Source organism: Chaetodon trifascialis, chromosome 2 (genome assembly GCF_039877785.1).
Source record: "Chaetodon trifascialis isolate fChaTrf1 chromosome 2, fChaTrf1.hap1, whole genome shotgun sequence".
In the NCBI taxonomy this organism is placed as follows: domain Eukaryota; kingdom Metazoa; phylum Chordata; class Actinopteri; order Chaetodontiformes; family Chaetodontidae; genus Chaetodon; species Chaetodon trifascialis.
This window is the reverse complement of record NC_092057.1, coordinates 27,363,189-27,651,546: the sequence shown is the minus strand read 5'-3', so window position 1 is coordinate 27,651,546 and position 288,358 is coordinate 27,363,189. Positions and strand designations below refer to the sequence as shown.

Here is a 288,358-nt window from a genome sequence, read left to right as displayed (position 1 = left end):
GTCTAATGAATATGCATTACTAAAAAAGGCTGAAAGTGGATCTTATTTGGTTCAACTACTTTGTTTAGCACTCCTCTAATCTGCAGTAATAGCCCAGGGACACAAGGCTTTTTGTCACATAATGTCTGGATGCTCTCGGATACATGCTCATCTTCATATTGTTTGTGATTTTGGAAATGCAGTAATTTAAAGCTACGATAATAGATTTTTGGTTCCACTCCACAGTGGAACAAGCACAGCAGAACACAACATCTGACAAATTACCGTCTTATAAAGCTGTTATACTTAATTTGTTTGCATACAATTGCCTAAACATCCGACAGATTTGGAGCACAATTAGTATTCATTTAGAGTAGTGTTTGCCAAATTTAAGTCTAATATCCACTCTTCTGTTATTTCAGCATGATCTTCAACACCTTTTCAGAACAATATATATGCCACCATTGTTAGGCTTGGCCCAAATATAAGTTACTGGACTCAGTGTACAGACCAGGAGACAAGAGTAGAAAAAACAAACCAAATTTATTACAATAAGGCGAACACAAAACACACTCATAAGGAGTGGAGGAAACTAACTAAAGGTGCACTCAAAAGGAGCGGAGATGACAAAAAACAAAAAGCGCACTCATCAAACGGAGGGAGAAATAAAAGGCGCAAGCGACAAGCGGAACAAACAATTTCCCACATGGCAGGCTGAGGCTGGGCAAAGGCTGAACATGGCTGGTAGGCACTGCGAACAGACAAAGCACAGGTGAGGCAAGAGAAAAACCACCAGCAACAATTGAGATCGCAACTAGGCATAGACAGTCCGTACTTACTGGGCTCGGTTCTGGATAACTCATGGGAGAGATCAGGATAATCTGGGAACCACTCTAGCTCAGCCTCTTCCATAAGTACCTGAACTCTAATCAGGCTCATGCGCTCTAGGTGCGCTGGCTGAGAGGCAGAGTCAGCTGGGTGCAGGGAAACACCCAGCTGAGACAGACGGGAACAGACAGACAGACAGACAGACAGACAGACAGACAGACAGACAGACAGACAGACAGACAGACAGATAACACTAGGAAAAGGGAAACAGAGAACACTAGGAGCAGACAAATCTACCAGATCCTCACAACCATGTTTCCAAGCTACCTTCTAGTGATGGCTTTTTGCCATTTGGTGCTGGACAGGTAGCATAACCAAATTAGAGACTGTATGGAAAATGTTTAGAGGGTGGGAGATTAAGAGTTATGTTTTGAGAGAGCAGGCAATTGTCTTTTATTTCTTCTTCCCTTATTTATTTCAGCTTTCAAGTGCCGACTAATTGTTTCATCAGTCTACAATGGAATTGTTGACCTTACACTTATAGCTTTGCCATATGCACAGTAACAGTCCTGTCTGTATCAGAGCTTTAGGTTTCCTTTAAAATCACCTACTTAAAATAATATGAACAAGGGTTAGATGGAAAAACACAGAATACCCTCTTTATGTATGAAAGTGATGAAAAATTATTTCTACCAAGGAGGGGAAAAATTAAATGTTAAATTACAAGTTTGACCACAATATAACCAGTCAGCATCAGACGTTGCAAACTTGTTCTACTAATAGATGAAATTAAACATGTTGATTGTTGCCATTTATAGTAATTATTTCTACTGATATGAGTTTATTAAAGCACATGTGTTCCTCGGTCGATAATAATTAGACTACCCACACTGCCACAGTTTGCTTAAATGTAACTAAGACACTTAGAGCTTCTGTAAATATATCACTGCATAAAAATCAACTCAGCTGTGCATGAAGAACTTACCAGAACCAAAGCATGAGAGCACATGCTGGATGCAGCCTTCTCCCTCTCTGTCAACCAATAGTCTTTAATTCACCATCAGTAATTGACATGTGTTTGGATATTCAACGGTGCACTCTTTGGCTCAGCTGTTTAGAGGAAAAGTCTCCAACCAACTCTGCATCGTGTAATTGATTTTATCATGATGGACATCTGATCTCATATCGGGCTACAGCATCATCTAATCTTATTTATTTTCCTCATTTGGAATGCACAGGCCGGTGAAAATAATGTGGTGCTCAAGTACATCAGCAGCAACTTTACTCAGACATCTTGAGCAAAGATGTCTCACTGATATTGGAAGCAATAACTTAAATATTTGCACCAGTTTCAGCTCAACCTTCACTTTATTGACAATTAATATGACTCTGATTCTGTCTGTGCAGCAGACATAAAAAAAACAAAGAACATGATGTCAAAGATGATAAAAAAAGGTAATCAGAGGCTCACATACAAGTAAAAGAAACAGCACAGGAATCCTGTGAAAACAGATGATATATGTGGCTACTCCTGTCCTGCTACCACAATACTAAAGTGGAAATGGAGTGAACGTCAGACTCCATGTCCAGTCCTAACGATAATTTCAGTCCCATGATCCTCATGGGGTACTGTTAGTTAGCCGTATTACTGTCAGCTTACCTCTGACAGGAACCAAGAGAATGACATACAGGGAATAAGCTTTAGAGTAAAGGCAGGTCATTTGGGAAGCGAAATGGAACTCCCATTACTACCTGCAGTGCTAAACTGGCAGACATTTCCAGAGCGATCATTGCCGGGGTGCATAGCCTGCAGAATATGGCACGAGGTGCTTCAATGTCAGAGATTTCGCAGAAGGGCTTTGATGATGCCCAGGGCTGCAGCGCTGTCAAGAACCCCAGGGGAGCCAGACAGAGGTGGGAAGCTTTTCGAAAGGTTGAAAATTGCAGGGGAACTACTTTCAAGGTCCCTAAAAATCATCTGGTAGAGAGTGAGGCAGGGTGGAGCACATGGCATTCATTATGTGGTGCAACAAGTGTGACAGGAATACATCAATGCAATGCTGGCTTTTGTGCATTTTCATAGCAAAAGTGATTGTGCTAGATTTGGGGATTGAATTTGCGATGGAGGAACCATCCCAAACTAAAATCCCAATTAGTTAATTGTGAGACAAGGAGTCTTATATTAAATGAATTAAATACACGATTTAAAAGGTATTCTGCTCCATATACCTCGAGATCCTAGACTCTCTCCTATCTCTGTTAACTCCTTTGCTGACACACACCATAGCTCACATGGTGAGCTAATCATTTCCAAGGCCATGATTTATAGGCCCCTTTTGCTAATAAAGACTGAGTAACAAGCTGTCAATTAGAGCTCAAGGTTATTTATGTCCCACGTTTCCTCTTAACCGGTACAATAAGACCCTCTGGCCAGTGATATTTGAATCCCTGAAGCAAGGACTGCTTGCACTAGGTGTAGCATGACAGACATTTGCTTGCTGAGATAAGGATGATTAATTCTCATCTTAAATTCACCATAAAGAATATTTTCCAAATCAGAATGGTGCGCATGTTTGAAAAGTGGTCGGAAAGGGACAATTATTACTGATTATTATTACTTAGCTATTATCAAAATGCGTGCTAATTACCTTGAAAAAAAAGTGTACATGGAAAATTGAATCTGCGCTTGTCTGCTCTGCTAGCTATACCAACTTAGCCTAGCAGCTAGCGATGGCTTCTCTCTGTCCCTCTCCAGCTCTCTCCTGCTTGGTGTGTCACATGTTTAGCTACTCCTCTGCCTCCTTTAGTGATACTGGTACGTGTAATAAATGTAGTTTATTTGGTGAGTTGGAGGCGAGGCTTAGTGAATTGGAAGCTCGGCTCCGCACCATGGAAACAAAACCATTAGCTATAGTTAGCCAGGCCCCCGTAGTCGGTGCGGACCGACCAAGTGCAGCTCTGGCTAGCCGTCCCTCGACAGCTCCCGAGCAGCCGGGAAACCAGGGAGGCTGGGTGACTATTCGAAGGAAGCATAGTCCCAAGCTGAAGCCCACAGGTCACTACCAACCGCTTCATGTTTCTAACAGGTTCTCCCCACTCGGCGACACACCCGCTGAGAAACCAACTCTGATTATTGGCAGCTCCATTTTGAGAAATGTGAAGTTAGCGACACCAGCGACCATAGTCAAATGCCTGCCGGGGGCCAGAGCGGGCGACGTCGAATCAAATTTGAAACTGCTGGCTAAGGATAAGCGTAAATACCGTAAGATTGTTATTCACGTCGGCGGTAATGACACCCGGTTACGCCAATCGGAGGTCACTAAAATTAATGTGGAATCGGTGTGTACATATGCTAAAACGATGTCGGACTCCGTAGTTTTCTCTGGACCCCTGCCAAATCTGACCAGTGATGATATGTTTAGCCGCATGTCATCGTTCAATCGCTGGCTGTCGAGGTGGTGTCCAGCAAACGGTGTGGGCTTCATTGATAATTGGCAGACTTTCTGGGGAAGACCTGGTCTGATTAGGAGAGATGGCATCCATCCCACTTTGGAGGGAGCAGCTCTCATCTCTAGAAATCTGACCGATTTTATTTATGAACCTAACCCCTGACAACTCAGAGTTGAGACCAGGAGGCAGAGCTGCAGTCCTACACGCTTCTCTGCGCCTCCATTAGAGCAGTTACCCACCCAACACTCCATAGAGACTGTGTCTGCCCCCCGACCACGTAAACTAAGTAAACTAAAAGTACAGAGAAGAGGAGTTAAACATAAGAATCTAATTAAAATTAGAACAACCTCTGCAATAGTACAACAAGATAGGAGAATTAAATGTGGACTCCTTAACATCAGATCTTTGTCCTCTAAAGCTGTTCTAGTAAATGAGTTAATATCAGACCATAATGTTGATTTATTTTGTCTGACTGAAACCTGGCTGTGTCCTGAAGAGTATGTGAGCCTAAATGAAGCTACTCCTCCGAGCCATATTAATACTCACATTCCTCGAGGCAGCGGCAGAGGAGGTGGAGTTGCAGCCATTTTTGACTCAAGCCTTTTGATCAACCCTAAACCTAAACTCGACTACAACTCATTTGAAAGCCTTGTTCTCACTCTTTCTCATGAGAAATGGAAAACAGTGCAGCCACTTTTATTTGTTGTAGTATACCGCTCTCCTGGTCCTTACTCCGAATTTATAGCTGAGTTCTCGGAGTTTCTATCAAGCTTAGTTCTTGAAGCAGATAAAGTAATTATTGTAGGTGACTTTAATGTACATGTCGACGTTGATAATGACAGCCTTAGCACTGCGTTTATCTCAGTATTAGACTCAGTTGGCTTCCGCCAGAATGTACATGAACCGACTCACTGTTTTAACCACACCCTCGACCTTGTTCTGACATATGGCATTGAAATCGAAGACTTAATAGTCTCCTCACAGAATCCTCTTTTATCAGACCATCATTTAATAACTTTCGAATTCATATTACCAGACTACCAGCCAGTAGGCAAAAATTCTTATACCAGACTCCTGTCTGATAGTGCTGTAGCTAAATTTAAGGATATGATCCCATCAGTATTTAATTCAATGCCATGTCTCAATACAACAGAGGAGTCTTATGCTAACGTTAGTCCCTCCCAGATTGACTTCCTGGTTGATAGTGCTACAGGATCGTTGCGTATGACACTTGACTCTGTTGCTCCCCTAAAAAAGAAGAAAATTAAACATAGGAGGTTAGCTCCATGGTATACTCCTCAAACCCGCAAATTAAAGCAAACTTCACGGAAAATAGAAAGGAAATGGCGTTCTACCAAATTGGAAGAATTTCGGTCCGCCTGGCAAGACAGTCTTAAAATATACAGGAAAGCCCTCCGCAGTGCCAGGGCAGCCTATTACTCTGCACTAATAGAGGAAAATAAGAACAATCCCAGGTTTCTCTTCAGCACTGTAGCCAGGCTGACAGAGAGCCATAATTCTTGTGAACCATGTATTCCTTTAGCTCTGAACAGTAATGACTTCATGAGCTTCTTTAATGATAAAATTCTAACTATTAGAGACAGAATTCATCGACTCCTGCCGTTAACAGGTACTGTTTTGTCTTCAAACGCAGAAATCGTAGAAACTGTTACTCAGTCTGTCGCAGTTTTAGACTGTTTTACTCCTGTTGACCTTCACCAACTAATTTCAATAATTTCATCATCAAAATCATCTACCTGTATTTTAGATCCTATCCCGACTAAGCTGTTTAAAGAAGTATTACCTCTAATTGACTCTTCAGTTTTAGACATGATCAATCTCTCTTTATCAACAGGCTACGTACCACAGTCCTTTAAAGTAGCTGTGATAAAACCGCTACTGAAAAAGCCTACTCTTGATCCAGGGGTTTTAGCCAACTATAGACCGATATCCAACCTTCCCTTTCTCTCAAAAACTCTTGAGAAAGCAGTTGCCAATCAGCTGTGCGACTTTCTAAACAATAATAGTTTATTCGAGGATTTCCAGTCAGGATTTAGAGTGCATCATAGCACAGAGACAGCACTGGTTAAAGTTACAAATGACCTTCTAATTGCATCTGATAAAGGATTTGTCTCTGTACTAGTCTTACTGGATCTTAGTGCTGCATTTGACACCATTGACCATGGCATCCTATTGCAGACACTGGAACATTTCATTGGCATTAAGGGAACTGCGCTAAGCTGGTTTAAATCCTACTTGTCAGATCGCTCTCAGTTTGTACGCGTTAATGACGACTCCTCTGTGCTCACTAAAGTCAGCTATGGAGTTCCGCAGGGTTCTGTGCTTGGACCAATTCTATTCACCTTATATATGCTTCCTTTAGGTAAGATTATCAGGAAGCACTCAATAAATTTTCATTGCTATGCAGATGATACCCAGCTATATTTATCAATGAAACCGGAAGAAACCAGTCAGTTAACTAGACTACAAGCATGTCTTCATGACATAAAGACCTGGATGACCTGCAATTTTCTGATGCTAAACTCGGACAAAACTGAAGTTATAGTAGTAGGCCCTAAACATCTTAGAAGGTCACTTTCTGATGACATAGCAGTTATGGATGGCATTGCGCTGGCCTCCAGCACCACTGTAAAGAATCTGGGAGTTATCTTTGACCAAGACATGTCCTTTCACTCCCATGTAAAACAAATTTCAAGGACTGCCTTTTTTCACCTACGTAATATCGCAAAAATCAGGCATATTTTGTCTCAAAATGATGCAGAAAAACTAGTCCATGCATTCGTAACTTCCAGGCTGGATTATTGCAATTCTTTACTATCAGGCTGCCCAAATTCGCTGCTGAATATTCTCCAGTTGCTCCAGAACGCTGCAGCACGTGTTCTGACAAAAACCAGGAAGCGAGATCATATTTCTCCAATACTCGCCACTTTGCACTGGCTCCCTGTAAAGTTTAGAATAGAGTTTAAAATTCTCCTCCTTACTTACAAAGCCATAAGTGGCCAGGCACCTTCTTATCTTAAAGAGCTCATAGTACCTTATTGCCCTACTCGAACACTGCGTTCCCAGAATGCAGGTCTACTTATGGTTCCTAAAGTCTCAAAAAGCAGAACAGGAGTCAGAGCATTTAGCTGTCAAGCTCCTCTCCTGTGGAACCATCTTCCAGTCTTTGTCCGGGAGGCAGACACTGTCTCTACATTTAAGAGTAGGCTTAAAACTTTCCTTTTTGATAAAGCTTATAGTTAGGGCTGGCTCAGGCTTGTCCTGGACCAGCCCCTAGTTATGCTGCTATAGGATTAGACTGTTGGGGGACATCCAAAGATACACCGAGCTCCTCCGTCCTTCTGTCCCTCTCCATCCGCACGCTCTCATGTCCTACCACGGCGTGTTACTAACTTAGCTCCTTCCCCGGAGTCTCTGTGCTTTGTCGTCTTGCAGGTTCCCATGGACAGTGGCTGAATCTGGATTCTGGATTTCAGCTGCGTCTCCTGCCTTGGCCCTGCCTGACATCCACTGCAACTGCTACTGCTGTTATTACATCCACTGTCACTGTTACTGTGACTGCATGTCTGTCTCTCTGTCTCTGTCTCTCTCTCTCTCTCTCTCTCTCTCTCTCTCTGACTGCTTTTCTTTCTTTCTGTCTGTCTGTCTGTCTGTCTGTCTGTCTGTCTGTCTGTCTGTCTGTCTGTCTGTCTGTCTGTCTCACTCTCTCTCTCTTGCTCTTCCTCTCTCACCCAACCGGTCGAGGCAGATGGCCGCCCACCCAGAGTCTGGTTCTGCTCGAGGTTTCTGCCTGTTAAAAGGAAGTTTTTCCTCGCCACTGTCGCCAAGTGCTTGCTCATGGGGGAATTGTTGGTTTCTTTGTAGATAAAAGAGCTTGGTCTGTACCAGCTCTATATGGAAAGTGTCCTGAGACAACTTCTGTTGTGATTTGGCGCTATACAAATAAAATTGAATTGAAATTGAATTGAATCTGTTGCTTGTGTGGACATTCTAACATTATTTTGTTGCTCTCTGTGGTCAGCGGTAGACTCCTGTTTCCTATCACAGCAGCACTCTCACCTTTAATGTAGGAACAAAGCACCCGTTACAGGAATCAATGCACTTGTCATTCACAACTCTGGTCAGATCAGCAGAAAGGTCATGAAGCCCCAAAACGTCGATTCCCCATATAAAGTATGCAAAACCCCCAGAGCAAGCCTGCGAATATCACACCAACCCCTCCAAAGTTTCCTTTTATGAATCCGGAATAGGTCATGTCATCTGTGTCGTGGTTGATAATAAAAAAGGGTTGCTGTGGAAACGCAACCAACAGTTTCATGCCATTTAACAGCGTACAAGATTTATTAGTATAATGAAACCTAAATGGCATGAATTCAATATTAGGATTCATCTTTCATTAAGTTATGGCCATGGTAAATGAGCTAGCTAGGGGCAGTTGAGAATTCTAAACCAGACCTGCATTGTATTATTGTAATTAAAATTTCCATACAGAACAGGCTCGTTTCTTCATGATTGCAAGAAATTAATCATGGGTTATATTCATGGCCATGCAGCAGGGGTCAAAGCATCTGTGCAAGTTTTCAAAGAAATATGTCTCAGTTTAGAGAACACCAGAAAAAGGTTCCACTCTTGTGAAGGCTGTTGCAGTTTTCCCTGTTTATGTAGTGGTGTGTATCTCCCTCCACACCACATGAAAAGTCATGCAAATGTAGCAAGCCCAGGCCAAAGCATCATGGATTACTCTCTAATTCCTTAATACTGATGCTGTCAAGAATGCACTGCACTGAAATCTACATCTCTTTCCCCCTACAGATTATAATTGTTGAAGACATTCCTGTTGGCCATTATTCACCCATAAGATAAACATTAGACTGGTGCAATCAAAGATAACAGTAAAAAGATTTAGATCTGACTCAGTCGGTGGGCAGATAAAGGAGAACACTTGCGCAGCACAAACTTCCTGCTCTGAATTCAATTATATTTGTGTGTGTGTGTGTGTGTGTGTGTGTGTGTGTGTGTGTGTGTGTGTGTGTGTGTGTGTGTGTGTGTGTGTGTGTGTGCGTGGGCGCGTGCATATTTTATAGTGGTGCAAGGGAGAACTTGGGACAAACAGAAAAAACATGATGGAGAGGGAGAGAGTGGAGGAAACATGACTGGAGGCCTTAGGACAGGAAACAGCAGCACGTAAAGTTGCTACATCAGCTAATTTGAACCAACTCCACCCATATAGAGAGAGTTATCCTGTGTGGAATCATCCCTCACAATGAACATATTGACCACAGTAGTAATTGTAAGGATTGCAGACTATTCCCAGTGTTCTGTATTTGATCAAATCAAAAACAAACAGAGAAAAGACAGCATGTCTCCTGATGTGCCAAAAAATCATGTAATCTCTTCAAAGTATACATTTTGAGCTCAATACCAGGTGATTGTTATGTAGTTCTGGTGGAGCTTTTTTACAGTGAGACTGCCATTTTTTAAAGTAGAAATATATTAATATTATATATATATAAAAAAAAAAATTGAATGTACTCAAGAGTTTTGCCGCCACAGCTTCACTTGGTCTGGTATGATGGGGACCCTGTGGAGGTTAATGTTAATGCTAATACAGCAAACAGTTGAATGTCAACAAATTGTTTTGTTACTGAAAAGCTTTGCTGACTTCATGAGGCTACCATTTAGTGTGCCACAAATGAGGAAGAAAATAATACATAGTTGTAATGTGTGTTATTCAAATACAATGTGTACTCTGGTATATACGTCTGGTATATATATTAATGTTTGTGGCTGAGGCATTTATAACCATTTAATATACTTCAGTTCAGTATCTATATCAATGCAACATTAACGATGATGTCTTTTAATTAGAGTAAATGTTTTATTTAGTGGAGAATAAGTACAAGAGACACAAATTTGTACTCAAGTACTGTATTTGAGTAAATGCATTGTTGCGTTCCACCTCTGCAGCTAAACAGCAGAGATTATTAAGATAATGCTGCAAACTGTGAATTATATTGTTACAATGTCTTTCGTTTCATTCAGAGACAATCTGGGCCAATATGCAGTGCTGTGACAGCAAATACAACAGGTGTGTGTGAGGACATTGTCAATCAAGGTGTCAGATATGACAGTGGCATTAGAAGAGGCCCTCTTGGCCATGTCATTACAAATATCCACATGTACTCCATAAGGAAATGAATATGTTCTATTAATATGAAAGGGTCGATGAATTATGATTAGACTCGTGTAATCAGGATTTGATTAGAAACACTAACCACAGCTGGACTCCTTATTAACAAGACATTAAATAAACATGACCGTTAATGACACATCATTAATACTATTATTTTGCTGCAATTTAGTAAGAAAAAAAAAATTCTGCCATTCTTTTCTGCAGCTCTTTATTTAACTCACAGTATAAGTGTTAAGTCTTGTTTTGAGAGGGTGAATTGCATAATATTCCTTCAGTAGGATGTTACACATTGTGCCATTGTCCAGGATACTAGCGGACCATGAAATTAATACACTGTGATAAATTATTCATTATTCCAGCCCCTTTTTATCCATTACATCTCAAAGGAATCCTTGAGTGCATTCATGTTGACAGTGCAGAACCGGACGCTGCGTGGCGGCGCTCGTTTGTTGTCCTTTGAACACCAGCGTTAACAAGCTGAACGTGACATGTTAGATTAATTATGCTGTACTGCAAATGACCCCCAGGGCCGCATGTGTCACATCATACCTTTTGCTATGTCCCAAGGCCTTGAGATCCAGACTCCCTCTTCACCTGAGAGAGCCATAGCTGGATTACTACCCTCAGGCTGTCTTTGCTTTATCTCTCCACTTTGCAGAAACAAAGCCCTTAAGAGTGTGGGAGGTCACATAACTGATGTCTGTTGTATGGAATCCAGTGGTGCAAAGAGTTGTGCTTCAATGCAGAACAATGTCAGTTCAAGTTTGGTGGGGAATATACTACTTTCCTTATTTACGCAGAGGCTGACAAACTCCTGAATTCATTTAGATGTATTTTAGCAGTGTAGATCTAGGGGGTCACCAACCTTTTTGAAACTGAGACCTACCTCAAGGGTGCTGAGTGTGATTTTATGCTGGTGTCCACGGAGTCGTCGCACTGGTTGATAAACCACGGTCCCACAAATGAGACATATACACTTTTCTTTCACTGAAAGAACTCTTCCTCCTAATTATTGTGAAAATAATAAGTTTTCTTTTTTTCTATTTTTGGGGTGTAAAACCTGCATCTATCTCCCCATCATAGCTATGTTCGGTTGCTTGTCTCAGCAAAGAGTGAGATGGAGGTTTGTCTTGCTCATGATATTGAACTTTGACCCCAGACAAGGTCATATATACACTACTCACAAAAAGTTAGGAATATTCGGCTTTCGGGTGAATTTTCAGGACGAACGTAAAAAGGTGAACTTAATTTGACCTTCTCGAAACTTTTGAATGCACATGTCCAACTGTTCAATGTTTCAGCACTTTTTGCACAACTTGCTCTTCTCTAACAAGGAGCTGAACAGCAAAATTCACAACAAGTGTTTGATCCATGAATCGACCAATACATTTCCTGGTTCAAGTACAATTGGTATTTAAACAGTTCTCTTCATCATGCTGTTCACATTTTGACATCATGAGACCAAGACAACACCTAAAAATTGATCAGCAGTACTGTGCCATTTTAAGGCTTCAAACAGATGTTCTCAGAGGGAAGTGGCCACTGAGCTTAGAGTGTCACAGAGTGTCATCAGTAGGTTGCAACAGAGATGCAGAGAAACTGGAAGAGTCACAGAAGGGCATAGAAGTGGACGTCCTTTGGCCACATCCCACACTGATGACCACTTCATTGTGAACACCGCCCTGTGGAACAGGATGATGAATGCCACTCAACTCCAGGCACATTTAAGGGAGGTGAGAGGCACCCAAGTGTCACATCAGACCTTTTGAAACCGTTTACATCGGCATGGTCTGCATGCTAGACAACCTGCAAGGGTACCTGACCACACCACCAGGCATAGGCGTCATCGTCTTGGATGGGCCGGGGAGCATTTACGCTGGACGAGGGACCAGTGGGCCTCAGTGCTGTGCTCTGATGAAAGTCAATTCACGTTGAGCAGAAATCCTGGCCGCCAATGATGTTGGAGACGCTATGCATCAGCCACTGTTGTCACCAGACGAGCCTTTGGTGGTGGTGGTGTTACAGTGTAGGCAGGTCAATACAGAACTGCCCTACACTTTGTGAATGGTACAGTGACAAGCCTATTCTACCTGAATAACATCATTAATTCAGTCATTGTGCCCCTGCATGAACAACACAGGCCTAATTTCATCTTCATGGACAACAATGCTCCAGCTTATCGAGGTTGCATCATTAGAGAATGGCTGCTGGAGACTGGGGTACCTCAAATGGAGTGGTCTGCACTTTCTCCAGACCTGAATCCCATAGAAAACCTGTAAGATTAGCTGAGTCGCTGTGTAGAGGCTCATAACTCTGTACCCCAGAACTTCAACGACCAGAGGGCCGCCTTTGTGTGAGTAGTGTACATAAAACATTGTTTTCAAAATTTTATATTCAATACTGTCATTTTCAAAACTGCATTAATGTTATTCAAAAAGAACAGCAACACAATTAAGTACAATTTTTAGATGGAGCTCCATGGTGACTAGTGCTATTTTTAGAACATGCCCTTTGGGCAACTGGTCCCTGTGGGCGACCAGGTGCCCGTGGGCACTGTATTGGTTATCCCTGATTTAGCGATAGCAGTGTTGAATGAGTTGGTCTGGCTGCCCAAGTCTTTGAAGTAGAATATACCAACAACTACTGCATGGTGTACCATGAGTTTGGTACAGATTTTAAATGCCCCCAGAGGCTTAATCTCAATAACTCTGGCTAGACACTCATTTTTAAATTGGCCTCAGCTGTACTTTGAGGTGTACTCTGAAATTGAAGTGAATCTTGCCAAATGCTCTTGCTCCCAGTGTTGGGAAAGTTCACTTTCTACATGAACTAGTTCCAAGTTCAGTTCACAAATTTTAAAATGAACTAGTTTAGTTCATAGTTCATAACTCGAAATTTTGAACTAAGTTCACTGTTCCAAAAATGAACTAGTTCATAGTTCTTTTTTTTCCATATGTCACTGCGAGCTATTATTTTTCTAAGTTATTGCCACAGTCCATACAGAACCACAGACAGCAATTATTTTATCAGTTTTAACACTGTAACTATGTGTCAGATTTCATCTTCAAATCCAATTTTGAATCCTTATCCAACCAGGGTTTACATTAGCATTGAGGGGACAGCATTTCCCCATTGTTGCTTTAACTTTTGTTGCTGTCAATTCAGTCCACACTAGTAGCAGCTGCAGCTTTCACCATATGTGACTGAAGTGCGGATTTTCTTTTTGAAAGCCATGCTGCTTTTTGTTTTGATGACACATGCGGCAATGCGACACTGGTGGCTGGTGTCGCCAGATTTGGTGTTTTTTCCGCAACATATTAAGGCCTGGTGTGTTTTAGCCGGGTTTTCACCTGGAAGGCTGTATAGAAACCTGGCACCTGATTGAACGAAGTTAAACTGAGAGAGCGCGCTGTTCACAGACACCAGAATGAACGAGTTCACAGTAATGTTCATCAGGCAGTAATACAGTATGTTCACTTCACGTTCGCCCAAAATATGAAGGAGTTCATGAACTATCGTTCAATGAACACGTTCAGGCACAACACTGCTTGCTCCTGTTCATCCATGCTAAACAAATTATCAGCATGCATGTTAAAGACTAGTGAAATGAAAAATATATGTCTACTCCTGTGTCTCTGTGCTTTAGCCACATATCTCAAAAAATAGAAATTTATATATCAAAATGATTCTCTTTTCCTGTAAAATGTCAACATGACTTTCCTTTAACTCATTACATAAATGTCCAGTCAAATGTGATTTGGCATTATAAGCCTACTCTGACCATCATATGAAACATGACTGTTATGAATATCTTAGTAGGAGGTGTGTTTGGATTTCAGTTGGCAAACTAACAGCAACTCTAACCCTGGGGCCCATTGCACAAAACTAGGATTAAGATATCTAGGATAAGTGACTGAGCTGAGTTCAACCAATCCAAAACATGAGCATCCAGGCTTAATTGGTTGCACAAAGACCAAGCCAGGATGAGCAGACACGGATTGAACAAGCCAGGTGAAACCTATCCTGGATAAGTATGTGCACGCAGCTTCCTCAAATAGACCCCGCCATCGATCACAGATTCACTGATTCACCATTGCAACGAGAGTTGCGTACTTTTCCCCCAGAAATCCTCATGGAGGCTTACAAGGAGGTGATGGACCAAATTAAATGATAGGCAACACCGCCACAGTTATAAAACAACGAGAGAAAGCGTGGCAAAGTATTGCAAACTGCCTGAATGCATAAGTAGCGCGCAAATACCCACTCACTGCTCCGCTGAAACCATCACAATTACAATCCAAATAGTTGATTAACATCTCCGAAAACGTAGTTGTACTGATTATGAATCAGTAATTCAGAAATTATAAGTGAAATTGTGTAAATTTAACTCCATCAGACTGTATAACTCCTTGTTATACCATGGTCTGGGTGAATACTCGATTCTGATTGGCTGCAGGGTGTCCGTTAAAAAGTGTTGTAGGACACCTATATAAAAGTTCCGGTCTTGCCCTCTGAAATGATACTTTGTATCACGTAACATAACGTTAAGCAATCATCTCACTTCCCTCCACTGATTAGGCCTAATATAACAGCTGTGGCCGGTTACCTTGGCAACGTGTCACAACGAGAGATATTAAAAAGTCCACTCACTTCTTGTGGACAAACTTACGATTTTAACGGTGCTTTCTATCTTGTACAGTGACTATGTGACTTCAGTTTGGAAAGGAACTGATGCTTTGATTTATCCTGATTCAATAAAGGAACATCATGTTACTCTTTGATGTGTATTTCTATTTATATTGGATGTGTATTTTATATATAGTCTGTGGGAAACTGTCTGTCACAATCATCATTTATCTACAATGATTGAATTTAATGAAATTAATTAAAATTGAAATCAATGATGCTTATGTTTTGTGTTAATGTTAAATAATGACCGTGGATCTAGTTGAATGTAATAACAATGTGTAGTGGTCAGTGGAATAACTATTGGTTTCTGTTTGTGATGACTGCTGACTGAGATAAGGGATGAGATTAAATAGATCCTGGAATTTAGCCTGGTCTGGAGCAGAGGCCTGTACCATAAAGCTGGATTATGGCTTAGCGAGATAACTTCAGGCTTAACCCTGGCTTTTCGGTACCATAATGGTGGTTTACTTTCTATCGGACTACGTTGCCGTGGTAACCTATGCTGAACACCTAACCTGCTCCGGAGCAGGATAAGTTCAGGATAAGAGCTCAGCAGGTATAAAAGCCCCACCTACTGACCAATCAGTTCTCTTGGAAAATGGCCTGTCCGTTTTATGAGAACCCGGTGGATCTTGGTGCACAGCTTGTGCGAAGAGCACTCAGGCGCGAGAGAATATTTAGAGATCGCTGTAATCCGTTCGAATTGTCTGAACAATCACTGTGCGAAAGGTACAGGTTTTCGGGAGAGGGGTTACAATACATCTGTCAGCTGCTGGAGCCTTACATCAGTAATGTAACGCACCGCAACCACGCGCTGACAGTCCCGCAGACAGTGTGCATTGCACTGAGGTTTTTTGCCACAGGTAATATATTTCTTAGTGATGTTTGTAATTATTATGATGTCTTTAAATCCCTCGTTGGATGGGTTACAAGCAAGCCACAGATAAAATGCCATTAATCAATTATTTGTTTAAGTAAATCATGGATTGATTCATTCATTCATAGGTACTTTTATGTATTCTGTTGGCGATGCCGAAAACCTCGGGAAAAACACAGTATGTAGAGCTATTCATAAAGTCGCGGGGGCCCTGACTGAGCTTGTCGATGCATTCGTGGTGTTTCCCGGCCACCTGCCCACGCAATGCATCAAAGAGGGCTTTTATGACATCGCAGGTAAGCAAGGTTGATGTGTAATTTGCATAATGTAGACTAAGCCCTGGGATGTTTGCCGTTGTATATTGTATTGTATATAGCCTCCAACATGTAGGCCTACATATACATATGCTACATGTATAAGATATAGTAAGCGTACTGACCACTTTGAAGTATATTTTTATACTTATGTTTGATTTGCTCCCATGTTCTCTTTGCTCCACTCGGGTTGCATCTGAAATAATAAGGCTACAATCACATGCCATAACGAAAAATTTCATACACACATACATTTATGGAACACACAAATGTTACTGTAGTCAGATATACAAGTGCAGTCATAGTGGGGAAGTAATATTATAATGGCACTAACTTACGCATTGACACAGTCGGCGATTTTTTGCCAGCAATCCTTGCGCCATTTGGCAGCTGCAACTGTGTTGCTTTTTGCCTGGATTATTGATTTGTATTCCTCGTATTTATTAATTATTATTGTTTGCTCCTCCGTAGTGAAATATGCGGCTCGGGCTGATCTTTCCATGTTTGCGATTGGTGGCATGCAGCAAACTCCGCCCTTTTTATGTGAGCGCGCACAGATCCAGATTGGACAAGCCTGAATTGAATTAGTGAGTTGATAGCCGGCTTTATGGTACCGAAAATCTGGAGGACGGATGTCTCGTCAAGTGAAGCCCGATAAGTAAGAGGAAGCCCGGCTAGGTTAATCAAGCTTTATGGTACAGGCCTCAGGTTAGCTCCACAGAATAAATCTCCATGGTAACTTATCCCATAACATATCCCACTTTCCGCTATCCTGCTTTTGTGCAACTGGATCATGGATAACTTGAGCCAGGATAACCAACATATCCGGGCTTGATCCCTTATCCGGGCCCCGGGTCTAAAGAATGTGGTTTAGCTTGGATTTATTCATTTGAGTTTGTCATGCTGTGTCTCTCTTTCCTACTTTAACACAGTCAAAAGAAAAGAAAGAACATATAATATGGCACATGCCCCTCGGGGTCATTTGCACTACAGCATAATGCTCCTGATTCATGAGGCAGTGCTACATTAAATATCTTACGAATGTGTTTTTGTGCATAAAAACCTGTGTGCTTGTGGGTGGGATAGATATTTTAACAGTGACAGACATTGATTTAAAAAAAGAAATAAATAAATCCTCTCGCAATTTGTAGTGTTTAATCGTGATTAATCACTTTTTTTTTCCCTTCTTTATATTGCTTGTAATAATGGATATTAAAATTTAAAATCAGAGAATTAATGTAGGAGCAACACCATTGAAGTATAATTCAAATCAAATATTATTGTTTAATAAGGCAGCTGTCAGCTTTCAACGTATATTTCTTATATGACCTAACAGAAATAATGTTGTATGTCGATGTAATAATGTAAATGTCAAAGTACCATCTGATTTCAAAACCACCAAGGCCATTAGAGTTAGATATCAGCTTCAGACAATTGTTTCTTATATGCACTCATATAAATAATAATTAACAACAATAAATTTGTCCCATAATCAAATGCCAGTTGAATTTTGACAAGGTCCACATTAGTCAATGCAAATATGAAAACTAGATTCCCCCTCTCTCAATTAGGTATAACTTTGGAGTGTTTTATCAGCCCTGAGCGAGTAAGACAAGCTTGGTACCAATGGATGCCTTTGGTCATCTAGTTTCATATAATGCTAGAATATTCACTCCATCTTTGAGCCCACTACTGCCTCTGATAAACAGTAATGTATTAATGTTAAGTTTGACAGTACTAATAGATCAGTAAACCTGGCTTACCCTTTATGACAGTGACATGGTTATCATGCAGGTCCCCAGTTGATAATTTAACACTACACTATCATCAAATAGTTAACCATGTTCACCTTTACTGACCTGATGCCTCTGTGCTCCATTCACCTCTTAATCATATGCTTGGACACTCCAAAAAACTTTACTAGATCATGGATTTTCAGGCCACACAGCAGGTAATGTTCAATTGTGTCAGCAGATAAATCAAAAGAAGGACGTGTTGCTGGTCCATTACCCTGCAGCCTCAGCTGCTGTAGTATCTCCATGAAGATTGTGAATACAGCTAAATTTCTGTGTCAGTCAAGGCCAATATCATTCCAACACCTCGATCTGATCTACAAAAGCATAGGAACTGGCATTTGCTTCCATCTGTTCAGCTCCAGCCAACATATACCATTGTGGCACGTTCGTTAACATCTGCATGGGGTGCCTAATTCAAGGCAGGAGATTCAAGTTCAACCACCAATCACAGAGCAGAGTCCACCCCCTGACTTTTGATGGATGAAGAAGACACGTTTATTTTCACTGCAGAAACTTACCCTATGGATAAGTCAAAGTACATATAAATACTATTATAAAGAGAAAAATAAATTTGTGAATAAATAAGCAGATATATGAATGAAATGTGTGAATATATAAACACATTTATATCTAAACAAATGAATAATGAATAAATACATTAGATATCAATATATTTGATGCCTAATATTATGCATTGCATAATCATTCAATGTTTTAATGTAATTATGCATTTATTAATTGTTTAAGCATTTATTCATAGAATTATTTATGTATTTATAGCATTAGTTTCAGCCCTTACAACCCTTCATAGTTCTCAAGAATAGAATCATATAGAGAATACAGTACAGAGAGAATGAGAGAGCTGGGAGAAAATAAATTAGCTTCTGTGTTGAGTATCCATCCCCTGCACATCATCAGGATTTTATATGGTGTTGAATCACGTGTTATAAATTAGCAGTGATCAAACAGAATGGACTTCAGACATTATAAGTACAAAAACATCTCTCTCTCTCTCTCTTTACATTCTGTATCAAACTCACTTTACCCTGATACATGTGATGTGTGAGAGTGTCTCATATTTTTCGAGAATTTGAAAATGGCACAGAGGATATTTAACTCTATAATAGAGTCATTTAGACCTCATGTGGACAGGAATTTGTATTGCTTCTATCGTCATTTTTATAATAAAGGGAAATGTGATGATAGGTTTTCCTTTTATTTGTACTTAAAATCAATAAGCAGCTCCTCATCCCTGCTCCTGGTAAAACTCAAATTTAGCTTTATGACAAACACCTTAAAGCAAGCTCTGTTTCTTTGCTGCAATTATTGCTCTGCCAAGTGAGACACCAAAACATACTCATCTTTGTCATTACAGCCCAAGTAGATAATTACAGGTTGTTCTCTAAATTAAATTCTTGAGCGACAGCGAGCTAGTCTCTCACTCGAGGATCAGAAAAGGCTGACATGGCAGATCCCTGTGCGATTCCTGTAGCCTCTCTGATAAGATTCACACTGCAGTATGCAAAGGACAAACCTCTGTGTCATTTCTATTGTAAACAGCCAAGGAAGCAATGGCTTCTCTTTGGTCTCTTCACCTAGACAACAAAACGCCCTGAGCGTGGTTTTAGCTTTAACAGGTCAGCTCAGTTCTCCATTAGAAAGCAATTAATGTAGCTATTAATGTATTGTGTCCCTGTGGGACTGATTCAGAGAGAGTCTGACCTTGGCTGGAAATATGACCCTATGAAGAAACATGAAAGTTCTTAACTGTGATGAGATTCAATGTGGCTTTCCACTTAATACACTCTGGGGTGCTGCTAATCTGTTGGCTGGAAAACATTTTTTGTAAATAATTATTGAAAGGTGTTAGGTTGACTGTCTCTGCAGTCATTTGCCATTTCCCACCCTCAAAAAAGCATCTGAGGATTAGGGGAGCTTTTTATTCACAAATCTTAGATTTTTCTTCTTGCTTATAAACTCTAAAAGGCCCACTACTGGGAATTTGATTGAACTAACAGCTGCTTTTATGCTGCAAATAAAGATGTCAGTGCATAACGACAAAGACAGCGGACAACCCACTGGACCAGACACTCGATTGTCATTCAAGGATATCTTGCAGAACTGCATTTTCAGTCTAGACAAAGTCATCATAAACTCCAAACCAAGGTTGTCCTAAAGTCAGCTGCAAGTCACTTTTGCTCAACAATCACTGCCAGCCTTAGCAAACAAAATGTCTTATCCTGGCCTCATCTGAATGACATGGAGATAATTATCGAGGTGGGCCTCATCGGAATTCATTAGAAGCCCCTTTCTCTATGAGACAATGTGACTATTATGTCAAAATCGCTGTCAGCTATTTTTATCATATCTGTCACAGATCTAGTTGTGAGTGAATTCATAGGGAGGTAATTACCTCACACTCAGGAAAAATAGGGTGGAGACTGACACATAGGGGGAGGGGAGGCTTGGCACAAACCAACACCTTGGGGTTGTCTGACGACAGCAGCAGTAGGCAGGAACAAAGTTAAGAAATATCAGATAAAATCAGGGAGACAAGGAAATATATGATTACTGTCACCCTGAAGAAAGCTGTTGTGGAAAGCCAAATGTCAGCAGCAGCTGAGGGTTTGATTAACCACATTCCCCAGAACAAAGCTGACTGTAAACTGTGTGCCACTGCAATCCAGAAATTGTCAAACTAATGCCAGCTTTTTTATCATGGAAGTTGCCATTAGGTGTGAATTTTATTGTCTTTCTGTGTCCTGCCCATGGATGTATTTTGAGAGCTGGTTGTCAGGCATTGACATTTATAATGAAAACTTCACACCTTACATAAAAGAGTGAAAGTTTCCTCCCTCCTGCTTTTTCTGAGAGCAAGTGTCTCTGGCCAAGCCCAACTGTCCTAGACATTAAAATGAGATGGCATCACACAAAAGCTTTTCTAAGCTCTGAAAAGTTTAAAAATATGGAACCTTTAAGCTACAAGAAGTCATAATTGACCTTGTTTGCAAAGTGTTCTGTCTACAGTTTTACAGATGTCTCTATTATAACGGTGCTCTACAAGGGAAATACTTTTTGTGCAGCACATGATTTGTAAATTGCTGAGAGGGACGCAGAGATCTAAGTAGCGAAGTGGAGAGAAGTGGCTGTTGGTATGTCACAACTTGTTCTATTGGCATATGTCCATTCTAAATGGCATGTCAGTTTTTTAGTATGTTGTTACTGTTCTACTGTATTACTAAATGGTATGTCACTCATGTTTGTGCCACTTTTCACTGGAATATAACCATTTTAATTTACACATGCTATTGCTAATTGTCATATGCAGATTGTTCATATGACTTATTAACAGCTTGTTACTCACCTACTGGCAGGTACCACTGTTGACTGGCATACTGTTAGTGTGCCATTCTTGTCACATATTGATTCTTAGAGGTATGTCACTTTGACTAGTGGTATGTCAACCCATTCTCCCAACACATCAAATGACAAGAAAGAGGAAGCAAAGTCTACCAATGTGGTCGTTGTTAGTCAAGCACAGGACTTTCATCCAGGGGACTGGGGTTTGTGCCCTGTGTGAAACCAAAAGTGAATGTTTTTTTGTGAGTGAAGCACCTCCCAATTCTGATACCTGAGGATATTGAGATTAATGAGCTGAAAGCAAAACATAAGTCAACAATTATCAACAATATTGTCTAATTTTTCTGCAGTTTGCACCATCAGAATTGTTTAGAATAATCATTATTATTATTTTTCCTATTATAATTATTGTGTTCTTTTTTTCCTGTCTTGTGACACTGCACAGTGAAGGACAGAACAAAAATAATGGCTTTTACATCAGCAGGGGAGAAACCAGCGTTCAAATCTGCTCATTTTCATAACAGGCAAGAGAAAGAATTTGTTATTCAAGCCTATTTCATCACATCCTCTCCATCACCAGTCAGATGCGACAGCCTTTTAATTAACCTGAGTGACATCAAATGATCACATTTATCATGTAGACATCCACTGTTGCCCAAGTGTTGTTTGAGACGGAGTGGTAGGAAGGAGACAATCACACATCTCCTGCTGAATGTCTGAAAGCAGCAAAAGCTAATGCTAATGTTTATGATCGCACATTACTAATACATGGAGCAAGCTTGCATACAGGATGTCATGCATGAATTAGTAGATTGCTATGGTACATTGATATCATAAAGATACATATAATCATGATCACATGGTCCTTATGGAATGTTGGCATATTTACAGGTTCCATTTACAGGCAACCCAGATGTGGAAGTCAGAATCTCATTCACAGAATGTTTAAGCAATGCACGAGCAAATGGCTAATCGATAGGATTACAGTATGAACATTTTCCTGATGCATTTTCACATGAATGTTGTGCATAGAATTTGCTGTGTGTCCCACTCCACCCGGTGTAATCCCTCCACTCCCAAGCGAGATATGTCTGCATGCACTTAATCAACTGGTTGTAGAATAATCTCATCATAAACAGTCTCAGATGATCGTCCCCGGAGTGAACGATGTGCTCCCATCGCTCATGCTCAATCAAAGCATCTTACTCTGGCTCAGTGCCAGGTAAGATAGTAAGCCCAGCCTGCCAGACAGCCACCACCCTGGCCAGCAATAGCCGACCCAGTGTTCATTCAGTGCAGAAACCAGCCTGGCAGGCACACTGTTGGGGAGATTGATGATGTTGCTGTGTTTAATTACTTTTATTTGTGTTTTTGGCACAGGGATGAATTTGAACTTTTTTTTTCTCGCCTTGTCAGAGAAAACCAATCACTGTGACAAGGATTTACAGACCCGAGTTTCATCTTGTCTCCCTCTCTTAACTACTTACAATTTGTGTATTAAGAAACTTTACACTGAAATGAAAGCTTCCTCAGAGAATACTGTACAGCCAGAAAAACAGCATGAGTGAAGTGGAGATTAGAGATACAGTTTTTGAACATTTTGGAGAGTTGCATGAGAAAACGTAGCAATTAATAAGCTCGCACACACACTGTAAGACACATTTAGGTCTTTTGGAAAAATGCTTGGAGAGCTATAAAGAAGGCACTTTCTTTAAGCATCCCGTTGTTTCAGCAGTAATACTTTATTTAGCCATCTTAGCATTTCCAAGCAATGAACATTCATAAACATGAGTGTTTCTAACACACTATAAAACACTACAATCTGTTTGTAAGCAAATATAATGATATTAAGTGTTTGTTAATGTGCTTCTCCACAATTGTAGCTTCTCACAAGAAGCATCAATAAATGGTGTATGAGCAGTTAATAAATGCTTGATGACATAGCTACTATGTAAAAATATATGATTACACACGAAAAAAAAAAATCCTTTCAGTGTGTTATGAAGCATTTATTAACATGCATGTACAAAACTTCTGATATGACACCTTTGAAATAAAAAAAAATAATCCATTGTATAGTATTCACATGTTTTTTATTGTTCCAATATTCGTGGTTTATGTCAAGTGACCAATACATTCTCAGGTGTTGTTGGGGTTCACGTATCTAGTTTACCAAGCATTGTACTTGTAGTGTAAGTGAAGATATAAAAAGTAATTTTTCTTGCTTGACTACAACTAAGAAAATTCTTAGTGTTAAACAGTGGGTGTCTTCCCCTTAAAATCTTATTTTTAGAAATGCCAAATATATCTTTAAATGCTCTTAATGATCAGGAAACAACTTTTATTAATGTCACAGTCTGGGTTTTTTTTTTCCTTGTTTCCCTGTGTGACAGTACAACCTGGCCAGAGATGGACCCAACAGACTTTTGTTTGAGTAGCTGTATGGACTTGTAGGATAGGTTTAGGCCACTGGCTTCCTAACCTCCAGCCATGTCCAGTTGCTGAGTTGGCTAGCTTCCTGTCCCGAGTCCATCTCTCTCTTCAGCTTTAGCTTGGTAGAAAAGAAATGCAGCATGATCAAACATAAAGAAGAAAACTGCTTTCCTGTGTTATAGGTAGAGTTAAACAGATTTGTTACATGCATCTCAATTAACAGCAGATCTTTGACATGATATGATTTTTACCTCTTCCCTGATGAGTGACACATAGCAGCATTATCAGCAATCAGTCACAATGTCAAGCCTCACACTCACACAGGCACCACCCGAGAAGTTAGATGGATTGCCACAGCTATCATCTCCAATCCTCTTAATCTGACATTTTTTCCATCCTGTGAATTTAAGTGAAGCTGTATGAGAGTCCTTCACATATCAGTCCCCCTGTTTGAATCTGATGCAGTTAGACACTGGGCTCAGTCAGGGTGAGTAATGCAATATATCAAGCAATCAATGCTTTGTTCTACGGGTTATGATGCTCTTGTCAGTTATGAAGACAACAAGCAGAAACAGAGGGATTATACACTCACACATAGAGATAAATAAGATATTGTCCCTTTATTTGGTGTTTATTTTTAGAGCGGAGGAGTTGACAGATTGCTTACTTCACACGAGAGAGTCAGTACCCGTGGGTAGTTCGCTTCTTCTCTCGCAGAGCTGCCATTTTAAAGCAAAAGCACTCACTGTCAGATTCCACTGCAGTGTGCCATTGCTCATCCAGCTGGACTGGCACTGGATGATGGAGATCCAAAACACCAGGCTTGAATTAGAGATTTCATTCTCTTTTAGTATTCATTGGGGGAAAACTGCTGGTGGTCATGAGGATGATTAAAAAATTGTTGGACTTGAAGAATGAAACAATTCTTAATTTCTTCAATAGGAATGAGTCATCTTCCCTCATCGTTTCTTTGTTTTTTTATTAAATCCGAGCGTGTGCTCTGATGCGAGTCATCTCAGGCTTGTGAGGCTCTGTGTGTTTTCCCATGACAGGATGCTTCACCACCACACCCTCTCAGGAAACAACTCTTCAACCTGATGAATCCATGTGGTAAAAAAAGGTTTCCATGTGCTTCCTTTCTCAGTAAACCAGATGGATGCCTACATCTTACAATGAGACAGTGACAGACACTGAGACAGTTGCTCAAACACTCGCAACAAACAACCACCCACACAGACCGTCATGCCCGCAAGCATTCTTCTTGCACACGCCCAAAACACATGCACTCACAAACCCCCAAATTTACCAAGTATAAAAGTAAAAAGGTGACTGATAATCCTCCTATGGAATGTCTTTGAGGGAAAGCATGACTGATATTTTCATTGAACTGCACTCATCCTTGTTCACTAATTATCTGGCAGGACAAACCATATCTCTCAGCAGTAACTGTTTGGAGTGCGTCTCAAGTGATCACAATGTCATACCGTGACCTATTTCTCCATCTTCTTTGTGAACATCATGTGACATTCTCCCACCAGTAATAAAATGTAGCAGAAAAGACAGTTTGCAACAGATTTATACCTTGAGGGCATAGCCACTGCCACCCAATTTCAATTCTTTATTGTTTTGTGCCCAGAATCAAGCCACTTTTTTCTTTACTACCTAGCTCGATGCTGTTGAAGAGCTGAAGAGCTTGGAGCTTGATTGTAAAGAAGTGCAGGTCTGTTCTGGGAGTGTGTTGTGTCCCCTCTGTTGGTGATTGCCTGGCACAACCTAAAAGAAGGGAGAAATACAAGTTGAAGTGTAATTCCAGTTGATGACTTCTGGTACTTCACACTGTGTTCTTTTTCAAAAGACCTGTGCTGTCTCCCTGTCTACCCTTTATCTCCCCCCAATGGGAGAAGTCATCATTATCTCAACTTGTTTGTCTGCTAAAATACAAGAGCTGCTTGTTGTTCAAATGGGACTGTGGTCCAGCTAACATATACTGTGACAATTCCTCGCATCTCCTTGACAGGAAACTGAACATGTCTCCCGCTGCTGAATGCAAAATGGAAAACTCCCTCCCTGCAACCCTGGCAAATAAAAAGAGAGGGCATTTGATTTACAGGGAAGGTGGGCACAAAAGCATCATAGCAGATACTCACATAATAGACAGTATCAGCATGTGCAGAATCACTGTGTGCTCACAGCTACAAAATGCACAAATAAACAACACTGTGAACAGCAGCATTGTGTCCAGGCATCAAATATGAACAAATAAACGATCAGCATGGATGACAGCATTGCACAGGCCCGACACGTGTTCCACCATGCTGACCATCAACCTAGAATGTGGACAAGGAATTCTGGGGCACAACATGAAGCGCTGCACTGAGCTGTAGATAGACATAGAAATATTCCACATAGACACAGACCTGCCAGCACCTGCAGCACAACTTCAGGGATGAGCTGACTTCATTTTTTACCAAGTCCCGATGTCAGCTTTGACTTAAGAACGTATATCACAGGAGTACTTAATCGTAGGGGGGGAAAAGGGTAATACTTGCAACCTGTTTGATGTGGCTAGAAAGTGGCAGTACTACTCAAAACAATTTAGTCTTACTCTACCCACCAACCTCATTTCAATTCAGAGAGATCAACTGGAAGTGTGTAAAAGTATTTTCTGGGTAGAAAGACTTTGAGTTTGATAAGAAGATCAATTACCAACATGACAAATTACAATATGTGGTCTTACAGGCAGCATTACATGTAGGACTATTTCTTGGCTATGAGCAGTAATTTTCTGAAGTCTTGCCTGGCAACCTCATATTGATGACAAGACTTCAGGAAGTTACTGTTACAAGCAAGAAATAATCTAACAACATTGTGTTCACCAAATTATTTAAGAGATGAGGTCTGGGTGTGTGGTGACAACCATGCATATCAACCCAATGGCGTGTCAAGCATAGGACATCAAATGATTGAGCAGGTTTTACAAAAACAGGAAAACAGATGCGAGTGGTTGAATTATTACCAAACTGTCAGGAACTTGGGTGAGTGCAATGTTATTATTAACGATAGAATCAATGGGCAGATGGTGGAAGCAGGTGGAAGATGGGAACAGAATTCTAAGCTGAATTTTTCTGAACATCCTGAAGCGGTGATGGGGAGGTTGTCGGAGGTTGATAGATTGTTAGATTAGATTATAATAACAGTAATATTTATAGATGTTAACTGATTGTAGTTATATTTAAAGAGCAGCATCCCGACTCTATATTGTATAAATTACATTGTATGAATTTTAATTTTAATTGGAGAGACCATGTCAGTCATCTGACTGAAACACATGTATAAAACCACAGATAAGAAACTCAATCGTAACTTTATTCAAATTTGTAAAAAGGAGGCTTTCTGAAGAATTATAAACCAAATACAATGCATGCTGGAAAGTATGCCAATAATTTAATGTGTTTCTAAACAACATCATTTGAGGTGTTAAGTGGAAGACCAGCTGGACATTTTGCCAACTCAAGCATTGAATAAGATCTGAAATGCTTCCACAAATAAGGTACAAGTGTTAAAAGAACTTTTTCCTCTTCGTCATGAATTACAGCTAAAAAATGTAGATTATGAGGACTAGTTCACTCTTAAGAGACCAGCTTGGTGTGTTCCTTTAACTGGAAATTTAAGAAGATAAGAAAGAGGCAATCACAGAAATTTAAGTTAAGAGGAAGAAAGGCAAAATGTGAGAGAAAAGATCTACCTTATCAAACTTTCACCAAAAGTTCATTTCAAGCCAGATGAAAATTGGTGCAAATGTGCAGCATGCTGCAGTGCCTTTATTAATAGGTTGCACCACAAAAAAATTATTTATTTACACAATGAATGATAAACAAAACTGCAGTCTCAAAGATCAGGTAATAACAAAAAAACACACTCTCTAGCAGCGGGAGAAAAAAAAAATAACAAAAGAACCCAACTGGACGGGTTGAGGCAAAGCAAACACTGGACGTGGCTGGTCGTCATGGAAAGAAAAAGAGCACACGTGAGTGGTAATCCAGGGGCCCATTGCACAAAACTGGGATTAAGGCATCCAGGATAAGTGACTGAGCTGAGTTCAACCAATCCATAACATGAGCGTCCAGGCTTAATCCGTTGCACAAAGACCAAGCCAGGATGAGCAGACACGGATTGAACAAGCCAGGTGAAACCTATCCTGGATAAGTATGTGCACGCGGCTTCCTCAAATAGACTGTTCCGCTGAAACCATCACAATTACAATCCAAATAGTTGATTAACATCTCCAAAAACATAGTTGTACTCTGATTATGAATCCGTTGAAATTGTAAGTGAAATTGTGTAAATGTAACTCCATCAGACTGTATAACTCCTTGTAATACCATGGTCTGGGTGAATACTCGATTCTGATTGGATACAGGGTGTCCGTTAAAAAGTGTTGTAGGACACCTATAAAAAATTCTGGTCAAATAGCCTGATTGTTCTAAATTACTGCGCTGGCTCAAACACTAGTTGGTAACCGTGGCAACAGAAACTGTCTTGCTTACTTACTTGATACAGAGTGAATGGTGGATAATATTTATAAAAACGATTTAGGAGAGACTTACTTGCTCGATAAACATTTAATGATCAGAGTGAATGGTGGATAATATTTCTTGCAATAAAAACGATTTAGGAAACTATCTGTGGACTTTGATTCTTTGAAACAAAATGTCGCATCATCCTCTGGACACACACAAGCGGTAAGAGCTGCACTTGCCCTCTGAAATGATACTTTGCATCACGTAACATAACGTTAAACAATCATCTCACTTCCCTCCACTGATTAGGCCTAATATAACAGCTGTGGCCGAGCTGCAGGTTCTGTGGCCAGAGCCGGTTACCTTGGCAACGCGTCACAATGAGGGATATTAAATAGTCCACTCAACTGCTTCTTGTGGAAAACTTACGATTTTAACGGTAAAAAACAACATTAACGTATTAATAATTGATTTAATATTTTTTTCCTAAACGGAGCTCCATGTTGGACGGTTCACACCTCCGCGTCATCCATTGAGAATGGACACCTGGTCGGGCATTATCCCTTACATAATTTTCCTTTGGGATAAATAAAGTCGATCTTATCTTATCAAGTTAGATTGATTTGGCCTCTTGTGTTTGTGCTGTATACAAGCTTGCAGGCTCCTGCATCCATTCATTCATTTGTCTGTTCATTTGTTGTGTACGGATTTGTCCTGCATTTATTTCAGTGTGCAGACATGTGGGGTGTATTATATACAGACCGTTGGATGTGTATTTATTATTTGTTGTATAATATGCTTTGACTCTGTTCTTTCTATCTTGTAGAGTCACTGTGTGACTTCAGTTTGGAAAGGAACTGATGCTTTGATTTATCCTGATTCAATAAAGGAACATCATGTTACTCTTTGTTGTGTATTTCTATTCATATTGGACGTGTATTTTATATATAGTCTGTGGGAAACTGTCTATCTGATGATTGCAACATCATCTAAAATCATCATTTATCTACAATGATTGAAATTAATTAAAATTGAAATCAATGATGCTTAAGTTTTGTGTTAATGTTAAATAATGACAGTGGATCTAGTTGAATGTGATAACAATGTGTAGTGGTCAGTGGAATAACTGTTGGTTTCTGTTTGCGATGACTGCTGACTGAGATAAGGGATGAGATTAAATAGATCCTGGAACTTAGCCTGGTCTGGAGCAGGTTAGCTCCACAGAATAAATCTCCATGGTAACTTATCCCATAACATATCCCACTTTCTGCTATCCTGCTTTTGTGCAACTGGATCACGGATAAGTTGAGCCAGGATAACCAACATATCCCGGTTTAATCTCTTATCCTAGTTTTGTGCAACGGGCCCCTGAACATAAAATCCAACATCAAAGTTCTCAGCAGACATGAGGAAGCAACTGGAAAAACAGTCTTGGTGCTACTCACAAGAGGAAACACTCATTAGTCACAACAGAGAACTGAGAACCGAGACCTTAAATACTCCAGAACTAATCAGCCTGATGCACCACAGGTGTTCATCTGATCAGGTGGAGCCATATGAGTGTAGAGACACACCCAGTCTCAGACAGACAGACAGACAGACAGACAGACAGACAGACAGACAGACAGACAGACAGACAGAAATACTTGATTTTGACTTAGTACCATTACTTAGTACTACTATGAGTATTTCTTTTAAAAATCATGCTTAAGGCATGTCTTGGCAAAACTGGGCATCCATACCTAGCTGAGTAACATACATGTTATCTATTGTAAAACTCAAAATACAGTAAATGGTGAAGTCATGGTTAGAGTGAACATAGACCATGGCTCAGTCAATCAGTTTTACAGTGGAAGTAAATGCTGGTTTGCTGATTTTTATTATCAGTCAAAAGATAAACTAAGCCCAGCAGAACACAGTGAAGGGAGAGGTGTAATTGCATGGACGTGTGTGAATGTGAGGCTGTGCACATCCAGAAAACAGCAGCAGACCTTCTCTCAAGAGGAAAAGGTTAAAGTGGAAAAAGTAAGACTTTTACTGCCTCACAACACATGACTGTGTTACATCTGTCGGAGGTTGATAGCATTTTCTGATCAATACTAGTGACTCCACAATTACTTTGCCAGGTACTGAGACTTTAGGCCTTCAAAGCTTACCTTTATACTCCTGAGCTGTTTTAACACACATTCACACTGGCATTTCAATTACTCATCAAAGCAGTGTGCTGCTATCAGTGTCAAGCAGGACATTACACATACATCAGTTAATAAGTCTCATTCTCAAACCACAAATGACAGATTGTCACCTAATATGGGAATGATACTTTCCATGTCAACATGTTGCCTCTTTAGTCGACATTTTTGCAGCAGATTTGCTCTCATATTAGCCTGTTTAAGTTTATAGTCTATAACTACAGACCACTGAGAGAGGGATTTTGGATGTTGTCTTGTTTCAATTAGTCCCAAGGAAGAGATTTACTTAAATTATTTAGTGACAATTTGAACTTAAGAAGGAAATAATAGGTCCCCATATAATGTAAGTCAAATACCACTCTAATACTTGTAAATACAGAAGAAAAAAATGCTTTTCTTTATTTCTTTCTTTCCAAAATGGAAGTGTGCACTGCTCCTCCATGTGGATACCTGTAACAAAGTCACACAATGCACTTTTCTGCGTAACTGTTATGTGGATTTGAGTGGCTGTTGGTGACTAATGGGAAGGTTTGTTTTAACCTTCAACCCGTGAAAATTTTGTTTTAGCCTTTACCAGTTTGACAGACATTTTCATCTGTTAGCCACAAGTTAGCCCGCTAAACAACTTTTCTCGTCTGCATTACGGACACGGTCCTACAAAGCGGGCTGTACACCGCGCCTTCAGCAAAACAGAGAGAAGGGCGATGGTCTGGCTGTCTTACTATAGTCTGCAGTATCTGGTACGTGCTGTTAAGCTAATGTGAGTGAATACGTTGTATTTTGAGATGACTATTTATTGAAATGGGCTCTGTTAAGGCTAATTCGGCGAACAACTAGCAACGTGGCTAATTTAATACATGGGACAAATAACATTATTGTCTTCCTGTCGATCTGTTTCTTTCTCTGTAAGAGTGCAACTGACATGGACTTGAGGTTGAGCTGGCCATCCATCCTCACGCCTTCTGTGTCCTTTTTGGACTGATCTACAACTATCCCATCAACATCAAAAACAGTTTCTACTTTGTCCAGCAGGTGATGCTCAACCTCGGTAAAAGTCAGTTGGTACCCAAAAATTCAAACTGTAACTTTCGTTACACTACTGCTCCAAATATCAGGTGCTTAGTTTTCAGTGTTGCAGAAAAAACATGTTTGTATTGGTTGCACTTTATGTCTTATGGTCCTGGGACTGATGTTGTGGTTTAATTCGATTCTCTTTTACAAGAGACCCCTTGTTCATTTGTTCAAAACCTGTTATTTTGCTACATTTCTAAGTACCACATACTGATGGATCAGTAGAACACATTGTCAGGACTTGAGCAGTGTTCAAAAGTTAATATCTAGTAATATTGAGCAAAAAGCTTGAGAGGTTATTAAAAAAAGTTAGCATTTTTAGCATATTCTTAGGATTGTAAGAAAACATTTTTGATTGCTCAAGTACAGATCTTGATTAATAAAATCATTATATATTTAACCAGTCCTAGCATCAGGAAAGTAACCCCATACTGGCAGCATTGTGAACTTAGGATATGGTTAAGAATTTTTCTTCTACACAAGCTGATGGTTTGAACTTCTTTGCAAACTATCCAAAGAGTATTCAATGATATATTTTTGATGTAATCTGTTGTGATCCTTGCAACTGGTTTTCTCCAAATTTTAAAGTAAATTCATCTTATCCGGTCTTAGAGTGAAGAGGGCAGGAAACATTCTCATATATGGAGAACAACGTTTCCAACAAATAATGAGTGAAAATTTATTTTGGTTTAAAAGGAGCTCTTCATTCAATGACATTCCTATTTTTCCCTGAAAAGAGTACCAAATTATGTTCTTTGCAGAATGAGACTACAGAGAGTATTAAATAAAGCAATACTTGTTAAATTCCTCATGGAGATATTAAACACTCCATTGTTAAACAAACTTGATTGTAGATGGAACTTTTCAGAATATCACCTGCCAGTTAGCCATTCCAAGGAAATGTCAGTTTGTTGAGAATATATTTACCTAGTTGGGTTGCCTGTTCCAAGCTGATTAATTAAAGCATGCTTCTAAATCCCAGAGACTATGCTGTGATCGGTCAACAGGACTGTTTAAGAGAGTTTGAGGGAAGAGGTCTTAAATTGTCATCTTGTCCTTGTCCCAGCCAATAGAGGGATTAAGCAGGGGGATCAGGAAGTGTGTCTATGCATGAATCAAAGCCTTGTTCAAATACAGACACACTGTTCTGATTTCAAATTAGACAAGAAAGCAGCAACTACTTTGATAGCATAATACACATCCCACTTTTGTAGTTTTCCAAGGACTTTGTGGAAAGCAAGCCATCACCAAGCAACAGCTGGAGCAAATGGAATATCTTGTCTTGTTTGAAAGTATAACTTCACAGATGATGAAGACATAAAAGATTCTGCTTCACCTATATAAAAGATCTCTTTGAGTCTGGCGACAGAAAGGTACAACACACCACTGGTCTGCATTACCTGCATACCTAATTTCCCACAGGACAGTCAATAAAGTTTCACCTTACACATTATTCTGTGCCTGTGTTTTAACAATCTCACACGTGTCAGGCATGCTCTTCCACACGGTGAATACTGCACCTGCATTTAAAGAGAGCACAATTACACAGAGGGCCAACTATACAAGTATAGAGAAACATTTTTGTCATCAAGGTAGAGTAGGTCAGTTTGGCTATGCTATGTCTCCACAGAGGAACATTACCTATTATCTATTTAAACCCCTTGTGGTAATTATCTTACTACAACACACTTGATGTCTCTATTGTGTACTCCTACTCACCTACAACTCAGCCTGAGAGTAGCTGTTGCATGAACATTGGATTGAATAATGAAAATATGCCTGTAGGCTGCTGATTAGTGTTGCAATCATGAAACTATATAATTTCAATGGTGTTTTGCTTCGAAATCCATTGAGCCCTGGAACATGAGATATTGTTCAGGAAATTATCCCTCAGTCGAAAGCGACAGTGCGTTCAGTGACCAATCAACTTCAAATGTTTTCTTATGATTCTTTTTGACAATTTGTTTGTGACAACTCACCATGTTATCTATTTTAGTGCCATCCTGCCTGATTGGTTATTGACATCTGGTGATTAAAATGTCTGGTCTAAGTTTCATCTTCCTTTCTTAGGCTGTCACACCAGTTGACACCTGACTAGTGGTTCAACCTCCATACTAAATGGACTACAGCTTTTCGATCAATTATACAACACTTTTAAGGGCATCACATGTAATTGCAAATAAATTGGGTTCAATCCTATTTGATAGACGCCACATTCACCTTACCATGTGCATCTATATGAATTTAAATTTAAATTTAAATTCTATAGCCCTATTTGACACTTCTATTTCCTCAGTGAATTAATCAATGACCAGATGAATGACTTTCCACATGCAGTATGGACTTTTCACAATTGGATGTCAACATGAATATTTTATTTACCTTTATGGTTTTATTAATAAATCACCACATAGAGCAGAATCACCATTAAACCAAAGTGTTAATACTGTACTGTATTGATTGTGGGAAATGTACCCTCATTGAATGGCTTAGTTAGGCATCTTAGAAAGTGTGAATCAGCAGAAAAACAAAGGTGTTGTGGGGCAAATTAATTGTACATAGATGGCAGTCTGCTTGCTGCTCCTCCGTGATTCTCACCCCTTTATGAATCCTCAAAGGTGTAAAGGTTAAGAACTGTCATCAGATTAGCCATTGATTTCAGTTAGTGCTACCTTCTGCTAAACAACCTTTGTCTGTCTGCGATCACTGGCTTATATTGATCCTCAGGCTTGTTCCATTGCATTTGATTGCCACCGGCCCACTGTCAGTTCTGCAACCCGATTACAGTCCTCCTCCAGTGCTCTGCATGCAGAGCTGGGCTGCATGAGCTTGTGCTTGCACACCAGCCGATCAAGTCACAATTTACATCCATGTTTGTCCAGATTCATATATTACATGTAGTGAAGACTTTGAAGGAATCTAATAAAATATATTCTTTTCTCAATCATAGCCCTTGTTTCCATTTATGGCTAGCATGCCAAGCTGGCTTATTGGGAGGGGACCCTTACTTGCCTGCTGACATGAAGGAAGGAACTAATAAGGATGCCAGTCTCTATGCTGATACCAGCTGGGGCTCACAGCTGGACCTAGCCACACCAGCTCCGCTTATGGAAGATGCACTGGCCTTGGATTATGAGGTCAACCCCTTCAAGCTTCCAAAATCTGAGGAAGATGAGGATGAGGGCAAGATTTTTGTCACAGCTTTCAATGCAGGAGAAGTTTGAGGTGAGAAAAAAAGAGAATTTCTTAAACTCTGCCTTCCTAGGAAAACGAAGCTTCCATCTCCTCCACTGGCCCTGGAACAGTTTAAAATCCCTAAATGGCCAAAGTCCTAGACCACCCTGGTCAATCCACTTAGGCAGAAAGTGATGACGAGCTGGCCCAGGAAAGCCCTGATGCCAAGAGCAGCTCAAGCAGCCTTAATCCCTGCCCAGATTTGTTTGTCATAATTGGACTGACTTCCCCTGTATGTTGATGTGGCAGGACGGCACAGCCCGTCTCCACTCATGTTGTCAGGTATATAGCTGTGTAGGCTCGCCTCTTTGCTCCCCGCCCATCGAGTGACACTGGGCTGGGAGCAATTATCCAATTTCGCTAGCGTACTGGGCAAGGCCAGCCAAAGCTATATATGGGGGAGGGCTGCACCTCTCAGATGTGCGTCCTCCCACCTCATCCGGAAACCTGAGCATGTGTGTCAGCAGTGTGGTTTGGCCTGGCGGATCCACGTGGCTGTCTTGGGACGTAGGTCGGCGTGTCTCCTCTGCTCACTTTGCCAGGTAGGCTCGGACACTATTACTGCGTCTCTGGCTCGTATTGGTGCCATGTCTGATGCGCTTTCTGCTCTCCGGCAGAGTTGGCCTGTATTCTGGCCGGGGGTTGGGAGTGTGTGGTCTCGGAGCCGTGTGCAATAATTCACGCACCGCATTGGGAACCCTCAGGTAGGCTGACTCGTTTGTGTCTGGCGTGTCTCATGTGCTCTGTCGGGCTGCACGTTATGTGACTCTGCTCTGTTTGCTGTTAGCAGTTATAAAGGTGGTTGGCTGGTGGCTATCTCTTCTGTTGCCTGTGACGCTGCGCCCTCACTCACGGGTATGTATGCGTGATTGTTTTCCTCCATCTAATTGCAATTCACGTATTAATTTTAGTGTGTATCACAGCAGGTGGCTCCTCCTCTGACGTGGGCCACTGCGCTGCTGCTGCTGTTCTGTCCACCTGTTCCATCTCGGGTTCACCTCAGCAAGCTTTTTGTTTTTCTTGTTTTGTTTTATTTTATTGTTCTCGTACATTTGTGTTTATTGTTTTTCGTTGTTTTGTTTTTTTTGACATCGTCATTGTGTGCGTGCGCGGGCGCTTGGAGTTTCACACACTGGGAGTAAGTCAATCTGGATGAAACTCAAGTGTTGGCTGCACTGTATGCAGTGCTGCTCATGTGGAGGAAATGAATGCAGCAAAGGACTTAAAGCTGCTCCATGAGGACTGATCCACGTCAGCAATTTATTAAGTCTTGGTTGATTATTGTTTCTTTGTATTGTAATTAGATAATTATTTTGATTATTGGTGGATTTTGTGACCGTTGTTGTTTTCTATAGATTTTTTTGTGTTTAGTCATTTAGTTATTTTTGCATAGGTTTTGGTTTCCTATTTTGTTTGTTTATTATTTGTTTGTTATATCAACAGAGGTACAATCAACCTTGGTGGGGACCTCCTGGGCCCAGCCTAGTGTGGTGTTGGGGCAGTTTCTGGCTTGGTTTTGTTTTCTTTTCTTGCCCCTTGCCTTGACTAATATCTGCCTCTTTTGTTGGACAGGAGCTGTTGGGCTGGTGTGGCGGGTGACTGACTGATCCCTGTGGTGGCGGTCCCCTCACTCCCTGTACAGTAGTGCACATGGGTGCCGGTTGATGGTGTGTGGTTTCTTTTTTTCTTCACGTGTGGTGTGCCTCATCAGGACCCTTCCCATCCCTCTCAGTCATCTCCGCCTGGTGAGCCCTCAGCCTGTTACACAGCACAGGCACTTTTCCTTGGCAAACTTAACCAACCTGCCAAGAGGCCCCAGAGGATTGTGCAATAATTTGCCTCTTATTATTATTATTATAGTAATCCTGCTTGCATCAGCACTGAGATTGGTTCAGCCTTTTAACCTTTGAAATATCATTAATAAACTTTCCCTTTTATATTTTATTTTGGAATCCGTCAGTCTCTGTGTCTCTCGTACCTGTGTGACCTTCTTTACAGTATTAGAGAGGCGTTTCCCCTCTGACATATTTCCTGGGGGTGAAATTCCCCTAGGTGGCGTTGTCGACACTTATTAGCAGAAATAAATAAATCCAACCCTCGTAGCATTGCCACATCTACCTGATTCTTCAATGAAGACTTTACCTTTTTTAATTTTTCACTGCTCCGAGGACGGATGACGGTAGAAGATAGATATAAAAGAGCAGCTTTTAAGGAAGTCTTTTACTGGTTGACACACGCCTTTGTTAGATATCAGTTGTTGATTGGACAATGCAGCTGATTGAAATGAACTGACACTTAACTATATCACTGGAGTTTCATACCAAAGTGAAGACAGATAACAGATGGAATTCAAGTAAATCACTCCCAGGTTTTATATTTTGTTTCCTGATTCACCATCTAGCTATTAATCTGTGTTACTCTAGATCTGAACAACAAAAGTTCAACTTTTTTCAGTTATAAGAAAGATTTTCTTTTCACATGTGTTATTTATTCCATTAACTTTTATTATGGATCCAATTAAAGTCAGAGAGAGTGGTAAAGTCTGTCAACAAAGACTTTTCATGTAAGCTATGATATAAGTTACATAATATAAATTTTCCCTCAAACAATTAGCCTAATAAATTATTTTGTGTTCAAAATACACCATAATCATATTTTATGTTATTTAATAATGAATTCACAATTAGAAAATCAAATACAAATACAAATACAAATACCAAATAATAACATAAATCACTGATTCTTCTGAATTTGGATAAAACAGTTCTTTCTTTCTTTCTTTTTTTTTTTTTTTTTTTTTTGAATTTTGAAAATCAAAAGTTACTTAAATTACTAATTCTGAAGGTATATCATTATAGACCAAGGTCTTGGCTGTTCAGCAATATACCCGTGCAACCTCCTCATTTTGTATCTTTTTCACAATACTTTGTTTCTGTCAACACCGTCAGACACAATAAAAAGCAAATTATTTTTTATTTATTTGGTCTAATATGTATTTAGAGTTTTCAAATCATTATCTTCTTAGTACACATATATGCTGTTAAATGATACATTCACAATATTCACTTTTGTTAATTTTTTTATACTGCTTCACATGTATTCCTTTAAAAGATCTAATATCATAGAACATTTACTTTAAGCCTAAATAGAAAAAGTTTTTTATTTTATATGTGTGTGTGTGTGTGTGTGTGTGTGTGTGTGTGTGTGTGTGTGTGTGTGTGTGTGTGTGTGTGTGTGTGTCAAAAGAGTGCAACTGCTGCACTGAAGAAAGATGTTAGCACTGAAGACAGATGTTAGCATATTCATTTAAAACAAATAAAACTCCCTCTGACGGTAGTGACTTTAGAACTGACGGTGGTGACAGTGGCCTCATTACACAATTCCAAAATTTATACCACTCAAGTCAATGGCTTCTTGCTTAACAACTTCAGTTAACTATTTGGTCCAAAAAGTAACAATCCTGAGCACTGTGATAACATTTTTCAAGGAATATAGGCCTAAGGTACAATTAAGCAATCATTTTTAAAAGTACCCCATCCCCATATCATCAAATGACTATGAAATTGGGGGGAATGTTGTGAATGTCGGATTTGGTTAAATGTTGTCATGCCATTTTCATTTGGATTTAGTCATTGGCGATGTATAGCCTACAAGGGATATTGTATACTATGTGCTATATAGGCAGGGTCAGGGCTTGTGGACAGGCAAGCCAGGCAGTTGCTTGGAGCCCCCAGCCACTAGGGGGGCCCTGGCCACTTATTTACAACAACGATTATTGATAGGCCTGGACTTTCAGGGACCTCTGTTGGTCTCTGGACCTCACTTTGAGAACCAGTAATCTATTTTTTCAGTATTCATCTCAAATGTCCCAGAAATTGTGCATTTATGTGCACAAAAAACAAATTTTTGCAGCGTGCACGGTTGAGGGATTTCTTGCTTAGAGCCCCAGGAGACCCTAGCAATGCCACTATATATAGGTAAGTAGTAGGTGCACTATGTGCATCCCAAATGATGTAAGCCAAATGAACATAGCTTAATAGTGAATTGAGAGACAGGGAAGGTACACCACATCCCCTAGGGTTGGACGATATGGAAGAAATATAGGGGGAATTTAAATTAAAATATAAAAGAGGTTAATGAAACATCACAGGTCATATTGGTATTTATTGTGATTAACAATTATATTCTAGCTTCCGCTTGAGGAAGCTAGAATATAATTCTAGGAGGTTTTTGTCACCACCATCAGACTGTGCGTCACCACCATAAAACAGAAAACCTGACGGTGGTGACGTCTGACGGTGGTGACAAAAACCTTCTCTTTCACATGATATTCATGAGTTGTACATATTAGCCACCTTGTTTCCCCTCTGTTACTAGCTAGTTCAGACCTCCTCTTAAAAAGTATACATTTATGTCATAATCTAATCTAAATTTTTTTTTTTTACAAAAGTGACGGTGTTGACATGTTACGGTTGTGAGTAACAGTGTCCAAAAATGTGAACAAGTTTAAGAGAAAATAGCAAACTTATAGGAGCTTGAGGGATCTGGAAACGTGCAGTAGAAAATAGGAAAATAGGGTCCTCAAGAATATAGTTGACCTCGTTGTCTGATTTTATTGCTTTTTATAAATATCTGACGGTGGTGACGAATATGTGGGACACATTTTGAGCAACCACAAAATAATAGTAAATATTGTTCAAAACTCACTGTTTGTAGTTTTTAATACATATTACAATGCACTCTTTCATGTGGTAAAGATATTATTCAATTCAATTATTACTTATCTCCTATCCGAGGACAACTGATTTTGTAATCAATGGGCCAGCATATAATCCATCCATTATCTATACCGCCTATCCCTTTTGGGGTTGCGGGGGGCTGGAGCCTATCCCAGCTACAATGGGCGAGAGGCGGGGTACACCCTGAACCGGTCGCCAGCCGATTGCAGGGCCACATGCAAAGACAGACAAACATTCACACTCACACTCACACCTACGGACAATTTAGAGTCATCAATTAACCTAATGAGCATGTTTTTGGTCTGTGGGAGGAAGCCGGAGTACCCGGAGAGAACCCACGCATGCACGGGAAGAACATGCAAACTTCACACAGAAAGGCCCCGTCTGACCCGGGGATTGAACCGGCAACCTTCTTGCTGTGAGGCATGCGCACTACCTGCTGCGCCACCGTGCAGCCCCAGCATATAATCAATAAATTAATAAAAATTAAAAATAAGCCTATAAAAGAACCTTACATATGTGCAAAGGACCCCCTGATTATAACCTTACTTCTTTTTATTCATGAAAATGTTGTTAATTTCCAACAGAATTAGCACTTTTCTTAGTGGGACATGTTTTTGTCAAAGATTCAAGAATTGGTGAAATGTGTTCTGGGAAATGGTTCCCATCTCTGAGCAAGACTCACTACCAGGGACGGACTGACCATCTGGCATAACGGGCATTTGCCCGGTGGGCCAACGTGCTATTTGGGCCGACAGTCTGTAACTTTTTTTTTTTTTTTAAATATTGGTCTGACTGGCCCATACAAACAGTTGATCAGCGGCCAGATTGACACTCAGCTGGCCCAATCACATCGTTAAACACCCTTTCGCTTTGGCCCTGTGGCGCAATGCATTCGGCCAAAAAAAAAAAAAAAAAGTCAGCGCAAGAGCTTGTTTGTAAACACCGACCGCCCCTCGACACACTCAGTTCTGCGGCCTATAGGTTATTTTCTTCACTGACACGTGACGGGGCTCATCTCGTCTAATCATAACATGAAACACTTCCCCTCTTTTACGTCGGTAATGTAATGTGTTAGGATCTGCGAGAATGGAGAGAAAATGAAAAGGAGGTGCAGAGAAACTGCGAGACAAGAAGTTGGCTCTTCAAGCCAACGCTGCAAAAAAATTCTGCTATGATTGCAACAGCAGGGCCTTCATCAGCTCCCGTGGCTGATGACAGTGGTGGTGGTGGCGACATTGAACAGGGACATGCAGTAAAACCTGCGGTAAGCTGGACTGCTTTCAGAACACTTGTAATGAGGAAAACAACCCAACCCCTTGGTAATCTGACAATGATAAAACGTCAATAACATATTTTTGGCTAATGTTCTATGGCCAGGTTAGTTTGTATTCTAGTTAGTTTGTAATACCTGTATACGCAGGTATTTTTTTAAGACATAGTGTCTGTATCCCTCTCCCTCATTCGTGTGTCATCATAAAGATCCATTACTGTGATGGAGTGGTGGAGTGTACTTTTTTGTAGTGTTAATAAATTAGACTTTTTGGAAATATTTAATGTGTCCACTCTCACTGATCTCGTTAACTCATTGCATGGCTTAAGGTACGTGGCTTTAAATAGTTGCACAGTTGGTATACACATTCAAGAGACCGAAAAGACTGAAAAGGTGTGCGTTATCAAATGTGGTGGGCCAGTCTGGTCCAAAATGCCAGGACCGATTTCTTGTCCCAGTCCACCCCTGCTCACTACATAGTATAAATATAGAATACAGGTTGCCATTAATGTGCAGGTGTTTGTTAAACGGGTAACAGGCTACAGAGAGAAATCACTGCTGCTCTAGCTCTGATAACTGTGTGCCTTGCCTGTATTAGCACAATGCACGTGTGCAGACACAAATTCATCAAACTCTCTATAGCTGTTAATGCTGACTGACAGCTGATCCAGCTGTGATCAGCCAGATCAACAGTGTTGGAGAATAGTTTGTTGGGTTTGAGATATCTCTCCTGTAAAATTTTGGTATATATTTTATTGAAATTATGCAATAAAAGCCTTTTTTTTTAATACTTTCACCAAGATTGAGTACATATTTTTCACAGATAAGACACTCAGTGGGATCATTATGTAATAAATTATACAGATACTATATTACTAAGCAGCAGCAGCAGCCTCTAAATTGGACTGCATGATTACAAGTTGAATCACAGCCCTTTGTCAAAATCTTAGCTCCCAAAACATCACCATCCATTCTGGGTTCAATGAAACACAAAGAAGTAATTAATAACTCCAAAATGCCCATTACCTTTGACTCTGAGAACTCAAAAGAAAAATCTCAAATTAGTTTATTGTTTCCTTCAGAGTGATATTAAGTATTTTTTCTTGAGAGGGCTTTGTAATCTACATTGTTACTCCTTTTGGAACTTTTCCTACTCTCCTAGTGTGGGGTTGTCGGGCTACTTGAATGCTGTCACATTATCAATCATGTAAGGTGGTCATGAATCATTCAATCCATCTTGATTGAATTTAAGAAATGTCTAGTAGGGTTATATTGAGTGCCACTCAGGCATATTTCCAGGGTTTTAATTTCGCTGGAACTGACCCTCTCTAGGAGGGGATTTTGGAAGGAAAGAGATGATAATGTTAAGAGTTCCAGGAGTGGCTCATCTCCTGTGAAGAGATTCCTAAACAACATAGAAACATGCTTGCAGTGCATTCAAACCCTTTCAGACCCTTTTGTGTTTTCCACATTTTGTTATGTTTCAGACTCATCTTAAAATGGATTTTTTTTCCTCGAGATTTCGATTTTTATCAATTTACACAAAATATCCCATTTACATATCAGGAGGAAATTAAGTTTGCACTGGTGAGCTGGTCAAAAGGGAAGGATAAAGATGCTGTCAGTATAGTCCCCGTAAATTGGATCGTAGACTTCGATCCTGAAACTCTAACAAGGAGTATCTTATCAAGTGCCACAGTGGCAACCCTTCAAATGGGTGGTTGGTTGAAGCAGCACATTTGCAGTTGGCAGGCAAGTACAGTTATCATTATTATTATTATTTTCACTTTGTTAGTCATGAAACATTAATCATGATAAGAATTATCCTGTTGAGGTGTTGAGGTGTTTGCATCATTGGCCAAGTAAGGTTTGCTGTAGGCTATTAGCTTCGGGACAGAGACTGGAACAATCCGGCAACAGGTAAGGAAGCACTCTCTCCTTTTAACCTGTGCCTGATTAGCCTGATCAGGAACTGGTGAGCACAGGAAGGCGGAGCCGGCCAGGTGTAAGACACACCCAGCTGCACAGGTAGGTAAAGACAGACAGACAAAACACACTGGGAAAAAGGGAATAAGAAACAAAAGGGAGAGACACACTGCCAGGTCCTAATGATAGATAGATAGATAGATAGATAGATAGATAGATAGATAGATAGATAGATAGATAGATAGATAGATAGATAGATAGATAGATAGATAGATACTTTATTTATCCCCATGAGGGGAAATGTCCAGTAGCACATATGAACAGATAAAACAGATAAAAAAAAATACACATTACTGTTAAAATAGCAAATAAGATAATAAATTAATGAATTAATGATGTGCACAGTTCAACATTTAACAGGAGCTGTTATACAGTCTTATGGCAGCAGGAATGAATGATCTGCTGAACCTCTCAGTTCGACAGCGCAGGGAGAAGAGCATGTTGCTGTGGCTGCTTCTCTGAGCCTCCAGAGTCTCATGAAGAGGATGACTCTTTTTATTGAGGATGGCGTGCACCATCCTCCTCATCCTCTTTTCTACCATGGACCGCACTGATTCCACCCTCCCACCCATCACAGAGGCACACCTAATGATCAGCTTATCCAGCCTGTTACTGTTACTGTTACTGTTACAATGAAGCAGTACTCAGCTGAAGCAGTATGTTAGCTAGTTAACAGCGGTTAGTTAAAAAAGCAGGGGGAAACAATACAACAAAGTAAAAACAGCACAAAATTGGACAGTAAAATAATGTATTTGATGTAATAGTCACATAGTTTTGTTTCTAGGCACTATAGGTGTTTGTGTGTCTGTAGCCTATCTGTTGTACAGGGTACTGGGTTGTACAAGTAAGTTCACGGCAACTTAAAAAAAAAAGGAACTATAGTATTACAGCTATGAATTAAATTTTTTTCAAGCCAATTTTTTCTAGAATTTATTCTAGCCATGGAACATATTAAACATAATGATTAATTGAATCAATATTTGATTTAATTTTCCCAACTCTTTTGTGTATTTCATACATAATTGATTTCATAAATTTTACTCAACAAAAAAACTACAAACTCATAGCTGCAAGACCGTCTGAATTGGAGGTTCTTTCCCAAGAAGAACCTAACCTCAGCCCGGTGGACACAGAGGCACTTGAGGAGGAGATCAGGGCCCTTAGGGATGAGAATTAAAAACTACAGGACCAGCTGAGTGGAGGATCTCCTGCAGGCAGTAAAGATCTTGAGGCCCAAGTCAAGGCTTTAAAAATGGAGAACACCAGGCTGCACAACATGGCAGTTAAAGGTAACAATCTCTTCTAGATTAAAATGGGGATTCTTTTAGATTGTATAATCTGTGTCTACATTTTAGGGTAAATATACAGATGTAGTATATACAGATGTAGTATAGGGTTTCCTGTAGGAAAAAATAACCTAGGGCTAAACATTCGAGCATGGTTTGATCAACTCCCCAGTGAGGCTGATTTGGTCTGGCAAAAAACCTGCAATGCCTTCAGAACCCCTCACAACACATTTTGCTACACAGATACAGATATCTTTATTTATCCCCGAAGGGCAATTCAGTTTCTACAGTCCACCGACCACATATATTCATTCATACTGCACAGTCATCTCTACAGTCATCATCATTGACAGAGGTAATGATAAATGGCACATGGGGAAGACTTAAAAAAAAAATACAAGAAAAAAAAATTGATTAAAACAGAATAAATACAAGAATAGAAAACACAGGAATAAAAACAGGAAACGGTACGAGAATAAATAAGTGAATAAATAAAGTTCCGAGAGAATTTCACATAAAAAGTTACATTCCATGAATGTACAGTACCTGCAGTAACTACCAATGAGGACAACCAGTTTGAGACAACAAAAAATGAGCAGATGTATTTTCTTCTTCTTCTTTTTTTTTTGTAACATAATTTACAACTTGTTTGGAGTCCTGTTGTACTAATTTCGGTGGGCCATATTTTCCTGAAAATCCATCACACTGTGAAGACCCTCATATCCGATAAGATCACAAGCTCAAGCTTGTCGAGCTATGAAGGTGAAGGTGAATATGAAGCCAGTGCTGCTCTACCATCACCTCATCAACCCACAACTCCCAAATCAACATCTGTAAGTACATTTTTGTAATGATCAATTAAAAACATAGAACATTCTGTCACCGGTGAATTTCTTAGTTTTTATTCCTGTTTGTCTTTCCTTTTTACAATTAATTAGGTGCAACTAGGGGATGATGACACCAGAGTCTCTGCCCATTGTTGGGAGACTGCCAAAGCCCAACAGACAGCAGAGGGAATGGTCCGCACCCTCCTGCTGGGCCCGTTCAGCGTTGACGTCCTACTGAAGTCCAACCCAACGGGAGGGGTCAACAACGTCGATCCAACAGACAGACTTCCGCCTCTGGACCCCAAGAAGCTCAAAGCTTTACTCGGTAAGACTTTTAAGAATTGATTTTTAATGGATTAATGTATTTTGCAAAGTTATTGTAAATGGTAACAAACACGCAAATACTGAAATGTACACAACTACAAGCAAAACAGATGGACAAATAAGCTTTAACAGTTTAGATATTTTTTCAGATTTTATCAACATTAAAATGGATCCCCTGTAGTAGCTTTACAGCACAAATTCACCTCCCATAGGCAGACACTTGGCTACGGCGAAGTAAAGTTGCTCTCACTGACTACAATACTTCCTGGACAACAAAGTGGATACAGTAGTATAACCTCCTCACTCTGAAAGCCCCTTGGACAATCTTTCTAGCTCCTTCCTTGGTTCCTTGAGAAGCCAATTCTGATTTCAGACTTAACTACACTGTAACCCACTGAGGAGCGAGGACCAGGCATACAAGAGTGGGATCCACCTCATCTTTCCTATTGCAACAATCTGAGGCTATCATTGTGGATGTCTCATTTTATTATCTTTTACAGATGCAGTTGTTCAGCAACACCCAGGGGCGAAGCTTTCGGACATGAGAACAGCGATTAACAAAAGGACGGCACCAGCAGAAGGAGAAGTCCATGGACAGCTGAAGGACTGGGCCTTGATAAGTTGTCATGTGAGAACTTCTTGATCTGTGTTTTTTTTTTTTTGTTTGTTTGTTTTTTTCCCCCACTAAGGGATTGTTATGTTTTTATTACAATGAAGGGCAGTTGTCCTTTTGGAAATGTTTTATTTTAAATTTTTTTTCATTTTTTTTTCCCAATTTTTTTTTCCCATCTATTGGATTACATACAAATGTTGAAAACATGTTAAAAAAAAAAAATAAAAATCGTGTAGCCTGCTAATGTGACACCTACAAATGGATGGTCACAATTGTAAGGATATTTTATGTGTTTATATGTGAAAAGGGCCAAATTAAATTTATTTTGCAATGCGTTTTTGTAACGCCATAAAAGGTGCAGTTCCTAAATTCTGCCACAAGGGGGAGTATCTACCTAGGTGAGCGCTAGTTGTAATAGGGCTGCGAGGCTTCCCTTCCCCAGACAGAGAACAGCCTGCTGAACTACTTCAACTATCGTCTCACGTCTCTGCTTTTCCTGTATAAAACAGGTTAGTAATGTGTGTTATCTCATCACAGGACATTTCAAAGGACTTTTAAAACCTTTCTGATGTTGTTTTTGGCGAAGTTGGATGTGGAAAGTATTAGTTTTGGACATGTTAGAAACTTTTAGAAAGTTTCCTGACGATCATAATGGCGGCTCCCGTGTAAACAGTGAAACAAGATGGCGGCCCTCCGTTAAGATTTTGTTTTTCTTTGTCTTGCGGCTCCTCGGCATATATACATTGCTTCCCATGTTTAAATAAGATTTGAGTGAAATTATATAAGGTAAAACACGGTCAAATGAGCGGAAGTCATGAGTTTTATGTAGTTATTGAAATATTTCCTGTCGCTCATTCAGATGATGCAATGTTAAAGCTGTAAATATGTTGAGATAAAACTTTGGTAATTTTGCATGGCCAAACTGTTTTCTGTTATTACTGTGCTGTGTTTATATTTCATATGTGTTTCTAAAAGCATGAAACTGTGAAGTAGGTTAATTACAGTGTTAAAGCTACTGGTTAAATATATTCTGCAGCTGATGCGCAGCAGTAATTGAGTGTGAGTAACAGTGCACATTGAGAACTTACAACAGTAACTGGTAACTAAAGTATTTTCTGTGTAAATGCAGATTTTTCATAATTAGTTATGTTCATCCCAGCACTTTACTTTATTGACCTGTGTGGTTATGTAGATGCTGTGTGATTGTGATTTTTGTTTTTTTGATGATGGTGATTTTTTTGTTTGTTAAATTGTGTATTTGACTGAATAGTTTATTGGAATGAGATGAGAAAGTGAGAGATTTATGAACTGTTTATTAAAGACAGAGAACAGCCTGCTGAACTACTTCAACTATCGTCTCACGTCTCTGCTTTTCCTGTATAAAACAGGACACCACACCTGCTACTGGTCACACAAGACGTGAGGCCTGTAACACTAACACGTAAAAGTACTAGAGACCAAAACTTGAATAAAGTTTGTAATGCGACTGCATTACACTGGAGAACATCCCAAATCTACAGCTGACCTTGGCTGAAGATGAAGACGATGAAGAATATGACAAAGAGTGGTAATAGTGATGGCGGCGCACACGGACGCAGCGGCTCTTCTCTGTCCCGATAATGTGGTGTACATGTTTATGCTCGTCGCTGTGTTCAAGTGATTTTTTTGTTTTCGTCACGCTTGTTTGTCCCAATGCGCACATACAGCCGTGGGAATCTTTTTGACATCGGCAACGCAGCAATCTGCAAATTAAACCCGGCACATGCTAAATTAAGCTGAGTGACTCGACCTCAACATACTCTGGCAGCCCGTTTCAACACTGACCCCCACTACTGCAGCGTACCCACAGAGGAAGCACCGCAGGCAGTGTGAAAGGAGGCGGAGGCGGGGAAAGCGCGGGGGTATCGACATTGACAATAAAGTTGACTCGACTTGACTCATTCAGCTCCAGAATGATCCATCCCACTGCATCACAGTGACAGAATTTATTTTATTTAATATTAGAAATAAGGGGCTGCACGGTGGCGCAGCAGGAAGTGCGCGTGCCTCCCAGCAAGAAGGTTGCCGGTTCGATCCCCGGGTCAGGCAGGGCCTCTCTGTGTGAAGTTTGCATGTTCTTCCCGTGCATGCGTGGGTTCTCTCCGGGTACTCCGGCTTCCTCCCACAGACCAAAAACATGCTCATTAGGTTAATTGATGACTCTAAATTGTCCGTAGGTGTGAGTGTGAGTGTGAATGTTTGTTTGTCCTTGCATGTGGCCCTGCAATCGGCTGGCGACCGGCTCAGGGTGTACCCCGCCTCTCACCCATTGTAGCTGGGATAGGCTCCAGCCCCCCGCAACCCCGAAAGGGATAGGCGGTATAGATAATGGATGGATGGATTAGAAATAAGTATCTACATTTGCTCCTTCAACTCTTATAGTATATATTGTTTTTTGTTTTTATTCCGGGGCTTTTTGTAACAAAAGAATTTCTATTTCCATTTGATAACCGTTGTTCAAACTACTAAAAAAGTTTGAACAATGGTTAGGGGGTTGGACTTCTGTAAATGAGATGCAATGAGCAGCACTGTGTTACCTGGCTCCCCTTGGTGAGAATCTTTCAGGCTGGATTTCTCAAAAAACTAGTTTGAGGAGTGCCTACATTCAAATGGCCACATCTTCCTCAAATATTTTCAGATTTCCATGTGTTAGACATCATTGAAAAGTTTAGAAACTACACTTTCAGAATCTGTACATAACTCAAAATGCCCCCCCGGAGACTTGGTTTTCTCATGGCTGGTCACATATATATTTGTATATATATATTTGAGACCTATATGTTCCCATAAATATCTGATTATATTTTCTTGTACATTGAGGCTTATTACCTCATATAATTTTACATATATTTTACATATATTCTCAAGTAAACTTCCGTTCACCTCCATTGAGTCGGTGAGGTGGCTGGTTGGATGGCGTTAAAATGTTTACATTTGAATTGATCCATTGCTCATTTAAATTTTCATGTTCATTGGGCATAGGTACAGAATACATAAAAACACTAATTCCATACGATATTAATTATGAATTGTGTTACATTTTTGTGTATTTTTTTGTACTGTTCACAAAGTGCTCCAGCTGTTCACCACCTCTCACACCCCTTGACATTCAGCCCATGAATGTACACATGTAGAACCAGTGTGTTTTACTTTTTACTTCAGTGGTGCATAGTGTCTAGAGACCATCTCTCCACTCCGTTACATATTCCTTATGTACGGGATATAACCCCGATGTCTGCTAAGGACCTTGGATTGGCTTTGAGACACACCGGTCGCCCAGTCACGCCCACACCCAAACTTGTAAAACACCTGTGTAGGCGTGCAATCAATGATAGTTTGATCGGAACTTGTCTCCGAGCGGCTTCCGGATTGGAGAGATGGTCTCTTCACTCAGAGAACCAGGGTTACCACGTAACCGGAACGTTCTCTATTGTCTTAGACAACGAAGCCATGACTGGAATTCCCTTATCAGGGAGGCATCCAATGCCCAGTCCTGCATGAGACCAGAGAGGTGGTGGGTGTAAAAACTCAGGATGGCTGCAGTGTTAGCCAGACGGTCTTGCATTGCCAGGGACCTGTGCAGCTTACCCAACAGACTTTCCATAGCCTTACTGTCTTTGCTTAGACATGTGGGGCTACCGAACAAGGAGCCCGGGGAGTGGAAGAGTGGCGCCACATCTTGATCCATAGCTGGAAGGGACTCTAGTCTGCATTCACCATCTATGGTACGAAGACGGTGAAGAAAACTGGCAACATACCAGGTCTTTGAAGTCTGGTAGAAGAGGAATCTCTGCTAACTCAAGATGTTCTGCTGCCTTAGGCTCGAGCGTAGAGGCAGCAGCTGTCGGCTTTTCGGGGGGAGCAATGTTAAGGGCCTCGGTTGCCCTGCCTATAACTTCTCCAAGCAGGCAAGCCAGCTCACCCCCAGACAGGCTAGCTGAGGGAGTCTGCCCACAAGGTAAATCTTCACCTTCCGAGGAGAATATTGTCTCCACATCCACGTTGCCCTCGTCAGAGCCCTCATACTCCCTCTCAGAGATCATTCTGGGAGAAGGAGAGGGGCCCAAGTGAATGGAGGCTGGGACTCTAGGCTCGCGGGGCCCCCAAGAACTCCCCTGGCCCCCTGGCTACTCTCCCCATCTTCCTTGCTGGTCCCTCTAAAATAGGTGAACCTGCCCTTTTGGATGTGAAAAACCAGCAGCGGGCTTCCCTTGTATGGATTGGCATTTCTAGCCAATATTGCATGCTGGTGGCATAGGCATAGGACACATTTATAGTGACCTTCCTCGACAGGCATGTCGCATCCCACACAGCAATGGCCTGGAGTGCCCTCCATATTGCTGGGACGAGTTAACTCTGTCACACAATTCTGTCCTTACTAGGATGTAGATAGAGGGGGAGAGAAGACTTTGGCTTACTGTGACTGCATGGTATTCTGGCAAGTGCAGCAACTGAGCCTCTGATGTGATGGTGTGGACTCCCTTTCACAATCTATGCCATATTCTACGACGTTTCAGCAGAAAGATTCTTGGCTAAATTGTGACAGTACTTGCTTGCCATTAGCTCTGTTTACTTTTTTTTTTTGAAGAAAGGGGCGCCCCTGACATCATCTACTAATATTCACCACGAGGAATTGCCGCACCCAGTTCCGAGCGTGCTGGGCGAACTGGGATTGGTAACAAGCTGGAACACCGTTTACCTGCCTTCAGCTTGCCGAGGCACAGCCTACTGTTGGCAGAGCATCAGTTACGCGGTTACAACCTCATACGATACCATTCACAGTGGAGAACAAACAATCATTGATTGCACGCCTACACAGGTGTTTTATAAGTTTGGGTGTGGGCCTGACCGGGCGACTGGTGTGTCTTAAAGCCTATCCACAGTCCTTAGCAGACATGGGGGTTATATCCCGTACATATGGTATATGTAACAGAGTGGAGAGATGGTCTCGAAACGATAGAGAACCACTGAATCCGGCAGCAGGAGAGTGGGGCATGTCTCTATTTGTCTCTATTACAGTTTTAAGCTTGATATGATGATTTCTCATTTATCTGTTCATATGATCATTTATCATATTACGATGTGTTAAAAACACATTTTCCACGAGTATAACGGGCTGTGTGTACTTACAAGCATGTATGGAACAGTTCAGGTGTGATGCCATTAACCCTCACATTCACTTTTGGCCCATTTCCACAGGTAACACACAAGTAAACTCATAATCAGAAATAATTATATGCCATTTTATTAGTGCTGTCAGTCAGTCAAAATATTTAATTGCGATTAATCTCATGAATGTCGTAGTTAACTCGCAATTAATCGCAAATTAATCGCACATTTTTGTCTATTCTAAATGTTCCTTGAATTATCATTTTAATTCTCTAATCAACATGGAAAAGTGGATAGGCTTGCTTTGTGCAAATGTTTTTCAATTAACAACAACAACGTATAATGGTATTTCACACTAACATTCTCACTTTGAGCAGTCATCCATCCATTATCTATACCGCCTATCCCTTTCGGGGTTGCGGGGGGCTGGAGCCTATCCCAGCTACAATGGGCAAGAGGCGGGGTACACCCTGAACCGGTCGCCAGCCGATTGCAGGGCCACATGCAAGGACAAACAACCATTCACACTCACACTCACACCTACGGACAATTTAGAGTCACCAATTAACCTAATGAGCATGTTTTTGGTCTGTGGGAGGTACCCGGAGAGAACCCACGCATGCACGGGAAGAACATGCAGACTTCACACAGAAAGGCCCCGCCTGACCCGGGGATCGAACCGGTAACCTTCTTGCTGTGAGGCACGTGCACTACCTGCTGCGCCACCGTGCAGCCCGAGCAGTCATCCACATTTGAATAAATCAAATCTCACGCAATTTAACACTGTCAATAAACAGATGACAAAATACTTGGTTACAAAAAAAAGCCCCTTCAACGGCCCTCTCTAAGAGATCAAAACAGGGTGATCCAAAATAAAGTTACAAAGTGCACATTATCGCTACTAGCACCCATATGCCTCTTTCCATTGTCATCTGGTTTTGACAAGGAGGTGGCGGAGAATTCGCATTTGCCGTGTGTTTGGACATCAAGTGGTATTTCAGACTGAATGTGCTACGGTGATAACTCAGTTCACACCAACAATACACACAGATAACTTTGGTCTTGTCAGTCGAACCATCTGGCAACTTTTCCAAACTAAACTTTCATTCAGAATCTTGTTCACATCCATTTCGGTGTTTCGCGCTTGACATCCACTCAAGCCTATTCTTCTGGTGAGCAGGCAAAACCAAACACATGGGTGCCTATTGTTTTGTTTCCGGTTTACAACCGGATCCTGTTGTTTCTCTTACATTACTAGCAGTGGCCACAGCTTGTAATGTAGCTTAGAAAAAAACTACAAGTTCATGAGGTCACAAAGAGCATTAATCTTGCGATAAAAAAAATGACACCATTAAAATTTATTTGTATTAACGCCTTAATGCGATATTTTTGACAGCACTACATTTTATACATTAAGATATAAAAAATTACATTTGTCTGCATAAAACCGTGGTTCCTTCTGTATTTTTACAAGGCTGAAAAAAACCTAGCAGTGTCTAGCAGTGCTCCAGCTGCAGTATAAAAAATGGGACCTCTGCGTGTTTTGCATATTTACAGTGGATGGATCTCAAAAACAAAGCCTCTGAGCTGTTTGGTTCTGGCATTGGCAAGGTAATTTCAAGGCAGAGAAATGGTTTCTCAAACTTTACTCTGCAAAACAGAAGTATAACAGTCTTTAACTAATGTCCAAGCCTTTGTTCATCTCTGAGCAGAGGGAGATCGATGGAGAGTCACCAATTGGACTGTATTTTTGATGTCTTCCTCTGACATTTAGCTGCATCACATCCTCTATGGTTCGTTTATCAATGCTGCAATTATAGATGGATCTGTGTCACTTATTTTGTAGTGGACAAATGAAAAAAAGAAATATAATAAAATATATGAAAGCTACATATAAAAATAGCCACTCTACCTCAGTTCTTTGCTCAGTGCTCATTTGAAGTAATTATTCATTAAAAGAAGGCTGGGTGAGTCAGTGTAGAAATCAATTACAATATTTTTTAGCCTCAGCTTTTGTTCGAGAACAAAAATTCTACTAATGAGCTGCATGGATTCCATTTGACTCCAGTTTAGGCCAGGGCTTAGCTTGCACTCCCTCTCTTTCTTTTTTCTTGCTGCTTCTCTCCTGCACTTGCATTCTCATACACATGTACACACAAGACAGTTCAAAGCTGCCAGAATGAAGAAAGTCTTTTAGCAGCGAGTTCCAGTGCAGAAAAACCTCAGTAATTAAAAGTAGAGGGCTAATCAGGGTTTTTGACTCAGGGCATGAATACAGACACAGTGTAAGTCATACCATCCCACCTCCCTCAACTTTTTACGAATTATAAAATGGTGAAGGGGTCCCACTTATCTACATTCTCATTAATAAAAATCGGTCATCAATACAAGGCTTTAATTAACCCTGCTTTGTCATGAAACAGGCTCAGTATTCTGAGGAATCCTTCATCAACGCTGCAGCCAACACTGTCAGAAAATGTCTGCAGCTTTAGAGGACATCCTTAATATGACTGTCCATTCAGTTCCGCCGAATCAATATCCTCGATATCCTCATGCAACACAAAAAAAGATGAATGTTTTCATCCATATTCAAGCCTTCTGAAAAGATCCCTTTGGGGGGAAATCGTTCACCTCTTCAACTCTGCTGGGGGAAAGTGGTTAGTATTCTCTGTGATAGATTATAGGCTCTATCATCTTGCCTTTGGAAGCCAGGCATACAGCGTGGTAGGGATGCCACAGTATTAGATAAAGGCTTATTGCTGTCTGGCATGGTAGCTTTAATTCTACACTTAAAAAGTGAGAATAAGGGTAGTCTGTGAGTTGGCTAATGAGCAGATTGGTAATGCAATTATTGCTGCTTACTGAATATGGAACATCTAGGCCTATTACTAAGCATCAGGATCAGGGCAGGCGTGTTATTCTATTAGTTGTTCATTATAAACCCCCTATGACATCACTGTCCTATTTAAATTGTTATTTGACATAACATATGCTGAACACCATTACCCACACAACCTCACAGGACCATGGATAACATCACGTGTCTTACAATGAAAAACTGGGTCCAATACTGGTTCAAAACATTTCATAATACTACCTGTGCATACTACGTCAATGACAACAGGCAGAAACAGTTTTGATACAATTGTTTGGTATTGATAAGATAAGCTCTATCACTCTAGGAACGGCAGTGTAACCACCTTGATTTCCAGTCCTACTGTAAACATCTCAGAAGAGAAGAGGACTGTCCACCAAAGTATTTTTCCTGAGGCCAGAATCTGTTTTTAATTGCTTGCAATAGGGACGCCACATTTAGACGATATGCTGTAAACATCAGCAGCATGAGCTCACTGTTTATTCTATGCTGAGAGCTTAGCATGTGGCATTATTTCGTGGTCAAAGAGAATTGAAAAATCTTAAGCTTCAGGTAAAATGCTACACTCATCACTGTCATACGCAAGTAGCTACTTCTTGGGACAGGGATCCATCCAACTTCAGCTCTTGAACCAAATGATGCTACTCACCAACATGTTACCTCCCAGCACCTCATGAACCCACAGAGACCAGCCAGTCCGTCCTCTCTCCCAATGTGCTTTAGCCTTCCCTTCATCTGGAGCAATGGCCAGAGGAAGTATTCTACCTTGATCTGACATTTGTATATTCAGGATTTGTTAACAACAGACACTGTCTCCGAAATTAGGGACTTGCAAAACATGAATTATTAATGTTACTTCAGAAAATATTATGTGTCAACCAAAAGCATATCAGCTGTAAAAACACCTCTAAAGCACCCTCAAGTGCTCCTGACTGGGTGTTTTTTGTTTTTTGTTTTGACTAATAGCAACAAAATATTGTTCAGTTCTGTCAAGTAGCCCAATAAGCCACAGTTAGCTAGCACACACAATACACACAATGCCAGTACCCTGGAACTACTATAGCTCACCTGAATGGAATTCAGTCATGTCTGCTGTGAAAAAGGTCCATAAGCTTAGATTTCCACCTTTGCCAACCATCTACAAGCTGACATGTCTCACTTCTTTAACACATCCTGACACACAAGTGACTTTTTATAGGTCACAGTAAAAAGCTGTTAAGATAACACCCAAAAACACCTATGTTAATCTCTGAAGCGAATCACTATATACTATAGAATACACTATATTTTATCTTGCTAATGCTACTTGGTAACATATGCAACTACTAAAAACACTCTTTGGGTCAAAGAGTAGAGGTTATACTCTACTCAGTCACCAAAACAGTCCCATTACAGGCGTTTTACCAGTGGAAAATATTTCACAACAACAGTTTGGCCTTGACTAAACATGCAGCTCTGCTGTCACTCTACAATGTGAACAGCTGCAACTCTGGAGAGCGATATGCGGGGACACCAGCAAGCTAAGAATGCTCTCTGCTTACCTATAATTACGTTAATATTGCTAATTTTCTTTTGATAAATTTTCTAAATGCATTTAGCATACTTTTATGACAAATCACACAAAATACAATACAGTTAAACTGTTTATTTTCTAAACATTTAACCCCAGTGTAAACCTGGAAACAAACTGACAGATATAAAGCACTGTATTATGAGAACCGAGGCTGAAAACTTAAACTGCAAAACAATGCAGTATTGATCAAATAGGAACACAGGTTCTGTTAATGCATGACATATTTCTTGTATCAATTTTTTTCAGAAACATATCTGTTTAACTATAATATGAGTTTGTTACAATTTGGTCACGATATTGCACCCTAACCCCCTAACCCTAACCCAAGCACACTGTATGCCAGCAGCATAATACCTCTTTAAAATACACTGAACGCATCGCTTTTGTTTTTGCTCAAATTTTCCATGAGCTGAACTCAAAGATCTGGGGTCTCATTTATATAACATTACGTGGAATCCATACTAAAAGTGTGCGTGCGCCCAAAAGCTGGAAATGGCGTACGCCAAAAAAATATTCGGATTTATAAAACCGTGCGTACTCACACCTGCACGCAATTTTCCCTTTATAAATCACACTCCACCTGGAAGATTGCGCAGGTGGATTCACCTCACATCCCGCCCCCGACAGACCCACATTTTACCATGAATGGTCAATGCAAAGTACATCATGAATGTCTTTGCATATAAATATGCCTGCTGATCAATGGCACTTTATGTTCGATCATGACAGAAAAAAGAAAAAGAAATTTTACGGAGGGTGAAATCGAGGTGCTTGTGGGTGAGGTTGAGGCCAGAAAAGATATTTTGTTTGGTGGTCACAGTAGTGGCGTCACGAATAAAATAAAAAGAAATGAGTGGCAGCACGTCATCACCGCAGTGAACAGTTACAGTGCCACAGAGCGTTCTGTGGCAGAAATTAAAAAGAAGTGGTCGGATTTGAAGGTGGAGGCCAAGAAGAAAGTGGCATGGCACCGTCGAAGCGCATCTGCTACTGGTGGGGGCAAGGGCGGACCTGAGCCCACACCGCTGGACACCAAGATAGCCTCGATCCTTGGTACAGCCAGCGTGTATGGCATAGTGTCAGAGAAGGAAGGAGACACCGATTTGGCAGAGACCACAGAGGAGACTGGTAAAGTACAGTTTTATCTGTTTATTAAAGTAAATCTTTTAAGACTTGCGAAAAGGTAGTTGACTTCTTTGTGTCCCTAGTCATTGTGGAGTTGGAAGCGGTGGGTGACGAGGAGGTTCCGGGCACGGCGTGTCCTGGCACCGTGGCTGAAGGCCTGGCTGTACCCAGCACCAGTGCGTCCCGACCGCATGGCGCGCCTAGAAGTGGTCGGATCCTGACAGACGCTGTCCTTCAAACACAAAGGGACACCATCAGTGCCATTAATGAAGTCAGTGACGAGCTCCAGCAAATACGCACAGTGATAGGCAACATGTGTGAAGTCATGTCTGACATTGCCAGCTCCATTAAAGATCTTGTTAAAAAATGAAACATACTTGCCATCTTGTTTAAAACGCCGCATGACACCTTCACGGAGCCTTGCTCCCTGCTGAAATTCCTCATGTCGGGGAGGTGGTTGTGGATCCGGGTCCTTGTGGTGTGGGGGAGGGGGGCCATGCGGGAAGGGAACAGCATTCCCCAGTGCCACATTGTGCAGAACTCCACAAACCATTATTATTTTACACACCTTTGTAGGGTGATAAAGCAGTCTGCCCCCCGAGGCATCCAAACACCTCCAACGAGCTTTGAGGAGACCGATGGCTCTCTCCACGACGGAGCGCGTGCGAGAGTGTGCCACATTGAAGTGCACCTCCTCTGCACTCTGCGGGTTGGTGAAGGGGGTGAGGAGCCAGCGCTTTAGGGGGTAGCCACTGTCACCTGCAAGGTATAACAGAAGAGTAATTATACATCAGGCTTTAATGGGTAGAATCTATACAGTGGTGTTTATGAACTTACCCAGGAGCCAGCCATCACGCGCAGCGCCTGCCTGCAGCCTGCTCCCTACACTACTGTGCGTCAGGATGAATGAGTCATGTGTTGACCCAGGCCACCGTGCCACTACATTCGTCAAGATCATGTCCGAGGTACAAATAATTTGTACATTGAGTGAATGCACATTTTTTCGGTTCACATAAGCAAATTCATTTTCACTCGGAGCCCTTATAGCAATGTGAGTACAGTCAATTGCACCGATTACATTTGGGAAACCGGACATTGCTGCAAATTGCCTTTTAGTGTCGGCCTGTTCACCCACAGTGTAAGGAAACCTGATGTATCGACTGGTCATTTTTATAATGCCATCCAAAACGGCTGGCATTATGGCGCTGAGGGATGGCTGCGATATCCCAGACCTAAGGACATAATTTAACTGAATTATATCATACCCAAAAGGGGCTTTAGACAGACAATGTAACATTATATAATATTAATCATATCAAACACTTACCTGTCGGCTAATTCCCGCTGAAAGGAACCAGTCGCCAGGAACCCCAGAGTGGTTAGCACCTGGATGAGTGTCACAGGGTGTGTGAGTGTGTGTGCGTGCCTGTGCTTGGGTTGTGGGTCTCCCCCCCCCCCCCCTTTTTGTTACCAAGTGCACCGACTGATTTGCAGTGATTAGCTGCACCTGTCCACAAAACGGCAGCGACTGTGATTGGTGCACGGGGGGTTAGTTCTTTCCCTTAAGTGACACAGGTGTGCTGCATCGGGGTGGAGGAAGCGTGAGGCGACAGGACGATAAGCGACGACGGAGTCGGGAGGAGGTGATCACAGGTGAGGGAGACAGAGCTGAACGGTGGCATTAAGAGGACACGGCGGCGACGCATTGCAGGCAGAGGAGCCAGTGTATGACCGCTCGGTGGGCCGGAGAGATTTGTGTGGTAGGAGCCGAAGAAGGAACCAGCGTGAGAGACCGAGAGAGAGAGAGAGAGAACGCGCCGTGAGGATGGTGGAGGAGTGAGGCGCGCTTCACTCCTCCTCTCAGCTAAGTAACCTCTCCTTACCTTCATGACGTCAGAGACGTGCTGATTCCCACAATCTATCCTAGGGGGATATTCATAGCTGTGCCCCCCCCCCCCCGTCCCCTTATTATAGTTTATTTAATTAATTCACTTCCTTTATTAGTTTGGTTTGGTGTGGACATTTGTTTAAGAGTGTTTTTTTTGTTTGAAGTTTCTTTTGATATTTTGGAGGGGGAGGAAACACTATGACCGTACCCTGGAATTTGTTTATTGGATGAACATCCTACTAGAGGACATCTACAGTGGTACAGCCGTCAGACTCTGAAGTAATTTAGTCTTTTTACATGTAGGCTTCCTGCCGCCCTACTCCTGGATGCAGACGGGTCCAGCTGCAAGAAGAAGCTCCTCCCTGGACCTCGAACTCAGTAGCTGGCGAACTGTGTTTTTTTAGAGACTTTAGAACTGGACTGTTTTAGCAAATATTGTGTGTGTTTTAACAAAATTAAATTCTCTTATAAAGACTTTCCCTGCGTGCTGTGTCAGGCCCGAACTCAAAACAGGACTCAGGAGCAGAGAATGACAGTGAGCAGACTTTTATTGAGTCAAGACAACCTCAATGCAGAGCAAACAAAGGGGCTATGAAACCTGATCTATGAGAATTCTTGACTACTCTAGTGAAAACAAAAAACACTCCAAAGGAGGAAAATATCTCAAACACGGATCTATTAAAATTATCAAAATCAAAATCACTCACAGAGAGGAAAATCAAAAGGCTACAAAACTTTAAACTAAAGTCTCTCCGAATGGAGAATGAACTAACAAAGAAATAGAAAGAACAGGACAGAAACAAAAAACTCTCCTAAAAGATGGAGGCTAGACTCACTACAACTATGAACTATATGAACTAAGAATCACTCCTAAGGGAGGCAAACCAAGAAAGCAAATTACTCAGAAGACTATAAATGCTAAACTAAACTACAGAAGTTACAACAAAAAATCACTCCGACGAGGAAACAAGACTTACAAGTACAGACTGTGGCTGTGAGGTATGATGCAGGCTTTGGTGATCGGACATAAGACGAAACACTTCGGCACAGGACAAAGGGAGACGCAGACTATTTAAACACATGAGGGTAATGGGGAACAGGTGGACACAATCAGGAATCAGGGATGACGAACAGGTGACACAAGAGGAAGGGCAAGTGATCTGAAACGAGAGGAGAGTTAGACTTTCAAAATAAAACAGGAAATGACAAGACAATAACCCAAGACAGGACGACCTCACCGCAGTGTGACAGTACCCCCCCCCTAAGGGCCGACTCCTGACGGCCCAGGAAGTTCAGGATGGTCCCTGACAAAGTCGTCTATGAGGGACCGGTCCAGTATGAAGCGGGACGGGACCCACTGACGCTCCTCTGGGCCATAACCCTCCCAGTCAACCAGGTACTGCTTGCCCCGACCCCGGGTGCGCACTGCCAGCAACCTCTTGACCTTGTAGACAGGACCCCCGTCTATAACTTCCGGAGGAGGAGGGGGCGGGGGGGCCGGGACCATGGAACTGTCCTTGACTGGTTTGACCTGGCTTACGTGGAACGTGGGGTGGACACGGAGAGACCGGGGCAGACGCAGGCGAACTGCTGCAGGACCAATAACCTTAGTGATGGGGAATGGCCCCACGAAGCGTGGTGCCAATTTCCTCGAGGTGGTTCGGAGGTGAAGGTTCTTGGCTGAGAGCCACACTCTCTGGCCTGGCTGGTATGCAGGAGCGGGCCGTCTTCTCCGGTCCGCGGCCTTTTTGACCCGGTCTCCCTGGCGGATAAGGAGCTGCCGGGCGGCCGCCCAGATTCGTCGGCAACGGCGGATCATGGCATGGGCGGAGGGCACCGACACTTCAGGTTCCTGGTCCGCGAAGACAGGAGGCTCGTAACCATACGCACATTTGAAGGGTGAAAAACCTGTGGCTGAGGTGGGCAGGGAGTTGTGGGCATACTCGACCCAGACCAGGTGTTTGCTCCATGTTGAGGGGTTCTGGGACACCAAACATCGGAGGCCGGTTTCCAACTGCTGGTTGATGCGTTCGGTCTGGCCGTTGGCCTCCGGGTGATAGCCTGAGGTGAGACTAGTCGTGGCCCCGATGAGACGACAAAACTCCTTCCAGAAACGTGACACAAACTGGGGCCCCCGGTCAGAAACAATGTCCCTAGGAAATCCGTGGACTCTGAAGACATGGTTAATCATAATCTCAGCCGTTTCTTTGGCTGTGGGCAATTTGGGCAAGGCTATGAATCTAGTCATTTTGGAAAATCTGTCTACCACCGTAAGAACCGTGGTGTTACCTTGGGAGACCGGGAGCCCCGTGACGAAGTCCATGGAGATTTCGGCCCATGGTCTGGAGGGGATGGGCAGCGGCTGAAGAAGTCCCATACGTGGCCTGGAGGACGTCTTATTCCTGGCACAGACCGAACAAGCCTCGACGTACTCCCGGACCTCCCGTTCCATGGATGACCACCAGAACCTCCGGGAGATGGCATACATGGTGCGCCGTACCCCCGGATGACAGGAAAGCAGCGAGGTGTGAGCCCAGTGGATCACCTGTGGGCGCAGCTCAGCCGGGACAAACAATCGATTCTCGGGACACCCACTAGGTGGCAGGCTCTCACCGTTTGCATGCTTAACCTCATTTTCTATCTGCCAAGTCACCGCTCCAACCACACAGGTCCGTGGAAGGATTGGCTCTGGTTCTTTGGCAACAGGCTCGGGGTCGTAGATTCGTGACAGGGCATCGGGCTTGACATTCTGGGACCCCGGCCTGTAAGAAAGAGAGAAGGAGAAGCGGTTAAAAAAGAGTCCCCACCTGGCCTGGCGAGAATTCAGTCTCTTGGCTTTACGTATGTATTCCAAGTTCTTATGGTCGGTCCAGACAATAAACGGATGTTCCGCCCCCTCAAGCCAGTGTCTCCACTCTTCCAAGGCCAGCTTGACCGCCAGCAGCTCCCGGTCGCCGACGTCATAGTTCCGCTCCGCCCTGGACAGGCGCCGCGAAAAGAAGGCGCAGGGATGCACCTTCCCGTCCTGTTCCGACCGCTGGGACAGGACTGCCCCAACCCCTTCATTGGAGGCGTCCACCTCGACCACAAACTGCCGCAGAGGATCAGGCATCGTGAGAATGGGAGCCGTGGTGAAGCGGGTCTTGAGGTGCTGAAAGGCTGCCTCTGCCTCCGGAGTCCAGAGGAATGGCTGCTTCGTGGAGGTGAGTGCATGGAGCGGAGCCGCTATAGCACTGAAGTGTCTGATAAACCGCCTGTAAAAGTTAGCAAAGCCGAGGAACTGCTGGACTTTTTTGCGGCTATCAGGCGTGGGCCACTTGGCCACAGCGCTCACTTTAGCCGGATCCATCTGCACCCTTCCAGGGGCTACAATGAAGCCCAGGAAGGAGACGGTGTCGGCATGAAACTCACTTTTTTCTGCTTTCACATAGAGCTTATTCTCCAACAACCGTTGGAGGACCTGGGATACATGGTTTCTGTGAGATTCTAGATCTGGTGAGTAAATGAGAATGTCATCCAAATACACATACACAAACCGGTCTAAAAAATCCCGGAGCACCTCATTTATCATAGTCTGGAATACAGCTGGGGCATTAGTGAGACCGAAAGGCATGACTAAGTACTCGTAGTGGCCGCTAGGAGTATTAAATCCTGTTTTCCATTCATCCCCCTCTCTGATCCTGATTAAATGATAGGCATTGCGTAAATCTAGCTTGGTAAATACCTTAGCCTGCTGCAGCTGGTCGAAAACAGACGTCATCAGGGGCAGGGGATAGCGATTTTTGACGGTGATGGCGTTTAGGGGGCTGTAGTCGATGCAGGGCCTGAGAGATCCGTCCTTTTTCCCCACAAAAAAGAATCCGGCCCCAGCTGCTGACGAGGAAGGACGAATAAGCCCCGCCCTCAATGATGACTCTATGTAATCTTTCATGGCTGCTTTCTCTGGCCCGGAGATGGAGTACAACCGGCCCTTGGGTATTGGGGAGCCAGGAATCAAGTCTATGGCGCAGTCGTAGGGCCGGTGTGGGGGAAGTGACAAGGCCTTGCTTTTGTTAAAAACCTCTCGGAGGTGGTGGTAGCAGGAAGGCACGGAGCTCAGGTCGGAGGTTTCAGAGTCTGTGGCAGAGGTGACAGAGAAGTGATTAATAGCAGTCATGTTATTCCCCTGGACCGGAACCGGTTTGCGGTGGTCCACACAATCCTCCCCCCATCCCATAATAGCCCCTGTTATCCAGTTCACGTGGGGGTTGTGTTGACATAACCAAGGGTAGCCTAAAACCAGAGACTGAGAGGGTGAAGTAACCAAGTAAAAGGTCAGGAGTTCCCAATGCCCCTGGATCTGCAGATCCATTGGTTCCGTGGCGTGAGTGATCAAAAACAGTTTTTTTCCGTTGAGAGCCCTGGCTTTGATGGGGCTGGCCAGGGGGTTTAATTTTAACCCCAATGTCTCCGCCAGCCCCCAGTCAATTAAGCTCTCATCGGCCCCAGAGTCTATGAGTGCCTCAATGTCCATAGTGATGGCATGGTGCGTTACCTTAACAGGCGTCAGGCTGCGCGGAGCGCGGTCCGTGGCTGGGGGTTGACTCACCTCCTGGATCTTTTTGGCCGGACAGGTAGCGACGAGGTGATTAGATTTGCCGCAGTAAAAGCAGCTGCCTTCCTGCTGGCGTCGTCGTCGCTCCTCCGGTGTCAGCCGTGTCCTGCCAAGCTGCATGGGCTCCTCTTCCCTCGAACCGCTGCTCCGTGGTTGCCGGAGCTCACGAACCCGGTTGTCAGTCCGGATGGCAAGCGAGATGAGTGAATCCAGGTCCGCAGGCAAATCCAGGGGCAACAGCAGCTCCTGGATATGAGTCGCCAGCCCCTTCAGGAAGACATCGTACAGGGCGGTGTTATTCCACCCACTCTCCGCCGCCAGGGTGCGAAAGCGAATAGCATAGTCGCACACCGAGTCCCGGCCCTGTGTCACTCTGCTCAACTCCCTGGCCTTTTCCCTGTCAGTCGACACAGGATCGAAAGTCATCATGAGAGCAGTTTTGAAGTCTGTAAAAGAGGAGCAAAGCGGAGAGTCTCAAGCCCACTCAGCGGCGGCCCAAGCTTTGGCTCTCCCTGTCAGGTAGGAAATCATGAATGCAATTTTAGACTTGTCTGTGATGAATGCGTGCGGGAGCTGTTCAAAATGTATGGAACAATCAATAAGGAAAGCCCTGCATTGTCCTGGTTCCCCCGAGTATCGCTCCGGGGAAGCCAACTTGATTCCCATCCCGGCCACGCCCTGGGACGCGGCCGCAGCAGGAGCTGGGGGTTCCGGCGCCGCTGATGGTGGGGCTGTCTGCCGCAGGTGGTCCGTCAGCTCCCTCACCTGGGCCGAAAGCTGGCCAAGCTGACCCACCATCGCCGTCTGGAACTCCTCCTGACGAGAGATGCGGGCTTCCTGAGCCTGTAACGTGGCCGCCCACCGGCCAGCCTCTGCTGAGTCCATACTGGCCGAAGTGTACTGTCAGGCCCGAACTCAAAACAGGACTCAGGAGCAGAGAATGACAGTGAGCAGACTTTTATTGAGTCAAGACAACCTCAATGCAGAGCAAACAAAGGGGCTATGAAACCTGATCTATGAGAATTCTTGACTACTCTAGTGAAAACAAAAAACACTCCAAAGGAGGAAAATATCTCAAACACGGATCTATTAAAATTATCAAAATCAAAATCACTCACAGAGAGGAAAATCAAAAGGCTACAAAACTTTAAACTAAAGTCTCTCCGAATGGAGAATGAACTAACAAAGAAATAGAAAGAACAGGACAGAAACAAAAAACTCTCCTAAAAGATGGAGGCTAGACTCACTACAACTATGAACTATATGAACTAAGAATCACTCCTAAGGGAGGCAAACCAAGAAAGCAAATTACTCAGAAGACTATAAATGCTAAACTAAACTACAGAAGTTACAACAAAAAATCACTCCGACGAGGAAACAAGACTTACAAGTACAGACTGTGGCTGTGAGGTATGATGCAGGCTTTGGTGATCGGACATAAGACGAAACACTTCGGCACAGGACAAAGGGAGACGCAGACTATTTAAACACATGAGGGTAATGGGGAACAGGTGGACACAATCAGGAATCAGGGATGACGAACAGGTGACACAAGAGGAAGGGCAAGTGATCTGAAACGAGAGGAGAGTTAGACTTTCAAAATAAAACAGGAAATGACAAGACAATAACCCAAGACAGGACGACCTCACCGCAGTGTGACATGCTGATTGACAGACTGCTCCCCAGTGGAACTACTAAGTAAACTGCTCGGGGTTCCAACCCCTGTTACATATGCACCGGGATGGCGCGGTTCCGGCGGGTGGGTCTATCTAACACTGGGCCCAGTTCAGCACCGGGAATTGATTGATTTAGGGAATCTAAATCGGCTTATTAGCCAGTCATCATCACGGGCCAGAAAATCTCTGTGGTCCCTAAAACTTCTCTCCATCCTGATCCTACCATTTGCGTGATCTTCCAGCAGTGCCAGCGCATCCATTGTGCAGCATTACGCACGAGTGTCACCGCACTATTTATATGCTTACTCAGCAAATTGAATGATTGTTACACACCTTGTCACAATTACTACTAATCAATCAGTGCCATCCACCGTTCTGTATCATTTGAAGATGGAAGTATGACATATGAACATTGTGCATAGAGTAGTAGGCCTAACGGCTCACTAAAGGAACACATGTATAACACTGCAGACTTAGGTGTTTATGATTACACGGGTCTATAAGTCTGATATGTGATGACATTAAATGTATGAGATCAGTCTGGCTTCAATTCACCACCTCACCATCTGCACCGCCAGTTCCCCCTGTCTCCAAAATGTTCGTAAGCAAGCATCAAAGTTGGCGTACCGGTGCGCACATTCTCACGCTGTTTATTTTTATAAATCACAACCTTTGCGTAGGAAGTTGTGTACGCAACTTTTATGCCCCGTTTTTAAGCAAGTTTTATAAATGAGACCCCTGGCCTTTTATTGTGGCCAGCCTAAGGCACACCTGTGCAATAATCATGCTGTCTAATCAGTATCTTGATATGCCACACCTGTGAGGAGGGATGGATTATCTTGGCAAGGGAGAATTGCTCACTAACACAGATTTAGACAGATTTGTGAACAATATTTGAGAGAAATGGATCTTTTGTGTAATTGTAAAATGTTTTAGATCTTTGAGTTCAGCTCATGAAAAATGGGAGCAAAAACATAAGTGTTTCATTTATATTTTTGTTAAGTGTATGTCAAATAAAAAAAGATCACTGCTAATTTCTACATTTCTGGAACTCAAAGGCAAAGCGTTAATTCTCCACTAGGGTGCAAACAGGACAACATCATAATCCCCCATCACTGTTTTTGTTTTGCTTTTGTCTGTTTTGTCTCACAATACTGGAGCCAAGAGTTACTAATGGAAGGATCACTGATACTCACACTGAGACACTCTAGATTATCAGTTCACAACAGTTATGTTTGCATCTATGCATTAAAACCATCTTAAAAACAGCAAAATAGTTTTCAAACTCGACATGCATTGGCCATATTTGATCACATCCATGTCCTTTGGAGATTCAAAACTGAAAAAGAAGATCAAAACTCTACATTTCTTGGCAGTGGGGGTCCATATAAAGCCCAGCTATTGAGTGCAGGGTCCAGTGGAGCTGACAGTGTCTTCACAAGTTGTTGTTGCAGTAAATGTAGCGTGAAAGCTTTAGCGGTACTGCTGCATGCTGGCAGTATCTTCTTGCCTTCAAGGAGGATAGATACATCCACTGGATCCTCTCCATCAGCACCATGGATGACCAGTATCTTAAGGATGTACTGGGTTCACTGCGGCTGTCCTCCTGCATACAGTTTACAAAGAAAAATTCAAGAAACCTCTATTGATAAACAAATAGAAATAGAACTAGTTCAGTGATTCTGAAGTGACTTAACTATCATAGCAGAATGAACACATGCGAAAAATGACCACATTTTTTACTTGGTTGAATGTGAAAAGACTTGTGAATAAATTACTTCCTGCAATGTATAAATGATTTGTCCGAATAGTCAGCACACACACTGCCCTTAGCAGCATTTTTTTATTATTATTATTTAGGTGTATTTTGATAAGTTACCCGTTAAAGTAAGAGCTTTATCGTGAACTTAATAATCAATACTTTCATTACGCCAAAGTTAACTTGACAGGGTGACTCTTTCCATATTTACCACTTATGCTCTCTGCTACTTTCAACTACCTTTCCCCTCTTTGGCATAGGATAGTTATATAGAAGTCAAAGAAGTAACAGAGCTTTTCAGAACAGTTAGGCGAGTAAGCTATTATTTTTTCTCCCCTTTTCACATTAAGATTTATTTTTTCTGAGTTTTACTATTTCTGAGTTTAAGTACAGTGATAATAAAATGTTTAAATATTATGCGTAAATCTATAATACAACTTACCATTCTCACACAGTTCATTTTTTACATGAATAAAAGAATAAATATTTAATTTCTTACTGAAGAAATTCTAGTTCTCACTGAATCTTGATATTACAATGTAGATATTATGACAACAAATTGAATATATTTTACTATACCAAAAAGTCCTTTTTTCAGTGTACCTATTGCATTTTCATGGATAAAATGCTTATTTATGGTTGTGACTGCATTGCTGTGCTTTGGTAGCGAGGTCATATTAAAAGGTATGCATGGTCCGCGATCTTAACATCTAGAATGGATGTAACTATAATATTCAGACCTTTTGAGATAACCAGGTCAACCGTGTGGCCTTTATTGTGAGTAAGCCCTGTAACAAATGAGAATTTAAATGAACAATTCAGTAAATTGTTTTGTATCTGGATTATTGGGGTTAAAAATGTTGAATGCCCCTGAGATTACTATGCAGTTAAATTCAACCTAAATTTTGGATAGTAGCTTATTAAAATTCCTCCAAGAAGCTGTGTTTGAGTTAAAAAGGGTCATGCAGTGCAACTAACAATGCAGGAGATACAGATTTACAAACATCAGTAACATATTCAAAAGATGAGAAAATTCCAAAGACATATTATTAAAGCTTGAATGATTAGCAACTCTGTAGGTGAAGTTTGTATCAACTTTTTGTTACCAGCCCAGCCAGATCTGAGTGAGCATAATACGATCAGGTGTGTTGTTACATATAATGTCTTTAACAATGAAAACAAAGTTTTGTTGAGATAAGATAAGATATTTAGCAGTGACAGCTTTCAAATTCTAGCAGCAGCAGCAGCAGCAGCAGCAGCAGCAGCAGCAAGATATGACATACTGTAGCAGGTGTAACATATTTCCGAGTTCCATAATGGTTGACTGATCTGATATTTTACTACAGCTATGTCTATTGTTGATTACTGGAATAGTGCATGCAGCCCATTTTTTTTTTTATGATGGGACAAACTGTGAGCAGAGTACTCACTGACTATACAGGCAATGTTGGGTGCTGACGCAGCAGGTGCGGGCCATAGGTGTTAATGTCCTGAATCCTTAACAAGGGCACCCAGGTGGCAGGAGGTGCAGCACCTCTTGATATGAAGGTGACTGACTGCAGGGGAAAAGCTGGCACACCGACAAGGAGGAGCAAGGAGGAGGTCCACAGTGTTGCTTGACTGCCAGATGAGGGCGAGCTGCTATGCTGGCATGTTTCTTTGGGTAACACACTGCCCAGGCATGGTCAGAGAGGATCGCATGGATGATTGGGGTCATTCCCACAGAAGGGGGAACTCCAGCTGAAGACGAGGACATCAGTTGCGGCCTCCAGGGTTTGAAACTCGTTCTCCAGATTGAAAGCCTCTGACATAGAGCAGTGGGGGAAAAGCCTCCCTTGCAGGTTTCCACCCTTCACCAAAGTCCAAGGCTGTGGGGTGGAACAAGCTTGGGACTTGGTTTTGCTCCAAGGCCATGCTCCACTGTTGTATGAAAAGACCACCAACATGTTCTCTGAGCTTGAACTGACACAGCCAAAGGAGTCTAACAAACATAACAGGCTGCCTTTTATGTTGCCACGCTAAGATAAACTTCACCTTTTAGAGGTCATAAAGGTCTGAGACTCCCTCTGTCAAGAATTTAAGCATTTCAGCTGTTTCTGTTTAGTGACAAAATTAGTCTAGTATTAATGTCACAAGTTGTAGTGGGTTTGTGATTTTACATACTGAACAAGAGTGAAAGTTTGATTCACACTCCCCCAAGGCTATCAAGAGATGTTTACACTTGGTTGCTTTTAATACATCAGCAATGTGGAACTACAGTGGGAGGATTTTTTGCAGGTTTAGGGGAGGTGTAGATTTATGGCTTATGCCCACCACATTCAGTCCTCTCTCTAGGCCTGAGATTAACCAAGTCCTAATGTAACAGCTCAGACATGACTGCATCTGTATGGAATCAATATCTCATACTTTTGTGAAATTGAGTTTTGGGAGCACAGAGGCATGATGTGTAAGGTTTGGGCACTGGGGAACTTAACACCAGTATAATTTCAACACATAATTAAGAGCTCTGTTTCTTTTTCAGATTCTTTTGGCATACAATATGCTCAGCATGCTGCAATATGCCAAGCCTGACCTCCACAAACATATATAGTTCCTTTCAGCTCCACTTGCTAATAAGGATGACTTTGCAAAGGCTTTACATGTTGTAACTAATGGCTTTATTAATGGGTAAACATGAATGTATTCATTCTGTTTAATTATTTCAATCCAACATGCTTTTCAGCATCAGTTTCTCTTCTGTAAACCTAATAATGCATAATCAAGGGCACATAGAAAATTCTAATCAATTGCTTATTGTTTTAAAAACAAGTTGTTATGAACAAGTGTTTCCTGAGTTGAGGTGAGTCTCTAACAAAGAAAGCTTGTGCATGTACATGAACTGAGAAAAGGAGAATTTGTTAAACCTAATTAAAACTACTTGTGTACACAATGGCTTTAGGACAGAAAAAACGCCTCTCACTCTTGCAATAGCTGTGTGGTATGGTAACACTCCAGCTCACGACAAGAAATAGCTGGATACAGTGGTGCGATCTGCATCAAAAATCATAGGCCAGGACTTACCACCCTTTGAAGAAATGTTCACTATAGGAAACAGAAAAAGGAAAACAGGACTTTTCTCACCATTTTTTAAAATTTCACTCTTCTTTCAAATGACTAAATATATATTAGAACCAGGACAGGCATCCAGAGGCGGCTCACCTCATCCAGGAACACCAGAGGTCTTCTTTAAGTATAAGATAATGTAAGATACTGGTATGTAGACAATATTACGCATGTAGTTGTTTTATAGTGGTAATAGTATACCTATGGGAAGATAGATTTTTATGCCTTGAGATGTATTGTTTCATTATGGCTATTTCAGCACTTGTTTTTATGTATTAGTGTAGTGATGGCATATTCTGAATCTGAATGTGGGTTCGCCATATCCCTTGAAATAGATGTTGCATATAGTAAGTCCATGTCATTTATCAGTGATCAGGGCCTTATATCCTCTATGACATTTCTGAAATACATTTGAAACATTAGGAACCCCTGCAGGGGTGCCCCACAACAAGGCATTTTGTCCACATATCTTCTGAAAAAGGGCATGGTTGACAAATTATTAACATAATTAGTATGGATTATTATAGTGGAACATGTCTTTATTAATGACAGAGAAACATTTATAACAGTCCTGCTCTTAAAGCTGCACCAGTCAATATTTCCAATGGGTGAAAACACTATGTGCAGTGTAAATGGGGTGTATAATGATCAATCCACAGAGAATTATCACCAGACTCTTCAGTTCCCCTCAGTTTTTGGGAATATCTTTCACTCTCACACTTGCCTCAAAAGCTCTAGTAAACCATGAATTTACCTGTTATTCAGCCTTTTCTTTACTTTACAGAATTGTATCTTGACAACAGCCAAAAGACAGTAAATTTCATTTGTATTTACACATAGAACTGTGCTGACTCCAAATACACATAAAGAGTGTAACGAATGAATAATTTTGCAGTCTGTATAGGCCCCGCAGATAGCTGACCTGTTCTGATAAGCATTTCTTCCTGTATTTTCAAAAAGGGCTTACGGCAGAGTATATCCTAGCTGTCTTCTAATCTTTCTTGGTAACACTGTCTACACCCTGAAAACATGTTGGTGTTTGGATCAGCTCAGAGGAGTATGCGGCAAGACTAGGACAGATCAATGTGGCACACACACACACAATGATCAGTTCTCTTTTGTGTGCATGTGTTTTGGTTTTGACAGCCTTGCAAGTTCATGATGCATTCTGATGTAAAGGTTTGGACCTTTAAAGCCAGTGCTTTGGCCTCCACTGTTGGGTCAACTGAACCTGTTTTCTAACTAAATCCTTGAATGGACAACATCAACACCCTTTATGTTGCTTGGTCAGAAAAGAAAGAAATAAAAATGTGATTGTCAAAAGTTCTTATATTGTTTTGTAGCTGTTGGTCACATAGATGACGTCTTCTTCCATTTTTATGCTGAAAGTTAAAGATGGAAAGTGTAGGGGGCAATCCCTGATCCTGATGCTTTACTGACAGTAAAAGTTTCCGTAGTTTAATAAGTTCCATTTGAAAATCTCAAAACTTAACCAGACTTTCCAAATATTTGGCAGCAGTCAGGTCAGTTATTAGCCTACACTCACTGTTCTATTGGCTACTTTAGTCAAGTGGCAGGTGGAGTGAATAATTGAATAATTAATTACAAATTAGATTTTTTTAGCCATGGTTACAGGTCCCCACTTTGGTCCAGACTGATGTATCTCAACAACCACTGATTGGATTGATGTTAAATTTGTATATTCATACTGTAACCCTCAGAGGATGAATGTAATCACGTTTGTGATCCCCTGGCTTTTCATTGAGTGCTCTCATCAGGACAAAGGTTGTAATTTGTCCAGTACTTTGGTTTATGACCAAATGCCTTAGTACTGATAAGTATTTAGCTCAAAGTACCACTGTGCCTTAGTATGGCCTAACAGACAACCCAGACCCACTCGCATGGCTGTCATCTTAAACTTTGTTCATGCTTTAGTCCAGATGCAGACATCTGTGGTGTTTCTATATGTAGTACAGTGAGGGGTCTAAGTACACTGACACGTTGAAAACACAATGGCCACCTCTGTGCAGTGTGCAAACTTTCCTCTTAAGACACTCCTTGAATTCATTTATGTGATTGTATTTGTTACTGATCAAATGTATCAGTATGGGCATTAAGGTTATCAGGACTGTGACATCACTGTTTTCTCATAAAATTCTGTTTAATTGATCTGTTAATTTGAAAAAATAAAATAAAATACTGTAAATAACAACAATAAATACAAGCACTTTTAAAAAGTGCTAGAGACTTTTATCATTAATGTAATATACATTGCAGCTATATAAACACTACTTAATTTAAAGTGCATATTGATTCAACTTAAATAGCAGCACACAAAAGACTCTACAGCTTACATTTGTTTTTCAAAATGACACATAATTCGAATTAGTGTATTATATTAAATTAGCACACGAGAAGCATTTAATAAAGAAGTATTTCTGTAAGGTCCATTTTCCACACAGCTCTACCAAGTGAATCAGGTAGCACTATGCATCACAAGGTGCTGAGTATTTGTTCTGGTAAACACAGGTATGATTCATTCATTCCCACTAGTACTTCTGGGACTATATTGAAGGTCATTCATGAATACTGGCAGTGAAAAAAATTATTTGAAATTCCACTTGAAATTTAAAACACAACAGAGAAGAAACCATAATGTGCATTTTAACATTGCAAGAATTCTAAGGACATATGACATAAAATAAAGAGATTGACGTGCCCCTCCATGGAGCAGTCCCTTCATAAGCTTTACATGATTTTTATTCAGTTTTCCTTCACAATTACATACAAGCTTAAGTGTTGTTGATCCTCAGCACACATAGCCTATGAAGCAAATTCAAACATCCATCCATAGATTATCACTAAATCTTTTCCTCTGTGATAGATGATGACCCCAACCTCCTTCCCCCTCTTCCTATTCCTATGAGAGTCTATAACCTCTTCTCCTCTGGCAACATCCCAGACTGATGATGAATAAATGACACATTTCACTGTAACCTTCCAAATAAAGCAGCTTATTGTATGCCTACAAGACCTGTCTCTTCCTCCCCTCCTCTGTTAAACTTCAACGCAAGTGCAGGACAGGGTAGACATTCCGTACACATCGACAGCTCAAGCGTCCAATTTAAAGGGGAGGTCTGGGAGTTGAGTCTGCAGCAAAGGACCCATAATTGGCATCCTTCTTGTCTTATTAAAGGGGAAAGCACTGGGATGGATCCCCTAAGCCAGATCTTGGCCTTTATTAGAATTGTGTGTAAACAGAACCACACACAGAGACAGCTAACAGCATTACTCATCACAGTACTTTTGTTCTCATGCAGCAAATTAAAGTAATTAACCATTGTAAGTGAAACTTACAGTGGCTGCAACATTACACAAGTGAAAATTATTTAGTTGAAATTGATAGTATGATGAGTGCTTATGTTCAACTGTGAGCAGTAGGTAGAACATGGGAGTAAAAGTAACCAATTTTTTGAAATGTATGGTAAATGGTATATGCAGCAAATGATAAAACATGCACAAAGTTTCATCTTGAGCATAACTGTTCTATATTCAACAAGCAATTATAGGTATATCCCAACATATTTGAGGTTTTTGTTTCACACAAACAATAGAAAATTACAGCCTTTTTTTTCTCGCTCAAATTTGCAAGAAGCTCTGCTTTTCATAAAACTGTCCTTTTCATTCGTGTTCTGCCTTGAACACTCTCAATGCAGTAATGTTTTGTGATGCTCCTGGACAAAGAAGGGGTTGATAGATTCACAGCTCCTCTCTGCAGCCTCTTCTGGTTCAGTAAAGCGCGTTGGTTTAACAAGTCTGTGCCATTCGATGCTCAAGGACTTAATCCCCCAGGGGAGGAAACAAAGATAGGCCTAGGTTCCAAAAAAAAAAAAACAGAAAAGGAAAAAAAAAAAAAAGAAGAAAAAAGTGTTCTCACTTCTTCTGACTGTTCAGTGATTCTTTTGACTTCCCTGCATTGTTCAGAGCCATGCTGGCAATGAAGAGGACTATTCAAGATCTGCCGCCCCCACTAAGCTCGCAGCTAGCGGCAGTCCCACAGCCAGTGCAGCCCCACCTCTGCTACCGCTCTCGGCTGTGCTAGCAGCTTTTTCCCCTTCATGAGCCCTATTTAGAATACGCTGACATGTGAACAAATTTGACAATTAGCAATTTGCTGTTTTAGTAAGTGTGCTGCAGTATCAGTGAGCTAATATTTCCTTCACCAGCTGAGTAAGAGGGTGGAGACCCTGAAAAGGCTCAAGAGAGGGTTTGATGGAGATGGCACATGCACAATTATCATGTTACCCCTGTGGTTTTCCTTAATGACTTGTTTTTCAAATAGTGGCGAAATTAGCTCTATGAGCAAATTATTAGGCTCTAAACACTTATGCACAATATACATCGCCCACTCCGCACTGCAGATAAGCTTTCTGCATCGCCAGGAGTTTCATTATAATGTGTAAAAGTTAGTATAGTTAGTATGGCTCAATTCCTCCTCCCTTACCACTGAGGATATTGTCAGAATTGTCGTCTTGTGATGTTCTTATGTCACTGTGCTGTCTGAAAACCAGTGTTTGCATAATTTTGGCAGTCTGGCCTGCAAAGACATTCTGTATGTGTTCATTGAGAGAATGTTCTTTAGGGGAGAAATCCATCATATGTAGGCATCACATAGCTGAGTATGTTTCCTGCGTGTTCTTGTCAGAGAAGCAATTGCAGTCAGGTTAAAGAAGAATAATTTTCTGTTTGAAACTTAACTCCTGGTTGTGTAGTCCAAGGCTGCTTTTTAATTGAGCACAAGTGCTTTTATATGTAAGTACTGCCCAAATTAATTTAATCTCTTTTATCATACTCAGCCAGGTTTCTACAGTACATGCTACTAAAGTGGCAGAGCATCCAGAGGGGAGCTTCAAAATAGCCAAAACAAAACTTGACCAAATTTCTGATTTACCAAAGAAAATGAAAAGAAAGAAAATGAAAGAAAATAAGAAAATGACACACTAAACTATCATGAAAAAAATTCAGATTATGGTATAACGTTGTCACTTCATGTGCAGTCGTTCAGGTTTGAACAGACTTTATTGACAGTGTCGACAAGAGGGGTAGCAAAATGCAGTCCTGAGCAATGAGACTGAATATCACACTACGTTTACATGTAGCCAGCTACGGACATTTCACCCTCTCTGTTTTCAAGAATAATGTCGCGCACACGTGTCCACTTTCAGAAAACTTTTCATTTACTCTAACCCGTGTATGTATGCCGTCAGCGCCGGCGGTGACGCAGACTGGCTCTTCGTGTTGGAAGGGGGAAGAGTTGTTACAAAATTGCTGACCTTCCAGCACTCATTCGTCTCTGCTCCTCGATATAATAGAACAACTGTATTTGCAAATGCAAACATACGAAAAGGGTTTGCACCAACATAAATGTGACTGCTACTCTGAATGCATCCATGATCACCATAGCCAAATGAAAATGTAAACATAGGCCGCACTTTTGGAACAGGTGCAAGTTCTGGCGTTTAATGTGATGTCGGCTACCTAAAACTCTGTTTGTGTGTAAACGAAGGGCACAAACAAAGGGAAATGTCTCCGTTTTTCAAAATAACTGTGAACATGTAAACGTGGCCCCAGTCATGTCAAGTACAAGTCTTATTTTCCGGATTCAAAACGCGTTTGCGTACTCAGATCAACCAAATAAACACTTTTTCCTTCAGTTTCTTTTCTTCACTTCACAGCACAGGGAAACAGAATAACACAATTTATGTCTCAGTATGTTGGAACTGCAATGTTTTAAACCGATCACCAACAGTCCAGCAGGTACACGATAAGTTGATGAGTTGTTGAATTACCACTTCATAACTATGTCTACTTAAGGGTCCAGTGCATAGGATTTAGTTGTATCTTGCAGTGAGGTTGTAACTGAATACCCCTCTCCTCACCTCGCCTCTGGTGGAAAGGTCCGGGCACTCTCTAGAGCAAATGTCTGATTTGTCTGTTCTGGGCTACTGTAGAAACAGTGAACTCTGTGGAAGAGGACTCGCTCCTTCTGTAGATGGGGCTCAATCTAAGGCAAAAAAACCACAATGATTCTTATTTTCAGGTGATCAGACACTAACGAAAACATAATTATGAATACAGTCCCACACAGTATCCTTTAACTTGAAGTATTTCTAAAAATTAAGTTAGAAATGAGTCAAATCAATATTAATCCTGTAGAAACATTTATATACATTCACACATACTTTAAACAGTATGTATGTACAAATGCATATATGCTGTACACATACAGTATATAATTTTAAGCAAGGACTAATGATTGTAATGGATGACACGAAGGCTAATGTCTGGTTAATAAAGGTTAATGCACACCTTTCAACCAGACAAAATCAAGAATTATTAGTGGCCATGGCATAATTTGTGTTATGATACAATGACTTCAGATGGTCTTTTTGTGTGCTTTTTTTAAGCAGCTGTAGCAGAGAAGAAGCTGCTGGTGTGTCAGAGCAGTGCTCCAGAGAGCTCTCCTCTGTAATCAGCTGACACTCTGGAAAACATACATCCTAAATGTGTATGTTCACTGGCTGTGGCAGTGGGTGTGGTCACACCAGGGCCAGGGCGAGCAGAGAAAGAACAGGCAAAATTGCACAGCCATAAAATTGAGGACGTCATCATGGGTTATGTTTATGGTAGGCATAATTGTATGTCAGCATAGTTAAAAAAGATTACATTTACCTCAATCACTAGTTTAACGCCCAACCTGGCGAGGTGGTACCAACAGGTGCGTTCAGTGTATGGCTCAATGCTAAAACTGTTCACTGAGGAATTTTTACCTTTGGTGAGGTGTGTGAGGACTTTCTGCTGTTCTGACTGTTAATTCCCCTCAAAGCTGTTACTGCAGAGGTTTATTCAGCTCAAAATGTTTGAAAACTTAGAAGAGCTCAGAGACTGAGTGGAGTGGTTGTATTATGCACAGAAAATGAATGAACAGAGAAGCTGCACTGAGAGCATGTTGTGGAATGCCATTCAGACATGAGAACAAACTCACTTTTCAGCATCAGCAACCACTGCATTGCCAAGCAATTCTGTGTGTGCACTACGTGGTGAGTAAAAACTGCAGCTCTCTGCTTTAATATGTGCATTTGCGGCTGCAGTCGCTGTGGAGTTTACATTGTTTATACCCTAAGCTCTGTGTTGTCTGCACTGGTGATCGACTGTTGATTCTTTAAGAAGTGTCCATCTGTTGTGCGGCTTAATAATGCTTGTCTTCAAATCGCATTACAGGTACTGATTTAAAATACTATTCAGTACATACAATAAAATCCAACAATTTGTAAGTCAGCTACTTTCAAGTCTGTCAGCCAAAATGACTTAATACAAAATATGTCTGTGAAGCAATGAAAAAGGCATGAAAGATGTTCAGGGGCTGAATCATATTGTGAATTTCTGACAAAAACTGAAAGCAGCCTAATGTTCAGTGAAGTGGATTACCAATCTCCAGCAACTTTCATTTTAAAGCACTTGATATTCATGAAACAAGTGGCCAGGGAATCAGTCTTAACCTTAAGGTATGCTATGGAAAATGTCAGCAGTAATAGGATGTGTACCTATGTATTTAACCAAACTGCATTTAGGTTCACACTGTTTTCATTAACCCTAGCAAGCTGCAGGTTGGGGGATGGAAGCTGTAATGCACAAATAAGATTATGTTATAATGTAGTTCTAAGCCAAAATAAGCATTTATTACTGTCATTGCCAACTATAACTCATCCTGTGGGCACCCATATCTGGTATCAGGTTGTTACGGCTGCCACTGTTCTTGTGCCTGGCATGTGTATGTGGTTGCAGGTGAAGGGGTGTGGAAACAGGACTCCTCCTCCGAGCCAGCCGGTGCCCAGTCGCCTGCAAGCTGTTATTTCCTGCCGGCTACAAGAGTCGTCCCAGCCTGGCAGTCTGCGGCTGGCATCTTTGGTGGCCAGTCCTCGGCACAGGAGAGATCCAATTGATTTGTGACAGATTTGTCAGCGTTCTGCTCCTTTTCATTTTGGCAACCAGACTTCGAACTGAGCTAGGTTAGACGGGACTGATTATACACACACACTTAGTTATATTGTTTGTTAGCCTCAATAGGCTTAGGGGTGCTATTTCCCTTTTGTATTTTGATTCTCGTTCTTCATCTGAACGGTAGGCCTCATTTAGGAGGGTTTTATTTCCATTTTGTTTTGTGTATGATTTAGGTAAGCTCTTCCTTTTGAAGAGTTCTCTTTTGGTTATCATTAGATAAGCTCTCATTTTCGGAGAGTTCTCTTTTGGTTATTTCATTTGTTTGAAAAGCACCCACTCGCTCTTTTCGTTATCTTGGCTTTTTGCCTTTTGTACAAAAACAATTTAAAACACTTTGATTTAAATAAATAACTAATTTCAACCATTTCCATCGGTTGTTTTTTTGTTACTTCCTTTATCCTAGCGAGCTGGGTTGCAACACAGGTGTATAACCAGATAATGAATGACAATATAGTAAAACAGTTACAATAATATCAAATATACCTTCCATATGAGAAGTAATAAATCTTTATAAATATTGCATATTGTAAAGCACTTTGAGTCACAATTCTTGTATAAAAGGTGCTGTACAACTTAAGTCTATTATTATTCTTGCTACTATTAATGAACATGTGAAAATGGCCTCATATCTGCTTACAACTACATTATAGGATGTTATGAACCATTATCACATGTTTACTGCTCAATGCTCAATAGCATTGCCATTTGTTTGTACCACTGGTTTGCATGGTTGTCACTCCAAAAAAGCAGCCTCAGAGAACATACCTGTAATTAATCAGTATGGTATTGAAATCTGAGATCTGTATACTTTCACTTCATCAAATATTGTGTAGCTGCTTTAAGAGACTGAACATTTTGACAGCAGCATTTACAACTATATCCTTAGCAAAGAAATGCTTGTGAATCAAGAAACCACCTACAGCAACAAATAAGAAAAAAAAACAATACAAATGGCAACAAACAAACAAACAATACAATTAAAAACCTCTAAATCAAGACATTTTGTCATTCATTTCAGCGAATGAGTGTAATTTAAGTAATCCTCGCCGTCAATCATGGAAGTGGTTTGTCCAACCACCATGTGCCAAATGTTGTAGTACACATTAGGGATTTGAAGTTTGCCCAGCAGCTGTTTCCATGGTGGCGAGCCACATCAGTGCAGCACATTATGTTTGGACATTAAAATTGTTACTATCCAAGACACTTAATCTCTAAGCATCTTTAGAAACTACTGGAGAGAAAAGAGGGAGAGAGAAGCTCTAAAGAAGAAATAGAGAAGACAGACAAGAAGGGAGACAAACAGAGAAGGCTGTTGGAGGAAGTGGAGACACAACGCCTTGGCCCCAGATTTTGATCTAGAGGAATTGTGTCAGAAGTAGTGACATAAATGATGTATCTCTGCAGACCCATCAATAACACCCAAAGAGGGCCTAATGGAGGTATAAAACTGGACAGATAAGAAGTTTCGCTTGGAGCTTTCATAAATCAGCCACTCAGAATGACCTATATAAAAGAGAACAGCAGTGACAGGCTGCATAAATTACAAGAAGACACTGTAGGAAGTATTACTGTTATTGTAATTATCATGAAGCTCTTGGACACCTTAAGTACATGTATTAAATATCCTGGTAAGAAGCATGGGGTTTTACTGCACAGGAATGTAATTCACAAATGATTTATAGTCTAACTGATGCATCTGTATAATACAGTAACATAGACCTGACAGGCAATCAGTTCTTTGTATGAAGAGCTCCATCTCCTGTTATCAGCAATTGTTTTCACTGAAATTCAATTCTGCAGGGCTGATCAAACAGTAAATCATATTAAGTGTTAAATCATATCCATTACACAGACTGTATGCTGCGTTTTTTTTCCACCTAAACCAACATGGTATATGTGTGTGTCTGAGAGTGTGTGTGGGTGTTTGTGCTCTTGTTTCAGTCTGACCTTGACCTGTTAATGACTTTGTGCCTGAGCTAAATATCAGCTCAGTCCAATCCGTTTCGGAACCTGCTGCCATTAAACATGGAGAGCAATATTAGCCACAACCTCAGCAGTCTAACTGGAAAATGACCTTTCAAAGCCCCTCACGTTTCCAACAGAAACAAGAGGGTGATGATGAATTGCATAATTGTGGACCCTGCCTTTATATCTATCTATAAAGTCACCACTTATACAGCACTCACAACTGATGGGGAAGAGCGAACAGGAAACCACCTGTTGTTCTGACTTTTTAATGCAATATTCCAAGGTGGAATAGTCCACAGCCAGTATATGCTTATTATGGATGTGATGCCAACATCTTTAAAACAAGTTGAGACAGGAGCAACTAAAGACTGGGAAAGATGTGGAACGGTCCAAAAACACCTGTTTGGAACATTCCACAGGTAAACAGGCTCATTGGTAACAGGTGATAGTATCATGATTGGGTATGAAAGGAGCATCCTGGAAAGGCTCAGTCGTTCACAAGTGAGGATGGAGCAAGGTTCATCACTTTGTGAACACATGATTGCATACAGGGTATTACTGCATGTACTCAGGAACACTTTGTAAACCTGTTGTCAGTGAACACACTCCATTTGCGGATGACTGCATTCTGTTTTTATTCATGTCCTACACAGCATCCCAACTTTTATGCAATCAGGGTTGTAAGTGCATAAAAAATGCATTGGACATATTTACTTTTCAGCACTGTGAAGACAGTCTGCAGCGACTCAGATGGAAGAGGTCACGGTAGCCACCTGAGGCTACAGGTAATAACTCATCCTCTCCTATTAACCCTTTCATCTGTGGACTCAACTACAGTGAGAATGTAATTTAATTTATTAAACATAATAACTGCTTTGTGTGTCTCAGAGCTGTACAGTGTGACTTATATCTTGCATGTGCTACAAAGAAAAGGACTGTGTAATGAATGCTATCACAGCAGTAGCACTCATGCCATGAAGCTTTGTAATGCATGTGTGTGAGACAAAGCCACTTGCTTTAGTGTAATGTTCAAGTTCGTAGGTGTAATCAATAATCTGCTCAAAAGCCATGTTCCAAGCTGTGCACATTCCATGTTCCAGGGATGCTGTGTCCCATGCATCTAAGTCTATTGAGGCAAGAGGTCTATCCACAATCAAAGTCATCTCAACTGACTGAATTTTCAACTATTTGCAAGACGTTGGTTTCTTCCAAATGCAAGACATTTATTTATGAAATTCTATTCAAGATGAAGGTTTTCATATAAAAATGGTCATGATGATAGTAACAGTAATTTCATATTTCTCTGATTTAAAATAAAAGCTTAACTTACTGGGCATAATGAGTTTCTAAGTTTTTTTGTTTTTGTTTTTGTTTTTGTTTTCTTATTGCATGTAACCTGGCTGTCATACAGTACAATTACAATTTTAAACTACAAAAAGATTTTAAGTAAATTTATGACAGGATTCACAAAAGCTTTTAATTACATGTCTGGTGAAATATTAATGTTTGGTTAATTTACTTTCTAAGCCACATGTAATTTATCAGCAGGGTTGTGCAGTCACAGTGTAACAATTGTGATAAAATAATCTTACATGTTTGCACAAAAAAAAAAGACTTGGGGCTGCACGATTATACAAGAGAGGTCAATAAATTTAGCTCTAATCTCATAGAAATGTATAGAGAAGTTGAATAATAAAGTTAATCTTTTCTTTTTTTTTTTTCACCTGATAGAAGTTACCTCAATCTAGCATCAGGACAGTCACTTAACTTCATGTTCAAGTTTAAAATAGCATAACATAACACTGTGATATGTCGAATAGTAACATTTAAACACATCAGAACCTGCTGTAGTATGATGGCGGCAGAGACACACCTCACAAGCCGGATGCATCATCAACTGCAGTGTTTCTCAATTCCAACCCTGAGGTCCCACTGCCCTGCCTGTTTTAGATGTTTCTGTCCTCCACACCTGATTCAAATGATCAGCTCATCATCAAGCTCTGCAGTGGCCTGATAACGAGCCGCTCATTTGAGTCAGGTGTGTTGGAGCAGGAAACCTCCAAAAACATGCAGGTCAGTGGGGCCCGAGGACGGGAATTGAGAAACACTCACTAAGTTTACATGCAGTCAATATTCAGGTAATGGTCAATTTTCCGGTTTCTGATGCATTCTGAATAATCTGTTTACATGCGTGAGCAAACAGGGGTAATCAATTGGGAAATCCTGATCAAAACAGCGTTGCACGGACAACGTGTCGACGCACGGAGAACGTCATGATGCAATGTGCGTTATTTCAAAAACAACAAAAACAACAACAGCAGCACACCGGACAATGAACAGCCCGGGGCCGGTAGCAGTCGCCTTCGTTTGTGCTTTGGTGCTGGTACTGACCCACCACCAGTACTGGACACTATTCTGTCTCACTGTCTTCATTAATGGAAAGCGAGAACGTGAAGAAATAGGAAATGGAGCCGGAGCTGAGCCATCCATGTCCATGCTACCTGCACTCAAAAGACCAAGATTCCTTGCAAATAGAACATGCGTAGAACACAAATTAATGTTCTGTTTGATGTTCTGTTTGATGGGGATATTCCAATAGGCATATACATGACCAAATATTCGGGTTAGAAAAGGAGTAACCCAGGGGTCATATTCCGGTTTTTAATTCTGGTTATGAAAGGGTTACTTGACTGCATGTAAACGTAGTGACTGATCTACTCTATGTATCTGAGTGAGTTGAGCGAGATGACATGAGAAAATGAATTGGTATTTTTTTTAAGTTATCAACCAAAAACTAAACCCAAAATGAGCCTGCAAGGAAGAAATGAAAGAAATACCACTAAATGGAAAGGGTGACACTAAAGGGACATTGTATCGATAGAGTGGAAAAAGGTTTTCCTGAGGTGAACTCTGGATGAGGAACAGCAGCTCTTGTTCTGTTGCTGGTGCAGAGAGGCAAAGGAGAAGGATTTGAAGAGGAGTGATGACATCCATTAACAAGACCTCAAGTTTGTGCTAATGTCATCATTTCAATCTATGAAATCATTGGCCACAGAATTCAGTGTTAAAGAGCCCTGAACCCCAAAACGCTGTGATCACATCACAGTCATGAAGTAATACTGCTACCCTGCTGCCTACATTGTTATTAGAGTGAAATTCTTATTGAATTAGGCTGAACATTTCTAATCCACTTTGTGATATATTCAAATGGTAAATAGACAGCATTTAGATAGTACTTTTCTAGTCTTACTGAAGCACTTTACAACACAAGTCAGCATTCACACACCTTCATACATTGGTGGTGGACCTTACCATGCAAGGTGCCACCTGCTCATCAGGAGCCATTCATGCACATTCACACACTGATGGCTCAGCATCAGGAGCAAGTCAGCAGCATCAGTATGATGACCGCTCTGCCTCCTGACCCACAGCTGCCTCATATGTAGACAATATTCAGCTTTATTATGTGTTATGTGAAAATCTTCTTCTCTTCCCAAAGACCCTTAATGTCAGTCAGTAAGTGAGTCAGTTTGATGAGAAAAGAGGAGATGCAAAGACAGAGGATGATGGTGATGATGCTGAGAATCGGATAGGTTAAATCAGCATTTGAGAAAAGATGGACGCTACCCTGGACAGCAGGAAATTGTACCAGTTTTTCTCCACAACCCTCACAACTACCAGTGGACCATGGTTAAAAATTTCCCCTTGCTACGACCCCGGACTTAGCATCCAAGTTTGTGACCACCTATTACGATCTACTGCCTGATAGCTAGTATCTCCCATTGTGGCTAGTGCATCTTACAGTAGCATTCATTTTTAGCAGCACGGCTCATTTACCAGACTGGCTGGGGAAAAATGTTACAGATGTGCCAGAAACCTATGACCCTCTACAATACATAAAGCTGTCGACCTTGCTTCTTCTCCTTGTCCCCAACAATCAAGTGAAGCTGACTGGGAGAATAGTTTTACTCCAAACTTAAGAGGAGAGAGTGAAAGAGTTATATGCTCACGATGACCAGCCTAAAAAGCAGTTTATCCAGCTCTGTAACAAGATCTGTCCATGCCTTAGCAACTGGAGAGGCAGCTGTTCACAGCCAGTCAGAATGCAGACCACGGCTTTTTACACCAAGAAATTAGGAGTGATGGAGAGGAGAGGGGAGAGAGAGAATGGGGAAAGAGATGTAATTAGGAAGCAAGACAGAGAAATGAGGTGAGGGAAGAAGGGAAAGATGGAAGGAAAAAGTCACTAAGGGAGAGAGATAGAAACACAAAAAGGGGGAAATAGAGGAAGTGAGAGGCCAGCAGAGCCAGGGAGACAGTTCGAGCTGAAAATCATTTAGCACTAAGCTAAATGCCAACTAAGAATAGACTTTGAATCAATCAAGCCCAGCTATCTGGCTGGAGAATTAATATGTCACCTAGAAGGCATTGCCTTTCTCCCAAAGGCTGAAGGAAGGCATATGTTTTCTGAAACCTCTCCACAATTTCAACACTGTCAAAAACCAGAAGAGACTATGCTTACAAAGACGAACCAGCATCTATTCTCCAAAGATCGGTGTGTTTAAAACAATATCCAATCGAAAATGCTTTAATACTACATCGACTAAAAGAGCATTTTAATAGATTTTTTTTTTTTTTTAAAGGGATTTATCAGCAGGAAAGTACATTAAAACCAACTTGTATCCTCATAAGTGGAGCACTTGCTTTGATACGCTTTCTCTGCTACAGGTACTGTGCTTTCTCTGGAGGTTTGACAGCTTGGTTTGGTCCCTCTACATCTCTTCAGAGTTAGTGTGATCTCTTCTAAGAGAACACGGTGACTATGTGACAAACACAGCCCCTATAGGCATCCATCCTCAGTAACAAAGACTCCATTTGAACAATAGAAGGGAGTACAGGGTCTGTCTGTTTCCCTTCATACGTAGCTGCATTTAGAGTTAGCCCTCATTTCTTAGCACTTATTATGAGCAAAGAAATGCCAGCAGAGCTAAAAAAAAAAAAAAAAACAGTCTCACGGATGCTGTCAACTGTCCTATGCATTTTGCATTTAAGTTCTGTGAGAACTAGTTCACTTACTGATTGTCAGAGTCTAGGTAAAAACATTTGCACTTAGAGTTTTCATGCTTTTAAGAATGTGACAAATTGTTTCCTAATTAGCTTCGAGAATTTTCTCACTCAATGAAACATTCATCATACTATTCCTATTATTGTCAGCGCAGGTTTTCACAGATAATTGCTTCAAAGACAATGTTCTGTCTGCCTGCTTCAAAGACACATGCAGAAATGTGGCAAGAGTTTACAACAATTACTTAAGTTGTTGCCATCGTGTGCTTTGAAAAGCCCATTTTGCCACTGATGGTATAATGGATGTCGCATGAAACTTGGTCGTGCAAAAAATCCTGTGTCCCCATTTATCACTCTTAATCATTTCCTGCAGATTTCTCAAGACCGCATTTATTGAGTGCATCTATCATTCTCTTGTTCAGGCTGTGGACAAAGATGGATAGCCTCACCTGCAAGATTTAAGGATTTCCTGAGCCCAACACAGCACGGCTGACAGTCCTTAATTCTTCTAAAATTTAACCACTGCTTTCTCTCAAGCACACATTTTTTGTGGACTCAATTAACTGCATACAAATACACCACGAGTTAGGAATTTGAATGATCCAAAACACAACATACAAAAATGGAAATGTAAGGATGACAAAATATAGTAATCCCCAGCCAAGCCAGTGACTTCATGGAGTCTTGGCTGGTGAGCCATTACTGTGCCAAGAAACAATTCGAGCACATAACTAAAACTCAAAATAAAGCCAAGGATCTAAAAAAAAAAAGGGGTCAATTTGCTAATATCTCAGCCAACAAAAGCCTGAAAATGCAAAAGAGGAGGACCAACCATCATGTAAGACCAAGCCCTTGTGTGGCTGTTATCAAGAAATCCTACCAGTGGCTCAAAAAGGCTGGACTAAAAGACAGCACAGACGCACTAATCATGGCTGCACAAGAACAGGCCCTGAGTACAAGATCAATAGAGGTAGGGATCTACCACGCCAGACAGGACCCCAGGTACAGGTACAGCAAAGGTGCCCCTGAGATAGTTCAGCACATAGCAGCATGGTGTAAGATACTGGCAGGAAAAGCGTACATAACCAAGTGGCAGGCAAGAACATTTGTACTGAGTATAGGCCTAAAGCCCCAAGGTCAAAATGGGAAACACCTCCTAAGGTGGTGGAGAATGGCCAAGCCAAGATTGTGTGGGACGTCCAGATCCAGACTGACAAGATGGTGGTTGCTAACCAACCAGACATTGTGCTGATAGACAAACAAGAGAGGAAGGCAGTAGTGATACTGTAGATGTAGCCCTGGAAGAAGTTTTCCAAAAGCTCAATTCCCATTGATCTAAAACTGCATTTGTTTGTGGACAGAAAGTCAAAACTCCACAGAAAAAGACGTGTTTTAAAACATACCTTTGTGCATGTGGACTAGGCCTAAAACACAAATCAAACAGATGAGGGATTAAATGCAGGTGGAGAGATGTTCAGACGAGCTCATTTGAGGGGAATGAGGTAATGAGGAAGAACAGGAAAGGAGCTGATTGGCTGGGGAAACACTGGGAACAGGGCAGAGCTATCAAGGCAGATGCAGGGCAGGTGTGGGGAGAAAGTGTGGAGGGAACTCAGGAACACAGGACGGAAACAGACAACAAAACCAAAAAGGACTGTGACAAGACCATGACACCCAGATATTTAGTGGATACTAATTTAATTTTTATGCCAGTTATTTTGCACCAGATCACAGAGCACCACAGGTCTTGATCCACATCAACCATATAAAGCAGAGGTTCCGCTGGCACAATTGAAGTCATTGACCAAACCATCAAACTGCAGACCCTGTGGGCACTGCTTAAAATGACTTCAACTGCAAGTCTCCATTATTCATGCATCGCTCCCACACTCCCTGTATACAAAAATCTTTTCCTTCTGCACACCCCAGCCAGAGGTCATGGCCCTCATTAGAAGGTGCAACAGACAGTTTGCAGGGAAGACATTTTTAGATGCCTTGAACTGAATTAGAATATCTTTCAAAACGTTTTTTCTTCTTCTTCTTCTTTTGGCATGTTGGGAAGTCCTCTGCTGCTTCTGCCACAGCGCTGCTAATGCTGTGAAGAAATACCTTCCTGTTTTGCCTGCAGTACCATTTCACTATGTAATCACCTAGCTCATGAAAATTGCAAAGGTGGTGAATAATTGAAAGCGGCTGTGTTAAAAAGTATGTGTTGTACAGTGTCATAACGATGGTGGTCCAGACACAGGGAGGAAGATAGTGAAGTAGATAAAAAGAAATCCGGTGGAACATTTTTCTTTGTCGCTCATTTATAGTGTTCACATTACATATTCCTCTGTTTCCAATATTTCTTTATTGTTACTTGAGGGCATGCTTAAATTGAGATGAGGACCGACCTACTATTTAACAGTAGAGGGGAACGCACTGTACCTATGGCATGATCCATTTTAATCTCCCATGTACTTGAACACATGTTCTGCAGAGAAATGAAATGCGAAATGTAGTATGACTGACTCAAAATACTGCAGCCATGAAAAGCCAGTTCATCATGATCTGCCCCAGACCAGCCTTCCATGAAAATACACCCCAATTACGAGCACCTTTAAAAGAAGCCTTAAAACTCTTCACAAGAGTTTCTGGGTTCTGCCCAGAAAATGCCTGAACCTGTGGTTTCAAATGAAGACAGTATTTTTCTGCAGCCTTAGATATGTATAACTAAATATGCACGTCTAAGTCAAAGGTTGGGGAAAATCTTTGTCAGTATTAGTAACACTATATTAACACAAATACGAAATATATTAATGTTCAAAAACACTTCATTTGGACTGTGTGAGTGTGGTTGGATTTTATTGTTGGTGGCCCGCTAACATAAACAGCAGCGCCCCAGTAGTCAGTACATTTTGATTCAATAGTCACATTTGGATTAAAATGTTTGTGTGTTCAGTGGTCACTGCCATGCTGACGACATTTCACCATGGAGCTGTGGTTTTTTCAATCACAACAAATGAACTGCCGTTGAACTTGTTGTAGTAGGTACTCATTTATTTGTGAATAGTAAGCCCCAGGAGCAAGTTTTACTTTTTCAGAAAGATCGATGAAAGAAATGCTCAGTGTCAGTGACGTCGGCCTCTGTCCGATTGTCCTCTAATGTAGGACCTGCATCTCACCCAGGCTAGCTGCTGTTCCATTACTTTCTCTGACTGAATGCAATCATAAATGTGTTCCTTCATCCATTGTGTACCCAGGGCTTTGCTATCCATTTTATTAGAAAAATGAGCATTTACTACAACACTTGATATTTGAAATTCCTTTCTTTGTAGTTGCAGTTTTAAGTTAAGTCAAGCAACGATTAATTTGTTAGCAAAGAAAATGCTACAGCTCCCTTTCCAATTTACCAGCATGGCAGCAGTAATATCTAAGCCATGACTTGGCTTCTTCCATGTCCATGACATTCACAAACACTCTATTCTGAAGCTGAAACAAGTAATCAATTAGTTGATTGACAGAAAATTAATTGGCAACAATTTTGATAGCTGATTCATTGTTTGTCATTTTTTTAAGCCAAATGCCAAGATGCCAAACATTCTCTGAATTTGGTTTGTCAGGATTGAGGATTTGCCACTTTTTTCTGTCTTAAGTGATGGTAAACTTAATATATTTGGTTTCTCGAATGTTTGTCACACAAAACAAGACATTTCAAACCATCACCTTTGGGCTTCCGGAAATTGTGACAGGAAATTTTCACATTTTTCATAAATGGCAGAGTTCAAATGATTATTTGATTAATTCAGAAAATAACTGGGAGATTAATTGATAATGAAAATAATAATCATCCACTGCTCTCTGAAGTCATCTTGATAACTTGTTTGCAATGCTCATGTCTGAAGTAGCCTCAGATGCTTGACTTGCCTATGAGCACACTGACTGAGAGGGCTTATGGGAAATGGTGTTTTTTATTGGCATATACAGTATACAGTGTGTATATATGTTTTTCTAACTTCTGCAGCAGATCGTTGGAGTTCTGGTATTAATTCGACTTTCTTTATTGACTGTTTAAATAGTGATAAATTATTTCTTTTTTAAATCCAACTTGCCTTTTCATTTGCGTACATGTTTATATGTATACTGCACATATATTGCTGAATTATTATTTTTTTTATAACTAACATTTTCATTTACATAACACGAATAAGACTGTGATTCTGTTTTGTTTTGGATTTCTTTTGAGGTTAAAATGTATGTCATGCACTTACAGTAAGTGCCTAAGTTTATGAGTTGTGTTTCACATAAAACTTCAACATGACATAAAATATTTCATAAATTAAATATTCAGAAATACACATATGTATGAAGATTCCATTTTAATATTGTTCTTTGTTGTTGTGTTGATAAGCAGTTGTTAAAATCTCAGCTGGAAGATCAAATAAAACAGCTCCACTGTTCCAGTTGGGGTGTCTCAGCAAACTTAATAGCTCCAGTGACATTGCTCAGTGACCAGTAGTGGGAGATGCTTGGTGTTTGGCAGGCAGGTGTAAAAGTGTGTAACTACGCAGTATTGAATGTGAAGCACAGCACTGCTTGCAAAAGGCGCATGCAGTCAGCAAAGAGTTTAAGAAACACATCTGAAAGTCTTTAAAGTCTCCTCACCACATATTAAACCTACAGGGATAACTTTATGAAATATCATTATATCTACACCAGTTTAATCAGCATAACAAGTGGTTAATATCAATTCCGAGTCACCTAATTAGATGATGACCTTTTAATGTTTCTCACTATGTTGTGTTTTTCACATCGCTGCGTCACTGAGAGGTTTAGAGAGAAAACTTAGCAGACACTGCACTTCTCTCTCTGATCAAGACACTGAGCCAGGAGTTGTAAATGCCATCACATTAACAATGCCTCCAGGGTATAGACAGTCCCCTGCATCTCTATGCAGCATGTTTGTTAAACACTGTTCGCTCACATCACTGCTGTGGTGTAGTCCAGACTGCCCCGGTGTCATATCCAGGCTGTTTAATAGCATCATAGCCACAGTATCATTTTAATTACTTTCCTGTAATGAACTCAAAGAATGAATTCTCTCTATCAATTCACAACCAGAGCAAATCTGCTTCGATGGGGGATTTTCCCACTCAGTTCAGTGGCACATCGCATCTGCACGCTTTGATTAATTTGGCTTTTATGGCTACCTGAAATATTGTATGTGACATATTCTATTTAAGCAATGGGTCTTTTGCGATGTGTGCCTCATTCAAACATTTTAATGATTGGACCATTTCCTATGAAATATGAAGTGTGTTTTATACAATATACATGTCATTATCATTTTTCACTCTTGACTCATTCAGAAATATGCAGTGCTATGAACCTGAAATAAAAGAGTAATGTGTTTAAATTGAGCTGGGTTGCTTATATGCAATTTTTAAACCTGCTAAATAGGTTCCAAACACCTACATGTCATTATCTTCAGCCCATCAATATGAGAGGCAATCTTCTTTTTATGAGAATGCAAATAAAAACTAAAAAAGGTTTTCTGTTTTTTTCTATATCCTTTGATTTTGTCATTATTTTCCACGAAGATTTAAAATATTAACTGTTGTTAACTGAATAAAATGTATTTGCTAATATTTCTGTATTTGATGCATTCAGCTCTGATCTATTCTTACTGGTGTATTTGGCTGATGGTGATCACTTCCTTTCTGTGGCCTGTTTTGAGCCTACAGAAACATGATCTGTTGACCATGCAGTCACTTTGCTGATATATCCCACATCATTCTAGGAATGACAGATTGACTGTTTTGCTCGCTAAAGCCCTTTTATAAAGCCATAGATTGCAGAGCAGAGCGTCCGCCAAAACCACAACTCTCCCCAATAAATCCAGGGGCCGACAGGGTGTCTATTTAGTCATAAATATGCATGGTGGACTCAATTACTCAGCGTGTTATACACACGGCCGTCCTGGCCATAGTTTACCATGAACCCCTTTCAGAAACAAGCACATTATTTATTTGACTCAGGTGAAGGAATCTGAGGTGCCAGGGTAATTGTCACCAATTTTGGAGTGATTTGTTTCCATGTGGTTTGAGGGCAGTAAGGACTTGTGCCATTTTTGTGACTGAAAACAATCAATTATACTTCATAAGACAACGTGTAGTGCATTCATTGAATCTTGTGTTTTTCCTTTTTTTTTCCCCCACTGCTCTCTAAGTGAGTTCATTAATGAAAGTACTGGCATAGAAATTCCCAGGAGCATGCGCCCCTCGATAGAACAGATGTGTCCTGATACCCAGTCCAGCATATTTCCAGTAATTATGGCCAATACATCAGATACAGAGAAGATGGAAGATATTTAAGGATTTTCTAAGAACATGTCTTTGTCGTTTAACAAGGGTCAGGGAGTTGTATTTGAACTGTTGGCTACAAACAACTGTTCTAAGAAAATCTCAAAAAACACCTAGCCTTCCCGTTTCTAGGTAGTAAAACGTGTATGTGGTTTCTGTGTATTTCAGGGGGTTTGGAATGATTAACCCATGGAACACAGGGCAACAACCGCTCTTCGTTATTTTTCTCTGAACTTTGAAGACATAAATCATAAACACAGGAAGGTTCTGGTGCCTTTTCTTGACATTCTTCAGCAGGATTTCATATCAGGGAACAGATGCTAATAGCTGGTGAGAAGTGAGACAGGCTGCTTATTAGACATGCTCAAACTTAACTAAATGACCACCCACTGTCTTGCAATTATTCAACGGTCTCTGCCTCAAATTGCAGCTTAATTGAACTTTTCACAATCATACCATAGCAAACTATTCCTCAGGTCAAAGTTGACTGGGTGGCGAAGGGCACTGAAACTTAAAGACATCATTAGCACGGCTCCTCTCGTAATTATCCTCTTAGGCCGGTGGCTCTGCTCAGATGTGAGGTCAATTACAAATATACTTACTTGCATGGAGGTGCATGTTAGTGGGTGGTGTGCAATTTCATCCTGAGAAAAAAAAAATCAGTTATCTTCCAACTGTAGTATGTACTTCAAATGATGTGTCCTCACAAAAATATGCAAATTTTGATCATTATTCTGCCAAAGGAGACGGGAAAGTGTGATGATAAAAGAAAGACTACAAGTTCATCCCAAGTAAATTGCATCCATGTTTGCCTCAATTTATTTATTTTTTCTTGCATCTTAGTCCCTCCCACCAAGCATACATGGAGAGATGCAAGGAAATACATGCGTCGAGAGGAGAAATGAAATCTGTTTTTAGAGAAATAAGACGCCCCCTTTCTTCTGAAGCGTCTTGTGAAGCCACGTCAGTTTCATATGGCAGCGGCAGCTCGATTAGCTGTCAGTCAGCTTTAACAGCTGTAGAGACTTTTGATGAGTTTGTCTGCACACATGTGCACAGTCCTCGTATTAACAAAGGCATACGTTTATCAGTGGCAGAGCAGCAGTGTTTCCTCTCTGTAGTCTGTTACCTGTTTGACAAACACCAGCACATACTCAGAGGCACAGAAACAATTTCTACTGCAGAATACATTTATATCATTATATTATTATTCATTATTTGCGTCTGTTTTCATTATATGATATTCTCTCTGTGGATTAATTATTTAATAACCCAGAATATAATTATGATGTATTTTGGAAACTGGAAATCATTCATTAGGTTAAACGTTCAGGAATTATCACCCTCACATGTGACTGAATGGAATGAAAATAAACAAGGTAAAACGTGTTTCTTGACAGACAGACTCTCCTACTCTCTCTGACTTTTTTTGGATCCATAATTAAAGTTGATGACAAAGAAAATTCTTTCTCAAAACTGCAGAAAGTGGATTCAGTAAAGTTTTATCTTATCTTTTAACTCTGTTTCAGTCTTGACCAACTCCTGGAGATAAATGCTTTATCTGTCTGCTCTTTTGTGCTGGGCATGTTGTTAGGTGGGCTCTCCAGAACTTCACTGCTGAAAACGGCTTCATGCTGTGGCTAAAAATTAGGTTGATGAGAAAACACACGTTTTACATGTCAGCATTCACTGGCTGAGTGTCAGGGAGGTGTGAGAGGTGTGGGACAGCTAGCAGTTAGTGAATAGTACAAAACGATGCAGTAAAATTAAGGATGAGGTCGTTAGGGGTAAAGGTTAGCTTTATTGTACGTCAGCATTGTTAAAAAATGTTGCATCTCCCACCAGGCTAGTACACTAAGTGATCCTAATCAAATGCACCCACTATGCTGCGTGACTAACAAGTGCATGCTGGGTGTGGGTAAATGCTAAATGCTGAATGCTAAATTGCATGTTGGGGATTCTCCAGGTGACAGGAACGTTTCCCTTCAGTGAGGTTTGTGAGGACAGTCTGCTGTTTTCTCAGTAATCCCTGTTACAGTTTTGACTGCTTCAGCTCAAAACTTGTTGAAAACCTTGGGGGGCTCAGCGGGTGAGAGAGAGATTTTCCCATTTAAGAATGAACAAATAGAAAGGTTGAACATGGAGTAGATCGAGGAATGCCATGCAGACATGTGAGGAGAATAAAAATTCACTTTATTGTTGTAACTTATGTTGAGTGCAATATTCTCAAACTGTTTATATTCCTGCACATTACACAGTCATTAGATATATTTTTAATACAAACATTTTGATTTGAGCAGCTTTGAAGCAACCGGCTTCAGAGAATCTTGGGACAATCTGTGAAACTCAGAGCCATTATCTTGTAATAACTGCTTTTTACCACAGTGGCCGCTGTTTAGCAAATGATAGTCTCACTAAAGAGATTAACTTCCGTCCTTGTGACATGATTCTGGCGTACAATAGCTGATGTGTTCTGATGCCATTTGTAATGTTGTGGGTTGTAGAACATGTTTTTTTTTCTATCCTCAAGGACCTCATGCTTACTCCAACATTGTCTCTCTTACAGAGGGACACTGGCTGCTTCAAACAATGACCTTGTTAGAAGCATCATTGAGTAAGAAAGAGCCTGATCAGTCCTTTCAGATACCGTCTTCTAGCTTTCCACATGTTCATGAATAAGTCATCTAGAGCAAAACCACTGAGGTAAACAAATCAGCAAGATGAGCTCCAACTGCAATAAGAGAATTGTAACAGATTGTTCATTTGCTGACTCCCGGTAGAAGGCGGTGCTGTGCTTTGCTTTCCCTCTGAAGGTCGCAGGCACTTTGAACATCGAGCACAGTGGTCTGAAAATGAGATTCATTAATAATTATCGTTGCCTCACTCCGAGGATACTGGTAATGTTCCTGAGCAGCAAATATTAATATTTCAGCCCTGGCAGGCAAGCTTTTAGCAGTCACTCATTTGGCCTCTCAAATGGATTAAGACAGATCATGCTCTCTCTCTTTACCTAGCTCTCCAAAACTTTTCCCCCTCTCTTATGGCTGGTGTTGATCTGACAACTCAAGATGTTAGCAGGAAACCACAGTGACAGTCCCATAAATTGTGCTTCCCACCTCTGTGTCTGTTTCTAAAGAAAAGCCAGTCCAATGAATATGAGCTAATTGCTTATCTGTGGCTGAATAACGCCTTACAAATAAACAGCAGCTGGATTCAGGTCTGCTCTGAATATTAGAGGCACAGCTGATTATGTGTCCAATCACCAGCGCTTTATGAGAGAGCCATTTCACCCCAGCAGGATGTTGAAAAGGGGGAATTTCTAGGAAGGCAGAACACATCTCAGAACAAGCTGAATGCTGCTAGTGAGAGCTGGCTTTGTGTGTGAAATATGCACATTTCCTAAACCGCATGAATGAAGTCACTGTGCAGTGAAATGCCTCCTTCAATAGACAGAGAAATCCCTCCTTCTTCCTCTGTTGTTCACTGACAATTACAATTTCGACAAGCCACAATAGCTGCTTCATTGCCCTATTTGGTGTATTGCAAGAAAACATCAATTTGTGGCTATTATATTTGCATTAACTGAATTAAAGGGAGTGCAATAAGGATTGAGCCCTGGGCAGAACCTTACCATTGGAAAGTGGGCAGTGGAGCATAAATTGCTTGAGATAAAGTCCAGTGTGAGGGGAATAAATAAGAGCCACTATTTGCTAGCAAGTAATCTCTATAGAGAAGAAGTGAGCTTGAAAGTGCTGCACAGGACGAGTTTCTCACAGGATGTTTATGCACTGAGCAGCTGGATTGACAGTGTCAAGGTTACTGTATGTCATGGAGGCTGTTGTTCGAGATGACATCCACAGTCATTTGGGAGATCACTCACTGGCATAAGTTTGGGGTTTCATCAGCATCTTAATGGATTATCCAATTACTGCTTTTCAAATGCCATGACAATACAGAGCAGAGCTGCGGTCCAGCTCAGCCAATTTGGGACACTGCTTGAAATTCCATTCATGAATTGGAAATGGAATCGTAACTAACCACTGGTCTATTTCTGTAGGCTGTTTTTTTTTGTTTTTTTTTTGCCTGGTGAAGGACTGGCTTTAATTCAGGCTGCAGTCTATATCTCACAAACTCATATTGTTATGGGTGGATGGTTTTGCAATTAATGGCAGGCTGAGACACAAACATGCCAAAAATTGTTGGAAATTGAAAGATGCTGAACTCAGATGTTGAACCCCTCTGCATGAGCCCACGGCAAACTGATTGTTCCTGACCCCATGTCTGCTCTCTGCTGTGAGTGAATACCAATAGAGTATACGTTACTGGGAAACTTATTTATCAGGAGTAACTTTCCATTTGAGTCAAACACAGGGAATATAAAAGAGCCATTTACTTAATCCCCCCTCCCCTTCTTCTCTTTCTTGCTCGCCTCCTTTTTTTTTTGGACTTCCTTCCTCTTTTCAACTCTCACTTGTTCACCTAGAACCCTTAAAACCTGAGCTTTTGCTTCAACATTTATTGGGCTTCTTTTGTCTCTGACTCTTGTTAGAAAGGGGAATGTTTTGGCTCGGGAAAAAAAGTGCATGTCGCTGTTTGTTCCACTGAGTCCAAGTCTTGTTTGTGTTAATGCTCTAAAGCTTTTACTGGGCTGAGGGTAGCCCTGGGAGCTGAGCAAGAGAGGAGGAACAATGTTGTAAAAAGTTGTGAAAAGAGACTTTATGAGTCAGTGTCATGCTTCGATCGAATGACTGAAATAATGTGAAAGCTTTGAAAGAAGGCGCTACAAGGACTGTGAGTTTAGAGGGTATTTTTTACATATAGTGTTTATCTGAATATAATAAAATAGCATTTTTTAAGATGTCAATAAACATATGTTGGAAGCATGCAAGTATAAAAGGCCAAATGTGAGGCCGCACCTGCCTCTGGAAAGGCTTTCAATCATGCTCTCTTAAGTATGTTACATTTCAGCCAGAGGGCATATTCTCTGCCCTCACTTGTATACAAGAACATTTTCCTCTGATTTCTGAAGCTTAACACCTTTTTGTAGATTCGTAGTCTGAGGGGGTACATACAAAACAGACAGCTCAGGCCTGCATATTGCCTTCTGCAACATCCTCAAAAATCCATTTCTGCTATTGGCAGGACATCGATTCTCTGCGAATGGATGGTGAGTCCAGGCGGGGACAGGAGATGATGCGGTGTGTTACCATTGGACACGCACACACTCTCTCTCTCTTACACACACACACACACGCGCACACACACACACACACACACACACACACACACACACACACACACACACACACACACACACACACACACCTACACACACACACACACATACACACACACACACACACACACACACACACACACACACACACACACACACACACACACACACACACACACACAACAGAGAACTGGTTGATAAGTGTCTGCGAGCCATATGGGCCCTGTCCATTGCAGCACCATTAATCCAATACAATATGTCTGCTTAATGCTGTGTGCTATGAGGAGAGGCGACACTTATCATCTTTAACGTCTCTGGTCAGACATTGCTGGGGAGGATCCCTCCCCCCTCCAAAAAAAAAGGAGGGTGTAATCAGACTTCAGTTTAAAAGTGTAATTTAAAGGGTCGTTTCACTCACATTATGAAAAAACATATTTCCTCTCTCTTACCTTTAGTGGAGTTTAGCCATGCAGATACTTTTGAGGTCACTGTATGTAGCTGTAACAGTGCAGTAAGAGGCAGGAGACTGTCCCAGGTCTCATTTCCAGCCCAAGCCAACCCATAAATGAAGTTGGATCAGATCAGGTAGGACTGTGTGTAAGTAAGTAGTACCCAAATGGATCTAAGCAGACTCAGATCAAATATGTTTTTTTGTGAAATGGGAATCGCAAGAAAAATGACATGTGATCTGTAGCCTATGGAGACACTGACATTGTACCACCATGCCATAACATAAATGAACAATCTTGATATGGATAAGTGAGATTTGTGTTTTTGTTGTTGTTGTTGTTTTACATAGGCTTAACGAGTGGGACATTTCAAAATTGAAATATCAGCTTATCAGTGCTCTTTGGTGGAAAACGTTTATAAAAAAGGCACCATTTCCAAATTACCTCAATTTTTAGCCAACAGTAAATGATGGGACGGTACCAAGCAAAGCTGTGATATTATAACCAATGATGGTCTTTGGTTGGAGCGCAAAAAAATACAGGGGCAGCCAACAAGCTAACTGTAACCTAAGCTAAGCTAAAGTTAGCCAGCTAGCTATCACTTAGCAATGCGGAATGGATCTGGTGTTGGCTGCTTCGTAATGTCAGCTGTCACAATAATTTGCAAATGGCAAGCTAGTTGCTATCTTGGAGCCAGTTGTCCAAATATAATAAAGGAAATGCACAGATTGTAACATTATTCTGAATATGATAGCAATGTTCCAGCATTTAGTGGTCATTTCAGCGCTCAGTCTGCTGTATCACTGGTCAATGACCAGCGTGATGCTTGCTTGTGTCTGTGAAATGTGAGTGTAAGCAACATGAGGCAGTTCACTTAACGGCCACCAGTGTCATTAATAAACAAAGTTTTTTCTGAAAGTTACACATTGTACAATTAAAGGAAATTGAACAGAAATTAAGATGTTCCTGGTGTCTCCATGCTCAGAAGTGAACACGAATTACAAAAACCAAGTAATTTGCATGCAAAGTGTCTCAACTAAACAACTAAAAACAAGCAAACAATTAAATTACCTTATGATTGATATGGAGATAAAAAGGGGGATTAGGTAGATTTGTCCTCAGGAAATAGTTCCATGCTCTAACAACAGAAGGAGAATGAATGTGGTGGAATGAGCAGTATCGAGCTGTAATCACCACAGATGGGTCATTATCAGCATATGACTGTCTTTAAACGAACGTGTTTATATTCAGCTCTCTTGTCCAGAACACACGATGCAACATGTGTTGGGAGGAAACATTAGTCTAAATAGGTTTTAACGTAACACGGTAATTCTGTAATCCTTGACTCTTTAATCTTATATTTCCATGTGGGAAATGAATCACCTCTCCAGGCACAATCTGCCAATTTTACTCCCTCATGGCAGCATCCTCTGCTGTGAACTAGAAAGCAACCAGCTGTTGTAGTTGTCTGTGGCCATTTGTATATCCCTTTGCGCTACTAAGTGCTCATCAGCAATCATCATAAGCCCCAGTCATTAGACATGGAGAGCTGCAGGGACAAAATCAGAACTTGCAGCCTTGTTGTTTGAACTAGCGTAACACTCCTGTCAGTGAAGATGGTTTCCGGTTTCTTCTTGAAATAAAATTATATAATAAACATGATGTATTTTCCTTCTTTTGCAAAGCATTTAAATATTCTCCATCCAGAGTGTATGTTTCACCTTACAGGTGATTTTCTGGCTTGCCCTCAGTTGGTCTGATGCATACACAAAAATAATTAAAAGAATTATCCTGCAGGGATGAAAGATCAGTCTTAAAATGCATGTGAGCTGTGTTGTGCAAAAATCTCATGTTCCTTTGTGGGCTGTTGAATTCTTTATTCCTGTTTAATAAGTCATAGAAGCAACCATCCCTGACACTGCACTTAATTGGAAACATATTAATATGTACAATTACCGGAAACCCCTGTTGAGACCTGAAAGGACTGAATCTAAACAGGTTCATCATAGGCAAAAAAGAACAGTTTCATTTGCTAAATTAAGCGATTTACTTTCCCTGAGGGCAGGCTGGTGATAAAATCTGCATCAGGAGAAAAGCTACCAGGAATAGCTTCTCTGAAAATGTGGCTGTGAGGAGAAATAAAAGAGAAGCACAACAAAACGACTGTAATACGGACTGTTTTAATTATAGCCGACCATATGGTAGAAAATAACAAATATGGAGAAAGACAGTCCAACATTATCCTCCATCTCTCCGTCTGGATCCTCAGCTCCTCCCCCATGCGTGGAGAGCTTCATTTGATCAAATCCTTCAACTTGGACCACTTAGACTCAGCCGCACTTTTTACAACACTGCATTTGAGCAACGCCACAACTTGCGCAGCAGTTCCCCTTCCATCGCCGAGCAGCAATTCAGTCCCCGAAAAAGCAAAGAGAAGAGCGGAGAAAGGACCCGGTGCATCCACAGCATCTTTCTCTGCCGCCAGCAATGGAGAGGGAGGTCATATTTTGTCCGAAGTGGCACAGTGCGCTTTGGTTTCTGCTATTGATGATGCTCTGTTTATTTCATGCAGCTAAAGCTGAAATAACTTGCAGGTCATGCCAGCCTGGAAATAAGTGGCGTGCACAGGAATTACTGCTGAAATTCGACACAAGTGAATCCGCAACAGGATTAAAGGGAGAAGTTTGTGGACACGGAGACCCGGCAAGGAGATCCGGAGCTGCAAGTGCCGAAAGTCGGCGGCTCCGTTGCGCAGGAGGGTCCGCTGAATGCCCTACTGAACGGGCGGGACACACGGAGCCAAGGCTGAAACGGAATACTGACAACTTACGCGGAAAAGGCGATATTGGTGAGAGCGAGTTTGCCAAGATGAAAGTTTCTCATGTCACCATGAGTGGTCAGCAGAAGAGCAGCGGTGGTGCAGGTTTTACCTCTGCCTCCAGGTACAGAAAGCGCGCCAGAAGGAACAGTGATGACGATAAAGCGAGACTGTTGCTTTCCACCCAGAGTGAAGACCCGGCAGAGGGCATGAGCTCGGCAGCTGGACGCAGAGTGACGCGCTCTGAATTGCGCTGGAGCGGAGAGGAGCGGAGAGCCGCCGGTCCACGGCAGGAGGAGCCAAAACTTAACAGTTCAACGTTCGCCTTAACCGGGGATTCATCTCACAACCAGGCTATGGTGCACTGGTCCGGCCAGAACAGCAGTGTAAGTTATTTCTTATGTCCGCTTTAAGCATCACTGGCCGTATGCGCGAATCCACAGAGGAGGGAGATGTGCGCTCATGATGGCCGTAAGGTGCGCACACATTATCCTCGAGGAAGAGGAAGTAAATCTTCGTTTAAGATGAATGAGTGTGTGTGTGTGTGTGTGTGTGTGTGTGTGTGTGTGTGTGTGTGTGTGTGTGTGTGCGCGCGCGCGCATGTGCATGTGCAAGAATGAGAAACGAGAGCCCAAAAGAGCGGGACACTTCTTTAATTAAATTGTCAACTCCAAATTATGCGATGAAACTGCTGTCAGACACCTGTCATTCACTAAACACATTCACATCCATGTTTCAACCCAAGATTGAATGCTTGGGTTTCAGTGCTTAATGAACTTGGTATAGAATGGCATTCAGATGGTGGTGTTATTCCATTTCTACTGAACTGAGATTATTTAAGCCACAACATTTTGATTACAGATGAAATTCACGCTTGACAAATGCCTGCACTTTTGGTCTGATGAGGGCTTTTATTTAAGTTGTAGAGTGACAGTGTAGCCTCTAGTAGAGGAGTGTGTGTGTGTGTGTGTGTGTGTGTGTGTGTGTGTGTGTGTGTGTGTGTGTGTGAGAGAGAGAGAGAAAGAGAGAGAGAGAGAGAGAGAGAGAGAGAGAGGCTTTATCTCAGCAGCTTCTTCAGTCTGAGCAGCTGAATTGATGTTGGGTGAAAGCTGTTCATGTTGAGCAGGGAGCATCTCTGACCAGAGGGCAGGATTTTCAAGTAGCTCTGAAGGTTTAGGGAGAGGTTAAGCAATTTCAGCCCTCCTCCTTCCTTTTCTGAAGCCAGGTTTCCTGAGCCACAGGCCTAAAGTGCCCGCAAACTTTGAAGCTGCAGAGCGGCATCTTTTCTTAGCCTCTTCACTTGTTGGCATTAGATCCTGCCATGTAATAGCAGGAATGAGAAGATCAGATCAGTGAAGCAGTTCTTCATCAGGCAGCAAGGACCTTAAAGGTGCTCTGAATTATATCAGGTAATAAGATCAGTTACTTGCTGTACATTTGAGTCCGACAAGGGTGGAACACATATCCAAATCAGAGGACCAGCAGCAGGGCTGGCTATCAAACCTCAATGGTTTTTTGATACCTGCCTGTGTATGTAACACCTTGTTACTTTAGATCACCATTATGTGCAAAAAGCTGACATCAAATCTCTGGACACATGTTTATTTATTTATTTTTTTTAATAAAAGAAAAAGATGGTTTGTCAGTAAAAAATGCTCATATGTCTCAAAGAAAGGTATTGAGAAATATACTGTAGGCTGCACCTAATGATTATTTTCAACTACTTATCATCTGTTCAAGTCATCAATTAATTATATCATTTATGAAAGGTCAAGAATAGTGAAAAATGCTATTTGTAATTTGTCAGAGCCCAGTGTGATATTTAATGTAACTTTTTTTGTCCATTCAACAGCCTAAATTGCAGATATTCAGTTTACAAGTAGAGAGCAAATCCTTACAATAGGATGGGGAATGTTTTACGTGTGTGTTTGAAAAATGACTGAAACCATTAATCTATTATCAAAATTGTTGCAGATCATTTTTATGATGATCAATAAATCGATGACTGGTTTCACAAATGGTTTTTAAAGTATTGTTTTAGTATCAGAACTGAAACTGAAAATGCCATATCAACACTGATAAGGCAAAATCTTGAGGTAAGGTTCTCTTATTGATGAGTGTCCACAACACAAATAGTGAGCATTTTCTGAAGTGTCACTGTCCACGTGATGACAGTGTCAAACATGTCCCGCGTCTGAGTTCAGCTCTTCCAGCCACTCGTGCTGTCTTCTGTCACATCTTCGACGGCGTCACAGCTCCTGGAATTTTTTAAGAGGTCTCCCACTTCAATGTAAATTACAACACAACATGGAAGAAAAGGAGCAAATGTCAGAGAATGTCGGAATTTGTTGAGAACAAACACTTCAGTTTTGCAGAAGTCTTTGCCAGAGTCCCTGAACAGCTTGTCTCCTTGGAGCATTAATGTGCAGTGAATCTACCTTTACAATATAACGGGCAGTGCTGCTGGATGTGCCATTCTGCTCAGTGCCATCCACGTTACAATGCATTTTACTCCAGGTTTTATTAGCTGCAGCACTTTCTTACTAGATGTAGGAAAGAGAAACCATCTTGTGTTGAATCTCAGCATTAATTTGAACCTATACAAACATTCTTTATGTTGTATCCCAAGAGATAATCTAAGCCTAAATGCAATTTTAGATTGTTGCTTTTAACTTTAATTAACATGGGAAGAAGAATGTCTTCAGGCAGCTTAACCCAAAAAAGCACTGGAGCACAGTTCAAATGTATTCATTTGCTGCGAGGACTGATATCTCAACATGACTGCTTCTACTTCAGAGTCAAAATATAATTAGCATGGACTGAGAATCAAAAGCAATAAAACGCATAAAATTGTCTTTTATCCAACAAAATCTGCCATCCTGGAAGGAAAAAGTGAGCGTTTATCCTCAAACTGGGCTTTCCATGAGTCAGTGTCCTGACGGTTCCACAACTGCACAGCTCGCTGTTCCACCCACACCACTTAGCCCTGTCTGTAACAAAACCAATTACAGTCAAACACGTATCACCAGCTCCCATGCCCTCCACTTCGCTTCTGACTGAAATTCCATCCTGCGCCTCAGGTGTTTCTGTGGGCTTGACAAACTACTGCGGCTCATGACAAAAAGTGACCTTACAGTGAAGGCGAAAAAAAAAAAAAGTCCTGAAAATGTCAGAAACAGGATTCTTTCCATTTTTGCTATTCTGCTTCTGCCAATTTGTGTTTACCCTCAAAACAAATGAGCCATTACTATTTAGCAGCCATGTTTGATTTTGTGATATGAATAAATGTTACTTGTGTAACTATGAAACAGTTTGCCCCTATTCTTTCAGTTGACGCAGACAACTTACTGGAGGCCGTGTGAGAATAGAGGATCCGACATTAAAAATGTAGAGTTGTTGCTATAAGCAGGAACAGACGTCCTCTGTCTTTACAATCTGAGCTGCTGTATAAATAAACAGATGAGTCAACAGCATGCCACAGAGCTAAAGTGAAAAGGATACAGATAAGGGCTTCGCTGCTCTTAATATTTAACCTTTAAGGCATTTATAAAGCTTGTCTTTTAACCGTCTCACATCACTGGAAGCCTGTATGTCAGATTGGATTGGAGGTTATAATTATGACTCATGCTGAAGCTTTGTACAGCAAAAACAGGGAAAGCATGTATTATTAGTAAAAATACACACACAGCAGCTGAATGGACTGTTCTGAATTTAGCACATGATGGAAAAATGGCATTGTAAGAAGAAAGGGATGCAGACTGTAGTGAGTATGTTATACTCCTTACTCTGTGTACATACATTTGTATTGAAATATAAGCAGCATTGTTTAAAAAGAGAAAAAAAGTGTGTTGTGTTCTTGGTTTAAGCCTTACTTTGGGCAAAATCCACGATCTGATCATGACCCAAGTTTTGTACCACATTCAGCAATGAGCCAAAGCTTAACCTTCTCCAAAAATGACTCGCCCTTGAAGGGAATGTGACCTGAAGCTCACTGCTTTATCAGTCTTATACCAGAATCTACTTGTAATTTGGTTGGAATTTATTTTGTCGCAGTATCCACTTTCTCTCAGTCTTTCCTTTGCATCTGTCTGCTTCAGTTACTGATCTCCCTACATTGTCTAGAAAGACATTTGATAGCTCTGGTGTGAACTTGTGCATTGAGCTGTGTAGGTGGACAGCTCCGTAGTGGTGGTAAGGAAAGATCTAAAGAATGAATCCTTCTGCAGTTGAGACATGCATCTCATTCAATACCAGGACTGTCAAACTCTTTTTTTTTTTTAAGGATACAACATTTCATGTAACTGAATATTTAATCACAAATTAAGATTTTAATATTTGATAAAATAACAACTCTGTTGCTGTGTTTTACACAATCAACTGTTATTCATGATTACAAGGAATTTTTATTTTTATTCCCAAACTACAGGCTAAATTGACTAAATTAAATTAAATTAAAGATTCAACAGTAACAAAACAGGTTCAATTTCATAATGCATGCACAATAATGATAAAATTACTAAATAATGCAGATGACAGACTGTGAATACTTCTGACATGTTTAGCTGTCAATTGATTAGCATTTTTCACAAGTACAAAATATTAAAATGCATAACATTATCTCCTTTTTTGAGTTTTAAAATACAATCATCCCATAAAAAGGTCACTTTTGGTATATAACAATATTTCATGGCATTATTTGCTTTCTAGACAAATTTGCGGAACAAGCTCTTCAACCCTTATTGTGTAGCATGAGCAGGCTGACTTTGTCCTCAGTTTTGCCAGCAGGGCAGCACTTCCTCTCTGACTGTATTGTCCTAAACATGCTTATTACTTAGTTTTGGAAAATGGTTTATTGCAAGTTATGTCATCAGCTCTATCAATTGTGGCAACATTGCACTCTTCAAAGTAATTGTTGAGAACTCAGATTGTGCCCTGCACTAGGAGTCATCAGTAACTGATGGAGCACCAATGTGTGGCGTGTTTTCACCAAGACAGGGAAGTCACACCAAAAAAGATAAGAAAAAAAGGAAAGAGAAAGAAGGCAAACTGAGGGAAAACAGCTTTTGACTATTTTCTTTCAAACGAACGGTGAGAACAACTCCCACAGTTTAGGAGTGGTTTAAGCTCATATCAGAAGCTGTTTAGATTGAAGGCATTCAGCCAGGAATTTAGCTTGTATAACATGAATTAATCACCATCATACAGTAGATACAAACCTAACAAAGCTGAACATGGCACACATGGCCCTCAGTTTCAGAAACAGCCACCAAGAACAGCGACAGGTCCCTCATTTGTCACAGAGATGAGGTGAGCTCATGAAGTGGCTATTAGAAGTTATTGCAAGCAATCCTTTGACATTGAGATGTCACAGACCTTACAGTAAAGACGTTTCAACTTTGGAGGAATACTTAGCCTGTTTTCCAGTAAGATAGCATGACATGTTGGATATCAACAAATTCTTTCCAAGATTCATATGATGCTTAAAAACAGAGCTCACAACCACCTTCAAAAAGCACTAATGCTAATGCCAAATCATTTTTCACCATCATTTTCCGGGTGTTCAAAGTAGGCCAAATAAACTAAGAACTGAGGAGGAGAATAATTCTAATTTTAATGCTGATCAGAGTCTAATTACAAAACATAATCTCTGGTTCTATTTTTCACTTTTAGATTCTTCAAATATATTAGAAATAGATCTACCAGTAGGCTGCATTTTAATTATTTTCATTCAAACAAGTGTACAGACCTGTTAACCCTCCCATTTGCTCTGGGATTCTTCCACATTTTACACCACTAGTGGCAGTATATAGGAACATTGCCTGTAACATGTATTGACAAGGTGTCATTCACTCAAATGACTGACTGCATATCAGCCTGCCTCGTCTTTTTCAATGTGTTACTGGTGTATGCTGGTAACATTTAAATCTTTTCTTTCTAAAAGCAAGATTTGATCTTCAAAAAATCCAAAATGTAGTCTCAAGAGAAAGAGTGATGCTCGATAATCAAGGTTAATATGGTATATTATAAGCAGGCTAAGAGGCTGTTTCAGTAATGTATTCACAACTTGCTAACACTGTTTAAGAATGGTTTAAACTTGTATGGGTGTGTAGCTTAGATCGGAGGCAATGAACCAGGACAGCTTGGAGCATCAGTGTCATGTAACATTTATGGCCCTCAGTTTCAGACACAGCCACAGAGAATGGAGTTGTTCACTTGTCTTTTCTCACAGCAGGAGTTAGAAAACTAAGATGCTATTTTTTAGCTTTGTCTTATACCTTGGGAATGATTAATACTTAAACACAAAGGAAATAATGTTCTCTTAAGCTTGATACTCTGAGCAAACCTCATTTAACTATGCTACTACACAGTAATTACAGGCTACAATATATTGAGGAAGGAGGGTTGAAATGTGCTGAGATGTCAAACTGTGCAGACTTAAGCACATATCACCGATTGTTATTACTTGTTTAAAGGTGGTATGAACAGTTCATTAGTGACTACCATGATAACCACTGTAGACTGATGTGCACAGTTTGTGGCTCAATTATCTGCATATGTCATATTATTACAGTTACATTTTCTAAGCCACAGTTTGCAGAACTGTATGTGATACCATCTTTCAGTTTATTCTGATGATGGTGTAAATTTGTGGAATATTACACAATCCTTGTGTAAATTGTCTCTTTGTTGTTTTAAGTCTCTGGTGGGATTCATGGAGGGTATTGGTGTATATTGCTGTCTGCCACACCGTCTTTTTCATATTACCACTGAGGAGCTCCAAAGTCAAAAATTTCCATGTGGCTGTAATTAATCCTATGTTGAACCACGTCATTGAAGCAGTGAAAAAGCAGCAGAACTCACTTATTCGATCTGTAATTACTGGAGTGGACCAGAAAATAAAGGCACCTTGAAGCTCCTATCTGCAGTTATGGAAACAGAGAGAGAAATAAGACTGATCAAACATACCCGCTGAGGTCTTGGCACTGGCAGAGCAGCACTGAGATTCTGAGAAAAAGGTTACCAAGAACAGTCTCACCATGGGGCCGGTGGCATATTACTCAGATGGATGTACAACATGTACCAGAACAGTATTATTTACATGAGGAAATGTCAGGCATTGAGTACTTTGCTTTGTCACTCATATTGATTCAGACTGACATACTGTCTATCAGTCTAAGAAGTTTACTCTTGAGCTTTATTGCTGCTGGAGACATATGCCATGTCCTGCTGGAGCATGTCCAATAAAAGCAAACAGAAGCATGTAAATTCTAAAATGAAACTCCACAGAGACAACAGTGGTGTCTCAGTTTTACTCTCATAGACACAAGTAATATATAAAAAGATTTTGTCATCAATTAATGCAGAGTCGATCACTTCACAAGTGCTTTAAGAAACTCACTCACATCTGCTATCTGAGTTGACAGCCTGGCACTACTTCTGTAGGTGTTGAGGGAATATATGGTTGTGTGTGTGTTCTTATAGCCATGGCAATGATCAATTTACTGCCAACCCCAGATTTGTTTCACCGAAGTCATGTCTCTGCTGTGCAGCGATATTCTCTCTATATGATGAAGCCTTCATAATTTGCTCATTTTCAGACATTTGATGGGTGTCATTGCCACATGCAGTTGTAGGAAGAGCTATAAATTGAACACATTTACAACCTACTCATCCGAGATGGCAGAAATCAAACATGCAGTTTAGGACAGACGTATGCTAAATGTACAAGATTTGTGCCACAGGAGTAAGTGGTGAGGTTAGAAGGTAGTACTACTCACCCTTTGGTATTTTTATTTTATTTTTTTTATGGGGTGGGGGTGGGGTAAACACATATATCACAATAACCTTTGTGATGGTTGGAATTGCTTCTCTTTGGCGAGGCATCTTATCTCAGATGGTAGTGATGATGATGACGATGATGATGATGATGATGATGCTACTACTCACAGCTGATTTTCCAGGTTTGGGTCAGTCAGTCTTGAGTAGAACTGAGTCTTAGCAAGAGTCAGTTTTGAAAATAGCTGTTCAAACTTGTAGGTTGTTTCTTTGCAGCTGATTGATATTGTGTTGAAGGTACATCAGCTGGTTCCAAATTAAGGAAAAGGCGCATTGTTCCCTCTTTCCAGCTGCACTTTCCACAGCTTTAATTCCACATCAAATGTTTTCTCATTTGAAAGCAGAGAACTGAGGAGCTGCTGGAGTTTGAGGTTCAGCTCTGAGAGGTACTTGGTAATGTCCACCATGAAGGCAAGATCACACACTTGCTATCACTGAGTTTCCACGTCTAGTTTTCCTTCATCTCTGTGAATTATTCCAGACAAACTGACACAATTTTATTTTGTCTGGTGCTAGCAGCTCCACAGCAGCATCAAAGGACTCCTTCAGAAATTCTCCTTCTGAATGAGGTTTCAGTTTCTTAGCTATTAGCTCACTAACCACAACACATCATCACTGTGACTTAGGGTCACTGGGCGGTATACTGGTTCACACCGAATACCGGTTTATTTTTTTCTTATGATATGAATTTTTAATATACTGCCACACCGGTGTATGTGATTACACAACATCTGGAACGCTGCCCCCCCCCCATGCTTGTGTGCCTGCTGCTCCTCCTCCGCCCCACCTCTGTGTTCCTCTCCTGTGTCCGTGATCTCCGGCATTGGCGCAGGCCCCGCTGCTTCCTCCGCTGTCATCTGTGTGAGACTGAAAGAATGCCGTGAGCTTCGGGATGCTCTTTAGTAAATTTTCTCCCTGTTCTGTTTGTCACGAGCCAATTTTCTTTTGGAAGCACCACCCTCAAACTTTTTTTCGGCCGACATCTTCCACCTGTCTCTCTATCTAAGTCCTGAAGCGTGACCAGATTGACACATGGGGGGCGGGGTTGGGCATGGTGGCAACAGGTTAATTTGGATCAATCAGCAGTCTCAAATTTGCACAAAGTGTGATTGACAGGAAAACTGACAAATTAGATAACAATTTGACTTTTTATGCTAATTTGTCCCAAAAATAATAGGCCCCTAAACTCCGTGGGCCCCTGGGCTTCAGCCCAGGTAAGTCCGTGCATTAAGGCGACCTTGGTTGCAAGCCATATACGGGTGCCGGAGGTTCCCCACCCCGTTTAAAACTAAACTCATTTCAAGCAGAATGAATAGAAATGCAATGGAGTCCGGTACATTAAAAAAATCCTTTTTTTTTCACACTAACAAGTACATAGGTAACAATTTTTGATAGCAATTAAATTGCCCCAAAGAAGCCAGTAACATAACCATGATGACAAGAAATACCATTGCTAAGTCTTACCTTGAAGCTACCAACAAGGGAAGTGAAAATTTTATTAGAACCCCAAAATAACCTCTATATTGTACCATTTAGAAATTATGTTGAGCACTGCACTTCTAGTGACACTCATAAAACTGGTAATTAGTGAGTCAACAGACTCTGCAAATATCTTTCAGTTTTATTTCTTTATATTTCTTTTTTCTCTTCACTTTCAAGGGGTCCCTGTCTACTGTAAACCTCAGTCTTCTCACAGCAAACAGAGTTTTGGATGTGGGTACAAAATCCAGGTGATTCTCCACCTTAATTTATCGTTTACTTTTTGAAAATTGAGTAAAATGCCAAAATCCAAAAAAAGACAAGTCTGAGTTATTGTAGTTATTCATCATAGATAATAGGTTTACATTATCCAACACACTTGAGTCAAAGGTGTGACCATGTGGGTCTTATCCTTCTGTTGGAGGAGATATAACATCAGTATAAGTGGATTTGGTAACATCACATGTGCTAAAGGCCTCTCTCAATGACTTGCTTTTAGTTTCTTAAATCTGTGCCCATATATCTGTCTTCCTCTTCTCTCCTTGGTCACCATCGACTTTGCTCACATGCACCTTGTATCTTAGCCACATTTATCACACGTAATGCTACAAATCACAATGTGAACTTACAAATCACCTTGTGAACATCCAGTTGCAACACAAGTAGAGAATAATCCTGCTGAGAGGAGAGAATTTAAAAAAAGGACACATTGAAGCAACAAGCATAACTGAAGCCACTGTGTGGGCTAAGTGATCCTTCGGGTATGTGCCTAGGAGTGATCAGGCAGGCGGACGGTGTCACGCTCCAGTGAGCAGCATTTACTTGCCATCAGGCTGCATATGCCCATAAACAAACTAGGTTCCCAGTCCCTCTCTCTCTATAGAAGCAAAAATGCCACGTGAAAATCTCACAAATAAGTCATTATTTAGTCTGAAGTTATATGCTGTAAAACTCTGTCTCTAGAGTAGTCAGAGTCTTCCTGTAGACAGTTTCTAGACAAAATAAATATTCACTTTCTGGGTCATATGTTGGGGTACTCTCAAACCTGTGAGGCTTCAGGAACGCACACTTTATTTCAGTAAATGCTCTTCGATGCTCCTGGGAGTATCATTCTTATTGTTTCTTCTTTCTGCTTCTCCCCCCTAAGTTCTTTTTCAGGCATGCAATGACAATATTTCTGCTTGTGCTCTCTCACAGCCCACTCAGTTTGTAAACCCTTCAATTTAAAGTGGGGAAAATTTCTGTTTTACTGTATCTCATGAAGAAGGCTGGTTTATGGAAATCCTTGTTCTCTCTCCCCTTGGTTTTCCATTCTTTTTTAGAGGTTTAATCTGCAAATTGTGCATTCATTTATGCAGTCGTATTTACATTTTCGTCTCACTCCTAACATTACATTACTTAACTGATGCTTTTATTCAAAGCAACTTACAGTAAGTGCTTTCACCCATGTCCATGCAAACCCAAAACTGCATGAATCATGCAGGTTCAAGTGCTATGTTTTTTAAAAAACAAAACAAAAAACAAAAACAAAAACAGAAAAACAAAAACAAACAAAACAAAACAAAACAAAACAAAAAAGAGATAGAGGGGTTTTGCTAATCTGCAGTATGAACAGATGAGCTTGATAAGGAGCATGTGTAGAGTTACTGCTGTCCTGACCGCAGCCATGATTTTGTTGAGCAGTACCTTGGTCCCATTCATACTGAAATAGTAGCAAGTCATTTAACAATAGCGGAACATAGTGGACAGGCTTGGATGGTTTGACCATGTCCTGGATGAATGACGGGTCTGAGAACTTGGGCAGGTTGAAGACCAGCAGAGCTGCTGCATTCTAGATGAGCTGCAGAGATCGGATTGTACAAGCAGGTCCACCAGCTAGGTGAGAGGAGATGTCTAGGCACGAGATAAGAGCCTGGACAAGATCCTTTGCCGCCTCCGTGGTTAGGAATAGACGTATCCTCACAGGTTCCTTGCAGTCTGAGTTTGGGACACCACAGAGATCTAAATAGGAGAGGCCTTCCCTGGAAGGAAGAACAGTCTTGTCAAGGTTGAGCTTTAGGTTGTGTTTAGTCATACACACAAGAGATGTCAGTCAGATACAGCAAGATTCGAGCTGCCACATGGGTTTCAGACCGGGGAAAAGACAGAATTAGTTAAGTGTCATCTGCATAGCTGTGGTAGGAGAAGCCATGTGAATGACTTCTCCTAAGTGACTTGGTTTAAAGGGGAGACCCAGAACAGAACCTGGAGGGACCTCAGTACTCAGGCAACAAGGTTCAGACACAGAATCTCTTCAGGTGACCCTGTAAGTGCAGTCCTTGAAGTAGGATGTGAACAGGGTGAGTTCAGAGCCTGTTTTCAAGTATTTATTAATGAGGTGGTTGAGATGAAAAGAGGAGAGTAGGGATTGACAGGTAAGGAGGTCCTCAGACCACATATGGTGGATCTGTCAGCATGCACTGAATCAGATAACCACGGAACTGGAGACAAAGTAGAAGTGACAGTGTCTGTGGCAGATTTAGGAGGCACAGGTGCTTAGATTTTGCCAACATCCTCATACCTGAATGAATGAATAGGTCGATTACCAATGACTCCTAAAATGACAGATATCACCATTAGAGAGTACCAGTAACAGGTGTACCTTTGCGATACCGGATCTTTGTCCTCATGGGGTTTAAGTTGTGAAACTGAAATGAAAACTACTTGGTTAGGTTTTGGCACCACATTACATGATTAGGTTGTGGAAAAGATCATGAGTTAAAATAAGTATGGCGCTGCTACGTACATGACATAACTTAAGTACGTTATGCAAGTTAAAATGGGTCAATGTTGACTTTCTCTTTCACACGGGACATGACCGGCAAGTGGGTGGAAGTCCTGTGTTTCTTTGACCCATCAATCCATGTCACCTTCCTCCAAATGCAGACTTTCTTGGTCTCTATACTACATCACCTTACTTCCAGTGCCTTTTTTATGCTATGGTAAGGTAACCACCCCCTTGCTCTAACTCCATAGTTAACATGACGGTGGTATTGATCTTTTCATGAAAAACCATATGTATGTATTGCATTTTCTTCAACAATAAATCAGTACCAGCTATTTGTAGTGAGGACACTAATAAAACAATAGCCAAGAGTTTCCTTTTGATTTTTGGACACGTTACTGAAGGAATTTGGAACTGGAGCAGATATAACTCGCTGTTCACAAAGTCATTAGTCATTTGAACAGACAAATGTGTGCCATATAATATTAGAGAATGGTTTGCTGAACTATTTCCTATTTTATAAGATACATTGCTTCTTGCTAATCAGAGCTAGGAGAAATAAAACATTTGAAAGAAGATTTGTTAGCTTTGGAGCAAAGCAAATCTAAGACTGTTATTCCTGCATTCAAGATGAAAAATGACCTTTAGCCTCAACTTGTATATTGCATGTGACTGTATCTGTGTGCAAGTTAGATACAACACATGTACTTGTAGAGCAGTGGCATAATCTCTTCACAAATATCAGTGCACTGTATTTTCTGGTGACATTACTGCAGCTGCCCCACTGCTCCGTGATGTGATTGACACTTTGATGTGAGTGATGGTGATTGAGGTGATGGGTTTGTGGGAGAGAGGAGCTCCGCAAACTATTACGAGAGTACTGAAGCACAGCTTAGTGGCTGAGCTGCAAGGTGGAGCACACTCACAGATCAGATTTTGTCTGGACATTTGTGACAGTTAGGGGAGCAAACGTAATTTATACACTACACAGAGAGTATTAAATAAGAGCAACGAGTGAAATTTTCTTTGGAATATCTGAAAAAGTCAGATTTGCCAGATGGGGTTCATGGTGATGTAGCTGATACCCCCTGACTGCAGATTTTCAGTGTGAGGCACAAGGATTCAATTGCTGGTCATGGTGTTTATATATTATCTGCTTCCTTTGAAACCTCTTCCCCTCGTAGCAATTCAGATTGACAAGGATGATTCTCGTAGCTATTGCAAGGCAGTCAGAGGTCTTCTTTCAGGAGGCAGAGAGTCCCATCTCACCCGCTGATCAGGTTCAGAATTGTATGGGACATTTCTGTGGCACAAATTGAATCTCTGGCAATCTGTAAACCATGGCAATGTGTCTGAAAGTGAAGATGAAAAAGGTGTTTTTTAAGAGCCAGGCACACTGACTGTGAGAAGCAGATGAGATGGCCGGTCAAGTTAATTGACCAAGTCTGATATAACATGGAGACACAGAGTGCTAGGAATAACCCTGAAAGACCTTAAACAACACCAGGAAGAACGGCGATGGATCAGTGTCTGCATTTCAACACATGCTGGTTGTTGTTTTTGATAAACAGTTTTTCCTGTTCTCTTTTTGTGTGTATCAAAATAAGACTCAATCAGGGACCTTGTGTTGCCCACTCATGCTCTTGAAAGTGACATGGTGCACAGAGAATCCTTAATGTTCAAAAGTAAATACAACTGAGCCTTGTTCATTTTCTCTGCTTTTACAACAGCCCACACACTTCCTGGCTCTGCATGCGTAGATGACCCAATGTAGCAATTCACAAATCGTTTAATGAGTCCGTATCACAATGTTATTCATCATGATCAATACATTCTCCTGCTTCCTTGTACAAATGCTGCTGCTTGAAAAAGTACAATACAAACAATGCTGTTAAGAACTTGTGCTGAAATTCATTATTTCTCATTTTTCTCTTATCTTGCTGGGTGGTCAAGTTCACACAGTGTTTCTTTTCTCTGTGAGCTGCCAAGGTTGTTAAGGGCTGGTTTAGGGCACCGATTGTGGGCGCATGAGTGTGTATGTGTGTGTGTGATGTAGCAGCTGCTGCAGAAACACAGAGTACATTACAATGATCAGCCAAACAGTAGAGAATAAAGCTCCCTGTTTTGAATAATCATAATTTATCTATCAACGTCATTGGAAAAGTTACAAATAATTACCTGCTATTAGGTCTTTGTTGTTAGCCTACTTATAATTAAGAACGTATGAAACATGAATGTATATTCATCAAACACATGGCATTTAAAATGCTTATTTCAGTGTGTGCCTAATAGCTCAGTTAACACCTCTGTTTAGTGCATAATGTCACATTAGTGCAGCAAATCAACACAATGAATTATAATTGGTAATGTGAAAGTGAGAGTACGCAATCCAGAAATAGACACTTAAAGCTGATCCTGTAATTATGATGTTTGTTGATGGAAAGATAATAGGGAGACAGACAGAAACTCTTTATAGAGAGGCTGATCAGTCTTAGAGTTGTAATAATTCCCTGTAGATTGTAGGAGTCAGTACAATCTCAGAATGGACTTGACTGCTGGAAGAGAAGCTACTCACAGCTTTAGCAACTTTGCGGAGGTAACATCACTTCTGTGAGCTAACACTGTTGCATAGATGTAAAAGGAAAATTAATGCTATAAATGCTGGGCTGGGATGTGTGCTTGGATTCCACTCCCTTTATCTACAGGTTCATATTTTTGGCTAGGGATATCATATATTGTTATCTGAACAATGAGGTAGGCTACCATAAATGGTACCAATCAGCATGTCATTTATATTATATATGTTTTACTCAACAAATATTGCAATAAACAAGTATGCAAATTGAGACAGTTTTCATTACTTCATCACTACCTGTATGTCCACTGGAATTCCACACCTATAAAATATCTGTATATGAATGGACAGAGGAGAGACAGTCATTGTTCCAGAGATACAACATCCATGTTCATGGGCCATACTGAGCCTTTGTAATGTAATGTAATAATAAAAACTTGACAAGCGTAAAACAAAACAGCCATTTTAGATGGATGTTATCCCATGTCCCATCATGCTTTGGGTGATTCGAAAATTAAGTGTGCCATACTAATTCTAAGCAGATTTTCAGTATGTAATATGTTCACACAAGACAAGTGACAAAATAATGCATGCAAAATATGGCTGATTTTTGATTTTGCTGTTAAGGCACACTATCCTCCCACAATGCAATACACAAAGAAATGGAGGAGCAGGTCAAAGCTGAAATATAAAAAAAAAAAATAATAATAATAAATTGTGCATGGTGGTGAAAGAGTTCCCAAAGAAAAACTGCTGTCTAGAGCTGGTAAAGAAGCCTCAGGCGCTCAACGAGGTATTCTATCAAAAAGCCTTGGCTATTAATTGAAAATACAGGTAAGCACATGCTTCCATGTTTCAGCCATAAGGCCTTCTTTAGGGAACAGAAACACAGAAGCAACAGAATCTTCATTTTTCAGTACACAAAGGCAAAAGAGAAAATAATAATTTCTAAATAAAGGGCAGTTACAAAACGATTCTCTTTGTTTACACCTGAGCAGCACTCCATGCAAACTGTTTTTCTTCTTTTCACTGAAAGATTGATGTCTGTTTGTGACATTTCATCAGCACACTAACTGTTGCAACAGTAACCTAATAAAGATTAGTATGTAGTATATACTGTAGAGAATTAGTATGTTGAATAAATTTGACAAACTATGGCGTCCCACATCCATACTACATACCAGCTCTAAGCAGGTTTTGATTATGAAGTGTGTTCACATAGGATAGGTGTGAAAAACATGTTTCTGAGCTTGATGCTTGACACCATATTTCCACAATGCATTGCAGTAAGGAAAGGTAGGAACTGCTCACAGGTGAAAAATATAACACATTTTGGAAAGTCCTAGAACAGCTTTATGAAGACCAGACAGCTTTAGAAAAGAACTACTGAATCTTTGAAAATACATGTTACTGTCTCGTTGGTATGTCTAATTGGCACTGAAATTCCAAAATAGCATTTTGGTTAACATGCTTTGGTGCGTGTTATAATCTGCTTTTGCTATAAAACATTTAAATACATTACATTTTTTGTTTATTTGTTTGTTTTGTAACTACAAAACAGTATACTAAGACAATCAATATAAGGTACATACTTTATGTATTCTGTTGGTTTGGTGAATCTGCACTGTTATAGTTCATGCTCTGTGACCATGGGTGTACAAACAACATCTAAAAGATTCATTACTGATTTAGATGATTTATGAGGCACTGTCTCAGATTAAAAGGAGCACCACTAGTTTGAATCACGACACACACTTAAAGTGGTCTGGTTTTGATGCAGAAATGCAGAACACATCAATCAGGTACCGAGGGTCAAAAACATCCAATTGTTATATTTACAGTAGATGATTCTTTTTTGTGCTGTCCTCAACAGAAAAACAGTCATGTCAGCTGTGGAAGCAGGGTATTACACTCATGTTTATGTTAATTGTAAGTAATTATGATGGGAGCAAAGGTGGAAGTCAGGTGACATAGTATAAAGAGCAAGAAAGTCAACATTTGGAGGAAGGTGGCGTGGATGGATGGGTCAAAGAAACAGACTGCTGCTTGTACATCATGTGAGACTGAAAGTCAGTGTTAACCTATTTAAGTCACAGCAAGTACTTAAATGACATTGTGTATGTAAAGTAACATACAGATTCGAACACATGATCTCTTCCTTAACCTATCGTTAACCTAAGTACTTTTGGTGCCTAAACCTGAGCAAACTCAGACCATTGTACAAATTAAATGCATGAGGATGAACGTCCAGTTCGACAAAGGTCTGCCTGTCACTGGTACCCTCCAGCAATGTATGTAATTTTGGGAGTCATGGGCAATGGATCTGTTCAGTTGTTGAGGGTGACAACCAATAATAGTCACTGATCTCTGGTTCTACAGATCATGGTATGATTTACACTAAAATAAATAGATAAATAAAATATTTGCTGAATTATTTTGCAGAAAATGTGTTGACACTTCGCCATGCAAAATAATCTGCAGGCCCAAATGTGTGTTTTAAAAGCCAGGAGTGTCAGTACCTAAGTAACTAGTAACATCGCCCCATTAAATCCTCTGAATAATATCATTTTAAGATTAAGATTAAGAATTCCTTTATTCATCACATTACACACAACATGCATAGTTGAGGAGGGAAACTGTACCCGCCATGCAATTGTCAAATTCTTTCCCGCTTTTTGACCCATCTATGGTCAGTCCTTCCTCCATGGCAGACCAGGAGCGGCGGGCTACCAGTCGACTAGCGCCCGGGGACCCAACTCTCATTTGTCACCATTGGTCAGGTGGTGATCTTCTTGCATGTATTGCATGGTATTTTTATGGAGGATACCCCAGGGGAGAACATGCAAACTCCACACAGAAAGGCCTCCTTGGGCAGCAGGCACCAAGGAGGACATGCCCTCTGCGCCCAAAGCGGGATTTGAACCGGGGACCTTCTAGCTGTGAGGCGACAGTGTTACCACCGAGCCACCGTGCCACCATTTTGTGGTATGTGAGGATAAAAATGACGTTGCATCTTCAAAGAACAATGCTTCATGGGCTCTTTTGTCACTTAGATTGTTCCGTTTCTTGTAGCTTTAAGACTGATGGCTGCTGAAGAGCCCTCTGTACTGTAGAAATCTGTGGAATCGAATGACAAAGCTGCTGCAGACTAAATGGGAGACATTTTACAAGTGAGACAAACATCTGGTCAACAGGTGTGAATTCATAAATTAGGTATTGTTCAGTACAAAAGGTGAGGGCAGATCAAGCTGTCCTACATTCTTGCTGACTTTTGGCACCATCTCCCAATGAACAGTTTTAAGCTTTTCTTCTGCCATTGGCAATGCCCTGCAAGAGGTGTCCATGTGTTTTATGAACCAAGAATACTTGCCTAAAAAAATAAATCACTTCCTGCTCTTTGGCAGGCCCCATCTGTGTATAGAGTCATCCTTGAAAAGACACACTAGGGACAGATGAAGACATCTGGAGATACAGTACCTGCCACATCTGCTAATGTCTAAATACATTTACCTCACCCCTGTCATTACCATGTGATTTAGCATGTATCCCTCGGATGATGCTTTGATCGGCCCAGCTCCCCTTGTCACAGCTCTTGAAGCCAGCACCCAGGCATCAAAGCCCATTGCACAGCAGCAAAGTAAGACTGTTGACATGGCAGCTACAGCAGCAGCACTGGATCATATTTAAAAAAAATATCCATCTGCTATTAACAGCTCAGAAACCTACAGAGAGAAAGTCATATACATAGCATGTTATCACAAAAATAATTTTATGCACAAAAATATTGAAGGGGTTTGAATAACCTGCTCACATGGCAGTAGTTCTATCAGTCCAGCAACAGAGCAGCAGAGTGGAGAGTATGACACAGCCCTCAGTCACTTTTAACACAGCTGTAACTGTATTTTCTTTTAACAATCAAATGTATTTACACTATTCACAGCTCACCAATCCTGCAGTCAGTAAATACCATAAATGAAGACACCACAGAAATAACCCCAGTACAAAAACAATGGCAAGTCAGTCTCTTACCAATCTTGTTTTCAAACCAAAATTCAAATCCTTCTACTCTGCGATTCTGTTCTTTACTGTCAACCTATCGTGAATGCAGAATGACAAAGTAGAACCAGCTACAATTTATTGATGAGAGCATCCCCAGAGGGGAAATTTAGGTGTTGCAGTCGCACAAGGACACATAAGTAGCTGTAGAGATGAATAGAGAAAGGTAAAAAAGTAATGTATAATTACAAGTATATGGCATAAAAATATTAATAGAATGAAATAGGCACTGTTAAAAGCAATAAACTCAAGATTATAAAGCAAGCAGCACACATACAGTACCCATGACCAGAGGTGAAAAGAGAAAGAAGAAACTCAGCAGAAGAGTAAGACATGACTGTTGTTGTAGTGATGAAATTGCAGTGATGTAGTGATGAAAGTGTGAAAATGTAAATTATAGAAGATGTTTCGGGTTGGCATACATAGCATATATCATCAACAGAGAGTTAGAGCAACCGACATTTAAAAAAAAAGAAAAAAAAGATATAATGTACTTCAAAAGGAAAAGGGAAATTAGGAATGAAGATTAAAAGAAAGAAGTACTCATCTTCAAAATAAGCCCTCAAATCATCAGCTAGATAAAGTCCCTATAGCAACAATTTGAAAAGGACAAAGTTGGATTTCACGTCTTAAAATCTCATGTGCATAATAAAAGGCCCAAGAATAAAAAATAAAAAAGCTGTTTTTTAGTTGTAATATGTTTTATATAAAAGGGTGGAGTGCAGGTGACAGGATGATAGATGGGATTACTGTGTCTGCCTACATCAGGCTCATTAGTATTTCAGATCTTCCTGTTGGACACTAGGAATACAGGGGTCTAATTAATTCATCCAACCAGCAGTAAGTCTGTCCAGGGGGCAGCGAGGACCTTATAAAGGACTTTATCATGGCAGGAATCCTTCCCAGGGCTGAGATGGACTGAAAAGAAATCAGCCCACTCCAGTTTAAAAAGCAGTGTGGCCGTCACACGTAATTGAGCGCTCTCTACATGCGTCATACCTTTCATACTTCTTTCGGCTGTCGAGGTAATGCACAGAGAGTCAAAATCAAGCTCAGGTTCAACCGCGTGAGATGAGGTGATACTCCATGTGATTATCCTTGTGTGAGTGGTCGGCACTTCACATCTTTGACTCACCACTTGCCCGAGTGGTGCTGTGTGGAGGTGTATGATAGTGGGAGGCAGATGAGAGTAGTTTGGTGGATTCAGGACACTACCTGTAATATTTTAAGAATCTATAGGACTGTCTTTGGCATTTAACTGACAAACATAAATCACAAATCTATTCCTTAGAGCAGAGAAAGGCTTTTTTTAATGTTACATTTTTGATGAAGTGAGATTCAGTAGATTGATCAGAGGAATGGCATGTGTCAACCTAAATCAATGTGTAATACAGATTACATATTGATTTAGGTTGATCAATAGGTTGTTACTTTGATTATTCCTAATGGCAGTTTTTTTTCTGATTTTATCAGTTAACAATAAGTAGTGAAATATTTTTTTAGTAAAATAACAATTATTTATCCTTATCAGTATGTTTTCAATTCAAAGCCTCTTTCGTTAAACATCTTAACAGCAGCATTACCTTTAAACACACCCATGAACCCTATAGGGGATTCTCATTGTCAACAAAATACCACAACTGTGAATTGATCCTATTAACAAGGATTCAGCTTCTTTCTCCTGCAAATTAAATACAACAAAAAAACACACCAGTAAGCCACACCATTACAGTGGCAGACATGTCCCTTCAGTACCATGAACATGGGCACCGTCATTTATTTAGAATCTATCACATATACACCATCCTGCCGTCAGCTATAGTCGCTAGCCCTAAAGATCCTTGCTAAAAAGCTAAAAACTATCTGCACCATATACAGCATTTAGTTCTGTTTGGGTAACATTTGCAAGACTCTACAGTGCCCAGCTGTTTCAGGAAGTTACATAGCCTTTTTCAAAAAAAAAAAAAAAAAAAAAAAGCTGTATATTCAGAACCTGTTTAAAAGATGTACAGTATATCTTCAGTGGGAATACATGGACTTGGGGCTAAGTGACACAGACAAGGTAAGAATGTCAGAAAATAATGAAAGATAGCAATTGTCGGTTTTTGTCCTCTTATGGGATTTGTCAGCCATAATAAAAATATAGAATATTGCCAGCCTTATACTTTAAGTCTTCTCATAAACACAGTTTTAATGGCAGCTCGTTAATATTTTAGGGAAGCTGTTAAACTAGGTTTTACTTTCTTCAATTTAAATTTGTTGTACTAAATGAAGTGCTAACTGTGTGTCCTGACCTTTGGGCCATCACCACTACAATTTACTTATATTAATTTATTCACTTATAATGCTGCTTAATTTCTGAAAAGCATCCCTGTTTCAGTTAGATTGTTTTTGTTAGTGTGAGCTGCATATGAAGCTCCAGCAGAGCTACCCTTTGAACTTCCTCCACTCTATTTGGTAACCTTCCAGCCAGAGGACCTCCATGCTGAGAGGGCCCATCCAAATCCAGGTGATATCCTTCCATAACTGGAAACCTGCCAAAGAGTGCCTTGCCAGCTTTACCAGGTGCCCGTCGCCCCGGTGTAGGGGCTGGGGTCAGGTAGCGCTCTTCAAGCCAGATGGCCCTTCTATGGGGCTACATCACTCAGCCCTCCCCTTGAGTCCTTCTGGAGACCACTGGCCATGAAAATGAAGAATCCTAAAAAGGCAGAAATGTATGACTACAAACAGACCTGAGAAAAAAAAAATAAAAATCACACACAAGTACATACTGAAGCAGGAGCCATTGCAATTGTACTGTATGTCCTTGACCAAGTAAAACTGACATTTGTTGAGTGGAAATATTTGGGCTTGCATTAATATCAGATTTATATAAGTTCTCTGCCATAGATACAGTACAGTACTTACAGCATAGTACAGTCTGCCCAGGTTTGAAATAAAATCAGCAATTCTTCACTCCAGTACCACCAATCAGGACAAATTTGAAATCAAGGTCAAATGACCATGCCATTGGCCATGCAGCCCTTTTGCATCACTTCTCCCAGCTTGATTGCTGTAAATTAAGAAAGGAACAATGAATAATGAAATGGCATTGCAGAATAGCATACTGAGGGTAAGCTCAAAGTGATCTGACCACTCTCCACACAATGCACACTCCCCCTGCAGGCCTGTACAAGGTTGAGGTTACTCGTAGAAGGAACTGTACAAGCTGTTCGCTTCATATCTGTAAAAAGCAGCTCAGCCAGTGGCTCATGTGAAACATTCCCAGAGCTGCACATGACCAAGCTGTTGATACAATGGTATTTGCCTGCAGATGTAATTTATAGGTGCAGTTAGTGACTTAAATAAATAATATATATAATATATAAACTCTTCTATATATATATATATATATATATATATATATATATATATAAGAGAAGAGTTTGATAAAGAGCATTAAAACTCTTAGGATGTAATGATCACAAATTTAGATGGATATCTGAATATAGATGAATTGAATGCTGTCAGAAGTGTTAAAGATTAATAGATCTGGATTTGTAAGTCAGAAGCTATATAATTTTTTTTGCTGTTTTGTGTGAAATCCTCATAAATTAACAGTTACTCACCAGATCAAGAGTACACAATCATCCTGGACTAATAACCCACAACATGGCACCTCTCACATTTCTCAGAGGCAGAGACAAAGACAGGAACAGTATTTGCTTTGTGTGGGGGTATTTCCTTACATCTCCCTCCTTCCACTGTTTCTTTTTCCATCTCACTCTCTGCTGTCAGATGTTGACTGAATCAGGTTAGAGATGGGAGGTGCAGAAACAGACGCATCGCTGATGAAAATGACAATGCATCTACCCTGTTTGGATATTGAGATGCACATACTTGCCTCCTTCCCCAGGAAAACATGTGCTTATGTAACCTGCAAAAAAGACCTGTAAATGTGTCGTGCAGGTGTGCAGGAGTAATTGGAAAGGGAAACAGACTTAAATATGAATTAAAAACAAGCAATGACTATTGAAATGTGGATGTAAATCAGAGAGATCTATAATCTCAAACATATAATCTTTCTGATTTATAGGCAGCACAGAAACACAAAGTAATAAAGCGCTTTTCTGATAGTGGTGTGGTGACAGAACACAACAGGTTTTACTTGATGTGACTGTGACATTTACTGATTTGTTATTCAAATAAAGTCTGACACAATGAGCACAGATAGTCTTGACATTAAGTGGCTCTCTGCCTGTCTGCCTGTTCTTGGCATTGCCTGAGTCTGTAGTTTCACCCGCAACACAATTCTCTACCTGTTTTCAGTGTGCTCACACTTAGATCAGAGGTTACCACCTCCCAGAATAGCATGATAATTTTGCATAGTGCAGTGCATATAATGCAAATAGCGGCTGAGTGCATGTTAGTGTTAAATATTAGTTGAAAAAATAGCTTAAATCTGTTTTCTTCTGATGACCGCACTCAAGGCTTTTGAAATTAATTCAACACCCGTGGCCAAACAGCATTGTGTTCATCCATTTTTATCTTATTCATGGTCACAGAGAGCGGTAAGGAGAGTCATCACGGACAAACACAAAATGTTTCCAGTTTCCACCTCTGACTATGGGAGTAAACTCCACATTACAACCTGGGAAACAGCACAAAGAGAAGAGCCGGAACTGAGCTCTGAACAGTGGAGCTTTTATCTGTCAAGTGAGATATGACTGAGTTCTCAGTAATCTGAATATCGTCCATATGTCATTTTTTCTGCATCTGTACTCACTATAATTATCATAAAAGAACAACTGTAATCATCTGGACTACCACCTTGTCATTTGTCACCAGTCAATCATAGGGTTATCCATCTATTTGGCCCAACTCATTATGAGTCCAGATCAGGTTTGGCCCACACCTGACAGGCAACAGTAAAACTGAGGTAGTTTTAAAGTGATCCCACAGTTTGATTGGGATGTTGCAAGTCAGCCTGTGGGTTTAGACAGATGTGGCCCAAAGAGTCATGCTATCTGGTAAGATATCTTTTCATAGTTTTTTTATGTGTGCCAATAAAATGCACTTATTTTTTTTCTTTCTGCTAAAACTTTCCCACCCAGCATATTCACAAAATGCAGTAGAGGCAGTGAGGAGGCAATGACTGTCAGAGGCCTGGCCTTGTGGCTATGTATTGTGTGAGGCAGTGTGATGCAGAGGGTCAGGGAACATGACGGGGGCAGTGACTGATGACCATTCAGTGTATTAGGGAATGTGACGTAGAGCCAGTAGTTCGAGCCAACCAGTGACGACTGCTGTTCTTTCAAGAGTCACTGTGTGAGTATCTTCATAACTCAGGTAGCAGCTCTACTACAAGAGGCTCTCCAGTGTCTGTCTGTGGGGGAGTGTCAGACACAAATGCAGTCACCTACAAACATACACACTCGTATTACCTTGTATTAACATCATATGCCAACAAGAATCTAAGGGATTATGTTTATAGAATAAAGATAATTATTTAGTGTTGAATTCTTCCACTAAACTTTCAAGTGCCAAAGGTCTGCAACAATGGCCTGTTTGGATCCTTAAAGCTACACTAATTATTTATTTTATATTAACAATAGTGCTGTCAAATCTATATATCGCGTTAACGCATTATCGCAAATCAATTTTAATGGCATCATTTTTTTTTTTTATTGCATGAGTAATGTTCTTTGTGATCTAGTGAACTTGTAGTTTTTTATAAGCTGTGGCCACTGCTAGTAAGATAAGAAAAACTACAGGATCCGATTGTAAGCCGGAAACAAAACAATAGGCACACCCCACGCACGTGTTTGGTCTTGCCTGCTCGCTAGCTGTAAAAGAGTAGGCTACCGGTTTGTGTGGATGTTAAACGCGAAACGCTGAATTGGATGCAAACAAGATTCTGAATGAAAAGTTTACTTTCAAAAAGTTGCCAGATGGGTCGACTGACAAGACCAAAGTTATCTGTGTGTATTGTCGGTGTGAACTGAATTATCACGGTAGCACATCCAGTCTGAAATACCACTTGATGGCCAAACACACGGCGAATGCGAATTCTCCGCCGCCTCCTTGTCAAAACCAGGCGACAATGGATGGCTTTCGACCGAGGTGTATGGATGCTATTATGTTCAGAGGAAACTTAAGAAAGGAAAGTTTAAGCCATGGTTTAACTGCACTATAGCCTGAGTCCTAGTTTACAATGATGTGCACTTTGTAATCTTGTATCACCCTGTTTTGATCCCTTAGAAAGGGTTGTTGAAGGGGCTTTTTTGTAGTATAAGTATCAGTAAGTATTTATTTTTTTGTCATCTGTTTATTGACAGTATTAAATGTGAATGACTGCTCAAAGTGAGAATGTTAGTGTGAAATATAACACTACACGTTGTTGTTCTCAATTAAAAAAAAAACCATTTGCACAAAGCAAGCCTATCCACTTTTCCACGTTGATAAGAGTATTAAAATGATAATTCAAGGGACATTTAGAATAGATGAAAATGTGTGATTAATTTGTGATTAATCGCGAGTTAACTATGACATTCATGAGATTAATTGCGATTAAATATTTTAATCGATTGACAGCACTAATTAACAATAAATCACATGACTGTATATGAAAAGTATCAGATACAGTAACAGACCTACAGAGAATTATCATTCAAGTCTGCAGTCCAAGGAGCATTTAAGTGTCCTTTAGCGCAATGTCTTGGTTTTCTAGCCTGCAACTTAAGCTCATTTGCATGTGCAACTGATAAACTACTGTACACCATGTGCTCAACCTCAAATGACAGACAAAGTGAATGACTAGCTGGCGAATATAATGGAGCAGTTAGTGGTGAAAGAGCCAAACGTTTTTGATGGAGTCCAAACAGCGTGAATATAGAACTTAATGTTCATCAAATGGACATAAACATGGATGTTAATGTTGCAAACATGTCAGATATTTTCAGCTGTTTGCACAGCCCTCCGGCAGCCATACAAAATCTATGCAGCTTAAATCTTTTTGACATATGGTTTGATAAGATTTTTCTGTCTTCAGTGTCAATTGAATAGTCAAGATTCCATGAAAATAACAAAAGAAGACAGCAGTGAACATGGAGGCATTTTACTTTGGCTCATTTTGCTTTTATACTATAAAAAACTATTTATTCAGCAAAGAGATCCTTTAAAAATGGGGTTGAGTGCTATACTGAGTGCTAACCACTGAGCCTCTGAACCTCCTCGAAGGTCAATCATGTGCACTGAAATAATCAATTCTTTGCTGTATCAATTTAATCAGTGCAGTCACAGATAAAACTCCCTCATAAATGCAATGACTCAATAGAGGTGAGTTTCATCCAGCTCTATGGTTTTTATAAATACATTTTTTACAGATTAAAGTGGGCAATTCATTGAAGACAAAAAGCTCCTCATTGAAAATTTTAAAGTGAAATTATAGTACATGAGTGCATTTTTTTCTTGGGACGATAAAGTTGCAGCTGGCCTTGAAGATAGTTCCACCAGCATCTCTTCAGCAGCAGTGTTGACTCGTAGAAAGGTTTCTTTCTTCAGAAAGCAACTGAACAAAGTCTAGACTTGTTTGAAGCTGTCTATTTTTATCTCAGAGAGACTTTTTTTCTGTTTATATGTGCTTCATATGCAAGAGCTTCCGTTCCTCCACTTGGGAATCTAAAATATTGCTGGTTCAAGCACTTCTACTTCATCTCATGGCGGGAAATTTGCAGCTCGGCAGCTTTTTTTAAAGCATCTGTTTCAGTGCCACCGAAGCACAACGAGGCGAGCAGGATGTCTTTGTTTCTCCGCGCTGATACTCTTTCCTTCGTTGTCCTTAAACTTGACTGCTGGGATTCCTTAAGCTCGACATTGTGATGGGGCAGCCGTGTAGAAAAAAAAGTATTGTGCCTAATGAGATTTCCTCATGCTTTTCCCCTCGCCTGAGGGCTTCAGGAGCCATGCTTAGTTCAAGAGGAGGTCTTATTATCGTATTCCTCAATTGAAGGACTTCAGATTTACACCTCAAGGAAATTCCAGCCTGTTTGATGCCTCAACCCCACACTGATGAGTTGATCTGAGGAAAAAACAAAACAAAAAAGAGCTTTATTCTCAGATGATGAGAGATGGCGGCATCAGTTGAAGCTTATCTTATCTTATCATGTGTCTGCTAGCACTTTGCAGGTTTTAATTGTTGGAGAAATGAGCATCAGCTCAGAATGACACAGGCATTGTGTCATTAAATGGGATCTTCTGTCATGTCAACCAGAATCCATATGGAAAGGATACAGCAGTGTTAATTAGTATACCTTTCAATGACAGATGGTAGCATCTTGCTGTGTTGATGGTATCCAAAAGGTAAGTTTTTTAAAACTTGCAACTTGTCAAAAAAAAACAAACAAACCCAAGTTTTCATTTGTTCTACTTCAGTTTTTATTGCACTCAGTGCATTTTTATTTTGGCTTCTGGCTGTTTCGTCTAGAACACAGACAGCTGGTACAGCTTGATACATTTGGGGACATTTTCTCTATTTCTGACAGTTTGCTGTTTACATATCCAGACATATAAGTCAAACGTAGCTTAAGATTCTGCACAAGGTGTGGTAATAACGTTACAGAGAAAACAGATATCTCCAGCATCCATGACGGTGTTGAACTTGGCTAATGGAATTCACAGGGGAGGAGAGTTGAGGCAGTTTTTTAATTACCATCAATCATGAAATTGTTAATTTCAGTGATTAATGTTGGCTTCAGTCTCCTTTGCTATTTCTGCCTGTCTTTACACGCATATTTAGTTCATAGGGATGGTTCCAGCCAAAGCAATGTCACAGCAAGGAGAAATTAAAGCTTTTTAAAGCTTTAAAAAACTAATGTTGCGGAAATGAATGTGAATGCATAATGAGCAATGAGGGAATGATTGAAGACTTAACGATAAATGGAAATTAAATGTTTGTTTAAAAAATAGTTAACTGGGATGAATAAGTGATGGCTGCAAGTGGTTGGATGCTCACACCCCTTACTTGGAATTCAAAATGTCAACAGTTATCATTGGAATATATTAGTCAGTACAAGGGGATGTAACCAAGTATAATATTTGGATATGAGCAAATTATGCACCCTTGATAGATGTTAATGGCTTCCAAATTTGTGCAATATTATTAGATTTTTTTTTTCCTAGTCGACCCTTCTCCTGCTCAACACAATTTACCTCAAATGCACTCACTCTGTACAGTGAGAGTGGCATTTCTGATATAAATCCATAAATTATGTAAGAAGGGCACTCCTGATAACTCCATATTTATCTTCCATGTCAGAAAATGTAGATGTTGTCTTCAGTATCAACAGTAATTCAATTGATTGCTATCATCCATGGTTTGAGTGCAACCAAGAACGGATAGTAATGTAATGTAAAGTAATGTAGCATACTTTTCCCTGGCGCTGATTTGCCAAAATGTTAAAAGGAATATCAGCAAAAAACACATTCATACATACGCATAAGCAGTTCAATATTCAAACATTGTTAATATTGAAAAACATTTCACAAAGTTTTACTGTTTCAGCACAGGTGTCATTTTAACTCATGATGAAATATCAATACTGCTTTTTAAATCATCCACTAAGTTACTGTATGAAGCGTCTCAAAGGTGAAAAATGATGGACTGCAGTTAGGGACCATCTCAAAGGTGCAAACTAAATGCCCAAGACAGCTTTTCATGTTTTTCAATAGCTTTTGCATTTTTTACCCTTCAAAAACCATTTGGACCCCATCCCACTACATGCACAACCACCATTTAATTGACTTATTCATTTTTGAATTTTACAGTATGACACAAAGAACTATTGTGACCATTGTATCCATTTCTCCTCAGTTTTAATCATAGTCTTTTCAGAAGGGCTTGTTTCTGACTATAATTTCCAAACCCCTATTTAAGTGGGGGGTTTTTTTGTTTGTTTGTTTTGTTTTTTTTGATTATTATTATTATTATGTGATTAATTCTGATTGGTTGGGTTGTATATACAGTATATGAAGATCATTCAAGCATTACAAAACAATTCAGCATTGAGAAAATAAACAGCACATTTCAGATTTGCTTCTCACTTTTTATTACCTGCAGCAGATATTAGCGAACAGCAGAATACTGTAATATTATGTTCTGTAATGAGCGATAGCATAGTCGTGGCATTTTTAAGTGACGCCATCTAATGTGTGACAAAGCGTAAGTCAGCTGACATAACCCGATATGACGTGAATTATGCATGAAGGTCCTCTACTTGAACTAGTCAGCGTTGTTTTGCTCTAACAGCAGTGTGGCAAATGCAATTAACTATCTCAATAACATTTCCATGGTGTGGCCTGATTTACTGTGTGCTAAGGTTTTTAATTACAGTTTTTATTAGTTGTAGACTGAGAGGTTGAAATAAGAAGCAGCCGGTGTGATCATCATCAAACTTCTCTGCAGAAACAGAAGCAGAGAAGTGTGATTAGCAGCGCCCGTTTTGATTCACAATTAGACATTGTGTGTGACAAATCGAGAAATTGGATGAAATGCAGAATGAACAATTTGCAATCTAACTCCATTTAGCTGCAAATTGGACAGACATCTGTTTTCTTCTCCTGTATATTGGCATGTTGCTGTTTTCCTCCCATTCCCCTGCGTGGGGTGATAATCCAGCTCTTTGCTGTCATTTGAATAACATGTTTGTACTGATCCTGTAGTGTGCAGCTATGTGATGCCTCTCTCTGATCTTCCCCCTAGAGGACCATAACTCTCCTTTTAATGTCAGTGACATTTTTTATTCACACTCCAGCCTGTCAGTGCCCAGAAGAGAGGACAGATTGTGTATATCCATCAGTCATTGTGTGTAGTCATGACATCAAGCCAGACATCAAACAGGTAGGAGTTTCAGCACTCTGATGTGCACCATATAATTTGTAATTCTTTTTCACACCTCCTAGTTGCATTGGGGATGATTAATGTTGCACCACAGCTCAATTTGGAAACTTATCACTCACATTACAGAATGATAGCCATCTTCATTAGAATTAAGAAAACTTGAATTAAATCCGCATGTGGCACATTTACGAAGTCACTGTCTAATATACTGTGTCCCCAAGAGATGTCTGGTTGTAAAATATTAACCAATTATTATTTTATTAAAGGTCTTGATACAATTAAAGCTATTTCAGTTATTCACTGCCTTCAAGCTCATGAGGAAATAGTGTGATGTAGCAGAATGTGAGCTCCCGGTGAGATTAGCTGAAGCAGTCTAGAGAGCCTCACAGCGTCTGCAGTATCTCTTTCCGCACAGTTTACACCTTATTATGACATACAGTAAAAAGATTCCTCATTCATGTGCATGCTTTAAACAGTGAGTGAAGACAGCTCACTCATCACCAAGGAGAAGCATTGAAAAAGTTTCTTCATCGAGTAAATGCATTCCTAAAAAAACACACCACCACCTCACCACCTGGCCTGTAATTACTTGTTTGCATGAAGCAATACCTTACAAATACGCTTTACCTCTTCAGTAAGCATCCTTCTTTCTTCTCTCTCTTTTCCAGTGTGGTGTCTCTCATTTCATCGTGGAAATAAATGCTGTGTGTGCTGAGTTGTTGGTAGCTGTGGCACTGAGGAAAACAAAAGCAGCGCGACAGCGGCACCAACTGTAATGTCACTCGGAAATGCTGGGGGGTTGGAGTTGAAAAGTTGTCTATTTCCACTTTAAGCGCTGCTGCTGGTGCTCACGCTTGGAAGTACAGATTTGGGGTACTTGTACCTCACTTCCAAATTTCTATTTTATGTAACTTTATTCATCTTCACTACATTTGAAAGGCATATATTGTACTTTTTACTGTAATGAATTTATTTTCCAACTGCAGTTATTAGTTATGTACATTTGGAGATTTAAATACAAAAATATGATTCTTAAATGCAATACAATTATTCAGATTTAACTGTGCAACTGTATATAAAGTAGTTCAAATTAGCCCCTCTTCGCTGTGTTTCTGCTCATCTCCTTAACGCTGTTTTAAGTGAAACTCTGAATCGAAGATAGTCAGTTGTAATAGATGCTATTGCTATCCTTTTAAGGAAGTCCCTGAAAGCTTTTTACATGAGCGTCGGTAGGAAATGCTCAGTGTGTGCTGCTGTACACAGTAGACTGGTAATCAGCCAGAGCAGGGTTGAGATTAGATACGGTACAGTGTTATAATACAGCATATAATGAAAGCATATTTGCTGATAATACAGCTTGTGATCTACACAGAAAAAAATCTGAACCCACACCTATGTTGCCAACAGTCAAAGGCAGTGGTATAGTTTTGAAAGGCCGACGTGTGAGTGTTGTTCAATCAATGACAACTTGAAGACAGGTAGTACCTATTACTAGTGGCACAATATGAGGACTTTTGAAGAGGTTCACAGCATCAAATGAGATTTCTCTCTATTTAGCACTTTCAAAGCACTTTAAAGAGAAAGCAAATCAAAAGACTTGCAATGTTCAGTGTGAGTTTGAATGGAGGTTCTTTGTTATCCCTGTTAAACAGCTGGCCCAGACAGACAGCTCTGTGCTGAACTGAAGCTGATTCTGCTTTTGGTTTGTTTTCCCTATCAAAAGGCTGCAGAGAATAGAGCTTTATGGAGAATTGCATTACTCTGCATAATTACAACACATTATGCACCATCATTTGTCATCCTGAGCTAAAAAGCTCATCAGACGAATGTTTGGTCTCTCCGTTGTTATGTCATTTGTAATAATATCAAGTTTCTTTTCAAAGGAGCAGCACAGTCTGTCAAGTCATTTGTAAGGATTTGGGTCGTGTTCACACAAAGGGAGTGCGATTGTTGTTTTTACTAAGTTAGCCAGGTTCCAGCTGAAGTATATTACACCTGTAAAAGTACCTGTCATGTTGGTTAAATATTAGTATTTCTCTGATTAAGAATAATCTGTTTAAGTCTTTAACCTTTTCTTCAGGATCAGGTGCTGGGAAACAACACAATATACTTGTGCAGTCTTCAAAAGCAGGCCTTTTTTTTTTTTTTTTAGATCACATTCATTAAATATGATTGGGAGTGTAACATATATGAGATTTCTGCCAACACTTTCTACATCATGATAATATATTCATGAAGCTATTGCATTTAAAGAAACAATTCATTATTAATGGTCCTAAGTATGAGTTGCATCAAGTCAAGTGCTAAAGCTTTTGAACTGTATTTTGAAAGTAGTAGTGTCTGCTACTGACCCATACACATCCTTTTTAACTGCTCTTCTTTCTTAGGGGTACACTAACAGCGATACAGTATGCTTGGGAAAATGACACAAAAATAGAAAGAAACAATATCACGTGTATGTGATTTGCTTCGACTGGCAGGTCTACACAGTCTGAAGGCCTTTGAATAATTGCAGCTGGTTTCCTTACGTATTCTCAGTCAGCGTGGATTCAACTAAATGAAGCCCTAAATAACGGTAGCTTTAGCTGCCATTGTTAAATCTGTCATTCGGTGCCCCAGAGATCCATTGCTACAGGCCTCACCTAAATTTGCTGTCTGCAGGACTCAGGACGAGCACTAACACAGTGCAAGTCAAACAGGGGCTTCTGGGCTTTCTGCAACATAGGTTACTTCATATGATTTATGTGGATTTTTTGGGGGTGTAAATCCCTCTTCACTTAATAAATGTGAGCACAGCCTGTCCATAGGGTGGAAGAGATTGTCGTATAGGTTACAATCGTCTGCACTGCACAAAGGGTTTTGGAATTAATGAGACTCTCTCTTGAACTTGCTTTGTCTTTGCAGTCAACTTGAAATATTTTTGTATTTCTTCTCTAAAACTTGCAAAAAAGCAAACATTAAAGTGCCTTTAAAGTGAAACCGCGAAAATATAAGTTGACAGCTCATTCTTGACCTTGGAAACAAAAAAAAATGTCAGCAGTTACAGTTCCATGACAACTGAGCAAAATTCATAAGATAATAAAGACTGTTTGATATGGATAAAAGCTTCTGAACTAGCAAGTAAGTCGACCTTGTGAGCTGAGATATAATTTCCTGGCAGGAAAAAAAAAAAAAAAGTAAATTATTTTCACAATTCATTTTGACCCACATGTATAAAGGCCCAGAACAGTTTCAAAGTATTTCTTTCCGCCACTGAATATTCATGACTAAATAAGCAACAATTGAAGTAAAAGTTTGGAGGAAAATCCCTTTTTCTTTTTTTGTTATTTATCAAAAATGTAAAATAAAAAAATCTTTTAATTTGCATCATTTGGACTGTGTGGGAGTAGTTTGACTGGCAACCCCACAACCGTCATCTCAGATAACATATAAGATAAGATAACACTTAATTAATCCTGCGTAGGGGAAATTAGCAGTAGTGGCATGAATATAAAAAGGAAACAAAGAAGGGAAAAAAAAAAAAAAACTTCAAGTTTTATTTTAAAGGAGAATTGTTTGTTGAAATGCCACATTAACTATGTATTGTAGTTGTATTTGAAGTGGTCCAAAACCTGGTCTCCTTATTGGCTTTGGAAGCAGAATATTCAGCTCCAGATGAATTACCCTGGATCCCCAGGCCTTTCATTTGTCAGCACTAATGACCACAGTTCCCTCCCTCTCGCTCTGCTGTTGTTTTACCTGTAATAATGGATTGATTTGTGACTCTGAGGCAAAGCAGCTGTGAGTGAGAGAAAGTTTGCATTGAACTCATTAAAGTTTGTATCATCCAGTGTTTAGCACACTGATTACAGCAAAAGGAGCCATCTGCTTGGGGGAGTGCAGCTCCCATCACAGCCTCTGATAATTCACCAAACAAAGTTTGTCGCTCCTGTCAAAAATCAGCAATCCAGAATCAGCAATCCAGAGGGGTAAAGGTCTGAGTCACAGGGTGAACTCAAAGGTGTAGGTGGGTCCCAAGTGAATGAATATTATGGAGATGATGTTTTCATGGGATCCCCCTTGGTGCTCTCCGCGTAAGTCAATTAATGCAGTTAGCTATTAATCTGTTCTTTAAAATTGGATTGGTTTACTTAGAAATGACATTGACTTGTTTCTCATTAAAGGGTAATATTGTAGCTCTTTCCTGGAGGCCTTTTCTCTGGATGACATTAGAATTGTCTCTTAGGGATCGTTAGCATCCTCGACTGGTATTTAAGAAATCAAATGGTTTATAGGGTAGTAATGAGTACTAAGTAATTTTAGTGCTACACTATTCACCATTACTCAGCTACCTCTTATCCTCCACACCAAAGAAAGAGCAGCATTAGTCATTTGTTTGACCACTTAAGACTGTCTATGCTCACACTGTCCTGACAAACTTTCTTGACAAATAATGACATCTGTTTCTAAGACATATTGTTGTTAGGGTGTCATAAAATCTCTGGTGTGCAGTGTTGTCAAATGAACTAAACTGTTGTAAAATAGTTTTGTTGGCAATGCACATGAATCTTTGCCAAAGGCTGTGCAGTTAACTAATGAAGTTAACTGCAGTGAGCGCTGACTGTGAGCCATTCTTTCTTAAGCAGGCTCCAGGACATCCATTTGTACTATAAAGGATAAGATAACCATACCAAATGTAACGAAAACCAAAGAAATAGATTCAGAAAGGTTATAAGACGTCAACAGAAAGTTGTGAGAGTCGACAAGTGTTGCATGACAAATTTGTAGAAGTGTGACTGGATCACTTATGACAGATCTAGGTTCAGTTTGTCATAATGCATTCATAACAGTTTATGAATGATGAATCATAAAAAAAATCAGCTCATAACATTTCACTTTGCTGTCAAAATTGTACCAATAGGGCTTTTTAGAATTATATATTGTACATTTTACAAACGGCCACATCATCATACAAATGATAATGAACACATACGGCAGGCTTCACTGTTTGATGTGTGTGTGTGTGTGGGGGGGTAACTATCAGCACAATCTTTCCCAAACCTTAATCAACCAGTTTGAGCTACTTTAACTTTAAGGCTCCATTAATTACATTTTATTTCCTCTGTAAACATAACAGCAACTTAGAAAGTTTCCATGCTGAACATGTTAGCACACAGTGTCCTTCGCATCCTGAAGACATAGAACAACCACAGGATTTTATAATGGCACAAACTCGATTTTAAAAGCTAAATGACTAATAAATCCATCCGCTGATCATGAGGTCTGTTCAGGAAGCAATCTTAGAATTAATCTGTATAAGCCTGTATATATTTATGCAAATCATTTGGTAACCATGGTAACACGTATGCATGTCAGCACGGGTTTTTTTTTACTGCTTAACAGGTCAAAGGTTGTTAAAACTGCTGTGCCTGTATCCTGCTGCGTGTACCTTGTCAGTTCATTAAAAGGTATCTGACAGCGATCTTAAAGTAAAAAGCCCCGTTTCTGTTCCAGGCACCTCTTTTTGGACCTGTCTCTACCTGTTCCTCATTAATCATAACATGCAGTCCATTTGCAGTCTGATAATACTAATAATGCTAATAATCAGTCATGTCTTTGAGTTACCACAAAACAAAAACATACACATCAAAAGCATTAAGTGCGGCATAAACTTCAGTCAGTCACCGGAATTTGATTTCTCCATGTGGGTCCTGATGATGCACTGATGATGCAGGTTGACCATCCCAACACTGTCCAATCATCGAGTTATGTGTCAGTCTGTATAACTTAATAGTTATTCCTACTTCGTTTGTTTGTAAGTCAAAAAAGAATAACAGTGTGTACAGGAACTGGATCGGAACTAAAATGTAACAGTGCATCACTTTTTTTCCCCTTGGTCTAGACCAAAACCAAATAAAGACAAAATATGTTGAAAAATAATCTCAAACAAACCCTCATTAGCATTCACTGGAATCATGTTCCTGGTCACCTGATAACAGTCACTCTCTTTTACTTCTGTTTTGGTCTCCACTGACTCCTGAAGGGAATATCTCTCTTAGCTGCTGTGCTCTACTATGTTCACCATCTACACTAGCTGTTTACTTAGCATGTTAGCCATTTGGTGTGGGGCAGGTAATGTACAGTGGGTTCATCAGGGATTTGTTACGCCTCCTGTAGCTGGAAACAAGGTGGATGAGAGCACTGAGAAAACGTCAGGAAAACCAAAACAATCAGCTACTATCAGCTAAAAAGTTGTGTAGAGCTTACAGGAACAGCAGAGTTGCATAATAGATGTCTGTGGTTTCGTCACCATGAGTGACCCATTTCACAGTGCACTCAGTCATCTGGCCCACTGTTCATATGGAAATATTTACTTTTGTGCTTTTAATCGTAGAGGTGGCAGATCAGAAAACACACTTTTGTAATATCTATATGGTTATTTTGGAAGGCAGTGACAGTCTGTTTGAGGTAGTTCCTTTAAGTAAGATTTATTAGGCAAGACAAAGAAGGAAAATGTATGACTGAGAGGAAGCTTTTCATCACACCTCAAAAACTGGAAAATTAGGTGAATAAACTTTTGAAGCCTGATGTGCAATTTGAAGGAAATAAATATGACAGCTGGATTTTGATTTGGTCTCCCCATTGTCCTGATCAGACAAATGTGATGGACAGCAAACTGGCTGACTGCTATTATCACAAGAAACAAGATGAATGAATGATGAATTTAGGCTCCATTCTTCAAACACCATGTCGCAGTCTGAAGCTGCTGATGGTCTTAGAACTTCTCTGTCTATGCGGAGTGCTCAGGGAAGAAGCTGGAGAATACACATATCATCTCTTCACGCTTTGCCTGCTCATGATTTTCTGCAAAGCTGACTAAAAGACCTCTGTTTTCAGCCACCTTAATTTATTTAGAAGTCAATTTTAGTGTCTGATTTAAGTGCCTGCTCCATTTGTTTCAGCTAATAAAGCCAACAGCTTCGTAAGGATAAAAAATGCTCATTACCTTTCAAAGTTCACTGGGTTTTTATCTGTCCTGTTAAGAGGGTTTTAAGTGCCTTGTTAAGTCGCCCATTAATTCAGGCCATATTGATCTCACTTGGCCGCTGGAGGGCAGGCCAAATATCATATTTTTGAAAACTTCCTTCTGACTCTGTAAAATGCTTACATGCTAATTATTTTTGAAATGTTGGACCTTCTACACCCCCTTCTAAGCATTAGTGATCAATATTGTTAGATATTTCTTTGCACATGGTCATTATTTGTGTCACTGCTGCAATTACTGCATAGTGGGTATTGATGCAAAGCTTTTGCTTGTCTCCGGGGTTTTACACTGTGTTACTTAAACCTATGAAAGAAGATTTAGCCCTGATCCTCTGCTAATTGTAAGAGTTTTCATCATCTACTCACTGCCTACCTCCATTCTTTGTGAATCTTTTAGTCAATAGCTTGCTCAAACAGTGTTCAGTGATTTTCTGCCATTCAGACATCTCTTGACCAGTTCACTTGCTTATTTGTCACATCTGTAGTGCTATAACAATTCGGTAGCTGACTTTTCTGGGGTAAGCACAGTATGTGAGACAAAAGTTTTTCGGTAGCACCTATGACAAGAAAGATGAATGACAATAAAAGTTAAGATTCACCAGTAGTTTCTCCCCCTCTCCATCACAAGTAAGTCAGGCAGCATTACAACCACCAACCAACTCTCTCCATCTCCCCCTCATTCTCACATTCTTTCTTCCCCTCTTCTCCTTGCTCACATTTGCCATCTTTTTCCTGCCATGAATTTAGACACAACTGTATTTTGTAATGCTATTTACATTCAGCCCTATCTATTCTATTTGCCTGCCGGGCAACATAGTGAATTGTATGTATCTCTGGAAGCAACGCTCCCTCACATCCAGTGAGGTAGAGACAAATACAGAGATGGATAACCAATAGCTTGAGCCCCTTAACTGAACCAACTCTAATATATGTATAAAACAATATACTGAAAAAAAAAATTGTTTCATCTGACTCGAGTTTCGGTATTCCACCTTGATAGCAACTGAACTGCTGCTCTATGATTTGGCACTCTATTTGGCTGACCCATGCAGGGCAGCCTAAAACAGTTCTCTGGGGATATATTTTTCTTCGCAGAGGGTCTGTGGTTGCTTTGTTAAGTTTGCCACTTGATATTGTGCATCATTTTTTGTTTCCTTTTGTGTTGTACTGTTGAGCTTTCTTTTTTTTCTTCAGTGGAGGTTCTTGATTAGTTGAACTTCGTCATCTGACAAATACTTGTGATAGAAGTTGATATAAATAGAAGTGACTTAATTAAACTGACTTCTTGTCTCAGACAGAGTAAAACCAAATTAGTCATTTTGTCAACAGTCATACTGGTACACATGTCACTAATTTTGGGGCTTAAGTATGGGCTACACTTGATAACTGTATCCTTATAAACACGAAGTGGGTTGTAATGTCAGAGTGGCGCTGTCTGTATTTCCACTTGTTGAATCCACGACATGTGAGACTTTTCACTGAAGAGTTCTTCGTAAGAAATATGGAGATTAATCAAGGAAACCTTGCAAATTTCAGACCAATTGTTTCAAGCAAATGCTACTACTTCCAAGTCTAATAGGACAGTAATGGCTTCAGATCAGTTATCATCATTGATGAACGTGACAATGAAGATAATAATTGTCATTACTTATTAAAACTGCATCTGATAGATAAATCTAAATTGTATTGGCACATTTTTCATTCCAATATTATCACACAAATGTTCAGAATGAAATTGAGTTAGTGACATGTAAGTATATTGTACAGGCTCAGCAGACAATTTAACAGAGTGCTGTGACTCACCACAAGAGTTTCATGGCATTTCTGTGTTCCACATGTTGTCTGCATACTCAGCATGGTCGCTGTTTCTAATTACTCCTCACATACGCCACCTAGGTGTTGTTGGTGTGCACTGCAGCTGTTCCTGGATATGTTAAATAATTTCATCCCCCTTCACTGCCTCCACAGCATTACTGCGGTTATGTGAGTGACATCTATAGATCTATTTAATTAAAAAAAAAAAAAAAAAAGCTCAATGCACCACAGAGTAAATAAAAACAAGCAGAAGCCTTGATTTTAGAAAGTTTCAGTGTATAAGAAGGTTGTCATAAAGTGTCATCAGTGGAAAAAAAAAATAAAAAATGTAGCAACATTTTATTCTAGTGGTCAAGTGGACTGTGCCACTTCAGTATGTTACTAATGCTCAGCCAGTCACATGTTGTTATCATTTCATGAGGTTTTCCATCATTATAATGAATCAAAAGTAGACAGTTTTTGTTCCTCTCAACAGAGACCTGCTTTACATATGATGGCAATAGGCGATTTACTTTGATTTCGAGCTTGATTAGCTAACTACCCAGGTGCTTCTCAGTTAAGTGGGCACAGCACAGACCAAGCTGTCTCTCATCGACAAATTGATAACTCAATCTGAATAAGCACATGGGTGATATGTTTGGGGTAATGTGGGCAATAGAAAAACATTGCTGAAAAACCTTACTGGCTTGATAAATTGGCCTATGAAAAATGACTTGAAATACGGTATGGTACACAAGGAACTGCAAATGGATTCTAACTGTCAGGAGATGCACACATGTGAAAACATATTTCTGATTTTAGTCAATAAAATACACAAAAATATATACCATTTAGCTTGGAAGATGTGTGCAAAAAATGTGCATACAGTAACATGCTTGGCGAGGAAGGGCAGTTGGACATGAAAGATGAATTTCAGTTGACTTCACGTTGAGATAATTTCAAGATTCCATAAAATCTAGACCTTATAACAATGTATGCATTTATATTTACCTCGAACTTGAGTTTTTAAAATGTGTGACATTTTATTTTAGTAACAAATAGTCCAGAGTCCCCATAGCATCCCTCCATATCATCCTTGGCATGCACCTTCATGATTAATCCACAGGCACTGGTGTTCCGGCTGGTGGCCAAGGCTCCTGCCTGAAGCACCCTCCTTACTTCATGGATAGACCTCTGTCTTTTTAACTACTGAGAAGAACAATGACCCGTCTAAAGTGATTGATCTCCCTGAACTGGCAGCTGGACGACATATTTCCATTTCTTCCTCCTCCTCCAGCTGAATGTGCAGGGAGACTTGTGAAGGTCAGGCTGGCAGGCATCATTCACAAGTGACTGCCAGGAGTACTCCACACAAACATCAATAACATTTTTTTACCTAAAAGATTGCCTCATCTTACAGTCATGTTACCTTTTTCCTTTGGTGTGTCTGGAGAGTTAAGGCTCAGTCACAACAGTATTTAAAATGGTGAAATCAATTTCAGTGGAGTCACTGCAGTTTGTGAATTCACTCACAGTGGAGATGTAAACCTGCTTGACCAATAGCACCAATAGCAAGCCATATAAAAATGCTTACCACTGAGAAAATGGGAAGGTGGTTAGTCTAAAATGGAGGATGCTATTATAGTTCATTAACTGTGTCGCACCAGTCACTTTTATTAAACTTCCCCTGAACTGCTCCACAAAACACAAATGTTTGGAGACAGTTGGAGACCAGAGTTGATGGAAGAAAATGTCCCTTGTGTGAACTTTGGGCACCAGAGGAGGCTGGTCTGCAGAGGCAGAGGAGGTTGTATCTCCTCTACGTTTGAGAGGCAAGAAAATGTAAAATCAATGGAGGACATCCTCCCTAACCTATAGACAACCAGATTAAAATATTGACATCGCTTTGGTCCAATGAAAATGTTCAAATTCCACCTTCTATGAAGATTGGTGTGACAACACTGTTAAACGATCAGAACATAAATTACACTGTCCAAATGTCCGTTTTCAGATTTACATTTCCCTTTTTTTTTTTTTTTTTTTTTTCAAATAGACCAGGACCAAGCTACTTGCATATGCCAGTGCAACAGTTGTAGTAGATCTGAAGGACTGTCAAGCTGACAGACAGAATTGATTTGGTGTTGGGATGCAGCAGCGGCAGAATGGAGAGATCTGCTCTGCTGGTGCATCCTTGGGCCTCACTGCCTTAGCTGGAACCACAGCGGGACTACGATAGCATACGGCAGCCATAGTTGCTGTTGCACTCCACTCACCCAGGCCTAGATCTGGGTGTGGGTGACCAGCTGCTTGACATTGAAGATTACATTACTTGACTTTTCTCCATTATAGCCAGAAGTTAGACAATTGAAAATAACTCACCACACTGCAGCAGGGCAGTTTGAACACCTCCCAGTTTCTTGCAGTAGTGAAGGAGTGAAGATGCTGAATGGATTTCTCCAAATTCCTGGATCATGATCTTGCCTTCAAGATGATGCGGAAGGATGCACCACACAAGGTGGACTCAGGCATCCTCACTGATCATGAAACTGCAGCTGTTCATCCAGGATGTCAACAATACCATAGTGGCAGAGCATTAAAGTAAACAAATGAACAGTTTGTGGAATGTCGTCTTTCAGTTGAACAACATGGTCTTTGTTTTCTCTTGCTGGTTCATGAGCTAAAAGTGATGTTCGAGTCATTGATGCATCATTTGAAACAAACTCTTTACTGATTCAGTCCGCATCTCCACTTACTCGTTCACTGACTCGCCCCTCCTACCTGCTACTAGCCAGTGCGGCTAAAACGGCTAAAATGAGGCAAGACCATGTGTCACTCACTTTACTGTGCAACTTTTATAGTTGTATTTGTGGAAATATATCAAGTTAACCACTGCATTGATCTGGCCCTGTGAGAAAGCAACCACTTTGGTGCTTGTTTCAGCTCTGTGCTCATTCTCCCAGTCCGGTGCCTTTTCGGCTCCACTAACGTTAGTTTCTATGTGACTATGTAGAATGTATTCAAATTATACCTCAAGAGCTTGCAACCACTGCCTTGTTTGAAGACGAACTATATACAACTCTAACACGTGCGTGCTGATGATGGGTGATACACTCCCTCAGAGTTGAGTTGCACTTTTTCATTCAGTCAAAATCCTGTTATTAACAAGGTTATTGTAAGAAAGAGATTTAAAAAGAAGCCTTTTGCCTTTGAGAACTCTTGGTGTAATCATGTGGATAATTGCGGACTGAGAGTGGGTTCAGTCTGTGCGAGTCACTGACTGGATCACTTGATACTCAGCCAGTAAGTTGAGTTGTGCAGCTCTGAAACCGGTTGAATATTTCTGAGCAAGCCACAGCAGCAGATTATGAAACCAATTTAACGTGGTGGTTATACCATGTAATTGTAACTTCCTAGTCCAACTGGGACCCAAAAAGCAGGCTTGACCAGTGGTGGTCTGTGGTGTACATGCCCTATGGATGCTAGACCAGTCTGGGATTTACCAAGCTCTAGTTCTAGCTCTAGTTTGTTGTAATTGACACAATAGGCCTCCATATCTACACTCTTGATAAATACTCATCAAACTCTTTCTGGTACAGTAATGGTTAAACTAATTGTATACATGTTTCTCCCTGTAGATCCAACAGAGGTCCCCAACCAGAATCAGACTGTGTCGCCATGAAGCTACTGAGGTGGCCAAAACTGGCTGGTTCAAGCAGGGTAATAGGGGAACCACCCAAATGCAGACTTTTAAGGAGAGTTTGACGTAATTGAATGATTCTTCATTCAAATCAAGTTACAAAAAAGCTGAAGTGAGGTAGCAAGGGTGAAAACCAGAAGGCAGCAGTCCAACGCAGGCAAGTAAATCCTGAAGGAGCAGGCATGAATCCAAACTATAATAAACAGGCATAAAGGTCAACACGTGATGGTTTCAGGTTTTAGATAAACAGAATACACATTCCAGAATTATGGTCACAGGTAGAGAGGTAAACATAAACACACAGAAAAAGTACAACATATTCAGTAATTGAGACTTCCTCATTAAATGGTGTCCATGTCAAAATACACAAAAAAAGCCTTTTTATAAAGACAAAAAAAACCACACCAGTGCAGTAAGCCCTGGGACTTCGCTTGCTTTGTGTCTGTGTGTGTGTGCTTTGTGGCTGGCTACTCATTAGACCTGCAGAAACATTTAGTTTATTCTCTGTGTAAAAGTCTGTATTCATAAATTGTTTATCGCATACATAGCAAGTGTTACAATCAAAGCCTTACCCTCCAGGTAAATCATTTAGCGCATAAACAATTCAGAAAATGTCATCAGGCTTCAAAAAAAAAAAAAAAAAAACTTTTGATTTTCTTGTACCAAAAATGTGCAGCTGCTACCTCTGGACCTGTGAACCTCTTTTATGGGAAAATGACATTGATGCATGATCCTTTCTTGGTGGAAATGATTGATACGGCACAATGGAAAGACTAAATTGCCACAATTTGTTTACATCCTTGGCAGAGAATATTTTGCATTAATAAAACATTATCAATCATTACCCTGAAACTGTGTGTGAGCCTGTGTGCAAATTACTCTCCCATTTTAACCAGAGATATGCTTCATATAAAAAGGAAAGCACATATGTCTTGTCAGCCGCAATCCGCCCAAGTCTAGAAATTTGAATAAGCCAAATAAAACGTGTTAGTGTGCTTGAGGCTGAGTGCTTATCATGTTTCTGGGACAAGTGTTGACAGCACGGTTGAAAAAAAAGACACTTTTACCACTTTTTTTTCTGGGTGTATAGTTCATCATCATTGACTGTAGTTCTGCAGTTCTCATTCACTCTGAGGTGATGAGGCTTTTACGTGGACGTGATGATGATGAAGAAGAAGACCAACAAATTACTGACACAGTCCTTTGACCCTTCAGTAATATTCTGCTTATGCTATAGTTGCCATTCAACTGTCTCCTCGTAAAAGAGACGCCAGCAGACAGCAACATAAATAAACCTGAAGCAGAAGGCAAAAAAAAGACTTGTATCAAAGTCAAGTGCAAAAAAAACCCAACTGTCTTTCATGCCATCACTCCATTTTTGCGCTTCTCTTCCGATAAATATAGAGGACTGGGAACAGGTAAGATAATTAATCTCTGTCAGGATGAGAGGCAAAAAGAGAAATGTAAACCCAGCGGAGGACACAAACGAAGAGTGAGGAACAGACAGCTTTTTTTGTCAGTGCTGGGCCAGCCGTTTTTCTTCATTCACAGACACCACAGACATCATTTTGTTTTTTCTACCTGTGATTTGGCTCTGTTTGCTCAGACTTTAGCACCTATAATTATTAAAAGAACCACAGAGTTTGGGGGGCACAGGGGATCTTTTCTGGACTGACTGATTTGACTGAAACATGAATGACAGATCTAAATAAAAAATAATAAAAAAAAAAAACACTCAATTTCAAATATTGTATATGACATGTTCTCCAAGATGATGTGCAACTTACTGACTCAGAATTTAAGATTTGGGGAAGTACAGGGAAAATGTTAAGCTGCATGAAACACCTGCAAAGAAATCATCTTCATGCTTGACTATGAATAGGATCCCAGAACTGTAAAATATGCTTTAATGATAATCTGCCGCATTAAAGACTTAACTTTCTTGAAGTAAATAGCGATGTTTATTTTCAATAGCTCATCCAACTTGCTGTCTTCCTAGAGATCCTTATTCTCCTCCCATCACACACACACACAGCCAATACGTAGAGCGCTGCTGTCTGAGGCTTGGCAGTCTCTCTGGTCCTGATGCTTCCCACATGCAAATGAAATAGACAGTATGACATTTAAGTAAGTGCCATGCTTTCGCCTTTGACTTTACCATTCCTAAATCTCTCACTAGCTGTCTTATCTTGGAAACTGATGCAAGCAGTCCTCACCATGAGGGCTTTGGCAGTGGATCCCACAGAAGAACACTACATATCATTCACTTCTGCCAAGACATCAGAGTGGCAAAATAGCCCACAGTGGGGAGAGAGGTCGTCATGTCTGTAAGAGGTGTTTGTAAAGGTGATTCTTGTGGTAATTCACAAGGACTCATGCTGTCTCATTGAGTTCTTGGGGCTTTTAGAAAGATCCTTTTGAGCTGAAAGCTCATTTGTGGTCAGGTCACAGAGGATTGCACAAAATTGGGGAAACGAATGAAACGTATTCTTACACCTCAAATTAGAAGTCAGTGAACTTCTTGAATCTTTGTTTCGCTGAAGCTCTTCCAAGATGTCTCCACAATACAGCATAGATAAAAAATGGGCATTACTTTTTCAGTTCCCACATCACTTCTTTAGGCATGTTTCCATATTTATAGAATTTGAGCGCTGCTCTTTTCTAAGGCAATTTCACTGCAGCATATGAAAAATGTACAAGCCCCAACTGTGTAATACTGCGTCGTGTTATGTTGAGTATGGAGCTAACCACAGTCCTATCAACCCCAGAGAGGCCCCTCTCATTGGAGCACTGCTGACAGCGTCTAACAAACCAGTACCTCCATCCACTTCAAGGTATTTAAGATAAGGCCCAGGTGGAGATGGAGAGAGATGGGGGAGAGAGGCCGACAGAACACTTTCTTTTGTTATCAACCATGCCCGCGGCTGTATGGGATTTCCCACGAGGCCTGCAATGCAAACAGACCTTACGGGGAACTGAGAGAGCGAACCTCCTGCAGAGAGAGGGCGTCTGCGCTTGGTATCGTGGGACTTCAAACAAAACCTGTCTGGACGTTGCCAGCCAATCATCCCCTCAGAGACCTCAATTCAATCAATACATGTGAAGCTTCCTTCCATTTTACAGCTCAACAGAGTTGAATTCAGAATGGAAGATTGACATCCACATATCCTTCCCCTTTAGACCTCATCATCACTTTAAAATCAAATCAACCCAACAAATATAATCCCTAGTAATGTTCAGGTTTGTGTGCTGATGAATTTAATGGCACCTCGTTGTTTCTAAATTGGATCAGAGATTTCGGTCTTTTGTTGTGTTCCCATAAGTCCTTGGTATATTGCACAGGGCCTGAAGACACAGGCTACAGTTAACACCTTGTCAGCAGTAAAGGATTCCTTCTAATCTATTTGATCTCATTAAAATGCTCCATAGCATCCAGTGGTGCAGCAGCTCTCTACAGCTGTCAGTCTTGAAAATGTAGTTAGAGCATGTGTATGCCAGATTTTGGGTGTAAACAGGATTCACTGGAACAGAAAGAGAGTACCTACAGTGATGACACATCTGTTATTTCTTCTGCCAGGGAGGTAGACTCTATATATTAGTGGTCCCAATTGTTTGTCTGTTTAGGCCATCGGCCGAAGAACAAGTGGCTAGTTTTTGGAGCCAATTTGTGGCACGTGAACAATACACAATGTTGCCATTTGAACATTTCTGCTCATAACTCCTCGTCAAAACCACTGTGTGTTTATTTGTTTGTTTGTTTTCTTACTTTTGCATCCCATATTGATAGCATCAAACCCTGGATCACTGAGATGAATGGGTTGAAAGTAACAAACAGACTCCACCAGGTTTCATCAGTGAAAAACAAAAGATTGAGAATACATGAGTTCTCTGGGTCAAGGCAAATCTGCATAGACCATGTCCATGTCTTCCTAAAGAGATTATTTCTTGTGAACAGAGTTATTTTTTATGTTTGCAATTAGTGATTTTCAGTGTTGTGGAAGGTGCTTGGAAAGTGCAGTGAACTAAGCTACCAGTTACTCTACATTAAATGAAGCTTCAATGCACCAAAGCTACCCACAGAGAAATGTAGCAAGCTAAGCAACAGTAACATGGCAAAGGTGATCGAAGCAGAGACGTCGTAGGCATCAAGGATCAAGGATTGGTGCATGATGTAACTGTCATATGGAAGTGCATCTGTTGGCTCCACAAACACGTTCGTGTACGTCAGTTGCATCACCTACTGATCCTTGGCTTTCTGACTGCAAGCTCCGCTGCATTTGAGCCTCAGAAATATTTGAGAAAAATCTAGTTGGTGTGGACCCCCCCTATATTACTTCACTACAGTGATGCTACCACCCTACTGAGAAATGTAGTTAACGTAGCACATTAATCCTTAATAAAAACACATAGGGTAAATCTTTTGCAAAACAGTTTGGGCTCTATTTTCGTTTCCGTCACCGGCGCGGTGCTAGTTCAGGTCCGCTTCACCGATGGGGCGTGGCAGTGCAGTATTTTCGTGCACTGCGCTGTGAGCGCAACTCCACCCCCTTCTCATCTCAGTCCCACCCGGCGGCGCAACTCGGAAGGAGGGAGGGGAGAAGGCGTGGAGTGGGTTTGACACAGCCGAGTCCAATCTTCACCAATCACACCAGCTCCTCACCTCCCCTTTAAAAACGCCGCTAGCGAGGCGCATGGCAAGTTTCGAGGATGACTGAGCCCGCGCAGAAAACTGTCCAACGCCCAAACCTCTCCCAGGAGGAGACTGACGTTCTGGTCCGGGAAGTCCAGGCTCACAGTGGCTGTATCTATTGCCTCGCTAAATTTATTTCATTTATATCTGTTTAGTGTGGAAAGTTATTGATCGTCAGATGTTTTTTTAACTGATGTAACCGCAAATACTCACTTAATAACAAAGCTTGGCGGCGAGGCGCTCCCTCCTCTCCCGTGCGCTCTGCTGCTCTCCCAGTTGACACGGCACATGCAGCTTGGCCTCTCTCCATCTTAAGTCCCTTGATGTGTCCTCCGTGAGTTCATAGTGACATCCACGTCGTACAGCCATGTTGTGTAAAACGCAACATGCCACGAAGAATGTACCGACACTCTGAGGGCTGTATGTTAATGAACCACCACCTGGATATTGATGGAATGGACCCCCCCTTCGGTTCACATAAATGTGGGCTTGGGTCTCTGGGGCACACAACTGCACATGAGTGCAGTCGATTGCTTCCAGGACCCCGGGGAATCCAAATTTCAACAAGAACCCTCACTTAGTTTCCAGCTGGCTCTCAGGTGTTGCAGGGAAAATGATGTGCTCATTTGCATGTTGGACTAGACTGGAGGAAACTGCATGTATAGCCAAGCAGACAGCAGACTGACTGATCCCCACCACCGAGGCCACGGTATGTTGAAAAGACCCGGTGGCGAAGAAGGTCAGAGCTGCCGTCACCCTTACTGCGACTGGGAGAGCGCAGAGGGGTGCGCATCGGAGGCCAAGATGCGCGCTACCATGTCGACCACCTCCCTTGGCAGCTGTAATTTGTTCCTGTGACATGCAAAAGAGTAGATGATTAAAGAAAATTGCATAGCCTACAGTGTTAAAGGCGTTATTCTCGTGGCTCACCTGCACTCCTGCTCACTCATGTCTAAATATGAGGTCCTTAGATGGTAAATCCTCAGCCTCCTCTTCTTCATCATCATCCTCCTCAAAGCAATGATGTACTCCATCTTTGTAGATAACGTTAAGCATTACAATTATTATATTTGTATTTGGAATGAAATGACGTGGGTAATAGCGGACAACGATCATGTGTCTGTCTCTCTCTGTCTGTCGAGTGCTCTGAGATAGATGCAGTATATATGCTCTGTAGGATGCCACGGCTGTTTCTGGTTGCCACAGCGACATTAATTGATTAGTTTGCATCCCTGTTTCACCTGTGTACATTCAGTCAGGGTGAGTGACCATTACGCGTGCTGAACGCGCTTGCGATGTGGTCAGATGAGATACAGATCAAAATATATAAATTTAGGTCTGACTGTATGTGCTGACTCAGATAGCTGCATTGAATCGTGGCTGTTGCTAATTATTGATCGCAGTGCCTGCCTGTGAAGTATTGGTGACGTGGGCGCACGACTCCGCCGGTTTACGAAAATCTACTTGCCCAGCGGCGTGCCGCCGGCGTACAAAGTTAACCAGGTCTGGGGTGACGAGCTTTCAGTACATTTTTACGCTGCCGGCGTGGACTGAAATGGACCGAAAATGCAGAACTGCCGACTGACACCCATCCTGGTGTACCTCTGTGCGCCTCGGTTTACCAAAATACCAAATGCGCTGCGCGCCTGCCTGCGCTGCACAAAAATACTACTGCACGGGCTTTTAAACATTTACTATTATTAGAAAAACAAATCTAGAGGATTGTGCTGCCTTGGTGGAGGTGTGCTCTTAATAATATATATATGTATGTGTGTGTGTGTGTGTGTGTGTGTGTGTGTGTGTGTGTGTGTGTGTGTGTGCGTGTGTGTGTGCTGCCCTGGTGGAAATCATGAGTGTATGAAGTATATTTAAGGGAGTATTCTAATAAAGAGTCCTTCAGGTAAGTTGCAGAGACAGCAGCTTGGTGCCAGTGGGAAGAGAATGACTTTGGTGTCTGGCAGAAGTCTCCAGTGTCCCAGTGGGACAGGATGGAATTTACATAACTAACATCTTGATTTGCGTAAAGTGAAATTAGGGCCTGCACTATGTTCAATTAACTCCACGGATCCTCTTGTAATTAAAACTCAGCGGCCCCCCACTGTTCAATAACTCCGTGCCAGGAGAGAGAGAGACAGAAAGGTGGGGATGGAGATTGAGAGAGGTAGATAGAAAGAAAGAGAGAGAGGGGGAAGGAAAGAGAAGAAAGGGTGAAAAGATAAACTGCTGCTTCATCATGTTTTCATCAGATATGACCTTGGCAGTCATAATGGTGGGGCTGAAGATACAGCTGGAGAAGAGCCACACTATCCACAAGCTCAAAGTTAATGTGAGGAACATCAGCCACAGTGCCCTCTTTATAGTGCCCTTGCCAGCTGTTGTATGGCAATCAGTGACTGCATTGCTGGCCCCAAATGAGATGTTTCTCCTTAAATTGATGACATAGGGGAGGGATTATGCCAGGCTGTATAATGCTTAGTACTTTTGCTTTTAGGTTAACTATTCACCATTTCTTTTCTATTTACTATTTTCTACTCACAAGTCCCTTGCTATTTGGTAATTGCTGTAATTCCAGCATTTATGGGACCACTGTGAAGGATGACACAAAGCACAAGTGAACTTATTCATCAATAATCACCTCTTTGATTCCTGTTTTTCATTGTTGGGGAGCAATGATGAGGCATTACTGAGCAGCGCTGCAGTGCAGTCTCAGGTCTGTGCTGTGATTCACTATAAAATGTTGAGACACTTGTGTAATTATGATATGCTGCTATTCTAAAGCTGCAGTTTAGCTCCCATGCTTTTCTTTTATGCAAGCCATTAATCTTTATTATACATTTACCTGGAAATTACAAAGTGACAGAAAGGCCGCGTCTGTTGTCTTTCCTTTGCCTGTACAAAGCCTCTAAAGTGGCTGTTTTATGGGATCAGTTGGAGAATTTTAACTAAGCCATAATCCCTAAATTCATGAAATTGCTTTCAAATGTACTGCAATGTTTAATTCATGAGCAATAATATGCAGGTAATAAATCTGAATATAAGAGGAAGGGCCCAAAACTTCTGCAACATAATGCTGCCTGACTTTTAAGATTATCTCAGTTGTTTCAGGGATTGTTTGCTGATTATTATTATTATGTGTCAAAAAGATTTGAAAAAGTTTTAACTGCATGACCTCTATTAAGACAATGCATTAAATTACTTGAAAACAAGATCTCCAAATCTAATGGATGAAAAGATTCTTGCGTACCATGAATTTGTTGCATTACTTTGAGTCTCATTACATTTATTTTCCATTTAGTTCATGAACTTATTTCAGGATGATCTCGGTGATTAGCATGGAGCTAAAGTCCAGCTTGGCCACTTTCATTTTGTCCATGTTCTGCTTACACCTGCAATTTCTGGTCCAAGCTATCACCTAACATCCCCAGCTTACAATAAAACAGGCTGCATATATTACATATATATTAAATGCTTCATCCTTTCTCTGGACATCCACTCCCTCGGTGGGAGGATGCATTCTGCTTGTATAAAAGCAAACACACAGCTGCCTGGTGTGAGCTGTTTGCACACTTTGGAAACTAACAAGCATTGTCCTGCTAATTATAAAGGACAGACATACTTTGCTTAGATAAATGATCTCTGTATATAAATAGGTTTAGGCTACTAATGTATAACAGCCTTAAGGATTCAAGACAGTATCCTTTAAAAGATTGGAAGCATCAGATACTGTGTTGGCAGCATCTGTCCACTCGGGACTGTCAGTAGAAGGGGAGCCCTGGCGTGAAACACTGCTCGTGGATATCATAGATTTGCTGACAGTAATGTGGGGGGGGGGGGGGGGGGGGGGGGCTGCGGGTGGTGGAGGGAGCAAAAGACAAGATACGGCCTAATGGCCACACAGAGGCATCCCTCTTCGAAAGAGCATTTTTTTTAACCACAAGAAAAGTTAATCCTCAATCAATGAAAATGTAAAGCACTGGCTTTCTGTTCTATTTGTGCTGATAGCAGCTTAAAGGATCACTATTGAGGGGCACAGACCACATTTGCAAGTGCCTGGCACAACTCCTAGTCATGTCTCACTGGGCACACACACAGGGGAAAAGGCTTCCTTTTTCATTTTTGGATGCCCCTAAAATGGTGGGGAGGTGCGTCTGTTAATGCCCTACATTTTCCCCAAATGCTACCTCATGAAGGCAATTAGAGATTGTTTGCCTGATGCAGTAATGGAAACACCCAGTGTGGTTTGAAAATGTGTTTTTGCTCTAAATATGGATCCTGGAGCATGTTTTCCATGGCCTTATTGTTGAGGAGTTAGCAATACATATTAGCATCAAATACATAATGAATGTAATTTCAAAGGCTGCTGCTGTTGTATCACACTCCCCTCTTTTCTTTCTTCCCTGTAAGGCTTAAGACCAGGGCGTGCATGTTGTTATAGCCATATTTTGTTTTGCTGACACCAATGATTCTGCTCGTCAAGTCCTGAAAATGCACTGCAGCTTGTTATGGTAATACTTTGTCAGCTGGTGTGTCAGACCTTGATAAGAAAAGTCGGGACATTATTCACCCAGAGATCTTTATGGCTCTCACTAAGCAGCTTCTTTTAAAGGTCCCTGAGAAAGGCTGCATCAAAGGGAATCAGGCTGTGGAATAATAGGCAATATTAATGTTGCATTTATGCCTGCTGCAATTCTTAAAGTTTAAACTATATGTTTTGGAGATGTAAACCCTAAATTTATGTTTCAAAGCATTTCTCAACCTAATATTTACTGCTTTTCACTATCACTGAGAGGGAGTGGAAGCGGAAACAGTAAAAGGTGTCCAAATACAGTTTTTCAACAGCTCTGAATGTTAACTTACCATTGTTAGAAACTGTTACCAAAACTGTATTCAGTCCTGATACATATAGCTACAAGATGGCAGAGCTTCTTATTGATGCTGGATCAATGGATTGTGAACATGGCTTATTTTGTCCACCATATATCTTATCTGCAGTGCCTCCAAGGAAGCTCAAAGCTGAGATTCCTTCCACCTTGACACTGTTGTAATCAGATTTGCCACCTGTTTGTCTAGCTGCAGAGACATTTTTCACCTCTGAGACACCTAATTATGCATCATCTGATGTTATTTGTGAGATAACATTATGGAATTGTTGGAAATGTTTCCAGGATATGCATTAGATTTTGGTGGGATTACCATGTGTGCTTGTTTATCATTTGCTGTGTGCACAGAGAATAATTCACTTCCTTTGGATTAAATTGACAGCTATATTGCTTGTGCTGCTGGAAACTTTTTTTATAGTTTTCATAGGTAATCATATTTTCGGCCAATGGTAGCAGGTTACTGTACTCTATATGGCAGTGTTTGTCAGTTGGTTTACCAATTAAGTCCACACTTGAATACCTCGACAAATATCGGATGGATTACCGTAAAATTTTGAAATCTTGTTTGACATTCAAGGTACAAAGAGGATGAATCCTATTTGCTTTTTCCCTAGCGCCACCAGCAGATCAAGCTCTTTTGGTCTTGAAGCTTGTTAGAGCATTTATGTTTCCCAAAGGATAAATTGTAATAACATTGGTGATGTAATTTTTTGTTTAGCACAATCATTTGGTGAATTTCTTTGGTAGTCCAGTATGACCAAATATCTGCAAAACTACTGATATTACTACTACTACTACTACTACTAATAATAATAATACTAATAATAATAATAATAATTAGAAGAAGAAGAAGAATAGTACAATGTATTCATACAGAACCATTCACACATAGACCGACATACATACATACACATTTCATGCAGGTCAAAGTGCTTTACAAAAAGAAAACAACAATAACAAAAAGACATGAAATAGATAAAGACATATAGAGGTACACGAAGCAGTAAAACTCAAGATTGTTATGATTCAAAAAGTAAAATCAAATATATATAAAATTCATCCATTCAGTAAGTTTTTTTTTTCCAATACTTTGGTTACATATCTGCAAAACTAATGACATTCCATAGCCTCAGTTGTGCTTTGTGTTCTATGCTAATGAGCAAGTGTGAGTATACCAACACACCAAACTCTGATGCTGAAAATGGTACATTATACAACATTAGCATGTTAGCATGCTAATGGCAGTGTTTACCTCAAAGCATCTCTGCTACTGATGGCTGTAGACTCTTAAACTTACTTTAGCTTCAGAGGGTTCACTGAGCCAAATTTTGGAAATGTCTTACTGGGGACAATTAAATGGTTAAAGCATAGTAGTTATAGTCACACATAACAATATTAATTCAATATTCCATTCATAGTTTTTCAAAAATTACAAAATAGATATTTATTTAAAATTCATGACTGTTGATACAACACTACAAATATCAAATTCACTTATACCCCAGGCTCAAGTGTTATTTACATTTTATTTTAATTACATTTCTCAAATATATTATTTTCTGAAGGATTGGAATAGATTTAAAGTGGTAAACAATTACACAGGTAACAGTCAGGAACAGAGAATTTAGTAATATGGAGAATTAACCTTTGTTTTCCAAATCTTTTTGGCCGAGATGAAAAAAAGAAATGCTTAAAGGGTCAGCTTTTCAGATGTACAGTCCTTGTTACGAGTGTGTCAGCAAGTGCATGCCAACAGTGTAGAGTGAACAGCAAGCTATAAATTGTTTTGGAAAAGTAACCCGTGGAATGCTTTGTCAGTGCCAGAGCTTGGTGAAAATTGAAGCAGAGTGAATGTGTCTGAACTTAGACAGATGAGATATCAAATTGGCGGGCAGGAGTGTGATAATCAGGGAATTGGAGTTGGAAAATTGCATCAGAATGGAATCATAAGCCTGGCCAGAAGTGAGGATTTGCTGATCCCTGACCTTCTGTTTCAGAGCTGAGGATTTTAAGTAATGAGATCTATGCAGTGAAACAACTCCACCGTCAGACTGCCAGACTTCAGCATTCTGGGTGGAGAGCGTCTGCCACTACACAAAGCACAGCCAGTGGATTTAGCACACATTTAAACATGTGCTGTACTAAAACATCAAGGGTTAGAGACACAATGGGCTCAATTCTCGACTCTGCCACCGGTGCGGCGCAGGCCGGGCACCTGGCGCAGTGGTATTTTTGTGCAGCGCAGCCAGGCGCACGGAGCACTTGGTATTTTGGTAAACCGAGGCGTACAGAGTTGCGCCAGGATGGGCGTTGCGGCGCAGTAGGGGGAGGTGTCGGCATAATGAGCCGGCGCATTTGGATTTTCGTCAACTTCGGTCTGCGCCGGCGGCGCAAAAGTGTGCTGAAAGCTTGCCATCCCAGACCTGGTCAACTGGGATGGCAAGTTAATGGTTACTGGATATATGCTGCCGCTTAATTTCTGGAGCATGTGGCCATTGCATACACATTATACCTTTAAGGAGGAAGAATGACAAGAGGAATGACATTGTGTTGTGATAAATAGACCTTGCATGAAGGTATAATATGCTGAAAGGCTTTCAAGGTCTCTTATATATGTTATCCACTAGCCTTCCATTACAGCAAACAGCTGCCTGAAAAACGAAAACATCTTTTTTCTTTAAAGAGAGCTTCAGATGCGCTAATCGCTGAATATTTCTTTCAACTCTCTTAGTATGTTGTCATCATTTTTCATGCAAGTATCCTTGTTTCCTCATCACCAGATCATTTAGAACACCTGCAAGGTTGGGATTGTCATTCAGTGCACTCACCGTCATCAGTATTACTTTCTAATATTATCCTTCCCTTTTCATGGATATTGACAACAGCTTAGCAGTAAAAGAGACACGATGGAATAAGATTCCAACAGTAAACCCTCAGCTGAACATTGGTCCTTTCTCTTGTAGTCGCTTGCTAAGTGCTCCTTACATGTTGTTTTGGTTGGATATGATCCCAAATTAAACAGTGTGTTTGTCAGCCAGTGTTGAAAATCTCATTAATTCTGCCATTATCACTGGAATGATTAGATTGTGTTTGGAGAAAGTTGCAAGAGGGCCCAACAGCTTAAGATGTAGAATTACTCATTTTCTGCAGTCTAGAGAAACCTTTTCAATGACATCATTTAATTTGGATAATTAGTCTAAATAATTAACCTAATTGGACTAATTTGGTTCATTATCTTCCTTTCACAGATTGTTTGTGGCTGGGCGGCAGATGTTTTCGATCCTGTTTCTAATTTATAAAAGGTTATTATAGACAGTCTCATGGTTACAAACATGGTTACAAACACATTTAAAGCCAGCAGTGAAATGAGAATATTTATCTTGATGCTGAAAGTGTCGGTTACATTAATTTGTTTAATTGTCTGTGACATATCCAGCAGTAATCTATTTCACATCTAATCATAACAATGTAGTATTTTATTTCATGTTTTTAAATGACAAATAAATTAAGTCTGTTTCTTTAATGATACTGAACTTGTGTATATTTTACATACATGAAAATGTGAAAATAATGCAAGACAACCATTTTGTTTAGAGGTTCCATCAGAATTGTCAATCAATTAATCTAACTATTATATAGGTAAAACTTTAACTTCACCATATTGTCTCTTCTCGTATCTTTCACTGACATTATATCACAAGTTAAAGGCCACTGCCTTTTTGCAAATAAAATGGCCAAAAGCTCACAGCAAGAAATTTGTGGGCTACATACACTCTTTAACTGTGACATGAGCAGGATTGCATCATTTGTTGTTAATGACAATAGCAAGTCCACTGCCTTCCTCTTGCCTCTCCTCCTGTAATTCCTGTGTGCCTGCACAGTCTGAAAGATGTACGGCAGGGGTGTGTCCAGGGGCATGGCTTGATTGGCTAAACTATGATTGGCTATGATTGTATGGTCAGAGACAGGACCAGCTGTTTCATCAGTAAACGGGACATTCGTTTAGGAAATATTTTTAAAAAGTGTTTGTTAGCCAACACAAGAGCAGCAAAATTAGACTGTTTTAAGTGTCCAGGATGGTTGTAATTAACAAATATATCTTGTGTTAAGAGAGAAAGAAACACTAATGTTAGTAATTAAAGTAGATGAGTGTTGTGGGGACAGAAATGGTAAATGAATGCTCGACCAATGTGTGTGACCAAGAAAAGCAAAACAATTAGCTAAAAGAAGCTAAAGCTCTCTGCAGAGTTAAGGCAGAGTTGACTAACCATTTTTTGTGATTTGTCTGTACAAGTAACACCTTTTATGTGACACATTTTGATTTGAATCATTTTCTATAAAATAATTATTCAAGGACTTAAGTAAGTAGTAGCAGTGAGGAGTAAAGCCTTATATACTGAAGAAAGTACAGATTTAAATAAAAGACAAAACATTGTCCAAATAACCCCAAGACAATGTTGAAAGAGCAATTATTATAAGATGCATGGATATCTTGAGGCCTCTCATTTGGCCCCATCACATGTAGTCACCATACAGAGTAGTGCTAGAGGTCCTTAAAGCAATCATACTGTGCTATGTTGATGGGCTGTGCTCTACTTGCTCCAGTTAGCGCTTGCCTGCAGCTCACCACAGAAGTCTGCCTAATTCCGAGCATCAGTGTAAAAAATGGGCCTGTCCTGCCATTGAATCCTTGCTTAAGGATGGGGATGGTTGGATGGAATGGTGGAAGACAGTGGAAATTAACCTGTTCAAACAGCTGGGAGAGGTGCTGCCGTAAATGAAATTGGAGGGGGAACGAAGTGCAACACACGGTGAAGACTGACTCTAGATTGCAGAGCAGAAAATAGACATGGCAGACAGTGAACATATTTCACCACCTACACTCCACAAATCCCATAGCTACTGTTCAATGCTCATACCAGAGGATCCCAGTCTACTCACCCACCAAATCTCTAATCTCCTTTACTACAAACACAGATCTCCAAAAAAAATAAAAGTATGCAACATTCCTCTCACTCTAGATATGCAAAGTCCATCTGATTATGGGCAGACTTTAAGAACAGCTTCTGCACTGACCCATCTGCTGCCCATCCATTCGTTTGTACAGCTGAGAGATGTGTTTGTGTTCTCCATACTAACCAGAACACAACACACTTTCTGCTTTCATCTGTTTTGAACATGATTGATACATCTTATAATGTAACTGGTATGAGAAGAGCCAACCAAATCTATTATTATTTAACCCTATTGTCATTGTTTAACCATATCGACCATGCTTTTTTTAATCTTGTATCCACAAGAATTTGAATCTACAGAAGACTGTTGACAAATTTACTGCTCCTAAACTAAATCTGGGCTAATTGCTCCCTCAGACCACTTAGTGGTGATATCTATACATGTATAATCGATTGCTAGTTTCTGGGAGGTCACTCAACATATACTTCAGAAGCCCACCAAAAGATCTTGAGTAATCCGCAGCAAATGACACATGACAGCCAAAAGCAAGAAAAAAATAAAGGTGCCTTCAGTCTCAGGCAGCAGGTTCTCAGGAACTCTCAGTTCCTGCTCAACAATGTTCCCGCACTGAACTCCTACATTATGATAGTAAGAATAATTATCGTAATATCATAGAGCAATCTAACAAAAAGTATCCTATATAAAAACTCTCTTGCGGAAGGCAGCCATCACTGGAATTTGTTTCAGCCTCATAGCTTCTCCATCTCTTTGGTGCTTTGAATGCTCACTCTCCTGATTAACTGTTGATATGTTTGAACAAAACTGTGGTGCTGTACAGGCTGAGTGCATATCATGACCACCTGGCCTGAAAAAGAGCAGCATCTATGGCCAGGGGACAACAAATTAAATTTTTGATAGCAGATGGCTATAATGCTGTTGTGTAGTGTTTTGCTTTGAATTGATTAATTATATTTAGCTTGTACAGTATTGATCCTTCAATGCAGTCGTTACAGTATCAATACTATTGCTATCAACCTGTCCATGATTTCTGCTGGGGAAGTTTTTGCAACCCTGTCTCCCACAAATTACCTTGACATCCAGTTCATTTGCTTTCATAATTATGTTGTAGTGACAAAAATAAACTTTGCCTGGATTATGTTCAGATAAGATAAGATAAGATAAGATAAGATAAGATAAGATAAGATAAGACTTTATTGATCCTACACCACGGAAATTCAGTTGTTCAAGCCAAAAAGAGCAAACACAGTGGCATAAAAAGGTCAAAAAAAAAAAAAAAGTATACAGGATAAAGAATAGGAAAACTATGTATATGTACATTTGTACAGATTCTAATATAAAGTAAATGCCATAACATCCTAATGCCATAAAAAGTTCTATTGCCAATACCCTTACGAGAAAACTACTGTCATATGTTGTATTGTACTTTAGTGATGGGAATTCCGGCTCTTTTAAGAGAGCCGGTTCTCACGACTCGACTCTCATAAAAGAGCCGGCTCTTTCGGCTCCTAAGTGGCTCCTCAGATTTTTTGTTGCTTAAATTAATTTATTACCAAAATAATGTATGTGTGAAATTAATTACTAATGCACAAAGCATACTTTATATCAAATTTTACTGCATTTCCTGCGGTCACCCATTTTCTCACCTTTCCAGCATTTTGTCTGTTGTGGCTGTGTGTGTGTGTGTGTGTGTGTGTGTGTGTGTGTGTGTACAATATATATATAATATATTCAGTTTATTAAAATACTGTTGCCTATATGGATAATAAATAGTGTTATAGCACAGATGAGAGAAAGATATAACTGCACCAGATGAAATGGGTAATGTGAGCGTAGTGCAAAACAAAGTGGGTTTATTATGTAGAACTGAGAAAGACAGCATTAACACAGTGCTACATTACATGATGCTGGTGTTAGCTGTTGGAATGAAGGACCTGCGGTAGTGTTCTTTCTTACAGACTGGATGCAGCAGTCTGTTACTGAAGGAGCTGCTTAAGCCCCCTACTGTCCCATGCAGGGGGTGGGATGATTGATGTCAGCCTGGCTAATATCATCCTCTGACAGGATATCTATGTTGTTAGTCCAGTCCAGTTTGTTGTTGAGGTGAACACCTAGATCTCAATGTCCAAACCCTGGATGTCCACTGGTGTAGTCTGTGGCACCTCCCTGTGGAAGGCGATCACATTTCAGTCCGTTTCCCTGTGCTACATGTCCAACGAAAGCTGTATCATCAGGGAAGTTCTGGATGTGACAGCTGTCAGCGTTGTGTCGAAAGTCTGATGTGTAGAGGGTGAAAAGGAAAGGAAAAGGAGAGAGCACTGTACCCTGCGGAGTCCCCGTGCTGCAGACCACCGCATCAGACACACAGTTGTGAAGCCTCACATACTGTGGTCTGTTGATTGTCCACACAGCCAGGTGGCAGTCTACTCCAGCTTCCCCCTGAGCAGTGATGGTTGGTGTCTTCCACACCAATGCTAGGTTGATATGCAAACTGAAGGGGGTCCAGCTTGCAACTCACCATGTGATGGAGCTGGTTCAGTATAGTCCTCTCCATGGTCTTCATCAGGTCAGAAGTTAAGACCTGAAGTGGTTGGGCTCTCTGGGGTGGGACTGGAACCACACAGGAAATTTTCCACAGGGCTGGAGCTCTCCTCAGACTGAGTCTTATGTTAAAGATGTGCAGGATGACCCCAGAGAGCTGATCTGCGCAGTCCCTGAGCAGTCAGGAGCAGACGTCATCGGGGTCTGTAGCCTTCCTGGCCTTCATCTTCCTGAGCTCCTTCATTCTTCCTGTCACTGCTGTGGTCTGAGATGGTTTTCAGGCCTTTCTAGACCTCTCTGGTGTTGTTCCGCTGAAGGTGCTCCTCAAGCTTTCTCCCGTAGCTGTACTTGCCTATCATCTCCTTTTTCACCTCCCTTTGCACGCTCCTTAGCTCATCTTTGTCCCCTGATCTAAAGAAGGTCTTCTCATTGATTGGAAAACACCCTACCTTCATGGTAGGCACAGTGATTTCAGCAAAGAAGTTTATGTATATGGTGTAGGTTGTCAAACAGTAAATTTTGTTCTTTTTAGCTTCTCTTTGGAGTTGTTAGCTTTAAACAATCAAGAGCCACTGATGTATCAGTCATGTTAGCTTCAGTAGCGGTTGCTTGCAGTAGTTAACAGTTATCATAGCCATCGATATGTCATGTCATGTGTAAGAGACATTATTTTTATGAGTCAACTTTGATCAGCCTGTATAGTGGCATTAGTGTCCACACCTTTAACCATTTTTCAAGCCCTTACACAAGATGATGATGTACCCATTCTTAATCTCAAGCTCTGAATTCTCTGAATTCATTTGTCTTTTTTTTCCAGCCATCACTGAACAACAGCAGATCTATATTCTATAGTCTGTCTATTTTTGGTGCCAATGAAGAGGTCTGGAAATAAGCTTGATGGTTGAAGCAGGGCAGGATTTACTGTAGGATTGTTAAGTTGTCCAGGCATGGTAGACTGTGAGGTGAAGTAATTGCAAGAGATGTTCACTCCCGAACTGTTTTCTGATTCTGTATATAACATTATATACTGTATTTTTGCTGTGGGATGCTGACTGTGTACCTTGTCAAGGTTGTGACAGTTTTGGACTTTAGTGCCATTTCTGAGGGAATTAATGGTGCTCTTGCTGACAGTCTTACTGATACTGTTTGATTTACTGATACTATACTGCAATCGTCGGCCTCATCACAGATGGGGATGACAGAGAGTACAGAGAACTGACGCAGGATTTCGTGGACTGGTGCCAGTGGAACCGCCTCCAGATCAACGCAGGGAAAACCAAAGAACTGGTGGTGGATTTCCGTAGACGAACACTCTGCCCCCTGACACCGGTGAACATCCAGGGAAAGGACATTGAGATGGTGACATCTTATAAGTACCTGGGTGTTCACCTGAACAATAAACTGGACTGGACTCATAACACAACCGCACTTTACAAGAAAGGCCAGAGCAGACTCTATCTGCTTAGGAGACTCAGGTTGTTTGGAGTGCAGGGGGCTCTCCTGAAGACCTTTTATGACACTGTGGTGGCATCAGCCATCTTTTATGGAGTGGTCTGCTGGGGGAGCAGCATCTCAACAGCTGACAGAAAGAGACTTGACAAACTGAACAAGAAGGCCAGCTCTGTCCTGGGATGCCCCCTCGACTCAGTGGAGGTGGTGGGAGAGAGGAGGATGATGGCTAAGCTGTCATCCATAATCAAGAACGACTCCCACCCCCTGCAGGACACTTTAACATCATTGGAGAGCTCCTTCAGTGAGAGACTGCTTCACCCAAAGTGTGTGAAGGAACGCTATCGCAGGTCCTTCCTTCCTGCAGCAGTCAGACTGTACGACCAGCAGTGCTCCCAGTAGACCACACACTCACAAGACTTTCAATTTGACTGCACTATTATACACATTAACTGTGTTCACTTACGCTGTGAAAATATTTTATCTGCTGTGATCTCAACTTAAGGTGCAATATGTTAATCTTCAATCAGGTGTATTATTACTCCTATGTGCAATATCAATACTCCAGTCAGGAGTACTATCATCTAATCAGTACCTATTGTCCATATTTTTATTTTTATACTGTTATATTCCTTGTTTATATTGTTTATATTGTTTGTTTGATGGGCGGCACGGTGGCGCAGCAGGTAGTGCGCGTGCCTCACAGCAAGCAGGTCGCTGGTTCGATTCCCGGGTCGGGCCTTTCTGTGTGAAGTTTGCATGTTCTTCCCGTGCATGCGTGGGTTCTCTCCAGGCACTCCGGCTTCCTCCCACAGACCAAAAAACATGCTCATTAGGTAGATTGGTGACTGGCAACCGGTCCAGGGTGTAGCCCACCTCTGCCCTATATTCCTGCTATCCATTTTGCTACTGTAATACCTGAAATTTCTCCATGTGGGACTAATAAAGGTATATCTTGTCTTTTCTTATCTTACTATGAAGCCATCAGAAAATGAACTACAAAATATGACTGCTGTCATAAGACTGAGCAAAGTCCTTGTTTGCTGTTTAACGAGAGTAACAGTTAACTCCAGCCTCCAGCGTTGAGCCAATTTTTAATTACAGAAGACAGTGAAATTGATCAGACAAATTATGTGAGTGCTGATAAAGCAAATTTGGTGAGAGAAGGAAAAGAATTGTAATGTTGAGCCAGGCCCTTGCTCCTTTAGGCGCTCATACATCCTTTGCTAATCACAATATCTCCTGGATACACAACAGTAATTGCATTTCACTGAGCACACCGAAGCTGAAGTACAATAAAGCCCCGCCATTCATTTTACTCCAACCACAGAGAACATTTGAAAATGTCATTTACATTCCAGAAATGTGCAGATTTACAGGGGATTGTCAAAGCCCACAAACCAATCTGTTCATAACTATTTGACAAATTAGCCAATGACCTTTCACAGATTCACTTTTTGATTTGATCGTAGCCAGGATAAGTTTCATTTCATCAAGTCTGTATTGAAACTGACAGCTCTACTGCTACAAATCCAATGTATTAGTCAGAAAAAAGGCACATTGTCTTCTTCACAGCTTCCAGTCATTCGAATGACAAATCTCCAGCAGACTTGGTTGTTGTGGAAAACATGTAGGTGTAAACTCATCTTTTAATCTCTCCACTTTATTAGTAAAAATGAAATATTTAGGTCAAGGTCAGTTTACAAGCTTAATTATGAATCTTATACATGGTCAGTAAGTCATTCTTGATTAAAAAAAACAAACAAACTTGAAGCTACTTATACACCTATCAGTAGGTAATTCTCTCCATAATTTGCTCATATCTTCTCTGAGGATTTCTTCCCACTGCTGATTTTAGCTGACCACACAGAATCCTCCTGGACCCCTCTCTTTTCTCGTGAGCAGAGGTGAGCTGAGCTTTTGTTTTGTGACTAAAGGAAGCCACAGTAAACAATAAATACACTTGCAGATAAGGAGGAGCAGAAAGTTATGGTTCCCCAATAACTCTGAGGTTTATTGCTTTCTATGGTGGAGCAGTATTTAGAGTTTGCTCCTGTGCCCTACAATCTGCAATAGACTCCACATTCCCGTCGCAGCCAGGCAATTATTAATTTATGCATTAAGTTGGAACAGGTCCAGTTTGAAATTTCCAATGGTATCCACTCATCAGTGCAAGCTCTATACCACAGAAAGTAACTGTGTGGTGTTAGGAATACCATTAAAAACTATAAAGCAGCTGGCAGAAGCAGGTCAACAATCAATCACTCTCTCTCCTCAGCCATCAGGCCTCCACCCACACAACATCACATATAATTTCCTTTGAGTTATGTTTTAATACAAATTTGTCTCTGTTTTCAAGCCTTTTTAACTGTTTAATGCTTTTAATGTCACATACCTGGAGGTCAGCATTAAGAGTGAGGGCACATTCATAAGCTTATCCTTTGAAACTTGATTAATGTAATTTTATTCAAAACATGCACCCCTTCTTCTAGGAGTCATAAATCTGTGAAATCTGAACACACAGACATGATACACACATTCCTGGAATCAATGTGAGTCACTCTTTCCAATGATAACATGACAAGCAGCATAGCCATTAAAACCAGATAAAGTGAAGGACTGACAAAAAGCATGAATATTAGATGTCCAGAGTATACTCTCCTCAATCACTTGATTCTCAGATATTTGTTGTGTGTACACTTCAAAACCCAACCCATTTCAAATTCAGATGGATTGAGATTGTGTAAAAATGTACAGTACCAGTCATAGTAAGAAAGTAAGAACAAAAAGCCAGGGTCGAAGTTATAATTCTCTGGTTTGGTTCTTTTAGCAACACCTGTTGTTACTGGTGATTAGTGCATCACAGGCCTATAGTTCCTTTAAGACTGATGCATGTAAAGATCACTAGGATCAGCAAACACACCTTGAACAGCTACTTTACTCACAAATGCAACAGAAGAGAAACTGATTTATCTTTCTGGAAATCATCGGCCAAAAAGATTTCCCTCAAGTCATATCTTCATCAGGTCTTCATCATATTTTTACCATGACTTCATCACATTTTTTGTCAACTTTGTGTCGTATCCTCATCCCATCTTTGTTGTGTCTTGCCAGTCACATCTTTGTCATGTCTTTGTCACATCTTTGCCCTGTTTTCATCAAGTCTTTTTCATGTCTTCATCTCCTCTTCTTGCATTGTTGTTTTTTGTTGTTGTTGTTGTTTGTTTGCTTTATAGTATGAATCATGAAAACGATATTACATTGAACAAGAAAGCTGTGCATGTGCTGGCTTCTGTCTTCCAAATTATGTTCAGTACTATAGTATTGTAATTTGAAGAGAGATTCAGATTCAAATGTAGAAAGGCAACTGCAGAATGCAAATACTGCACATTGAGCTGCTATTAGTATCAAAAATAGCATTTGATATAATTAATGAGCATTGGAAATTTAAGGAGCACTTTGGGAGGAGAACACCGATATGATATCCTCCATATAATGACAGCAGTACTAGAAGGTCAACAGTTGTATTGAACTGAGGTTCACACTGATGGCCCGTGGTTCTTTACACCATTTACATTGATCATGTTTACTCATGTCGTATACATTAACTTGCATTTAATGACCATTGAGATCATTGGCTCTGACTGAACTGTCTGCAAATGGATTCTGTGGTTTCGAACCACCAAGTTTCTACAGATGATACTTAAAGAGAGAAACGGCTCAATTCCTCTGATTTGCCTGTTTTCCTTTCGCTTTCAGTCCTGCCAAGCTTGCTCATTTGTCCTTGGATTTATTCCTCTAATAGGGGAGCCAGCATGCCTTCTGTCTCAGCTTGTACATGCACACTGCAGCCAAGGCCACGGCTGGCTCGACAGCCTGGCCTTGAATGACATCCTGTGTGGGCTGAGTTGAAGACTTGGTCAGGACTGGTATCATGAGGAGGTGGATCAAATGCCAACAGTAACTGAAGTAAAGTCTGTCAGGTTTGACCTTCTTGATTAAAAGGTGTATCTGTTGGTGTACTTAAAACCAACAGCTGCAGCACCTACATTCGATGATCCATAGTTTATTTTTTGTGCACCATATGTCTCCAATTCAATTCTCTTCACAAAAGTACAGGCGTACAGCTGTACCTGTACGTATGTGGAAAAAAGGTCACTTCCAAGTGTGGGGGGTGGCACTTGATTATCACATTACTATGGCATTGAGACAAGATCACGGCCAACGTGATCAAAACTTAACATTCCTGTACAACGCCCTTGCCTCAACATGTGTCAACTCTCCTCAAAAGGCCTGTTCGTCTTTTGTGTTATTTAATCATTTTAAACACTGTCAGTACTCTTTAACACAGATATCCCACTTGAGTGAATTACACTCTTTCAACTTACCTTTCGGCCTACGTGTATCGGTGGGCTATTAAGATGCTTTGTTACAAGAAACGGTGCAGTGTTTCCTCCTGAACAGATACATTTGGCATGCATGCATCATGCAAGGACAACATTAGCCTAGCATTAGATGCTATAATAAGTCTGCCAAGTACTGACGGTATACAGTCTGTGTTTACGGACATGACAAATCATCTGGTATACAGGCTAAGGTTAGCTAGCGGTTAGCCCTCAGGATTGAGTTGTACAGAACGAAAATATGTGAAATACTACGTGCAAATGACAATCGTGAATGTCTGTTAACTAGTCGAAAACTTGAACACAGTTGTCATACAATAGATTGACATACGCGCATACGGGAGATACGCGCATTGATGGACACTTCTGACACCCAATGGAGATACGTGTTTAATATATGATGTAATAAAACGTCTTTCCATTGGTCACTTGGATCCCCAATGCTACCTGTTGCTAGAGGAGAATGTGAATATTCCTTAGCCAATGGAAAGTCAAAATCGTTAAAAGTGGAGATACGTGTTTTTTATCGGACAGCGACGATATAATGCAGGCATTTGAGAGAGTAAACTACACTGTACTTCAGTGATACACAAGGAGGAGTAGGCAAATAACAAACGGGAGTCAATGTCTGTTCTGCATTGTTGTCTGTGTTGATTAAGTGGAGGTAAGGTGAGCTGCTCTGAAGAAGTGCTTCTTTTTTCATCACAGCGTTGTCTAATCACCTTTAATCAAATGCAAATGATGTGAATAGGGAATCTTTAATTCAGAATAATGGGAACAAAGGGAGAGATGGGAGGAAACATAAGAGCTTGTTAGTTACTGCCATTGGTTTGCTCTCCAGGCAGGTCCTAAGGGGACTTCTTTTAATCTAGCACTGCCTTGGGCAACAGTTACCCATCCCTAAAGCGTCCGAACTGGATGAAATTAAGCAAAATCAATGAGGATTAATTCTCTTTGAGAAAGTTGACAATTTTTTTTTTTTCCCCCCTCTGTAATCACAGCATTTAGCTTGGGGTGATGTTATTGTAAATTCCTTTATAGGCCTAATAAACCAATTATCCAACCAGGGTACTCATGTCAATGCCAAGTTGAATAATTCATCTACATTGGCAAGATTCTTCTGGTTCAATTCATCACAGTCCATCTTTTGTACCTATATGATAACAGATTTCAAAGCAAGTTAAAATGATGACATGACAGAAATTCCCTGATTTTCTGCATTTATTTCCAGGTCCCAGCAGCCTCTCCAAAGAATGTACTCTCTATTTATTCCATTCAAACTCCTGATTCTACTTTATAACACCGCTTGGGGACGAATACATCTATCTCTGGAGCGAGGCAGTGCCTTCAGCAGTTCTCACAAACTTCACAAAAATGGCACTCACATCCATGTTTTTTATTTATCAGCATATGAAAAACATCCTTGGGTAACAGCAAAATTGATACATGCGATTAAAATTCATGTATTCACTCTTTTTGTTCAAATGATCAGAATAGAGAGACAGCGTTTCCCTCAAACATTATCCACCTCTATTAGGTGCGGAACCCAGCTTTGACGTGTTGTTTAGTTTTTCATTCAGTGCAGGAGCACATAACACATTTGGAGTGATGATGTGTTTGTTATCAGCAGGACGAGTGTCCATGAATTTCTTTTCAATAATTGTGTCAAGTGTTATCTCCCCCTTATGACAAAGTGCTAAGCAGTGATTTATTACCTAAACATACATTCTATCCAGGCACATCACTCCAATAAAGCTGTGAAAGTTTTTCCCAGCAAAGTATACCCATACATGGGAGGCCTCTCACAGACGATCGACTTTCACCCTCACATACATTCATTTTGGGCCTCTCACACACATCTGTTTTCCCTTTAATAATCATGTACTTTCACTTTCAAATACAATAATTCAACAATATATAAAAAAAAATAAAAAAATACAGTATGTACAGTATATAAGTGTGCATGTCAGAAAAGGATAAGTGTACTGTGTATGTGTATGTGTATGTGTATGTGAGAGCATTGTGGAAGCCAAAAATAGGTAATTTACCACATTCTAATTGGCCAAGAAGCTGGTGCAGGTTCTTGAGTAGTCAAGAAACTTGAGTATTCAAATTTTATAGGATCCTTAAATACTGCATCAAGGTCTCCTTTGCTGTCAAGACAGATGGAGGCAACAGGACATAACTGCTCTCAGACGTGGTTCTTTGTCTGATTTTATAAGCAGTCAGCAAAAAGAAGAAGACATCCATACAATCCATCAGTCCCGCTATCCTCGTGAGACATTCAGATGAAGTATGTATGTGAGATGAGTGATTATATATGGACTGTACAAGGAATAATATGTTTGAGATTATAGAGTATGTGTGTGAATGAGGATAATAGGATACTTAAGATTTTTAGGGTGGTATACAAATATGAAAATACTGTACATGTGTGAAAGGGCCTACAAACATATATGGATCTGAAAGAATGTACATATAACCCTAACTTGTTTGAAATGTGTTGCTGCATCAAATTCAGAATAAGCATGTATTTACAAAAACCAATGACGTTGATGATGTCAAACAGTAAATATATTGTCGTGTGGTGTTTTCCATGGTGAATATGTCAGAAAAGGATTAACAAATGATCGCATTCTGTTTTATTTATGTTTTACTTTTTTGGAATTGGAGTTTTATGTAAAAGAACCAGAATGACTTGGAGCTTGCACAGCCCATACACACAGACACATTTCACAAGGAATTATTCATGGCCAGATTAATGCATAGCCATGCATATGTTAACGAAACAGTTTTTCTCATGGATATTATCAATAATGATATGTGAAATGAAGAGAAGGGTTTGAACCATGGTAGAGGTTCATACCCTCCTCTTCATTTCACATCTGTGTCACATCACAAACAAAACTTGTGATACCCTGAATGATTTATCTGCATATTCTTAATGCTCATTATCAGTAAATATCCTCTTAATGTCTTCCTTATCCCTTTCATGTCTGGAAATGCGTCCACAGCTCCACACTTGAAAGATCAGCAGCTTAATTGCAGTAATTTTCATCCACTGAATCCCTCCAAGATACTGTAAAGGAAAATCTACAAGTTGGAAAGTGGGTTAACAACCAATTAGGAGTAGCAAATAGCTAAAGATCAGGGAAGATACCTGCTTGGAATCTTAAAACCAGATCGTCATCAAAAAAATAAACAAAACAAAAGTGACAGGTGTGTGTGGATCAAACAAGCAGCACATGAAACTGAAGGTAGACACAAAAGCTCAAGACTTACTCAATATTCTGTGAGCATCTCTTCAAACATCACACATCCAAAAATAAAGTGCTCAGTGGAATCAAAAATAGAAAATGTATATGTTTTCTGTTATCTCAAGGAAAAAAAAAATGGAGAAATGAGATTTTAATCATTTGAAAGCATAGCTCACTCTACAGTGCAGGCGGGCACATGTTGAAATTGTGCTTTTCTACAGCATGCATGTGTGCTAATGAAAACTGAGAGAAATCAGTGTAAATGAGGCCACAGAAGACTGATAATTTGCTGGCTATAAGCAGCACAGATTGCTGTATGCTATGACATCTATAACATCCGTGGGATGCACACCTCTGACATGTCTTGATCGATTTTGATGCTGATGACGTGTTATTTTTAGATATGTGACAAGCACCTGAAAGCCCTGTTTCCCTGGTATGTTTCACTTTTATATTAGCAATAGGCACAAGTGGTGAATCTTCCAAAGGAAGATGTGACAGGCTAATCCGCAGAGAGGAGCGTTCCTGGCTCAATGATCCCCCATGAGCCTGACAGTTTGAGGTATTTGGAAATGTCGGCAGGTAAAACTTGTTTACATCATTATTTGTGTGTATTGCAGTGTTTTCTCTCACTGAACCTTCATTACTAAAAGAATTTATTAAAGAAACCACAAACAGTATTCAGTTTCATTAAATGCATCAGTGTGGCAAGAAACTTTATTTTTGTTCCTCTGAATATGCATCGTCTTCTGGGCTTGGATCTTTTTTCCCCTGTAAAGAAACAGTGCAAAAAGATCTGTCCCCTGGAGAAATCTGGTCTCACGTGATTACAAAAATGAGATGTGAGGAAAGCAAATAGTTCATAATGCCCTGCAGATCATGAACCCAGCACATTTCCCTGTTTTGGATGCTTCAGAATGTGTGCTAATACTTTGCATTTCATATTTGTTTATTCTGCCTCCTTGTGCCCCAGGAAATGGTAATTGTTGTTTGTATATGCATGTTTGGTATTTTGATCCATGATGATATTTCCTCTCCTCCATCCAAGGACAATTACCAACCAGTATAGGAGATAACAGTGTTTGCTAGCAGCAAAGGCATACTTTTGATTAAAAGAAATAATGGGGAGATATTTTAAACACCTAAAGCTTTGCACAGACACAGTTGTTACTGATCCCCACCCGGAGCTGAGGCTTCCCTTTGCATGACTAATATCGCTGCACTTTTTCATCACACATTTGGAAACCTTCTTAAACAGCATCCAAAGTTTTTGGAGCTATGCTCTTTCTCCCTCAAAATCATGTCCAAAGTAGAAGCTGCTCAACCAATCAATAATGTGGATTTTCAACCAAGTATGAGTCAGATTTTGATGATATGATTATGGTTTGAAAATGAATAAAGAAAAAATAGACAGCACCAAAGAAGTTTTTAATTATTGTAGAATTTAACATTTTTGAATTGATTCAAATATTTATTTTAGTCCTGAATAGAAAGAAAGCACTCCATATCACTGAACACATGTAGCTGTGTTTAGAATTCAAGAATCAGCAGCTGAAACTGGAATAATAACACTTTTTATTCTAATCTTTTAGAATAGTTGTTAATTGTGTAAGCCCCTTTTCTCTCTCGCAGAAACTACATTTTTGAATTCATATATTGCCACTCTATCCACACTCAATAGAGTGTGGGTGGAAGAAATGTTGATGTGGTTTGTCTGGTTGCATGTGCAGGTGGACAATGCTGTTTTCTACAGCACACTCAATGCATCATGACAACTATAAGATCTCATGCTCATACCGTGTGCAGTGCAAACAAAACAGCATCATAGCAACTCCCTTAGTTATAAAACACAGCACAATTAAATATCCTGTGCCATGAAAAAAAAAAGATAATGAAGATATGTTTTATTTTGTATCTGGACTATATCAGATTTTAAAGCCTCTGTAATCATTTGCTTTGGCCTTGGAGACAGCAGAGCAAACAGTAAACGAAACTCTGACACTATGACCTATACTGATCTACTGATCTTATACCTTTTAACTTCCTGTCAGCACCTGAAGTGGTGTGACTTTGTGTGGACTGACATCTGCCGCTTGCGATCACCCTGTGCCCACATTTTAGCAAATAGCTGACCAGTTTTATAACATGAAGGACAGACAGAGCTGGAAGAGACTTTCCTCTAAAGCAAATATCCACTGCTTACATTGCTGCACTAATTAGATCAGTTCTCCCACACAGCTCCAGGATCAGCTGTCCATGTTACTGATATAGTAATCATGGTGACTCGTCAGACTGTGACGGTAGTTGTGTTTATAACAGAAACGATTCTTTAAAGAGCGTTTTTCAGTATTTCTTTACCCGTAACACAGAACCATTAGTTACAGTATTACACACAGTCCATGACAGATTTTCCATGACTTGGACTTATTTATTGGGAAACTTGAAAACGTTACTATTGATAACATCTCTATCACATAATATAAAGTTGAATGAAAAGTAAGTTAGTGGGGCTAGCTGTAAGCAAGTTACTGCTGCAGGACAATGGTTGTCTTTTTACTGAAATGGTGATGTCATGTCATATGATCGCCTCAAAAATGTGGAAGTGATCATGACCACAGCGTTTGACTCGTGCTTTCTGACAATAGCAGCTGGACATTACAAGACAAACGACAAATGGAACAACACAACAGTGTCCAAATGTTGAAATGAATTTCACAGGAAATCATTGTCTGTACTTTCAAGACTTTTACTTTTTCCTCTGAAGACCCCCCTTCAAAAGAAAACACACACACACACACACACACACACACACACACACACACACACACACACACACACACACACACACACCAAAAACAATGAGCTGAAACAACTGTATATGTACATGCACCAGTTGTCATCTCTGCAGTAGTTTCAATGTACAGAGAGTTACAGATCGCAGCTTAAACTTTTTCTGAAGCAATTTGCCACAGACAACAGTGCTCCTCCTGTTCGTCCCTCTTGTTATCTGGACTGTAGCAGGCAAGGCTGACTGGTGATCCTGAAGCTACTGTTCCGAGTTAGATGTCTTTGACACTGTGGCAGCCACTCTTTCATTAGTGGATTTCACTCTGGTTATTTTTTGGGGCACATACATTACAATGACAATATGGTCTCCTCTCTGTCTGTCAATGCAGCCTTCGTACAAAATCACTCTAGGCATTGTAACTCACAGGTACAGTACAGTCTTTTGCAAAGGAAAGACTGCATTCTAACTGCATGGAACTTGTAACTGCAGAGTTTTAAAACATCTGTTAATCACTGCATCTGCAACTGTTACACTCTGCCACCAGGTATATGTTGTCTCAATCTGATGCCTTCATGCTTCTCTGCACGTCTCAAAACTGTCAGAAGCGAATGTGCTTTTGTCCAGAGGATGTCTCTGCCGGCCCTGGTGGAGGGGAGGCTTGCCGCATCGTAGTATTTACAGTAGGAGAAGCCCACAGGCCTAATTGGCATGGTCAGCGATGGAGCATATGCACTTTCCAGTGGGAGCCCATCTGACAGGGCCACTCACTGATGACTGCCCACATAGTCTCCATATGTGGCAGACAGAAGGGCCCGTATGCACACTGCCCTTCAACTAATGAAGCTAAGTCACCCGGATTATACCTAAGCCTTTTAGAGGACTTCATTCAGAATCTGAAGTCAGAGTGCCACTTCTCACAGCATGCACACACCCAAAAATGTACACACCCAAACATATACAAAAGCCGCAAGCAAGGACTCAGCAAGCAAGAAGAGTTGTAAAAGCATTACTCCTTTCTCACCTTCACCTACATCCAGATACCCCCCGCCATCACACACACACACACACACACACACACACGCACACAGAGCAGACTTACTCAGAGTTGCTAAAAAACATAATTACGCTCACCTTCACCACTCTCTCTCGCACACATACTCACACGTGCACACACGAAGACTCACGGTAGAAAATGGTGTTGAGATGTGATGGGAGAGAGAAACAAGGATCCATGGAGAGTGGAAAAAAAAGAAAGTGAGGGAATACAGAGAAAGAGAGAAGCTGCGTGGTGCGAGTGTGAATTCAGCCCCCAGCTGGGCAGCTAAATGGACTTGGTCAGTCATTAGCATGCAAAGGTCTAGTCTGGACATTTAAGGTTATTCATTCCCGAGGCTAATCCTCCCCATGCTGAAAACGCCCAGCTACTTCCTGAATCGTTCTTAATCAATGCCTTTTTTACCACTTGTTGTTGTCCTGGTGGTTGTTTTCCATAACGTATCCTGAACAACACTCCAAAACCCTGCCAGCCACAGCTCGGCTGAGTGCACGGCACGTTTTCAGTGTTTTGGGGGCTGCAGATGTTAGTGCATACTTAATAAGCTTGATCACAGGAGCCCCAACCTCGCAATGTAATTCCGCTACCCAAGGTGCATCTGTTCTGCTTGTACTCACAGGAACCCCATGCTGGTGGAACTGTTTCACAAAGTCACACAAGTCATACAGTGGCTCAGTCAGGCCGCAATAAGAGGCAGTAGAGGTATGAAAAGGCGGTCAGGCCAAGAGGAAACAGTCAGATATTTGCTGTGCACAGTGTGTCACATGACATCAAGGCAGCAAATCTAAATTGTATAGACTGAGGTTGTTTATTTTACTCCATGCACTGGGAAATATCTGCGTGCATCGCCTGCCTTGTACATACAGCCACTTCCATGATAGCAAAGTTGGAGATAAGGATGCACCAGCAAATCAAGAGCAATACATAATGTGAATAGATACTTCTCCATTGGCAGCATCTCCTCTTCGCCCACACCATATCCTCTGACCATTGTGCAGTGGGTTACCTACAATGTATAAGGGTCATCAGATAACTGTCAACCACAATATCCCTGAGGATTTTCACAGTGTTATCAACATGAAACATAACTCATGAGCAGGAAAAGCAAAAACATTACACTACTGTTAAAAAAAGACTATATTAAACTGAAACTGCAGCATTCCCTGTGAAGATTTTTTTTTTTCATTTTTTGCCTCTTCTTCTTCTTTGGAATTTTATCCATTTCAAATACACCTCCAGTCACAAAGTAAATAGATTGTGAGTTTCCGTGCTGCTTTACTTCTTTTATGCTTGGAGCAAAATGTGATGTTTCTGCCTCTGCTTTTCCCTGAAGACTATGGCTGACCCACTTTCCCTCATCTCATGCACCTTGAGGGTTTTAACAGAATAAGGGATATTTACAGTGGAGTGTTTAGAATCAATCTGATATGATTAAATAATGAGTTTGAAACAATTAGAAGGGATCAAGTTTAGCAATGAGCAGTACGCATGGTGGGTGGCATGGGTGTAGATCCCTGCTGTTGGCAAACACTAACGCCTCATATTACGCAATGATTTGAGTCCTAAAATTAAGATTAATCAAGGCACCTAATTAAAGACAAACTTAAAGACACAGTGGAATGGCAGAGCTCATTTACAACAGGTCCCATAATACAGCTCATAATTATTGAAGTGCAGGTTTACATGATGAGGTGGTCATTCCTAATCACACTAGATTGGATAATTTTTTTATAAAAACATTTAATGTTTTGAAGGGACATTAAAAAAATTAAATTAAAATTAGTGGTACTTAGTTATATTTTTAACAATTGCGATTATTCTGTTTATATACTTAATTATATACTTAATTATATTTTAAGAAATGCTGCTGTTCAAAAGGAACATTCTTTTCTCTTAGTTTTATTCTCATCCTTATTCTTCTTTTTTGTATATATTTTATGTGTATGGGTATGTTTAACCTGCTGCTGCAACAGAAGAATTTCCCAGTTGGGATCAATAAAGTCTTAGTCTAAAAGTCTAAAACACGAAGACAAAAGATTGGAATATGTAAATTGTAATTTTTTTGTTTGGTTTTTAGGGATAAGCTTCACATCTTCAAACTATAGGTCTATATGATTCAAAACGACCTGTTCCACACAGACCTGAGGATAATTTGATGCAATCCAAAATGTGGTCAACTGAAACAGGGGAAAATGGAAAAGGAACACCAACACTAACTGCAGCATATGCTAGATGCAGGTGAAAAGAGAAGCGACACATGGCATTTTTCCTGCACAGTTCTGCTCTCTGTGTCACATCAAAAGGCATAATATTCACCTGTGATGGTTATTAAATACCACGAGATCAAAACTGATAGAGAGCAGTGGATTCATGCACACAATAAGGGAGTTTCCACCCAATTATTTTTAGGAGTATTTCCATTTGGAAACTGGAAGTTTGAAAAAACTAAGTTCAAATATTGCAATAAAGTTTTTACGCTTGCCTGAAGTGGAGAGCTTGATGTATTGATACAATTAAAATGCAACTAAGTGAAATGGAAACAGACTCGCTGAATGGATCAGAATCTGCATGAAGCATGTGGCTTATAGCACCAGATGAAAACATCACATCCATGTGCAGTGATGAGGAGACTTCCTCAAATTGACACACACTATATTGGTAACCGTCTTCTCAGTTTAATGAAACTGAAATTGGTTCCACCAGCTGTGCTGAACTTCTAAGAAGAAATGCACTTAGATTTTTTATTTTCTGAAAATTCTGTGAGAATTTTTGCTACATTTGGATGGAAACCTGACTATTGACCCAGATCTGTAGAGCAAAACCCTTCCTCAACCTACCTGGACCCAATTTTACTGAATTTGACTTAAGTTCTGGATCAGGTTCCAGTTACTAGGAACATGGGGACCCGTGAAGATTTCTACGTCCAATATAAAAGCAATTCACGATTTTATCTAACACTGACACTTTAGAGAAAAGGTTTTCAAAGACCAAACAATGGCTCTACCATAACGAATACAAGAGGGTCTCAAATAATGGCTGTTTGTTGTCCTTCTTTCAATTTTGCATTGAAAATGTTTAATTTTCTAACTAGGTATTTTTTCAATTGCCCTGTCCATTGACTGTCATACTTGTCTTGTTCTGCAGGTGATTTTGATGCTGACCAAACTATTCGACTTCAACCTCAACAGTGTGACTGAGAGTTCATTATGGAGGTAAGCTTCTCACACTACATGAGCTTGTGACATTTCTAGAGAAGCCTTGAGAAACAAGTTTGACACAATAAATTGGCCAGAAGGGACTGCTGAGCTTAGTTGTATGTATTTCTGATCTATTTAATCCTGTGGTTCAAACTGCTCCCGGCACTGCTCTTAGGAATAAAGAACACCAATACTAACAAGGATCTCATAATGGGAATTAATGAAACATTCAAAGCTTGAAAAAGAGGCAACAGTCTAAAAAAATTCTCCTCAAATGACAACCCTGAACAGTCGCACCAGAAATCCCTCACATGAAAGTCACTAATCAACACTGGTGCTGGCAGTGTTATCCAGCAAATTACCTTGACCAGCCTTGAACACAGCGTAGCCTTGCTTGGAGCGCTGGCCTCATTTCTGACTCGATTCTGATGTAACACGTATGTGCCATAAAGAAAGAATGTCATAAAAAAAGAGGATCCACAAAAGTACTTATCATTATGAAAAGTATTTTTCATTATTGATGTTGCATATGAAATGTAGTACCACAGATATGCTCTCTCAAGGAAAGTAATCTTGACTCAGAGGGAGAGACCATAGGTGAAAAAAGACTGAGTACATGAAAATAAATTTAAAGAAGTAAAGAAAGAAAAGGAGTGATCAGCTATATGCAACATATTTTAAAGTGAAACAATTCTTAAACAGATGGAGGCTCTGAGAGGTCAACGCACTGCAACTGAGGAGAACTCATGCAAATAAACAAAACACAAGCCTGTGAATTATTTTGTTTTTAAATTATGCTTATTTAAAATCATGAATGGAATTGTGAAGATCCTCAGATACTCTCGTTAGATTTGGTATCCTGATTGAGGTTGTGATGTCTGAAGGTTGGCAAGTATGCAGATCAACCATCCTTACTTATCTTTGACCGTGATTATTACTGTAGCTTGACATGATTATTATGACCCGGACCCTGAGGTGGGTAATGTCACAGAGTGCACCTACTTCACTGATACTGAATATCACTCCAAACTAAACTGAAAAGGAGCTCACTCTCACTCCTGCCTGTCTGTGACAGTACAGAGGAGAGGGAGGGATGCTGCTGCCAGAAGAGCCGCTGACTCTTGACATGACGCGTGGCATGAAAGGGTCGCCCTTCACAAAGTACTCAAGCCAAGGTCTGCTTTGGCACCATTCACAGGCAAAAGTGTGTTTCTTTTCTGAAGAGAGATGAACTAGAAAACTATCCAGAAGTACTTGTTTGACTGTATTCACCCCAAGGTCTTGTGGAATGCTTAATTCTCCAAGATGGGTTGAGTGAATGGGTGCTATAAGATGCTCAACAGCCATTCACTTCTGAGGTAGCTGCCGGTAGAGTGAATGGAGACCCAGGCTGGTGGAGGAGAGGGGAGAGGAGATGGAGAGCGTGATTGCACAATGATAACTAAAACTTAAACTAGGCAAGCCAGACACCGGCTGAAGTGAAGCGTCACACTGACTTAAAAACAGCACTCATTTCAAATTAAACACATTGCTTTTGGGGAGTGATTCCCAGTGCAGGTGGGCTGTGAGAGGCCATTTACATTAAGTAAATCAAATATTTTTATTTTCAATTCTGTAATTAATTTTGGATTATCTTAAAAGGGTTAGGATTAAATATTATTTTTAAAAAAGTAACCAGAACTAATAAAACAAAGCCACAGTATTTAAATTATCTCTTATTTTTGGTCTGGATCATGAGTCAGGAATCGTAGTTGTATACCTCATCATTGGAGCGGAAGAGTTAAAATGGACCAATGGCGGCAACAGGAGAGCTGTTAGTGGAGAAACAACCACAACAAGCAAATCATCAGAAAACCTAAATGAATTTATAAAAACACAAAGGACTCGTACAAACGACTCAAGTGTGGGACCAGGAGACAGGCGTGCGATAGGCTTGGAGGTGCTAGCTATGAGGCAACCATGCAAGCTGTGTCGCCATCTAGAATCTAAACATGGACAACATTCACCCATGCTGTGACAATTTTTTTTTTTTTGGAAACAAGCTGAGAGTATCTGAGCTGGAGGAAAGCAGTTGCATCCACTTTTTGAACTGTGAGATGAAGTCAGGACATTTTTCGTGGACACCTAGTTTGAGCTGTCAGATCAATTCGGTGACTTCAAGTGGCTTTCGGCTATCCCTCCAAGGAAAAGCAGCAACCATATGTCATGTCCACAGTAAGAGAGAAGACACAATAAGGAAGCTGGAGCTGTGGGACAGAAGCATGGTTCAGAACAACTACAAGTCCTTTGAAAATCTGTGTGAATTTCTCAACAAAGAGGAGAGACAGATCTGACCTCTGTGACAGGTGCCATTAGAGAGCACCTGCAAACCCTGAGTCAGCTCCAGGAATACGTCCCTGTGCTCAGCAAGCAACGCAGCTGGATCCAGAATCCATTTGCCCGTCATAATGAGGATCATCACAGGTCTCAGTTGCAGGACATCCTTGTGGAGTTTTCTTGTGATATCGCTTCAAAACTGATCTTCACATAGAAGCACGTCTGGATGCATGTTTTCTCTTAATATACTGATCTGTCTCAGGAGGCGTTGATGTTTCTGATGCCTTTGCTCCCACTTATCTGTCTGAAACAGGATTTTTAGCAGTTGTGGCTTTAAAGACAAAGTGTAAGAATACAGTAGATGTTAGGCCTGATGTTGCCTAAAGCTGACATCCAGTCAGTGAGACAGAAAGACTTCTGACAGCTGCCATGCAGCAACATCGCCCTTCTCATTAGGTGCTTTACACGTGACGCAATGTAACATTACCCAATGTGTGATTCATGTCCAGTGTGTCCTGATAAAGTGTTTGTGTGTAGTATCTCAGAGACTGGAGTAAATCTTGTGCTACTATAATTTTATGGACTCGTGCCATTGAACACCTCAAATATTACACAGCAATGAGCCCAGCTGTAATGGACTGTAATAACTGTATCAGAATGCATGTGTTGAATTTGCAAGTATTGGCCTCATTCAACATTCAGGTGATATTTTCTATCTGTTTTATCTTCGTGTTGTTATGGCTTGGATATTGTGAAATTGTAATGATACATGTTTTATTATCCAGTGTCAAACCGCCTGAACTTAATTTGTACTGCATTGCTGTAAACCCACATCACTGAGAGGTGTTCTGTTTATGAAACAGAACTATAATCTCCTGAGTCGGATGGGCCGCAGAAGATTTTCAGATTTCCACTCTGTACCTCAAGAGGTGATAGTCCAATAATATCGCCTGCTGTTTCAACTGGGAGATGTATTGAGTTTGTTACATTTTACAAGGGCTCTTAGCTTGTTTTAGTCCAATTAATGAATGAAATAAACTCGCAAAATGTCAAGAAAGGAAATATCTTACGCTCATTTCCCTTATTAAACAGAAAAATACAACTGCACTCTTTCTAAAGTCAAGTTTCTCTCTTACACCAAATTAAGCTTAATTGCTAAGCTAACTCATCGCAAAACAAAATAAAATTCACTGAAACCATCTTGTCTTTCCAATGTTACATCAATCATCAACTCTGGTTTGGTTCACCGAGTTACAAGTGAAATTAATGCGGCTCTAGATGCTGTGTTTCCAAGCTGGTGAAGACTGACCTTCCTCTTGCTCCTCACCTGGTTCAGGGCTCTTCCAGCCTGTCCCAGCCTGATGAGTCTTTATCGTCCCTGTGGTTAGAGTCCTGATCGGAGCCACAGCAAATCACCACAACACCATTTTTCCTGTCCTGGAATGGATGCGGTGTTCAGTCCCAACCCAGCTGCGTTCCCTGAGCCCAATTCTGTTGCCCATAGTGTAAACACCAACAATCAAGCTCTTGGTCATGGCAAACTCAGGCCAGCTAATAGGGCCACATTAGAAAAGAAAAACAAGAAATAAATAGCTTAAAGGTACTGACTAGCAGATATAATTATAACTGTCATCTGACCAGGGAAATTAACTCTTATACAAAATCTTAAATTGTGATTAAAAAAGAAAAAAAAAATGTAAAAAAAAATCGTCCTGCCTCTTACAACACATGAGGTGGAGCAACAAAATGTACCTTTACCTTTCTCAACTCTGACCAGGTGAGTTTAGAGGATATTTGGGGATTTGGATGATGGTACTGGGACAAAATCAAGGAGATGGATCAAGTGGCTGCCTTACCTGCCATATCCGCCATATCCAATACACCAACTTTGTTAATATTGGCGATTATAGTAATAAAATTGATATACATTGCGTCATTAAATTGTTTGAAAAACACTATATCATGACACTTTGGATCTTGGAACATATTCATATAATTGTATTCCATTTGTCAAATCAAAGAAAAAAGACCCTTTTGATGTTTTATTCATATAGTCTTGACAGATGAACTTGAATATTGGCTGATCGAATTGGTAGACTTGCTTTTAGCCTACTTGATAAAAGTATTTCCTGATTCTCTCTTCTCTTTTGCCATTGTGGGAGGAAAAAGGCATCAGGCTTAAGGAGTAAACAACACACAGTTTTCCTCAGAGGCTGCCTAAAGGCTTAAACTCTCACCCAGAGCTATGGTAAATGTACCATTACATGACCCATCGAGGCCCAAGTGAGGCTCTTGCTCTGTCTAAGATGATGGTACTGCATTACCCTCGTAATGGTTCATCTACTACTGATTCACTCACATTATTATAAATCTGATGCTTTGAGAAAACAGAGCTCTTAGTAATGGATGGATGATTAAAGGTGCACGTGGATAAGCAGACAGATTGACAGAAAGACAGATGAGAGAACAGATGATATACATTTTAAGAGAGCGAAGAGGAAAATGAGCGCACAGAACATTAGTGAGCAATTTACAGCCAGGAAAGCCAGCAGCAAACCAACAGATAACTGCATTTAAGATAGCCAATTGGTCTGCCAGAAATCCAGCACTCCTCAGGGAGAGTTTGAAGCTAAACTAGGCATCTCTGCCAGTTGCGGCCCCAAATAGCAGCATGAGGTAACAGCTTGAAACTTCTATACCTAGAAATCACGTGGCATGATTTGAGCAGGCACAAGTCTGTCAAACTGTCTGTCACTGCTTTATGCAACAGAACATATGAAGCAAAAGGTCTTACACTGATGAGCTTTAATACAAATAAATGTTGTTTTTTTTTTGTTTGTTTGTTCGTTTTTTTCCCTCAGTTTTCATTCCCTTTATTTACAGGCTTGCAGTACAAGGTAACAGGTACAAGGTTTATTCATTTATCATCTGAAAAAACACAGGGTTGTACTCTGAAATGCAAGCTGTAGTCCTTTTATGCTGCTCGCTAAACAGAAAATATATAAACGGATGAATAAATAATAAGTTATAAAAATAAAACTATGTTTTTATGGTGGAATGAGGGAGATGAGTTGAGGCCTGAGGAAAGGAGCTGCTCTGTAGTCTGGTGGTACAGCAGCAGATACTTCTGTATCACTTGCCAGACGACAGCAGGGTGACCAGGCTGTGGCTGGGATGGGCTTTTAACATCCTTTGGGCTGAATGCAGGCACCTCACCGATATTGCTGATGCTCAGTAGATGATGTTCTGTGTGGCTTTAATCACCCACTGCAGAGCCCTCCTTTCCTGTTCTGTGCACCCCTGATGACAGTTTGTAACACTTACAGTCAGGATGCTTTCTATTGGTCCTCTGTAAAAGTTAACAAGAATTTGGCACAGCAATTCTACCTTCATAAATTTCCTTAAGAGGTTTTCTTAATAACCGTTAGTCACCTGCTCCATCTCAGCTCCACTGATATAGACTGATATTGCGTCTTTGTTTCCTTTTTTCTAAAATCACCAATCAGCTCCCTCTTTTTGTTGACGTTGAGCAGTAGGTCGTTATCTTTGCCTGCAAGATTGTAGAATTATTTATTTTTTCCTGTATGTCCAAGGTTTTTCCATTGCAAATATCAACAAATATCATAGGAATGGATATGAGTGTCAGTTTTACAGGCATATATGAACCAGTGGGACATAGCATGCCCTAATACTGACAGTACTATGATTCCACAGCAGAGTTACACCAGAGTGTAACTCACTGGCTTTTCCAGAGTTCCAAGTTACACATCGTCGTTTTCCTTGGCTGGGCAGACACATTTCAAAGTCAAAAAATAATTATCTTGAATAAACATAAAAGAAAGTTGTCTTTTATGGCTGAATGATATACTATCACACCATCGCAAGCCAACACAATTTGATTACTTTAGACCCAATTTGGCATTATGCTACACTATAGTTCCTGATCACTCTGTAACCACCAAACAATCAGCTTGATTATTTTTGATGCCAAAGAAAACTATTTGATTGTTGTTAGGCAAAATAACATAGATTTCTGGATGTTTCTGTCATTGAAAAATCATTAAAAAAAAAACAAAAACAAAAACACTTTTTGCAAATTACAGTGTTCTTATGACATGTGTCTCCTCTGATTGGATGGATTTGTGACAGTGATACCAGGAAGTAGCTTGCCATATGGGGATGCTCATCTCTGTTGCAATCTCCAGCCTTTACCTTTTTAAATCCAATCCTGTGTAGTGTAGCTTTAAGAGTGGACGTTTGCCACCAGACCTGAAGGGCAGAAATATGATGGAAAGGGATTGCGGATGTGGAGGGAGGCAGGGAAGGGTATGATTTAGCCTGCTACTCAGAAGATATACTGTTTGAGCATGCTGAGGGTTTTATAAATTCATCCTGGAACACTCAGCTCAGCTGCCATTTGTCCAGTGTCTCAAGCTGTTGGTTTTTTTTCAGCGCTCTAATGCAGTGAGTGACCTAATGTTAACTATCCCAAGATGTATGCAGCTCTCATCCTCCAAACCGTGATTAATCGAATCCCCCACGGAAAATGTAAAATGAGTGTAGTAGCTGCCTATAGTAGGCTCTGGAAATTCTAATTGAAACTCTATCTAATAAACCTTTTAATAAGTGTCCATAGATATAATTGTAATCTCTTTCAGAGAAAGTAAAAAGTGGGGTTGAATCAAGGAGGTTTTAGGCCTTTGATTGAGTTTGTGTATGTGTGTGAAAGAGTGTGTTTCTAAATGTCATAGGGAATAGCTCAGTCATCTTCCCAGCATATCCAGAATCCATTTTCCTCAGTGAGCCATATCACTGTAATAGGACTGATATCATTCTTGTGTCCTTGTACAATGTTTCATTTACTCCCTCCTTGTTTAATCCAACCTGTGGACAGTCTGAAGCGTTTGGCTAACCTACAGCCCCTGTGGAGCCAGCATCCTCGCAATGCATAAAATCACAGCTGTGTGCTCAGAGTCGCATTTTACACTCACACATAACCATTGAACAGCCTTTCAGAAACCACAAGCAAGGCACAGGAGTTTCACTGCGAATCGCTGTCCTTGAGAAACTTTCATTTTCCATTTAATATAACTTTTCATCTTCCCAGGATCTACTGGGGTTGGGCCATTTTATTGGTTCATGTTGAAAATTGCTGTGACACTAAAAATATGTCATTGGCCCCTAAATCAAGTGATTATGTTACAGGGGCTTCTGTGGAGTCGATCAATAGCCCGATGATGTCATTGTCCCATGGTCCTGGGTGTTGATGGTGTCTGATGAATGATAGTGGACTCATCCAGGAGAGTTCGCCTGATGGCAATGTATTTTTGCACCATGGAAACCAGCCAGTAATAAATCTCAAAGGGCCAGTAAATGAGAGAAAATTGCCAGTGTGCCATGAATATTTTTGTATTTTCATGGCTGTTTGTAAACTTCAAGCGTGAAGCTCTCAGAAAACTCAGAACCTTTCACACAAGGACTTTAGTCTGGATTTAACAGCTACACGGAAAGAAGGTGGAGAAAAAACAACATCAGTCGATGCGAGTGATTGCTTCATTTGAAGTCACATGAGGCATTCCGCCGTGTCTTTGCTGGATTTTTAAGATTTGCATGCTTTGGGCTTTTTCTCTGTCTGCGTGTGAAATTAGAATAGCTCCTTGATTGAGACTCAGACCCCTCAACATAAATTAGACCTGACAGCTCAAATAATTTGTTCAAACTTTCCGAGACCAGGCACAAATTTCGTGTTTGCGCTCTGGCCAACATTTGAATATTTCAGCACTCATTCAAAGCTGCTCTTGATTTAACTGTTTAAAGCTACTTTTTCACTCTTTCTATGGATAATAAGCTTGAGAAATTATTAAGTGGCTTGCCAGTCATGTTAGACAAAACTCAATACTCCAGTTTCATGAATATTATGTGCAAAGGGTGTCATGAAGTGGACCCTGAATATTGCAGCCAGTATTCCTGTGAACATACATGACAGCTGAGAAGTATTTACTTAGGTGCTGGGAGAGAAGAGGCATGAGAGAAAGATCATAATCTTATCACACCAGCTCAGAGTTTAGGGCATTTTTGTTTGTTTTAAAGTGTGGACCTGAATCCAATTACAGTATTCAGCAAAGCACAAATAGTGGGTTTTAAAGGTTATTTATTTCATACATAAATTTCAAAAATTGTTTTTGGGAAAACACAAACCTATCAAACAGCTGGTGTTCCTCATAACTGTGAGCGTGGTCTGTGTTTATGCTAATGTGGCAGGAAGACAATAGAAGGGTGAGAGAGAGCACAGAATGAAAAGAAACAGCAAAATGTAGTGTACTCAGTGGTGTAGTCTAACGTGACAAACACTTAGGGACTGAGAAGCCTGTCAGTCATTGTCGTTCCCATGACAATAGGTTGTTTGGAGGTGGGCGGGAACTGGGGATGTTCTGAGTGTATAAGCCGGTGAGTGAAAGAGTCGAGCTAAAAGTTGATCAGCTGAGCTTGCTTGTTTTGGTGTTGGCTATGGCCCACAGAAGCCTGGTTGTTCACGAATAAAGCATTGAGAAACCAGCTGATGGTAGTGGTTTATGTACTGAGGGATGCTACAACATATTTAAATATACCAACAATCCTCTGCTATGCTAATTTCACTTAGCGGTTGGCGTTGTGTTAGCGTCGGGCTCCCTCTCCGGGGTATCTAGAGAAGCTTCAGCTTCAGCCTCGTCTGGCTGTTTTGTTTTTTTCTCCAACCTCTTCTGCTGAAGCTGCACCCAAAGTGGCCGTGGGTTCAGTGGCACACTTCAGAAAACACTGAAAAAGTGTTGTCTGCCGTTGTTTTCGTTTCATCTCTTTGTAATTCACTCGTTGATTTTCTCCTTTATGCAGTACTGCGCAGAATGCCTGCTAAAGAATTGTGTTGCTGTTGCCATCACGGGCGACGGAAGTCTTAGAGGTCCAAAAGTCATGTGAACACAGACTGGGTTGATATAATGAATTCAATAGGGTGTGAAAGTTTTTACAAAATGATGTTGTTAGGTATGCTCGCGCATCAAGTGGATATATGGAAAAAAAAAAAATTCTAGCGAGTATAGGGTCTATACCGGCGTGTCACGCAGACTAAACCACTGGGTATACGCAAATCACTGACCTTTTCCAGTGGGTATACAGCGTATACCTGCATATCACATAGACTGCACCACTGAGTGCAGAGTGAGTGTTTCTTTTTCACCTTAACTGGTTTGCTGAAGCAGCTTATTAGAGTGTGATTTGTGTTTTGTCCTCCCATGAAGCTGAGTTTGTTTGACCAACAGGATGATAACAGCCTATGTTAGCTCTGGCAGTGTAGTTAGCTCGTTCAGCTCCACGCTGTGCCCGCTCCTCAGTCGCACAATTGCAGATATCACACTGGAGAAATCGAACGGTATTCAAAGTGTTCAAGCAAAGTTTCTTTGTTGATTTCAGCTTAGAGGACACAGCGAAGCTTGTCTGACCTGTTAGCCCTGTAACTTAGTCTATATTGTTGGCAGTGCAGAAGGAGGTCTACTTTTTGTGTGATTTTTTTCAAATTGCATCTGCACTTGACAAGGATTAAGATATCTGGCCACGCTTGTTTTTGCAAACAGCGGGATCTGCAGTTTACCTCCATTTTTAGCTCTGTTATCAGTGTCTATGTTCATTGGTGGGTTTAGGACCCAATATTATACTGAAATGTTCATAATTATGATCATAGTTTATTCCAGAACACTTAAATAAATGCTTTAATACCCTAAAATTACAAATCAAATAAAAACAAAAACACGATTTTAATACAAAGCACTGATTTACCCTTTGTATCTCTGTATTTTTGTTGTTAAATCAGATGCTTGAGCTGACTAGTCATTTCACTGTGCTTTGGAACAAAGGTATACAGTTTAATGTGACCTAAATGGAAACACATATTTTACATCAGATTAAATTATATTTTACATCAGGCCTGCATGAAACTGCTTTTTTTAATGTATTTTTCAGGTGTTTTTCTAACAATTTACTATATGCAGATTATTGAGTCATTGGACAGCTGCTTTTAATCTTTATGACAGACTCCTTCTTCAGCTCATTGAAGCAGTTATATGATAGATAGGTGTATTGTATCTGTAGCCTTTAATCTAAAGAAAAAAATAATAATTATTCACAGCAATCCATCATTATTTCACTGGACAATCGGCTCCAGGCTGCTGCAAAATAACCAGGGAACTGGTTGGTTTAACTGCATCAGGCTCCATGATGCAAATCATTGGCATTGGAAATGCTGACATCCAGGGAACACAATGGGCAGAGTTGACAGTGAAATATAAAATAACAGTTCTCTGTTCATCAGTACTACTGTTACCTTCATTGAAAAACATCCATGATGTTTGAAACAAAATGTGTCTTATTGTTTCTCTGTTACACAAATTAGCACAACTTTAGGTTGAATCTTGAATATTTTGGATCAGTATTTTCTTCACTTCTCCAGTGAAGTCCATATTTTCAAACTGTGTGTGGGTTTATAACCCTTGAATACAGATGTGATCATGTGTGCTAAAAAGAAAAAGAAAAAAAAAAACCTAACTTTTTTTTTAAATTTTCTTCTGTTTTTTTCACTTGGTAAAAACAGGTAAATATTGAATATTCAGTGATAGCTTCCTTTCCAGGTTGTTCATGTGCATTATAAATACAACAGCTCAAGTCACCGTGTAGTGACCGTAATGAAGTTGCCCCTTTTCTCCCTTTGGGGTTCATGCTGTTGCATTGAGCACAAAAGGGACTGAATTACGTCAGTGCTCTTTCCTCTCTCACACTGAATTCTCGAGGGGAACTTTTAATTGCAACAAGTAATTCATCAAGTGCTCATCAGACCTTTCTGATTAAATTTCAGGTCAACTGACTACGGAGCAACGTACCAGAAGCTGAATGACAAAGTAGGAGCGAAGACAATACTCAGTTATTTGTACGTGAGCCCTAACAACAAGAGAAAGGTAATGTTATTCTTCTGTTCCTTCCTTTGACTTTGATAATTGTCTTGATTGTGGTATTCTTTCCTTCCACTGTTGGTCTGATACACAATGTACAAAGTCAATACCGGCAGACATACTGATGTCTGACTCATCGTTTTCTGTCTGATGTCCGTCTTTCCACCTGTCACTTTCTACATTGTCAGTTAGATGCATTGAGCAGTAGTTAATTTATTGACATGTGTAATCCATACAGACAATTAGCTTGCAGAAAAGAAAACATTCTCCAGTCTGTGAAATTAAAATATGTTTCTATTTTAATTTCTGTCTTTCTGGAACTGAATTAATTAAAAGATGAATGGTGCAAATTACAAGGATTGATTCACATTTACAGCCATTCCCCCTGCATTTTCCTGAGCTTTGGTCAATTAATAGCTCGAACCATCTGTCTCTATTCACTCCACAGTTTCGCTTTTCTCCGTTTGCATGACTCAGATTGGTTAATTATTGTCTAATAGTGAATATGAAATGCAGCCACAGAAACCCCCCTGATCCAGTTAGACGGTCTGTCAGTGACTGGGACATCCCTGAGCTTAGTTAAAGGTGTTGAGCCAGCCAATGGGACAGAGAGGGCCACCTTCGACTATACGAGGAGGAATGTCCTGATCTTGTTATCAAGGGAGGGATAAGATGCAGTCCCACTCAACAAGAGAGATATTATAGTATAATTCTGTGAGAATTACACAGATGAGGATGCATTTCAAAAAAATTACACAGGGAGAAAAAACACACCTGCGTCAGCAAAGCCATTGCCCTATTTCCCCATGAACTGTTTCATCACATTTCCTCCCCAGATGACTCCATGCCAGATTATGTTAAATATAATATCCTCATTACTTTTGTCTGCAAGACATGCAGATCAAATTGTTTTCCTGTTGTGTGTGTAACAGGTGTTAAACGACAAGTGTCAAAACAGCCAGTGTTTGTTGCCCTTTACACTTCAGGGGCTTGATTCCACTAGGAAAGGCTGTGTCGCATTCCAGCTGTAGCACGATTTTGTTTGGTCCTCCACACCGAGCATTTCAGAGGCACAAGCGGTCCAACTTTGCTCACTTGACAACCGTGAGTCTGCACAGGGTGCATTGTCTACAATGGCCACTCCAGCCGTGTTGCAGCCATGCCCACTGGAATCTGTGGCTTTGATGAACAATTTATTGTAAAATGTCATCATCAGAACCTTTACTATGATCCACTCTTTTTTTTTTTTTTTAATCTAAGGTCTAAAGGTTTCTAATCAATTCTTTAATCTTCTGATTCAGTTATGCTTGAATATTGTTCTCCTCTTCAATGAGATGTCCTTGGCTCTTCCACCCTTGAAAGGTAGTCCTGATGTCTCTCTCCCCTGCATCTTCCTGCTACTCCTGGGGGATCCCAAGGTGTTACCACAACAGATGACATACCTAATCCCTCTAGTGTGTTCTGGGCTATCCCAGGTTCTCCTTCAGTTCAGGTGCCAAGGTGGTAACCTTATCAGATACCCACATCAGTTGGTTTCTTTTGATGCAAAGGATAAGTGGTTCTGCTCTAAGCTCTGTCTGGATGTCTGAAACATCTTTTTCTAACCCCAAAGGATCTCTTTTTCCCTTGCCTGAACTTGTTGCATCATCTTGGTTTTATTGTAGCTGGAGAGGGAGACCACAATGGGATGGCAGTTTTTAATGTTCCAGTAAAAAGTCCCTCATGCACAATGGATTGTACCTGGCATACCTGTTTGGAAAAACAGTAAAAATGTCTAGAAAGATCTAGTAAGAAGCCCTAGCTCCAGGACAAAAGCCCCGCAGATTTTTTAAACTCTCTTCTAGTTTTTACATTGATATTAATTCACACATACTCAGGTTCTGCGTGCTTTGTTTGCAGTTTTCTTTGTCTATATATCCATTAGTTAAACCTGCTTATCCTTTGGAGGCTTCTGCGACAGCTCTTTGGTGTAATTTATTATTTTGACTCAGTATGGAGTCCTTGAACATGCCGTTAAATAGCACCCACTGAACTGACTTAAAGCACTGTAAGAGAGGCAAACTGTGGAAGAAAGTCCTTTCTTTGCTTCCTTTTGTTGCCGTTGCTTGAATTTTGAATTAACACTGTATGTTCTGTTGGACCTTGGCAAAGCCGCTGAAGAAATGTTGAAGGTTTTCTAATGTGGTAGTGCTGCTGGAGAGACAATGGGAAAGCATGAGCCCTTGAGTCTAGGAAACCAGGTCGCTCTACAATGGCATGCCTCAGTTTAAACTCACAGCACAATGAGCAGAGGAAGACCTGCAAAGAACCTGATGGGTTGTTATTGTTTCACGCACAGGAACACAGAGAAACACTTAGATACACACTCTGAGATCCACATAGGCAGGCCATCAGCCTCTCAGATGTACACACATATACGTTGTGTCTATTGTTGTCTGTCTACTATCCTTGCTTCCACCTCCTGTCACCCTCACTTGCATTCACACACAGGCACATATTCTAATAATCTTTGTCACACACACGTTCAGACACCCTCTGGGTCGTACTTCTGTCTCACACTCGCCCCATGTTGCCAAAGTATGACATCTGTAATGATTTAGAAAATATAAACAAGACTGAAAAGTCTATAGCAACACCAGCTGCCCCATGAGGTTATAGCGATTACATGCAAGGAAGGAATTGTGGAATAGAGACACAACTTTGCTAACCACAGGTCCTTTTCACAAGTCCATCACAAAATGTAAAGATGGTGTGAAAGTGTGAGAGAAGGAAACCTTTAATTTAAGTTTTTGCCAAAATCAAAAGGGTTTATCATCTGAACAGTGTCCATTTTAAGACATCTTAGACAGCTCAGCCTGAAATTAAAGCTGAGACTAAATTAAGGTTTGGGCTGAGGCTTGGTGTTCAATTCTTGTCAGAGTTACCATAATTACAAGTATTACTTGAACCTTTACCCGGACATGTGAAAAGCTTTTACATCAACCATTCACAATTGTGGCTTGGTTTCTCTCAAAGTTTCAATATATACATTTAATACGCTTAATAATGTAGAAGTGCCTGAAAGAGAAGAGAAGGAGTGCGTCATGGCAACAGGTCCATTCTTCAAGGTGATTGAACAGAAACTGTGTTAAATGTGTTAAATGTCATTGTTTTTACCATCTTCTGAAATGGTAAATGGACTGTATTCATATAACACTTTTCTAGTGACCACAGACAACTGTGGTGGAAATTCTTGTGACCTGAAGGGAGGAGTTCGCCAGGAGACTTCAGATGTCTTATGCAGAAGTATTTATTGAAGGCTTGATGCAACAAGGAGAAGCTGATGAGCAACACAATGTCCACAAGTGAACCAAAGTAGTGCCACACCAAATTCTGAAGATGCCCTTTCTAATGGGTGTATTAATACCCTCAATATCATAGGTTTTACTTTCTACTCTTGGAACTATTCCCTATTACAGATATTCTATACTTATCTTCTACATTTGTCATTCTCTATTGGATAGTCAAAACCGAACAATAGCTCCTACCATACTTACGTATGCCCTGGCCTCCAACTGAGGACACTTTGACCTAATTCCTTATTACAATGTGAGCTCGAGCAAGCCTCCTAGAATTGGTCTGGTCGATGTCTGCACAGTTTATCTAGAAGACCTGGGCTACCTCCATAGTAAGAACAGGGGGAGAGGTTACCTATCTGGAATGGTCTCCAAATGTTATGTTAACGTGTCTCTGCCTGAGGTCTCTGTGTTGTCCGACCTTGAGACCTTTGGGCTCCTAACTGTACAGAAGGCCCGTCATCAAAAATTCCCTCACAACGATGACTCAAAGTGCTTTTACAACAGAGGCCTGCATTCACTCATTCACACAATGGTGGCAAGGCCACCTGGTCTTTGTGAGCTCATACTGCACATTATGAGCATCAACACAGTCATACACCATTTTGGGTGCCAGTATCTTGCCCAAGGATACTTCGACACGTAGGCTGCCGAGGCCAGGGATCAAACCTCCAGCCTTCTGATAGGGGATAACCGCTCTAGGCATGGTGCCAGAATTTAGGTTTTGATGTGCCAAAGTAATTTTGGCTGGACCTTTTATTTACAGAAATTAATACTGCGTGCTCGCCTTTCAAATTTTCAACAGAAAGGGCTGATATCATGCTGTGGAAGGCGACTACTATCTCTGGTGGATTCTGAAACTTTTCAAATCTTTTTCTAAAACATTTTCAGTGCAGAGATTAGATTATTATCTACCTGTGACAGTCTGTGCAGTCTTTATTACAAGCTACACATACAGGTATATTGCTCAGATCATGCGAAATTAAATAAAACCAAGCTATCATGTTTATTTTTTTGCTATAGATTGTGCAGTACAATACATCCAGTCAGTTAGAACACTGACATTTTAATTCTATTTAAGGAAACACCATCTTGTTTGGATGATCTGGCTGGAGTATTATATGTTTAAGTTGATTGCAGGGAGAGAGATCGACCGTTGGGTGAGCTACATTGACTTGAATTAGAGAGAGCAGCCCAGTGTTGTCTGAACAGCAATCGTCTATGCTTTCAATATAGAGGCAATCAAGTCAGGCAGGAATTTCCAGCTGTGGCGACTCTGTTCTAACTCTTTTATGGTATTTATATATCAGTGCCTGCTGTGCTATAACATTGAATTAATCTAGCTTTAGCATACAATATCAGATAGATTTTTCATATTTTTTTCTTTTTTGCCCATCATCTGCTGCTGTACAGCCTCCATACAATGATATGTATGTGGTGTGTGGGATGAACCAGTTATACAAGGGGGTGGACCCAGGCCCGCTAGGCCTTGAAAGAAATAGGAGACTGAGGAGACGGGTTGGCTACTCTTCAACAAGTGGGGCCTGGACAATGAAGCACAAGTTCAACATAGCCAGGATATCTTTTTATTATTATTATCTTAGAAATTGAACAGTCACATGACAATAGTTATCAACTCGGTAAGACATAAAAGGGACAGTGTTCGCAGCATAAGACTAATTGCAAACATGGACAAGTCTACCAGCAGCAGAGCAGCCTAAACTACAAATGAATGGCAAAGTACTGTATAATATTGGATAAATAGGTTTAACACAATGCAGACTAAAAGGACACAGTTGCAGCTGCCAAATACAGCGAAGACAGCTGGGAAAAACTGGCAACTGTGTGAATTGAAAGTTTATAGGCTCATATTATCACTACTTCATGATAAGGGCATGAGTATCTGGCTATAATTGCATTTGTGTATTCCCTTAAATTCATGCATTGCTTCGGTATATTCTTATGGTGTGTATGACAATTTTAGCCTTACTCTTTCAGTTACAGCTCTGGTGTCAAATGGGAGCAAATAAAAAGGAGTAAAAATAAAAACATAATTTAAGTGGTAAGTGTTGGGCTTTTTTTTCATGTCAGCTCTCTGTGTTAAGTACAAAGCTCTTACCATTCCAGTAACAATTACCTTAAAAGCCTATTCAAGGCATACCCAAAGAAAATTGATATCTGTTCTTGAACCATTTGGAGTACATGCATGGTATTGGTCTCTTTTGAAAAGTGACACACAAGGTAACTTTTATCCCCAGCAGTCAGAATCACTGTAAGTACTCCTGGCATTGAATAATACAAGTCAAGCAGAAGGTCTTTTTTCCACCTGAATATTTTTTTTTACAGACAGATGCTTGCAGATGGTTATGTCTGGGACTTATGAGCTGGAAAACCCAATGGGACCACAGCAATAAGCCACTGTGTGGTTGCCATCATGAAGCACTTAGGAGGAGGTGTTTTGGTGTCAAGGTGCTTTGCTGGTGACACTGTTGTTGATTCTTTTTTAATATTCAAGGCACATTTAATCAGTGACATGCCATCCCATCTGATTTGTGCATTGTGGGACCATCATTTATTTTGCAGCAGGACAATGATCCAAAACACCCTTCCAGGCTATGTAAGGTTATTTGACCAAGAAGGAGAGTGATAGAGTGCTGCACAGATGACCTGGCCTCCACAATCACCCTACCTGAACCCAGATGAGATGCCTTGGGATGAGTTGTAATGCAGAGTGAAATAAAAGCAGCCAACAAGTGCTCAGCATATATGGAACTCCTTCAAAACAGTTGGAAAAGCACTCTAGGTCACCTCATCAAGCTGGTTGAGGGAATGCCAGTAGTGTGCAAAGCTGTCTTCAAAGCAAAGGGTGGCTACTTTGAAGAATGTAAAATATAAAACATGTTTTGCTGTGTCCACAGTTTTTTTTTCTTGCTTGCTACATAATTTGTTGTTTCATTGCTTTGATGTCTTTACTATTGATCTAGAATGTAGGAACTAATACATATAAAGAAAAACCATTGAATGAGAGTGTGTGTCTGTATACTGCAACTATAATAACATACGATTAAAACAGTATGTCACTGTGACATTCTGAAGGTTAATATATTAGCATGCTGTTAGTGTGTTAGGATGCTGGTACAGTGTTAGAAGTCTATGGCAGGATTGATATCAAAGTAGAGCTGAGGCTGACAGGAACTGTGTATCTAGATTGAGAAGTTTCTTCTCATCAACTGAAGTGTCCTAAATTGGAAAATGGAAAATCAAGAGATCACCAAAGACCGAAGTAATTACCTCATGCAGGCAATACGGTGTGGAGCAAATCTAATGGCAATCGGTCCAATAGTTGCTGAAATATTTCAACCTGGATCGTAGCATTAGATTGACAGAGTGATGGATGTACTATCATCCATGCTGCTAGTGTGGCTAAAATTAAATACAAGTAAAAACAATAGGGAGAAACAGACACAAAAAGATGGGAGGAGTTTCAGATACAATGCAAATACACACAAATGCAAATTCTGTCATTCCCACCCACACGCAGTTCATTGCAAGCACATACATGCATGCTTGTGAGGGAGGGTAGCAGAGACTGCAGGTTTGCCAATCTTGCTGTCACCCCCGGCATGACGCCATGTGACCGCTGCTGGTGGCAGACAAAAGCCCCTCTCTTCCCCTAGTAGTGGAAGTAAATCAGGCCTCTGTGGCTGCAGGGGCTAGAGGGAGTAAAGCACTGGACGAGGGGGAGGAGGAGATGGAGCAGGAGATGCTTTTATGAGGGGGGAAAGAGACAGCGAATAGACTGACAGAGAGTGGAGAGAGTGGAAGAGTGGAGAGGGGAAAAGAAAAAAAACAGAGTGAGAGAAAAAAACAGAGAGATGGCCCAGGGGTCACCCACGGAGAAAACAGAGTGACAACACAGCAATTACAGCAATTACATCATCAATTTTCAGATTGTGGCTTCATACTGAGCCTGTACATGAGAGAACTCATCTCGAGTACACATTAGGGGAGATTATTTTGGGTTTTAGCCTGAGATTTTGTGTGAGAGCACATTATTACAGTAAATGGCTCGGGATGGTGAGTGCTGGTTTAAAAAAACCCAAACCTCACAAATTGCAGTCTCATACAAATGGGTAATGCCTCTAATGGTTTGAAAACAAAGAGACATTTTCCAGAGGAAGCATATGAGTGACAGACGGATTCAGTCTCTGCTACTTTACACTCAGCTGGAGTTGTCTTTAAGGAATACATAACTGCTTTTTCTCATGAATGTATTTACTAAAACAACAATCGCTGGGCTCAACTGTTTTCACAGCAAAGGCCTCAATTGTGTTTGCGTGTGTCTGCCTTCTTGTCTGTGTGTGTGCACGCATGTGTTTGCATGCACAGCATTCAAAAACAATTACGGCCTTGTGTGGCTCCGACAGCAACAACAGGCAGGTGGGTGGAATATGAATTCACCTCAGATGAGACCTCTCCCACTGTCAAGCTTCAAAGACTTTTGTTTATTGTCTCACTTTTGGATACAAGATCAGACTTAAAAGTGAACTTTAATATTTCATATCCTCGAACTGTCCTCAAAATGGCAATAACAAAAAAGTCAAGCAGAAAGAAGCAGAATCCATAAACTATCAGAGAAAGGGAGAGTGTCCAAAGACTAACAGCGTGATGCAAAAACTTAGAGGAATGTCATAACAAATATTCACCATGATTTAATAAACATGCCTTCCTCTGCAGTAGCTGTGTGTCAACTCATGGGAAGGTTAGGCTCGATATATATTCACTGAGCGGGAGAGGAACAGAGCAACCTGATGATAGTATCACCAAAACATCTCCTCTCAATTCATGCTGTTTTAAATGAATGTTTGCCTGAGTTATTTAACTTTGCCTCGACATTTTCCTTTATGACTGCATTCATATTAAAGATAATAACTTTATTGACCAGGGGCCTCATTTATAAAACTTGCTTAAGCACAAAACGGGGGTTGAAAGTTGCGTACGCAACTTCCTACGCAAAGGTTGTGATTCATAAAAATAAACTAAGCGTTAGAATGTGCGCACCGGTACGCCAACTTTGATGCTTGCGTACTAACATTTTGGAGACAGGGGGAACTGGCGGTGCAGATGGAGAGGTGGTCAACTGAAGTCAGATTGATCTCATACATTTAATGCCATCACATATCAGACTTATAGACCCGCGTGATCATAAACACCCAAGTCTGCAGTGTTATACATGTGTTCCTTTAGTGAGCAGTTAGGCCTACTACTGTATGCACAATGTTCATGTATCACACTTCCATCTTCAAATGATACAGAGCGGTGGATGGCACTGATGGATTAGTATTAATTGTGACAAGGTGTGTAACAATCATTCAATTTGCCAAGCATAAGCATATAAATAGTGCGGTGACACTCGTGCATAATGCTGCACAATGGATGCGCTGGCACTGCTGGAAGATCACGCAAATGGTAGGATCAGGATGGAGAGAAGGTTTAGGGACCACAGAGATTTCCTGGCCTGTGATGATGACTGGCTAATAAGCCGATTTAGATTCCCTAGAGCGGTGCTCTTGGATCTATGTGCTGAACTGGGCCCAGTGTTAGATAGACCCACCCGCCGGAACCGCGCCATCCCGTACCAAGGATCGAGGCTATCTTGGTGTCCAGCGGTGTGGGCTCGGGTGCGCCCTTGCCCCCACCAGTAGCAGATGCGCTTTGACGGTGCCATGCCACTTTCTTCTTGGCCTCCACCTTCACATCCGACCACTTCTTTTTAATCAGATCGCTCTGTGGCACTGGAACTATTCACTGCGGTGACGACGTGCTGCCACTCTTTTTTTTTTTTTTCGTGACGCCATTACTGTGACCACCAAACAAAATATCCTCTCTGGCCTCCACCTCATCCACAAGCACCTCGATTTCAGTCTCAATTTCTTTTTCTTTTTTCTGCCATGATCGAACGTAAAATGCCATTGATCAGCAGGCATATTTATATGCAAAGACATTCATGAGGTACTTTGCATTGACCATTCATGGTAAAATGTGGGTGTGTCGGGGGCGGGATGTGAGGTGAATCCACCTGCGCAATCTTCCAGGTGGAGTGTGATTTATAAAGGGAAAATTGCGTGCAGGTGTGAGTACGCACGGTTTTATAAATCCGAATATTTTTTGGCATACGCCATTTTCAGCTTTTGGGTATACACACACTTTTAGTATGGATTCTACACAATGTTTTATAAATGAGGCCCCTGATGTTATATGTATTATACATATATATCTTAAAAAAAAAAAACATAGGACTTCTCCCTCTGAGCCAGTTAGTCTGATAACAGGTAATTCGGGCCATGGACAAGTCAAACGTTTATTTGATGAGTCATTTTAAAGCTATTAGAATATAGGCAATAAATAATAAGACCAACATCAGCAACATCAGACTATTGATATTGATTAAGAAATCATGGAAAGCAAACAAACAAAGGGATCAAAAAACAACAAAGCACCAAATGAATGGAGAGGAGAACATAATACATTAAACTCAGCTCCATTTTATGTTAATTTTCCTTCAGTCTGCATTGATTTCTTGGCTTTGGATGTTACAAGATGGGCTTTCACAAGTCTCTGAAACTAGACGAGACACTTCCTAGGTGATTCTGTGAAGCATAGATGTGGGCAAGGTTTTGGTGGTGTCCTCAGATGCTGGGTGCTGTTGCAGAGGGGAGGCTGGTCTGACTGTGTGAAGCATACAAAGTTTATTAAGTTTGCAGAGGCTTGTAGATGTGATTGTTTTGCACACACAGCAGGGAAGGTCATCTTTGTTCTACTTCACATTGCAATTTTTAAGATTTCCCTCCTGAAATCACACCTGTGGCCCGCAGCTCCTCACCCCCCCCCCCCCCCCAAAAAAAAAGAACGAAAGAAAGAAAAGAAATGCTTCGAACACTTGAATGCTGTTACTTCGGCGCAGCAGCAGGATGTTCTGTCAGTGTTAGTACTTACTTCACACAGCTGTGATACATCATTAAGAGAATAAACAGTGAGACTGATATTATTGAGATTTCACTCATTCGTCACTTCCTGTCAAACTCTTCCATCCAGTGTGGGAATGGTGGACCTTGCCACTACCAATGAAAGCTACTATGCTGAAGGTAATTACTCAAATATAAATGCACTAAAGGGCAGACAAAATGCAGCATAAATAGTATCAAAAACTTTTTCATTTCAAAATCTTAAAGGTGAGTGAATCATTCTGTAGAAAGATCATTGGTACTGCCATCTCTCCTCCTCCACACTGCAGGTACACATTAACATCATTAACATCATGTGTAAAGAGAGAATATTGTGTCGTGCACAAGCACAAACACCAGCTGTTGCTCATTGGTTTGCAGTGGTGTTGTTTCACAGTTAAAGGTGCGATGTATTACATATAGCCAGAATTGTAGTTTAAAATGTCAATAATATATGTGTGTGTGTGTGTGTGTGTGTGTGTGTACACACACACATATTCACACACACACACATATATATATATAGAGAGAGAGAGAGAGACTATATTTAGCAACAGAATGTGATGAAGTATTCATCAGAGTTCTGACAAGCGCTCTTTTTTTTGAAGTATAATAAATAAAGAAACAAATGTCAAGAAAGGAAATATTCTTGTATTTTCCTTATTACACAGAAAAATACAATTGTAAATTTCTAAATTTAAGTGTTCCCTCTTTTATTGACTAGACTATTGACTTATTTAAAGACGAGCTTAATTACCAAGGTCATAAAACATCATAAAACACAGTTCATTCACATTCGACAAAAACAAAATGAAACTGGCCAGAACTGTCTTGTCTTTCCAATGTTACAACAACCAAGCCTGATTTGGTTGTGAATGCTGCTTTTGCAGACTGGCCTTTCTCTTGCTGTTCTCCCACTTCATGCCTCTCCTCTTCCAGCCTCTTCATCATCCTCAGAGTCAGAGTCACTGTAAATCCTCCCTGTCCTCAACCTGGCTCCTTCGGTCCCAAAGACTGTGTTGGGTCCTGATCCCTGCGTGTTCACTAGGAGGTGGCTGAATGTTGTCCGCGGTATAACGTTAATCCTTAACAATCCTGCTGTGCCCAGAGTTCTCAGTCAGGCCTGAGTCCAGTCACCTGATAGAGCCACTAGCTGCATGGCTAACTAGCTAACAGCAGCTAATAGCTACAGCCAAATACAGCTACAGTAAAGAGGAGCAGTTAGTTACTCTGGTGATATGCTGCCACTTATTTGTTTAGAGCAATCTTTGACCAGTGGCCAAATTCTATACCTGACACCGAACAAAAACCAGCACACACACAGAACGGACAGCTAGCTGAGTCCTGACATTGTGCATGCTGGCTCACTGTCACAGTCATGGCTTACTGGAATGCTTCAACAGACTGTGAAAACGTGATAGAGTCGATTTGTGGGAAACAAATATGTAAAACCAAAAATAAGACCAAAAATAAAGACTAAAAGTGCCAAAGAATAATGAACATGATCAGATTTTCGGTATTTAACATACATAACTCTGATATTAGGATGAGAACAAATCAAGCAAAATACGTTATGTTTGACCTTAAAATTAAAGAATGAATAAATTAAAATAACCTGTTTTTTTGGAAGTCAGTTGCATAGAGAATGCATATCGAGTACACTTAAAGGACTCAAGGGGAACAATATGAAACCTTGATTGTGTCATTGCAATGTACGTTAAAGCTTGGCAGCTTCATACTGCTGATACTGTAAATATGTCTGCTGAATTTTGGCAGTGCTGTTGAAATGCTTTTAAGGGTAGTAAATATCTGAATTGTTTCGTTTTGGCGACAGTTTCATAGTCCAGGTGTGAGGAACGACTGGGACAGACAGACCTCCTTTGTTGAAAGGGACAATTTTGAAACAATGTAGAGCTCATGATCAGTTTGTTAAGTCCAGATTTTGTGTTATGAGGAGCAATTAAATGGTAATAAGTCTAAAATAACTGTCACATTTCAGGCTTAGCGATCATTTCCAAATCTACTTTGGTCTTAAATGATCCTTCTGCATAACTACATGAATCAGAAAAAACTATTTCCCAGTTTTCTGGATCCATCAGCTGATGGATCAATTTAAGACTCTCATTTGGATAACATTTGTTTCAGCACACTGGAATTTCGATGACAGCAAAACAGCAGATATCCCCCTTAAGACGAAAGACATCGAGATACACACTGCAGCTTATTTATGTAAATTAATATTCAAAAGAATAGAATGCAAAGGAGACCTTTTCTTGTAACTTTGTACATATTTTCAACATAAAACACTGCATAAACTTAGCAGAATTAGTGCGACAGTGAAATTGCGGAGCTGTTCCTGATTAAACAGGTCAAGTGTCATTACGACACATGCTTACTTACACCAGACATACCTGAAGCAATACCACCTGCTGCAAGAGCAGCACGCTGAAATCAACGCATCCTTTAACTGCACATTACATTGACATAAAGCAGGAAAAAGAAAGGGTTTTTTTTGTATGTGTGTCTACCGGCTTTTTAAGGGCACAATGCATGCCAAATGAATCACTGCAAATCAGCCATGCTTTGCTGGCTGGAATGCAGCGCACGCAGCGGTGGTAACACAATCCAGGACAAGCTAACGGATGATGGTTTTGTTTGAGGCTGGTGGGGGTAGGTGGTGCTGGGAGGGGACGCAACATCTGTCAGCCCTAAGGCACAATCTCCAAATGGCTGCGATGAGCAGAGAGGCAAGCGCCCCGGAGCCTGCGAGAAGACACAGCAACAGAGGGGGAGAGACAGGCTGAATGACACAAATACAGATGGATTGAGAGATGGAGAGAGAAGGAGACAGGTTGACAGAGTGTGAGACACAGGGATAGAAGAGAGAGAGAGAGCGGTGGAGTGGTAAGGAGGATGGGAAGGGTAAATCTAGTTGAATTGCGGTATTCCATCAAATTTTGTCTTACTTGCCTTTGCGGGACATTGGCCACTTCCTCAGCGTGGGGGTGAAAACTATACAATTCAATGCACCTGACACCACCAGAGTACGGGACCTGAATTCCCCTTCAAGAGCATTAACTCAGGCTGAGTGTGCACCAAATGGCAGGTCCCCCTGCAAAAGCATTAAGTCATGCTCAGTGTGAACCAAATGGCATATGCCGTTGTGTTATTTATTAATGGTAACTGTGAAGAATTCATTATTTCAGTAGCTCAAGACAGATCAAGATGTCTAAAGTGGCAATGCTGCTAGTTAATTATCTAAACATGTCTTGTTTGTCTTGTCTCTGTTCATTGATATGTAATTAATGTGTAGCTCTGTGTTTTCACACACTGCTTACACGCCTTGCAACTTGTGCTCTGCTATAAGGGGCAGCTAGCTCACTAGCTGAGATGGAAACCCAATTATACTGAAATGCAGAAGCTGACATGTTACTGTTTGTCAGGTCTGGCAGGGGTCTGGGTGAACTAAAATGTCAGGCAGTGTTCAATTAGCCGAGGCTTAAATGCCTCAGATCAAGAGACAGGAGTTGCGTTTAATAAGACGGATCAAACAGTTGAAAGCACCTGGTCGATGCTGTGGACCAGGCAGCGGGAAAAGAGAAGTAATAATTATGAATATGTGTATCGACTCTTTTTGCTTTCATGTCCTGCACTTAGAGCCACGTAGCTTGATGGAGTTTGATAGCTACTGTTTATCATGAATATTCATGAAAAGAAGCAGCAAGAGTGATTTGATTCGCTACGTGCTGTCAATGCAGTTTGCAAACTTAACATAGTTCCACATGGATGCTCAGAGGCCCGTCTTGAAATTGAAGGATACAGTTAACTCATTATTAACACTGCCAGTCCCCCCTCACGGTATGTCTGTTAACATTAGCTGTGATTGTTAACCATCTGATTTAGTAGCAGCTGACAGTGAATGGTTATCCACAGGTGTATGTGCTACTGAGTGACGCCAGTGACATAAACAACCTTTTCATGTGAGCACGGACATACACAATGTAGGTCATACAATGTCAAGACTCTATTATGAGATTAAAATACACATATTTCATGTTTGTTTCACATATTAAAACAAAGGCATGCAGCTGTAGCATACAAAACGTTTTCATCCTAACACTGTCCTGTACACCACTCAGTCCATTTACTCTTACTGATTTCCTGTGAGTCTTAACCTGAAAGTGCACATATATTTTTCTGAAGTGCAAATCAAATTATTTGATGGTCTCATTCAACCAAGGTGCACGTATTACATTTACATGAGAAAGTCCAGGAAGGCCTGGCTTGAACCACTGCTCATATTCAATGCATGGATATGGGTATGAATGAGAAATTGCCATAACTAAAATGTAAGATGTAATGCATTAAGTATTGTCATAGCACAGAATCTAAAAGCACTTAAAGATAAATTCAAGTGTAAAAAAAAAAAAAGGCATCAGAGTGACATCAACATATGTGATCATAATTGCAAATAATTATACATAAGCTACACTGCAGATCTTAACTCATCTGACCCATATAAGCATTTTCTGATCTGATGCTCCTGTTAAGAGGATATTTGTTACAAATCATGGGTAAAATAAAATTCCTGCTGGTGTTTTCTGATATCCCACTGCTATGGTTAAAGCTAGAGTTATAGCTCTGTGTTAAGAGGTTCCAATGTAGTTTTAGAGCCTACACACACAGCCGTTGGAGCTGACACAAACTGGCATGATAATGTAACACTCCGCAGAATGATGATACCACTTCGCCAGATTTTGGCAGTTGGTTGACAGTGATTGGCTGGTGGTGAGTTCTTCAGTGAAGTTTGGTTAACATGCTTCACATTCAAAAAGTGAACCACTTTGCTCAGGTGTATAATGCAAAGAAGGTGCATGCAGTCACCAAATGTGAAAATGCAGAACAAAGACAAGCTTCCTACAAGAGGAGAACACAAATGGTGACTCTCTGAATATAAAGATGTCTTCCAGAGCTTGGGCTGCCACGAATAAGAACACACCACTTGAAGGGACTGCTGTGCCAAAAGTACAATCTCCAAGAAAAATACCTGTCCTGAACTGAAAGAGGAGCTCTGCAGAATGGGAAGAAATGAAATTGTGAAGAAAATTGATGAGCCTGGACGACTGGAAGTCTCAGGATCTGTCTTGATCCATAAGATCTAAAAACTGAGAAGAGAGCACTGTCAGTCTCCAACTGTGGATGAAATCACATCCAAATTAGAAAATGCAAAATACATCTCAGCCCTTGATGCTAGTACTGGTTTCTGGCAAATCAAACTCGATGACAAAAGCTCTCGCCAATGCGCATTCAACACACCAATTAGACTCAATCAGTTCTTAAGGCTTCCATTTGCGGTAAATTGTACAGCAGAGGTTTCTGATAGGGATGAAGCAGGTTTTTGAAGGACTGGATGATGCGGAAACATATATCAGTGACATCCTGGTGTGGGCTGACACTGAAGAACCACACCATGAGAGAATGAAACACGTTTGGGAACAAACCAGGGCTACAAACCTGAAACTAAATTTAGAAAAATGAGACACAGGACCAGAGGAAATAAAATCTGTACCGAACACATTTTATCTAACAGTGGACTGAAAGCGGAGCGATTTGGAGGCAATAAAGAACATGTCAATGCCACAGTGTAAAAAAGGCATGGAAAGATTGCTGGCAATGATAACATATCTAATATAATGTATGTGACCATACAGCACTGCTGTGTGATGTGGTTTTTTAGGAAAAGAAACATGAAGGAGCTTACACCAAACTGAAAATGCTCACAGAAGCACCTCTACTAAATTATTAGGACCTCAACCGATACCTTGGGAGCACAAGACCAGTGACTCTAAAGGAAGAAGAACCTGTAGCATTTGCCTCAAGAGCTGTGAGTAAACTGTGCAAAGCTATCCATAAATTGAGAAATAAACTTTGCCAATAGTTTTTTGACTTGGAAGATTTCATCTGTTTGTGTATGACAAAGAAAGTGAAGTTGAATGTGTTCACAAACCACAAGAGGTCTTTCTAAAAAAAGACACTCAGCTCTGCACCTGCAAGAATGCAGAGGTTACTGTTGAGAGCACACAAGAACCAGATGAATGTTAAATACCCATCTGGTAAGGAAATTATAGTTCCAGATGCCTTATCAAGAGCTTACCTATCAGACACAGCAACAAATGATCAAGAGACTCATGTACACATGATTGTAGCAAGTGCGTGTGTGTCTGCTGACAAGCTACAAAACAGTAGAAAGGAGACAGCTGATGATGAAACACACTGAGACAGGTGATTCATGCAGGCTGGCCAGAACGAGGAGCCAAATCCCCAAAAACATTCAAGACTACTGGATCTACAGAGAAGAGAAAACAATGCAGACCAAATCATTGTACCCCAATTATTGAGGCAGGACATGCTTGATGGCATTCATGTGAGTCACTTTGGGATGGAAAACTGAAGGAAGAGAGTGAAGAATCTGCTCTTTTGGCCAAGAGCTAAAAGAGAGAGTTAGCAGTTGTTCAGTGTGTAACACACATAGAAGGGCACCTTGTATTGAGCCACTGCAGCCAGAGGCCATGGCAAAAGATCAGTGTCAGATCAGTCTCCTTGCACCCAACAAAAATGAATACTTACCCAGTGTACTCAAAGTTCATGAAGGTGGAGTTTTTGTGAAAAGATAGATGTGCTCAAAAAAGATCTCAAAGGACTGGGGAATTGAACACATACAGTCAGACAGATTAGCAGAGAGGGGAGTTTAAACCGTCAAACTCATTCTAAAGAAAAGGCATGCAGATAAAGAAACCTCAGGAACACACACACACATTAGATGATGTAGGAGCATCACCAGCTCCGCTCCTTATGGGATGTCGCCTGAGACCACAGTTCTAAAAAAGCAGTTGCTTCCGAGCAAAGTAACCGAACGAGTCCAGGAAATACTGGAACACAGACAAGTCAAACAAAAACAGTATGGTGCCCAAACTGAAGGAGAAGCTCTGTACTGGAGACAGTGTGAGACTACGGCAAGAAGGAAGCTGAAAGGGGCTGCGGCATAACCAAAATCATACTGAGTGTCACACACGAAAAAGATAAGACTGAGACAGAAACTGAAAACACGAACAAGAAAAACGCTAAAATGTTGAAAAATGCATTATTATTATTATTATTATTATTATTATTATTATTATTATTATTATTATATAGTCTCCATGGAATTTCTAACCATTTAGCATTGAACCACTTTACATTTGGTCCAACAAATTAACATTAGTGCTTCATGGAAATACAGCTGTCATAGCAATGTAAATAGCATATACAGTATCTTGAGGAACTTAGCTCCACATTTACCACACTTATTGAAAGAGAGTAACATTTCACTGGTGGAACAGTAGACTGGGAGTGTAAGCACGTCTGTGAAAAAAAGGCTGTAAATTATGGGGCCAAAAAGGTTGAAAATGACAAAGGTTAATGAAGCGTATATGTGCCTGCTGGAAGACATTTAAGATATGTGTAAGGAATACTTGAGTTAATTCCACCACCACACTACCGTAAATACTCAGAGATAGAATATTAATGAAATTAGCTTCATATTTTCTATTTCATACAGTCACCCAGTAATTGGATTGTGACTTCTCTCTATAAATCTGTGCCTAATTTCCCGCAATACCCTGCAATAAATAGATTTTTTTTGTTGCCACCAGACTTTAAGTGGGTTCAGATTGGAAAAGCATTCAAAAAGGGGAGCAAAGAAAAGAGCTTGAGATTTATTCTCTGTGGGGCAAGTCAATTTTCAGGCTTTACAGTGACAGCAACTTGGAGGGAGTGATTTAATACAAGTTAATGAACTGGTTTCTGGTTTCTGTTCTGTTTCTGTTTGTTGTGATTTCTGAGCAAACAACAACTTGTAAACAAAGAATGATCCACCTGTGGAATAGGATCAAGGCCGGTTCAGATTTATTCTATCATCTGACAAGTGCTTTCTTCGTGTTTGTCTGCTTTTCAGTTATTGTATGTCTGCAAACTCCTGTTGAAGCACACTGGGTCGAGTCTATTTCTTAACACTTCCTCTCACCTGTCTTTTTGATTCATATCTTTCAAAGTGTACATGTTTCTCAAAGAACCAACAACAGAAACACAGAAAGAGAATAAAGCACTAATTTCTTTCCAAAGCACTTTTACCTTTTTTTATTCATTCTCTGTGTGTGATGAAGTGCAGTATATCTCCTATACAGGGGATAGGATTCTCTCCTTGTAGAGATGCTCCTCTAAGCCACAGAAGCAACTGTGGATTATTTCACATCCGTATCAGTGAGGCTAAGGAAACGTTAGCTGCGGGTTGTGCTTAAGCCAGAGGTACTGAGTCTTATAATTGAAGCCAAAGGGCAGTGAAAGGGGAGCAGGTCTAGCCAGGAGAGAGTAAAGTATTCACAAGAGGTTGATAAATGTCAGTCGTAAAGATGTGCTGGAGCGGTTAAAGGTCTCAGCATCTCCAGTCTACACTGCCAACGTCTTGGCCAAAAATGCAACAAGGCAAGAACCCAGAGTAAAATTAAAAGGCTCAGTTCAATCATATATATATATATATACGCACACACAAGAATAAACCGAAACCTTTCTGATGTACATAGACTGGTGGAATTCACATTTTTCTAACTAAGAATGCTGATGATCGTGTAATGTTCCTATAATCCTCCATCTTCCAGAAATACAGTACATCAGCCCCTTCAAACTCTGTCTATTAATCCAGCAGAGTTGAAGTTCCAGGGAGAGAGCAAAATGCTAATTGGGATTTGTAGTTCTCAGACTGCATTTAAGTGCATTTGATTTGATTGGTCAGCATGTGGCTCACGTATGTGGCATTATATCCGCCTCCTGTGATTGATGATCTGGTGTTAGTGGGTCTGCCCACCATTGCTGCTGTTACCCAAGCAAGTGCTGACAAATGAGTCAGTGGCATGAGCGACCAGAAACGCTTTGCTGTACAGTGCCACACAGAACTGTATGGGCTGTGAGAGCAGCGTGTATGCTCTCTCACTCTTGTCTGACGGCATAATGCACACTCAGAGATTGTCATGCCATAGGCCACCTCTGAACGTAATGTAAGACCATGTGTGTGACACAGGGACAGTACTTTCTCTGCACTTACATAATGACTTTCATTGACCTATTGGTGACAGAGGCATCACGAGACAGCAGGGCTGCTGCACTTGAGGCGGTCTGTAACCACAATTATAACATATAAGCTAATAATTGTTTAATCACATCAGTCAGTTTCTGTCCTATCATATTAAAGGTTCTAGTAATGTAGCATATAGCTATTTCCAATGTAGATATAGTGGAGTAATGGTGGCCTGAACAGAGAATAACGTCTCACTGTAAGGGGCAGAGTGATGGAGTCTGAGTTTCTCTGTTCTTTGTTTCAGTAGCTGGTCCAGCCGCATGCATGTTAGTGCATGTGAGTACCCTCTCCGCATTTATAAAGAGATTATGTTTTTAATTCATTTTCTCTTTGTGAAGATTTTTTGAGTGTCAGGAAAAAGGCTATATTATTATTATTATTATTATTATTATTATTATTATTATTAAGGGAGTGACGTTCCCACTCAGCCCTGGAACAGCAAGTTGGCAGAGTGCAGTTGGAAATGTTCAGCTGAAGTCATTCACATTCAATTGAAACCATCAAACTTGAGCTGTCTAAAGTATATTTTACTTGATGTTATAAGTAGTTAGCATTTGCAGGAGAACTACCAGAAACAGCAAGTCAGTGAATTGAGGGTTTGTGATTGTTGAAACAGTTGAAATACTAACCAAGATGGTTTTGGTGATTTTAATTTTGTTTCTAGCAAGTTTAAATGGAGTGTGTTTTGTGATGATTTGCGAGGTAAAATTATCGATATTGAGCAATATTACGGCTGTTTCTGGTTTGAGACGAGGTGTGACTGACACCCATTAGTTTTGGTCTAACATGCTGCTGCTCTTGTGTGACATGTAGTGCCAGTCAACAACATATAAAGAACCTTCACCTGCAGTAAGCCTAGCTCAGACCATTTTCAAGTCAATGTACCTACAGCCCAAAATGACAAAAGGACTCGACAAGCTGTACGAAAACAGCCTTGATTGTTACTTTGGGAACTCTGAAAGAAAAAGAAGAACAGGAAAAAACTGAGATGGAGGAAGAGAGGAGCATTACACGGCCAGTATAATATTAAGTGTTATGTAAGTGTTAAGAAGATCATTTTACATGTGCAAAATGAGGGGTTGATGAGCAGAAGTGACACTTTTAGCTCTGATCACTGCAGTGAGCGCAGGATGGCTGGCTGGACTCTTATCTGCCTCTTACACTGTCACCTCCATTACTGTGTCATCAGTGCTGTGTTTTGGCGGCTGGCCACAAATCTTTTTTTTTTTTTTTTTAAACCCCATAGATTTATAGAAGTTTAAGTGTTTTGATAGATTTAGTGAGGCTGTTTAATTCTTACTTTGAAGATCCTGCAAGCACCGTCACTGGCAGAGATGCCATTAAGCAAAATGACATGAACCAGCAGTAAGAATACTGGTTTCTACTCATCGTGTTGGTTCAAACGCACCAAATTTGATCATGGCAAACTAGTCTAATGATATAACTTGTTCTTAAAATTCAATATTCACTAGAACAAAGGATAGAAATGCCATGTAGACCTGTGTATTGTTCATGCACTGGCCCTCCTTCAAATGTGTTAACCCTATTATAGTTTTGTTTGGGTTTTTTTTGTTTTTTATAAATACCTGATACTTTCTGATGGATAATGTTGTATCTTGTGAGAGTGTGTTGCTGAGCTGAACAAACAAAATTCATTTTGTAGTAATTTGTCTGTCTGTGAGAAATGAGTGCACTTACTTCAGTGACTTCTGAGCAAAAGAATTGGCCATAATCTGTGCTCATCTTCATGTTCACTGAATAGAGTCAAGACCTGCTGCTAGTCTACTAAATGGATGGTGCAGTGGCGAGAGCCATATGACAGATGCAGAAAATGACTGTTAAGTGTGGCGTCTCATTCTCATCTCTGGTTTTGTCTTCACTTAGAGAGTTCATGTCATCCATCTTTATGTATAGTTCATGGATGAAACCAAGGCTAAGATTTTGTCTGCTTTGAGCTGACAGCTATAAATCTACTGTAGCTGTATATGAAGCCAATGTGTGTCATCTTTAACAAGGGTTACCAGGGTGAGTATTTGTCAGTGGTAGTATTGGTTATAGACTTCACTGTGAGCAAACAGTATCACTCACAGCCTTGCAGAAATCCTAGATTTACATGCACACGCCCACAGCGTTACTCTCTTAACTCTCGCTACTGTACACTCTCCTAATGATGAGAGTGCTTGTGTGGCTTGAGGTCCACTTTTTCAATTATATTTGCATGTGATATTATCTGGGGATTTTTTTTTGTGTGAGTTTTCTGAGGACCGTGCCAGAATTTGGCAAAAAATGTTGGACCTCTAAGAAAAGAAAGAAGCTCATGGGAAATTAGTGCTTTCAAGGCCTGACTGAGCATAGGCGGCGAAAAATGAAGACTGAGACAAACAGCAGAGATCTGAACAACGAGGCACACACAGCCGCTCCATTTTCACCAAGGCAGCACACACACACACACACACACACACACACACACACACACACACACACACACACACACACACACACACACACACACACACACACATTTGCTGCAAGATGTATCATACTGATTATATCATCAAGCCTAACACATGCAAATTATTATTTGAGATATGGCATCATCAATGGAAAACTGACTGTGGATGACAAGTTTTTAACATGGTAATCTGCAGCCACGCTTGTATTAATACACTTTATATCTCAGATATGATAATCAGTCTTGATTGACTTGTCTCACTGTGGTCTGTCTTTTCGGCACGCCAGCAAGTGGATGAAGTACAGACGAAAGAGGAATAATTCGGCAATCAAAGGAAAATAATCACACAGTGTGCAGGGCAGAAATCAAATGGAACTGGCTTCTAAAGAATGCTGTTTTGTGCTTTTCTGTTAAGTGCTGAAAAACCACCAACCTGCTGACATTATCCCTAATCGCTCATACTTCTGTCATCTTCAGATCATGCTGCTAACTGATCCAGAGGTGGAGAGCAGCCTACTGATCAGCTCTGATGAAGGCGCTACCTACCAGAAGTACCGGCTCAACTTCTACATCCTCAGCCTGCTTTTCCACCCCGAGCAGGAAGACTGGATTCTGGCATACAGCCACGACCAGAAGGTTAGAGAACAGGCAAGGCTAGTTTAGCGGCTGCTTGTTAAAAGATATGAAAAGACACTGAGTGTTAAGCCCGATAAGAAACAACAGTCTGGTGTTGCAGTGCCTCAGAGCATAAATGTAAGATTCTGTTACACAAGAGTTAGGCTCAGAGCACACAGTCAGAATTCATGATGTTCATTTGGGAGAAAGGTGGATCAGCATGGATTCAGGTAGTTCAAAATTCACTGATACAGATATCCATTTTCACCAGTTAAAGAAAAGAGAGGATGAAAAGTTCAGACTTTCTACATTAAAATTCTCAGATAAAACAAGATCTATGAGATGAAGTCAAAATGTTGATCCTTAAAGCAAAGCCCCCTTTGCACCTTCCATTGTATCAAGATATGATTTAACCTCATTGCACACATTGCAGTGTCCACATAGGGAACGAATGAGATGAATGAGAACCAGTCGCTCTGTCCAACTTCTCCTTCTTATTATTGTTCTTCTTCCTTCTGACGCCCTCCTCTCGTTTGCATGGGTTCAAAAAAAAACAAAGACACAAAACCAAAAAAGATGAAGCTGAGCTATCGGATGGACTTCTGATGGCTTTCTGAAGCCGAGGAAGAAGCCGTCTGGAATAACTGAAATGCCAAAAAACTAAAGCGGAGGAGAATGCTCTTTTATGCAGCTGCTTTAATCAGCTGTGGTCACTGCCACCACTGTCCAGAGGAATGTAGTCAAGACTGGTGAAAGAGGATCGTGATGGGGGCTTTTGTGGATGAGGACTGCGTGTCAAACCTACGCATGTGCCATTAAACTGACACGACTGTATGTTGTTCAGTTACTGGTGTTTTATCAGCCCACGTAGTTGTTGTATATGGATTGGAAACGCAGTTGCATTTACTCTTGTGTTCATTGTGGTCACAATGTGTCTCGGGCAGCTTCCAGAGGTGGTGTGGCTGATTGGATCACAGTCCGTCCGTCATGTGTCTTGGTGCACCTACACCTGCACTTTCAGATGATCACGCACTAATTGCAATCTGATCAGCCAAAATACATTCTAATACAAAGCATAAAGTGGGTCAAGGTAAAGCAAATTTTGAGATAGCAAGTCAAAATGATGACTTCTAACTAGGGTTGGGCGATATGGCTGAAAACTCTATTGCGATATAAGTGTTTTATATTGGTCGATATCAATAATTATTGATATTTTTTATGACCTATTTAAAATAAAGACCGGGAGAAAAATACATTTAATTTAAACATTTTTATTTTAAATTGAACCTTCCTCTGATTATAATCCCTTCAGCTATCCAGGCAGAAAGGAAAGGAAATGTCAACACAACCATGGAAAACACTCAAATAATAAATGTAAAAAAAAGTGTAAAAATGTAAACAGAGAAACCTGAGAACTTGTTTTCTGCAGGTTTAGTGCAGGAAGTTCACAAGCTGATTCACCTTCTGCTGAATAAAATGTTTTCAGATTGTTAGGCTGGTTAGCCAATAATTAACTGGACCCAGTAATGCAGACCCGGAGACAGGACTTAAATGAATCAAGAACAATTTATTAACAAAACGAGAACACAAAACACGCTCACCGAGCGGAGATGGAAACAAACAAAAGACGCACTCAAAAGGAGTGGAAAACGATAAACAAAAAGCGCACTCAAACTGAGTGGGGAGAAAACCAAAGGAGCTCCGACGAAGCGGGTGTGAGGCACGCATGGAAGCGGCAGGAGACACTGAAAGAACAGAAAACACAGCACACAATAAGTTGCTGGAGCGTAGACGGATGAACACAAAACACTTTCTCAGAATTTGATAGAACAAGAGACGTAGTACCTACAACCAGTAGACCGAACACACTCATGGGAGGACGAGAGAATAATCCGGCGACTGGGAGAAGACTGTCAGCTCTTTAAATACTCCAAACAATGAAGACATGTGCTCCAGGTGAACACCTGGAGGCGGAGCCAGCTGCAGGTACAGGGATGCCCAGCCGCAGGAACAGGGGTGACAGACAGACACACACATAGGGGAAAAAGGGAGAGGAGACACAAGTGGAGAGACAGGAAGCTAGGATCATAACACAGATATGTGCAGTGTTTTGGAAACATAGCAGAAACTGAGGTGGACTTGACTGAATTATAAAACCAGCCTAGACATATGAACAACTTTAGTCACTCTTCTTACTCTAAACATACATGAACTATTCAATTATATTTTTATTGCAAGTGTGTTAGCACGTGTACACATTTTTATAACCTGGCTTCTCCACAGTGCTCAGTGAAGCATGTCTTTAGTTATATGATATGCCGCTGCCTCCGTTATGTCTTCGTGCCTTTTAGATGATTGTCATCAGGCACTGAAGCAGATACCTCTGCATGGTGGTCAGCTGCTTGTGCGGTGGTGCTGCGGTTGCAGATGTTGTTGGACGTTGGCGAATACGGCTGCGCTCCGAAGAGTGAGCGCGGCTAAGGTGGTTAAACAAGTTAGTGGTGTTACCGGTCTTGGTGGGGACGACAGTCCTGCATAACAGACCACATTGTTCTGACTACGGTCCGACTTATAAAATCCAAAAAACTGCCATACTGGCGAGCTGACTTTCCCAGTTCTATCGACAATTTCTTTGCTCGCTGCAGCGCTCACTTTCTATTTCTCATCTCACTCCTTGCGGAGCATCAAACACGAGACAACGAGATGGCGCAACCGAACTTGATAATGTTACATGATTGGTGTGTTAGCGTGTCTCTCTCACTGATTAGCGATTACTTCCTACGTTGCTCGGTTACCTGAGAGCGAGCGCCTTTGTTCATGCAACCAACCTCGCTTCGCAACTTCAAGTTTCTTCCGACAAAGGAAAAAAAAATTATCGAATGTTTTATCGAACGCATTTTTTATTGATATTGATGACGTGTCTATCGCAAGACATATCGTTATATTTTTATCGCCCAGCCCTGCTTCTAACTCAAAGTTCAGCCAAAATTAAGATACAGTAAGTGTTCAGTGCATCAAAATCTGTATTACCAGAATAAGTTGTCGCTAAATTGTAATTTTAATGAATAGCACATATGTTTTGGAGTTAAAACTTTATTAGTTTTTTGGCAGAATTTTGACTAATTTCTCAAAAATGTTGACATATTTTTTGACATATTACATACATTACATATTACATCAGACAAAAAACATCCATGAGTTTGGTGGTCAAGGGTCAAAGGACACTCATAATGTTCTGCAAAAACACTTTTCTGGCCATTATTCAACACCTTGGGCTCTATTTTCATCCCTGATGCTGGCGGGGCGCACCCCGCGCAGTGGTATTTTCGTGCAGCGCAGGCGGGTGCGCTGCGCACTTGGTATTTTGGTAAACCGAGACGCACAGAGGTGCACCAGGATGGGCGGAGGTGTCGGCATGATCAGCCGGTGGATTTGGATTTTCGGTCCATTTCGGCCCACGCCGGTGGCATAAAAGTGCGCTGAAAGCTCGCCAACCGAGACCTGGTCACCTCTGTGCACCAGTGGCGCACCGCTGGGTAAGTGGATTTTCAGAAACCGATGGAGTCGTGCGCTCACATCACCAATACCTCACAGGTTTCCACAGGGTCTGGCATTTCACTGCGATCAATAATTAGCAACAGCCACAATTCAATGCAACTATCTGAGTCAGCACATACAGTCAGACCTAAATTTATATATTTTGATCTGTATCTCATCTGACCACATCGCAAGCGTGTTCGACACACGTAATGGTCACTCAACCTGTCCGAATGTACACAGGTGAAACAGGGATGTCTGGTGATCTGTGACTCAAATTGCCTGGTGACAAACGTGTACGCCAATTTCCCCGGGTCAGCACATGACTCGTTCATCCTGCGAATTCTAGCATCCCTACAGTGTTTCAGGGGGACACCCCTCTGCATGGGTGGCTGCCAGGTGATAACAGCTATCCACTGAAAATGTGGTTGATGACGCCATATATCACACCGCCAACAAGACGGCAGCGTGGTTTTAACTGTTTTCAGCAGTGCTCGGTCAGTCATCGAATGCACATTTGGGCTTCTCAAAATGCGTTTTAGATGTCTAAACCAGACAGGTGGTTCATTAACATACAGCCCTCAGAGTGTCGGTGCATTCTTTGTGGCATGTTGCGTTTTACACAACATGGCTGTACGACGTGGATGTCACTATTAACTTACGGATGACATGGGGTGCTTTTCATTACGTTAAATTGTGCCCCCTCGTCTCCTCTCTCCTTCGTCGACCCGGAAGTCGTTTTCCCTCCGCCATGATGAAGGATCTTCTAATTGCTTAAATGCACCTGAAGGAGATGAGGAGCAAGGAGAGAGGAGGCTTCTGAAGGAGATCAGAGTGAGGATACACCGGTGTAGCCTACGCGGAACACTGCATGAAAAACCACATTTTCAACCCGTAAATCCCCGCGAAGTTTGTTGATTTTCGGCGATTTACGGCAAGTTTACGGGGAACTTCGCCGGCTCCGAAAATCGTCGGAAATGAACCATCTGTCGGCGGGGGGCGTGGTTAATCGCGCCTTCGCGAAGGTGCGAATGGCTCTAATTAGCACATGAATGCTACCGACGTTGATCTACTCAGGCTGGCCTGCTGACTTCACAAACAACCATTGGATGATTCCACAGGCATTTTAAAAGGAAACCATCATGTGATTGCAACTCCAATCACATGAGTGAGTGATCATGTGATTGGATGACAACTCTGCTGCTATTGGTCATCTGTGCGCCACAAATAATAATAATAATAATAGTAATAAATACATATTAAATTCATATATTATATAATAAATTAATATTTTAAAAATAGTTATTATATTGTTATATTTATGTATATGTAAAATATAAATTACATATATATTTTATTTGATTGATGATTCATTGATTTATTTGGCGATCCACCTTCTACGCTACCACACAGTAGAACACAAAGAACACAGTTGACAAACATTTTGAAGAAAAGTCTTTAATGAAATCGTGACACACACATTAACAAGGATCAACCAAGTAAAATCAGTGACTACTGGGGAAAAAAAGCAAGGAAATGTGCAGAGGGGTTCACTGATAAGAGTCTCTGGGTTGGGCCATGCCGCTCCTCCATGGTGCATGAAAAAGAGTCTAAGGCCTTTGGAAATGCTTGTTTGCTGCCTCTGGGTCATACTGGTTTGGTACATGTCACTTTGAAGGGGACTCGATGCGAAGCCTCTTGCGGTGTGTCGCCACATACTTTGGGTCGCTCTCCAGCCGCTCCTGCAGTGTCTGGCAGAGTTTGGAGAGCTAGGACACTCCTTCTTGCTTCCAGCAGCTGTAAATACAGGTGTTAATATAATATTAGTACTGCTAAGAAACAAGAACACATGATAACATATGTGAGCATGTTTGTGAAAAACAATGCAGATAATAAATAAAATTCAGCCCATTTTTACATTGTTGTGAAAATAAAGCGGCATTCATGGGACCTGCTTCCTTCTTTGTCTGCTGTGAGCTGAAATCTTCACAGTTGCTGCCTGAACTGAAAGAGCTGCCTGGGCATACCTGAAGCTCCTCCACACCATCTCATAATATGTCTTACAGGCCGCTGGAAGAAAATATATATTGGTTTGAAATAATTAAGACAGGCTTCAGTAAAAACAACAACAAGAAACAACAGAAAAGGTTTAAAAGACTGCTGTCCACACCATCCGTGTCTGGACTCCCAGTTAAAGTCGCCATCAAATATGACGTCACCGTTTCGTTGTGGGGCAAGTTTAGTCTGTAAAACACAAAAAGTACAGGTCATGCAACGTTTACGTTTACTTATACTCTGCAGAATATTTCCTGTGTATTTTATTAACTTACCCCTGCTCAGGTTCATATCGCCTGTCGTTTCCGTCACTGTTGTGCAGACGTCGCACCTTTTCCTTTAAAATACAAAATACATTGTAATGTTAAATGTAACGTGAACGATTACCAAACGTTCGGAACGTAGTGCAATAAGAATAATAAAGGTTTGGCGCCCTAAAAACTGCACAATGTGGTACTAAATGCTAACGTTACTTACGTAACTTGCGCACCCGTCTCTTCGTCTCCGCAGCTGCAGTTCGGTCGAGGCTGCTCCTCCAGAGCAGCAGTCTGGCTTTTGTCAGGGTCATTCTCCTCGCCAACTGCGCGATCAGCTGCGTTAGCAGCCGAGACAATCCACTGAAGACGCTCAGCAGTTTCTTCTCTAAATTGTTTGGACTTTCTGGATATGGTCGCTCCGCAGCCAGGCCGTCCACTCATCGCAGAGGAGTGCCTTCTGGGATGAACTGAAGACGACGTCTGGCCATTGTATGAACAGAGTTAAAGTTTAGCAGGACCCGAAACGTAACTGTTGTAATCCAAGCTCGATTCGCGTTCACAGATGCGCCGAGGTCGTTTTCTGCCGACGTCATTGCGTCAGAGGAGGCGTCCAATCATATGCGAGGTCGCGCTCTCGGAATTTCTCGCGAGACCATTTTTGTTGCGTAAATGAAAAACATGCTGTGATTTTGTAAGGTACTTTGATTTTCTATTTTTGTACCTGAATATTTTATAAAACATGTAAACTTCTTTAAAGTGACATCATCGAAAATAAGAAAAAAGAAAAGTTACTTTGGTGTGTTCCCTTTTTATTCCTACCTAAAGAATCATCAGTGGACTTACTCTGCTGGAATTTTGCAAGCTAATCACACAAGCATTGTTCATCTGGTGTTGTGGTGGCAAAATGTGAAAAATTGTGACCAGTGTCCAAGAACTGCAGATGCTTTAATTTTCACAATTTTGATTTAGCAATTTAAGTGGAAAATTAAAGACCTTTGAGAGTCAGGACACTTATCCTGTATGTAACCTATAAAATTATTTAAACACACTTTTAAATCCTCATGAAAAAAAAAAAATCTTTGTATTCTGTAGGCACAGAACACACACACACACACACACACACACACACACACACACACACACACACACAAATCCCAATTTGCATTTGTATAGCTTTGCAGCATTTACATTTGCATTTTAACACCTCATGGTCACAGTGGCTGAGAGAGAACTTCCACGGCAATTTACAGTGACGGAAATTGACGGAAATGTGACTTTTCATCCAGTGGAAGTCTTTTATTATTTAAGGGGCGTGTCATATGTGGCACACGTTTGAATCATGGCGGGAGCAGGTCTTCACAAATGTAATCTTGATTCTTGTTTCAACTGTGTCCTTTTAACAATTGTATCTGTCACCAAGAAATTAATGAAAATTCTTGGTATATATTTACGTTTTTTTAAAGCAAGGCTACAAGGCTGTTGGGCGGCATATAATTGAAACCTCATCAACAGCAATCAGGAGTAGAACAGTCTGACTGCAGATCTGACCATAATATCACGTTTTACAGCTGTGCAAATGTCATCAGTAATTGATGTCGCTTCGGACTGACGCAGCGGAGCGAGGATTTTTCATTTCGGAGTTTCGTTTCCTCCGTCCTCACGTCCCTTCCTTGCATCCCTCTTTCATGTCCTCGCTGGGCGGAGCTAAGACGCGAGGAGAGGAAGCGAGTGGAGGAGACGAGGAGACCAATTTATGGAATGAAAAGCACCCACATTAAGGGACTTAAAGTTTTTAAAGGTGAGGCGAGGAGACGGTGTGATTGCCGAAGATTGAACTCTGCTGTGTCAAACCCACTTCACGCCTTCTCCCCTCCCTCCCTCCGAGTTGCCCCGGTTGGTGGGACTGAGATGAGAAGGGGGAGGAGTTGCGCCTGCAGCGCAGTGCACGAAAATACCAAAGTCTGTGCCACCACGCCCCATCGGCGAAGCGGACCTGACTTTGCGCTGCGCAAAGAGCCCCAATTAGAGCCCCTTAACTCAGGAACAGAAGGGGGATTTGACAATACTTCACATTTAGTCAAATACTGAATTGGTGACACCATTTTTGTCAGTTTGTCAATTTTGTCAATTATCTGTGCTGCCGGGGTGAGGACGTGCGTGAAGCATCCTCGCTTTACATTTTATAGCTTCTTTACAGCAGCATCCATATTTGAGGCATTGTGGTTCTCCACAGCGGTACGGTGTCGCAGCAGGTAGTGTGGGCAGGGCCTTTCTGTGTGAAGTTTGCATGTTCTTCCTGTGCACGCGTGGGTTCTCTCCGGGTACTCTGGCTTTGGGTAGCACGGTGGCTCAAGTGGTAACACTGTCGCCTCACAGCTAGAAGGTCCCTGGTTCGAATCCCGCTGTGGCACTGGTGGCGTGTCCTCCACCATGCCTTTGGTGCTGCTGCTCGAGGAAAAAAGGGGGCCTTTCTGTGTGGAGTTTGCATGTTCTCCCTGTGTTCACCTGGGGTTTCCTTCGTAATAACCCCCACTAAAAACATGCAAGAAGATCACCACCTGACCAATGGTGACAAAAAAAGATGGGCCCCCGGGCGCGGGCACCGGCATCGGCTGGCAGCTGGCAGCCCACCGCTCCCGGTCTGCCGTGGAGGATCGACAGTCCGAGGATGGGTCAAATGCGGAAATATAATTTCACGAGAAGCATGGCGTGTAGTGTAACTCACTTGTGTGACGTGATAAATAAAGTACATTTCTTCTTCTTCTTCCTCCCACAGACCAAAAACATGCTCTCTCTAAATTGTCCTTAGGTGTGAGTGTGAGCATGAATGGTTGTTTGTCTGTAAATGTTGCCCTGCAAACGACTAGCGACCAGTTCAGGTGTATCCCGCCTCTCGCCCGTTTACAGCTGGGATAGGCTCCAGCGGGGGGGCTGGGCCGAAAGGGAAAGTCGGTATAGAAAATGGATGGATGGATGGATGGATGGTTCTCCACAAGCTATTTGGTTCTGCTGATATTGAGCTTCAGGTAATTGTTGCTTCATGTGATGAAGCTCTCTAACGGTCCTCTGTACTATACTAAAAATAGTCTATAAGTGAAGACATTTCACAACTTCCATTTCACCAAAAAACGCACTCCAGGATGCTCCCTTCATACCCAAACATGATACTATCACCTGCTACCAATGAGCCTGTTTACCTGTGAAATGTTCCAACAGGTGTTTTTGGAACGTCTTTCCCAGTCTTTAGTTGCTCCTGTCCCAACTTGTTTGAAACGTGTTGCTGCATCAATTTCAGAATAAGCAGATATTTACAAAAATCAATGAAGTCCATGAGGTGAAACATTAAATATATTGTCTTTGTATTGTTTCCAGTTGAATTATGTCCAAAAGAACCAACGGTTATCACATTCTGTTTTATTTAATTTTTTTACACTGTGTATTCCAACATGATTAGAACAGATAAAACTTTCTGTGCAGAACACAGATGATTCACTACACGCACTTTTCAACTTTTTAATTGACCAAACTGTCCATCAAGTCTTCAAAAATGTCATTTACTCAAAGTGGACATCGGATGTCTGGGACAGATTTGTAAGTTGTTAGCACAAAATTTTGGCAATTGCATGTGTTTTTTTGTTAAGTCGAATTGCTTGATGCAATTGCTTGTGAAAAACAGGTTTGCATCAAAGTAATCAGAATCAGAATTGGCTTTACTGGCCAAGTATGTGTGAACATACAACAAATCTAAACATAATACTTACTTAAGTAAGGTATCAAAAAAACACATCCATCCATCCATCCATCCATTTTCTATGCCGCTTATCCCTTTCGGGGTCGCGGGGGGGCCGGAGCCTATCTTGGCTGTCAACGGGCGAGAGGCGGGGTACACCCTGGACCAGTCGCCAGCCGATCGCAGGGCCAAAAAAAACATAGTATATATAATATATAACATAATTTTAGTATCGTTGCTGACAGTCAGATACATTTCAAATGCAGCTATGTTAGTGCTCAGTGAAATATCCCACCATGAACAACATACACCTTCAGAACTCCCTTTCTAGAGCCTAGGGACCTAGTGAAAATGTTTTTTGAATAAATAATGACTGAATATAGGAGGCAAAGCGCAGGCAAAAACAATTGTGTGTGTGAAGCAGCGAGACAGCGAGAGAAAGAAACGAGAGAGGTCATTTATAGACATTTTAAAATAACCGTTTGCATTAATAAAATGCTTTTCTTGCAGCATAGCACATTTGGGTTTAATGTTTCAGTTATAATGAATAATGAAGGTATTCTCTTTGCTGAGGACACGTGTGGATGTACAGAGCGTGAGTGTGTGTCTGTGAGCATGCCTCTGTCTCTGAGTCCCTCCTGGAATGAACATCACACTTTCAGTGTGCAGCAAGCATCATTCCTCACACACACAGCCACACACATACACACCTTTAGCACATAGCCCTACAATTTGCTCTGCGGTGATTGTGAGATGCCTGAAGCAGATAAACAGCATCGCATTTTTAATCAATTTTTTCAGTTGGCTTTTTTTTATTTCAGTTTAGCTCTTTTATAAATCAGCTGTGACTCCAACTTACTGGCTATAAATGACTCTGTATCTGACTTGCATTTTGGATCAAGACTGGCAAGAAACAAAATAAATAAATAAAAATAAATAAATAAATAAATAAAAATAAACAAACAAATCTTTTAAAAAAATTAATTAATTCAGTTTTTACTGGGTCTACTGTTGTACATACTGCCTCCAGTCTAACACTGACAGAAGCTCTCACCTTCTTCTGCCTCCCGGGGTTTTACAAGTCACCAGACAAAGTGTGAGCAGTCAAAATGGAAACATTACAGACTTAAACAGTGCACTGTGTGACGAAGATTAGCTGACTTTAAGAAGTGCAGGTGGTGACTGACTGCTGATACATGTTCTTCCCTCTGGGCTTGGTGTAGACTTCAGGTGCTGGTCATAAAATTAGAATATCATGAAAAAGTTGATTTTATTCAGTTATTCCATTCAAAAAGTGAAACTTGTATAATGTATACATTCATTTCACACAGACCGACATATTTCAACATATGAAAACCCCCAATTGAGTATCTCAGAAAATTAGAATATTGTGGAATATTCTAATCAGCTAATTAACTCAAAACACCTGCAAATGCCTTTAAATGGTCTCAGTCTAGTTCTGTAAGCTACACAATCATGGGGAAGACTGCTGACCTGACAGTTGTCCAAAAGACGATCACTGACACCTTGCACAAGGGGGGCAAGTCCCAAAAGGTCATTGCTAAAGAGGCTGGATGTTCACAGAGCTCTGTGTCCAAGCACATTAGTAGAAAGGCAAAGGGAAGGAACAGATTTGGTAGAAAAAAGTGTACAAGCAATAGGGATAACCGCACCCTGGAGAGGATAGTGAGACAAAACCCATTCAAAACTGCGGGGGAGATTCACAAAGAGTGGACTGCAGCTGGAGTCAGTGCTTCAAGAACCAGCACTCACAGACGTATGCAAGACATGGGTTTCAGCTGTCGCGTTCCTTGTGTCAAGCCACTCTTGAACAAGAGACAGCGTCAGAAGCGTCTCACCTGGGCTAAAGACAAAAAGGACTGGACTGCTGCTGAGTGGTCCAAAGTCATGTTCTCGGATGAAAGTAAATTTTGCATGTCCTTTGGTAATCAAGGTCCCAGAGTCTGGAGGAAGAGAGGAGAGGCACAGAATCCACGTTGCCTGAGATCGAGTGTCAAGTTTCCACAGTCAGTGATGGTTTGGGGTGCCATGTCACCTGCTGGTGTTGGTCCACTGTGTTTCCTTAGGTCCAAGGTCAATGCAGCTGTCTATCAGGAAGTTTTGGAGCACTTCATGCTTCCTGCTGCTGACCAACTTTATGGAGATGCAGATTTCATTTTTCAACAGGACTTGGCACCTGCTCACAGTGCCAAAGCTACCAGTACCTGGTTTAAGGACCATGGTATCCCTGTTCTTGATTGGCCAGCAAACTCCCCTGACCTTAACCCCATAGAAAATCTATGGGGTATTGTGAAGAGGAAGATGCGAGATGCCAGACTCAACAACGCAGAAGAGCTGAAGGCCACCATCAAAGCAACCTGGGCTCTCATAACACCTGAGCAGTGCCACAGCCTGATCGACTCCATGCCATGCTTGCAGTAATTCAGGCAAAAGGAGCCCCAACTAAGTATTGAGTGCTGTACATGCTCATACTTTTCATGTTTATACTTTTCAGTTGGACAACATTTTTAGAAATCCTTTTTTTGTATCAGTCTTAAGTGATATTCTAGTTTTCTGAGATACTGAAATTTGGATTTTCATTAGTTGTCAGTTTAAAATCATCAAAATTAAAGAACTAAACATTTGAAATATATCAGTCTGTGTGTAATGAATGAATATAATATACAAGTTTAACTTTTTGAATGGAATTACTGAAATAAATCAACTTTTCCATGATATTCTAATTTTATGACCAGCACCTGTAGCTGTATGCGCTCACTACTGGGCTGATTCAGCACAAACCATATTTGACCTGACCTGACATGGCTCAATCATATAGTATATATTTGCTAGTCCAACTGCTGAATGCCAAAGAGTACCGAAAAGGCCGCTGTGGGGCTTCACGGCTTGCCGGATCAGTTCATGCGTCAGACAGCAGACTTAACCTTGTTAGCCTGTGAGTACTATTCCTGGTAAGACTCACTGCTGCAGTTTGGTTGAAAGTAGTGTTAGCACCTGTTAATGCATTTTGGACTTTTGTGTATTTACTAATACACATTTTGCAACACAGTTAACACAGTAAGTAAAGTAAAACACTTTTTTAAAATATGTTCTCAGCTTCTGCGATCGGCTGGCGACCGGTCCAGGGTGTACCCCGCCTCTCGCCCGTTGACAGCCGAGATAGGCTCCGGCCCCCCGTGACCCCGAAAGGGATAAGCGGCATAGAAAATGGATGGATGGATGGATGGATGGATGGATGGATGGATGGATGGATGGATGGATGGATGGATGTTCTCAGCTTCATGTTGCCTCCCGCCTAACGTTACCTGCATATCATGTTGGTGTGAACTCTTGTGGCCTGCAGGGTGCGCAACACAAAAACTCAGAAAGTCAGAAAGTTTGATAGCGCACTTTGCTGTGGTGAGAGTGAACCAGTCCCAGAATGTCTTCGCTGTTTCTGCAGTGAAAAACTGTTGTTTCTTTACTCCTTTGTGCCTTGATTCATCCATTCTCATTCAAATCTCTAGTGTCAGTGTTTCTTCCTACTCTGAAACACAACTTGACACATTGGCCAAGGCCACTTCATTTAGCTTGGGTCTGAGTTAAAAACAGAGATGATCATGTCTTTATAGTTGTTAAAGCATTCGACTTTGAATTTCCTTCCACTGTCAAATAACCCAACATCCCTGCCAACAGTATTAAAGAAAGCACTTGATGCCCAGAGTTGGGTATCTCAGGCAGCCCTTCCTTGCTGGCTCCATACAAGGATCTGGCTAGATGGGCTGACAATGGCCTTCATATAACCTTAACCACCTACACATAAGCCTCACACTGGTGGAGCTTGCACATAGCCTGTAGGCAATTGAGACTCTAAATTCAGGGCAGCCCTTTCCAGAATTCCTAAAATATCCAAACTTGTATAAAATTGGCTGAATAATTATGCCCCTGTATTCACACAGTCTATACTTCAGTTTTGTACAGAATACTATGAACTGTATTGCTCAGTATGTATAATGCAGTAATACACTTACAATTACAATTACATTAATTACAGTTGCAATTAGTTTCTTTATCACTACCTTCATACGGAGACAGATAATTAGCAGTTTATTTTAATGTTTCTGTCTGCAAGAAGAAGCATATAGGAGAAGAAATTTAATTGGTGGTAATTAACCACTACATCAGTGATTCCTAACCTTTTCCCCTGTGATGCCTGAAAATGAAGACTTGACCCTCTGTTGCATATACTGTAGATATGACCAGACAATCTTAATTTGGATAGCCCTGAAGGCAAGTCAGAAAATTAAACATAGTTTTGTGGATCAGGAATATGTTTTTCTGCTTTTTCATCTAGTTAATCATTTCATGACTCCGTCAGATACACGTTGTGACCCCATCTGGAGGACCTAGCCGGTAGGATGGGAATCATAGCCTTACATGAGGTTAACACTTGAGATAAAGTTTTGTCCATAAAATAAATCTCACAATTGTTGTTTATTTATTTGTACTGAAGTACTTTTGTAACACTAGCCGACACTAGCACTGGGACAGAATTTGACAGATTTTTTGACATATTTGGGGCTATATTTAAAGTTTTACTGAAACAGACTAGTTCACTAACTGTATTTGTGCTGTGTCTTCACTCCCTATATGGCAGGTGATGACTCGCTCACCCACCCGCTCTCTCACCCATACCCTAACTCACACACATCGTCTCCACCCCAAAACTGCTTCTCTTTCAATTTCCTCACCTCCTTTTGGCAGCGCTGCTGCGTCTGTTGATTGAGAGACCTTTGGAGGTTGTAAAGGCTGCGTCAATCCCTCCACCCCACCTCACTTCCCCCGTCTTCTGCTTTCTGCCTCTTCACTGTCACTTGCTTGGCTACAGACTGACTTGCTGTGGGAGGATAATTAGTCAAAGTGATTTCCCACATCCCCACCCCCAACCCTCCTCCCCCAGCCTCATCCCCTTTCCCTTGCATCTGCTTAGCACAGCTTGGCATGGAAGTCATGGAAATTATGGTGCTGTTTGTCTCTCCCTGTTTGACATGAGAATATACACACCCCAGATGCAACAGTCACAATACATATATCGTACTTATGCCGTTGTGGAGGGATTTAATGAACTGGACACAATGGAGGAAATTTATGCTTCACCTAACATTGGGACTGCATTAACATCCTGCCTCACTGTTTTTTACTGTCATTCTCGTGTAGGAAAGCTGGGAGTCTGGAGATGATTTTGGTTGGAGCAATAACCATAGGCCATCTATTAAAGTCAGCAGTAGCTGCTGGTTTTGAGCCCTTGACTTGAATTTTTGGTGATGTTGAACTATAATTACATATAAGGAAGCAAAGATTTGAAAGCATAAGTGTCCCGTCCGCAAACTAAAAGAGAATTACTGATTTGACAGCAGTGATAATCTGTATGGGATAAAGACTCTGTCCCTATGGATGCTTTTTTAAATGCAGGCCTACACTTCACCCTTCGTGATAGAGTAAATAAATGTAATTAGAAAATAAATTAATATAAACAAACAGAGTCACATTTTTGTTATCCACTAATAAATGATTGTTTACATATTATGCGTGGTTGCTCATGCTTAAAATGGAAAAAGTCCACCTTGAAACACTGAAATAAGTTCAGTGCCTCATTAAATTCCATCTGTAAGCTATAGAGTAAACGGATTTGTTCGTGCGCTTTGTCAGGGCTTTACTGAGTGCATCAGTGAGATTGTTGATTTACTGAGCAACCAACACAATGTACGCAGACTGCAAACTTAGATTTGTTTATTTGGGTCAGTTGGGGTTAAGACACTGACCATGACCGCGCTGACCCTGCTCCGTGTCTGGTCAGGGGCCTTTGTTTCATGTCATTTCTTAAGTCTCTCTGCCCTTATTTCTTGTCATTTCTAGAATGTCAGCCAAGACTTCATTTGTCGTCTGTTCAGGCTGTTCACTGAACTAGAATTTGAAGGTTCAGATCAGTTATGGTTACTGCACTTACGTCTACTGGTATGAACGTGATCCATGCAAATAGTTTTAGTTTGCCAAGGTTGAGAGATGTCTGTCTCTAAGATTTCTGTCACCACCCCAATAAAATGGAGGTGAATGGAGTTTTGTTCATGGTGCTCAGAGCATTTTTAACTTATGTTTAAAGATGCATCAGTCAGGGTTTTTTTTTTTGTTTGCTTTTTGTCAATTTGGGCCATAAATCCATGGCAAGCTAAAAACCACCACACCACCATGTCACCATAAAGTAACAAAGAAGTTAGGAACATGTTCCAGACACATTGACTCATGTTTTTAATACAGCTAGATCTTTAGCAACTAATGCTCCACAGTGTTCATCAGTCAGTCACAGAATTGCTTGCTGAATAGGCTGCACAGTAAATTTCAGTTTTGTTTTGTTTGCTGCACCTGAAAACAAGGTCGATGGAAGCAGCAAGAGTAAACCAAACAGAAACTTTTCTGGCCTGAAAACTGAAACGACATTCTTAAAGTGGCTCAAAAGCTATGTATAGTTGAGCGGAAGTGCAGGGTCTGATTGTATTGATTGTATTGATTTCATTGTACATATGGAAATATTGATTAGAGCAGCTTTAAAAAACTGTGCCCCCCAAATTCATGGACACATATTGCCAGGGCAACAACATTAACAATTTGGCTAGCTGACCGACAGAGCACTTGCTGCAGACAAGTTTAGCTAGATTTAGCTAGTTTATCACTATTTATTTATACGTTTTCCATTCTGATGAGGGTCATTTTGAGAATTTATCATTATTAGTTATTTAGCTCTCTTTTAAATTGTCTACATAAACTGTTTTGAAGAGTAGCATAGCTAAAATAATAATAATAACAATAATAATCATCATCATCATCATCATCATCATCATATATATGGCTATACCTGGTTAAAACAGCCAAAGGTTAAAGGTTTACTAGTTTATCCAAGAAGTGATGAGGTGACCCAGCATGAGTCAAGGAGAGTGCGCTTCAGGCACTCAACACTGTATGGCATAAGATGTAAGGCACCATCCCAGCTGACCCCATCTTGAGTCTTTAATTTAGTAAAAGAATTCAACTGGGACCTCTGAAATCTCAGTGGAACAATCATGGAAACAGATTGAGACACTTGAAGGTTCTTTTTTTATGGACAGTTAGTTCCATTACACAGAGCTTTCAAATGCATCTCCACCCTTTCTGTGTAGTAATGTGTTGTAATCTCAGCAATCCAGTGATTTGCTGACTTGTGAGCAATGGCTGTAGTGAGCACCACCTGCCATGCTTGGGATCCCACTCCCAGGTTTGCTACAACATAGGCCACTTCTCGTGTGTGTGTGTGTGTGCGTGTGTGTGTGTGTGTGTGTGTGTGTGTGTGTGTGTGTGTGTGTGTGTGTGTGTGTGTGTGTGTGTGTGTGTGTGTGTGTGTGTGTGTGTGTGTTTGTGTTTGTGTGGCAAAGGCAAAGATCTCTGCAGTCTCTGCCGTAATGGGTAGTCGTGTGGGAAGGCAGACAATGCTTGTATCCCTAAATGTCCTTAAGCCATGTTATTCCACTGCAGTGTTTGAATCTTATGTAAATTCTAATCTAATTTAGTGGATTCAAATAAAGAACTTGTACACAGAGTATGCGTGTATGTATAAGTGTGTGTTATACTGTGAGACAGTTCATCTCCCACTTGTCGTTACACTTCTGCTGTTAAACGGATCACTGAGGTAACATGAAGTAAATCAAGGTGTAAAAACAAACCCAGACAGAAATCCACTGCAAATCCAAATCATTTCGAGGGCAAACACAGCATTTGATAGTTGGACGGTGTGTGTCATACAAGATGGTAAATTTCATTGGTTGTTGAGATGGTACGTGAATAAATACTCACCAGTGCCTGTTGTCTCACTGCAGCTCTACAGCTCAGTGGAGTTTGGGAGGAGGTGGCAACTGGTGCATGAGAGAGTGGCTCCCAATCGCTTTTACTGGTAAGTACAGAGATGGACATGTTAATCAAGTAGTAATCAATAAGAAATGATGGTAACACTGCATATTAAGGTACACATATTCACCATTAACTAGCTGATTCTCAGCATGCATATTAGTGGTACATTGGCTCTCTCTTAATCATTATAAAGCAAATATTAATATCCTGTTTTGCATGACTATATTCCACAACTACTACACCATTAACTAAGAGTTTTCCTTTAATAACCTCCTGCTTATTGATAGTAAGGAAGTTGTTGTACATAGAAATAATAAGTGCTTTATAATGACGAATAAAAAGTCAATATGCTGCTAACATACAGTATAATTAATTGGAAAATTCCCAAAACAGATAAATAAGTAGCAGGAACCATCTTCCACCTCACAGCTTGCTGTTGATTAGCTGTAACAGACTAAATCTGCATATCAACAGGCAAAGTCAAGTTTCACAGACCAAAACTTTTATTTCTTACAACTTGTTAAGATGTTAATGAAAATGAATAATGAAAATTACTTAGATATAAAAAGGACTAATCTTGCAGCTTTGGGTTCTCAGGTTCAGACATTTCCAGCGATGTAGGATTTGTACACAATTCAAAAATTCTGGACTATACTGAACTTCCTGACCACAAACTAAAAATCAAATCAGTCTAAATGTAAAGGATTGTCAGTTCTTGAACAAACAGCATATAGTTCATGCTGTTCTCGACATTGTTACAAAACAATTCCATGAGAACAGCCAGTAAAATTAATGTTGAACTCAAAAGCAAATCACAAGCAGTTTTGACATTGTGAATGTCCTGGACAGTCTCAGCAGATGAGCCAGAGTGGTTTTTAAGATTTTCATTATTCATGTGTCTGACATGCCTGATCTTCCTCTGTGGCAGACAGTTACATAATGTGACCGACAATGTACAGTTGTGGAGAGAGGCTTCACAATCATTTTACAGTAGGTGCAGTCTGAGTATTGTTGTCCTTTGAGATGAAATAAACTATAGAACTGAATAAGTGAATGGTTCCTCTCAGCAAGGCTTTTAAAGCCAGATTATATTCATGGTTTCAGTTCTTTCAGATACAGATTCTCTCCTGACTTTCCTCAGCTAAAGGGTCTCACCACCATGACACAGGTGCTGTGCAGTTCAGTGGTATCTAGTATGTCTGGCCCCTATACAGAAACTAACATTAACAAAAAGCTTTCACTTCACCAAACTGAGGCAGAACTGTCGGGGTAGTAACAAGCTGGGCAGTCAGGAGTGAAGGGAGCCTGGAGGGCTGATGCTGCAGAAGCTGTCAGAGTTCTATTTTGGGACGCACACTGTGCGGTAGTTGTGGTGGTAGCCCTGGTAATGAGGCTGAAGAGGGAGCTTATGTCTGCCGTGCATGTGGCCACCAAACATGGAAAGAAGATGAAAGTTGTAAGCTCATTTGCGATTCGGTCAACCTGAGTGCTGCTCAGTCACACAGCACAGGTTGGGTGTGCGAGGCGCAAACTTTAACAAACAGCACTCTAAATCCCACCATATTCAGCTATAATCAGTTTGTCAGCTTGGTGAGTGCAGCCATGAAATGGTTTGCATAGGACATTACAAATCTCTGCAAAAACATGTGGAGCTTTCTGTTGGTGATATTTTAACAAGGCAACAGCTCCATCTCATGACAAAGTCCATCTTTTCCGACGCTGAGATTCCTCATAGATCACACAGCTGTCCAAACGAGTATGATACATTCACACTACAGTAGAAGCTGAGCTTTGCTTCCCATCATTAAGTGGTGAATATACAAGTTTAAACAAACCATACAACTCCTCTAACTCAAAGACTGATTCTTTGCCTGCCTCACACTGTTCTTGGGTACCTGAATGGATTATTCAGTGAAAATGGAAATGCGGTGTGGATAAGTAGGCCATCCTATTCACAGTTGTGTTTCATGTGGGAAATCACCAATACTACCAATATGTATAATGATTAAAAGCTTTGGTGGTCTCTGACTGCCTCTCACTATGTCTGCTTCTCATTCCCCTCACACAGACCCCCTTTATTTTTTTTCCATTTATGTGTGCTTCCTGTCGATGCATTCTCTCTCTCTCTTTCTCTACCTCTCCGTTCTGTCTCCCTCCATGTGTGTGCTGCCTTTGCTTCTTCTCTGATCCCGCAGTCTTTTTAATACATATTTAATGCCGTAATGATTATATGCTATTCCATCTGTGGACATCCCTACTGTAGCAAGAAAATCAATGGCTTTTCCTCTCCTAATGATGTCAGGAAACGTCTTCCTCCATCCGTCTGGGGAAAAACGGACCTTCTGGGAGCTCTAAACATTTAGATCACACAGTAAACCTCAGCTCCTTTTGCACTTTAAACTGCCATCGACAATGTAGACAATGATGTGGTAATTCCTGTGGCCAATTCTGATGTTTACCACAACTGTCATGGCACTTGACTTAACCTCTCTGTACTCATAAATGTGTCTGACTTTCAGCATACAGACTCTCAGGTCAGACAGCAGCTACAGTAGGTGGCATCTGCCCAGAGGCAAAAGACCAATGGTGATGTTCCTGAAACAGATTTGTCTACCTTTCAGGTCGAAAATGGGTTTGGACAAAGAGCCGGGCTTAATTCACCTGGAAACCAGCATCTCTGAAGGACGTGAGTAATTGAATTCCGAGTTCAGCGCTCCATTTACTCTTGTCTTTATACAGTATTGTGAGCATTGTGTTAAAGTGGAGAGGAATTGGGAGTTGTGTGGACAATTCTGCAGAACGGTAATGTGTGGGAACAGAAGAAATGGCCAAGTCTGGGGACACACAATGACAGTGGAGAGAAAAGTAATGCATATATTAGAATGCTTTTAAAAGCAAGTGATTTAGCTCAATGGTATTGTCGCAGCTTTACAGAAATATCACACATCCTCCTGAATGACAATGAACACTGGGAGATTGTGGGTTGACATATAGTGTTTGACTTTGACAAGTTTTATTTATATTTTCCATAATTTCTTCAATTTGTTATATATATTATTACATGTCCATACAATTTGTTTTCTGCTTTCTTTTTAAAATATCAGTCTTAACAAATAATATATCCACAAATGATATAGAAAACTTTGATAAAATTAACTTTTAAACGGTAAGTCCATTTACCCATTAAATGTTAAAGATTTTACACATAAAGATCAGCCTGAAAACACAATCATATGTTGTTCCCCTGATTAGGTCATCAACGATTTGTCTCAAATAACAAAATTATAATAGAATGCCTGCATGAAGTTTGAAACAAGGGTCTGAAAGAGATAAGTAGGGTTTTTGGATGTGGGATTGTATGAGGTACTTCTCCATAGTCAGTGTATTACCAGCGGTTGGAGAAGCAGACAGGAGGACCAGCACAGATTGCTAAACAATGTCCTGCTGGGGACGGGAGCAGCAGCAAAAGATATGTTCGCTGCCTGAAAATAGCCCACCTAAAAAATCAAGCGTAATCATTTAAGTGTATGCTAAATTTAGAATATCTCCAGTGTTTTGCTTTGCTGTCAGGCAGTCTGTTGAACATATATGTGCACTTCTTATGCAACACTGAGACAACTCTGTGTTTGCGGTGATGATTTTTCTGAAGAGTATCATGTAAAACCAACACCACATAAACCAAATAGACTGCTGCTGCTGTACCCAGTCATCAGATAAAATACGTGTTAAATACCTACAAATGAATGAAACAACTTATCAAACAACTGGTTTACACAAAAGTTTCCTCTCTCTCTTTTTGCAAGATTTCTTCTGTATGCTCTGGTTCGTAAAGATATCATCTAGCCTACACAGTGAATGACATTTTGCCATTGCACTCGTAAGCACCCATTTTTATTTTCTTGTATTTGTTGTCTCTTCTGTAAACCACTTAAGCTCTGACCAAACAGTTGATCTGCAGAGTAATACAGTGTGCAGGAAGCATAGCCTCCTGCTCCGGTGTCCTTGCTGCCTCCTCAAAGTGGGGCCATGCTGACTGCTATATGCTAACTATGGATATGTGCCTCATTCAACTCCAGAAAAAACCCAAACCATCCCTTTAATCAGACAGGGTCTGTCTAACCACATCTTCTATTAGGCGCATTATACTGTAGGAAATGTAACATTCGGCATTTTTGAAGCTTAACCCTTGGCCTCTGCTTTGTCTATTTCAACCATTCTTTTTTTTGAATCTGACTCTTGCAAGCCCTCTAACTTTCTGGAAGTGCAACACAAAATTGTTGGGAATAAGCCTTCGATACTCAATAAATGCTGTAATCAAAGTGCCACCTTTTTTGTCAGAATGCTCTCTTTGAGGCCAACACTATAGAGAAAAGCCAATCATGCAAACACACATAGCAAACATCAGCTGTGTCAGATGTTACGGCTACACAGCCAGAGACCATCACTATTGATCATGTGCAGGTGGAGGGAGCCAACACATATTTGGCAGAGGCTAACACGTGGGGACAGGCTCGCTCCCAGTGCTGCGATTGAAGGCAAAGAAAGCAATTGGCCTCTCTGGTCATCTGTCTTCCCCTCCACCCGACTCCTCCCTTATTGGGACCACTTTATTGACACGAGTAATGTAGGGAGCCAAAAGAGGCCGCTTGGCTCTGGGTGAAGGCTGCCTTTCTTCATTGCCTAATACCATCGCTGCTGCCATGGCTTGACATCTGGGTACGTGTATGTCTTTTTTTGTGTGTGTGTACGAGCAGAAGCACTGTATGTCACCTGCAAGCTGCAGAACTGCACAGATGCCAACAAGGGCAAGCCATTCCCCGGCTACATTGACCCCAATTCTCTGGTGGTGCAAGATGAGTATGTGTTTGTCCAGGTAGGTAATTGTCCAGTTTGCGCAGTGAAAAGCATTAGAGTGGTGTATGAGGCAGAAAGTGTGAGGATTTTGTAGGAAATTTTTCAAGGTCATTCTTAGAAAGGTGCTATTAGTGCAGTTTTATGTGTCCCTGCAGTGGTGGAAAATGCTTTATCTGTTTTTTTATGTCTCTCCAAAATGTTTTCACTCAACGCTTTCATCACATTAAGGTGTCAACTGCGGGGAGGCCAATCTACTATGTGTCTGCTAAAAGAGATGTCTTCACACCCATGAAGCTGCCCAAGTATACCCTGCCCAAGGTAACAAATACAATGCCTAATTAGACTTAAATGAACAGGTACTCATGAGGTCTTGATAATTAACAAATAATTCATTGATCCTCAACAGAAGTCCATATCTTATCATGATGAGAAAAGTTTCCAGTTTAGTCGCTCGTGCTCCCATTCATTGAAGTGTTCTGCATTCAAAGGCTCAGAATATGCTCCAGCTCTGTTTGGTATGGGGGCTAAAGTTGCAGTAAAGTGGCAGTTCATCGCTGGCGCTGCGTGACACTCTCTTTGGTATTTATGGGCAAATCAAGGCCAAAAGTAACTCTCACAGTGTGTCTAGAATTGTTATTCTGTGCTGCTCCGTGTGCACACGGCCTTGCCTGTCACGTCCCCATTCACAATTAAACATGTTTTATTCAATCAAGCCTAAGGCGCCCCGGTTGCTGTCAACTCACTGCGAGGTGTTATTGGCACAGTTAGAGGTAGATGAAGCACACGACCAAACAGCATGGCCTCACCTGAATAATCTCTGCCCAATAAGCCTGACACCGTAATGATTGTAGTATCCTCTTAGTTCGAATGCATGAATACGGAAGATGACGAAGCTCTGATTATTGAATATGATTAAACCCAGCAGGAGTGTAAGAACACTATACAATCTAAAAGTTTGTATATTTCTCAATGAGACATTAGAGATCATGTTTTCAATTGTAAATTAAATCTTTCAAATGTCAATTGCAAATTAGAGCATATTCAGGTTCGTTGCATATTTATTCATTTATTTTTAGAATGTAAAAGAAAAGACTTTCTACCTTGTAAGAGGTGTATTCAAGGAGCATTTTGAAAAGAAAGGTGTTGCCTTTCATTTCAAAATGCTCCAATATAACAATGAATATTACATTGAAAAGTACAATAAAATGTAGCATTACGTACACCAAATACGGTCCAGTACAGCAGTGTGTTGCTGTTACCATTGCAAATAAACAGCTATAATGACATATAGTATTTGTCTTCTCACTATAAATCAAATCATTCACTTGTAAAGAGAAACTTTGTAGCAATGCATACAACAAGAATGCATTAACTCAGTTACAGTTATTACACTACAGCACAAAATAAAGGAACAAAAAAGTCACACAACCGGCACATGAAAACAAAACAGAATAAAAGAGAATATTAAAAAGAAATATGAAACACATGGTAACATGACAGAGTTAATTATGTACCTTTGTAAATCCCACACTGGTGTTGCCTTTGCCCCTCTGCCAGGACCTCCATGTGATCAGTACGGATGAAAACCGTGTGGTGGCAGCTGTGCAGGAGTGGAACCAGAACGAAACCTACAACCTCTATGTGTCAGACACGTCTGGGGTGTACTACACTCTGGCTCTGGAGAACGTGGTCAGCAGCATGGGCCCCGAGGGTAACGTCATGGTCGACCTCTACGAGGTAAACCGATATTGATCTGGTAGAAAATGATTATAGAAAATCTGTGCTTCCAGTGGCAAAGTATCATGCAGTGTTGAAAGAAGAATGAGTCTGCTTTAGGTCCGTATTGGTATGCTGCACATGAGGCCTACCCCCAACCCCCAAGGTGTACTGTCCCCAAGTCTGCAGCATTCATTTTGGCAAAATTTCTTCTTTTAAAATAACAGTATCAAATAAAGGCCTGCCTGATGAGTGCCCAGCCTGCAAGTTTATTGTGAACAGTGATCAATATTTTAGAGCTAAGAGGCCGAGATGATGAAATGTACTTGTTTTGTCATTTTGGAAAGAAACCCTGCTGCTGTAGGCCTACAGTCTTCAGAGCACATTGTGTGAATACGAAGCAGCTTCAAAGTGCTGACATCAACAAAGGCAAGAGGGGATTGTATCGGGGATATAGATTTTTAGGAGGCTGAGATTATTTCTTTCTTTGATGAATAACTGCAGATATTACTTCACAAAATGCACCTAATCCAAAGAGGAAAAAAGTGTGTGAAGGGCTAATGTTGAGGCTCTGGATTTCAGGTATGCAGGAATGACTTTTTAGCATCAAACGTATGTTAAAACTATATCTCTGAATCAAATAATTAGGCTGTTGATGATGCTGCTCATGTCTTGCTGTAGCCTCAGAGATAGAATCAAATCCACTGTCTTGATTGGGGTCGTCACCCAAAACGGAGGATATGCTAAATCTCTCCTCCAAGGGAGATTGAAGTATCTGTCAATTACTAAAGTGGAGTTTCATTGCCTGATGTGACTGTCAGTGACTCAATTCAGTATCCCTGAGCTTTTCTTCAGGGCCTTCAATAAGGAGTCACATTCATTTAAGAAACACATTGATTACTCAAAAGTCCCCAGCCAGTCGATCATTTCCCACTCAACGGTTGAGGCTGCATATGGTTTTGTTGGGAATACAGAGAAGCTGATTGTGCGTGGCTGCATTGCACCAGGGCATGTGATTTGCTTTGCAAAGCATTCGCATTCATTTTCTGCAATGTGACTGGAAGATCTGAAGGACATGTGAAGAGTGTTTTCAGTTGGAGCTCTGAGCTGCCGTCTTTCTAATTTCACAGGTAGCGGGAATAAAGGGGATGTTCCTAGCCAACAAAAAGATGGATAGCCAAGTGAAGACACACATCACCTACAACAGAGGCAGAGACTGGAGGTTACTGCAGGCCCCGAGCAAAGACCTGAGGGCCAACAGCATTCACTGTGTGCTCGTGAGTGTCTGCGTGTCTGCGAGCGCACCACGTTCATACATGTTTTTATCTGTGTGCGCTTCCATCAAAGAGAGGCCTTGACAGGAGTTGACTGATCCCAGCAGCAATGAGAGGCTGCGCTCAGAAAGAGCAGCGCCCGTCAAAGCTGAGTGCTCTGAGGCTGCTGAGCTGAAAGGTCAGCCATTTTGATTCAGTCCAATAAGCTGACCTCCCATTTAAGAAACACAGAGACAAAAAGGTGTCAGACAGGAAAGCAGAAGCTTCTTCTTTCTCTGTCTTTCTTCCTGAAAGCCTCTGTTTGATGCTCCCATGACCAAGACGAGTTGAGTTTTCACCACAAGCCAAAGTTGGAAATGTAGAGTAACTGTGTGTCTTTTCAACTCCAGATGTGCCGTTTGTCGATGAAGCACACCTATCAGTCACCCTGTGATGGATGTGTGTGCTTGAATGAAAGAAAATTAGCATAGAGAAGAATGACAGAGTAGATTTGATGCTTTGTGTCACAGCTGCATACTTTAGCACATCATCAGCAGGGCACATCTTCTCTCAATGACTTTACATGAGAAATAATCAGCCTTTTTGATAAACCAATTAACAATTCTGTTGCATGCCTCGCCTTCTTCCCATATTATACAGTCATTTGTCAGGAAATGTCAGAGTTTTAATAAACCTCTAAACAGCCCGTCACAACATGGCCTGCACCACTGGCATTTTGCTGGGTCATAATGAGAATTGTGTTGGTAAAGGTTAACCCAATCAAAATTAATGGTGAGACCAGCCAGTGGGGAAATGGTGTTTGTAATAAAACGTATGAGTTGGGATGGTTGTGCATGGAACAGCCACTTTATTCAAGAGCTTTTGAAGGTTTTTGGTCATACTGTTGGCTCAGCTTGATAGCACTGATAATTGAGTTTGTGATTTCTTATCTGCAGCCATATTGTTCATTGCATCTCCATCTTCATGTGTCTGCGAATCCCTACACATCTGGAAACATAGCCAGCAGGGACTCAGCGCCAGGGATCATTGTCGCATCAGGTGGGTGAGAGGGAATCTGTTCTGAGTGACAAGTTGTTTCACTTCTCGCTTTCTTTTTTTCTGAAGGGTTTACGTAAAGAAAAACAAATGATAATGAAGTTCATGTTGAAACACCTTCTGACCTTTTTGCAGTAATTAAGAAATAACCTCTTTATATTTTGGGGTTGATAGAATGAAACCTCTGCCAGGTACTCAAAAGTGTTTTTTTTTTTTAATACTTTTTTACTCTTTGGAGTTGTGAAGGGTTTCTTTATAATAAAGCTCCTGTGAATACCCTTTATAACCTCTGTATTTTATCTATCACACAGTGATTCATAAATAAATTGTTTGTTGTTCTTGAGCAGGAAGAATAAAACCTCTACCTGGTCCTCACAATTGTTTTATATACTTTTGAAAGCCACTGGATTAAAATAGTGGCATTTTACTATTAAAAGAGCAGCTACACATTTTGCAGAAAGCTCAGACTGTTAAAGAAAGTTGAGAGAATGCATCCGATGGAGATGGTGAAATAAACTCTGTATTGTGGGTTTTGCTTGAATTTCATTCAGCACAAGAAAACAAGAGGGAAAGGAAAAGACCCATCTGGTTTTCTCTGTTTTTTTCCCCCTTTTTTTATTGCCATTCACAATTGAGTAGTGTATCTTGTTTTTTTTTTGTTTTTTTTGAGTTTCTTTTCTCTATCCATGGACGCATTAGATAGCGTTATGCTAACTCGAAGAGACAAAGACCACAAAAGTCACTTAGACAGACAAAGCCCAAAGAAATCTGCCTCTTTCAGTTAGTTGAAAATCTTGGCACTCAACATTTCAGTGCAGTGATGTTTCCAGTATGGCAATGCAGCTCTCAATGCTGCACTCTTCCATGCAAATGCATTTGGCTGTTTGCAGGTTTTTGCTCTTTACTTCTGTTTTCATTTGTTTGTCCCTGTTCAGCATCAGTACAACATGCATGTGTCACTTCTCACCTTTGAACAGGGCCAAATGACAAACCAGACAGCCAAAGCAGCAAAGACTATTTAATCCTCATGGTTTTAGCCCTCAGAGCATCATTGTTCCTGAGAACAGGAGAGAAAGCAGAGACTCTCATTGACTCAGTGGGGAGAAAACAAAGAAATGGAGGAATATGAGATCAGCAGCCCCCCAGGTGAATTCACACCTCAGTGATATTTACTCCCGCATGGACCGGCACTGTCAATAACACATCGGCATATGCCTCAGGTGTTTGGAGAAGGCCAAGCTCACGCTAAAAGTATTGGTGTCTGGACCTATGTGAAACACTGTGAATTAAACAGGTTTCAGAGATGTGGGAATAGAACAATTGACTGCTTTTTGTTTGATCTTTGTCATTAGTCAAACTACAAAATGGCCATACCAAATAGAGAGGGGGGGAATCCGGTATTGTTTTGTAATTAGCTTGTAAAATACACTTCTCTGTCCAATAGTGGTTTTACCTCCCACTTGAGAATGAAGGCACGGCCTTTAGGGAAAATTCAGTTTGTTTAGAACCCACTTTTGTCCATCATTCACATTCCTTATGATAAAAGTTTACTTACCAAGTTCATTGGTGACATCTGGGGATACAGTGACATTACAGAATCTGCACCAAGTTTTCTCTTTATACTGTAGCGTACCTTAACACCAACCTGAAAAGCACTGTTTTACTGACATCTGACATCATCTGGTTGAAAGTTGTGGGGCTGTGGCCACACTCAGCATTGCATTTGAGAGTGTGCTGTATTGCACAGTTACACACACACACACACACACACACACACACACACACACACACACACACACACACACACACACACACACACACACACACACACACACACACCACACTTCTTCATCACTACAGCGTCACTGGAGGTCAGATTTTCAGATGATGCTAGGTTACACTTAAATGCAGAATTTCTCAAGAAGTGTTCAGACAAGTGGAAAAGCATGTTTCTGAAATGCTTACAGTACTTCCCAGCCTCGTGTTTAACCACCTGGCACCAATTACAGGCTAAATTGAAGCAATTACAGTAGTCTCCACAGCATTAGGAAAGCTTGTCTTAATATGGTCAGAACTGCTGAAAGATGAATACAGTAATCTGGATTTATTGGTTAATTTAGGAGTCTGGGCAAATGTTGCACTGCACAGTAACAGTAAGTCTTGTGGAGTACTGTAATTATAGCCCCAGTCTGCAGCTGCAGGCTTCAGTCCCCTGCTATATCCCCATGCCAGTCTAAAGGCTCTTTATAAAATTTGGAATTCATTTGATCTCAAATGGACTTCATGTCCTTTGTCTGCAATATGCAGCCTCTCACCTCAAACACTTACTCTGTCTGTCTACTCTGTGAACGTCCAGGCTCCATTGGCTCAGAGCTGACCACCAGCAACGTCAGTGTGTTTATCACCTCAGATGCTGGAAACACATGGAGACAGGTGAGGGGACTTTTTCATTGTAATGATGTCCTGCTGTTACATTTGAACTGGTTTTAATTCTCCCACTGTTTTGTGAAATATGAAAGTATAAAGTACGACACTGTAGTTGCTGTGAAGATTTTTTTCATTTTTATATGATCAAAAAATATATCTGTAAGGTTCAAATCTGGCTGTATAATTCCCATTTGAGAGTTGAGGTTAAGTGGCCACATAGTGTTGGCTATTAACAGTTAAGTGTGTTCCACTATCCCCTTTGCAGAATGGAACATTTGGGACCCATCATGCTGTTAAGTTTGTATTTTATTGTGGAAGCTAACAAGCTACACTCGCTAGCTAAGATAGCTAGCAAATGGTGGAAGAGGCAGGTCTCGCTAGCATTAGCTGTCTCTCTTTTATGGGTGTTGTGATTCCAAATAATCAGAGTGAAGTGGGAAGTGCCGTTGGCTTTCTAGCTGGTTGACTGCATGTGTCACAATGGCAATTTAAGTGTTGGCCCACATAAACATTTCACCAGTCATATTGCCGACATTTCTGCCAGATTTCTGCTTTATTATGATAGTGGCAGCTGGAGAGAGACAGGAAAGGGTGAGAGTGAGAGTGGATGACATGCAGCAACGGGAAATAAACCTGTGTTTTTTAAGGTCCAGAATCAGATGTAATCTTTAGAGTTATTTGATTCAGCCCTTGCCTCTGGTGCCTGTGGGTGGCCCTTATCTCACTTAACCCTGGCATTTTCAATTTATGGGGCTTGCTTCTAATTAAAGGTGCAACGTGTGACATATTTTCTTTGTTACAACAATCGCCAACTCTGATTTGGATCGAGATAGATGTGAAAAGTGTCTGGCTCGAGATGATGGCTGACCTCGCTGTCGCTGCTGTTCAGGTTCACTGCTCCACTGGCCTGGCCTGCCATGGCTTCATCGTCACTGGTGTCAGAGAGCGGGTCGCCTCAGCACTGTTTTCCTGGTCTGGCCTCATTCAGTCTCACATGCTGTGTTCAGTCCTGGTCCGACAGTGTTCACTGGGAGGCTGTTGAACCCAGTTTGGTTGCCCACAGTGTAAAGACCAACAATCTCCCTGTGCTTCCCTGTACTACCTGAACTAACTAGCTAACAGCAGCAATGAATATAATGAGCAGCAGTTAGCAGTCACTGTGATTATATGCTTCCACCTATTTGTTTGGAGCAACCTTCGACAAGTGGCCAATTCTTCCTTTAAACATGACAAGTTGCGTGATGTGTGCTGTGTGTGCTTGTGTGGTGAATTATTACTTTACTTACTTGAATGATGCAGCGTGGGTGTGTGCAGACATGTGTTGGACATGCACATGGATAACAAGCCACTGCAGAGTGAGTGCTCTCTCTCTTTTTTTTTTTTTGTCCCTGCAGATCTTCGATGAGGAGTATGCAGTGCTGTATCTCGACCAAGGTGGAGCCTTAGTTGCAATAAGACACACTCCGCTTCCCATCCGACACCTGTGGTGAGTCATTATGACAGAGACGCCATTTGTCACAGCATGACTAATTCCCTTGGAGGAAGCTCCAAGTTTTAAGTTAGTCAAACAAAGGCAAATGAGTTTGTCTTCGAACCAGGGGACGATATTATTCAGGGTAGAAAACCCACCAGCCATGGAGAATTCTGCTTTGACAATTGTGATTCAATTTCACCTTTCTGTGTTTGAAGCCATAATGAGCCTCGCTTCGACTGATCAGTGTTCACTGAACAGAGCACCTCAGCCCTGTGTGGAATATGAAATAAAGTTGTTAGACAATTCTCAGGGTCATTAGCCTGTGCACACAGTAGGGGGGTTAGCGTTGGTGCCTTGTGTGGCAGCTGTTTGTGTTCCCAGGTTGAGCTTTGATGAAGGACGGCAGTGGAACAAGTATAGCTTCACCAACACGCCTCTGTTTGTGGACGGGGTGCTGGGAGAGCCTGGAGAGGAAACTCTTATCATGACGTGAGTGACAAAGATTCGTCAACATGGAAATCAATCAATCACACTGAAAACTCAAAGTAACAGCAAATCGCCTCTGTGTGTACGTATGTGTGTGTGCGTGTGTGCACCTATGTCTCCCTTAACCCGAGCCTGTGCAGCTTGCATCTATATCTAAGCCTGCTCGATTCAGCATTCCTGACTGCCTGTTTTCCTTTTCATGAATAAAAAAGATTTCTCTCAAGGTCTACCCAACATCAAAACTGGCTGCCTCTAGATTATGATCACAGGAGATCAATGCTTTAGCAGCCAGCGACAGCGTGACTGTCCATTTGAAGAACATGAAGGAAAATGATCAAAATGATGAAAAAAAAATCTTGAGAAAACAGACAAGAAACTTTGCTTTAAAAAAGTTTTAACAGCATTAAAAACTGGGAAGAGCAGTGAGTATGATTTGGCGTGTCCTCAGATACCAGATTTATGAACATTTCTTTTGTGTTCTTTCACATTTATTATTAGAATAGCCCAGAGCTGGAGTGCATGCATATGGTATGACACAGCACTACTCCCTTATTGCAGCAGAGATTTAGGACTTTGGGATGTGTTACCAAAGGGTTTCCACATCCATTACATCAATGTTTCATGACACCTGCCATAAATGACAGACTGACAGTCAGCTCTGTAGTCAGCTCTACAGGAGAGTGATAGGGCACAGCTGGAGAGACAGAGAGGGAGAGGGAGAAGAGGAAAATGCACAGCGATAGTCTGAACGAAAAGAAAAGAGAGTGGGGGAGTGCAGCGTAAAGACAATGCTGGCGGATTTGCGCTGAGAATAAGTTCTCGAGCGCAGAGCCTCTCAGCTGGCAGAGACACCATTAGTTTACAGAAGACCATCATGCACTGTTTTCTTATCAATTTGTACTCATTTTTACAGTAAGTGCCTGTCATGGTCGGCTGCCTTGAGAGCTAATTGACAGATTGATTGTGATAAATATGTTGTGGTATGAATGGTGAGGGAGGTCATTGCAGAGAAACACACCCACTCAATTTAGCTGGAGATGGAATATTTATCTGGTTAGTCTCATAACCTTGGATTCTGTTTTGTTTCTGACCATTGAAAAAATCTGGATATTCATTATGATTGGCTTTTAGAAGAAATTAGCTCATGTTTTCAAAAAACATATTCAGTTGTACAAAAACAGCAACAACAAAACAAAAATGATATTTCAGGTTTTGGCAAAGACCAAAGCCAAAGATAGCTTAAAGCATCAGTATACTACATTTTCCGATGGTGCATGGGGTGTATGTGCAGCACTGGGTGACTGGGTTCATTTATATTAGCAGTTTAACAGGAATAAACATGTATTGCACAGAAGAATAAGATGCACAGTAGCATATTTTGTATGTAAAAAGCAACAACATGCATGGCTATTTTCCAGGATATTCGGCCATGTCAGTCATCGCTCAGAGTGGCAGCTGGTGAAAATAGACTTCAGGTCCATCTTCAACAGGAGGTGTACAGAGGCAGATTATCAGACATGGCACCTGCACAACCAGGTACGCTCCATGCCAGCACAGAAATAAAGACTAGACTTGTTTTTCACACATCCTAAAAGTGTTTTTGATGGTCGGTGGAGGAATCAGTGCCAGTATTTACGACATAATAAACACTGGATTTACTCAGTAGTGAGCAGCAATAAAATGCTTACAAATCATCATCATTTTGCTGCATCGCTGACAGGTTGTATTCTTAATATTTGGTTATAAGCCAGAGAATACAGTAGGACTGCCTGCACTTATTACATCTCATTGATAATCAATGGATTGTTAGGTGGGCTGTGGGTAAAATACCTCATTACAAGTTACCAGTTGATGGGCCCCTGGGACTTGACTTCATTACCAAGAAATGATAATAACCTTTCCATATAAAGGCTCTGGTGTAGGGCCCTCCTGACCCCTTGGACCCCTGGGCCTTATGAATCATCATTATTTTTGCATCGTCATTGTAAGTAATGTATTTTATATAGTAAATAGGATGTGATTTTGGATACAACCATTGATATCCCCATCTATCAACAACAAAGCATTACAAAAAGAAGTGTGAAAGCTATGGACACCATGCTTTTCATTCCATTGTGGGAACAATTGAGGGAATTATATGGTGGACATAGAAGTAGGACAGTGAAATCACATTAAAGAAATATAGTGCTCAAAGTAACATAAGTGTGATTTCAGAAACAGCCTGATGTCAGCAGTCTTAGCCTGCAGACACATTTCCGTTCGGCTCAAACAAAATCCCCAGAGGAGAGGAGTGAAGTTTTGACTTGATGAACCATAATTAAAAATACAATGTCAATTCCTTCATGGAAAATGAAATCATCTAAAATCTGTGGAGCTTGTGTCCTCTGTAGCAGTGCCTGTTGAGGTCTGGTTGATATAGAGGTCAGTTTTTGCGGGGCCCAGAGATCAAACACCAGACTCAATCATCAGCGTAATGTGTGATCTCTGGCTGACCATCTCTGCTTTTAGCCTGGCTGTGTAGTGAGTGGACTAAAGCTGGATGTCTCTCAGCTCCCAGAGCACTTACGCATATCCTGCTGATGCTCTGAGTGAGCCGACCCCCCCGCCCCCCCGCCCAGCATACATTAAACCTGCCTGAAAACCCTCTCAACCTGGCCAGGCCTGAAGCTGAGCCAGAGACTTAGAGCGTGCCTTTATTCATGGCCAAGTTCTGTAAGTGGTTTAGACACCCATATGCTCAGAGCAGGCTAATGATCAAAACATATAGCATGGAAGACGACAAGAGTCCAAGCCAATTAGAGGGCTAACCCGTCTAAATGAGGTACAGTAGGTCCAAGCCTGCTGCAACAACAAACTGAACACTACCTCAAAACAGAGGACAGTGCTTGTGTTTTAAGACAACTGGGAAAGTTAGGAACATTTTCTGGAGCTGGGAGTCTATTTGTGGATCCAGCCAGATTTTTTAAACATCTCACTACTGACACCTAATGCACAAAGACAGAACGTTCCGGCATTAAAAACAGAGCACCAGTGTAGTGGAGGATGCAGTCAAACAGGCTGGTGTTATCCTCTCATCTTTTTTATACGCCAACTGATTTCATATTCAGTCACCCACGCATAGATACATGGCTAAAAATGGATTGGATGCTGGCAGCTTTTGCAGCTGAAGCTCTTTCTTATTCATTCATCTCAATATCACAAAAAAAATCTCTAAAAAAGAACCCAAGCAGCACATTCACCAGTGTGACACTCGCGACGGAGGAACAGTTGTTGAGTTTAGCACACCACACAGCACAAGCCCGTAAATATTCGCTGAACAGGAATGCACAACAAGCTGAAGTGAGGCGAAGTGCTTTTCACACACAGCGTGATGCACACATGCTTGGTTGCATCGTGTAAATTATTTATGGTGGCGAGGTACGAGAGCGGCTCATTTTTTAAACTCTCTCCATGTGACTTTCCCATCGGTTCTCTTTCGGAATCGGGCCCACAGGGCGAGCCATGCCTCATGGGAGTGAAAAGAATCTACCGGAAGCTGAAGCCCACATCCAGGTGCGTTATGGGAAAGACGTACTCTGTGTCGATGACGTCGGGCCCCTGTGACTGTACAGAGGCTGACTTTGAATGGTGAGTTAACTTATCTTCAAGGTATCACAAGGATGTGGGTTTGAATTCTAAGATTACTTAAAGAAGAAGACAAATATTATCCCACTTCAAGTGTGGTTGATGATGTGGAGGATTCAGTGTCATGTCAAGTCAAAACTCAATCGTTTCATTATCATTATCCATTACAAAGTCCTTTTCTGTTACTTGTTTCATCAGTGTGCTGCCTGTCACGTCTGTCTGTGTGACGCGCATCAGATCACTCCTCTGTGGCTGCCTGCAGCGCTGACTAAAATAAAACCAAGCTGCAACAGTGATAATGCATGTAGACTAAGACCTTTACATTTCGAAAGGCCAGCCTTCAGTCCCTGCTGTAGCCAATGGGGAGCCAGAGCAGTGCCTGCCTGAATGTTTCACAACCATCAGTATTTTATGTTTTATCAGGCTATTACTAATCAAAACTTTGGTTTAGCTTTCAGGACAAACAGGAAGGGATTAGGGGCATCTGACGATGACTAATGTCACTCAAACGGCAACTTCGGAATGCCACTGCCATTAAAACTTCAAACAAAGAGAAGGCACATTACCGAATATTCACCTGAATGTGTACCATTGTTCACCACTTGAAGGACAAATTGTTAAGTGCATAAATAATAACTGACAGATGCTTTTATAGCTGCTGCTGTGACTCTTTATATTGCGACTGCATTTACAGGAATGTTTTCCACAGCCTCACAGCCTGCTTTCTTTGAATCATCAGCAGTATAAATGTTGCTTTTTTCCCCAAATCTGCACGTCTCTTGGGTGAGGCAGCTCTTGGAATAAGCACCATCAAAACCATAAATCACCAAGCCTAATAGCTTTCATTAACAATCACAACACTTTTGCATCTGTGTGCATGTCGCACTAATTGGGGCAATTTGTCCCTATCATTTTGGGGACACAGCATTGCTCTGCCTTTTAATTTGTAGGACAAATAACGCATGGGCTGTGTGCAAAAAGCACCAAAGATGCACAGAACAGTTGCTGTAACTACATGCTGTTTGCACCAATTTTGCATCAGAATTTCAATATCCAATATATCTAAAATACAGAGCAGGTGATCTGTTTTCAGCTTGTCATTTTTTACTTATTTTGATTGATTTGTCTGAGAGTAATATCAGTCATTTTAGAAGCATGTGTCACATTGTCTCATTTTACAATTGAATTTCCAAACAGGGCCTCAGAAACATTTGTATCTGTCTTGTCTGTTAGTGTTTCCTCTGTGGTTCCTGATTGGATTAACTTTTCTGTTTATGTCTGCTCGTTTATTACAGTGATTATGGCTACGAGAGGCGGACCAATGGCAAGTGCACTCCTGCCTTTTGGTTCCATCCATCATCAGTGTCCCGGAGTTGCACCACAGGGATGACTTTCCTTAACAGCACTGGGTAGGCACAGGCCGAAGGCAGAGTAGAATCGGCACACACATTCTCAGTAGTGATTTGCAGGCATTTGGTAAAGTGAACAGTGTATTTGAGTTGAATAGCTCAGGGTACATTAATTAGTTTCTGAGGGACAACAAGGACATGCTGAGGAAAATGTGGGTTGAATGATCAAACATTCACTTTTTAAAACAATCATGAACCAGCAAGTATAAACCACTGGCACTGGTGTAATCTACTATAATAGATACAGTGTTTGCATGTCAATGATTTGAAAAACATGTAAATGAAAGATTCAATATCCTGTTCTGTGTAAGAGTGTATCCTCTCTGACAAAACAACCTCATCTCAAGGTCCATCTAGTAGATGTTCTGGAGCTTTCCACCATTTCAATGTTTAAGCCAACATAGGCAAGGAGTCCATAAAGTGCTCTGAAAGAAAAATGGAAATTGGAACATCTACATTTTCCAGACAACTGTCAACTACACCTGCTAATGAAAACAATGTCATATGACTGAACAGTACTTTCTGCAGTACTTTGTACAACACTGCTGTTTTGGACACTGCTTTTTTCCTTCTATTGTGAAATGTTTGTGGGTGATTTAGTGTGTGAATTTGCACACTCAGAGTTGGACAGCGACTATAGTGCACTACAGACACAGCCACTCTCTCCACATGAGTCCTTCTCAAAGGGTGCCCAGTTTATATTCCTGTTTACACCTACTCCCCTTACAAGCAACACTCCAGATGCTTACAGTAACACAAAGATAGGCAGAAGTGGCCAGTGTTGTGTGTTTGCTGTAACTTAAATATGTAGAGTCTATAGGGGTAGTCCTGTATGTTACAGAACATGACATAGGAAACATGGCGTCTTCATAATCTGATAATTTCACGTTGTCTATGTGGGAAAGTATGGAGTACATTTTAAAAGGGTTGGCTCAACCATTCATTTCCTCATGAGCTTCAAGTGATTTCTAGCTATGCAGATTGTTTTGGTTTGAGATTTCCACCTCCAGTCTGATCCCATATCTCCTGCCACTACAGAACAATGAACATCATGTACACATCTTATTGGACAAATTATGTCCAAGAATGTATTCAGGCTTAAATATCCCTTTATAGTAGTGCCCTCGCTATAATTCACAGTTTGTCAGTTTTTCCCCCCTTTTTTTATTGTGTTTTACTCGCCCTTTCAGGGTGACAGAGTTTGTGTCCAGACATATAAAGCTTTTTATGTTTTTCCCCACCAGCTACAGAAAGGTGGTCTCTAATAACTGTACAGCTGGAGTCAGCACAGAGTACACAGCCAGGAGGCAGCAGTGTCCCATCCAAGCACCCAAAGGTCTCCACCTGGTCACCAGTGAGGGCACACTGACAGCCACACTGGGCACCAATGTCACCTTCCTTGTTTTTCTGGAGGAGGTAAGCTGTTTTTTGTATTTGTCAGGAAGCCTCATGAACTGTCACACAAAGTACATTATGTGTTATAGTACTGGTGTAGTAATTAGTGCAGTCGATAAGATAAGAAAAGATAAGATTCAGGACGTAAACAAGGGAAAAGTCTGAAATATCACATTTTTTATACATAACTCAACACTACATAGTGTTAAGTTAGTACTTTAAGACTGCATTATTCCCTTTGAAGCAGAGAGACATTGTGACACGAGAGGTCACTTTCCTGTTCAGTTCTCCTGCTAAGTGAAAACAGCTTTTATTGTAAATTGTTCATATAATATGGAATATGGAATTGCAGTAAGCTGATGTTGGCAACTGTGCCATCTGCTTCATCCCACTTTAGAAAATCTCCCCTGCCTTAATTGTCTCTACAGAGACAAAAAATGAAAAATCTAAATTATGCTCAGTTTTGACCATATTAATGTTCATAACCATACCTTTCGCTCACTGTGTATACTAACACTCAATAAATAAAATGTGTAATGTAAGTAGCAAATATGCAGATATAGCTACAGCGTGGAAAATCTTCACTGCTTAGTTTAGCCTTTGCTACTCTCAAAAAACAGGACTTTGACATAGTGACACAGCAACACCGCCATAGAACCATGGAGGGATTAGGAGAGCAGGATATGACACCACCACTCAGCCTTGCTGTCAATTTGTATCAGAAACCACTTGCAGTATTCCCCACTGAACACCATTAGAAAAGAAATATCTTTAAAACTTTAGACAGGATTCCTCAAACTGCAAACCAGGTCAATTATTACTATTTGAATTCTGAGCCTTCAAACCCTGAAAGTTATATATTTGTGAAACTTTACCAGAGCTGAGACAGTGCATGATGATTTACCAATCAGAATCAGAATCAGAATACCTTTATTGGTCCCCCAGAGGATTCCAATGTAAGACTGGCTGGGCTTTTGTGCCGGGTGAGCAGTTTCATTTTAAATTAATGGGTGTCAGTGGGAGTCCAGTTTCAATAACAAAACAGTTTCAAAACAAATGCATTCACACAATTCATAACCCCCCCCCCCCCCCCCCCCGAAATGAACCAATTATATCATAATAGGATAAAAAAAAATGATTGGACGAAGCAACACATGTCCAAGTCATCAACTTACACTTAGTTTTACTTTACTTAGGCTTTTATTCTGGAAAATATTTCTTGCAAAATAACAACCTTGAAACTAGCCAGTATTACTAAAGACTTTATTACTCAGAAAGACCTTGCACACAAACAGATACTCACAAATGAATTTACAAATAAGCGGTGTTACCCAATCCCAAGGATGAACTGTGACTCATAGAGGACCAGTAATTCAGCACCCATGAACTTTGTACTTGAGATCCTGTGAAATATAGCAAGAATTCAAGCTTTTGGTGATATGTGTCACTTGGTGGATCAGTCTGTTGAAAACATCAAGCATTATGATGAGTTTCTTTTTTAGCATGAGTAGCTTTTAATCATTAATGACCACAGTAGCAACCAAAGGTCTGACCCTTGCTGGGTCAAGCTTGAGGACATCATCACACATCTTTTTCCAAAAAGAGCCAAGTGTTCTTTGCTTGAAACCTGAGTGTGTCTGTGGGGGATAAAGGGACCTGCAGATTCCTTGAAAGTGTTTGTCCTATGCAGGGTGATGGGGCGAGGACAAGCATCACGCTGGACTTTGGGGACGGCCATGCTCTGACCTACTCCAATGTGAGCTCAATTGAGGACGGAATCAAACACATCTACAAAGCTGTGGGGATCTACCGGGTGACTGCCACTGGGGAGAACAGCCTCGGCTCAGAGACCACCATGCTGTATCTGCATGTAACATGTGAGCTACTGAGGACTCTTCTATGATTTGTCTATACAATCGTGGATGTATATTTATTTCGATAGCTAGATTTTTGAGCTCATGCTTGTGGTTCTTTCTGCTTTCCACTTTTTATCACATTCAGTGGAATTGCGGTTGTCAGCTTGCACACAGTATAGCACGTTCTGTGCTTTATCTCTTCACAGAACATGCTCCCCTCCCATAACCAAACAAACAAGTCAGACAGAACAAATCCCACTACACTTCACTCAAGTCAGCTTATGCTTCACAGGCGCTCAGCCCACGGAAGCCACTGCAGCCTCATATGTAACGCCACTGACCACCCCTGGTGTATTTAGGGGTGACAGATGTAACAGAGCTGACTTATTGATCAGGGAGCGCCATTGCCCCCACCAATCTGTCAATCCTATGTGCCAGCCGAACAAATAGAGCAACCGCAGGCACAGGAGTGCCACGGATGAAAAATAACACACAGATGGCACCCAACAGTCCCAGAGCAGGAGAGGATTCTGAACAAATTCCCCCTCCCCCTCCCCCCATCCACCCACCCACCTCTAAATCTGCTCTCTACTTCTTTTTTCTGTATTTGAAACGATAAAGTATTTATTTCCTCCTCTTTCTGCACATTGTGGTGCAGTGCATCGAGTTCACTCTGTGATGTATATATGTGCCTGAGTAGGTCAGCTGGAGTATATCCATCTCTCAGCTCCCTTTGTGGCAGTGAGGAATAAGGAAGTGAACCTGACTGCTGTTCTGTGGCCCAGCCAAGTGGGAACGGTCACCTACATCTGGTGGATTGGAAATAACACCGAGGTACTGTACGCTCAAGACTTTCCTACTTCTCTCAGAGCTTTTACTTCTATTATGCCTTTGCCTGTTTCCAATTAAGTAGGTTGCTGACTCTTCTGCTCTAAAATGTGCGAATCATTATTTTGTAAAGTTATTTTTGTATATCCAGGTTACAAAAATGCAGCCTTGTTAATCATTTTTGATAAAACTTGCAGATCGGCCAAGCAGTACATATTTTGCGTAGCACGTACCCAGTTGATGTCAAAGTAAGCTGGCGCTGTGAAGTGCAGCAAAAGGTAGTGATGTCTCGTGAGCTTGACTAGTTGTGCAGTACTCAAGTCTGACAGTAAGAGGCAGCACCAATGCAAGCAGCTAGCCTGAATTCAACCAATCAACAGTGTTGGGAAAGTTCACTTTCTACATAAACTAGTTCAAAGTTCAGTTCACAAATAATTCAAATTTCATAATTCAAAATTTTGAACTAGGTTCACGGTTCCAAAAATGAACTAGTTCATAGTTCCTTCTTTCCATATGTTGCTCTTATTTTTCAAAATTATTGCCACAGCCCATATAGAACCAAAGACAGCAATTATTTTAGCAGTTTCAACACTGTAACTATGCATCAGAACATACCTTGAAAGGCTAGCCGGGTGCTTCCGTTCAATGTGCCGTTTCAGGGTTGCTGTGGATGTGACTGAAGTGCGGGTTTTCTTTTTGAAAGCCAAAGTTTGCACAGAAATGTAAGATTTTTCCCATCCTCACCGACCTTGTCATAAAACTCATTTAAATTATCATGCGACACCGCCTTGCTGCTTTGTCGCCTCCATGCTGCTTTTTGTTTTGATGACACGTGCGGTGGTGCGACACTGGTGGCTGGTGTTGCTGAGTTAAACTGAGAGAGCGTACCGTTCACAGACACCAGAATGAACGAGTTCACAGTTACGTTCATCAGGCAGGAATACAGTACATTCAGTTCACGTTCGCCCAAAAGAACTTCGCCCACTTAAAAATATTCGCAAGTGGGGATGATTGACCAATGGTTGATGTCATTTTACAATCAGCTCCACAGTAGCTAGCATCCACAAATCGACAACAACACGCTTGTCCTTGATTTTATCCCTCTTGTTCCCCCTCCTTACTCCAGCTTGCTGGTTCCTCAAGTAAGGACCATTTTTTATTGTCTTTTTTGCAAAATTAAGTAGACTGGAGAATATGGAAGGTTGAGATTGTTAATTGAGGCAGTTAACCTACTGTTACGCATGTACTGGCAAGATAGCTTGCTTGATAATCTTTCAAGTTTGCAAAGTGAATTGTCCATGTGTTTCAGATGGTTAAATTAAAATATTACTCATTGCAATGAAACCGATAATCATAATGTGAGAGGCAGATCATGACATCCCTAGCTGATGAAAAAAGAAAAAAAAGCAAGTGCATGCACGGCAGAATTCCTACTAAGTTGCCAGGAGAGATGCCCATGCCTCCATATCTCCAGATGTCACCACCACACATTCTGCACAGTCTACAATACTGATACTGACAGCAGTCATCAAGCATCAGCAGGTAATGGGCATAACTGAACATCAAATTATATGCATTTTCAGAGTGATTGGTAAGTGTTGTAAATTTAAGGGGTTATATGAAATTACAACACAAATTGAAACACTAGCTATGTATTGAGGTATTACCCCAGAATGAAAATAAAACAAAACCTGAGGGAGAAATGTGTTCAGGAAACTCAATTTTTTGACAATAGGAAAACAAAAGTAATGGATAAGAACAAATGAGCTGGTTGGCCTTACACACAAAAGAGACTAAAAGATTGACCTCCCATTGTAAAGGCCCGGTTAAAAAATGCAATTCAAAGCATTCAGCTGGAGGCAGTCATATCAACTGAAACCACTTTACTTGATATTTTAGGTAGCTGGCCTTATCAGGATAGCTAACAAGCTAATAATCACATTACATTCATTTAGGATACTTGGCAGATCGAAGAAATGGCTCCTTATCAAGCTGCTTCTTTCGACCTGGGGATGAGTACCCGCCAGAGTACTTTAACATCTAACTTGGCTTTGAGAAGAATAATATAATGGCTGTTTCTGGTTATGCGGGAGATGTAAGTGGCACCCATTTGTTTTGGTCTGAAATGCTGGTGTGCTTGTGTGACATCTAGTGGCAGTGAATGTTGTGTGTAAAATATTTAAAAAGGTGTTCCCTGATAGCCAAAATGCAAAGCATTATGGCTGCACCAGCACTCTGAAGACCAAACTATCAACTTCCCCCAAATCCTCATGTGGCCCCACACTCCTGTTGCAGCAGACTAGCTGACTTAGAAGACCAAGAAGCTATCCTCGGTTTTTAGTCTAGTTTTCCAGAATCTTCAATCCCATAATACAACCCAGTAAATCAGCACATGGAAACAGGTCCTCATCATTCAACCCCACACAGTTCAAATCGGCAGAGAAAAAAGGAAGAAAGAACAGAAAGAGACAAATCCAGCGAAGCTTTAAAAGTTCTTGATTGAGCCATAATCAAACTTCATGCTCTTTTTTGAAATACAGTAGACCATTCCCCAGATTGAAACTGCAAATCAAACTCTTCAGAAGGAGGAACCTTGCATTCAAACTTTACTTCTGACATTAAATCTGCAGCATCAAACAATTTGGCTCACCTTCTGCAAAGCCGAACATGTCAAAGTGACAGATAAGGTCGGAGAAAGGATGTTAGCCTACTCTTTAGAGAAACAAAGCTACCTGATGAGGGATTATCCATTGGCAAGACATGTATTCATTGAGACCCAGGGTAACCTTCAGCTTGGAGGATTCTTCTGTGATGTGAGGAACTACTTCACAACAGCAGCAGATTACATGGTCTCCAAGTTCCCCTGTGGGGGCAAAGTGCTGCAACATGTGGCAGTGGTAGCATGAATAGATAGCAAACTGCCGCATTCCTCCCTGAGGTTTTTGATGCACAGGTTCCCTTATCTCCTGCCCAAGGAGGTGACAGTGGATGATGTTGATGAGAAAGTTCTGGCTGTTTCGATCCACAGGCCTGGATGATAGCAAATGGAGGAGGAATGCTTTTTGCAGACCTTTCTATCGTGATGCAAGGTGTCATTTTTTACAATCACGCAGACTGTGAAAGGGCAGAGTGTAGTCTTTAGCTTGGGTACCAAAAACAAAACCCAGTATCATTCCAGCCTTTGTACTGATATGCTATTCTATGCTATGCTAAGTTCTCCTGTGACCAGAGAGACCATGATGGCTGCCAGACAGCGTATGTCAGCGTATGTCAGTTTTAGTAACACCTGACTTAGAAAAGCTAAGTCTGCCACTTATGAGGCCAAGCTGCAGAACTGTGGTGCAACTAACACCTGTGTTAGTGTCAACGAAGTGAATCTGAAAAACTGAAACCATTGCCTCAGGTGTATGTTGGGAGTACCGTGGAGGTGGGGCTGAATGATTAGAGGAAAAAATGTAATTTTTTATTTTTTTTGCGATTGCGATCTTTCTGACAAGTTGTGATTTGATTGCAATGCAACTTTTATAAGTCAAGCTTCAGTTCAGTATTCACTGTTTAAGAGATTTAAAATGTGATGTGATCATTACTACGTTAGATACCACCAAAATATGAACTGCTCTATATTCTAGTTCAATGGTGAACTTAAATACATGAATTCCTTCAAACATGTATTGATTACATTTTATTAATTGGCATAGAATATAGAACAATCGACAATCAACAATCGAACATATATGTAAAATTGTACTTGGCAATAAAGGCTTTTCTGATTCTGATAACAATTATAGCAAAAGCTGTGACTGTGTTAAGTTAAAAAAAATAAAGTAATAGTCATATGAAATCAAATAATTCCAGCACAAAAATAATAGGACCTGTAAACAATCTCTGACATTGAAACAGGTAGGTCATTCACTGATGGCTCAGGAGCAGAATCAAAATATTGCACAATCTATAATCAACGGAATATTTTTTTAGTGATATCCAACATTTCACAAAATGAAATAACAGAAATCCTAACATAAATTTCACACAATGTGTCTAAACATTGTACATTCAGTTAAAATACCATAAATAAAAACCAGCATTTAACTTGTGAACAGTATTTATTTATTTATTTTTCAGGAAGGCCAGGATGAAGTGCAGAACAAATAAAACTGTAAAATATAAAATATTGTAAAATCACTCTAAAAAATGTTATAATTACTACTTGATTTTACTTGATTCCTCGAAATCTCTTTTTCTCCACAGTTACTGTAGCCTTTGTAGATTTTTTGTCACGAAAACCAGCATGTCAGTCTTCACTGATTTCAGACATGCCTGCTGACACAACTGCATTGGCGCCAGCACTAAACACTCTCTGATGGCAAATTTGTGGCTGCTATTCACGGGAATTTGCAAGCCAGGTTTACTCTTACATAATTTTTCACAGAATTTTCTGAATAATTAAAAAAAAAAAAAAAAACATGAACCAAAACATTAATTGTGTAAGGTTTGCATTTGTTTAATTTTGTGTAGCATTTCAGGTTTTACCACATTCTACATCCGGTTCTCATCCGGAGAGCAACTTGATTTAAGTACAAGACTTTCTGAAATCCATCTTTGGTCAGTGTTCGTAGACACCATGGGCTGTATTTTCGATCCCGCCACCAGCGCAGCGGAGGCACGGCGCAAAGTCAGGTCCGCTTCGCCGATGGGGCGTGACGGCGCAGACTTTGGTATTTTTGTGTACTGCGCTGCCGGCGCAACTCCACCTCCTTCTCATCTCAGTCCCACCCAGCGGCGCAACTCAGAAGGAGGGAGGGGAGAAGGCGTGGAGTGGGTTTGACACAGACGAGTCCAATCTTCACCAATCACACCAGCTCCTCGCCTCACCTTTAACAACGCTGCTGGCGAGGCACATGGCACGTTTCAAGGTTGACGGAGCCCGTGCAGGAAATTGTCCGACGCCCAAACTTCTCCCAGGAGGAGACTGACGTCACTCATGTCTAAATATGAGGTCCTCAGATGGTAAATCTTGGCCTCCTCCGCCTCCTCCTCAAAGCAAAGATGTACTCGAGCATTACAATGATAACATTTGTATTTGCAATGAAATGACGTGGGTAATAGCGGACAACGATCATCACTTACGTTTTTTCCATGTGTCTGTCTCTCTCTGTCTCTCGAGTGCTCTGAGATAGATGCAGTATATATGCTCTGTAGGATGCCACGGCTGTTTCTGGTGGCACAGCGACGTTAACGGATTAGTTCGCATCCCTGTTTCACCTGTGTACATTCGGTCAGGTTGAGTGACCATTACGCGTGCCGAAAGCGCTTGCCATGTGGTCAGATGAGATACTGATCAAAATACATAAATTTCGGACTGACTGTATGTGCTGACTCAGATAGTTGCATTGAATCGTGTTTGGTGCTAATTATTGATCGCAGTGAAATGCCAACAGTGTGGAAACCTGCCTGTGAGGTGTTGGTGACGTGGGCGCACGACTCCGCCGGTTTACGAAAATCCACTTGCGCCGCTGGCGCACAGAGTTGACCAGGTCTGGGGTAGTGAGACTTTTACGCGCACTTTTACGCTGCTGGCATGGACCGAAATGGACCGAAAATCCAAATTCGCCGGCTGATTATGCTGACACCTCCCCCTACTGCACCGCAACGTCCATCCTGGCACAACTCTGTGTGCCTCAGTTTACCAACATACCAAGTGCACTGCGCGCCCGCCTGCGCTGCATGAAAATACCACTGTGAGGGGTGCGCACCCTGTCTTTAGCGAGGTAAAAGGTTATTAATAGTAGCATTAATGATGAGTTACTGACTTAATGACTTAAGAAAGTGAAATATATGTAGATTTTTTATTTCAATGTCCAGAATCCACAGCATCTGCTTAGAAAAGTTCTGGTACTTGGACAAATCTAGTTGGGTCAGACACGCTGCATATTGTATATCTTAATTTTCAGCATTTGCAATTTGCTAATCACATTGTCTCACATTGTGATTTCAATTTGAAATCAATTAACTGTGAAGCCATAGGGTGGAAGCTGTCAAAATGGTGTAACAGAATGTTGTTATTTGTTGAAACTGAGAAAAACCTGTATCATTGATTTTGCTGCTATTAGTTTGCCTGTTTATTTATTTAATTTATATTAAGCAACTATAAATGTGTTACTTTATTTTCAGATACTATGTATATTATGGCATGGCAAGAAGTGTATCCATCCTTTACTCTGAACTTCTCCAACTAAGGTCTGAAACTGCCAGACAGAGCTGATCAACAGTTGAAGGATCAGCCCCTTGTGGTATCTAGCCATGCAGATAGTTTTAGTTATAGGCATGCAGATTTGGAGATTTCTGCATTTGAGACTTCTTCTGACACCCCAGTACAATGAAGGTGAGCAGGATTTAATCAAAGCACTGAAAAATTATATTATAAAAAAAGCAAAAGAAAGAAATACAAGACAGCAAAGTTCCTTTTCAGAATCACTCAGGAAATGTAGTATTACTGTAGTCATTACTCATGGAAAGAATGCCATTGCTTTACATTGATTATCATCGCTCATTTAGATGAAAAGTGAAGCAAATTCTAACCGTGGGCTACACAAATCTAACTGCTAGATGAGCACTAGTGTCCTGAATGGAAGGTGCCTTAGTATGTCAGTCTCTGACTGGTCTCACATCTCACCAGGATCTCCACTTTGTTTGTTTGCTTGTAAAAATAATTTGTGAAGGAGTTGTAATTGGAAAGCATCCAAGGCTAACTAAACACAGGTTAGCACTACTTAAAAGCACTACTTAAAATAGTATAATCAGCGCAAAAAAAAAAAAAAAAGAAAAAAGAAAGAAAATGGAAATATTGATACTGTGGTAACCCATTTGTGATGGTAAGAGGACTTGGCTGAGTACCATCAGCAACAACAGTATTTATATTTGTGAAATCTTGGCTCAGTTTACGTGTCTATTCTTACTAACTGATGCCTTTCCATTGACTTAGTATGCATTTATGCTGCATCTAAAATCCACTTCACTTTCTGCCTGAATACACCTTTAGATTACTTTCTGTTTATCAGCCAGCTAACCACTTGAAAGCTGCCACACCACCAAGATAGTACGGTTTAACAAGCAGCCAGTGGATGGTGTGCAGGTATGGATCATCAACAGCGAGCTTACACCCAGTGAGTGTATGCAACATCCAAAAACTAGGTGATTCCTGAATGTAGGGTTACTAGTTGCCACCTGGACAGATAATAAGACAGAGAATGGAGGTATGATAGCTTTGGAATCAACAGAATGTGTATGCCTGCAAACCTAACATGCCCTAAACCAATCTCACTTTATGCAATTAGACAAAACTGAAACACAGCGTTTTCTTGGGCAGAGCAAATTTAAGTTGTTTGCATCAGCTGATTGGCATCAGCAGGTTCACTTATGCTTCATCAGCTGTGTGGCAACCAGCTGACCAGTAATGTTTAATCATCACCACATGAGAAGTGTGATCTTTATACACAACTTCTCACTAGTACTGATATGCTGATATCCTCAATTCCTCATTATAAAATCTGATTTTGATATTGTCATTTTAACTAGGGGCAATGCAAATAAATAAGTTTATTCAGGGGGATTAGTTCTCCATCATTGTTTTCAGCTCTGATTCTTTGGGATGTTTACTGAAAACTAGAGCCTTTTTTCTCCAGATGTAGCTGTATATCCTTTACAACCCATTCTCATTTCCAGAGTAACGATTTTATGTCAGGACCCTTGCCATCTCGCACTGGACTTTCAGCTTACTCCAATGTAAACCCATCTGTGGGTCAGTATTACATGCCAGAGCAAGTGCTCTGCCCACCCAAATACTTTACCTTAATGTCAAATGCACTACAACTGAGCAGGTTTCAGAAGTAGTGCCTTTGACGTGCACTGACCTTTTTAAATATTTTTCAGAGAACAGGCCCACTTTCAATATGCTGGTTGAATCTTAGTAAGATGTTATTTTACAGCTAGAAGAGACTGGAAAATGATTTTGAGACACTAAAAAAATCAATCTGTCTCGATCTGTCTTCATAATTGTAGTTGTGTAAATGTGTTTGTTCAGTAACAACACGGGCCTTCCACAAGGACAGCCAGTTATGTCAGTCGGTAATAAACAGCCGCAGCATTAGCATCTTATACTTATTTGAAGAACAAATGGAGACATGAGTAATGACAGCAAGGAGCTGCCGGTGTTACACAGGGAGCTCACTGTGGGCCCCGACACTGTGTGCGGCACAGCACAAAGTGTCGCAGCTCTCAGAGTATGCTCAGGCATGTGTGTGTGTGTGTGTGTGTGTGTGTGTGTGTGTGTGTGTGTGTGTGTAAGAGTGCACAGCAGGCTGACACCTCTGTAGTGTAAATAACAGCAGTGTGAGACCAGCTGTTGATAAGGGTCTCTCACCGGAACCCCCAGACTCTGACTTTCCCTGTCTCCATGTCCCTCACCTCTATTTTCTCTATGTCTCTCTCTCTTTCTCACACAGCAGCCAGTAATCACCCTAGAGGGAAGTGTGGCATGCACGTTCTCCCGGGAAGGTATCAGTACAGTCACTGTGCAGGTGTCTGCAGGGAATACTATTTTGCAGGACAGAAAAACCATCGCTGTCCACGGTGAGCTGACTCTGTGACTTCATCTCCACTGGGATTCTGTAGCTGTGTAAACACACTGACAAGATGTCACAACACAATCTACTTAATAAGATACACAAAGATGTTATTTAAATAATTATTAATGGATAATTCATGTAATTATGACTTGGGTCTTATTTTCCTTGTTTTGGCTATCATCCTTCTATCGTAGCTAAAAATATTTTGTCTTCTTGTTGCATTGTAATATTGTAATACTGTGTCTATGAGGTGCCAATTTCTAGTCAGCTTTTACAAGGGGTTGTTCAGTGATAAAGATTTCTTATGAATGGCTTAAGTGGTACCTCACCCAATTGCTGAGATCTGACCTCTTTAAGAAGGTTTTAAACCATCCAACAGGTTAACCAAACTTCTCTGAATGACAAAAAGAATGTAAACAGTAAAATTCTGTCATAAACACCACAAATTACAGATGGACGCCTTAGTGCAATTCCTGTGCAATAAAGCATTAGACTTATTCACAACACTTTTAAACCTCCACACGGTGAGGTAACCGAGAAAGTGCGAGTGAAATTGTTGCTCCCAAACTTTGAAACTCACTCCTTCTGGGAGCTCGATAGCCACCTTTTCAGCTCTGCCTTTGTTTAGTTTGTATTCATTTATTTATTTATTGCTATTAGAGATGCAGTGGATCGGCTGTGGCACCATTACTGGCTTTAGAGTATCAGAATCAATATTGGGAGGGACATATGTGGATCAGTGGTTCCTTACTCTTCTTATTCACATGTTTTAAAGGTGCCCTGTGGTTTTTTGTAAATATTCAAAAGGTCATGTACATTCAGTATTAAACACCAGGACACATAGTGTGTATTCTTCTGCCCTGACAAATGTGTTGAATGCACTTTTTCCTCATAAAAAGACAAAAAAAGACATTTTTTTTATAGTATTTTAAATCCTACATTGTTTGCATCCATGTTTGTCAGCTTGTACTCTTCCTCCAACTTGCCTTTTTTGATTCATTGCTACGTTTCTTTGTGCTTTACCGCCACCAACTGTAGACTGGCAGAATAGCATGAATTGGTGGAGCGTATCTTGTCGTTTGAGTGCTCAAGCATGTGTAAAACATGGACCCACTTGAAAAAACACTAGTTGGTAGTGCTGCTAGTGGTGAAGCCTGCACAGGGTACCTTCAAGTCTGTGTTTGTGGCTCCTGTTTTCCATCTTTTTTAATTTGTTTTTACTGGGAAACTCTTTGTGATGTCTGCTCTTACATAATTACTTCCTTACTCACTTTTTATTTACCATCAGATAAAGTGCTTTAGATAATTTGGATGAACTACTTGGTGGTTTACAGCCTGTCTGGTTGTCTGACCTCTTGTGTTATTTGTAAGGATGGTCTAGGTGTATTCCCATTTTACTGCCATTACTGTGATGAGTTTTGAAATAATGAAGTATGACCCACTGACCTGTGAAAATAAGACACAGGCTGTTAAAAAAAGGTGATAGATTTTGGTCCACATGAGCTGAATCTAAAGACAGAACACAGCCTCTAATGACAGATGAAAAATAAAAGCATCTTGACATGCATTTACTATTCTCCCTGCAGACTATTTCCAATCTCATCTGCTTGCCTTTTCATCAAACCTGGATGACCACAACCCTGATGTTGCAGAATGGAGGCTGGATGTGAGCCGAGTCATCAAGAACTCTCTGATCCAGGTAAAGCTCTGAGGTCTTTTTATGGAAACCATTGCTTTACTCTGGTAAATACTGTCAGTGCCTGACTGGACCTCTGACAGTCTATAAGTGCAGTGTGACCTCCCTGAGGCTTTGAGACATGAATCTGACTTTTATGATGATAAATGACAAGGCAAGAGGGAGGAGAGGGGTAAAAATACAGTTCAAGAGCATGCTGATGGCAGTGGCTTGCACACACTCAGTGTGAGTTCAGGGCCATACAGTAACAAGGTTCTGGATGAGGCACAGAGGAACAGAATACAGAAGAATAAATGTCAGTGTGTGCCTGATGTGTCTTCTGCACTGACCTGGAGGGATGCTTGGAGTCGAGACTTTGCAACACGTCAAGTGCAAGACATGTTTCAAATCCACACATGACATGTCAGGTACAGATTTTGCCTCATTAACTTTCTGTTCTTTTACAACATTGTCACAACATCAATACTTTTTCTGATTCCTCGGAAGAAGCAATCTGTGCCTTGCATCATATTTTCACAGTTTTTGATCCAGCAAATCAAAATTGATGCCAAAAATATACCCCGCTCTTCAGTCTTCAGTGAACATGTCTGTTTTGTTATTTGTTACTGACATCATTTTTTTCATGACAACCCCAGCCTGGAAGGCAGAACACCAAAATAAACTTTCAGATGAAAATATGACGTGATAGCTTAAAACATTCACATTCACAAGATTCACTGCAGCAAATCTGTGCAAGAGCTAGAACAAGAACAGAGGCTCTTGCAGGGATCAGTGAAAACATGCGGTAAATTACATGCTCTTCATTTGTTGCAACTTCCTTGCAGACTGAACAGAACAGCAACATATATACATCAAAATTCAGCTACAAAAATATAAAGTGTCTGACAGGAGTCAGGTATGGTCTAAAATCTTGTGATACTATAATGCATCAATAGATTATGACATTATAATCAATCCAATAAAGCTTTATATTCATATTATGACATTTCTATATGTTTATATCAATCTATTAACTTAGCAGATTGTGTTAAAGTAGGTTTTCATGTTAGAATTATGAATGTTATGTAATTGCACAGCAGCATGCAGCAGAAAATTGCTGCATTGTTGACACACTAATGCCCTATGATCATGCTTAATTTCCTTCATAGAGACCTCATGCTTTATGATGAATAATCCATCTTTTCGATGATGAGCCCTTTCCTTTTTTCCTTTATCTCTGATTGATAATCAGTACCATCTTTTTTAGAAAAAACTTGCACTTTGTATATCTTCATGCACTGAGTCGAGCCTGCAGTCTTCCTCTCAGGCTGCGTACAAGCTCAACAACCTACCCCAATAAAATAGGGCAGTCTGTATGATGACAGAGAGGCGAAACTCGGGGCAAAAAAGTTTGCAAAGCACTGGCTGCTGCTTGTTAAGCTTAATTTCTTTGAGTTTAATTGAAGGCGACTTAAATGAGAATATCAACATTTTGATCAGCTCAGAGCTTCTCTCATCTGGATTTCGGTTGTTAGAAAGAGATATTTTACCATGTATGTGAAACTGAAACTATAGAAATGGGGGCACTTCCATCTCCAGTGGAAATTATTCCCCTGACTACTCGGATCGGTATCAGGAGCAAAACATGACCAGGGTACCCCTACTTTTCACCGAGCTCTTTGACTTTCAACAAGAAATAATAATCACAGTCATGTAGTACAGAGGCTTTGGCTGTGGATTAGGGGCACCTTGAGCTCATGGGTCCCTCTGCCTGTGCCGGATAAGCTATTTTAGTAATCCATCCATGTTCAAGTGTTGCACTGCAGTACGAGAATTTCAGTGCCGATACCAAAACTGCTCTTTGATAGAGCTAGTACAGACAGAAGTATGAATGTGAGCAAGCATTCAATGGCAGCTTTTTGACAGTTTCCCATACTCAGTGCTTGGAGCACATTACAGGCAGGATGCCTGCATTTTTAACCTTTTACCGCCTTTCCCACTTGTTCTCTTTCAGGCCACAGGCATGAGAGAGGATCAGCTTCTGGTCACTGTCCTCCCAGGTTTACCCACAGCAGCAGAGTTTTTCCTTCTACCTGACAAACAATTAACTGAGGGGAAACCAGAGAAGAACTCTGCTCATTTAGATCAGGTGAGGCAACAACTGCTGCTCTGTCTGCTGCAACACCATCATTCCTTATTTCCAGCCCAAGGCAGCGTTTGTGTAGGTGGATGGATTTCACCTTGTTATCCTCATTCTAATTCTACCACAACCCCATGCACAACTTTGAAACATTGTTTCCTTTTTTCTGTTTTGTGATTCATGGCTGATCGTTTTTCTAACAGCAGCTTGTTCAGTAATTGTTCCCTAGAAAATCAGCCCAAATTTAAGTTCCTTCTTTCTCCAGCAGATGTCAGTATTGATCTACTGAAGCATGGCCAGGTCTTTCCATGAGTCTAATTCGGGAACACGCCTGAGGAATCTCTGCAATAGACTCATCAATAAGGCTGACAAGTATTAACAAGTTATCAGGGGGAATGACTTTTAAACTCCCTCAAGTCACATCCTGTGGGGTGCTGAGGTGGGAGGGGGGCAGAATCTCAAAAGAGCCTAAAAAGCCAGACAAAGAAATTGCCATGGTTGATAAGTCCACTAAATCACTGCCGTATCAAGATGGACCAAATTAGCTCTGAGCCTCACGTAATAGATAATGACTGATAATAACGTTGGATCCGTGGGAAGAATTCCACGGGCATCTGTAGAGAAGGAAACTGAGAAGGAAATCAATTTGATTTCCCTCTTCCATCCCCGCTCACACCCTGATCGCCTGGAAAGATCCTCTGCCCTACTAGCCAGCAATAAATCTTCATTCAAGGTTGGCATCTTAAAAGTGTAGAGCGTGCTCTGCTTATTAGAATGTATAATAGATTTACTGACCCTGGTATACAGTGGGAAAAAGAAATTAGTCACAGCATAGTCTAAATTTAAACTGCTAAGAAATATAAAGGGGAAGATGAAACACTACAGAAATTACTCATATCACAATTAATTTGGCAAATGAGGCAGATAAGATAAATGAAGCCTCTGCATAGAAAAAAGGGATCTGCAGACAGAAAACTGAGGATTTTGTTTAGCTTTGTGTCTTCTCTCTGTAGCTCCATATGTGCTTGTTTCGTGAGTGCAGATTAAATAGAGGAAAACTGCTTTATGGTATTGGAATACCATTTAAAAAGAGGCACATTTCATTTTGAGATTGTGTATATGGATTAGAGCCTGGGGATTGAGATTTATAATTGCATGAATGAAAGGATCTATGTGCTGAAATAGACTGAGAGTGAATGAGATTGGACTCTGGCTTTCTGTAGTTTACCTTCAGGTCAAGGTAATCTGCCTGATTTATATCAAAGTTAGATGTTCTCAGTGCAGAAGGTTACTTGCCAGTCTGGAAAGCAGAGATCAAGTGAGGCTACATCCTATGCATTATGCATCACAGTGGAAAGGTCCCACAGACAAAGACTCTTATATAAACAGGAAAGCTTGGATGGGGTTGTTGGTGGAGACAGTGAGGTTTGTTTGGGTCATGGGCGCTTACAAATAATGTTCAATGTAAAAACATCATCATCAGAGTGGCAATTCTGTTGTCTTCTTGTGCTGTGATATCCTTGTAAGCTCCTTTGGTCAGAGTTGATTTGAGCCTGTACCTGCAACCATTTTAGCTCTGTCTTTTCATTTTGTCTGTCTCAGGCAGTACTGCTGTGATTTTTGAGATGTTGTATAAGTTAAAGATATTAGCTAGTTCGTTACTGGCAGCACCGGTCTGTATTTTTATAGTCACTAGCTAATGAAAATAGTAGAGCATTCAGCTTAAAGTCCAACTGAAACATACACAATCACATTTAGTCATCCCTTTCTGTCATCCAAAAAATGTCCATGTGTTTTTTGAATGTCTTGTAATTATTATTATTATTTTTTAATTATTAGCATTAAAAGGAAGAAAGGGGGTCTTGGGGGAAGTATCAGAAATGCTCCTTTTTGTCACAGCTGACTTGAGGTGTGTGTGTGTGTGTGTGTGTGTGTGTGTGTGTGTGTGTGTGTGTGTGTGTGCGTGCGTGCGTGCGTGTGTGTGTGTGTGTTTGATAGCAGCTGGCAGGCTGCCAGAAACACAACTCTGAACAGATGTTAATGGTGCTCCGTGTCTGCTGCATGTGTAAATAGGCAGCTGTATGTCAACTTCATAAGATGAAAATATGCCAATGATGTGTTTTCAGCCTGTTGCTGCCCCCAAGTGACCAAAAAATCAGCCTTAATCTGACTGAGTTGTGCATGGAAAGGTTCCCAATCTATTTAATTACTTTGTAAGTCTCAAAATAAACTTAATTTTGGCAGAAACATGTTTTTTTTTTTTTTACCCCATCTTCTTCTTTTTTCTGTCTTAGTAATCGTCTCCTGACCTCTCAGATTACAAGCTTACAATCATTTACAATCAATCATTCCCAAACTGACGTGGCAGACATTTAAACCATAGCGCCTTCAGAAGTGCCGTCAAGGGCAAGTGATATTTGGACTCAATTATTTTTCTGTCTGACATTAAAAAAATTGGATGAATCTGTGGAAAGATTGATCAGAACAACAAACAAATTTGTTCTGAAATGTTGGAACAGGGTTAATAATTGCTGCGTGAAACCCTGAGATGGATGAGTTTGAGGTTTGATGGTCTTTGTAATGACCTTTACCTATAGCTCCATTTTTTTCATGAAATGAAACTGTTATTCAAATCATGTCTCCCTCTTTGCCTCCACAGCTCTCTGAGGTTGTGCTCGGCGCCTTAAATCAAAACCTTGTCCAGTTCACATTGCGGCCAGGGGTCCAAGTCACTGTGTACGCAGCACACCTATCTGCAGGTAAACAAACACAGCTGCCTGTGTTCACAGCTGCCCAGGAGGGCCTTTGTACTTCTGTAATGAGTGGGATAGAACATAAAGCATGAAACTACCAAGAGACCTAGATGCAGTGGACAGTCAGGTATATTTTTATTATTTTTGCTGCCCCAGTCAACTAATAACCCCAACCCTGTGTCTGATTGGCTCCCACCATGTAGCTACACAGAGACATTCAGAGAGTGAGCATCGTTACAAGTATGTGTGCCTCTTCCTATTGGGGATGCTGCTACTGTCCTAAAGGGGCTTATAAGATAAAGAGTAAGAGAAGTCCATACTACTGTATATTAAAATGATTCACCAATGCATAGGTGTCAATTATCCTGTTGAGTGCTTATTGCATGATTCAGCTGCCTGGAAATACAGGTTTTGTTCACTATTAGCTGCTTATACTCTTGGCTCTTGTCTCACTGTCTCTGCAGCACCCCTAGTGGACACCAGCGAGAACCACAGTGGCTCTGCCATGCTAATGCTGCTATCAGTAGTGGTTGTGGGTTTAGCTGTATTTGTCATCTACAAATTCAAGAGGTAAAGTGTTCATGAAATGTCATGTCTATATAGTCGTCACACTGTACGTGATACAGAGATGGTGAGAGGTGTCACAGGATTCTGACAGCTCAGTAAACAAAAGCTGCCTGCGAGGCTGCACAGAAGGTTGATAGCTGCCTGTCAAATGTTTTCACCGGCATACCCAGGGTCTTCAGTGGAGAATTGGCTTTTCCCTCATACATCTGCAGAGATCCTGTGGAAATTCTTTTGTCAAGTCATTCTTTGCAAAAGAAATGTCAGTCAGCCATCAGTCGCTATCAATATTAAGCCCTTTGAACGTAGGCAGTTGACCTTTCGGAAATGCTAAATTATGTCTCCTCGCCAAGGTTCAGTTTCAAGGGAAAAGGGCATGAAGGGTCATGAAGATTTGTAGACAAGCAGAAACAGAATAAAGCTCCAGTTTTACAGACCTTATCGCTTTTAGTATTTGTGTAAATGCTGATTTTCATGCAAATGTGCTTTATCAAATCGCCAGATGTTACACAAAAGTAAATGCAAAATACCGTCTGGCTGCAGATGTCAAACATAGCATCCTCCCGATCCGCTGGTTGTGTTCTTGCGATCTTTGTTTTAGTTAGGCTGTTGTCTTTATCCCTTTGCCTCACTGTAAATCTTTCCTCAAGGAAGATCCCAGGCCTCAACGTCTATGCGCAGATGCAGAACGAAAAAGAACAAGAAATGATGAGTCCAGCTAATCCAACAGAAGCCACACCCAGCTCACAGCGGGACTTGGTGCATTCTTTGGAGATTCTGGACACAGAGTTTAACTCACGACCCATCGGTGAATACCCGATCTCGCTTGACTCCCATCTGTGGCTGCCATGTCCCTTTGTTTGCTCCATTGCTTATTTCATACCATTATTAGCTGTTTCATGAGACTCATCCTATGCTTTTTGTTGTGTTTTTTAGAGGTGAAATGGTCTGATCAAGGGGTGATCAACAAGAGCTAAACAAAAATGAGTATGAGAAAAAGTACAGCTGCTTGTCAGTAATACAATAACACATTGTTCTCCTCAGTCGTCCTTCTCAGCTGATTAAAGCTTCCGCTGTTGCCTTTAATCACCTGAGAATACAGTAGGGTGACAAATGACAGAAAAATCCAGTAAGCTGTTGCTCCATTTGGAGTCTCTAGTGCAGCTTCAATGCTCCTTGTCATAGATTATCCAAGTCTGTGGAACAAGTTGCCTGAAAATCTCCCACAGGTGTTCAGCTGGGTTGAGATATTGTCCTCACATCATATCATTTACATCATTTTCATATTACTCAATCCATTTATTAAACACTCATGGCCTGTGTGGAAGCATCTGCATTTCCTTATGTATCACCACTCATTTATTAGGGTTTTTCCTTAATTTGTCACCCATCTGTATATTCTGACATGATATTTGACTGTGATGACCTAACATAACCCAACTCTTGTGCAATTAATCAATGCAATATTTTTTTTCTGCTATATTTTTGTGGGTCTATGAATGTGGCATTTCAATGATTAACACTCAGTGTTGTGCAACTTACTGACAATTAGTAATTTGTTACAATAACCTGATACTTCTCTCAAAAGTAACTAAATTACATTGACAACTACTGCATATAAAGGTAATTACTGGGAAAGGCCACTTTGTGTTACTTTTGCACAATTTCCTTTTTTTTTTTTTTTTCAAATATTATTATAATGTACACATGTAGCCATATTATTTTAGTGTTGCTGTGGCTCAGTGTGGGACAGGACAACAACAAATTTTATTTATGACTGCACCCATTACAACTGTGGTGATAAGAGCTAGTAATATTGCACTCCCTACCACCAGAGGGCAACCATGACTGGTGTCCTCACCCGTAAACTAAATCTGTATTATCTTGGTTAAACAGTAGGATATGGTAGAAGGGTACTCACATAATTCTGAATATATATGCTATCTGAGGTTTTCTCCAGAAATTAAGAATTATATTTGATGAGCCCAAGTTTCTTTAGCTTAGATTGGAAACATTACAATCATTACAAGCCATTTGAATGCCAGCAACTGTAATCGCATTATTTAACTTGAAAAAGTGATTAGTTATTGTTTTACTTACTACCAAAATTATTAGACTGACATTAACGCTGTTAACTCTGCTACCTGTTGTTATTAGCACATTAATCACATTCTCTGCTCTGCTTCATTTTCCTTTAGAGTGAGACTGAGTAAGTTTTGATAGAAGAAGAACTTATTCTCCCACAAATGAAAATTTGCCTTCATAAGCTGTAATACACCAGTTTTGAGTTTGCCAATACAGCCTGGTCTGACATGACCAGTGGCCCATGGCAGCTAATATTAGATAGCGTTATCAAAATGTAGGTAGATATGTTGTGAAATTGTGTGTGACATTACTGGGGCAGTTGATGTTTTCCTCTTGTGCCATGGTTACACTCAGTCCTAAAGTTGCTATAATTTTGTAATTGTCACTCGTGGCCACAGTGGTTGCTGTTAAAAAGACTTACACAGTCTCACTTTAATAGTTGCTTTTCTGTTTTTTCATGCATTCTGTCTCATTAAATTTAGAACGTAATCTATATAATTTCTTCTTAAAAGATTTTCACGGCTCAGGGTGCACTAGAGACAAAGGCTGTGTCCTTACCGCTGCAGTCTGGGTTCCAGCCCGGAGCCATTTGCTGCATGTTACCCCCCCTTGCCCCCTTTCCTGTCTGTCCTCAGCTGCATTATCCAATAAATCCAAAAAGGCCAAAACAAAATGTTCAAAAAGAAAATGCATGGCTGTTACAATAAATAAACTACAATACTTTAATTTAGACTGAACAATATTTTTTAGATTGAATACTCAAATTTATGATAATGTTGCTCCATGTCTGGATGCCTAAATCAGTTAATGCAGCTTTAAAGTATCAGTAACTAAATATTCTAGATTTACGCAGCTTCTGGTACAAATTATCCTCTCATTCCTGTCTCTCTCCTTGTCCTGTTTACCTCCAGGATGTATGAAACCTCATGTACATGTGAAATTCTCCACAGAACTCCCCACGTACATCGTCTAAAGTCTGGACTGGATATCCACTCCAGCTACTTCATGGATACTTTTTACCATTTGGGACACAATGGTTTTGAGCTTTATACCTGTGCATGTTGGACCCTGCTGACACATACTGTGCTCCGTTGAAACCAGAAGAAACTGTGTACAGGTTTTTAATTTTCTTTTAACATATGTCTGATAGATTAAACATTTTAAAAATTCCATTTCTTCGTACAAGTCAGATACATCCTTCAGAGGAAACGCCAGCATGAACTAGAGAGGGTAAAAAATGAAATAAGCAACAATGTTTTGGTTTTGCTTACATATCTGAGATTGGTTTGCTGTTCTATGAAGCTAACAGCAGTAGAGTGTTATTTATTCATGTGAATATACTTTTATGAAGTATGTTATTGAAGTGAATTACACATTTATTTTGTAAATCATGAATGTCTATGTTATAAATTAGTGTATTTTAATAACAAGTGTCATACTAAACAGAAATGCTGTTGAAAAATATCAATAGGGTACTTCAAAGCTTTTGGTCCATTGTCTCTTGGAAAGCTGATTTATGGCACAATACACATTTTCTACTGATTTTTTTTTTTTTTTTTCCTGATTTTTATTTATTAACAGAAATACAGGGTTTGGGTTTCTGGATTAATTCAACCTTTGCTGTTAATCTAACGCTTCTGGTACTATTTATGATACATACTGGTTTATAAAATGTTTTATGCTTTAGAATAAGACCACTCAATGGCTAAGGCTCTACACTGCACCTTCTGACTGCAAGTGATCCCCAAATATCACCAGACGTTGCACCTTGTAGGAGTAGAGGCAGAAACAGGAGGACTACCCCACAAAGAAAAGTGTTCCAAAGTCGTCCTCAGTCATACCCTGATCACAGCCAACATCCCTACTAGAGGCATTGTACAATTTATCAAGACTCAGACTTAAGGTGGCAGTTGGAATGAGATACAACTACTTTGTGGGAGAATCCAAAGAGCATGGCAATGAACGAAAGAGAGAGAGAGAGAGAGAGAGAGAGAGAGATGGAAGAGTGCTTTTTGGGGTCATGACGCATTAAGAACATTCTATTGGAGAGAATAAGAAGTGGTTGACTTGTTGAATACTTAATGTGGACTGTCAAGCTCAAGGCTGGCTAAGGTTGGTGACACATTCAGGCTAATGTCCTGACCCGCTCTCCAGTTGCACCCGTCTTCATCCCAGCTCATTATATCACACTGTAGGAGCAGGAGAACTAGAGCGCAGATGCTACCGGGCTACATGGATGGTTAGCTTGTTCAGAGGGCTGCAAAGCCCTGTGGTACTTTGTGTGTGAAATCTGACAGATGTAAATGTCTGATTGATTTTTGGAGGCAACTTTTCCAGATTTATTTTGTCTCTTTTACTGTGTGGAGTTGCCGAAATACAGAGGTAGTGTGGTTCAGCTGCAATACAATCAGTCGAGATAGGTAACCGCAGGCTATAGAGAAATGTGATGATTAGACATGCACATGCAACACACACCGGCTGCTATGTGTAGCGTTGCTTCATTTGACCACTGCAACGGTGAAGACCCGCTGAGCACCATGGCAATTGAGGGAAGTTTTCATTTTAGATGGGACGCAAATGAATCACTTCCCAAACCATTGCATGATATCAGGGGAAGCAGGATTACACATTGATTAAAACGTGAAGAGGTCAAAGGTTGAAAACTTAATCCAAATGAAAATGGAAGCTCTATAGTGATCTGCCAAAAAAAAGCGAAAATGGAGAAAAAGTCACATAGTGGAGGGCCAGCAAGTTTTTTTATAATGTGTAATGTATGATGTGTCAGACTAGTTATCCTTGGAAACTGTTTGAAGAAGGACAGGCACTTTCAAAAATTGCTTAGCAGGTGATTGGATGAACTGTTTTTCATAAGCTAACTTCAGTTAATCAGATCAAAAAAGACTGGAAAGAAAAGGAAGGTGGGGTGTGTCAATCCGAGGAGAGAATGTCATAACATTGCTGCTTTCGGCGCAGCAATCCTAGCAAGTAGGACGGTGGCGCATCCTGTCAGTGCGTTCACACGAAGACATACAAAGAGCCTGAAGCTTGTGTGCATGTTAGATACTGTTAGATACTGAAGAGCAGATGTTCAGGTATTTTCAAGTTCATGAGTTCATTTCCAGAGGGATGCTTTGCCATGCAATGTCCTCCTATCACTGTTTCAAGTCCCTGTCACTTGTTGAAGTTATAATGTAGCGAACTGACCATGAGATCAGCTTGTCCTCCATTTGAAGCTCTTTTGGAGTGGAGTAAAAAACAGCTTTGTGCTTTTGTTAAATAAGGGAATCTAAACAAGCATATTTTGGTTGTTGGTCCAGAGTATCAGAGGCATTTGCATAATGCTAAAGCTGAACCTCTCAACTTCACCAAGTTGCACCAATGATGTGTGTGAATGGGTGATCAGGATGCCACCGGTGTGTGTTGCCCTCATTTACAGCGGTTAGCATTTTTTAATATATATATTTTTTTGATGAGGTGTGATAAATCTGTTTAAAATGAAGCGTTTATATTTAAAAGCTGCATGCTAAGATGATCTCGGTAACAACTCCGCATCCATCTTCATGTCCATTGTAGCTGTGTGTGTGCCATCTGAGGTTGCAGGACACAATTTGCACTCAGCTCAGAGGTGATTTATCTTGTTCCATTGCATGGTGTAGAGGGGTGACTTTATACATCCCTGGTTGGAGTTTTGTAAATCAGCAACATGAATTAAAAGTCTAGGAATGTAGCAATACAATAATAATTGGATTTTCTATGCTTAAGGAAATTTAAGGATTTCTTTTCATGTTTTGCAAAGTGATGATGTGAAGCTCAAATCTCAGATTTTAGAAAGGGTGCTCTGGCTCTGATTTTAACAGTTGGATGGAGACATACAGTAGCCTTTAACCCCAGACCCACCGTCACACACAGTGGAGCACTAATCCTAACCTTAACCCCAGAGAGCAAGAAATGACTGGCCAGACAAGATCAGGATGTCTGTCATGATAAAAGCACCTTCTGCCTTTGAGTTTCAGTCGGAGAAGGACAGGTTGAACAGACAGGAAATCCTGCTAACACGAGGGATCTTTGGCCCCCTGGCTAGGACAAGCTGTGATGTGACAGCACTGCAGGTCATGGGAAACAGTATCAAGGTGTCGACTAGCTTTGAGCTAAACTTTCTTCCTCTCTCTCCCTCTCTCTTTCTCTCCATCTCTTCCTCCCCGCAGAATTAGCAAAATTATTATTTTTGTAGAGAAATATTAATAATAATAAAAAAAGAGTTTTATTACTGTACAGCTTTTGTATAAGAACAGACGGTAAGGTGTTACAGGTGTTTTTGTTTGACCTCAACTGTGCTGTGTGTAATTGTTTTATGCATTTATAATCATATTTATTAAATGGAAAGAAGTCAGTTAACTGTGTTCTCATTTTCTTACAATATTTGTAAAGAAATACTATGTATTTGCTGAAATAATACTCAACCTATAAACAAAAGAAAACAAGCACGTGTTGGTATTTTCTTCCACACACATATTAACTGCATATTACTAATTTACATGCATTTAGCCAGAGCTGGTATACAGTGGATTAGAGCTGTGGTTGAAATTCCAGAGAAAATATGACCTTAGATTATATTGGTATACATTTCTACGATGTTTGCAAAGAATCAATACTGTGATATTTAGCCTTCTCTGTCAGAGTGCCTGGTGGCTTTCCAACATGTACCCAAACACTGTATCTGCCTGGAACAAGTAACGACTCTTTATTTGTAATTAGAAGTACTGCTTATTGCTGAGAAGTAGCTTTGTGGTGAAAATTTCCATGAAATCTTGTGTGGACACAGTGTAAGATCACTGCACATAGACGCCACTCTCACTGATCTCAAGCAAAAAACCTGATTCTTGATTTTTATCGCAATAAGTTAATGACAAAAAGATTTGAGAGCAAAACAATCTGAATGCTTCTCTGTCTCTACCTTAGAATGAACTTGACTTTCAAAATGAATGGCTAAAAAACTAGAGCGTTTGCAAACAACTTGAATGTAATTTTAGCCATTTAGTGCCAATGCATTCAGATTTTTAACACAGTACAGACAACAAACACTGCTCTTTGTTTAAAATATTCTACTCTGCCAAATTTTATTTTGAAGAGAAAGGTCGGACAGGATGACTCTAGGTCACTTCCAGGGTAAATTGAAGTGCTATGATTTCAGTTTGAGTGGGCCCAATGTGAGCACAATCCAGTTTCACTCTAATGAGCATGAGAATCCCTGCTGGCTCATCTGCACTTACACAATTCCTCTTACTGCTCAAATCATCCCACTGATGAGTAGTACTCAAATTAGTTTTGTGTCTCAATGTTTGTACTCAGTATACTTCCATATGTTTGGCCTTCATGTGGCATGAATATTTCACTCTCACCTCTTGCCCAACAGTAGTGCTTAACTGTTCATTTCCATATCACAGATTGGTAAAAACAAATCCATTTATTGATCGGGCTCATGCCAAAGTGATTCGTCCTAATTCCTTCCAAGTGAAAGTCTTCAATGCAATCTCAAGAAGTTTTAATGTTCTCTCAAAGTTCTCAAGCACTTTAAATGAGCTATTCTAGCATCCCCCCCCCCCCCCCCCCCCTAAATTATTCATAGACAACTTGGAAGAAATTTAAGTAACCTAACCTAACATCATTTGACTCCAATAAAAAAAAGCTCTCTTTCCCTCCTCTGCTGAGGGCAGTTTAGACCAGCTTGTTGAGCACAAAGAGTACTGTCATATAAATAAACAGGGTTAAGTAACTGAGATGGAGTCATTAAAGACAAAGATGTTAATTTCAGTATGATCATAACCTTGTCAAGTTTCAATGCAGTTCAAGATGCTGACCTGAGTGATAGTGCATAAAGGATAGACGTAATTATAGCTGGTTCTTTTACACTTTTATTTATGCGGTTCTTAAAATAGCCATTGTTGGAGCAACAGCGGTGATAATGTTGATGGCCACAGCAACACAGACTGACTGTTTGACTGATTCATATCAATGCTGTCAGTGTACAGTGCATATCTGAGCTGAGGCATTGAGGGAATATATATCATCTGACTAACAATGATGAGTGTGTTACTCATGGGAAAGAGTCATCATAGTTCACATGATACACATATCCAAAGGCCTTCATTGTCCTTAACAAAAGAGAAGAGAGACAGACCACAGGGCAGTGTCATTACTAATGTGCACTGATGCTATTGCTGCTGACGCGAGTCGAGGGGGCCAAGACAGAGCGGTCGGGAATAGAGCGCAGGGACGGGGAGGTGGGGTGGTGGTGGTTGACGGACTCTTTAATCGTTCTTAGCCGGAAGATGCTTGGGCGCCCCTTGGAGAGAGAAGATTACCAAGAGATCAATTCCAAAACAGAGCTGGCTCTGCTGACATCTCAAGGTAGTGCACTGCAGTGCCCCCACGAGACCGGCTGCCAATACAGGCTGGTATTACCAAGGATTTAGTGTGAAGGAGACTCTTAGAGGGGCGAGGAGTGGCTTTCGGTGAAAGTAAATAGCAGGAGGATTACATAAAACGTCACGGTGTTAACAAGAGTGCAACTCCTTCTACAGCTAAATCATAGCTTCACCAGGCAAAAAAACTTTCACCAGGTATGGCTACAGCAGAAAAGAAATAAGAAAGATGCATTAAATATTCTTAGCTCTCAAGAAGTAAGGAGGTCAAAGTGGAGGGCAAATAAAATTAACTAGAAAGCACTCTGCAACCTTGCCAAGGTCACACTGTCAAAATTCATCATGACAGAAAATAGAAAAGAAAATGACTTTGCTTCTGAAACCATATGTGCATAAAAACACACAAATTGAAAGATAATCATGTGCCAGATGTCTTATGTAGTTAAGTGCTTAAGATGATGAGAAACTAATAAAAATGTAATATTGTTTAAAGAATAATCTTAAATCCAGATTATCCAAGAAAATCTTTTTTTAGGGCTTTTGACCACATATGTCTTTATGAGTGATGTTGTCTCCATTGTTATGGATTTGGCTCATTCTTAAACATGTGACCTATGACACTTGAGCCAAGTCCTTGGCAGCTGAGCCAACAACTCTGAATATATTTGTCAAATTATTGTTCCCAAATTCAAGAATGTGAATGACTTTAAAGCACAGATTGTAAAATTCAGTCATGTTCAGTGTTAAAAATGTATTAAAAAATTCTTGACCTAATGAATGACTTGCTCCTTGGACCATGTCTGATGTTTCAATAGCTAGACTGGATATTCATAACTGATATCTGCAACATCATTTTGCCCACTCAAAGCTATAATTCAAGATATCTGTAATTATATTTTGCCTAGTCAAAGCTCTAATTTTGACTTATAACATTCAAGCTTCTCTTGCCATTTTTTTGTATGATGTGTCTCTTTAAAGATATCTACAGTCCAGTTGGAGGCATCTTCAATGTAAATTGCAGATATTAAGTTTAAACTAGTCAGAATGATGTTGTAAATGTCTGGATCTGTAATTCTGGAAGAAATGATGGAATTAGGAATAGTCAGAATTTAATTGTAGATATATATCTTCAAGTTATAGATATCTTCAAATGAATTTTGATCAGAGATATCTCAAATGGGATATATCTTGCAGCTATCTGTAGTTATGTCAGAAATTTTGGCAAATGGCTTGTGGGAGCAGTTCCCTATACTGCTGTAACCACATATATATATATATATATATATATATATATATATATATATATATATATATATATATATATATATATATATATAACTGCAAGCGTGTGACAAGCCATTTTACCTCCATGTCAGAGCAGCCTGAGGCCAAAGAGAAAAGAGCTCTGAAAAGAGTTTTGACAGGATTTTTAACACTGTAGCCCATGCATGACAGGAGCTGTCAGCAAGAAATGCAGAGGATACACAAGGACCGTTCATGATGTTAATGTTTGCTGGCACTAATCACACACCTTGTAAATAATAAGTTAATGTTACTTGTTCCGTTTAACTTGGTTAATGTTACTGTTATTTACAGCATAATTTACCGGCCTGCGCCAGCCTCATAAACATGTTACCTGCTGTTTTCACCTGAAATCTATGTATGGAAAATGTGGTAACTATAGAAGATCATGAACTAACTTATCTGCATACCAAATAAAAGTAACATTAAATTGCTTGTTTTTGAATGATATAGTGTGAAAATAGACCAAACTAAAAATGTAATTAGTATTCACTTCACCAAGTACTCAAAAACATTTCTATTTTACTGTTACTAGAATAGTTACCCTACAGGCAGTGCAAAATTATTTTTTTGTTCACGGGCTTCATGGCTAGTTACAGTACTCTTACCAAAGTAACATACAATTATGCTATACTCTACCCATCCCTGGTTAGTTGGAAACATGGTGGAAACATTTCAGCTAAGTCTGACCATTGACACAGCCATGTATTTGTGCTGGCAGGGGGAACTGGTGGCCACAGGTAAAACCTATTTGGCAGGCAAAACATTCCTGCTTCCATGGCTAGATAATGAGGTTCTTCCCTCCACATCTGAATGGACTGAACTCATCAGACCCGGATTATGTAAATGTGAGATTGAAGCAAATAAACATTCTGTATTATGACACCGAGACATTGACGCAAGGTTTATCTGTTTCTTGCAAAGAACACCGTAGAGTGTGTTGCTTTGAATGATTTGTTAACCTGAGTCTCTAAGTGATCACTTTGGCTGTCTCAAATGTGTTTAGCTTTTGTTTGACTTTGTTGGACAAGATGAAATGGTAAAACCAGTAAAATCTTGGTTGTGCAAGAAGCCACAACATTAAGATCAATTGAGATCACAATGGTGAAGGGGCAGTTGATGAAGGCAGCCATAAGAAAGACAAGCAGTTATCTCTTTAAGTAAGCCGACATTCTGATGACTGTCTTCATTCCACTGCCATAATTTCCTTTTAAATTTAAACTGAAACAGAGGTTGAATCCCATTTCTCTTTTCTACCCCTACCCCTTAGCCCTACCCCTTGTCCCTTGCCTCTTGCCCCTTGAAATGGAGTGCCAAGGAGTAGGGCCGAAAGTCAACCCCTCCGAATTGGGACACCCCTTCAACAATCGTGTACGTCATCAGTAGTCGCCACTGCCTCTTACGTAGGCAGATGCGACAAGCTAATGCTACCGTCACATTTGATTTGTGTATGACATTCCTACATGTTGTATCCCGTAACGCTATCAATGTAACTGAATACCAGCAGCGAGGTTGCCGAAGTTATTATTGATAACGTTATCACTGTAGATTATCATCAGGGCTGCCCACAGAGGACCACTAGTGGCATTCAGCCTGGCAACGGTAACCACGTAACTGAAGCCTCGACTACTATCGATTTTTTTCGTGGGATTTTTTTTTTTTATCTCTTGGCCTGGTTTTATCTTGTGTTGTAATTGTCTGTGTATTGACTTACTTTTATCTGTTCTTTTGGTTATTGATTGCTTTGCCTTGCCTTGGTGACATTTTTACCTTGATTCTTCATTGTTTCATGTTTTTTTTTTAAATTGACTGAAACACTGTTTATATGTTTTGAAAGGTGCTATAGATATAAAGTTAATAATATGAGCAGTAGCATTAATACTATTCATAACATATTTAGGACATTACATTTTAAGAAGAATTACAGCAGAGTAACAGTTTACAGCTTTATGTCTTTTAATTTAGCTTTAGAGAATATACACGAGGGGCAAAAATGATAGCTGTGTGTGTCCATCATGGTAGAGTTTATCCACTGTTCTTCTCTGAGAGGCTTTTCCAGTTGATATGTGGGGTACCCTGCTTACCAAGGAGGAGTAAACACGCTATAATCAAGCAGCGAAACATCCTGTCGGAGCTATGGAAACGATTATTCACAAACATCTCCTCCTTCCCGAGCGTCCCAAGCGCTTTCAGGTTCCCGAAGCAACTCACCTGTCTTCATCAGCCCTGATTCAGGGTCAGGTCATAACAAACAACACTCATGCTCACCTCGCTTCTGAGCCATCTCATTCTCTCCTTCTTCCACCCCAAATTTCACAATCAACCCGAGCACATGCATCCCTCCATCCCAGCATCCTTTCTTCTTCCCTTGCTTCAATCTTTCCTACTTCATCCGCATTAGCCACAACTGCTGCTCACACTGCATTATCCGCCAGCTCCATCACTCCATCCACCCTCACAGCAGTGACTAACAATGCAGTTAACCAAACCTCTCATTTCCCCCATCTCTCCTTTTCCCCTCCCTTCCCCCACCCTCACAACCCCCTACCCCATCATCCCAATGTTTTCAGTGTTTCCCATTATGCACCTAATGTACCTCTTCCTTCCACATCTAGTAGCAGAACCTAGCGCTCTCCCCACCTATCTCCCTCTACCTAACAGCTTCTCCCTAGCTACAGCTCTACCTCCAGTATGCCCAGCCACAGCAGCCCGACCATTACCCGTGTCACCTACACTCAGGCAACAAATCCTCACCGGCAACTACATTGATCTAGCTCTACTGACCCATCCTTCCACATACAACGTGCATATCCCGAGAGAAATACAAACTGTTCTAGGCCCCCTTCACCTCAAACAGCCAATATCCATTCATTCCAAGGAACTCACACCAGCCGTATTCTCATTTGTCCTTTCAGAAATTCAGGCAATTGGCTCCTACTTCCGACCATTTTCCGACTCCAGTCCCACCATTTTCAGCCACCACCTTCAACTAAGACCCGAGCTAGAAAGATTATGGATTGCCTCACAAGACACCATCCTCAATAGGGTCTCCCCCGGACGATCTCCTCCTATCTGACCGGATGGAATTGCTTTAAAGCTTTCCATGCATCCTTCAGCCTTCCTTTCCCATTTCTCGACATCCTCACTTTCACCAACTTCATCACTTCATCATGTTTGCTCACTCGATCCTAAAGATCAAATCTTCCACCATACAAGCCTATGTCAGCAGTATAAATTTTATCAAGTTAGCAATGGGAATGCCTTGCCCTGCTTTATCCCACTCTTACATCTGCATGTCCATCAAAGGTCTCTGCAAGACCGAACCACGCTCCGACCCTAAACGTTTGTCTCTGACTTCAGACGTTCTGTCCCGATCCATAGCCACCCTGCGCTCAGGTTATCTGTCTCCTTTCATAAAGTACTGGAATCCATGTTCCTACTAGCTCTCTTCGGCTTCCTCCATTGTTCTGAATTCACCGCCACCACTCCAGACTACCAACCGACATTTCCATCCTTTCATCCGACTCTCTCATCTTCCACCTAAAACACAGCAAAACCAATCAGTCCGGCCTGCCTCAGACTATCCACCTCTTCCGACTAAATTCAATCCTAAGTCCTTACAAACCCATCCGTGATTACGTTAGCTTAAGACTAACCAATCGAGCCTTGCCCTGCTTTATCCCACTCTTACATCTGCATGTCCATCAAAGGTCTCTGCAAGACCGAACCACGCTCCGACCCTAAACGTTTGTCTCTGACTTCAGACGTTCTGGCCCGATCCATAGCCACCCTGCGCTCAGGTTATCTGTCTCCTTTCATAAAGTACTGGAATCCATGTTCCTACTAGCTCTCTTTGGCTTCCTCCATTGTTCTGAATTCACCGCCACCACTCCAGACTACCAACCGACATTTCCATCCTTTCATCCGACTCTCTCATCTTCCACCTAAAACACAGCAAAACCAATCAGTCCGGCCTGCCTCAGACTATCCACCTCTTCCGACTAAATTCAATCCTAAGTCCTTACAAACCCATCCGTGATTACGTTAGCTTAAGACTAACCAATCGAGCCTCACCCCGAGACCCAATGTTCATGGCCACATAGCCACACGCTTCTGGTTCCACCATCACCTCTGCCAAATCTTAGATCCAGTATCCAGCCCGAACTGTACTCGGGCCACTTGTTCTGAATCGGTGCCACCAAAACTGCGTCCAGGCAGGCCATTCCCAATCAAATCATAAAAATTCTCGGTCGCTGGTCTTCACCCACATACCTCACTTATATCCACAACAACCTGAAAGACATCAGAAATGCCCAAGCCATTTGGAAGATCCTTTGGGGCTCAACCGGCGTAACCTGAGAACATCCGAAAAGACAGCTGCCCCACCCTGAACCTCTTCCTTCACTAGTCTCCTCTTGTCGCTGAACCTCCAGCCATGCCGATCAGTCATTCCAATTCACCTACCTAAGAGTCTACCATCTGTTCTTCCGCTCTCTCCCCCTTTCATCCCTTTACCTCACCCCTCCTCTCCTCATCCCTCGACCCTCATTCCTTCATCCCTCACCCCTGACCCTCACCCCTTCATCCCTCGACCCCATTCCTTCATCCCTCAACCCTCAGCCCCCCCTTCAGCATCTCTGTTCTCCTCCATCCCAAGACGCATTAAATGATTGTGAACTTGCATCTCTGCAGCGTGGTCTATCTTAGTGAATGTACAATAGTACAAAACACTGTATTTCATTATCCATATCTTATCATTTGCAACTCAAAAAATTTTCATTGGCAAAATTATTTTTATACTTTTTGTATATAATGTACGTATATATAGATGTAATTTTATTTTATTTTACTTTATTTTATCTAGATGTCATTTTTTACCCCTTTTTTGTCATCTATCTATTATTGCTGTCTGCAAAATCTTGATTTCCCCAGCATGGGATCAGTAAAGGTATATCTTACCTTATCTTATCCAACAATGGCAAATGGCCAGCAGAGACCTAACAAGTTTGAGCTTAGTCAGCATGGCTTGTAACAGGAATGGCATATAGAAAGAATTAGGCTTTGGCGGTAATGTCTCCATGACCTACCACTTTCAAAATTGAATACATTCATTCATAAGACACTCCATCCATCCACCCATTTTCTATACCGCCTATCCCTTTCGGGGTTGCTGGGGGCTGGAACCTATCCCAGCTTCAATGGGCGAGAGGCGGGGTACACCCTGAACCGGTTGCCAGCCAATTGCAGGGCAACATGCAAAGACAGACAACCATTCACACTCACACTCACACCTAGGGGCAATTTAGAGTCACCAATCAACCTAATGAGCATGCTTTTGGTCTGTGGGAGGAAGCCAGAGTACCTGGAGAGAACCCACGCATGCACGGGAAGAACATGCAAACTTCACACAGAAAGGCCGGGGATTGGACTGGCAAACTTCTTGTTGTGAGGCACGCGCACTACCTGCTTGCGCCACCGTGCCACATCATAAGACACTCAAGACCTGAAATTCACCAATGAATGGATTTGGGCAAAAGAGGTCAGCAGTGACCAGAGAACTGGTAATTAATGAGTGAACTAAATAAAATATCAATCAAAATAAAACCACTTACCCCTGATTATATGCAATTGCTTACCATATGCTGTTAAGGCTGTACAGATCTTAGTGTTTTGATTATTGTGGTGGCACCAGGATGTATGTAACAGGCACAAGCAGAGGATCTGAAACTGCCCAGTTGCTTTAAGTGATAGCTAAACTGAGACTTGAACGTAGGATGGCCTGTTTTTAATTTTCTTTCACAGCTTTAAAAGAACTGAAATGAGAATTAATGCAAGGAATAATTACAATACAAGCAACCCCATTTGTGGTGTGGGAATCTCCGTAAGGCGAGATGACATGTGGTGAGGAGGCACCGGTGAGAGACACTGGTGGCAGTAGCTGGAGGCTGGTGGCTGAGTGAGGTCGAGTGATGAGGCGGCTGGGAAGCAGGTGCAGGAGTCTGGAAGCTGGTGACGGGAACAGGGGGGCCCTCTGCAGAGGCAAGGTACAACAGAGCAGGTGAGAAAAACCAAGTGACTATCCAGATTATCATACACAACATGATAAATCATTCACTGGAGAACACATGGAGGAGCCGATTATACCACAGCAAGGCGGAACAATAATCTGGCGCTGAGTCCTCCGCTGTTCCCCATATGTATGCCGTACGGGATTGTGATAGGAGCCAGTTTTGTCCGGGCCAACTCCCCAGCCCCACCTAACAGCTGCCGAAGGAGGACCAGTCCCACACACTGCACCACACAGAACATCAATAGCTCAAATCACCACAGTTAGAGGGTGAAACTTCTGAAATGCTTTCTAACTCTTCAATGGCAGGATTGTAAAATACACTGAGAAAGATGGATGAATACCAGCAACCACACCTCTTACTCTCTCTATATATTTTGACTCGTCAATATATCTCTTTCTCCCTTTTGGCTTGTTGGAATGATGTTGTAGATACATTGAATAAAAAAAATTCTGACTAGTCATAATAATTACAACCAGTTAAAATTAGCCATTTTGCCAAACTTCCAAATTCAGTACAAACTTTTGACATAACCTCCTAATTAACAAACAATCACTTTTTAATTGCATTCTTTTAGTGATTAAAGGTGCCCAAAAATACATGGAACTGTAACATGGGTCAGGAGCTTGGCTGTACCAAGGGGGATCAGCACAAAAACCGGGAGGCTTGTGTGTCATATCTAGGTCTACAAAAAAAGCCTCTTGTTGGCACAATATAAACCGAACAACACATTTTTTATTCTATTTACTGGTGTTTTAGCCTACTTGAACAAACTCCTCTTAGAGAATTTGCCAAAATGATTTTGTCAAATTTCTAGGTTTTGCCATCAAACAGGAAGTTATTAAGACTTAAGAGTTCCAGCCTGAGGACATCTACTGTACTTGCCAATTAGAAGTCAAAGTCATTGTGCCACCCACTGGCCTTGTGTGACAATCATTACTTGATTGCATGAAATTTTCATGGTGATACTTGATATACTGGAACATAACCTCTAATAGGTGGCTGTTCTCTAGTCATGCCAACCAGTCCCTGGCCAGTAAATACACTGAGGCTGCCACACACCCCGACATGCATGAAGGTGTGAGGGCCTATCTTATATGTCCATCTTAATTTCTACAGTGAAAGGACCATAATATTTCATATTAGGTTTAAGGCTTCACTCCAAATTTGAGGTAAATTACTGGATAAATCAATGGAATATGGCATGGTATGGGGTTTTAAATGGATTATCTGCACAGTTTAATAGGGTATGGTTTACATATTTTTTTGTTTGTTTGTTTTTAACCCATTACGCAATTAATTAGAATATCTCTGTATATCTGTATTCTGCTACATTTAGTTATCCCTCAATTCCCCCCTTAAACTCCCAATAGTTCTAATACTACTAATTGCACCATTCTTGACTTTAAGGTTAAAAAATTATGGATTTAATTTTATGGTGCACCTGGTGCAACAGGTGGATAGCTCTTTTCAGTATAGCATGACCTACTACAGAATTTCAGAGCTACAAATATAAAATGCATGTCCTGTCGAAAATGCAGTGTGAATTTTGACAGCTAGAATATATTCAATTTCAAAGCATTGCTGGAAATGCAGAAAAGTGAAATGCATTTCTTGAATAGTCTTAGAGCTAAAAGGCATGTCACTGTACTGGTGAAAAACCTGACAGCTGAAATGTCCAACTGGCAGAATTGGAAGGTGAACTGTTTCACTTGAAGAAGTAAACGGATTAAATATATTGCAAGAAAAGCTGAAAGCTAAACTTTAATGCTGTCAAAGGTGGAAGTTGAAAGGAATTGCCCGCAGAGGGTGGGGGAATAAATGCTTCGTATCAATATCACACAGATGAGCCAAATTTCTAACACATCGGAACAGAAAGGTATTGGTCTAGAGAGGAAGGGCGATGCAGAAATATTAAGTTAATTGCCAGAACTGGAAGGTGAACTGTATCATCCAAGGAAGCTCTGAACTGAACTGCATGGCTAAAAAACCTCCAAGCTAAACTCTAGCACTGTCAAGGTTTTTCACATTTTTGTGATGAAAACATGATATTTTTAAAAGCACAAGTAGAAAAAAGTTGGACTGAAACATAAATGTCCTTCAATGTTTTAAATGTAACATTTGAATGTTTTCTGTAGGAGAAGAGCCTGGTGAAAATGCAGAACTCTGAAATGAATGACTTATTATGAAATTCTGACCTTGTCTGTGTTCCCCTGGTAAGCTCCAGCAATGAGCCGATGACTCAGGACAGGACTCCACAGTTTAAACACAGTTCACAACAAAGGAAACACAGTTTTAAGGATCTCGAGGTATTCCTGACAGAGAAGACAGGCAGTTAGAAAACTGTCAATGGTGTTTTTACTTTTCTGGCCGGATAGCCTCACTTGTTGTTAACGTAACTAACTGTTAATAACTAGCAGCCTTCCAATGAGGACGGGCGTGATTCCCCAATAATTTTGTATCTATCAAAGGGCAAAGAGGTCTTGTAATATGTGAAACCATTCTTTGTTTTGATTCATACCAAAAGTCAGCCCTCTTCTTCTTGTCTATTCTTTCTAGTAATAACTCATGTATTATTTGCTCACACTGTCCTTTAACATGATTAACATCAGTCCATCTTGAGCATTTGAGTGAATGCCATGGCAGCATGTTGGCAGCTCTTTGAATGATGACCAAGATGGCACCGCGGACGGCTGCCTCGGTGTGTTGGTGCACATTGTTTTGTTTTGTTTTGTGTGTTAAATCTGTTTTTTGTGACAGTACCTGGAGCTCTTTCACCAGAGATGAGCTCATGAACATCAGGGTTACAACACCACACCAGTGGATTTATCTCCTAATTTTCTGCTCCCAACAGTGGAAATTTTGGACATTCTGGTCAAAGGTGGGCTCACCTTTGCTCACGCAGTGAAATGGCGGAGGAGAGGAAAACAGGCTGGTGCACTCGTGCGTCTCCGCCAGCGCGGACTACGCACAGCATTACCGGGAATATTTCTCTCTAACGTGCGTTCACTGCCTAACAAACTGGAGGAATTGCAACTGCTGTCGGGTAAAAACAGGGACTTTCCTCATCTGCGGTTTTGTGCTTCATCGAAACGTTGCTTTGTGGATTAATACCGGGCTCTGCACTGTAGCTGGCTGGCTTCCAACTCTTCCGCGTGGACAGAGACCTTTCCGGCAAAACTAAAGGTGGAGGAATCTGTTTCTACTGTACATCAACAGTTGTTGGTGCAACGACGTGACAGTGATCTAGCAGCACTGTTCTCCTGACCTGGAATCTTTCATCATTAACTGTAAGCCTTTTTATTCACCCCGTGAGTTCACTTCATTCATTCTAGTCTGCCTTTACTTCCAGCCGCAGGCCAACATGCAGGACTCACAGCGCGTGCTCGCCGACCGGATACTGCGTGTGGAGCAGACCAACCCGGACTCTTTAGTTATTGTCCTTGGCGACTTTAACAAAGGTAACCTCACTCACGAACTCCCCAAATACAGACAGTTTAGGGAGGGATGTTTATCACGCCATCCCCTGCGCTGCACTCGGCCACTCTGACCACGTCATGGTCCACCTGATTCCTGCATACAGGCAGAAACTAAAGCTCTGCAAACCCGTAGTGAGGACATCAAGGAAGAGGACCAGTGAGGCTGTGGAGGTGTGTTTCGACTCTACTGACTGGGATGTGTTCAGGACTACCACCAACAGTCTGGATGAGTACACAGAGGCTGTGGCGTCCTACATCAGCTTCTGTGAGGACTGCTGTGTTCCATCATGCACCAGGGTGAGTCACAACAATGACAAACCCTGGTTCACAGCCAAACTCAGACAGTTAAGGTTGGCAAAGGAAGAGGCCTTCAGGAGTGGGGACAAAGACAGATTCAAAGAGTCGAAGTACAATCAATCAATCAATCAATCAATCAATCAATCAATCAATCAATCAATCAATCAATCAATCAATCAATCAAACTTTATTTGTATAGCACCTTTCATACATAAAAAATGCAACACAAGGTGCTTGACAAAAGATAAAAACATGAAACAGTAGTACTAATAATAGTAATAACGAACACCCCGCCCAAACACACCCACAGACCTACAAAACCACCACACATCATGGACACACACACACACACACACACACACACACACACACACACACCCGCCCCAGCGAAACTGTCGGTGTAATAACATGGGAGGGCACTGAGGAATCATGAGAGGAAAAAGAAAACACCTATGGGGAGCTCATCCACACTGCAAGGGATCACAGCCCACGGCCACAGGGAGCGCTGCCACAACAGAGACCCCCGACCCAGATAAATCGGGGTGGACCACACAAGTTTAGCAAGGCGGTGAAAGAGGGCAAACGACTGCACTCTGAGAAGCTCCAACACCAGTTCTCAGCTAACAACTCTGCATCTGTCTGGAAAGGGCTCAGGCAGATCACTAACTACAAGCCTAATGCCCCCCACTCCATCAATGATCGATGCCTAGCCAACGACCTGAACCTGAGTTCTACTGCCGCTTTGAAAGACAAGGGGACAGTCCAGCAACCATCCCCCATGACACCTCCCAACAGCTCCAGCTCCTTTCACCTCCACCAATTCCCACCTTAAAGGGACCCCACCCCCCCCACCCCCCCCCACCCTCCCACCCACCTCAGTGACAACTCTTTCCATTCATGAGAGGGATGTCAACAAACTCTTCAGGAGACAGAACCTCCAGACCTGGCCCTCCACTTCATCCTCCATCACCTGGACTCCGCAGGAACCTACGCCAGGATCCTGTTTGTGGATTTCAGCTCTGCCTTTAACACCATCATCCCAACCCTGCTTCAGGAGAAGCTCTCCCAGCTGAGCATGCCTGACTCCACCTGCAGGTGGATTACAGACTTCCTGTGTGACAGGAAACAGTGCGTGAAGCTGGGGAAACACATCTCCGACTCAAAGACCATCAGCACTGGATTCCCTCAGGGCTGCGTTCTTTCTCCTCTGCTCTTCACCCTGTATACGAACAGCTGCACCTCCAGTCACCAGTCCGTCAAGCTACTCAAGTTTGCGGACGACACTACCCTCATCGGACTCATCTCTGATGGCGACAAGTCCGCCTACAGGTGGGAAGTTGACCATCTGGTGACCTGGTGCAACCAGAACAACCTAGAGCTCAACGCTCTAAAGACAGTGGAGATGGTTGTGGACTTCAGGAAAAACTCAGCCTCACCTGCCCCCATCACCCTCTGTGACTCCACTATTGACACTGTGGAGTCTTTGAGCTTCCTGGGAACTATCGTCTCCCAGGACCTCAAGTGGGAGCCAAACATCAGCTCCCTCATCAAGAAAGCACAGCAGAGGATGTACTTCCTACGGCAACTGAAGAAATTCAATCTGCCAAAGACAATGATGGTGCATTTCTGTACAGCCATCATCAAGTCCATCCTCAGCTCCTCCATCACCATCTGGTACGCTGCTGCCACTGCCAAGGACAAGGGCAGACTGCAGCGTGTCATTCAGTCTGCATAGAAGGTGATTGGCTGCAATCTCCTCTCTCTCCAGGACCTGTACGCCTCCAGGACCCTGAGGTATACAGGAAAGATTGTGGCTGATCCCTCCCACTCCGGACATAAACTCATTGAAACACTCCCCTCTGGCAGGAGGCTGCGGTCCATCAGGACCAAAACATCACGGCACAAGAACAGTTTTTTCCCGTCTGCTGTCAGCCTTATGACCAAGGCCCGGAACCCCCCCGACACTCTTCACACTCCACCTCTGCCTCTACTTGTCACATTGACACTGCCATAACCATAACCCTATACATTACATTAACGCTCTGCTTGGACTTCCTTTTGAAAAAACAGACTGTGGTTCTGTAGAAAAAACAACAACAACAACAACAAAAAAACAACAGACTTTTGTATATATATATTTATATTGTTATATTTTTTACTTATTGTTATATTTTCTACTGTTATATTTTTTACTTATTGTTATATTTGTGGCTGCACGGTGGTGCAAGCAGGTAGTGCGCGTGCCTCACAGCAAGAGGGTCGCCGGTTTGATTCCCGGGTCAGGCCTTTCTGTGTGAAGTTTGCATGTTCTTCCCGTGCATGCGTGGGTTCTCTCCGGGTACTCCGGCTTCCTCCCACAGACCAAAAACATGCTCATTAGGTTGATTGGTGACTCTAAATTGCCCCTAGGTGTGAATGTGAGTGTGAATGGTTGTGTGTTTGTGCCCTGTGATCGGGCCGGTTCAGGGTGTACCCCGCCTCCTGCCCATTGACAGCCGAGATAGGCTCCAGCCCCCCCGCGACCCCGAAAGGGATAAGCGACATAGAAAATGGATGGATGGATGTTATATTTATTACTTACTGTTATATTTTTACTTTTTTAATAGCTTCTTTTTAATTGGTCTGTCTAGCACCAACCTCACCAAAGCAAATTCCCTGTATGCATAAAACCGTACTTGGCAATAAAGCTTTTCTGTTTCTGATTCGTTACATTTATCAAGGAAAAACAAATGGAGATACGTTCTGAATTCAATGCAACTATGGATTAAAATTCTGTTATTCTGAAAATAGAACTATGAGAACTATGAGTTAAGTATTAGATCCAAATCATGATTAGAAAAACATAGTTACCAGATAGTTACCTCAAGATTCTACAAATCTGTAATTCTACCTGAGACCCCCCCCCCCAAAAAAATCAATTTGTACAATAGTTTCACTCTTTTTTCGTGCAGTTGAAAAAACTTTTTTCTGTGAATAACATTCACATGAGAGCAAGTGAAATGTTTTTGCGAGTACTGAACCTGAATTGTTCAACATAGTGTACAATGTGCCTGCAGAGGGACATAGCAACAAAAGGCATCAATTAGGTTCTTTCAGTGTGGGTAAGATGGAAAAATAGTACACCTGCCCAAAATAAAAAGACCTTTTGACCTCAGACTACTGTACATTATATAACTGTTCCTTCCTGCATGTGTCTGTTTACCTGAGCTGCCTGTCTCATACAGGTGTTTGCATTTAAAACTGTGTTAAAAGTGATTTTTTTAGAACTATTTATTTAGTTTTGTTTGTATAGAGAAATCAGGAACAGAAAAAAATAATAATAAAAATAACATAATAATAATACAAAAGGGGGCATACAAATTCTCAGTCAGTTGAGTAAGCATTATCTTTGTTTTTTAATAACGTCCATTTCCTCCATTTTTGTGAAACCTGTCTGGTCCTCATCTATTAACTCTGGTAGTAAATATTCCAGTCTTTTAGATACTATTGAAGTAAATTTGTAATTGACATTAAGGACAGAGATTGGTCGGTATGACTCACAGTACTCTTTATTTCTACCTTCTTAGCATGCTGGAGTGTCCAGTTAAAGGACTCCAACAGAGGAGACCTCCTGCCTAAAGGTCTTATACCACTCATTCGGGTATCCATCACTCCCAGGACTTTTATTAGTCTTCAGTTTACTGATGGCTTCGTCCAGCTCTTCTTTTGTCAGTGGAGAGGTTAGAGCTTCGTTTTAGTTAGTACCTATGGAGGTATCCAGTTTTAACAAGTATCTCTGTCTCGTTTATATTCTCAGGTGACAAGTACAGCATTTTCTAGTAATTTTTAAAGGTTTTTTGAATTATGTCTGCTTCATGTGTTACTTCATTGCTGGTTAGTTGTCTGATTTTGTGTACTGAGTGTTTGATTTTTTGTGTTCTGAGGAGCTTTGCCAGAATCTTTGTGGGTTTGGGTCTGGATTCATAGAATATTTGTTTTGTAAATCGTAGTTTCTTTTCCATCTCTTCAGATGCCATATTGTCTATGTCTTTTCTTATTATTTTTATTTGTTCTACCAGTTCGTCACTATGATCTGTTTGTTGTTGTTTTTCTAGTATCCTTAACTGTTGTGATTTGTCATATTTAAGCCTTTTCATTTTATTTATGTAGGATGTCCTTGAGATCAGACTACCT

The 288,358-nt window shown here is 40.8% G+C and overlaps 1 protein-coding gene across 4 annotated transcripts; it reads left to right on the top strand.

The window, feature by feature from the left end:
- Window positions 1–99,193: 99,193 nt before the first annotated feature.
- Window positions 99,194–271,085, top strand: sorcs1 (sortilin-related VPS10 domain containing receptor 1). 4 transcript variants are annotated; one of them, XR_011602540.1, is made up of 27 exons: window positions 99,194–100,071; window positions 174,966–175,033; window positions 186,216–186,315; window positions 208,747–208,905; window positions 226,368–226,441; window positions 229,020–229,084; window positions 231,153–231,271; window positions 231,481–231,570; window positions 232,810–232,989; window positions 234,099–234,245; window positions 235,178–235,280; window positions 237,634–237,710; window positions 239,099–239,190; window positions 239,560–239,667; window positions 241,083–241,200; window positions 243,158–243,291; window positions 244,584–244,697; window positions 245,942–246,113; window positions 247,783–247,969; window positions 248,649–248,782; window positions 257,278–257,404; window positions 258,987–259,099; window positions 261,090–261,224; window positions 263,875–263,974; window positions 264,433–264,538; window positions 265,187–265,340; window positions 267,529–271,085. XR_011602540.1 is itself a non-coding variant. In XM_070972396.1 (27 exons), the coding sequence occupies exons 1-27, from the start codon at window positions 99,355–99,357 to the stop codon at window positions 267,588–267,590; spliced, it is 3,756 nt and encodes a 1,251-aa protein (XP_070828497.1). In that variant the 5' UTR covers window positions 99,194–99,354; the 3' UTR covers window positions 267,591–271,085. The 4 variants fall into 4 exon arrangements, 3 of the variants coding, with proteins under 3 accessions (XP_070828497.1, XP_070828489.1, XP_070828508.1); XM_070972396.1 differs by having other exon boundaries at window positions 257,281–257,404; window positions 265,183–265,340; XM_070972388.1 differs by having other exon boundaries at window positions 265,183–265,340.
- Window positions 271,086–288,358: the final 17,273 nt, after the last annotated feature.

What these genes read in the sequence shown, in the direction of transcription:
- sorcs1 (XM_070972388.1), top strand. Translation starts at nt 99,355, where the DNA reads ATGGAGAGGGAGGTCATATTTTGTCCGAAGTGGCACAGTGCGCTTTGG. An exon ending in ACTGAGAGTTCATTATGGAG is followed by an intron (nt 175,034 to 186,215) that starts GTAAGCTTCTCA and finishes ATTAAATTTCAG; the next exon opens with GTCAACTGACTACGGAGCAA. An exon ending in CCAAGTATACCCTGCCCAAG is followed by an intron (nt 231,571 to 232,809) that starts GTAACAAATACA and finishes CCCCTCTGCCAG; the next exon opens with GACCTCCATGTGATCAGTAC.